The 288,358-nt window shown below is 44.2% G+C and overlaps 2 protein-coding genes across 3 annotated transcripts; one reads left to right on the top strand and one right to left on the bottom strand.

The window, feature by feature from the left end:
- Positions 1 to 87,260: 87,260 nt before the first annotated feature.
- On the bottom strand, positions 87,261 to 158,644 carry GPALPP1 (GPALPP motifs containing 1). Its single transcript, XM_077297359.1, has 8 exons — positions 158,512 to 158,644; positions 135,043 to 135,166; positions 120,207 to 120,314; positions 119,552 to 119,648; positions 94,803 to 94,940; positions 93,568 to 93,732; positions 91,089 to 91,187; positions 87,261 to 88,980 (listed from the first exon to the last, which is right to left on the bottom strand). The coding sequence occupies exons 1-8, from the start codon at positions 158,585 to 158,587 to the stop codon at positions 88,762 to 88,764; spliced, it is 1,026 nt and encodes a 341-aa protein (XP_077153474.1). The 5' UTR covers positions 158,588 to 158,644; the 3' UTR covers positions 87,261 to 88,761.
- Positions 158,645 to 158,905: 261 nt separating this feature from the next.
- Positions 158,906 to 230,986, top strand: NUFIP1 (nuclear FMR1 interacting protein 1). 2 transcript variants are annotated; one of them, XM_077297358.1, is made up of 10 exons: positions 158,906 to 159,266; positions 163,587 to 163,660; positions 165,351 to 165,455; positions 185,188 to 185,250; positions 186,340 to 186,416; positions 203,828 to 203,920; positions 212,187 to 212,404; positions 214,195 to 214,320; positions 226,782 to 227,029; positions 228,793 to 230,986. In XM_077297358.1, the coding sequence occupies exons 1-10, from the start codon at positions 159,032 to 159,034 to the stop codon at positions 229,090 to 229,092; spliced, it is 1,539 nt and encodes a 512-aa protein (XP_077153473.1). In that variant the 5' UTR covers positions 158,906 to 159,031; the 3' UTR covers positions 229,093 to 230,986. The 2 variants fall into 2 exon arrangements, with proteins under 2 accessions (XP_077153473.1, XP_077153472.1); XM_077297357.1 differs by having other exon boundaries at positions 165,348 to 165,455; positions 228,793 to 230,984.
- Positions 230,987 to 288,358: the final 57,372 nt, after the last annotated feature.

Raw genomic sequence — 288,358 nt, 5'->3', positions numbered from 1 at the left:
CGGGCTAGTTCTGCTACTTTGGTTTCGCCTTTTTTTTGTAATTCTGGTTTTCTTCCTCGTTTTTCTTCAGAGCAGGTTGAGCCTTCTGACTGTCCTGGTGTGGATTCTGTGGTGGACAGGTTGCAACAAATTTGGACTCACGTGGTGGACAATTTGACGTTGTCTCAGGAGAAGGCGCAACGTTTCGCTAACCGCCGTCGCTGTGTTGGTCCCCGACTTCGTGTTGGGGATTTGGTTTGGTTGTCTTCTCGTTATGTTCCTATGAAGGTTTCTTCTCCTAAGTTCAAGCCTCGTTTCATTGGTCCTTATAAGATTTCTGAAATTATCAATCCTGTGTCGTTTCGTTTGGCCCTTCCAGCTTCTTTTGCCATCCATAATGTGTTCCATAGGTCGTTGTTGCGGAGATATGTGGCGCCTATGGTTCCTTCCGTTGATCCTCCTGCTCCGGTGTTGGTTGAGGGGGAGTTGGAGTATGTGGTGGAGAAGATTTTAGATTTTCGTATTTCGAGACGGAAGCTTCAGTACCTGGTTAAGTGGAAGGGCTATGGTCAGGAGCATAATTCCTGGGTTGTTGCCTCCGATGTCCATGCTGCCGATTTGGTTCGTGCCTTTCATTTGGCTCGTCCTGATCGGCCTGGGGGCTCTGGTGAGGTTTCGGTGACCCCTCCTCAAGGGGGGGGTACTGTTGTGAATTCCGTTCTCGGGTTCCCTCCTGTGGTCGTGAATGGTACTTTGGTGAGTTCTGTCCTTGGGCACCCTCTGGTGGCTTTGAGTGGAACTGCTGATCTTTGAGGTTGGCTTTCTCAGCTGCCCTCGTTTATTGCTGCTGCTGGCTTCCCTATTTAACTCTGCCCAGGTCGTTAGTTCATGCCAGCTGTCAATGTCTCAGTACTGGTTCAGATCTCTCTTGGATTTCTCAGATGACCTGTCTACTCCAGCAGAAGCTAAGTCCTTGCTAGTCATTTGCTGTTCATCGGTTTTTGAATATATTTTTCAGTACATGCTATGTTTCAGTCCAGCCTGCTATTATGATATTTCCGTGCTAGCTGGAAGCTCTGGGGGTGCAGAGCTGCACCTCCACACCGTGAGTCGGTGTGGAGGTCTTTTTGCACACTCTGCGTGGTTTTTGTAGTTTTTTATACTGACCGCATAGTTCCCTTTCCTATCCTCTGTCTATCTAGTGAAGATTCGGCCTCCTTTGCTAAAATCTGTTTCATTCCTGTGTTTGTCACTTCCCTCTTAACTCACAGTTAATATTTGTGGGGGGCTACCTTTACTTTGGGGAATTTCTCTGAGGCAAGTTAGGCTGCTATTTCTATCTTTAGGGGTAGTCAGCTCTTAGGCTGTGAAGAGGCGTCTAGGGAGAGTTAGGTACACTCCACGGCTATTTCTAGTGTGTGTGATAGGATTAGGGATTGCGGTCAGAAGAGTTACCACCTCCTCAGAGCTTGTCCCAGGTTTTCTGTTTTAACCATCAGGTCACTTCGGTGCTCCTAACCACCAGGTCCATAACAGTTATGGCCAGGAGGATAATTCTTGGGTTGTTACCTCTGATGTTCATGCTGACGATTTGGTTCGTGCCTTCCATTTGGCTCGTCCTGATCGGCCTGGGGGCTCTGGTGAGGGTTCGGTGACCCCTCCTCAAGGGGGGGGTACTGTTGTGAATTCTGTTCTTGGGCTCCCTCCGGTTGTTATAAGTGGTAGCGCTGCTGTCTGTCCTTCACAGCAGTTATCAGGTGTGTCCACTCTGGACTGGGCTATTTAGTCTGGCCTCACCCTTTAGTCAGTGCCAGTTGTCCATTGTATTCTGGTGGATTCACATCCCTTCATGGTTTCTCCTGCTTCCTGGTCTTTTCACCAAGATAAGTTCTGCTTGTTTTGCAGCCCACATGTTGTGGGCCTCATTGTTCAGTGCATTTCATGTTTTTTCTTGTCCAGCTTAATCTGTGTAAGGATTTATGCAGTCAAGCTGGAATCTCTGGAGAGGCAGATATACCCTCCATATCTTTAGTTAGATGTGGAGTTTTTTGTATTTTCTGTGGTGGATATTTCCTAGTATTTTAATACTGACCGCATAGTTCTCTGTCCTATCTTTCCTATTTAGGTAGATTGGCCTCCTTTGCTAAATCCTGTTTTCAGCCTGTGTATGTTTTTTCCTCTCCTCTCACAGTCAATATTTGTGGGGGGCTGCCTATCCTTTGGGAATTTTCTCTGAGGCGAGATAGTTTTCCCTTTTCTATCTATAGGGTTAATTAGTCCTCCGGCTGTGTTGAGGTGTCTAGGATCAGTAGGTACATCCCACGGCTACTTCTAGTTGCGGTGTTAAGTTCAGGGTCCGCGGTCAGTATAGATACCACCTTCTCCAGAGTATGTCCAATGCTACTCCTGGGCCACCAGATCATAACACTTTGCCCCCCCCCCCCGGTAGCTACGCTACTGATGCATATCATATACTTGCAGTCACATGACTTCCTGGTCTTGCTGCTAGCAACGGAGTATCCTGCAGACTTTCGTGCCAAACATGGGCAATACCTTTAAAAATCCTTGCAGCCAGAGCATTTTGCCATATGATTGGATATTTACATGAGCTTGTTGTCGAGAAGAATGACCATTGCCCAAAAATTGACTCATCTAAATGGGCCAAAAAAATTTATGCAAGACTTAGAGTCCATAGAATACTTTACTATTACTTAACAGAGTTTTCCAACCAGAATATTGATATATTGTTTCCAACTGCTGGAAACCTTACCTACAACTAAGGATCCAAGTCTTATTAACTTTTCTGTGATGCAGTCCACATCTGACTAGTGACTGGGGCTGTGTTACATTTACTACTTAGTACTGAGTTTGAGCCGAGTGTCATTAGCATAATCTTACCTTCTCACCCTGTCCTTAGACATAATTTTTCCTCATGCTTCACAAGGAGTGTGGCCTATCAAGATGATATTGTGTGTCAAAATTGGCCAACTAATGGTGTTAACAAATTAGACAGTCTCAATTCTTCACACAGCACAAACCTTTTTGATAATTCTGGCACATTTTAAGAATAGTCCACGTTTACTTTGTCTAAGGCATCATTGACACATCAATATTTTGTCACATTACTTTCTCTGTCTCCTCCGCACCTGTGATGCAATTAAAAACTGCTTTGCTTCAAATGACTTCGTGCCTTGGGAAATAATTTCTCTAACAGCTTGCTTCTGTGAGGCAGTAACCCGTGTTACAGGTAAGGGTCGCTGTTTGTTCTCTCCAGGATGCGCACGGAGGCGTAAGAAGGCCATAGTAGTGCATGGCAGTCACGATCGTAGCTGTGGCTTCAATGCAGACTAAGAATAATAATAAGTGTAGTCTTGGACATGCTAGTGTCCAAGGCAGATGTAGGGAAAACCTGCCCTTGGATATTGTGTTTTGAAACTGACTGCTGTATGTTGGTGTTGCAGTCCGTTTCATACCTGTCCCAGGTTTTCCATGTGGTGAAGGCCACAGGATTCTTTGTAAAAAACCCTGCAAGGGAGAGTATGGGTGTGTCAGGGTCATAGTCAGTGTTTGGCTGGTGTTTAGAGGAGAGCAAGAGGCTCTGCGGAGCTTTGATGGTGTGCAGTGATACAGGACAGAGCAGAGCCAAACAGCCAGGGGAGCTGAGACGCCTGGCATCCACAGCTAACACAGCGCTACAGTCACCCACGGGAAAGGAGGTCCAGCTTGTTTAGTGGCCGCAAACCAATGGAGTAAAGTTGTGAGTAAAAGCTGTGTGTATGAAACTTTGATATGGTGTGCAGTCGCCCACGGAAACTGGACACGGGGAAGTTCGGCATTTTTAGAGACTGATTTAAAGCCTTGTACCGTGCAAACTAATGGAGTGAAGCTGTGTGTAAGAGACTTTGATACAGCGTGCAGTCGCCCACATAAACTGGACACAGGTAAGTCCGGCGTGTTCAGGGACTGCAGTTTAAAGTTGTGTACTATGTATTGTTATGGACTGGTGTAAACTGAACACTAATGAGATGCACTTATGTGAATTTAAACTTTAATGCTGTGAAGATAACACATTAAAGAGACTTTTGTGTTTGAATTTTGTGGGTCACTGCCTCCTAACTGCGTAACAGTGCTACCGGTGCACTACACTCCTTTGAGCCAGAACCCAGCTATGTTTTGACGTCAACTGGCCCTTTAGTTTCTTCTTGCTCTGTGAGCACATGCATGCAGCGTTCACCACTCATGCAGAGGCATGTGCAGTGAAAGATTACATGCTGACACCAGTGTCAGCATCAGGACATATTTTGTGAGTGGAGTTAGTATGCAACATGTACTGCCTCAGAAGGATTGCATAAATATTCACATGGCCCTTGGCAGACAAAATATTCCCCACCCCTTGTTATAAAGAGACTCTTGTACTTAAAGCCAAAAAGGTAAAATATATAAGATACTGCATGTATCACCAGAAACACTGACCCCTGAACTGAGATTTGTCCAGGGAAAAGTATACAGAAATCTAAATCTTCATATCGGGCTGACTTTTGAGGGGGACCCTACAGACATTCCATTCAGGGAACTGCTAGAACATATAGCAGAAAGAGGAAAGGGCCCCATTGTTTGTCCATATACTATATTACCTTTTGAAGAAGAAGCTAATACAGACGAGGGCTTTGTAGAGGATTATTGGGAGTAATATCTGATAACCCTGAAAAACAAACTAAAGAGGAGTTTTCCATGGCAATACATGTTGCCGTATCTCCTGTGATGGTTAACTGGACCTCTCTGTGACCTGATTCCCAAAAGCCAGTTTATGAGAATCCATCGAAATTGCTCCAAACCCCTGGATCTTGACAAGGAGTCAGAAATCCTAACGAAAATTTTTTTACAAAAAGGATATAATGAGGAAATGTTGGGGACAGTCAGGAAAGATGCCTTTTCTAAACCCCGTCAGGAGCTTTTTAATCCAACTATTAAAGGTAAGGATGAACTGGATTTCATCCCAATTATTACCCAATTTAATGCCAACTCAAACATCTTGCGTAAAATAGTAAAAAAACACTGGCACGTATTAATAAATGACAAGATTTTGGGATATAAAATGTCGAAACAGCCCCGTTTTATATATAAAAAATGACGTAATTTAGGTAACCTGATAGCCCCCACAATACAAAATAAATTGCATCTTAAACAAACCACCTTATCCCGGGATCTTCTGAAAGTTTTTTTTCCATGCCAAAAATGTACTATGTGCAAACAGGTCCAAGCAAGGAAACAAAGAAAGTTTTGTAAGGAGGAGGCTGAATTCACTATCAAGGAATTCATTACCTGCTCTACCACAGGGGTCATATATGCTATAACATGTCCATGTAAAAAGGTGTATATAGAACGTACTAAAAGACCGCTAAAAGTAAGGATCAGCGAGCATATCCAGAATATTAAGAAAAAAATTTTGGGTCACCCCCTTTCAAAACACTTTGCCGAACATCATAATGGATCAACACACTGTACGGAGATTACAGGCATTGAGAAAATAACTCCACATTGGAGGGGTGGTAATTTTATTAAAGCCATGTCAAGAGCTGAAACAAGATGGATTTTTACCTTGGACACTCTTATCCCTAAAGGATTGAACAGTGGTGTGGAACTATTTGGATTCCAGTAATTTCACTGGGCGGATGGCGTTTATAAGGACTGCCACCAAGGGGGTAGGGTCCAGCCCTGAGGAAGGAGACAGATGTCTCTGAAACGCGTCGGCTTTTTTTTGGTCCCTACCGCTATCCGTATTGCACCTCTAGTCACGTGAGCAGTCACGTTACACACACCGGCACGCAGGTCTTTTCCCAGCGCCGCTCTCACTCTGCGCACCTAGGAGGATACCGGCCTGCCTGCACGAGTGCACGCCGCTGCATGTGTCAGCTCAGCTAAGCGTCACGCTGCCACCGGCCGGGGCAGCTGCCGCATGTGAACAGAATCGGTGACTACAGCTTTCAGTACAACAGTACCAGCCGTTGCTGGGGATTGCAGCCTTCAGACAAGCAGCCCCTCCACTGATATGAACGTCTTTTCTGGGTAAGACCTCCAATGACATTCAGAACATTCTGCAGCCACTTTACCCAGTATCAGGCCAATCATCATTCACCCAGATGGGGGGATGTGTTTACATGATATGAACTTATTGTTTTGGCATTTTGTGCACTGATTGATTTAATTTCTCGCTCTCAGGGTTTTTATTAGCGCGAATACGGATATTTAATATCCATCTTATATTGATTCTAGCTATCTAATTCTACCTTTAAAACATCCACAAATAAGTGCAAAACACTTTCTGTACCAAATATTAAGTTCAGTTTTTCTATTGTATCAAACACTTATTTCATGCAATAAAATGCAAACTAATTATGTAAAAATTATACAATGTGTTTTCTGGATTTTTTTTAAGATTCTGTCTCTCACAGTTGAAGTGTACCTGTGACAAAAATTACAGACATCTCCATTCTTTGTAGAAGGGAAAACTTGCAAAATCAGCAGTGTATCAAATACTTTTTTTCCCGACTGTATATTATATTTAATAGAGATTTGTAAACTATACAAGAGATGCAGTAACAGGTACCGCAAAACAATTAGGTCCCACTTCTCTAACTATATACAGGAGCAGATGACTTACAGGTATATACTATATATAGGAGGAGATGACATATAGGTATATACTATATACAGGAGAAGATGACACACATGTATATACTATATACAGGAGGAGATGACATACAGGCATATATTATGTAAAAGAGGAGATGACACATAGGTATATACAGGAGGAGATGACATACAGCAGGTATATACTATATACAGGGGAGATGACATACAGGTATATACTATATACAGGAGATGACATACAGGTATATACTATATATAGGAGGAGATTACATACAGGTATATACTATAAACAGAAGAGGTGACATACAGGTATATACTATATACAGGAGGAGATGACACATAGGTATATACAATATACAGGAGGAGATGACATACAGCAGGTATATACTATTTACAGGGGAGATGACATACAAGTATATACTATATACAGGAGATGACATACAGGTGTATACTATATATAAGGGAGATGACAAACATGTATATACTGAGAGGAAAATGAGAAGTGTGAGGTGAAAATGAGAGGTGTGAGGTGAAAATGAGAGGTGTGATGTGAAAATGAAAAGGTGAGTGAGGGAAAATAGTGGAGTGATCAGAAAATGACAGATGTGAGGTCCAAATGACACGTGTTAGAGGGGAATGAGAGGAGTGAGGGGGGAATGAGAGGAGTGAGGGGAGAAAATGAGAGGTGTGAGGGGAGAAAATGAGAGGTGTGAGGGGGAAAATGAGAGATGTGAGGGGGAAAATGAGAGGCGTGATGGGAAAATGAGAGAAGTGAGGTGTACTGCTAAATGAGAGGCGTGATGGGAAAATAAGAGAAGTGAGGTGCTAAAACTAACCACAGATATTTACTATGCCCAGGCAACCCTGGGCTCTTCAGCTAGTCCTGAACAATACAGCTGCGGATGGTAGTATAACCAAAGGCCTGGAGGGCCTGACATCCCTGTCTGAGGAATTAGCTGAAAATTCAAGGATAAATGATCCATTTACCATTTACAAGGATGGTTCAGCAGATTGAGCAGACTAATTACCTTGCTAATAATGTCTCTCTGTGTGATGGCAGCCATATTGGTGACCTGCAGTTGTTGTATACCTTGCATAAGAGGACTTCTCCAAAGACTGATTGACACCACTATAACTAAAACAATGTATCAGGATGATGAGAACCATTTGAGAGACCCATCGTAACTGATGAGACCTATTATCAGGAGTATTCCAGCTACCAGTATGATGGTTTCTGTGCAATATTTCTATGTAGGGTTTATCTGTTGTAATTGCATGGGATTTCTTTGTAAGTAATCCCTTATATAGGCACAGGTGTATTGTTTAAGACACACTGTGTATTGTGTATCAACCTTGGCTTACAGTATGATGGTAAACCCTGATAAACTCAGTGAGGAAAAGGATTGCTTGAATGTTATGGACATTTGGGATACATCTATATATATAACTAGATTGTGGCCCGATTCTAACGCATCGGGTATTCTAGAATATGCATGTCCCCGTAGTATATGGACAATGATGATTCTGACTGTGCCCATCGCTGATTGGTCATCTGACTGTGCCCATCGCTGATTGGTCGAGGCAACCTTTTTGACATCATCTTCGCCATGGCAAGCATTATGACATCTACGTCGATACTGTGCCCGTCGCTGATTGGTCGAGGCCTGGCAGCCTCGACCAATCAGAGACGCGGAATGTCCATTATGACATCATCGTCGCCATGCTGTGCCTGGCGGCCTCGACCAATCAGAGACGCGGGATTTCTACGTCGATACTGTGCCCGTCGCTGATTGGCCGAGGCCCAGGCGGCCTCGACAATCAGCAAATAAATAAACGGGACAGACAGACAGACAGACAGACAGAAAAACCCTTAGACAATTATATATATAGATTGTCTAAGGGTTTTTCCGTCTGTCTGTCTGTCTGTCTGTCCTGGAAATCCCGCGTCTCTGATTGGTCGAGGCCGCCAGGCCTCAACCAATCAGCGACGGGCACAGCATGGCGACGATGATGTCATAAAGGTTGCCTCGACCAATCAGAGACGGGCACAGTATCGGCGTAGATGTCATAATGGTTGCCATGGCGATGATGATGTCATAAAGGTTGCCTCGACCAATCAGCGACGGGCACAGTCTGCCGCGAATTCTGGAATCATCATTGTCCATATACTACGGGGACATGCATATTCTAGAATTCTCTAACGGTTTTTCTGTCTGTCTGTCTGTCCTGGAAATCCCGCGTCTCTGATTGGTCGAGGCCGCCAGGCCTCGACCAATCAGCGACGGGCACAGCATGGCGACGATGATGTCATAAAGGTTGCCTCGACCAATCAGCGACGGGCACAGTCTGCCGCGAATTCTCCTCGACCAATCAGCGACGGGCACAGTAATAGCAAAATGCACTTTAATGATTGTGCCCTTGGCAGGGATAAAAGCATGTTGCTTAAGACCTTGTACATGACTTGTGGTTATCTACAAACATGGCTTAGATATAGATAAGCAGACACATTCAGGGGAGATGGATTCAATTACCATAACTGATGTATGTTAATTAAAATTCTGAGAAGTTGTTACACATGAAGATTTTATGTCAACAAGAAGAAAAAGAAGACATACAAGCGGGGATCACCAAGAGAACAAATATTAGATAAATGCTTAATTTTATTAAAGTCAATACAAGACACAGCACATATTAAAAACAATTAAAAACCTGATGGGTACATCCCCATAAAGGGGTAGCCCCCCCAAAAAACACCGGATACAAATTAGTACAAAAAATATATACCGTATTTTACGCTTTGTAAGACGCACTTTATTTACCCCAAATTTTGGGGGGAAATGTGGGTGCGTCTAACAAAGCGGATATACCGCTTACCATTACAGGCTGGGATGAGGGGGTGTCCGCCGCCGCTACCGCCCGCCGCCGCTGTCGCCCGCCGCCGCTGCCGGGGTTGTCCGCTGCTGCCCCGGGTGATACTGGAGGCTCTGGTGCTGCAGGGGGCTCTGGCGACATTTTGTGAAAGACCAGAGCCCCGCGGCAGTTCATCCATGCGTTCCAGTATGACTAACTCCGGGAAAATGGCCGCCGGAATCTCGGGAGATGAGATTTCAGCGCTGAGATCTCATCTCTCGAGATTCCGGCGGCCATTTTCCCGGAGTTAGTTCCAGTATGACTGACTCCGGGAAAATGGCCGCCGGAATCTCGGGAGATGAGATTTCAGCACTGAGATCTCATCTCTCGAGATTCCGGCGGCCATTTTCCCGGAGTCAGTCATACAGGAACGCATGGACGAACTGCTGGGGGCTCTGGTCTTTCACAAAATGTTGCCAGAGCCCCCCGCAGCACCGGAGACAGCCCTGCAGCACTGGAGACAGCCCTGCAGCACCAGAGCCCCCTGCAGCACCAGAACCCCCTGCTGCACCAGAGCCCCCTGCAGCACCCCTCATCCCAGCCTGCAGCACAGCAGCCCCCATGCAGCACCGAAGCCCCCCTGCAGACCCCATCATCCCAGCCTGCAGCAATGCTCCACTCCTGCCTCCAGCAACGACCCTGGGACCCTGATCCACCGCAGCCACAACCCCTGGTAAGCAATAAGACGCATAGATTATAAGAAGCCCCCCCAATTTATTAAAAAAAGTTTTTTCCTATTTTTCTCCTCAAAATTTGGGGTGCGTCTTATAATCCGGAGCGTCTTACAAAGCGAAAAATACGGTATATCCTGTAAATATACTATAACAAATGCACACAATAGTCTAACAGATGTGGAAAAGCGCATATGAAATATACAATATCCAATTACTCCAAAGTACAATTAATGGTATTAGCCCTGTAGGCATGTAATTGTTATGGCCATAACAAAATGAAAAAATGTGTAAAGAGACTCAAAAGATTAGTAGAGCTCATAAAATGCTGGTAATTAATCTAAAACACCCCCTTGTAAACAGATGTATTTTATATATGTCTAGTTAGGGAATCATATAGAGATGAACAATGAGATCTAATAATTGGGTCCCATATACTATACTGATCCTGCATATGTATAAAGTGCTGCATGCAAAGTATACAAAATATAAAGCAGTTACTGCATGAAGAAGAAAAAGCATACAGAAAAGTATAGAGGCCTGCACATGCAATGCACATAAATGCCAAATTTGCCTACACCAATGACTATGTGGAAAGGCAAACAGATGCATGCAGGGAGGAACAAAAGTAAGTTATGGTTGCCAAATACAACCTGCCCAAAGCTAAATCAGCATGGCACCGGTGATGGGGGGCAAGGAACGCCCAACGCGTATCGCCACAACGTGGCTTCGTCAGGAGCGGAAGTGCTAATGTCCGTATATTGTCGACTATTTATAGACCCAAATCAAAATCAATACATACCAGCTGAAAAACTCCCCAAACAGGGAACGGCAAAGTGTAGGGTAATAGGCGCCAAAGCGCCATAATAGAGACCGGAAGTATCCCAGCGTCATGAACATATGACCGGGCAGGGAGTACCAAGATGGCAGACAATATATCCATTGCACATGCGCCAAAAGCAGAGAGCGGCGATGTGTGAGCTGATGGACGCCAAAGCGCCATACTAAAGACCGGAAGTGTCCCAGCGTCATAAGAATAAGACCGGGCAGGGTGTCCCAAAATGGCGGGCGATATAACCATTGCGCATGCGCCCAAATGCTTCACACGTTTGTTATGATACTTTCCAAGTAACTATGGCAACAAGGAATAAAGTGCCGAAATGAGGGCACAGTGACGGCATATAAATGCGCTAAGCATGAATATTCAAAGAGTTTTACCAAGAAAACGGACAATATAACGCAAAAATGCTTTACATATTTGTTGTTATGCACTACATGTGTCAATCACAGCAAAAAACAAAAAGTGCCAAAATTAAGGCGTAATGATAACGTATTAATGCGCGAAATATATACACTGCAGGATAAATACAGTTCCTGGTATGACTAATGGCGCAAAAAGGAACAGTCACGCGACCTCCCTAAACATTGTGCCACATGACCGGTAAAGAACGACATCTTAGATGGTACACTAGATATGTTTGCCCAAAGTTATGTGCGCATAAAACGACGTATTATGCATAAGCAAAAATTGGCAAAGAATGTATATGCGAGTAAATGATATGTTATCACAATGCTGTCAAATAGCATATTTATACAAGCACCATAACGAGCAAAATGTGCTGGATATAGAAAGCCAAGCGGTCAAGCACAAAAGGTGCATAATATGTCGCAGATGATGTCTTATCATGAACAGGAGTGTGAAGGACACAACTAAAATAAAATGAAATAAGTGCCCTGACTACAAGGCAGCAGAGAAACAATTGTGGATAAACATCCAAAACAGGAAATAAGGATGAAAGTAATAAAATACCGCATGGAGTGGTATATAATATGCCCATACACCCACCAAGACCCAAAAGGCCATATGAGTTTTGCACCAGGAAAAGTACAAGTATCCATATGAATAAATCAAAACAGGGTATCAAAACAGCTGTTTAATATGAAAGAAGTAAATTGTAGAGAGATGAGACTCCCAAACATATTGAGCTTGTATTGATACATAAAGGTACATCATAGACAGTATTCAAATGAGAGAACATCACCTCAGGGAAACAGACTTCTATACAGAAGCGGTTTACAATAAACGGGATATGTATCCATCCTGAAGAATGAAGAGGATGAGTAGAAAATATAGAAAGCCAACGTGATAGATACCGGCCAGATATGTAGGGTCATAGTTTTTTATGCAGGGTCATAGTTTTTTGTAAAAACCCGTGAAGAGTATTTCTTCATTCAGGCCCTGAGGAGCCAAACTTTTCAGATTAAATATCCACTTCGTTTCACAACGGAGTAGACTGTTGGTACTATCTCCACCCCTAATATTAGTCCGAACACTTTCAAGTCCCATAACTTTGAAGCCAGATGTTTTGCCCTGATGGACGTCCAAGAAGTGCATAGCCACTGATGACAGGACCTTCTTCTTTTCTCGATCCCTGCGGGCCGTTGAAATGTTGGAAAGATGTTGTTGGATGCGTCTTCTGAGTTCTTGTGTCGTTTGTCCAACATAAATTTTTGGACAGTCACAGAAGATCGCATAGATAATGTTTCTAGATCTGCAGGTAAAGAATTCTTTAGATCGAATCTGAAAAGAGAGGGTAGGTATTGAATGACCATCCTGTGCAATCATATATTGGCAAATAGTACAACCACCACACGGATATGAACCATATATCCTAATGCCACTATTTAATCTTGAAGAGGGTCGTTGGTAGTGGCTGTGGCACAGTGTGTCCCTCAAGTTTTTATCTTGGACAAAAATTATTTTGTTTTCGACAGAAAGTTTTTTCGGCAGCTGTCTGGTACAGCGATGGGTGCACGTTGTGCACCATCGTATGCCAACCTATTTCTTGGTTGGTGGGAGGAGCAGATTGTGTACAAACATCAGGCCTTTACTTCCAATGTATTAGTGTGGCAACGATACATTGATGACATTCTGCTGGTGTGGTCTGGCCCCTTGGAAGGGTGCAATAGTTTTATTACGGAGCTAAATGATAATTCTTTCAATATCAAACTTACTTCCGTTGTTTCAGATCATAGCATCGAGTTTTTGGGTCTCAGACTTTCTATTCTCAATTCAGGTATTGTGAGCTCCTTGTTCAGGAAAACTACTGCAACCAATAGTCTCCTCCACTACACAAGTTTCCATCCACATCATCTCAGGAAGGGGATCCCTAAGGGACAGTTTCTCCGTCTCAGAAGAAACTGCAGTACTAACAGTGACTTCCTACAAGAGGCTAGAGACTTATCGTGTCAGTTCAGGAAGAGAGGATATCCTCGTAGGACTATCTCTGATGCCTTTCAACATGCTGTAGAACAAGACAGGAGCAACCTTCTCACCAAAAAGGTACGTGATTCTTCTCGGCCTTTGTCCTTAATTACCACATACAACAACCAGTGGGCGGACATTCGAAAAATACTTCAGAACAACTGGGATATTCTCATGAGTGAGAGAAGAATTGTACCCTTCGTCTCAAGCTCGCCCTCTCTGGTGGCCAGGAGAGCCAAAAACTTGAGGGACACACTGTGCCACAGCCACTACCAACGACCCTCTTCAAGATTAAATAGTGGCATTAGGATATATGGTTCATATCCGTGTGGTGGTTGTACTATTTGCCAATATATGATTGCACAGGATGGTCATTCAATACCTACCCTCTCTTTTCAGATTCGATCTAAAGAATTCTTTACCTGCAGATCTAGAAACATTATCTATGCGATCTTCTGTGACTGTCCAAAAATTTATGTTGGACAAACGACACAAGAACTCAGAAGACGCATCCAACAACATCTTTCCAACATTTCAACGGCCCGCAGGGATCGAGAAAAGAAGAAGGTCCTGTCATCAGTGGCTATGCACTTCTTGGACGTCCATCAGGGCAAAACATCTGGCTTCAAAGTTATGGGACTTGAAAGTGTTCGGACTAATATTAGGGGTGGAGATAGTACCAACAGTCTACTCCGTTGTGAAACGAAGTGGATATTTAATCTGAAAAGTTTGGCTCCTCAGGGCCTGAATGAAGAAATACTCTTCACAGGTTTTTACAAAAAACTATGACCCTGCATAAAAAACTATGACCCTACATATCTGGCCAGTATCTATCACGTTGCTTTCTATATTTTCTACTCATCCTCTTCATTCTTCAGGATGGATACATATCCCGTTTATTGTAAACCGCTTCTGTATAGAAGTCTGTTTCCCTGAGGTGATGTTCTCTCATTTGAATACTGTCTATGATGTACCTATATGCCTCAATACGTGCTCAATATGTTTGGGAGTCTCATCTCTCTACAATTTACTTCTTTCATATTAAACAGCTGTTTTGATACCCTATTTTGATTTATTCATATGGATACTTGTACTTTTCCTGGTGCAAAACTCATATGGCCTTTTGGGTCTTGGTGGGTGTATGGGCATATTATATACCACTCCATGCGGTATTTTATTACTTTCATCCTTATTTCCTGTTTTGGATGTTTATCCACAATTGTTTCTCTGCTGCCTTGTAGTCAGGGCACTTATTTCATTTTATTTTAGTTGTGTCCTTCACACTTCTGTTCATGATAAGACATCATCTGCGACATATTATGCACCTTTTGTGCTTGACCGCTTGGCTTTCTATATCCAGCACATTTTGTTAGTTATGGTGCTTGTATAAATATGCTATTTGACAGCATTGTGATAACATATCATTTACTCGCATATACATTCTTTGCCAATTTTTGCTTATGCATAATACGTCGTTTTATGCGCACATAACTTTGGGCAAACATATCTAGTGTACCATCTAAGATGTCGTTCTTTACCGGTCATGTGGCACAATGTTTAGGGAGGTCGCGTGACTGTTCCTTTTTGCGCCATTAGTCATACCAGGAACTGTATTTATCCTGCAGTGTATATATTTCGCGCATTAATACGTTATCATTACGCCTTAATTTTGGCACTTTTTGTTTTTTGCTGTGATTGACACATGTAGTGCATAACAACAAATATGTAAAGCATTTTTGCGTTATATTGTCCGTTTTCTTGGTAAAACTCTTTGAATATTCATGCTTAGCGCATTTATATGCCGTCACTGTGCCCTCATTTCGGCACTTTATTCCTTGTTGCCATAGTTACTTGGAAAGTATCATAACAAACGTGTGAAGCATTTGGGCGCACGCGCAATGGTTATATCGCCCGCCATTTTGGGACACCCTGCCCGGTCTTATTCTTATGACGCTGGGACACTTCCGGTCTTTAGTATGGCGCTTTGGCGTCCATCAGCTCACACATCGCCGCTCTCTGCTTTTGGCGCATGCGCAATGGATATATTGTCCGCCATCTTGGTACTCCCTGCCCGGTCATATGTTCATGACGCTGGGATACTTCCGGTCTCTATTATGGCGCTTTGGCGCCTATTACCCTACACTTTGCCGTTCCCTGTTTGGGGAGTTTTTCAGCTGGTATGTATTGATTTTGATTTGGGTCTATAAATAGTCGACAATATACGAACATTAGCACTTCCGCTCCTGACAAAGCCACGTTGTGGCGATACGCGTTGGGCGTTCCTTGCCCCCCATCACCGGTGCCATGCTGGCTTAGCGCTGATTTAGCTTTGGGCAGGTTGTATTTGGCAACCATAACTTACTTTTGTTCCTCCCTGCATGCATCTGTATGCCTTTCCACATAGTCATTGGTGTAGGCAAATTTGGCATTTATGTGCATTGCATGTGCAGGCCTCTATACTTTTCTGTATGCTTTTTCTTCTTCATGCAGTAACTGCTTTATATTTTGTATACTTTGCATGCAGCACTTTATACATATGCAGGATCAGTATAGTATATGGGACCCAATTATTAGATCTCATTGTTCATCTCTATATGATTCCCTAACTAGACATATATAAAATACATCTGTTTACAAGGGGGTGTTTTAGATTAATTACCAGCATTTTATGAGCTCTACTAATCTTTTGAGTCTCTTTACACATTTTTTCATTTTGTTATGGCCATAACAATTACATGCCTACAGGGCTAATACCATTAATTGTACTTTGGAGTAATTGGATATTGTATATTTCATATGCGCTTTTCCACATCTGTTAGACTATTGTGTGCATTTGTTATAGTATATTTACAGGATATATATATTTTTTGTACTAATTTGTATCCGGTGTTTTTTGGGGGGGCTACCCCTTTATGGGGATGTACCCATCAGTTTTTTAATTGTTTTTAATATGTGCTGTGTCTTGTATTGACTTTAATAAAATTAAGCATTTATCTAATATTTGTTCTCTTGGTGATCCCCGCTTGTATGTCTTCTTTTTCTTCTTGTTGACATTACTTCTTTGGACATACCCCGGGTTGATCCCATTTTTGATATAAGGCTGATGGTGCCCTCCACCCTCTTTTTACATGAAGATTTTATCCAATAAGAAACAGAAAAAAATACGTGAATAGTCGACTGTATTCTAAGAGTATAAAAAGCCTAGCAGTGTATTAAAAGTCAGACAACACCTTGAGCTTTCCTTGTCTCCTTGCAGCAAGATGATAATAAAAACTGCTTTACTTCAGATGACTCCGTTCCTCAGGAAATAATTTCTTTAGCAATATGGATGCCAATCGTTTGCTGTACTTGTTTTTCACGGACCCATGGACTTGTATTGACACTTTTCATCTGCGATCCTGGAAAAAAACAGACACGTATCCGTGAGTTTTTCACTGACAAACTGTTCGTGAAAAATCAAAAATGTGAACAATCCCATAGACTGTGAAAAACATGGATAGAACATGTACGTACAACATGAACTTCTGGATGAGGCCTAAATGTTAAATTAGCCCAAATGTGTGATTAAGAACATTGTTGTTTCATAATACTGAGGCACAGAAGTAGCTAAAATACATATACACATTTTGTAAGGAGGTTAATGACCGCGTAGTCGATGGGAGGTATGTATCACAGAGATGGGTGCTTTCTGTGATATAACCCAGAGCATTTTCTTTAGTGCACTTAAGCACTAAGAGGCTCATTTGGTGCACTTGGGACCGGGTTGCAGGTAGCTGTGAGAGATGGGCGGGTCTAGCTACCCGCATACCTCACCTCTGTGTGTGGTTACAGCTTACATATATAATGGAGGCCATCTTTTGTTCGCTTAAACTTAAGCAGGTTTATGGAGCTAATAAACATGATTGGACATTTTATGAAAACCGCTTGCTGTGCTTACCTCAACCCACAGCCGAGTGAGTTAAACCGTACAAGTGGTGTTAGATGTGCTGGCAGCGTTCTCAGCCGAAACGTGCGACTGCTACAGGAAGGACTGCATATCCTGGGTTAAGTCTGTTGCAAGCCAGCAAGCATCACCAGACAAAATAGAGGACCTGCTAAAACATCTGGTCCAGTCACAGCAGCAGCAACAAGAGACCAACAGGCTGTTATTACAGCAGATCCAACAGAGCCACCAGGAGCAGCGGCAGCAGATGCAGCTTTTGGCAACTGCCATCCAGGGCAGAATGAGCTCCTCAACCCCAAGTCCGGCTGATGACGCCCACATCCAGAAGCGGTTGTCATGATCCAGATCGGGTTTTGAGTCCTGTCTTCCCCTTTTTCTGGTCTGGTCATGTCAGAGGTTAACTTTCTCAGCCTCAGTCTGGTCTCAGATTTGCGATTTATCTCTGCTGTGTCCTGCAGACTATATCAGTTATAGTTTCTGCCTATGGCTTGTGTAGCTGACTCTGTTTTCCCTGATTTGTCCTGCTGCTTGCTAACTGAATCCATGTCTGTTTATCCCCTCTTCCCTTTCCTACTCTGTGTTCCCCTTTCATGTATTGACTCTCTGGTTTTGTCTTGGCTTGGACCCTGACCTGTTGTTTTGTCTCTTGTCTTTGGTATATCTGCTCCTGACTGCTACTGACCCATTTGGCTTGTTATTGACTCTGTGTTTGCTTATTCCTATTGTACTGCACTACAGTCTTATATCGACCTGGCTTGTTTTGACTATTCTGCTGCCACCTGGTGGTGGCCTCACCGCTGCATTGCAGGTCTGGTCGTGCTGTGTGCAGTCCTCCCCCCACTCGATTGCAACCTAGTGGAGCTTGCAATTGCCTACATTGCAGCGGCGTGATAGCTGTAAGACGAGCTTTACAGAAAATGACCCCCGGGGATGACTTTGAGGCCTTCCTCATGGTATTTGAAAGGGTTGCCGAGAGGGAGAAACTCCTGCCAGAGCAGTGGGCAGAGGTACTGGTGCCACACTTGACGGGAGAACCCCATAAAGTGTTCTATGATCTAGTTTTGCAGGATGCCAAAGATTATGGCAAGCTAAAAACTGAGATTCTTGCGTCCTTGGGGGTGACAATGACTTTCAGAGCACAGCGGATGCACCGCTGGGTGTATCACCGAGACAAACCATCTAGCTCCCAAATGTTTGACTTGTTGCACCTGGTTCAAAAGTGGCTTCAGCCAGAGTCCTCTACGCCTGCACAGATAGTAGAATGAGTGGTGATGGACCAGTTTGTGCACTCCCTGCCTAGGCCCGTACAGACTTGGGTTGACCAGGGTGATCCCTGGAATGCTGATAAACTGGTCGGAGTGGTCGAGAGATACCAGGGGGTTGAAGGGGGAAGGGGGAAGGCAGCCCATTCCATACTGGGGGTCCCAATAGGGGGCAGAGGCCCAAAAGAGGGTGGTGCCCAAGGTCCCTACGGATGATATTGTTTGCTGGAGGTGCCACGGCTCAGGCCATATAGCCGCCCGCTGTCCCCTTGACCCCTGAGCAGATGGACTGCAGCATAGGATGCCGATGTTCATATTATCCGGTCTGCATTGTGAACTCTCCTCCCAACAAGGGGCCTCAAGCGTGTCCCATGAAGGTGAACGGGCGGGAGGTAATGGCATTGCTAGGCTCCGGGAGTCTAGTGACCCTTGTGAGGGCCACCCTTCTGCTCCAACTGATCCCGGGGAAAAAAGTCAGCGTGCGGTGCATTTATGGTGATGCTAAAGACTACCCTATGGCCAGAGTGGACATTGAACTGGCCCACGGTACTAAGTCCCATGAGGTCGGCACCATTCGGGACTTGTTACACCCTATTATTTTAGACCAGGACTTTTTTTTATGTTGGGATCTGTGGGGGAAGGTTTCTGAGTTCGCTGGCTCGAATAGGGAACCAGTTAACCCTAATAAGGTATCACCACACCCAGAGACAGATGGGTTTCCCTTTTGTGTCCTTGTGGGGGATGAGGAGGAAGTATCCCCTGAGTCTGACATTCCGGAGTTAGGGGTGACCAGTGAGAATTTTGGGTCTGCTCAACATAGGGACCCAACTCTGAAAGAAGCCTTTAATAATGTCACTGTCATTAATGGGGTTGCACAGGAGCCGGGTGCTGACACAAGGTTTCCCTATTTTATGATGAGTGGGGAGTTGATGTATCGGGTCACAAAAGTGAGGGAGGAGCTGATGGAACAGCTAATAGTGCTGGGCCCTATAGACGGAAGGTGTTGGATATGGCCCATTCACACATCTTGGGGGGATATCTGGGAGTGGAAAAAACACAAGAACAGATCGTGCAGAGGTTCTATTGGCCAAGGTGTCACCAGGAAATTGTAAATCATTGCAGGTCCTGCCCTACGTGTCAGTTACTTCCCCCACCTCTCATTTTCGAAGTCCCCTCGTGCCATTGCCTATTATTGAAGTACCGATTGAGAGAATTGCTATGGACTTGGTTGGTCCCCTGGTGAAATCTGCTCGTTGGCATTAATACGTAATAGTTATCCTGGACTATGCCACACGCAATCCTGAGGCAATTCCTCTGAGAAACTCCTCCGCAAAGAGTATAGCCCGCTAGTTGGTCCATGTTTTTCCCAGACAGGTTTGCCAAAGGAGATCCTGACCGAACAGGGAACCCCATTTGTGAGTAAGGTGATGACAGAGTTATGCAAGGTCCTGCAAATCTCCCAGTTGAGGACTTCAGTGTACCATCCTCATACAGATGGCCTTGTCGAAAGGTTTAATAAAATGCTGAAGAGCATGCAAAGGAAAGCCATAGAAAAGGACAGTAGAGACTGGGACTGTCTCTTACCATATCTGTTGTTCTCCATCCATGAGGTTCCACAGGCCTTTACGGGGTTCTTACCATTCGAACTTCTATATGGCTGACATCTGCGAGGTCTACTGGATATAGCCAAGGAAACCTGGGAAGCCGAAGTCACACCCCACAGAAGCCTCATCGAACATGTGGCACTGAGGCAGCGGAGGATTGTGAAGGTGATGGCCATCGTAAAAGGACATCTCCTCCAGGCACAAGAAGCTCAGGCAAGGGTCTACAACCGATCAGCCAGAGTAAGGCAGTTCAATCCGGGAGATCGAGTCCTTGTGCTATTTCTTACTGTGAAGAGCAAGTTCTTGGCCACATGGCAAGGGCTGTAAGAGGTGATAGAGAAGCTTGGTGATGTAAACTATAGGATTTATCAACCAGGAAGATAGAAACCATATCAGGTTTACCATGTGAACATCATCAAGCCATGGCAAGACAGAGAGCCGGCTTAAACTTCGTGCTTGCTGGGCCGGCCAGAAGGCGAGGTTGGAGGTGTTGCCATAGCGGAGACGCTGTCGAAGGCCCAAAAACAGCAGTGCCGAGAGTTGCTCCAGAAGAACAGGGACCTGTTCTCTGAATTGCCAGCGTGCACAAAGGTCGTAGAACACAAAGTTCTGACGGAGCCACATGTGCGTGTAAACGTGAAACCTTATCGGATTCCGGAGGCCCGTCAAGAAGTGATCTTCAAGGAGGTGGAGCGTATGTTGAAACTCGGGGTCATTGAGGAATCTAAGAGTGGTTGGTCAAGCCCGATTGTTGTGGTCCCAAAGCGCGATGGGGAATGGAGGTTCTGCAATGACTATCAGAAGTTGAATGAGGTCTCCAAGTTCGATGCATATAACATGCCACGCGTCGATTAGCTAATTGAGAGACTTGGGCCTGCAAGGTGCATAACCACCTTGGATTTGACAAAGGGATATTGGCAGATCCACATGGCACAGGGAGCCAAGGAGAAGACTGTATTTTCTGTGCAAGACAGATGGTTCCAGTATGTACGAATGCTGTTTGGACTGCAGGGGGCCCCCGGCAACCTTCCAGAGAGCTATGGATAAAATTCTTTCACCCCATAAGCAATACGCCGTGGCATACCTGGATGATATTGTTGTTTTCGGTGCGGACTGGGAGAGTCATCTGGAAAAGGTCCAGGCGGTGTTTGATGCTCTAAGGAAGGCAGGGTTTTCAATCAACCTGAAGAAGTGGGCCTTCGGGAAAGAAAAAGCAAAATATCTGGGATATGTAGTGGGGAGAGGCAAGATAAAACCCCAAATCAGTAAAGTGGAGGCAATCCAAACATGGCCAAGACCACTGTAAAAAATGCAAGTTAGAGCCTTCCTGGGGATCGTGGGATATTACAGGAGGTTCATCTCAAACTTCGCCATGATGGCATTTTAAAAAATGAAAGGAGCTCTGTGTAAACAGCCAGTTCTGGCAGCCCTAGACTTTAAGAAAGAGTTTGTATGCCAAATAGACGCCTCAGATGTCGGTTTAGGAGCAGTCCTTTCTCAGGAGATGGATGAGGGAAACGAAGGGTAAAAAATGCTAGGGTCACTCAATAGTTCTTAGTCCTGCAAGATTTCAACTTCCATGAAGAACATAGAGCAGGGAAGCTACATGGTAATGCCGATGTCCTCTGAAGAATCTCTTGTCTGGTAGTAGAAAGTACCAAGCCCCAAAACGGCTTTAGCCAGAGGGGGAGGTATGTAAGGAGGCTAATGACCGCATAGTCGATTGGAGGTATGTGTCACAGAGTTGGCTGTTCTCTGTGATGTAAGCTGGAGTATTTTCTTTAGTGCCCGTAAGCAGTAAGAGGCTCGTTTGGTGCACCTGGGACTGGGTTGCCGGTAGATATGAGAGATGGGCATGTCTGGCTACCCACAAACCTCACCTCTGGATGTGGTTACAGCCTATATAATAGAGACTGTTGTTTGGCACATGGTCTGTGACTGGAGGCATGAAGGCCTCCAGTGTGTGTTTGCTAAGACTCTGACACCTGAGCGAGCAGACCCGCAGTGCTATATGAACTGCTTGTTTTTCTGTTTGTTTTCATTTTGTGTCGCAGAAGGCCATCTTTTGTTCTCTTAAACGTAAGCAGGTTTATGGAGCGAATAAACCGACAGAACATTCTGTGCAAACTGCCTCCTGTGCTTACCTCAACCTGCAGCAGAGTGAGTAAAACCTTAATATATATATATATATATATATATATATATATATATATATATATATATATATATATATATAAATCTTCAGACTACAGGATTGTGCATCAACTGAATGGTTGGAAGGCTACAATACCATACTACTGCTTTTCACTTAAAATTCTATTACTTAACAGTGGACATGTATTTCATATATTATTAGGAGCCTAGAAAACCTAACAATGCAGTGGATTAAATTGGCTGTTGACTGCTGAGTCATTTCAATGTTAGAGCTTGAAACTGTATTTAATGAGCAGAGTATAGGATAAAGCAGCTATCCCTGTGTCAAACAAACCTTTTGTGTTAACAGTCACTGTGTTCCTTGTATGAAAAGGATGCTCAATAATTTTACGCTACAAAAAAGACACAAAACAAAAAGACGAAAATATTTTAATTGAAATTGTCACAGTATAAAAGGCAACTGTGCTACAATTGTGTATTGTAAGCCCACATTGATAACTGATCCATGAAAATGTTCACAAAGGTCACATTGATAATCATGTTATTTATTTAACTCCTTCCTGACATGCGCCGTATATATACTGCTCTGTGGGAGTTGTGTTCCTGCAAAGAGAAGTATATGTACGGTGCCTCAATCAGGTGGGTGCGGGTGTCAGCTCTATGTGCTAGCAACGATCGCAGACATTTATCCCCTCTGATGCCGCTGTCAATAGTGACAGCGACATCAAGGAGCATCGTAGAGGAAGTGAGCTCTCTGTCTGCTTCCACCAGATGCGATCGCGTTGTGTAGATGGTCTCCATGGTGACCCCTGTTCGCAATGTAGGAAGATGGACTGGGCCGGTGAAACTTCTCTTGTGTCAGTTCTGGAACTATCGTAGCTGTCACCATTGTTGCCGGGTTCGAAAGCTTTCTGACCCGGACAGACCTTTGCACTCGACTGTAGGGGATGTGTCAGGGATAAAAGACAGTGTGTTTGGAAAAGCGGGACACTTGGAGGAAAGAGAGAGCACACAGCAGAAGAAGGTTGACTCACTCTCCTGTGGACTACGCGATAGGACAGTCCTGCGCTGCAGCACCTCAGCCCTTGCACACTCAGACTGTGGAGGATGTGAATTTGTGCACCCTTGGACTCCTGTTACTGAGAGTCTTACCCGCATCGTTCCGCTGTCTGTCGCAAGTGCGCGGCCCAAACCTTACCAGGTAAGTCACCCAGAGTCGGGTGGCCTTATCCCCGCCACTGAACTTACACGCTTTACGGTGGTGACAGAGACTGCTTCACACCACATACGTCAGCCCTGTAATTGAGAACCTCACCTCTGGGAGCCAGGATATGACACTTCCGTCAAGAACCAGTGCATCAATTTCCTTCAGGAACAGGCCAGAGACTTCATGTGTCACCTACGGCGCCACAGCGGGATTCCAAGTTTGCACCGTCCGGAAACCATCAGACTAATAGATTTACCAGTTTTATAACCATTTGTTCTCACCCTGACACTATACCCAGTTTCACTCCCCTCTTAACCCTTCCTCTCCCTGCGAGGAGTATCTGTGATGCGGCTGCAGTGTAGAGCAACCTCCACCAGGGGGTGCTGGCAAGGGAAGAGAGACCGCACACTCACAGTGCAGCAACACTGAGCAGCCGCACAGGTGTCACAGGTAATGAAAGAGTGGTCAGACGAGCTGAGTAAGAACCTGTCGAGCAGAAGTACCAGAAGTAACAATAGTGCACGTAGTCAGAGACAAGCCAGAAGTCAGAGCCAAAAGGGGGCGCGATATCCAAAATGTGAGACATAACACAAAGTCGGGGTACAAGCCAGAGAGTCAAAGCTGGACGGGGAATGTGGTATGAGAGACAGAAAACAATAGGCGGGGTTCAGAGATCAAGCCGAGTCATACACTATAGGGAAACAACCAGACGAACACTAAATCAGGGATAGGCAAAGGGTCTAATACAAATATGGGAAGTCGGAGGCAGAAGGATCACCAGGGTATACAGGTCAGCTGCTCTAGCCTGGAACCATGAACTATCACTGACGCTGGCCAGCAAACTGCAGAGGACTTAAAAAGCCCAGCCAGCTCCAAAACGAGGCTGAGGGGATTAACCCATGCATGACCAGTCCAGAGAGATGATAGCAGAAAACAAACCCCGAACTGGATCATGACAGTATCCCTTGTAATAAAACCTTTAACTCTTGCTCTGCCTACTGCTCGTCACTGCATCTCGCATTCCTGCTACTCTTACAGCAAGATGGCCGCCAGGTCCTTCAGGGTCCTGTAGGGAAAGTGGCCTGTGAGCGCCTGCTAAGAGCAGCAGCTGACACACCTCCTCCCATGCATATCAGACTCTGCTCTGATGCCCAGCAGTGCAGCAGGGATCTGTCACTACGCAGTGATGTCCCATCCTGGGACAATGTAAAAAAGTACAAAAATAGTTATTACAAAGTGTAAAAATATGAAAAAAATCCTCAAATAAAGAACAAAAAAATATTATTCCTATAAAAACATTTATGTAAAATGAAAATAAACAAAAAAGAACACATATTTGGTATCGCCACGTCTGAAACGACCCGACCTATAAAACAGTTCCACTAGTTAACACCTTCAGTGAACACTGTAAAAAAAAAGAGGCAAAAAACTATGCTTTTTCATTATATTGCCAAACAAAAAGTGCAATAAAACAAATGTAAATAAAAATGGTATAGCGGAAAATGTCATTTTGTCCAGCAAAAAACAAGCTTCTATAAAGTTCCATCAGCAGAAAAATAACAAAAGTTCTAGCTCTCAGAATAAAGCAATGCAAAAATAATATTTTTTTCTATAAAACAGATTTATTGTGTAAAAGAACCAAAACATAAAAAACAATATAAATGGGGTATCGCTGTAATCATATGGAAAATTTATAGCTGTATAAATATGGTGATGCGTTTTTTAAATAAAAAGTGAATTTTAGTGTGTAACAGCTGCCAAACATAAAAACCCGATATTAATCTGGTATTGCTGTAATCGCACCGACCCAAAGAATAAAGTCATCTCATAACTTATACCGCACTCAGTTTTTGCCAATACCCATGTTTTACTTTGACTTCAGCTCCAGCTGCAGCAGTGATAATTCTGTTCAATCGGCTACTACTCTCCATTTGGCTCTGCATGATAAACAGGTCTCTCCTTATATGCCTTTGTGTGTGTGTGAGGTGGGAGAATCTGGCGGGTTACTGCCCCCCAATGACTAGTCCTTTCAGTCACCACGAAAAATGATGAAAATTGATAAATGACTGTTGCTACCATAATAGTTATAGCATTTCCACTTTCTGAACGTACGTTTCTGATTGCAGTCATAGTAGAGCACTGCCCTATTTAAAATGTTGCTATGCCACTTTATGTAACTTGTTATAGCTAGTGATGAGCGAATATACTCATTACTCCAGGTTTCTCGAGCACGCTCGGGGGTCCTTCGAGTATTCTTTAGTGCTCGGAGATTTAGTTTTTCTTGCCACAGCTGAATGATTTACATCTGTTAGCCAGCATAAGTACATGTGGGGGTTGCCTGGTTGCTAGGGATTCCCCACATGTACTTATGCTGGCGAACAGATGTAAATCTTCAGCTGCAGCGAAGAAAACTAAATCTCCGAGCACTAAAAAATACTCGGAGGACACCCGAGCGTGCTCAAGAAATCTCGAGTAACGAGTATACTCGCTCGTCACTAGTTATAGCTCTTTATAAAAATTCTCCTTTCTAATTGTTTGTTGGCTTATGTTGCACTTTGCCCTGTTGAGTCGACTAAAACACCACAATTCAGGGGTAATAACTATATTAATTCATTTGTTTATGACTTTATATTATCCATGGTGAGACCGTCTAATTGAATGCATTAATTAAAAATTCAGGAATTAGCCTCTGCATTAACGTACTTGCCGTTTTCAGTGAATGTTTTCCTTTTCATGGCAAAATGTATATTGTTTAATCATTTGTAAAAGTGTAAGCCCTTTCTCAGTACTTTTTATCAGTTCACTCCTGGTTAATTCGGAATTCAGAAATGAATAAAGAAAAAACTGTCCTGTGCTTCTGCCAGCAATCAGTGTCTTTTGACAAGGAGCAATTTGAAGCCATTTTTATGCTGCTCTGAATCCTGTAACGTTGTCATCAGTTATCAGAGCTGGGCTTGTACATTGTGCAATACACTGGTAGAACATCAGAAGCTTTTATAATTATGGGTCTTGTTAAAGTATTCAAAAGACGCGTCGCTGTCATTTGTTATCATCAGTCAGCACGCCAAAATAATGATTTGCATTTATATGAATCTATTCATCCAGGAAGATCGGAAATAAATTGGTGATGTTACTTTCCACTCAAAACATACAGACTCAGAGGAACATTTTCAGCTGTCATACGAATAACATGTTAATTGTTCTTAAAGTAGATAAATACAAATGGAAGAAAGGCCTGCTGGACTAAGATCTGCCAGAAGTGCAGTTCTTTTAATAAATTTGATGCATCTTTCATGCTGCACCAAAATTAGAAATCTACAGTACATTTCCGCTATAATTTACAACATGTTGCATAAAAAATTGTGACCACCAGAAAACTAGCATAACATGTATGATGCACTCAGAATGACAATTATTCATTCATTCATTCATTCATTCATTCATCTTCCTTCCTCAAAAATAGTTATTCAAAACATTCTAATTTTTCTAATACATTTGTGGTGGGCCATTATACTGTTTGTAGGGCTATGTAGGGGCCATTATACAGTGTGAAGGGTTATGTGGGGTCCATCATACTTTGTTGAGTGATGTGGGGGCCATTATACTGTATGAATGGCAGGTATCATACTCTGTTTGTGGGGCACGTTGTTATCTTAGTACATGGGAACACTAAGGCTGGAGTCACACTAGTGTATAGCATCGGATGAGGGAGCATTGGATACGATATGCTAATGACACTCGGTTCCAGCTCCGCTGTGCTCCATATTAGAGAAGATTGGAGCACTGGTGTGGAGAAGACGGAAAAATTAATTTCTCCATCTCCTCCATTGCCGGCGTCCACAGGAATCGCACTGCACTCGGGTGACATCTGAGTGTAGTCCATTGTTTCACACGCACCCATAGGCTTGTAAGAGTGAGTGCGATCTGATTCTGGCAGCCACTCGCAGCATGCTGCGATTGCTTTCCCATGCCAAATCGGCATGATAAAATAATCGCAGATGTGCACAGCTCCATAGAATAACACTAGTTGGAGTGCAATCCGATTATTTTTTTTTTTATCGGATTGCACTAGTCCGTGTGAGCGAACCCTAAGGGTCTTCAATAGGAACAAGATTACTTCGTAAGGGCTGTAAAGCTGTGACCATTGCTCTTCTGTGACCTTGCTGAATATTATTTTTTTTATATTTTCTTTCTGGGGAGCAAATATGGCAGTTACAGGGTCCCATGATTTCTATGCATGCCCTGGATTAGTAAGTTTGCTTGGTTGTTTAATACATGAAAAGACTGTAGAAGCTATGGGAGTCTTCTACATATGTTTTGGAAATGTCCTAAAATTAATTCTCTGTGGGCTCAAACCTCTAACTTGATCAATAGAATTTATGGTTGCAGTATCATAATTACACCACAAATGGCTCTCTTATCATTAGATATGGAAAACATAAAGCCAGCAGTCAGACCTATCATAATTCATATTTTTCTGGTCATAAAACACTCCATAGCCTACCATTGGAAGAACCCAACCCCACCCATTTTTCTGACATCATAGACAAAATCAATATGCATAGATTTTATGAACAAAAATTTGCAAATGCTAATGACTACTATAGCAAATATGCTAAAAAATGGGCAAAGTGGCTGGAAATATACCCTGAACAATGATTTAAAGTGTGTTATAAACTCAAACTCATATGAATTAAGATTGAATGTTATTCTGAATATGATGTTGAAGATCTTGTTAGGACTTTGTAGTCCTCTTTTGTTTGTATCTTCCCCTTCCCACCCCTACTCTTCCTCCCTCCTTCTTTCCCTCTTATCCCCTAATATATTTGTTGTAAATGTTAATAATAATTATTGAAAAGAAAAGACTGAAATTATATCACCCTGCAATTCAACATTTCCTAATGCCGTGTCCTGCCGTGTTCAAGTTCAGACCTGTCAGATGACATGATATATGTTCTCATCAAGTAATGTATATTGATGGTTCAGATTAAGGGTTTGGTTACATGCTGCATTTTTGCCTAATTTTTTTCTGCTTGTTTTTGCCTCAGAACAAATACAGTGTTTTTTAAATTATTACCGAAGTGAATCAGATTTCTGAGATCTCATGTATATGCTGCTTATTTCTTCCTCGCGGATTTGTTCAACCAATGCTTTTTCAAATCAGCAGCATGTTAATTCTTTCAATGTTTTTGCTGAAAAAAGTTGACAAATAAATGCAAGTAAAAATGCTTTAAAAATGTGTTAAAAATGTGCGTATTTTGTGCAGGATTTTTCCTACCAACATTCTGTTTTCGCTGCAGACAAAACTGTTGAAAATACTCAACACATGCACATAGGCTGAAGATTGCACAAAGAAACATCGTGGCATACATATTTGTTTCCCATGCATTTGAGATGAAAGAATACAGCTTAAGGAAAGGAAACATATTACTAGTTCCTGAGACTAGGGAACACTTCAGATTTAGCGCAGAGGTAGTAGGTTGTGATTTTACTCATTAGGGCTCCTTCTCACTTGCGAGAAATACGTCCGAGTCTCGCAGGTAAAAACCCTCCTCTGGCGCCGGCACTCCAGAGCGGAGCGTGCAGCTCCATGTATTGCTGTGCGGCCGCACGCTCCGCTCTGGAGTGCCGGCGCCAGAGGAGGGTTTTTACCTGCGAGACACGGACGTATTTCTTGCAAGTGAGAAGGAGCCCTTATTGTTACTCCAGACAGATATCTGAGGTCTGGACTTTTTAAAAGCCAAAATCTGGTCCAAAGGATCCAAACACATTAATTAATCAGGAGAAATTAGGGTCTAGAATCCCTAATATGTGACTGAGTTTAATGGAATTCAGTGAGGTCTATCTGACCTTTCCCGGCGCCTGCGCACTGCAGTACTTTGCTCTGCCCTCAACAATGCAGACAAAGTACGCCTGCCTAGGAGCGGCGGCATGAAGACAAGAAGAGGACGTCATCGTAAGAAGATGGGAGGCCCCGGACCAGACCGCGTCGCCGATCGGACCCGAACCGCAGCGGAACCGCCCCTGGGTGAGTATAATATAACCTCTTTTTCTCATCTTTCAGGATACTTTGGGGGCTTATCTACAGCATTACAGAATGCTGTAGATAAGCCCCTGATGCCGGTGGCCGCAGCTCATCTTCGATTTTTGGATGACAGGTTCCCTTTAATCCTTAATGGGAGAGCTGCAAATAGGACTTGCGCACAGCAGGATTGATAGAGCGCCCAACGATGGGACCCTAGTAGTGATGAGCGAGTATACTCATTGCTCGGGTGGTCTCCGAGTATTTGTTAGTGCTCGGAGATTTTGTTTTCGTTGCCGCAGCTGCATGATATTACGGCTGCTAGACAGGCTGAATACATGTGAGGAACACCTGTTTTGATAGGGAATTCCCACATGTATTCAAGCTGTCCAACAGCTGTAAATCATGCAGCTGAGGTGACAAAACTAAATCTCCGAGCACTAACAAATACTCGGAGATCACCCGAGTGTGTTCTGGAAAACCCAAGCAACGAGTATGCTCGCTCATCACTAGACCCTAGCCATCAGGAATGTATCCATTATCTTATGGATGCCAGATAACTTCTCATCTTGGTACAAGCCATATTAGGATAGAGGCAAGGGCTACATGACCAGCTTTTTCCATAATTTTTGTAAACATTAAAGGGTCTCTCCTTCCTTAGATTAAAAATCTGCAGTCAATCTATGTGACTGCAGACTTGTGAATCCTCACATCTCACACTGTGAAGATTTTCCAGTGTTGGTAGCGAGTGGTCATGCAAGCACACGTGTACGATTTGCATACTTCCAGTCACATTCCGACTAGACTGCATTTGGCTCCGTCCAATACACTTCCATTGAGTGAAGCCAGATACAGACTAGTCGGCATGTGACCAATGTATGCAAACTGCATACCTGCGGTCACGCCCCTCCTCTCCCAGCGCCGTGCGATGTGAGGATTCACAAGTCTGCAATCAAATATAGAATCACTCCCATCAAGGTTTTGTTCCTCTTAATACACTGGCTTGTGAAAGTATTCACCCCCTTGGCTTTTTACCATTTTGTTACATTACAACCTGTGTTTAAATATTTATATAATCCGATTTGTGTGTGATGCATCAGCACTAAATAGTCTAAGTTGGTGAAGTGAGAAAAATACAAGCATAAATTAAAGTTCTGGAAAAAATAACTAAAAATTGGCATGTGCATATGTATTCACCCTTTTTGTGATGAAGCCCCTAAAAATTTCTGGTTCAAGCAATTACCTTCTTTAGTCGCATTGCTATGGACTGACCTGGGTTGCAGTAGTGGTATTGCAACCACTAGGGGCAGCACCAGCAGGTAGTGTAGTCAAGAATAGCCAGGGGACAGTACACAGAGCAGCAATGTAGATAAATGATCAGCAGGATCCATAGTCAGGAATAGCCATGGGTCGTTACATGGTAGCAGCAGTATAGTCTTAGAATGAAGGAGCAGGTGAAAGGAAGCTTGACTTAACGCTGGGAGCTCAATAATCTCACAAGGAAGGAAGTGCAATGCCAGGTTTAAGTAGGGTATTTAATCAGAGTGGAGACAATCAGGAACAACACAGGTACTAGTAACTGGGATAGCAAAGAGCTGTCCAGCAAGCTTAATAGATCAGAGGGAAGAGCTGACGCTTGGTGCACAAGAGCTGCTGAGTTTGAGTCCTGACACAAATGCTTAGTGAAAGGAAGTCCACCTGTGTGCAATCTAAGTGTCACATGGTCTGTCATTATATACATTTTCTACCTTTTCTGAAAGGCCACAGAGGCTGCAAAATCATTAACCCCTTCACCCCCAAGGGTGGTTTGCACGTTATGGACCGGGCCAATTTTTACAATTCTGACCACTGTCCATTTATGAGGTTATAACTCTGGAACGCTTCAACGGATCCCGGTGATTCTGACACTGTTTTCTCGTGACATACTGTACTTCATGATAGTGGTAAAATTTCTTTGATATTACCTGCGTTTATTTGTGAAAAAAAGGGAAATTTGGCAAAAATTGTGAAAATTTCGCAATTTTCCAACTTTGAATTTTTATGCAATTAAATCACAGTGATATGTCACACAAAATACTTAATAAGTAACATTTCCCACATGTCTACTTTACATCAGCACAATTTTGGAAACCAACATTTTTTTTTGTTAGGGAGTTATAAGGGTTAAAATGTGACCAGCAATTTCTCATTTTCACAACACCATTTTTTTTTAGGGACCACATCTCATTTGAAGTCATTTTGAGGGGTCTATATGATAGAAAATACCCAAGTGTGACACCATTCTGAAAACTGCACCCCTCAAGGTGCTCAAAACCACATTCAAGAAGTTTATTAACCCTTTGTATGTTTCACAGGAATTTTTAGAATGTTTAAATAAAAATGAGCATTTAACTTTTTTTTCACACAAAATTTACTTCAGCTCCAACTTGTTTTATTTTACCAAGGGTAACAGGAGAAAATGGACCCCAAAAGATGTTGTACAATTTGTCCTGAGTACGCCGATACCCCATATGTGGGGGTAAACCACTGTTTGGGCGCATGACAGAGCTCGGAAGCGAAGGAGCGCCATTTTACTTTTCAATGCAAAATTGACTGGAATTGAGATGGGACGCCATGTTGCGTTTGGAGAGCCCCTGATATGCCTAAACATTGAAACCCCCCACAAGTGACACCATTTTGGAAAGTAGACCCCCTAAGGAGCTTATCTAGAGGTGTGGTGAGCACTTTGACTCACCAAGTGCTTCACAGAAGTTTATAATGCAGAACCGTAAAAATAAAAAATCATATTTTTTCACAAAAATGATCTTTTCGCCAGCAATTTTTTATTTTTCCAAGGGTAAGAGAAGAAATTGGACCCCAAAAGTTGTTGTCCAATTTGTCCTGAGTACGCTGATACCCCATATGTGGGGGTAAACCACTGTTTGGGCACATAGGAGAGCTTGGAAGGGAAGGAGCGCCGTTTGACTTTTCAATGCAAAATTGACAGGAATTGAGGTGGGACGCCATGTTGCGTTTGGAGAGCCACTAATGTGCCTAAACATTGAAACCCCCCACAAGTGACACCATTTTGGAAAGTAGACCCCCTAAGGAACTTATCTAGAGGTGTGGTGAGCACTTTGACCCACCAAGTGCTTCACAGAAGTTTATAATGCAGAGCCATAAAAATAAAACAAACATTTTTTTCCCACAAAAATTGTTTTTTAGCCCCCAGTTTTGTATTTTCCCGAGGGTAACAGGAGAAATTGGACCCCAAAAGTTGTTGTCCAATTTGTCCTGAGTACGCTGATACCCCATATGTGGGGGGAACCACTGTTTGGGCGCATGGGAGGGCTCGGAAGGGATGGAGCGCCATTTTGAATGCAGACTTAGATGGAATGGTCTGCAGGCGTCACATTGCGTTTGCAGAGCCCTAATGTACCTAAACAGTAAAAAAAAACACAATTGACACCATTTTGGAAAGTAGACCCCCTAAGCAACTCATCTAGATGTGCTGTGAGAGTTTTGAACCCTCAAGTGTTTCACTACAGTTTATAACGCATAGGCGTGAAAATTAAAAAAAAAAATTTCCCCCCAAAATTATTTTTTAGCCCCCAGTTTTGTATTTTCCCAAGGGTAACAGGAGAAATTGGACCCCAAAAGTTGTTGTCCAATTTGTCTTGAGTACGCTGATACCCCATATGTGGGGGGGAACCACCGTTTGGGCGCATGGGAGGGCTCGGAAGGGAAGGAGCGCCATTTGGAATGCAGACTTAGATGGAATGGTCTGCAGGCATCACATTGCGTTTGCAGAGGCCCTAATGTACCTAAACAGTAGAAACCCCCCACAAGTGACACCATTTTGGAAAGTAGACCCCCTAAGGAACTCATCTAGATGTGTTGTGAGAGCTTTGAACCCCCAAGTGTTTCACTACAGTTTATAACGCAGAGCCATGCAAATAAAAAATATTTTTTCCCCAAAAAATTATTTTTTAGCCCCCAGTTTTGTATTTTCCCAAGGGTAACAGGAGAAATTGGACCCCAAAAGTTGTTCTCCAATGTGTTCCGAGTACGCTGATACCCCATATGTTGGGGTAAACCCCTGTTTGGGTGCACGGGAGAGCTCGGAAGGGAAGGAGCACTGTTTTACTTTTTCAACGCAAAATTGGCTGAAATTGAGATCGGACGCCATGTCGCATTTGGAGAGCCCCTGATGTGCCTAAACAGTGGAAACCCCCCAATTATAACTGAAACCCTAATCCAAACACACCCCTAACCCTAATCCCAATGGTAACCCTAACCACACCTCTAACCCAGACACACCCCTAACCCTAATCCCAACCCTATTCCCAACCGTAGATGTAATCCAAACCCTAACCCTAACTGTAGCCTTAACCCTAACCCTAGCCCTAACCCTAGCCCCAACCCTAACCCTAGCCCCAACCCTAGCCCCAACCCTAACCCTAGCCCCAACCCTAGCCCTAACCCTAACCCTAGCCCCAACCCTAGCCCTAACCCTAACCCTAACCCTAGCCCTAACCCTAACCCTAATGGTAAAATGGAAATAAATACATTTTTAAAATTTTTTTATTTTTCCCTAACTAAGGGGGTGATGAAGGGGGGTTTGATTTACTTTTATAGCGGGTTTTTTAGCTGATTTTTATGATTGGCAGCCATCACACACTGAAAGAAGCTTTTTATTGCAAAAAATATTTTTTGCGTTACCACATTTTGAGAGCTATAATTTTTCCATATTTGAGTCCACAGAGTCATGTGAGGTCTTGTTTTTTGCGGAACGAGTTGACGTTTTTATTGGTAACATGCTCGGGCACGGGAAATTTTTTGATCGCTTTTTATTCCGATTTTTGTGAGGCAGAATGACCAAAAACCAGCTATTCATGAATTTCTTTTGGGGGAGGCGTTTATACCGTTCCGCGTTTGGTAAAATTGATAAAGCAGTTTTATTCTTCGGGTCAGTACGATTACAGCGATACCTCATTTATATCATTTTTTTATGTTTTGGCGCTTTTATACGATAAAAACTATTTTATAGAAAAAATAATTATTTTGGCATCGCTTTATTCTGAGGACTATAACTTTTTTATTTTTTTGCTGATGATGCTATATGGCGGCTCGTTTTTTGCGGGACAAGATGACGTTTTCAGCGGTACCATGGTAATTTATATCCGTCTTTTTGACCGCGTGTTATTCTACTTTTTGTTTGGCGGTATGAGAATAAAGCGTTGTTTTTTGCCTCGTTTTTTTTTTTTTTTACGGTGTTCACTGAAGGGGTTAACTAGTGATATAGTTTTATAGGTGGGGTCGTTACGGACGCGGCGATACTAAATATGTGTACTTTTATTGTTTGATTTTTTTTATTTAGATAAAGGAATGTATTTATGGGAATAATATTTTTGTTTTCTTTCTTTATTTAGGAATTTTTTTTTTCTTTTTTTTTTTTTACACATGTGGGAATTTTTTTTTTTACTTTTTTACTTTGTCCCAGGGGGGGACATTACAGATCGTTGATCTGACAGTGTGCACAGCACTCTGTCAGATCACCGATCTCACTTACAGCCGTGCAGGCTGCAGCTTTCATCTGCAGCCTGCACGGCACCCGGAAGTAATCCCTGCAGGACCCGGATGCAGCCCCGTGGCCATTTTGGATCCGGGGCCTGCAGGGATAGGAGGTAGGAGACCCTCGCAGCAACGTGATCACATCGCGTTGCTCCGGGGGTCTCAGGGAAGCGCGCAGGGAGCCCCCTCCCTGCGCGATGCTTCCCTGTACCGCCGGCACACCGCGATCATGTTTGATCGCGGTGTGCCGGGGGTTAATGTGCCGGGGGCGGTCCGTGACCGCTCCTGGCACATAGTGCCGGATGTCATCTGCGATAGGCAGCTGACACCCGGCCGCGATCGGCCGCGCTCCCCCCGTGAGAGCGGCCGATCGTGTTGGACGTACTATTCCGTCCTTGGGAATTAGGGCCCACCCCACATGGACGGAATAGTACGTCCAATGGCAGAAAGGGGTTAAGCAAGAGGTGCCACTAACCAAACAACACCATGAAGACCAAGAAGATCTCCATACAAGTCAGGTACAAAGTGGTTGTGAAGTACAAGTCAGAGTTGGGTTATAACAAAAATAAATCACAATCTCTGATGATTCCCAGGTACCCCATCAAATCCATTATTATCAAATGGAAAGAACATGGTGCCACAACAAACCTGTCCAGTGAGGGCTTACCACCAACACTCTCAGCCTGGGAAAGAGGGCATTAATCAGAGAGGCAGCACAGATAACAAAAGTAATCCTGAAGGTGCTGAACAGTTCCCAAGCAGAGACTGGAGTATCTGTCCATGCGACCACAATAAGCCGTATACTCCATAGCCTTATGGAGCGCCCCCAGATGCAGGGCCGCGGGGTACTCGGTACCGGGCCTCTCTGTCTCGGTCCTGGGGTTGTCACGGTGGCTAGACCCGGTCCGTGACCCTGCTAAGGGGCGTCCAATGAAAGGTGTGATGACGGTGCGTGGTGCAAGGTGCGATGAAATAACGAGGACACAGGGTTGCAGTCTCTTTACCTCTTTACTGAAGGCTTAGGGATCCGCAATCCAGAGCACTGCTAACAGGGCTGGCTGAGACCGGCCGGTCCGAAGGCACATCCAGAGTTCCCTTTGCAGGTGGAAATCAGTGCCTACCTACTAGCGCCTGGGTGTTGTAGTACTTCCCTGCTGAGCACCACGGGATAGTCCTCACAACTGTCGTGTATGTTTCTGTTCTTTCTCTCCGTCCCCCAGATGATATGGATAGGACGCACCCGTATGACGGGGTAGGCCTGGAGCTATTTTATAGGGACCCTAGAGACACCCCTCTCCCACAATTTGCCTCTGTTGTCTTCATTAGGTGATTTAGGTGAGACAGCCAACCTAGAGTTAACTGCCCTGCCGTTGGTTTGAAGTAATGCTTAGAGCCCAATACTTCCTCGGCGTTCCGGCCACCGGCTACGCGCCTCAGTAGGATGTTGCCGATCTCGGGGCACGACTCCTACTGGTTCTTTCGCCTTTGTGCTGTGATCTCGTTTCTTACTTCTCCACAATAAACCTCGCTTCTTATCCTTTCTTAAGATACCGCCGCAATGAAGTGCAGGCGCGGTTCCGTAACGATCTGTCCTGTTTGCTAGGCCACTGTCAGGATCCCACCCCTGACAGGGACCCCCCTGAATCTTCCCAAGCAACCTCTTCTCTCACTAGGTGTTGCCTGGGCAAAACCCAGTCAGCTTCTCTCTAACTTCCTATCCAGCCCCCAGTTTTACCCAAGTGTGAGGAGTGGCCTAATACATAGAACCCTTTTCTCCCCCTGGTGGCCAGAGTGTGAAGTGTAATGTGTGACTGTGATACCTGGTCAGGTGAACTCCTTTAGTGCAATCAGATGTACCATCACTCCCCTTAGTGGCAGAGCGACGTTACTGCAACGACCAGGTCTCTGGGGCGCTGCAGTTATATATTAGCCTTTATATAAATTTGAGCAGAAAAAAAGCCTTTACCTACACAAAAAAATTGTAAGGGTCATTTTGTGGTTAGATGAGACCAAAATTTAATTTTTCGGCCACCAAGGTAAACGCTATGTGTGGACCCAAACCAACACAGCGCATCATTCTAAGAACACCATCCCCACAGTGAAACATGTTGGTGGCAGTATCATGCTGTGGGAATGTTTTTCAGCAGCAGGAACAGTCTGTGTCAAGATGAAGAATGGTCTGTGTCAAGATGAAGATGGATGGTGCAAAATACAGGGATATTCTTAAGCAAACACTTTTTCAGTTTGTCAGTGATTTGAGACTGGGACAGAGGTTTACATTCCAACAAGACAATCACCCAAAGCATACTGCTAAACACTGGAGTGGTTTAAGGGGAAACATTAATGTTTTGGAGTGGCCTAGTCAAAGTCCAGACCTTAATCCAATTTAGAGTCTGTGGTCAGACTTGAAGATTGCCGTTTACCAGAGAAAACCATGCAACTTGAAGGAGCTGGAGCAGTTTTGCCATGAGGAATGGGCAAAAATCGCAGTGGCAAAATGTGGAAAGCTCATAGAGACTTACCCAAAGTGACTTGCAGCTGTAATTGTCACAAAAGAAGGCGCTGCGAAGTACTAACTTTAGGGAGGTGAATAAAGTAATGAACTCTGAATTTTCATTTATTTTGCCCTATTAGTTGTTTGCTTCACAAAAAAATTAAACCAAACATTCACAGTTGTAGGCATGTTCTTTAAATAAACTGATACATACCTTAAAAAAAGTGAAATCCCAGGTAGTGAGGTAGCAATACTCGAAAAATGCTGAGGGTTTCGAGAGAATACTTTTGCAAACCACTGTACATACTATTGCTCATTTTGCCCTTCAACCCAGCTAACTCTTCTCTTTTCCATTAGGTCTATGACATCATTTGAATAAAAACAGACTAGCTGAATCGTTCTAAGCTCTATTTTGTAAACGGAGGTTAAATTTCCCTATATAACTCAGGAGTCACCGCAAAAGTCCCTTGTGGAGCTGGAGGAGGAGCAGCTGGGTGAAGAACCAAAGAGGATAATAGGATGACTGCAATACAGTAAGAGAATAAAAGCTTTGATGGGAGTACTTCATTAACGAGGAGGACTGCAAGCCATCACAGCCACTTCACCATTGAACTCAGTGAATACTCGGACAGCTACAATTCTACAAATGAGGTCACTTGCTCCCATTTTTTTAATAGGTGATGGTAGTAATGGGACTTGAACTTACTAGGAATTATTGGAATATTCTTTACATTTTTGATGAGTCCTAATTAGTGATGTTGCTAGGCAACCCCCACATGTACTTATGCTGGCTAACAGATGTAAATCATTCAGCGGTGGCAAGAAAAACTAAATCTCTGAGCACTAAAAAATACTCGGAGGACCCCAGAGCGTGCTCGAGAAATCTCGAGTAACGAGTATTTTCGCTCATCACTAGTCCTAATATAAACCCGAGCTTCACATTAGACTTTTTGCGCTACTTTCATCAGAGCTAATGAATGAGTCTTTACGTGTCCGAGCAGGACAATTGTGTCTGTAAAATAAGCCCAAATGTTTTATTTGAGGCTGCATATAGGTTCAAAAAGACATGGAGTTCCTATTGGATTTCATGTGTTTCTGATAATTGATCTGTTTCTGCAATTCTGATTCTATGTTTTACAAAAATGAATTGACTCCTGTATTACATTTGCTGTCAACTACGTAAAAGTGATATATTTATACATTAGTTATTGCATTTTGTGGGACACATGTCAACACCTCCAACTTGTTTTTAGGTGATAAATAGCACTATTTAATGCAATCACTAATGTGACGCTTTACAATAACAGCTGATTCCATTTTATTTTTCTTCTCTGTTAGGCCGGTTTCACACGTCAGTGGCTCCGTACGTGAGGTGACAGTTTCCTCACGTACCGGAGCCACTGACACACGTAGACCCATTAAAATCAATGCATCTGTGCAGATGTCATTGATTTTTTGCGGACCGTGTCTCCGTGTGCCAAACACGGAGACATGTCAGTGTTCGTGGGAGCGCACGTATTACACGGACCCATTAAAGTCAATGGGTCCGTGTAAAACACGTACCTCACACGGACGTTCTCCGTGTGGCGTGCAGGAGACAGCGCTACAGTAAGCGCTGTCCCCCCCACATGGTGCTGAATCCGCGATTCACATCTTCTGTGCAGCAGCGTTTGCTGCATAGAAGATATGAATAATAGTGTTTAAAAGAAAGATCTATCTGTCCGCCGCCCTCCCACCCCCTGTGCGCCCCCCCTGCTGTTCTGAAAATACTCACTCGCTTCCCTCGTTGGCTGTCGCTGCTTCCTGTCCTGGCCGCTCCTTCTACTGTATGCGGTCACGTGGGGCCGCCGATTACAGTCATGAATATGCGGCTCCACCTCCCATAGGGGTGGAGCCGCATATTCATGACTGTAATCGGCGGCCCCACGTGACCGCATACAGTAGAAGGAGCGGCCAGGACAGGAAGCAGCGACAGCCAACGAGGGAAGCGGGTGAGTATTTTCAGAACAGCGGGGGGGGGGCGCACAGGGGGTGGGAGGGCGGCGGACAGATAGATCTTTCTTTTAAACACTATTATTCATATCTTCTATGCAGCAAACGCTGCTGCACAGAAGATATGAATCACGGATTCAGCACCAGATGCTGGTACGTGTGGTACCCAGCACGGTGCGTGTGGTACCCAGTGGGCACACGGGCGGCACACGTGTGCCGCAAGTGTGCCACACTGATGTACACCAGAAACGTAGGGGCACACGGATACGGATAATTCCAGTACCGATTGTTTCCGGTACCGGAATTATCTGGACGTGTGGGACAGGCCTTATATATGACAGGAGATATTTTGTACAGATAGGCAGGAGCTAATTGAAACATAAATAGAGTATCATGGTTTAGTCAAATTCTCTTTACATTTTTTTTAAATTCCACAATTACATGTCAATATCAATACACACTGATTTTATTTGTTAATTTTGTCAGTTTACAGAATTATTCAAACATTTTTGCATACTCGATATATTCATTCTTGGCAGATGCATAAATATTCAAATGTCTGTTAATTATTTCTACTATTTCAGAAATTGTTCATATATTTAGTATAAGCAGCAAATGTTCAGAAATGCTCAATGAGCTGTTCAAGCTCCAGCTGTATAGTAAGAATCATCTATTAATGGAAGACAGCACAGGCAAAAAAAACAGGATTAGGGATCTAAACCAGTCTTCTTAAAAATCTCTTTCATAGATTTTGGAAAAGTCTTTACATTTTATCATAAATAATATTAAAGAATCATTAAACTGGATCTAGTACCTGATTTTACATTACAAACTGCATATATTACCAAATAGATCTTGTAGACCCAATGAGGCTGATGTACTTACTTTGAAAATCAATATCAGAATGGCTGTTTCAATAGTTTGTGAACATTTAGACTCAATCTCCGCCCACCCAGTCTGACTGACAGCTCATCATAGTGTCTCCTGCTGCTGAGATCTCACTCTGCTTAGTACAAGCTGCAGCTGTTGGTCAGGCTGGTTGAGTGGAGAATAAATATTCTTGGAACCATGAGCTCTCTCACTCTTTAGCTGATCTATTAAAATACTCATATCAGGATGATCCATTTTGTATTAAGTGTTCATATTTCGCAAAATATTGCCGTCACTGACAGCAGATATTGTGAATCACGACATTTGACGCTGTTGTATTTGCTTACATGGCATTCAGAGATATAATAGGAGGTTACAATCACCAAATTTTGAATCTATTTAGATAAATTGAATGTCTATCCTGAAATTCCATCTTATTATATAAGGCAATGTTGAAAAAAAGATCAGCACACAACCTCTGTAGAAAATCATGTCAGATGCAAGGTGCAGTTTTATTAGAAGTAACAAGGAAAAGAGGTCAGGTAAAAACTAATGATTTTTGTCAGATGTTTGGAGGTAACCTACCTGTATATATATATTTTTTCCCAGTCTTGTTTCTTTGAGAGACCATATGGATTGAGTTTTTCCTCTCCTGACCAGACCTGTTTAATTTCCCCTTTACAAATAAATGCTGTCTCTGTATATGTGACTCTGTGAAAATAGAATGCTCAGCACCCTTTGGGTCACTGTTTTCAGCAAACAGATAACCTATTCAAAGAGTAGAATATACAGAGAATGAAGGTCTGAGCTGAAAATTGCCTTTCCTTTGTAAAGATATGTTTCTAGACTAACAAGAACAAACATCTAAAGGGTGCAACATCATTTTAAAATGTGCTAGCTCTGGAAATGTGACACAGTCCTGAAATAATAAAAAAATAAAATTCTAGGAAAAAGAATTTAACAAAAATAATATATTAATGTATTTAAAGTATGAACTTGCATGAGGTAGGTCACAGCTATTGTCAGTCTGTCAAAAAAGTGAGTACAATTTAATTTTAGTATCCAATATGCAATTCTCTTGCCACCTCGGTGCTTGTCATCCGGTCCTCTTCTTTCCACCATTGTGCATTGCATCTCCAAGACTTCTGGCTGTGTCTAGGCTCGGGAGTTCACAAGATCTTTGTCACTACTCTGTTGTTGGGTATCCCAGGACCAAGGAGTCTTTCTCTGTTCCTAATGCTAGGGGCGCCCTATCTCGCCCTGTTCCCCGGATTACTTCTGATGGTGCAGACACCTGGGCAACTGTTATGGTTCTCAATGGCAAGAGAACATAGCCCAGCATAAATATGAACTAGCTCTTGGAAGGATGGAAACTTAAACTGACCATGAACTAAACCTGCCGCACAACTAACAGTAGCCGGGTAGCGTGCCTACGTTTTATCCCTAGACGCTCAGCGCCAGCCGGAGGACTAACTAATCCTGGCAGAGGAAAATACAGTCCTGTCTCACCTCTAGAGAAATTTCCCCGAAAGGCAGACAGAGGCCCCCACATATATTGGCGGTGATTTTAGATGAAAATGACAAACGTAGTATGAAAATAGGTTTAGCAAAATCGAGGTCCGCTTACTAGATAGCAGGAAGACAGAAAGGGCACTTTCATGGTCAGCTGAAAACCCTATCAAAATACCATCCTGAAATTACTTTAAGACTCTAGTATTAACTCATAACATCAGAGTGGCAATTTCAGATCACAAGAGCTTTCCAGACACAGAAACGAAACTGCAGCTGTGAACTGGAACAAAATGCAAAAAACAAACAAGGACAAAAGTCCGACTTAGCTGGGAGTTGTCTAGAAGCAGGAACATGCACAGAAAGGCTTCTGATTACAATGTTGACCGGCATGGAAGTGACAGAGGAGCAAGGTTAAATAGCGACTCCCACATCCTGATGGGAACAGGTGAACAGAGGGGATGATGCACACAAGTTCAATTCCACCAGTGGCCACCGGGGGAGCCCAAAATCCAATTTCACAACAGTACCCCCCCCTCAAGGAGGGGGCACCGAACCCTCACCAGAACCACCAGGGCGATCAGGATGAGCCCTATGAAAGGCACGGACCAGATCGGAGGCATGAACATCAGAGGCAGTCACCCAAGAATTATCCTCCTGACCGTATCCCTTCCATTTGACCAGATACTGGAGTTTCCGTCTGGAAACACGAGAGTCCAAGATTTTTTCCACAACGTACTCCAACTCGCCCTCAACCAACACCGGAGCAGGAGGCTCAACGGAAGGCACAACCGGTACCTCATACCTGCGCAATAATGACCGATGAAAAACATTATGAATAGAAAAAGATGCAGGGAGGTCCAAACGGAAGGACACAGGGTTAAGAATCTCCAATATCTTGTACGGGCCGATGAACCGAGGCTTAAACTTAGGAGAAGAAACCCTCATAGGGACAAAACGAGAAGACAACCACACCAAGTCCCCGACACAAAGCCGAGGACCAACCCGACGCCGGCGGTTGGCAAAAAGCTGAGTCTTCTCCTGGGACAACTTCAAATTGTCCACTACCTGCCCCCAAATCTGATGCAACCTCTCCACCACAGCATCCACTCCAGGACAATCCGAAGATTCCACCTGACCGGAGGAAAATCGAGGATGAAACCCCGAATTACAGAAAAAAGGAGACACCAAGGTGGCAGAGCTGGCCCGATTATTGAGGGCAAACTCCGCTAAAGGCAAAAAAGCAACCCAATCATCCTGATCTGCAGACACAAAACACCTCAAATATGTCTCCAAAGTCTGATTCGTCCGCTCGGTCTGGCCATTAGTCTGAGGATGGAAAGCAGACGAGAAAGACAAATCTATGCCCATCCTAGCACAGAATGCCCGCCAAAATCTAGACACGAATTGGGTTCCTCTGTCAGAAACGATATTCTCCGGAATACCATGCAAACGAACCACATTTTGAAAAAACAGAGGAACCAACTCGGAAGAAGAAGGCAACTTAGGCAGGGGAACCAAATGGACCATCTTAGAGAAACGGTCACACACCACCCAGATGACAGACATCTTCTGAGAAACAGGAAGATCCGAAATAAAATCCATCGAGATGTGCGTCCAAGGCCTCTTCGGGATAGGCAAGGGCAACAACAATCCACTAGCCCGAGAACAACAAGGCTTGGCCCGAGCACAAACGTCACAAGACTGCACAAAGCCTCGTACATCTCGTGACAGGGAAGGCCACCAGAAGGACCTTGCCACCAAATCCCTGGTACCAAAGATTCCAGGATGACCTGCCAACGCAGAAGAATGAACCTCAGAAATGACTTTACTGGTCCAATCATCAGGAACAAACAGTCTACCAGGTGGGCAACGATCAGGTCTATCCGCCTGAAACTCCTGCAAGGCCCGCCGCAGGTCTGGAGAAACGGCAGACAATATTACTCCATCCTTAAGGATACCTGTAGGTTCAGAATTACCAGGGGAGTCAGGCTCAAAACTCCTAGAAAGGGCATCCGCCTTAACATTCTTAGAACCCGGTAGGTATGACACCACAAAATTAAACCGAGAGAAAAACAACGACCAGCGCGCCTGTCTAGGATTCAGGCGTCTGGCGGACTCAAGATAAATTAAATTTTTGTGGTCGGTCAATACCACCACCTGATGTCTAGCCCCCTCAAGCCAATGACGCCACTCCTCAAAAGCCCACTTCATGGCCAAAAGCTCCCGATTCCCAATATCATAATTCCGCTCGGCGGGCGAAAATTTACGAGAAAAAAAAGCACAAGGTTTCATCATGGAGCAGTCGGAACTTCTCTGCGACAAAACCGCCCCAGCTCCGATTTCAGAAGCGTCGACCTCAACCTGAAAAGGAAGAGCAACATCAGGCTGACGCAACACAGGGGCGGAAGAAAAGCGGCGCTTAAGCTCCCGAAAGGCCTCCACAGCAGCAGGGGACCAATCAGCAACATCAGCACCCTTCTTAGTCAAATCAGTCAATGGTTTAACAACATCAGAAAAACCAGCAATAAATCGACGATAAAAGTTAGCAAAGCCCAAAAATTTCTGAAGACTCTTAAGAGAAGAGGGTTGCGTCCAATCACAAATAGCCTGAACCTTGACAGGATCCATCTCGATGGAAGAGGGGGAAAAAATATATCCCAAGAAGGAAATCTTTTGAACCCCAAAAACGCACTTAGAACCCTTCACACACAAGGAATTAGACCGCAAAACCTGAAAAACCCTCCTGACCTGCTGGACATGAGAGTCCCAGTCATCCGAAAAAATCAGAATATCATCCAGATACACAATCATAAATTTATCCAAATAATCACGGAAAATGTCATGCATAAAGGACTGAAAGACTGAAGGGGCATTTGAAAGGCCAAAAGGCATCACCAAATACTCAAAGTGGCCCTCGGGCGTATTAAATGCGGTTTTCCACTCATCCCCCTGCTTAATTCGCACCAAATTATACGCCCCACGGAGATCTATCTTAGAGAACCACTTGGCCCCCTTTATGCGAGCAAACAAATCAGTCAGCAGTGGCAACGGATATTGATATTTAACCGTGATTTTATTCAAAAGCCGATAATCAATACACGGCCTCAAAGAGCCATCTTTCTTAGACACAAAGAAAAAAACGGCTCCTAAGGGAGATGACGAAGGACGAATATGTCCCTTTTCCAAGGACTCCTTTATATATTCTCGCATAGCAGCATGTTCAGGCACAGACAGATTAAATAAACGACCCTTAGGGTATTTACTACCCGGAATCAAATCTATGGCACAATCGCACTCCCGGTGCGGAGGTAATGAACCAAGCTTAGGTTCTTCAAAAACGTCACGATAGTCAGACAAGAATTCAGGAATCTCAGAGGGAATAGATGATGAAATGGAAACCAAAGGTACGTCCCCATGCATCCCCTTACATCCCCAGCTTAACACAGACATAGCTTTCCAGTCGAGGACTGGGTTATGAGATTGCAGCCATGGCAATCCAAGCACCAACACATCATGTAGATTATACAGCACAAGAAAGCGAATAATCTCCTGATGATCCGGATTAATTCGCATAGTTACTTGTGTCCAGTATTGTGGTTTATTACTAGCCAATGGGGTGGAGTCAATTCCCTTCAGAGGTATAGGAGTTTCAAGAGGCTCTAAATCATACCCACAGCGTTTGGCAAAGGACCAATCCATAAGACTCAAAGCGGCGCCAGAGTCGACATAGGCGTCCGCGGTAATAGATGATAAAGAACAAATCAGGGTCACAGATAGAATAAACTTAGACTGAAAAGTGCCAATTGAAACTGACTTATCAAGCTTCTTAGTGCGCTTAGAGCATGCTGATATAACATGAGTTGAATCACCACAATAAAAGCACAACCCATTTTTTCGTCTAAAATTCTGCTGTTCGCTTCTGGACAGAATTCTATCACATTGCATATTCTCTGGCGTCTTCTCAGTAGACACCGCCAAATGGTGCACAGGTTTGCGCTCCCGCAGACGTCTATCGATCTGGATAGCCATTGTCATGGACTCATTCAGACCCGCAGGCACAGGGAACCCCACCATAACATCCTTAATGGCATCAGAGAGACCCTCTCTGAAATTCGCCGCCAGGGCGCACTCATTCCACTGAGTAAGCACAGACCATTTACGGAATTTTTGGCAGTATATTTCAACTTCATCTTGCCCCTGAGATAGGGACATCAAGGCTTTTTCCGCCTGAAGCTCTAAATGAGGTTCCTCATAAAGCAACCCCAAGGCCAGAAAAAACGCATCCACATTGAGCAACGCAGGATCCCCTGGAGCCAATGCAAAAGCCCAATCTTGAGGGTCGCCCCGGAGCAAGGAAATCACAATCCTGACCTGCTGTGCAGGATCTCCAGCAGAGCGAGATTTCAGGGACAAAAACAACTTGCAATTATTTTTGAAATTTTGAAAGCAAGATCTATTCCCCGAGAAAAATTCAGGCAAAGGAATTCTAGGTTCAGATATAGGAACATGAACAACAAAATCTTGTAAATTTTGAACTTTCGTGGTGAGATTATTCAAACCTGCAGCTAAACTCTGAATATCCATTTTAAACAGGTGAACACAGAGCCATTCCAGGATTAGAAGGAGAGAGAGAGAGGAAGGCTGCAATATAGGCAGACTTGCAAGTGATTCAATTGAAAGCACACTCAGAACTGAAGGAAAAAAAAAAAAAAAAAAAAAATTTTCAGCAGACTTCTTTTTTCTCTCCTTTCTCTGCCAATTAATTTAACCCTTTGTAGGCCGGTCAAACTGTTATGGTTCTCAATGGCAAGAGAACATAGCCCAGCATAAATATGAACTAGCTCTTGGAAGGATGGAAACTTAAACTGACCATGAACTAAACCTGCCGCACAACTAACAGTAGCCGGGTAGCGTGCCTACGTTTTATCCCTAGACGCTCAGCGCCAGCCGGAGGACTAACTAATCCTGGCAGAGGAAAATACAGTCCTGGCTCACCTCTAGAGAAATTTCCCCGAAAGGCAGACAGAGGCCCTCACATATATTGGCGGTGATTTTAGATGAAAATGACAAACGTAGTATGAAAATAGGTTTAGCAAAATCGAGGTCCGCTTACTAGATAGCAGGAAGACAGAAAGGGCACTTTCATGGTCAGCTGAAAACCCTATCAAAATACCATCCTGAAATTACTTTAAGACTCTAGTATTAACTCATAACATCAGAGTGGCAATTTCAGATCACAAGAGCTTTCCAGACACAGAAACGAAACTGCAGCTGTGAACTGGAACAAAATGCAAAAAACAAACAAGGACAAAAGTCCGACTTAGCTGGGAGTTGTCTAGAAGCAGGAACATGCACAGAAAGGCTTCTGATTACAATGTTGACCGGCATGGAAGTGACAGAGGAGCAAGGTTAAATAGCGACTCCCACATCCTGATGGGAACAGGTGAACAGAGGGGATGATGCACACAAGTTCAATTCCACCAGTGGCCACCGGGGGAGCCCAAAATCCAATTTCACAACAGGCAACGTACCTTTCCTTAGCTCCTGAATCCGCCCAAAGTCTGTACCCTTCCCCCCACCCATGGAAGAGGGGAGTAGTATGGTACTGTAATATACCAACCAGAATAACAAGGTAATACAATCAGGGATAAAGGAAAATACCAAATATACTCACACAAACAACAGAGGTTAATACTGGGGAGTGGAAGATGGGGAAAAACCAAAGTAGGAGAATTAGGGGATTAGCACACAACCAAAATCTAACAGTCCATCAAACGCCTTATAAAACATCAACAATCCACCATCTCCTAAATCATGCAGCATGAAGCAAGCTCTGGCAATGCGTGCTTGCCAGGGCCCAAAATGTATAGGATAGGGGAGTGGCTAACAGTGAACACCTGAGAGCCTTAATGCAGGAAAGCTTCCAAGAGCTCTCAACTAAGCAGATTAACCCCTGCACTGCTAAAATATGAACGTGAAGTGCTTCTATTCAGTGCAGGAGTAGGAGAAATCAGATGCTGCTGTCTTCTGGCTCCTCTCTGTTGCAGTAAATCAGTGACAGTCTTGACATTAGATCTGCAGTGGACTCTTGGATCCGGCTGGAAGTTCTTGCCAATAGTGAAGATTCCAGGAGATGCAGCACTCTCGACGACAGACAAAAGAGAACCGAATGGTGGGTGATGAGCAACAGGTCAGCCGGAGCGGTCAGTGGTGAGGTGTTTTTTTTTTTTCCTCTGCCCTGTTGCAACTTACATTCATATCTGGGTTTCGAGCAAAGCTACAGAAAGTATCTAGTTCGTAACCCGGGGGCTGCATGTATTGTGAAAGCCTCGTTATTCAAACCACTATGTAAAGGTCTATTCTCATATTATCAAACACAAAATAATAAAATATATTCATAAGTTTCTTACAAAGCATAGAATATGTTCTTGTTAAAGCAGTTTGTCCGGATCACATATTAAATGTTCAAAATAATTTTAGTTATTACCCATGAGTTCCTATGTTTCAGCCTGATAAACGTAATTATTGGTTGGCTGAGATAAGATGATTAGCAGTTTCTAGTTTCTCTCCTCCTGGCACAGCTTCAAATTAAATGTGCTGTCAAAACAGCACGTAGATCTCAGGAGGAGGCATTGAGAAAGGTGATTGCTGGAGGATGTGAAACCCCCTGTTATAGTGACTGTTATGTCAGCATCAGTCATTGTGATTATGGCATGGTTATATTAATCAACTACAGAAGTCATACTTCTCAAAAACATATACATTTTATGCCTTTAGCTGTTGCCAAGACTTTTGCAAAATGTGAAGTAGCGAGCAGTAATGGCTACACAAAATATATAGGTTGTCATCATCAGGCTGTCATAATTTGTGTATACTTTGTAAACTGTATACAGGCCTGTATTAGTGCTGAGGACACACAGAAAAGACAAGAATGTATAGCTATAGGTATGTATAGCTGCAGCTGCAATACATATACAGTAGTGTGAAGTGATGGGCCCAGGCTTATTAATTCTACACCAGGGCCCCTATATGTCAGCTCGTACCTAACTTAATGTATATATGTGATGAGATACATTAGATAAGAATATTGTGTAGTAGTTTTGAGGACCACTGAGCATAGGAATGACTGAAATAAGGTGAATATTTGGTATTATGATCATGTTATTATGCCATTGCACAAGTGTCCATCAACTGTATATTATGGGTTACAAAATGGGGCATAGTAGATTTGCGATTACGCTCTCCGTATCCTGACCATTGGACTCTATGACGTCAGATATTTGCTTTTGCTATGAGCATCTTGCTGCCTTTCTCTCCTACAGGGGCTGATAACATGAAAGAGACCTTCCAAGAGGGAGAAGGTGACAGGAGGCAATTCAGATTGAAGTTTTCCCCATTCCTGTATGTTCAACATAACCAAATATACATACAGTATGTTATGGGTGTTTGGAGAGAATTGTTCTACAACGTCCACATTGTAGTTTTTCGATACTTTGCGTACAAGAAAATTTGTAATCATTTAATTGAATGCCTGGTGCGGAAACAGGGAAAATGAAGGACCAACTGATCTTCTGAACACTAGGTTTTGTTATCTGAGTTACTCTTTTAGGCCTCATTCAGAAGTCCGTGATTTTTCACATATGCCAAAAAATGGAACGAACGAGTGCTATCACAAAAATACGGACATGTGAATAGCCTCATAGGCTATAATGGGTATGTGTTCTAAAATTAAATGAAAATCACAGTTAGAACACATACATGAAACACAGACCACTGAATGAGGCCTTAAAGATAGTTTGAAAGTCAGTATCATTAAAGTGTAGCTAAAGTGGACGATCTACATGCCATAGTTTATACCTATTCACACTGTAAGATTATCTTGAGTGAGCAAAAGGCTTATTTATCGGGTGAAATTATATTTTACTTTGTACAAAATGTCATCGTTCTCAGCAGCACATCGTCCTGTGTAGCCATGACCTGTGCTGCCGAGAACAATAGCAGCCTATGAGCACAGAACTATGTATTACAGATTGTTTAGTACACCTTTGAAGCGTAATCTGCCTGTGTAAACGAGATATTACATGACCGCCAATCATGTTTACCAATCAAGGTAGTTTAATACCCCAAATCATCTAGTGTCAACAGATCTTTACAGCCCAAGTTTCCATCAGGCAGAATACTTTCACATAACTTAATCAAATTCTTATGATTAAGATTCTCATATCTTATGAAAATGGGATCAATTATTTGCGATTCACACACTGTGAGGTTTCAGGTTGACTTACAGTCATTTCACTTAATTTCAGTTGCTTTATGAGAGATAATTAGAAGACCCTTTGATTTTATCAAGCAACATTATAAGGAATAATCCTTCAAAATTAGAAGTGGTGAATATCAACTTTAAAGGAGTTGTCCCGTGGACAAGGTACCGTGGGGCAATGGTAAAAGTCCCAGACTGGTAGGGGCGGGTGTTTGGCAGTGCAGGGGCTCAACTGACATCTTGTGAAAGCCGGGGGCACTTACCATGGCTTTCAATGCGGTGGGCTTCGGAGGTAGCGCATTTGCAAATTGAGAACTCAGGAGCCGAGCTCTCGAGAGCACCAGACACCTCCTCCTAGCAGCTTGGAGCCCACAGCCTCGCCTGCAGGTCCCCCCCACAAATAGCCCCCATATAGTATGGTGGTCCCCCCAAACAGTTTTCCATATAATATGATTGTCTCTCCAAGCAGCCCCCCATATAATATGATGATCCAACACAAACAGCCCCCATATATTATAATAGTTCTCCAAAAACAGCCTTCCATATAGTATGATGGTCCCTCACAAGCAGCCCCCCCATATAGTGTGATGGTCCCCCACAAACAGACCCCTATATAGTATGTGGTCTCCCACAAATAGTCCCCATATAGTATGATGGTTCCCCACAAACAGCCCCCCATATAGTATGATTGTCCCCTACAAACAGCCCCCATGTAATATGATGGTCCCCCACAGACAGCCCCCATATAGTATGATGGTCCCCCACAAACAAACCCCTATATAGTATGATGGTTCCCCACAAACAGCCCATTATATAGTAATGTACCGTATTTTTTGGACTATAAGACGCATCGGACCATAAGATGCATCTAGGTTTTAGAGGTTCAAATAGGAAAAAAATGGTTTTGAAGCAAATAATGGGGCAAAATATTTAATACACATAATATTTCACCAATGCAAATGTAAACAGAACTCAGCAGCAGCATTAACAACCATTATTGATTTAAGTACAGAAACTCCTCAGTCATCAGGGAACCCCAAGAACTCCTCTTCACTACTGTCCATATTTATGAAGCTCGGTTCCTCAGAATCACTAGTATCACTGTCTTCACTATGTTCATAGATGATGTCATCTTCAGAGCCACCTAAGGCATTGCTAATGCCACATTTTTTAAGGACTTCACAATGGTTTCATCCTTAACGGTCTGCCATGAGGTTTTCACCCACTCACAAACTTGGGTGATAGTGGGCCTCTTCATTCGTCCAGTTGGTGTCAGATCATGGTTTCCAGCAGCCATCCATTTATTTCACTCTTCTCTCAAGAAAACTTTTAATAGGCTTGTTGATAGAAAAGTTCAAAGGTTGCAGCTGACTGGTAAGCCCCCCAGGAATTACGGCAAGATGGGTTTTCTCTTCTTAAAAACTCCTTTTTGTGGCTTCAGTGATATGTGCCCTAAACTGGTCCAGCACTAATAGAGCAGTTTTTTTCAGAAGCCCTCCAGGATGTTTGGATCACACTTTTTCTATCCATATCTTCATGCCATTTTTGTCCATCCATCCTTTGTCATGAACAATGACTGGGATTGCCTCTTTTGGCATGACTTTTCTCTTGAAAATCAGCAGTGGAGGCAATTTGTTGCCATCTGCACAGCAGGACAACACAACTGTATAATGGGTTTTGTCATGCCCTGTGGCGTTCATGGGTATAGTTTTGGCACCTTTCACATCAACAGTTTTGTTTGATGGAACATTGAAAGTCAACGGGACTTCATTCACGTTCCCAGTCTGAGTCATTTCCTATCCATTTTTCTTTCTTGCTGCCAGTACAAATTTGTGAAAAGACACAATCTTGGTTTCAAATTCTATAGGTATGTTTGGTGCAATCCTAGTTTTTGTGCGTATAGCAAAGCCACATCTTTTCATAAATCTATAGCACCATGATGGTGATCCTGTGAAGTCCTGAATGCCTTTCTCTGCAGCAAGACATATAGCTTCATAAATGATCATTTTTGTAGAAACAGAATATCCATTGTTCCTGTGATGTATGATCCACTCTTTCACATCCACTTCTAAATGTGGCCACTTTACAGCATGCCCACGATAACATTTTTTCTCTTTGTCCATTTTTTGCACCTGATCCTCCTGTTTCCTCCATTCCTGTATCATTTTTTCAGTTGGAGGTTGCCCAAAGTGTCTCTCTGCTGCTCTGTTCCCATATTCTTTGGCGTACTTCACTACCTCCAGTTTAAAAGGGATTTTATATGAAATCCTTTTCTGGTTTGACATCTTTCCAGGAGAGTACGGTACACGTATCTTTCTGCAAGAAAATACAAAATTATGGTGTCGGTACTGTACTTTGTCCTGCTGCTGACACTGTTATGGTGGGGGATCTGCTGCTGGAGGGCCACAGGTTGTGCAACACTGTTGTATGGAACAACACCCCACCAAGGAGAACATCTGCATTGTATGTTGTCTCTGAGTTTGCGTGGCTTTCTTCCGGGTTCTCCGCTTTCCTCCCACACTCCAAACACATACAGATAGAGATATTGTGAGCCCCAATGGGGACAGTGATGATAATGTCTGTAAAGTGCTGTGGAATAGGGTAGTCCAATATACGATACCATAGGCAAGGCATAATAAAAAAATACGGTAATACCGATACCGTAATTGACCACTAACGCTGCGGTAATTTTTTTATCCACCGTACGTGTGAGAGTTTTTTTTATTAAACAAGCTGGAGTTTTTATTGGTACCAATTTGTGGTACGGTACTTATGATTTTTCAATCACTTTTTTATGCGGCGGGATGAAAAAAAACGTGTGCACAGATTTGTGAAATCTTGTATTTTTTGATGGCTTAAAAGGTTTTTTCTGGCACTGTTTACTTCTGGATTGGGAAGTGAGTAGTGCTGACATCCTACCATCAAAGCGAACCAACCTAGGCACCTGCATGAAACCTCAGTTGCCAATCATGCATCTGTCCATGTGTGAATAGCGCTCACCTCCCAATGCAGAAGTACCGTAAACACGATAAACCTGACAGCTGATACATGCTACCGTAATCCACGGACAGCATGTATCAGACACTGGCTGTATGATTTGAGCCAGGTATGGTATGCTTCACTCTGAAATGCTCCGGCGTTTCAGAGAAATACCTACCGTACCGTACCTTTTCCCCTCCTGCTGCCAATTACTGACAGGTCTCTTCCTGTATGCGCACTCAGGAAAGAAAATTGTCACTCAATGGGAGCGGATGGGGATCAGCCACTGTGGACCCACGTGTCTGGCTAGTCTTCAGGTGGCTTTTAAAGTACGGGCTGTCCAATGCACAGGCAGCGTGTATTAGCGTAACAATGGGCTGTATAACTTTAGCCACTTTTTTTCCTCTGAAATACTGTGACATTTCAGAGAAAAAAAGTGGCTAAACTCATACAGCTCATTGCTACACTAATGCCCGCTGCGTGTGGAGCTCCCGCAGGGGTACGCAGGCCGGGTCCGACGGTTCTTAAGGGGGTGGACACGGCAGCAGTGACCTGTTCCGTGGTCCTGGGCGTCCAATAAAAATTATGAAATGAAGGGGAGATAGAGTCTATAGGGAGTTAGTTCGTGACGCCACCTGTGGTGTTCGGCAATGCATGGCCAACGCTGCTTAAGAGAACTGCTGGGGTCGATGGTGACACAGCTGGGATGGTTGTGCTCCCCACAGGTGGAGTTGGGCCCCAGGGCTACCGATATAGTTGGTAAGGGATCGAAGATGATGGGGTGCAGGACTGAGGGTACAGGAAATGACTGGAGGACACAAGGATTGCAGTTTCCTTTACCTTTACTTGTTAGGTGCAGGTGCTGTCCGGGGCACAGGTTAACAGGTGATGATGGAGTCCCGGCAGCCTTGAAGCAACTTAGGGTCCACCTAGCCAGGTGGGTTTGGAGGCCTTCCTTCTGCACTATTCTCTTAGGTCCTTTCTGCTTTAAGCTCTGTTCAAGTTCCTCTCCTTCATGTTGCTTCTATCCTGTATGGCAGACAGCGTGAGCCTATTATGGGCACTGCCTTTTCACTGGCAGCCCCGCCTCTTGGTCTGCTGCGGTGCCTCCAAGGGTTCAGTGTGGCCAGGGAGCTTGCAGTTCCCTGCCCTCCAGATTTGGCTGTCAGTGCGTACAGCACCCACACAGCCAAGGACTGTGGTGTCCTCTTTGTCAGCACTTTGTTCTGGGGTGAGCCTGGCTACAGCTCCACTCCCCAGGTTCTCCTCGACTTGCCTGATCTCCTCTCCCTCTCAGACTCAGACTCTAAATCCACCTCCAGGCCAGAACTTATAGGGAAGCTCCCCCCTCTGGTCTGGAGTCAGGAAGGTGTTGGATGCTGGTATTACCTGGTAAGGGGACCCCTCATTGCTTCCAGATATGACATCACCCCCCTGTGAGGGAGGCAATACCACTGTGGCAACCGGACTACCTGTGCAGTAGACAGCCTGTATTTAGCATACATGTCACCTTTTATATGTCATAGGTGCCATTTATTGTATATCAAGTGCTTTGAAGAATTATAACTCTCAACATGTCCTGCAACTCCTGTAACATGCTGGGAGTTATAGTTCACCGCAGTAGTGATAGTGCTTTAACTTTTTTTTAACTTTTAATTGAAATTACCGTGGCCACACTAGACAGGAAATAGACGTTCTCCTATCCAGATCACGAGCCGCAGTGACAACAGTAACTGAAGAGGCAGGGCCAGTACGTCACTGCAGCACCTGACCGGATGTAAGAACTCCTACTTCCTGTTTAGCGTGGCCGCAGTATACCATATTTAAAGTGGCGGTGCCAACACAGCTCCATGACTCCACCGCCGGCAGCTCCCGCAGTGGCTGCTACACTGTCGGCGGCTCCAGCAAGGAAGCTGCACCACTGACAGACCTCAGCGACTCCACCACTGGCGGCTCCGGCAGTGCCGCTCCACAGCCGATGGCTCCCGCAGTGGCCGCACCACCGCCGGTGACTCCTGCAGTGGCCGCTCCATCGCTGGCGGCTCCAGCGCTGACGGCTCCCGCAGTGCCGCTCCACAGGCAATGGCTCCCGCAGTGGCCGCTCCATCGCTGGCGGCTCCAGCAGGGCCGCTCCAGTGCCGACAAACCTCTGTGACTCCACCGCCGGCGGCTCCAGCAGGGCCGCACCACTGACAGACCTCAGCAACTCCACCACTGGTGGCTCCTGCAGTGCTGCTCCACCACCGGTGGCTCCCACAGTGGTTGCTCCACCGCCGATGGCTCCCGCAGTGGCCACTCCAGCACTGGCGGCTCCAGCAGGGCCGCTCCAGTGCCAACAAACCTCCGTAACTCCACCGCCGGCGGCTCCAGCATGGCCACCCCACTGACAGACCTCAGCAACTCCACCACTGGCGACACCTCTCCATTATTAACCGGGCTTAATATCACCTTACAATAGCAAGGTGACATTAACCCCTTATTACCCAATATGCCACTACTACAAGGCAATGGGAAGAGAGAGGCTAAATGCCAGAATTGGTGCATCTTATAGATGCGCCTTTTCTGGGGCGGCTGGGTTCTGGTATTTTTAGCTGGAGGGGAAGGTCAATATCCATGGCCCCTTCCTAGGCTATGAATATCAGCCCGCAGCTGTCTGCGTATCCTTTCTGGCTATAAATTATCAGGGGACCCCACATCATTTTTGGGGGTTCCCCCTATTAGAATAGCCAGTAAAGGCGGTCTGTTATTAATAGCCTGGGAAGAGCCATGGGTATTAACACCTTCCCAGGCTAAAAATATCAGCCCCAGCCTTCAGCTTTCCCTCTCTGGTGAAGAAAGCAGTGCGGGAGACCACGCAATTTTTTTCACTTGTAAGATGGAACTTGTGGAGCCAATAAATAGGTTTCCACATTATTTATTCATGATTTTCTCTGCCGGGATCCATTATATGTCCATTTTGCAAGCCGGCGAGAAAATCTCACCATACGGATGTCACACGGATGTCACACGGATGTCACACGGCTGCTTAGATGCGAGAAAATCGCATCCTTGCATTGCACATGGATGACATACGGATCACTGTTCAGGGAACATTGATGCGATTCTCGTCCGTGAAAAACAGACCGATTTTTTTTAGACGTTATGTGTGACTCCAGCCTAAGTGCCAGAATTGGCGCATTTTAGAGATGCGTCTTTTTTGAGGCAGCTGATAGCTGATGTTTTTAGCCTGGGGGGGGGGCAGTATCCGAATACGGCTGAGAAAATAAACGGTGATGTGGGCTGTCCCGTAGATTAACACTGGTCAGAGTGCTATGCGATGTTTTCTCACATAGCACTCATCCGTATTCTACGGTAGTGTGATGCCGGCCTTAGTCTGGGTCCACTCCCAGCAGTGCAGTTCCCAGATATCATAAATTTAATACCTATGCTAGGTGAATCATGTAATCAGTGGGAAAGCTTTGACAATAAAAAAAAGGGTGCTAGTACCTATTTAAAATTCTGAAATTAATCAAGAAACAATTTTTAACATATTTAACTAAACATAAAAAAAAAATGTTAAAACTTTAAATGCAGATATACATCTAAAATGTCTAATTTCAGCTGGCTTTGGCCCCTGTAGAAAATGTTTGAGAGGCTCTTAATTTACGAGATACCACATCAGCATACATGGAATATTCTCATCTTACAGCAACAGCTGATGTGTAAAGATGAAGATGACTTGTTAACATAACTTTCATTACAATGGACCAGTTAATTCTGGATCTTTTTTTCTACACTGTAAATTCACTGGTGTCGTAGGACTCTTTAGCATTCTGTGCCTTAAGGACCACTCTCTTACATATGAAGAGTGAGATAAATTACTGTGCAGTAGCTTGTGAACCTAATATAAGGCACTTCATAATAACTGAGTAAATGTAATCAGTAGCTCATAATCTAAGAAGTAATTAATGCAAAGGTTTCTGTATTTTCACGCATGAAATAACAAATGTGTCTGTCTCTTTTATGTGAGTCTATAATTGGTGAAAAAGTTTGTAGGAATGCTGGGTCACCAATTTTCTGACAGTGTAAACATGTCAGGAATTACCTGATGAACGAGCAAAACGATCGTTGGGAGTTTGAATTGATGTTATTGCATGTGAGTCGCCGACCAGGACAATGGGGATACTCGGTACTGGGTCCGGTTGCACTCAAAGGGGATGTCACGGTGGCTGCGACCCGGTGTGTGGCCCTGGGACTCAATTAAAGGGGAAAGGTCTTTTAAGAGAATTGTGAAAGTCTATTTTCGTGACGCCGCCTGTGGTTCTTGGTCAATAGGGACTGACGCTGCTTAAAGGGGTCCTCCGGGGTGATGTTGTGGCAGCAAGATGGTGACGCTTCCCGCAGGTGAAGCGGGGTCCCCAGGGCTGCCAAGGTGTATGGCAGGGATGATGTGTGGCCGGTAAATAACAGGAGATACAGGGTTGCAGTCTTTACCTGGTTTTCTAGTGGTAGTAGGCCACAGTCCAGGGTACCGGCAACAGGTACAGAAGGAGTCCAGGCAGCCCAGAAACAAGCGGAAATCCCCTTGGCAGGTCAGGTTGGGAGCCTTCCACTATGCGCTGCTTTCCTGGTCCCTTGCTCCCTGTAGTTTGGTGGCAAGGTACCCCTTTTCTCTCCGGTCCTGGGACAGTCCTGCACGGTAGGCAGCTTGAGCCGTTTTCTTGGGGTCTCTGACAGGGTGGCTCCAGGCTCTATCTGCTGCTGTACCTCAGGTGTTGTACGGGCAGTTTACGTATAGTCCTATGCCCTCCGGTTCTGCTGTGGACCTTGCAGTTATCCACAACCTCGGGCTCCCGGTGCCTGGTTTCTGCGCTCTGGCTCCTAGGGGGCCCAATCGCAGCCTCTCTTCACTCTCAGACTCCCTCAGACTGACCTGACTCCTCCTCCAGACCAGGATCTATATATCTCAGGCAAGCTCCCCAAAAACAGGGTTTCAAGCTCCCCCTCCTGGCCTGGAGTTAGAATGTGTTGTGTGTGGGATAACCTGCCAAAGGGATCCCTCTTGTCTCCAGGCATAGCACTACCCTCCCTGAGAGGAAGGCAGCACTACTGTGGTACCCAAACTACTGGGGTGCCACACATGCATCCATTTCCACAGGGCGATGTACTGCAATAACATGTGCTGCATATGGGGACAGAATGATCATATTACCGACCTCTTTTGTCCCCATCATTGTTCGCTGGCCTGTGTAATCACGCACGGAACAGTTTCTTCTACATCACATTGTAAATGGGCCAGAAGTCTGATTATGAGCAGAATAGGAGAGAGATATACTGATATTCATATGCGAGTTTACAATATGCTATACATCTGTAAGTAAAAAAATACATACATACGATACATATAAAGGTTGATTCAGGTGGTGATATAGAATATAGAGATGATCGAATCTGCCAAGATTCCAAATTGCGCAGATTTTACAGGGAAATTTGATTTGCAGCAAAATTATTTTTTGAAAATTCAATATTCCTTGTTATGCTCTATGGTCTCTCCAGATCCCAGAGCATAATAAATGTAGGATGTAAAATAAAAATGTGGGATGTAAAACAATTAATACGCGCCTCACAGCTCATCTGTCCTGCCATCCCCGCACCCTGCCGTATGGTCCTCTGCACCTTTTCGTTTTTCCTTCACGAATAGCTCATATCCTCTTCATCTCTTCAATCCAGGCCGTGCCTTCAGGCTCAACTAGCCCTTTGACTGACATCGTGAACTGCGTGCAACGTCACGGCCCCATGTTATCAGTTAAGATGGAAGCCACAGCTTGAATTAAACAGGCTAAAGAGGAAGCATGCAATGGAGAAGGGGCAGAGGAGCAGATGGTGGGCTGTAGGGACAGCAGAACAGGTGAGAGCGGAAGTTTGTACTATTATTAATACATACAAAATGGTGAGCCTTTCTGATGAATACAAACTTTTATAAGTTCCATGAAAAATTTTATTCCACAGTTGATAATAACACAAGAGGAGTGAGGGCCCTGGTGGCAAGCTTACACCCTATGAAGAAGTGATAGGTAATTAGATTAGTGAAGCAAGGTTATAAGCAAGTCTAGAAATGTGTTTTTGCATTAATTGGATTGTCTGGGGTAGTGCATTCCAGAAAACTGGTGGAGCACAAGAGAATACTTTGAGGCGGGAGTGGAAGGTTTGATTTATAGAGGATTTTAGTCTTAGGTCATTAACAAAATTCTGAGTTTTTAGAACTACAAGCTTTCAGTACAGTGGATCAAATCTCTTATCTGAACAGTATATGGATGTCAGGCATGTTCTCTAAGGGATATCGTTTCTCCTTATGGAGAGTGACATACCATCTCTGGCTTGTCAAGGTAAGGAGGCTTATTTGCCGTACAATGCTCCTCTGGGACTGGACTGGACCAGAGCCTCTCACCTAGCCAAATCAGTTCTCATGCTTCGCACTGACGAGGGCCAACAGCCCAAATCACCGTGTCTGCGAATTGAGATACTGATTTGGCTTTTATCCTAAGTCATATTGCACGACTCGTTAGAGGGTTGATTGTGACTTGTAGGATCGCTACTTCCAACAGGTGGCGCTATAGAGTTAAGTCCTCTTTTTCTCAGAAGAGGCATGTTCTCTGCATTCATGGAGCTGTGCATTCTAGCGCTCTATGTCACATATTTGTTTACAGCTTTTACTCAGTTCTGTATGATACTACTGCTCTTTATTACCCTGCGGAACACTGACAAAATAATAACAGAGTCTGGGATTGAGACATCAAAGGTTAACTTATAGATATCAGGGACATCATTAAGTGAGCTTCTGAAGTCATTAGTTATAGGGGTTCACTGATTGCTTTGAATAAGGTAAAACTAGCAGTGCATGTCTGGGGCTCTAACCTTCTAATACATACTGTGTCAAAATCTGATCCCCGAGCACACATCTCAGGGACGGCAGCTGCAGTGACAGACACCTACTAATTACCACCATCTCATCCATCAAGCTGCTGGTGAACAAGACATGCACACAGATCTTCAACCCCATAGGTATAGGTGACATATCTGAATGCTATTTCTAGAGCTCACTTATTCACTTCTTAAAGTGGTTTATTCAGTGATTTGTATCGAGTTCACCAGAGCAACAAGAAAGGAATTTCATAAATGGAAAAATAAAACAATTACCAGGCTGTAATTGGAATATATTGTCATCATAAGCACAAATATGTAATTACCAAACACACTGAAAGGCCGGAGTTCATCTATCTGGCTGTTGCATAACACAGGGCACAACTATTTTTAGTTTGCAGTTTGATGAGGTCTGTGCACTCGCTAGATGGTGACCTTTAAGGCCATCTTCACACGTTTAGTATTTGGTCAGTATTTTACCTCAGTATTTGTAAACCAAAACCAGATGTGGAACAATCAGAGAAAAAGTATAATAGAAACACGTCACCACTTCTGTATTTTTCACCCACTCCTGGTATTGGCGTACAAATACATTCCTACATAACTTGATAAAAAAGACCTAGGTCCATCATGTTCAATCTTTCTCCACCAATTATATATATTTTTTGTCACTAAATTATCTTTACTGAGGTAAACAAATTTCCCAAATTACTCAACGTGTGCACATGGCCGGCTATGTTCCCATGATGAGCTTTCGTTGAGTTTTTGATGCTGCGGAATTTCGGCACAGTTTCTGTACCTATTATTTACATTAGGTTACTTGCGTTTTTGCGTTTTTTTTGTGCTGCTTTTTTGTATGCCGTCTCTTAACATGCATTTTTATCATATTTTTGACACTGCAGTTTTTGTCTTTGGTTGGGAGTTACTTTGTTTTTGAGGCTTCCAGGTATTTTACTTTGTCAAAATTTTATTGACATACATAGGTGCAGATTAAATGCTTTTTTGTTGCGTTAAACCCCTTTTCCTTTTTTTCCCTGCAGATTTTCTGAACCTAATGCAAGTTTATGGGGAGATTCTGCACAGAAAACTCAGCGTAACCACAACAGAAGTTGGCATGCTGCAGAAGCACGAAGAAGCACAGTGAGCAGGAGATTTCCACAAACCCCATCCACTTTGCTGGAACTGAAAGACAATGTGTTTTTGACACAGCAAAAATATACAGTGTCAAAAACGCACCAAACGCTCATTGTGTGAAAGTAGCCTAGAGGTATGTACACACATTAAGTACTTGCAGCAGAAAAATCAGCTGCAAAACTGAAGTGTTGGCAGGAAAAACACTGGTAAAATACACCCATTTTAATGCTTTTTCCCACATTCATTTGAATTATAGAAAAACGCTGGGAAAATGCTGAAAGGATTGTCATGTTGCAAATTTCAAACTGCTTCAAAACTGCAAAAAAATAAAAATAAGCAGCATGTCCAGGAAATTTCAGAGATCTCATTCACGTTGCTGGTGAAGTAAAGCATTGCACTTTTTCACAGCAAAAATATGCCAACAAAATGTCACAAAAACGCATCATGTAAACATACCTTAAGGTGGGTAGGTTTTTTTTGTCAACCTTGATATTTGGTGTGCCGTCAAACTGTCGTATTACTCGCGTGAGGATCACATCGCAATCCTCGGACTGGCCGGCGGCTCTCCTGACCTGAGTGTGACGGCTGCATAGAAATATATACTGTCACACTCCGGTAAGGAGAGCCAACAGCCAGTACGAGCGTTGCAATGTGATACTCGCACATATAATACAGCAGTTTGACTGCACCAAAAGGCCGGTTTCACACGTCAGTGGCTCCGGTACATGAGGTGACAGTTTCCTCACGTACCGGAGACACTGACACAAGTAGACACATTAAAATCAATGTGTCTCTGCACATGTCAGCGTGTTTTCGCGGACCGTGTGTCCGTTTGGAAAACACGGAGACATGTCAGTGTTCGTGGGAGCGCACGGATTACACGGACCCATTAAAGTCAATGGGTCCGTGTAAAACACGTACCGCACACGGATGTTTTCCGTGTGCAGTCCGTGTTCCATGCTGGAGACAGCGCTACAGTAAGCGCTGTCCCCCCCCGCGTGGTGCTAAAGGCATAATTCATCTCTTCTCCCCCGCAGCGTTCGCTGGAGAGAAGAGATGAAAGATCAATTTTTTCTATTTTTTTGTTAAAAATAAACTCTGGTGGTGTCCTCCCATCCCCAGTGCGCCGCCCGGCCCCTTGCAGATGCAGAGAAATACTCACCTAGCTCCCGCGATGTCTCCTCTCTCCTCTCCACGCCGCTGCTTCTCCTGTATGAGCGGTCACGTGGTGCCGCCCATTACAGTGATGAATATGCGGCTCCACCTCCCATAGGGGTGGAGCCGCATATTCATCAACTGTAATGAGCGGCACCACGTGACCGCTCATACAGGAAGAAGCTGCGACGCTGACAGGAAGCAGCGAGGGAGCCGGGTAAGTATTTTATTAAGAGCGGGCGGGCGCACAGGGGGTGGGGACAGGGATCTTTATTTAAAAAAAAAAAAAAAAGATTTTTCATATCTTCTCTCCAGCGAACGCTACTGGAGAGAAGATATGAATGGCGGCTTCAGCACCAGATGCAGGGGACAGCGCTTATCTCTAGCGCTGTCTCCTGCACGATCCGTGTGGTACCCAGGCCGTACCCGTGTGCCACACGGATGGCCTACGTGAGCTCACGGACACACGGACACCGATAACTCCGGTACCGATTTTTCCGGTACCGGAATTATCTGGACGTGTGGGACAGGCCAAAGGCTGCATTTACATGATGAGTATTTGCTGAGTCTTTTTATGTTGCAGATTTTTTGCAGCTAAATTAGGTTACTTGCTTTTTTATTGCCTTTTCGATTGAGGTTTTTTACATGCGTTATTCATCCAGTTTTTGAAACTGCAGTATTTGTCTCTTTTGGTGTGTCATGAAAGCTGCTTTGTTTTTGATACTGCCTGGTATTTGGCTTTAACAAAATTTTATTAATACAGTCATGTGTGGATTACATGAGTTTTTAGTGTGTTTCTGCAGTAAAAAAACAAAACACTAATAACGCATATTTGTTTTCCAACTTCAACTATTGAGATTTTATGGGAAAAAATTGGCACATGAAAATCAGCATGTCCTCAAGACAAATTGTCTTGTTATGGATTTCACAGTGTGAAAAAAAACACAGAGGGCATACGATTTCCAAAAAATCCCATTCATATTGATGGCTCTGTAATCTGCTGCATTTATTATGCAGTATCAAAACTATATCAAATACTTAGCCTAAGGGCTCATTTCCACATGCGAGGCACACGTCCGTATCTCGCATGTGGAAACCAAGCTGTGGAGCCGGCACTCCAGAGCGGAGCGTGCGGCCGCATAGGAACACATGGAGCTACACAGCTCCGCTCCAAAGTGCCGGCGCCAGAGCTTGGTTTCCACATGCGAGATACGGACGTGTGCCTCGCATGTGGAAATGAGCCCTTAGGCCGGAGTCACACTAGACCGTAATACGGACGAGTGCTATGCGATAAAAAATCGTATAGCACTCGGCCCAATGTTAATCTATGGGGCAGCTCCTATTATCTGTTGTTTTCTCGGCCGTACTCAGGATCCGAGTGAAATCGCAGCATGCTGCGATTGTCAGCGTATCTCGGCCGAGACTCGCCAATGCAAGTCTATGGATGCGAGAAAAACTCGCACACCACACGGACCATCAGTGTGACATCTGTATGGCATCCGTATGCAATGCGATTTTAACATGAGCTTTTACATAGAGAGAACTGCTGTATGTAAAAGCTCATGTTAAAATCGCATTGCATACGGATGCCATACGGATGTCACACTGTCACACTAGATGCGAAGAAATCACTTCCTCGCATTGCACACAGATGACATACGGATCACTGTTAGTTTACATTTGTGCGATTTTCGGCAGTCAAAATCGAACCAATTTTTTATACGGTAAGTTTGACTCCGGCCTTAGGCTTACACTACCTTACCTTACACTACCATAGATTACCACCGAGTGCTATGCGATAAAACATTAGATATCGCTCAGACCAGTGTACTCTATGGGGCAGATCACATCTGTGATTATTTTCTCATGCCGAATCGGCAGGTGAGAACAATCACAGCAATTTCCGCCTCCTCCGCAGCTATGCACTGATCCTGTCATTCGAGAGGTTCGGAGCACAGTAGCATGACACCCAGCTCGCGCTCGCTGCAGAGCAGGAGCCGAGGGTCATTAGCATATCGCATCGGATGCCATACGCTACTGTGACTCCTGCCTTAGGTTTTGCTCACATCTGCGTATAAATAGTACAATGCAATGCAAAAAAAAAATCACATTGCTCTCACACCAATGTTAATCAATGAGTCATTGCTGATCTGCAAGTTTTTCCTGAGCTATAATCGGGCTGAGGAAAAAATTGCAGCATGATGCATATGGCTGTGTATGTCAGACGATACTCACCAATGACGTCCGATTTTTACCCACACATCTCAAAGGAACCGGAAATTTACATCAGGCAGGTTCACAGCCAGGACCCTCAGGCTATGTGCACATGCTGCGGATTTTGCTGCGGATCCGCAACGGAATGGCCGCTGCGGATCTGCAGCTGTTTTCCATGCATTTACAGTACAATGTAAACCTATGGAAAACAAAGTCCGCAGTGCACATGCTGCGGAAAAAAACGCGCGGAAACGTAGCGTTGTTTATTCCGCAGCATGTCAATTCTTTGTGCGGATTCCGCAGCGGTTTACACCTGTTCCATAATAGGAATCCGCAGGTGTAAAACCTCATGTAAAATCCCCACAAAATCCGCAAAAAAACCTCAGTAAATCCACGGTAATTCTGCAGGTAATCCGCAGTGCGGTTTACCTGTGGATTTACCAAAATCAGTCTGGAAAAATCTGCAGGACTTTCCGCAACATGTGCACATACCCTCAGGATAGATAGATATGTAATTTCACAGCTCCCTTTCATATTATAAACTCGTTCCCTTTAGTGACTTTCATGTGGAGTTTATTGTACAGCTTTTCAGGCTTGTTTAAGGCTGGAGTCACACTCAGCGTAAGACAATATGGTCCGTTTTTTACGGCCGTAATACGGAGAAATGTTCCCAAAATAGTGGTCCGTATGTCATCCGTAGGCAGGGTGTGTCAGCGTATTTTGCGCATGGCATCCTCCGTATGTAATCCGTATGGCATCCGTACTGCGATATTTTCTCGCAGGCTTACAAAACCGACATCTAATGGATTTATGTGCTCAAATGTCCGTTAAAACATATATACAGTATATATATATATATTTCATTGAGACACATATATATATATTCTGTATTTATATTTAATTCAGCGCGATATATGTGAAAAGCCGGTAATTCAATTGCCGGCTTCTCATTTCTCCTTCCCAAACCCGACAGGATATGAGACATGGTTTACATACAGTAAACCATCTCATATCCCTTTTTTTTTTGCATATTCCACACTACTAATGTTAGTAGTGTGTATGTGCAAAATTTGGTTGCTGTAGCTGCTAAAATAAAGGGTTAAATGGCGGAAAAAATTGGCGTGGGCTCCCGCGCAATTTTCTCCGCCAGAATGGTAAAGCCGGTGACTGAGGGCAGATATTAATAGCCTAGAGAGGGTCCATGGTTATTTGCCCCCCCCCCCCCGGCTACAAACATCTGCCCCCAGCCACCCCAGAAAAGGCACATCTGGAAGATGCGCCTATTCTGGCACTTGGCCACTCTCTTCCCACTCCCGTGTAGCGGTGGGATATGGGGTAATGAAGGGAATGCCACCTTGCTATTGTAAGGTGACATTAAGCCAGGTTAATAATGGAGAGGCGTCAATTATGACACCTATCCATTATTAATCCAATTGTATGAAAGGGTTCCCCAATTCCCTGGGTGAAGAAAGCCGCCAGCATGTGTGACATTTGCAGTGTAGAGAGCTGGCGATGACACCGGCTCTTGCAAATCATGTTATTATATCCACGGTCATGTGATGATATAAGGGTATGGACAGGCTGACCGCATTTCCTAACTTAAAAGAGCATGTTAATTGTTGAAACGACTTGTGTAATGTAAAGTGTAATGTGAATATTGTTGTGCGTCTTTTGTATATTGTGTAGTGTGAATTGTAACGCATCCTAATGTAATGCATAGTGTAGAGTATAGGATACGTAATACAGGGAGGCACATCTCTGACTGTAGCATAGGTAGTTACAACAGGGTAAAAACAGTTAATGCTTGGGACTAGCCCACAGGAGTAAGGGTTAGTGTTAGGGTAAGTGACTGCATCCTGTTAGTCAGGAAGAGTTGGAAGTGCTAAGTGAGTAGAGCTGCCTTAGGGGTGATTTAGAGTGAGAGGTGACTATGGACAAGGGTTTGTGAGATCATAAAGAAAATTGACTGACGAGACAGAATGGCCTCGGAGAGGACACCGAGTTATGAACACTAGAGCTTGTAACGTAGAAGGTAATAGGAATAGACAGAACTGAGTACCTGGGGCTAGTGGGAGTTCCGAGTGCAAGGGTTCCAGAGAAACAGTAGTGGAAGAAAAGGGAAGTGGAACCAAAGAGCAAGTAAGGAGACTTGCTGATGAGGACCGTAGTGTTAAGAGGGAGCTCCACCCCTCTAATAACATCCAGAAGCTGCTTTCGTGGCTGACCACGGCATCTTGCGGGTTTAATGGTCAGGATCGTGACTGATGCAGCAGGTTGTGCACTATAATATATAGCTGATGAATGCTTCATTTTTGCCAGTCAGAGGCGCTATTTACTTATTTCTCAGCGTCGTATAAAGACGGCACAGAAGAATAATGCTACTTAATGACTACAGTAAAAAGGTATTAACCCCTTAATCCCATATGACGTACTATCCCGTCGAGGTGGGGTGGGCCTTAATTCCCACCGACGGGATAGTACGTCATATGCGATCGGCCGCGCTCACGGGGGGAGCGCAGCCGATCGCGGCCGGGTGTCAGCTGACTATCGCAGCTGACATCTGGCACTATGTGCCAGGAGCAGTCACGGACCACCGTCGGCACATTAACCCCCGGCACACAGAGATCAAACATGATCGCAGTGTTCCGACGGTATAGGGAAGCATCGCACAGGGAGGGGGCTCCCTGCGGGCTTCCCTGAGACCCCCGGAGCAACGCGATGTGATCTCTTACCTCCTATCCCTGCAGGCCCCAGATCCAAAATGGCCGCGGGGCTGCATCCGGGTTCTGCAGGGACTACTTCCGGGTCCAGAGCAGGCGCTGGTAAGCCTGCAGCGCTGTAAGTCAGATCGCTGATCTGACAGAGTGCTGTGCAAACTGTCAGATCAGCGATCTGTGATGTCCCCCCTGGGACAAAGTAAAAAAGTAAAAAAAAAAAATTCCACATATGTTAAAAAAAAAAAATTCCTAAATAAAGAAAAAAAAAATATTATTCCCATAAATACATTTCTTTATCTAAATAAAAAAAAAAACAATAAAAGTACACATATTTAGTATCGCCGCGTCCGTAACGACCCAACCTATAAAACTGTCCCACTAGTTAACCCCTTCAGTGAACACCGTAAGAAAAAAAAAACGAGGCAAAAAACAACGCTTTATTATCATACCGCCAAACAAAAACTGGAATAACACACGATCAAAAAGACGGATAGAAATAACCATGGTACCGCTGAAAAGTCATCTTGTCCCGCAAAACGAGCCGCCATACAGCATCATAAGCAAAAAAATAAAAAAGTTATAGTCCTCAGAATAAAGCGATGCCAAAATAATTATTTTTTCTATAAAATAGCTTTTATCGTATAAAAGCGCCAAAGCATAAAAAAATGATATAAATGAGATATCGCTGTAATCGTACTGACCCGACGAATAAAACTGCTTTATCAATTTTACCAAACGTGGAACGCCTCCCCCAAAAGAAATTCATGAATAGCTGGTTTTTGGTCATTCTGCCTCACAAAAATCAGAATAAAAAGCAATCAAAAACTGTCACGTGTCCGAAAATGTTACCAATAAAAACATCAACTCGTCCCGCAAAACACAAGACCTCACATGACTCTGTGGACCAAAATATGGAAAAATTATAGGTCTCAAAATGTGGAGATGCAAAAACTTTTTTGCTATAAAAAGCGTCTTTTAGTGTGTGACAGCTGCCAATCATAAAAATCCGCTATAAAAAACGCTATAAAAGTAAATCAATTGTAGAATTGGGGAGTTTCCACTGTTCAGGCACATCAGGGGCTCTCCAAACGCGACATGGCGTCCGATCTCAATTCCAGTCAATTCTGCGTTGAAAAAGTAAAACAGTGCTCCTTCCCTTCCAAGCTCTCCCGTGCGCCCAAACAGGCGTTTACCCCAACATATGGGGTATCAGCGTACTCAGAACAAATTGGACAACAACTTTTGGGGTCCACGTTCTCTTGTTATCCTTGGAAAAATAAAAATTTGGGGGGCTAAAAATCATTTTTGTGGGAAAAAAAGGATTTTTTATTTTCACGGCTCTGCGTTGTAAACTGTAGTGAAACACTTGGGGGGTCAAAGTTCTCACAACACATGTAGATAAGTTCCTTGGGAGGTCTAGTTTCCAATATGGGGTCACTTGTGGGGGGTTTCTACTGTTTGGGTACATCAGGGGCTCTGCAAATGCAACGTGACGCCTGCAGACCAATCCATCTAAGTCTGCATTCCAAATGGCCCTCCTTCCCTTCCAAGCTCTGCCATGCGTCCAAACAGAGGTCTCTCCCTACATATGGGGTATCAGCGTACTCAGGACAAATTGGAAAACAACTCTTGGGGTCCAATTTATCCCCTTACCCTTGGGAAAATACAAAACTGGGGGCTAAAAAATCATTTTTGTGAAAAAAAAAAAGAATTTTTATTGTCACGGCTCTGCGTTATAAACTAGTGAAATACTTGGGGGTTCAAAGCTCTTAAAACACATCTAGATAAGTTCCATAGGGGGTCTACTTTCCAAAATGGTGTAACTTGTGGGGGGTTTTAATGTTTAAGCACATCAGGGGCTCTCCAAACGCGACATGGTGTCCCATCTCAATTCCAGTCAATTTTGCATTGAAAAGTCAAACGGCGCTCCTTCCCTTGCGAGCTCTGCCATGCGCCCAAACAGTGGTTTACCCCCACATATGGGGTATCAGCGTACTCAGAACAAATTGCACAAGAACTTTTGGGATCCAATTTCTTCTCTTACCCTTGGGAAAATAAAAAATTGGGTGCGAAAAGATCATTTTTGTGAAAAAATATGATTTTTTATTTGTACGGCTCTGCCTTATAAACTTCTGTGAAGCACTTGTTGGTTCAAAGTGCTCACCACACATCTAGATAAGTTCCTTAAGAGGTCTACTTTCCAAAATGGTGTCACTTGTGGGGGGTTTCAATGTTTACGCACATCAGGGGCTTTCCAAACGCAACATGGCGTCCCATCTCAATTCCAATCAATTTTGCATTGAAAAGTCAAATGGCACTCCTTCCCTTCCGAGCTCTGCCATGCGCCCAAACAGTGGTTTACACCCACATATGGGGTATCAGCGTACTCAGGACAAATTGCACAACAATATTTGGGGTCCAATTTCTTCTCTTACCCTTGGGAAAATAAAAAATCGGGGGCGAAAAGATCATTTTTGTGAAAAAATATGATTTTTTATTTTTACGGCTCTGCATTATAAACTTCTGTGAAGCACTTGGTGGGTCAAAGTGCTCACCACACATCTAGATAAGTTCCTTAGTGGGTCTACTTTCCAAAATGGTGTCACTAGTGGGAAGTTTCAATGTTTAGGCACATCAGGGGCTCTCCAAACGCAACATGGCGTTCCATCTCAATTCCAGTCAATTTTGCATTGAAAAGTAAAATGGCGCTCCTTTCCTTCCGAGCTCTGCCATGCACCCAAACATTGGTTTACCCCCACATATGGGGTATCAGCGTACTCAGGACAAATTGTACAACAACTTTTGGGGTCCATTTTCTCCTGTTACCCTTGGTAAAATAAAACAAATTGGAGCTGAAATAAATTTTGTGTGAAAAAAAGTTAAATGTTCATTTTTATTTAAACATTCCAAAAATTCCCGTGAAACACCTGAAGGGTTAATAAACTTCTTGAATGTGGTTTTGAGCACCTTGAGGGGTGCAGTTTTTAGAATGGTGTCATACTTGGGTATTTTCTAACATATAGACCCCTCAAAATGACTTGAAATGAGATGTGGTCCCTAAAAAAATGATGTTGTAAAAATGAGAAATTTCTGGTCAACTTTTAACCCTTATAACTCCCAAACAAAAAAAAAATGTTGGTTCCAAAATTGTGCTGATGTAAAGTAGACATGTGGGAAATGTTACTTATTAAGTATTTTGCGTGACATATCTCTGTGATTTAAGGGCATAAAAATTCAAAGTTGGAAAATTGCTAAATTTTCAACATTTTCGCCTAATTTCCTTTTTTTTTCACAAATAAACGCAAGTTATATCGAAGAAATTTTACCACTATCATGAAGTACAATATGTCATGAGAAAACAATGTCATAATCGCTAAGATCTGTTGAAGCGTTCCAAAGTTATAACCTCATAAAGGGACAGTGGTCAGAATTGTAAAAATTGGCCCGGTCATTAACGTGCAAACCACCCTCGGGGCTTAAGGGGTTAAAGGACTGAATAAGGCTGGGGTCACACATGGCGTAAGAAAATACGCCACGTATTATACGTCCGTACTACGGCCGTAATACGGAGAAATGTCCCCAAAATATTGATCCGTAGTCAGGGTGTTTCAGCGTATTTTGCGCATGGCATCCTCCGTATGTAATCCGTATGGCATCCGTACTGCGAGATTTTCGCGCAGGCTTGCAAAACCGACATCTAATGGATTTATGTGCTCAAATGTTAGGGAAAACATATATACAGTATATATATATATATATATGTCATTGAGACACATATATATATATTCTGTATTTAGATTTCATTCAGCGCGATATCTGTGAACAGCCTGTAATTCAATTGCCGGCTTTTCATTTCTCCTGCACAAACCCGACAGGATATGAGACATGGTTTACATACAGTAAACCATCTCATATCCCCTTTTTTGTTGCATATTCCACACTACTAATGTTAGTAGTGTGTATGTGCAAAATTTCAGCGCTGTAGCTGCTGAAATAAAGGGTTAAATGGCGGAAAAAATTGGCGTGGGCTCCCGCGCAATTTTCTCCGCCAGAGTGGTAAAGCCAGTGACTGAGGGCAGATATTAATAGCCAGGAGAGGGTCCATGGTTATTGGCCCCCCCGTGGCTCAAAACATCTGCCCCCAGCCACCCCAGAAAAGGCACATCTGGAAGATGCGCCAATTCTGGCACTTGGCCACTCTCTTCCCACTCCCTGTAGCGGTGGGATATGGGGTAATGAAGGGTTAATGCCACCTTGCTATTGTAAGGTGACATTAAGCCAGATTAATAATGGAGAGGCGTCAATTATGACACCTATCCATTATTAATCCAATTGTAGGAAAGGGTTAAAAAACACACACACACATGATTACAAAGTAGTTTAATGAAATAAACACAGCGGTTGTTGTAATAATTTATTGTTCTCCCATTCCATTTCCAGGACCTCGCTTGGCAACATAATAAACGCACAAGATACATACCTTCTGCTGTCAGATCTCGTCCCACGAAGTAATCCATCTGAAGGGGTTAACTAATATTACAGGCAGGAGCCCTGCAAATGCAGCTGTGCTCCGTGCTTGTAATCCCCGGGGAATGAATGAAATGTAGGTCATTGACCTACATTTCCTTCAGTCGCGGTGATGCGCCCCTGCTGGATGTTCTCATGAACTGCAGCCTGGGAACTTTTTCCCACGCTCCAGGTCATATGAGGACATCCACCAGGGGGCGCATCACCGCGACTGAAGGAAATGTAGGTCAATGACCTACATTTCATTCATTCCCCGGGGATTACAAGCACGGAGCACAGCTGCATTTGCAGGGCTCCTGCCTGTAATATTAGTTAACCCCTTCAGATGGATTACTTCGTGGGACGAGATCTGACAGCAGAAGGTATGTATCTTGTGCGTTTATTATGTTGCCAAGCGAGGTCCTGGAAATGGAATGGGAGAACAATAAATTATTACAACAACCGCTGTGTTTATTTCATTAAACTACTTTGTAATCATGTGTGTGTGTGTTTTTTAACCCTTTCCTACAATTGGATTAATAATGGATAGATGTCATAATTGACGCCTCTCCATTATTAATCTGGCTTAATGTCACCTTACAATAGCAAGGTGGCATTAACCCTTCATTACCCCATATCCCACCGCTACAGGGAGTGGGAAGAGAGTGGCCAAGTGCCAGAATTGGCGCATCTTCCAGATGTGCCTTTTCTGGGGTGGCTGGGGGCAGATGTTTTGAGCCACGGGGGGGCCAATAACCATGGACCCTCTCCTGGCTATTAATATCTGCCCTCAGTCACTGGCTTTACCACTCTGGCGGAGAAAATTGCGCGGGAGCCCACGCCAATTTTTTCCGCCATTTAACCCTTTATTTCAGCAGCTACAGCGCTGAAATTTTGCACATACACACTACTAACATTAGTAGTGTGGAATATGCAACAAAAAAGGGGATATGAGATGGTTTACTGTATGAAAACCATGTCTCATATCCTGTCGGGTTTGTGCAGGAGAAATGAAAAGCCGGCAATTGAATTACCGACTTTTCACTAACAGCGCTGCGTATTTCTCGCAAGTCACACTGCAGGTCCGTGTGGAATCCGTATTTTTCGCGCCCCCATAGACTTTCATTGGCGTATTATTTGCGCAGTACGCTGACAAACGCAGCATGCTGCGATTTTGTACGGCCGTAGAAAGCCGTATAATACTGAACCGTAATATACGGCTAATAGGAGCAGCCCCATTGAGAATAATTGTGCCGTATGTAATGCGAGTTTTACGGACGTAGTTTCTGCGCTCTTACGTCCGTAAAACTCGCATGTGTGACCCCAGCCTAACCATGAAGTTGCCATGTTACTTTTATTTTAGCAGGTAAACGTAAGAAAACCCTTGAAATATGTAGTAGATAGTGTTAATAATTTCAGTGGTGTTATGATAGCAATAAGCTATAATTAAAAAAGTCATTATTTATAGCATACATCTTCTTAATCCCACAAGAGACTGATACAGATTCCTTAATAATTAGTACCTGACACAGTCCAGGTGAAAAATGTGTCAGACAACTTTAAATTCACATGGAAATTATATGCTGCCAATCTTCATTTTGGAGATAAAAGGCCACTTTACTCTACAGTACGACCCATCTGTTTCATTGCTGTGAGTGCCAACAAGTGTTTATCTCTTAGCAGCACATGGGCAGCGTTATTTCCAAAGTACTTACCTGACATTTAATGAAAGCACTAAAGGGGGAAAAGAAGTCACATCTACATGACAAGGGCAAGTGTTCTTTTTTTTTGGAAAAATGGTTTATTGAAAGAGTCGTACAAGAATAATTAAAGTATAACTGGTTACAAGAAAAGAAAAAACAGCTTGTACATGTCAGAGGAATGGATTGTACATACATTGCAAATACTATGCACTTACAAAAGTCTTCTCTTAAATTACCACAATTGGGGCCAACAAAATATAACCAAGGAATTAAAAAAGCTGAAAGATGCGACAGCACAATTAGAGTTCACTGCGCACACGTGGAGTTAAAAAAAATGTGAATATAAATGCGCTGAGCTCTGGCATCAATACCTTTCCCATAACACTATGTAACACAATTTTTGTTCATGGCTTCCAAGTGTAATATTTCATCTGCTTATGTTTAAAGACTATGGAAAAACGACTACACTCAGCACAAACTTTGATTTTATGACCACAGGCCAGAAAAATGTATTTATTGTGACAAAAAAAGGAAATTATTATATTTTCGTTCATGCGGTCTGATAAAAAACAAGCCTTGCATGGTAAATAGACAAAGATAGTCAAAAATCACTCAAAAAGGTCCAGAAATGAGTAGTTTTTCTAGATTTGCGAGTGTACTGCAAATCGCTTTCTCGAAGAAGCCCCCAAATGTAGTCCCCCATCATGTTTTCGTTATATTGTTCTTGGTAATGACGTTCAAAGTCCAATATATCTTGATGAAAGCGCCCGCCTTGCTCCTCTGAGTAAGCTCCCATGTTCTCCTTGAACTTGTCAAGATGACTGTCAAGGATATGGACTTTGACAGATATTCTGCATCTCATCATGGCATAATTCTTAATGAGAGCCTGAACCAACTGCACATAGTTTTCAGCCTTGTGATTACCCAGGAAGCCATGAACCACTGCAACAAAACTGTTCCAAGCCGCTTTCTCCGTCCTGTTCAGCAACTTGGTGAACTCGTGACATTCTATGATCTTCTTGATCTGCCGTCCGATGAAGATACCAGCCTTGACCTTTGCCTCGGACAGCTTTGGAAAGAGATCTTGGAGGCACTTGAAAGCTGCTGACTCCTTGTCAAGAGCTGTGACAAATTGCTTGAAGAGGCCTAACTTGATGTTCAGTGGTGGCATCAGCACCTTCAGAGGTTCTATTAGCAGCTCTCACTTGACGTTGCTCTTTCCCACAGAGAACTCGGTCCGCTGTGGCCAGTCCTTTCTGTGATAGTGCGCCTTAGTGTCACAGCTGTCCCAGAGGCAAAGGAAACAAGGACATTTTGTGAAACCGCCTTGAAGGCCCATCAGGAATAACACCATTTTGAAGTCTTCGATGACCTCCCATTCATAGTCGTCATACTTCAAGACACTCAGCAACATCTTGACATTGGTGTAGTCCTCTTTGAGATACACAGAGTGAGAAATAGGGAGAGATGGGTAGTTGTTTCCGTTGTGAAGCAACATGGCTTTGAGGCTCCGGGATGAACTGTCTATGAATAGGCGCCATTCACTCGGGTTACAGGTGATACCTATAGCCTCAAAAAGACCGTCCACATTGTTGTAGAAGCACAACCCATCTTCCTGACTGAAGAAGTTGGAAAATGTTTGGTGACGTTTTCTCTGATCTGTGACTTACACACCTTCATCCAACAAGTTCCACTGCTTGAGACTCGATGTCAGAAGCTCAGCATTGAACTTAGTAAGACGAAGGTCTCTGATCAGATCGTTGACGTCTTTCTGGTTAGGAAAGTATGGCCTTCTTTCCTTAACCACATCTGTGAAAACGTAATCTTGATCTCCAATATCTTCCTCACTGTCTGACTTGTAGCTTTTTCCTGAAGATGCTGATCCCTCTTCAGGGGAGTTGGAACAGGCATCTCGGGGCAGTGTGGTACTGGGGCAATGGAAGAAGGAATGTCTGGATAAACGAGTTGAGGCGCATTCTTGCCTGTGCAACATTTGGCAGGATCCACCTGAAGTAGCAGTTGCTTGAGTGGTCGGTCGGTTGCCGCCAAATTCGCGGGATAGCAAACTTCATGGCTCTCTTTTCTCCCCTGTACCAACCTGTAACATAGCAGATTTAATTAATTATACACATTTAAAAGCAGGAAATTTTACACATTACTTAATCCCTTTACCCCCAAGGGTGGTTTGCACGTTATGGACCGGGCCAATTTTTACAATTCTGACCACTGTCCCTTTATGAGGTTATAACTCTGGAACACTTCAATGGATCCCGGTGATTCTGACATTGTTTTCTCATGACATATTGTACTTCATGATAGTGGTAAAATTTCTTTGATATTACCTGCGTTTATTTGTGAACAAAACGGAAATTTGGCGAACATTTAGAAAATTTCGCAATTTTCCAACTTTGAATTTTTATGCAATTAAATCACAGAGATATGTCACACAAAATACTTAATAAGTAACATTTCCCACATGTCTACTTTACATCAGCACAATTTTGGAACCAAAATTTTTTTTTGTTAGGGAGTTATAAGGGTTAAAAGTTGACCAGCAATTTCTCATTTTTACAACACCATTTTTTTTTAGGGACCACATCTCATTTGAAGTCATTTTGAGGGGTCTATATGATAGAAAATACCCAAGTGTGACACCATTCTAAAAACTGCATCCCTCAAGGTGCTCAAAACCACATTCAAGAAGTTTATTAACCCTTCAGGTGTTTCACAAGAATTTTTGGAATGTTTAAATAAAAATGAACATTTAACTTTTTTTCACAAAACATTTACTTCAGCTCCAATTTGTTTTATTTTACCAAGGGTAACAGGAGAAAATGGACCACAAACGTTGTTGTACAATTTGTTCTGAGTACGTCGATACCCCATATGTGGGGGTAAACCACTGTTTGGGCGCATAGCAGAGCTCGGAAGGGAAGGAGCGCCGTTTGACTTTTCAATGCAAAATTGACAGGAATTGAGATGGGACGCCATGTTGCGTTTGGAGAGCCACTGTTGTGCCTAAACATTGAAACCCCCCCACAAGTGACACCATTTTGGAAAGTAGACCCCCTAAGGAACTTATCTAGATGTGTGGTGAGCACTTTGACCCACCAAGGGCTTCACAGAAGTTTATAATGCAGAGCCGTAAAAATAAAACAAACATTTTTTCCCACAAAAATTATTTTTTAGCCCCCAGTTTTGTATTTTTCCGAGGGTAACAGGAGAAATTGGACCCCCAAAGTTGTTGTCCAATTTGTCCTGAATGCGCTGATACCCCATATGTGGGGGGGGGGGGAACCACCGTTTGGGCACATGGGAGGGCTCAGAAGGGAAGGAGCGCCATTTGGAATGCAGACTTAGATGGAATGGTCTGCAGGAGTCACATTGCGTTTGCAGAGCCCCTAATGTACCTAAACAGTAGAAACCCCCCACAAGTGACACCATTTTGGAAAGTAGACCCCCTAAGGAACTTATCTAGATGTGTTGTGAGAACTTTGAGCCCCCAAGTGTTTCACTACAGTTTATAACGCAGAGCCGTGCAAATAAAACAATTTCTTTTTCCACAAAAATTATTTTTTTGCCCCCAGTTTTGTATTTTTCCAAGGGTAACAGGAGAAATTGGACCCTATATATTGTTGTCCAATTTGTCCTGAGTATACTGATACCTGATATGTGGGGGGGAACCACCGTTTGAGCGCATGGCAGAGCTCGGAAGGGAAGGAGCATCATTTGGAATGCAGACTTAGATGGATTGGTCTGCCAGCGTCACATTGCGTTTGCAGAGCCCCTAATGTACCTAAACAGTAGAAACCCTCCACAAGTGACCCCATATTGGAAACTAGACCCCCCAAGGAACTTATCTAGATGTGTTGTGAGAACTTTGAGCCCCCAAGTGTTTCACTACAGTTTATAACGCAGAGCCGTGAAAATAAAAAATCTTTTTTTTCCCCACAAAAATTATTTTTTAGCCCCCAGTTTTGTATTTTCCCAAGGGTAACAGGAGAAATTGGACCCCAAAAGTTGTTGTCCAATTTGTCCTGAGTATGCTGATACCCCATATGTTGGGGTAAACCCCTGTGTGGGCACACGGGAGAGCTCGGAAGGGAAGGAGCACTGTTTTACTTTTCAACGCAGAATTGACTGGAAATGAGATCGGACACCATGTCGCGTTTGGAGAGCCCCTGATGTGCCTAAACAGTGGAAACCCCCCAATTATAACTGAAACCCTAATGCAAACACACCCCTAACCCTAATCCCAACGGTAACCCTAACCACACCTCTGACTCAGACACACCCCTAACCCTAATCCCAACCCTATTCCCAACCTGTAAATGTAATCCAAACCCTAACCCTAACTTTAGCCCCAACCCTAACTTTAGCCCCAACCCTAACTGTAGCCTTAACCCTAGCCCCAACCCTAACCCTAGCCCTAACCCTAACCCTAGCATTAACCCTAACCTTAACCCTAGCCCTAACCCTAACAGGAAAATGGAAATAAATACGTTTTTTTAATTTTTTAATTTTTCCCTAACTAAGGGGGTGATGAAGGGGGGTTTGATTTACTTTTATAGCGGGTTTTTTAGCGGATTTTTATGATTGGCAGCCGTCACACACTGAAAGATGCTTTTTATTGCAAAAAATATTTTTTACGTCACCACATTTTGAGAGCTATAATTTTTCCATATTTGAGTCCACAGAGTCATGTGAGGTCTTGTTTTTTGTGGGACGAGTTGACGTTTTTATTGGTAACATTTTCGGGCACGTGACATTTTTTGATCGCTTTTTATTCCGATTTTTGTGAGGCAGAATGACCAAAAACCAGCTATTCATGAATTTCTTTTGGGGGAGGCGTTTATACCGTTCCACGTTTGGTAAAATTGATAAAGCAGTTTTATTCTTCGGGTCAGTACGATTACAGCGATACTTCATTTATATCATTTTTTTAATGTTTTGGCACTTTTATACGATAAAAACTATTTTATAGAAAAAATAATTATTTTGGCATCGCTTTATTCTGAGGACTATAACTTTTTTATTTTTTTGCCGATGATGCTGTATGGTGGCTCTTTTTTTGCGGGACAAAATGACGCTTTCAGCGGTACCATGGTTATTTATATCTGTCTTTTTGATCGCGTTTTATTCCACTTTTTATTTGGCGGTATGATAATAAAGCGTTGTTTTTTGTCTCGTTTTTTTTTTTTTTTTTTCTCTTACGGTGTTTACTGAAGGGGTTAACTAGTGGGAGAGTTTTATAGGTTGGGTCGCTACGGACGCGGCGATACTAAATATGTGTACTTTTATTGTTTTTTTTTTTTTATTTAGATAAAGAAATGTATTTATGGGAATAATATATATATTTTTTTTCTTTATTTAGGATTTTTTTTTTTTTTTTACACATGTGAAATTTTTTTTTTAAACTTTTTTACTTTTTCCCAGGGGGGGACATCACACATCGCTGATCTGACAGTTTGCACAGCACTCTGGCTTACCAAGCGCCTGCTCTGAGCAGGCACTCGGTAAGCCACCTCCCTCCCTGCATGACCCGGATGCCGCGGCCATCTTGGATCTGTGATCTGGATCACATCGCGTTGCTGCGGGGGTCTCAGGGAAGCCCGCAGGAGCCCCCCTCCCTGCGCGATGCTTCCCTATACCGCCGGCACACCGCGATCATGTTTGATCACGGTGTGCCGTGGGTTAATGTGCCGGGGGCGGTCCGTGACCGCTCCTGGCACATAGCGCCGGATGTCAGCTGCGATAATCAGCTGACACCCGGCCGCGCTCCCCCCTTGAGCGCGGCCGATCGCGCTGGACGTACTATTCCGTCCTTGGGAAGTAGGGCCCACCCCACATGGACGGAATAGTACGTCCAATGACAGAAAGGGGTTAATACACATTTTACTATAGTGCATTGACATGTGAAAATTTTGTCACTTGCAACTCCTTAAACTGTACTATATCTAAATCATTGAAATTCTACAAAATAAAGCACTGCCATCTAAACGAGCAGCAATTGTTCACCTTACCTTCAAGAGTTTTCTTGCAATATTCGCATGTGAAATGAGGTGCCCAGGACTTGTCTTGATCCCCGACAGGCATGCCGAAATATGCCTTGTAGGCCTCGCACATCATGCGACATGCTTTCACGGAATACTTTCTCGCTCTTGTCTTTATAAATTGTCCTCACACGTAGCAAAATGCATCTGCTGGGCGCAAACAACCTCTTGAGGCCATCTAAAACAAATAATTGCTCTTTAACTACAATTCGTTATTCTCTTACTCCGCAATAACAAAAACCGTAATGTTGGTTTTGAGTAACCTGTGCTTTTATACTACTATTGAACAGTCCGAGAACGTTCTAGAAAGTTCTAAAAGTTTCTAGAAACGTTTAGATAATTCTGGAAAATTGTAGAAACTTCTGCACAATTCTAGCAGTTCAACAATATTCTAGAAGACTACTCAGTATTGAATACGAATCGAGGATCGAGAATTTTCCCAAAAACAGACACATTTCAAAATTTTATTGTCCTGATCACAGAAGCAAAGTTTTTGTGGAACAACTATTTTCTATTTGTTTTAGACATAACGGGTTAGGAAAACACACTTTGTACCCAGGAACAAAAAATATATACATTTGTTACATAGAGTAATCAATAATATGTATTAAGTTTCATCTGCACCTGAGTTTTTTTACAGGGTCATCTATCCATCATCTCAAAACTTATTCAATTTAACTGGGCAACCCTCTGCTACGCATGCAAGCTCATAGAAGGCAAGTACACTATTCACTTCCCGCATCTACGCAGCTCTTGAAGGTCTAAAAGTAACATAATAGTAATAATTTTATTGCTATAGCGCCATCATATTCTACAGCACTTTACAATTGAACAGGCTCAGCAGGGACATGTACACAGAAAGACATCACAAACACATAGTTCAACAGTTACAGGAGGAGTGAGGGTCCTGCTCACAAGCTTACAATCTATAAGGAAATAGGGGGCACATAATAGGAAGATCGTGCTTGTCATGAATGGTCCAGCCATCATTAGAATAAATAGGAGTTATGATATGAAGCTGCATGATCTGGTTATCAGCCAGTATCTATTTAAGTACAGTTACCAAGTGCTATTGGGTGCATGGAGGATGTGAAGACAGATGAATTGGAGAGATCAGATTCTGAGGAAAATTTTGAGAGAACTGGGAAGAATTAGTTTGGTATTTTGAGGCTTGTCTAAAGAGATGTGTTTTTTAAGCACGCTTAAAAATGTGGGGGCTAGGTATTAATCTGATCATCTAGGGTAGTGCATTGCAGAAAACGGAGCAGCACAGGAGAAGTTTTGGAGACAGAAGTGGGAAGTTTGGATTATGGAGGATGTTAGTCTTTGATCAGCTATAGAATGGAGTGCACAGGTAGGATGGTAGACAGAGATGAAGATTAGATATATGGTGGTGCAGAACTGTGGAGAACGAGAGAAGTTTGTATTGTACTCTGTAGTGGATGAGAAATACAACCCTGGTTGCCACATTTAGCACTGATTGGAGAGGAGAACGTTTGGTAAAAAGTAACAAGTAAAGCTGGAATATGCGTATGAGTCGGGAAACTGTGCCACCGGACGCGATTTCCACCACAAGTATAGTTCAGTACAGCACGTTACTGAAGAAGGTCCTGATCGACCGAAATGTTTTCTGTGTACTATAATCAATTCCTTTTCAACGCTTTTAAGTTGAGTGCTAGGTTTATATCTACTGTACTTATGGCTTGGGAACCTAACCTTAGCACCACCACATAGCTGTGCTCACGGTGTTTCTATATAGGGATAAAATACAACATTACTTTTTGTCACACAAATAACAAATACATAAAACTTTCTAACAACCTCCTTTTGTTGCCATGACATCTTCGTCATCCCAGCCTCCGCCCCCCCACACACACACAAGGGAAGAGACCTGGACCAGTCCAGGACCTGTTGAAGTGCATTCTGTGCGAAACGGCCATCGTCCACCTTCCTCTCCCAGCACCCCTCTGTATGCCAGCTGTCTTCATGGACTTTGATTATTGAAATCTTTTCTGGTCCAATAAAGATCATGACTTCACAGCAAAAAGGGTGAGTGCCGCATTTTCTTTTTATTACAAATATTTCACTTTTTGCAATACATACGCTAAGCACCAGTAACCCGTGATTTCGTGTAGCTACAGAACGGTTTCCACGTGGATCTAGTGTCTTGGAGTGTGCGTTCCTCTGGTGCCGTTCATTCAATTTTCTATTGTGGACACCTATAAAGATATTGCATTACAAACCAGACGTTTGCAGCTAGAATAGTCATTTACTACATTAACAATGTATAGAGTGTATTTCTGAATCATTTAACGTTAGCTTCATTGGAAAAAACTGTGCTTTTCTTTCAAAAATAAGGACATTTCTAAGTGACCCTAAACTTTTGAACGGTAGTGTATGCACTGTTTACATGTTTTATTTACTAGTTAATTGCAGTTTTCAGACATAATGATACCAAATATGTTTATTTTTTTACTGGAATTATGTGTTTTTAATAATTTAACATTTTTTAAACTTTTACATAATTTTTTTTAGCCTCCTTGGGTCGTTTGAACCTGTTATCAAACGATCATGCTACATGATACTTGTTTTGCCTTCCTTCACGTATGATGCGGTGTGGATGCTAGCATACGGCTAAACCTTCATCCATTGCCTCAGTAAACAGACTGTATAGGTTCTTAAGTCTATATTTATTGAGATGGTGAACGATGAACAACAATAGTAGATGATATTGTGAGATATTCGATATAATGGATGATCAGGTAAAAACTACAAAGGAAATAACAGTGCATCAGTACTTGGCATATTACAGCATGTTACAAGATGCAATAACATGAATAACAGAGATTAGAGAGCTAACACTGAACACAGGATAAGACAGATACACAGTTATCATGGCTACCTTAGGGCAGGTTCAGGCTGTCAAAAAAACACCATTGGAGGAAAACCTCCACTAAACTCAAAAAAAACACCAGAACACAGGCATGCTTACCTGTTCAAGGCCTCCAACAATTGCACTAACCAGGGTGCACCAGGCCCATGCCACATACAGACTATTTTTTTGCATGGGTGCTCCAAGCAGCCAATTCCTGATTGTAGGTTGGCTGCATCGGTATTATTTGCACCTGTGTTGTTTGCTATCTTTACTTGGGCCTGGTGCACCCTGGTTAGTGCAATTGTTGGAGGCCTTGAACAGGTAAGCATGCCTGTGTTCTGGTGTTTTTTTTCAGGTTCAGGCTGTCAGCATTGTATTACTTTATACAGGCAAACATCTATCTGCATACAGAGAAACAGCAATATGAAACAAAGCACAACATGCCAAACTATACACTCTACTACACAGTGGCTGCATAACTGTTCTAACATAACACACACATGTAAGTACATTTGTGCCTCACCGGAATCCGCTTATCAAAGAGCAATGATCTGCAGGAAGAGAGAGCCAGGAACATGTGTGTAAGACTCAAGGTCCGGGGAAAAAGGCTACTTTGCCTGGGAATTAACCAGGGGGCGGTTCTAGTCAGAACACAGGCTTAAAGCGATATGCTCCTGGATACAGGAACATGATAAATGTGTACCTAATGACCTCTAATGGTGACAACTGGTACTACATTGTGAATTAACTTGCTGCACATTAATGGGCAGAAGAATACTACATATTGCAGTATGTAGTGTAACTAACCTATGAAGTCTTGCACAAGGCTGTGCTTCATAAGTGGACAAAGATGCAGGGCCCTCGCTGCTATGGTAATCCATTAGCTCCTCACAGTAGTATTGTGGGGGTGTCGGTGGGGCGCAGGCACGCCATTTAAAGACTAACATCAGTGATTGATAGCAACATTTAAATGGATAAGCAGCTAGCTCCAGTCGCTGCGGATACTGGCAGATGCTGGCTGTGTAGTACAACCAGTTTGTACATGGTTTGGAGAGTGAGCCCCCTACATACATCCATTATGTTACCTGTGATGAAAATGAACGTCACTAGTTATTAAGGGGTTAAACATGTTTGCTTCGTAATTTTTTTTAAGATGAAGTAATAAAGATGGATTAATTTAACTAGCGCTTGTAGCTGGATTCCACTTGTCCTGTTTGCTGCAAAGGAGTAATTATACTTGCTTTCGGACTTTAGTTTTGCTTTTTCCAATTGACTGTCACAACACAATTTGTTTTATTGGTGGGGGTGGTGATGGGGGGGTGGGTAAGCGTTCTTAACTTTATTGTGCCAAATGAGAAACAGAATTAGATTAGTGCCTTTATGAATGAAGTATGCTGGTAATTTGTAATACCACTGCCTGCATCCCTGCATGGCTTCCCATCCCCCACCATGTAGGGACAGCGATGTATTCACCACTCCAGGCCGTGCAATGAGCTCCTTGTCCTCTGCATGTTTCCTGGCTGCATGCTTAAGGCGCCTGCACATTCGCTTCCCGATACTTAAAGAAACAGTGCACGCATTGCTATAGTGCGCGCATTGCTAATGTGTCCCCAGCCTATTGCTGTGAGGCACTTGATACCTGGTGGGAGGTGCCTGAGCAACATTCTCTTTCAGCATGTGTGCGCAACTACTGAGTTGCTAGGTCCTGTCCTGTTTCTAATCTTGCCTGCACCTGTTTCCCTGGGTCTGTATGCACAGTAGGGTGCCAAGGATAAATGCACTTTGCAAATTGGTAAGTCTTACCCCTCAAATTTGTTCCTTTTGGCATAAGGATTCACCATGTAAAATATGTTGACATTAAATTTAGATTTACCACTTGCTCAAGGTGTATATATATATATATATATATATATATATATATATACACATACAGTACAGAGCAAAAGTATTTTCATGACTATGAAAATTGTAAATTCACACTGAAGGCATCAAAACTATGAATTAACACGTGGAATTATATACTTAACAAAAAAGTGTGAAACAACTGAAAATGTCTTATATTCTAGGTTCTTCAAAGTAGCCATCTTTTGCTTTGATGACTGCTTTGCACACTCCTGGCATTCTCTTGATGAGCTTCAAGAGGTAGTCACCGGGAATGGTTTTCACTTCACAGGTGTGCCCTGTCAGGTTTAATAAGTGGGATTTCTTGCCTTATAAATGGAGTTGGGACCATCAGTTGTGTTGAGCAGAAGTCTGGTGGATACACAGCTGATAGTCCTACTGAATAGACTGTTAGAATTTGTATTATGGCAAGAAAAAAGCAGCTAAGTGAAGAAAAACGAGTGGCCATCATTACTTTAAGAAATGAAAGTCAGTCAGTCCGAAAAATTGGGAAAACTTTGAAAGCGCCCCCAAGTGCAAGGGCAAAAAGCATCAAGCGCTACAAAGAAACTGGCTCACATGAGGACCGCCCCAGGAAAGGAAGACCAAGAGTCACCTCTGCTTCTGATAAGTTTATCTGAGTCACCAGCCTGAGAAATCGCAGATTAACAGCAGCTCAGATAGAGACCAGGTCAATGCCACACAGAGTTCTAGTAGCAGACACAACTCTACAACAACTGTTAAGAGGAGACTTTGTGCAGCAGGCCTTCATGGTAACATAGCTGCTAGGAAACCACTGCTAAGGACAGGCAAAAAGCAGAAGAGACTTGTTTGGGCTAAAGAACACAAGGAATGGACATTAGACCAGTGGAAATCTGTGCTTTGGTCTGATGAGTCCAAATTTGAGATCTTTGGTTCCAACCACCGTGTCTTTGTGCGACACAGAAAAGGTGAACGGATGGACTCTACATGCCTGGTTCCCACCATGAAGCACGGAGGAGGAGGTGTGATGGTGTGGGGGTGCTTTGCTGGTGACAGTTGGGGATTTATTCAAAATTGAAGGCATATTGAACCATCATGGCTACCACAGCATCTTGCAGTGGCATGCTATTCCATCCGATTTGCGTTTAGTTGGATCATCATTTATTTTTCAACAGGACAATGACCCCAAACACACATCCAGGCTGTGTAAGGGCTATTTGACCAAGAAGGAGAGTGATGGGGTGCTATGCCAGATGACCTGGCCTCCACAGTCACCAGACCTGAACCCAATCGAGATGGTTTGGGGTGAGCTGGACCGCAGAGTGAAGGCAAAAGGGCCAACAAGTGCTAAGCATCTCTGGGAACTCCTTCAAGATGGTTGGAAGATCATTTCCGGTGACTACCTCTTGAAGCTCATCAAGAGAATGCCAAGAGTGTGCAAAGCAGTCATCAAAGCAAAAGGTGGCTACTTTGAAGAACCTAGAATATAAGACATATTTTCAGTTGTTTCACACTTTTTTGTTAAGTATATAATTCCACATGTGTTAATTCATAGTTTTGATGCCTTCAGTGTGATTTTACAATTTTCAGTCATGAAAATACAGAAAAATCTTTAAATGAGAAGGTGTGTCCAAACTTTTGCTCTGTACTGTGTGTATATATATATATATATATATATATATATATATATATATATATATATATATATATATATATATATATATATATACACATATATACACACACACACAAACACATTTGGTATCGTAGCGTTCAGGAACGCCCGGTCTATCAAAATATGACATCAATTAATCTGATGGGTACACGGCATAACATACTATACATGACGCAGGTTATGCATGTCTAAATACTAAACAGACATTTAAAACTGCAATATGATGTGCCATGGAGCAACCAGTAAATGATAACTAATCTTAAAAAAAGAAAATTACAAAATATCTACGACCAAAAAGGAACAAAATTAGGAGGCAAGACCTTCAAAAACTCGCTACATAATTTTTACCATGCATTTCCTTGGCACCCTAATGTACCTTTCCTTAAACGTGCTGTTAGAACCTGTACCTTTCCTAAGCTAGCAGAGTCTGAATCCGCACCTATCTCTAATCTGTTGTCTCTGTGCAACATTGGTGTTTTGTGTGTACACTTGCTGCTTCATTGTAAGTACCCTGTGTGAACTTAATCCTGTCTATCCTGTGTGTATTTGTCCTTGTAATTGTCCTGTGCTTACTAAGTCCTGTCTCTCTTGTGGGATCTCGCAGCTCCCTGCCTGTCCAGTCTGAAGTGGGTCCCACCCGTTCCTGTATTCCAGTCGTACCTGCCAGTGACTCCGCTCTTCCTGTTCATCCAGTCTGAACTGGGTCCTACCTGCTTGCCCGTTTCATCCGTGTCCGCCAGCACCTGCCTGCCTTTGTGTGGGCCGTGCCCGCCAGTATCCCTGCCAGCATCTGTCGCTACAGCGTCCTGTGCTTTTGGAGGGTCAGTTGCTACTGCCGGATAAAGCCTGACTTTGCCACTAGAGGCTGCAGTGAACACCAAGGTAGCTGCTTATTCACACCCCTCCAGGGTAAGTCTGTTCCGTGGCACAGTGGGTCAATGATACACGCTCGTGCTAACAGTCCGAGAGTGAGTGGAACATAATTATCACAGCGTGTTATCAACAGCAAATCAATAGGCTATGACTTTCTACAAACTTAAATAGATTTTTGCCAGACAGATAACAGACACATCCATTGGTAAAATGAGTAGAGTGCTACATTTTAAAAGGTCTATAACATATGAACCACAAACAGAATTCTCTTAACTTGCTGTATTTTATTACCAAATTATGTAAATAAAAGCTCCGGTATTAGAGATGAGCGTGAACACTATATTAGAGAGAAAATTAAATTGAATTTTACAAAAATCCACTTTTGCCAAAATAGATTTTTAGTAATTCCTTTCTGCGCGGATTCAGTGTAACGGTGGAAACCATTTTTCTGTACCATAAATGTCCATCAAAAAGTAAAAAAAAAATCCTTCTATTCACTTTAATCACCTACCTTTCTGCTCCTTGTCCCATCTTCTAATTGCCACCGCGAGTGCCAACATTCCCGGGCCTCACGCAGAACTGGGATTTCTGGCATTTTATAAGGCCCGACACAGTTTAGCACATGCGGGCACAAAGTTGCGGCACATGTTGTGACCTTTTGTATGCTTCTGCAGAACCCTCCTGGACCTCTTTAAATCAGGAAGTCCTGGCCCAGTGTGAGCGGCCCGAAAATGTCGGCACTGGCGGTGGCAATCAGAAGATGTGATTATTACTGGACAGGTAATTGTGAGGAGTAGAGGGATCGGAAAGTGCAATGAGCTTTTTTATTTTTTACATCTTGCATTTATTATGGTTAGGGGGTATGGAGAGACCCAATACAACAATAAGGGACATTAAATTAGCCGAGAATAACGTTTCTTCAAATCGAAATTGCCCAAAAGATCTGTGTGAACAGCCGAATTCAAATTTTGCTTGATCTGCTCATCTCTATCCGGTATCTTGTGTTTGTACATTTACGTTATGTTGATATTGCTTGCAGAAGTCCAATATCCAACATCAAAATATAAAACATCAACTTAGAACATCATCACAGTACACACGCACTACACAGTAATGCTGGCAAACAACCGGTAAAATAGAATTTCTTGACATATTGATAGTAACAAACAAGAAAAACAAAACTAGTGTCCGTTACTCAAGTCCTAGACCGCTGGCCTGTTACCCAGCCGTATCTGCAAGTCTGTGAAATGTTATATAATGGGCTGACAGCGCAGCACTGGTCCAGTGCTAGACCAGTAGGGGAGCACTGGCAGACCCCTAGTGCACAAACATGGCTCATTCTGGGGTCTGTGAAGCATACATCTAGCAGGTAGGACAGATACTGGGCAAGGCTTTACATCAAAGCAGAATGGAAGTGATGAGTGTTGTTCTTATCCCGTTACTCTGCTGCAATAAAGAAGCATAAGGGCACCTGTCGCCACATATTGTACAAAATTCTAAGTATTTGCGAGTCCCAAGAGTGCCGATTAGCTCAATATTGCCTTAGTTTGCAGGTAGAAATGACAATAAATGGGAGACTTTATTGAACATACTAATAACAGATTTATGTCCATGACCGATGTGAGGGAAGCCAGGATATTCTTTTCAGTGTTGGCCTAAGTCATATTGGAGTGTGTCGTAAGGATGGCGGACCTCCGATGTGCAGTTATTTAGGCCAGGCTCAGCAGATCATACAGACGTGATGTGCTTCTATGGCTGTTCGTCTTCACAAGAACATACTGCTGTTTCCATGGGAGAATTTAGTATTCAACTCTTTGGATTTGCGCAGCAGAGCTTTCTTCTGAGCATCATCAAAGCGATTAACCTGTAAATCTTGCTCTCTGTCAAACGCTCTTCTTTCCTTCGGTTTATCCTTATCTGTGTCTGCTTTCCTCTTAAGTTTTTTACGATGAAGATCTATGAGAGATTCTGATCTTTTTGAATCCTGAAGGAGAAAAATGAATATGAAATATCTACTTTAACCTTCTTTAATACAGAATTTATTGCTGAATATTCTTCTACTGATATTGCGCCAAATATCTACTTTCTGAAACCTTCTTGTATTTCTAAGACATTTAATTGGCAATCATGGGAAATACTTTATTTTGCTTCTTACCTGTACCCTCAAACACTGTTTTCTGCATGTATCTGACAGAGACGCCACTTCATAAAGGCACAGTCTTGCCTTACCAAAGATAGTAAGGTACACACCACCTACCGGATAGGGGATAAACTGTTGATCAATGGGGGGGTGGAAGGGTCCTAGAGCTGGAACCCCAAGAGATCCCAGAAAGTGGATGCTCATGCTGAATCATGGCTCCATTCGTTGTCTAGATCCAGCATGTGCATCTCCACTCCATTCAAGGTGGGGTTCTGCAGGGCCCAGTTCCCGGGTTCCAGAAACCCATCACAGCGGTTACGCCCCCAGCAATCAGTAAGTTATCCCCTATCCTATAGATAAAAGTCTTTAACAGTATAGAGATTCTTCTGTAAATGATGCTGAACTGAACATAATAAGGTTATATTATAGTATAACTTTAGTATTCTGTCTGGAACCGTCAAGGAGGAATTATCAAAAATTGAAAAATCATTTGAAAATGTTGTAGATGGAATGAATACATATATCTACACACCCCTTACCTCGGCAGCAATTGGTCCCTGAAAATAAGGGAGTTGGCTCCGAAGCTGGTGCTAACAAGAGGCAAAGAAAAATGTAACGGGGTCTACACGGGGATGTCAGTGTTTAGGGCTACAATTCAAAGCAAAGGTATGGATTTACCAGTACCAATGTCTTTATAAAGGGGTTCACTGGGTTTGGGACAAAAGTCTGCCGTCACATCCTTTGACTGTAAGATGCTGAATGGTGACAGCACATGGCGTTCACACTATCTCAATTCCCCAGTATTGCTGGTGTGAGCAGGTGGTTATATGACTACATGTAAGCGATTTGCATACTACCGATTACGTACTGACTAGACACACTCGGCTACTCGCCATAAAAGTGAATATTGAGAGAAGCCAGACACATGACTGCATAAACACAATCATATGACAGCTCGGCAATATCGGGCAACTGAGACAGCCTGCCACATGCTGTCACGATTCAATAATCTGCAGTCACAAAGAGTCAGAGCAGATTCCCCCCCTGGACAACCTATTAACCAGTATAGGTCATGTAGACATCTGTCCATCAGTGCGGCTTTTTACATTACAAGTTGTCACGAACATCTCTAACAATTCTGTCTCTGGGGTGGTAAGGTCAGAGAAGGCTCGAGGGCTCGCAGCAATCATCTCTGAGTAATAATTCCCGCCAGTACTGAAAACCACGCTATTTCCAGCCAGTGGCCACAGGGCTACTTTTGCTGCCTGCAGGATTTCCAGAATTTCCAACAACTGTGCTCCAGAATACAATAATGTCACGGACTGGGACATGAACACAGTCTCCATCTAATTGTCCTGTTAGGGCATAGGGACAACATACACATTTTGCATAAAATCACCTACAGTGGTATTGTTCATTAAGTTTTCAGGGGAGTTGAGAAGAACCTTTCTCCTCCGTATATTTCCAGACTAATCTCTCAATATCTTCCCTCATGTAATCTCCGGTCCTCCCAAGACCTCCTCCATGCTTATTCGCTCCTCACCCAATCGCCTCCAAGACTTCTCCCGAATATCCCCCATCCTCTGGAATTCAGTGCCCCAACACATCCGGTTATCCACTACTTTTGGATCCTTCAAAAGAAACCTGAAAACCCACCTCTTCAAGGAAGCTTACAACCTGTAACGACCACACGGCCACCTCAAGACCATCGGAGCTACCGCAACCCCGACCTACTGTCTCCTTCCCCATAATCCTGTAGAATGTAAGCCTGCAAGGGCAGGGTCCTCTTCCCTCTGTACCAGTCTGTTATTGGTAGTTTTGATTACTGTAAGTGATATCTGTAATTTGTATGTAACCCCTCCTCATGTACAGCACCATGGAATCAATGGTGCTATATAAATAAATAATAATAATAATAATAATAAAAGAACCATTTTACGACAGCTACTTACATTATACGTGGACACTTGCTCTGCCAATCTTTTATCTCTTTCAGAAACTTGTGGAATTTCTTCACTTTTACTGCTGGACACCTTGCCTTCTTGTTTCTCCTGTGAAAAAAAAAAACAAAACACAAAATGTAAAGATTTATGGTCAAAAAGGTGACATTGTAAAGGAGACAACTTCTATCCAAATTTAGCGACTCTCCTAGTCTACACAGAACTTGAGGAGAGTCGTGTATGGGCTCTTGCCACTTTTTAGAAAAGGGGACGAACCAACCAAAAGTGAAAATATCACAAAGCCTTGATTCGGCTGAAACTGTCCCCAAATAACACGATGAGAGGTTTCACTGCCATGTCTTATAAGAGGAAACAGGGAATTTGTTGCAAAAAAAATACAAAACAACAAAACAAACCATGTATCACATTTATTACATAAAGCTATGCCAGGTGGGGTTAGGCGCACATGCAAAAGTTTCAGTGGGGTCCTGCAAGCCTGTGTGTGATATATAACCTTTAAAGTTGGGTAAAAGTGATCCTAGACAATTGGGTATCTTTAGGAACTAAGGGATTAGGTATAAGCTTAGAACATATGAATAACACAGAAGGAGTCACCAATACTGGCGCCACATGTAATTACACAGGATTGGCATGTACAGAAGGTTAGCAAACGTTTCTTGGCGAGAACAAGCTACACTGACACCTTTTACTTGAGATAAGAAGTCCCAGTTCACTTGTGGAGGACTAATGAATGCTCATCACTTGGCTGCTTTATCAACTTTCATTTCCATATAGAACTTCAATTATTGTTCTCCCTACATTTAATTACATCTAGATCAAAAACTTTGAAATCAAATTCAGCTTCCTTGACTTTGGAGTGATGAAAAGCAGCAGAGCTTTGATGTAATTTTAGATCTGCCATAGCCTAGAAAATAAGGTGGTGCTCACTGTACACGGCACACAGCCCTTAAAGGTACTTTACTAAATCGACTTGTTAACCTTTATATCAGGGGTTTGGATAATGCACCTGCCCTTAGAATGGCTAAAGTAGCAAGAAATTCGATTGCTTAATATATATTATTAAGGAAAACAATCAAGTCTGATAATGCTAATAAAGGGGTTGTCGTGGCCGAATATTTATGAACTATCCGTAGATTACACCAGTACGAAATTGGCGGGGTCTGACATCCCCATCAATCAGCTTAAATCTGCTCCTGCATCGGCCATATGTAAGCAATGCACAGAGCATAATACTGATATTCACTGGCAAGACAGACCCCCACCAGTCTTATACTGATCACCGACTGTATCGGAAGGAAAAGTCCAGGACAACCTGTGAAATCACTGACCTCCCCTTTAATACATTTGATTCAGAGTACAAATCTGAAATAAACTACCATGAATCATATTTTGGTTCGTTTTTTGTGGATCAGTTTTAGCTCTCAAGTCTATTGGAATGTAAAAAAAGGATAGGGTGGAAGCAACTGTGTGCTATGCATTTTTCATGGATTCCCCCCCCCCCCCCCCGATACAAAAATCGGAGACAGTTGTGTGAACGGAGCCAAAAACTAACCCCGGCTCTGGTCACACTACTATCACTGCTTTCATTTTTACAGATAACAGATCCATAAAGATCAATTCGGAATTGGTCCCGTTAGCGATCCCATTGACTTGTTATGGGTCAATCCTTTGGGTTTTTTTTGTCTTGTACAGTTCAGCAAACTCCATTATCCTAATACTTAAACAGCAAGGAAAAACAGATCGGAAATAAGAAAAAAATGACCGTGTGAATGGAACCAATGCACAAGACTATTAGTCATGTAATTTTCTTTCTACCGATACTTTTTCTGTGTTTCTTCATGCTGCAAATAAAATTCTGGTAAATTATTAGAAAACACTACAATACACTGAATATGAAAAAAATGATGGAAACAGATGTCTGCAGATGGGCTCCAGCTTGGCTGAATATCCCAGGCACGTGGTAAGGCTTGGCAACAGGTTGGACATTGACTTACAGGGTGGCTACCTCCAAAAAGTGGCACCAGAGAGCCAGAGGAAAGCCTGTATGAATAACTGTTGCTGCCATCCGAAGAGACATATGAAGCATTAAACCTTCTTGCAATGTAAATCCTTATTTCAATGGACGAAATCGTTGCTGAGGAAAAGAAGTAATTGTAGTGGGGTTTTTTTTGTAGGTGTCAATATCTCTCAATAATTCACATACTAGGAGTCAATGCAATAATGAAAGTACCCACTTGCATGTCATTCTGCTTTTACAAAAATACCATTCTGGGACTACTTTTCTCCATGGGGATAGTGTGGGTGAGAGGGATTTGTAAATATATAATCTCGTACACATCATTACAAAATAATCCAAAAACATTAGGTACCACAAGAATATTTGGAGCGCCGGCTACTCAGCTCCTGAACCCTAGGAACCAAAAACAAATGCCGTACATAGAAAATGAAAACTTGTCTAACAGTTACTCACTCTTGCTTTCCTCTCCCTGTCAGCAGGAGTATCTGTCCAATCCGACCTATCCCCAGAACGCTCATTAGTTCTTCGCTTGAAAGTTCTCGGCCCCAGGCCAAAGTTGCTCAACTCTGGAGGAAGTTCAGTCATCCAGGACTCTCTTGCTGGGTTCTCGGCCGCATCCTTGCATACAATATATAATTTGTTAACACATGTTATAGAAAAGCTAAAATGTAAAAAAAAAATTCAAATATTTTCGCAAAAAAGCTGCATGTGTGGGAAACACTGCCTGTCATTTTAATATGTCTTGTGTGAACAGTTAACCCTTTTATTGCAAGCACGGTTCTGTCTACTGATAATGTATGCAGCTGGTTTACCATTTTCCTTGTATGTACAGGTATAATAGGTTAGAGTATAACTAATTTAGAAATAGATACCAATGTAATGATGCTTGATCCCCTATGAGGAAGCTATAGGCGAAACATTTCATGGGATTGTGCTGCAATTCGTGCTTTGTGTTTTACCATCCTGTACGGCTTTCCATGCTTACCACCTATTCAATATATACTCGGGGAGTGTTTACACACACTGCACTTTTATAGTATACCTGTGATCAGTGTAGATTAACCATTTATTTACTGAATGTTACTATTTATCCATGTAGTTGGTAGCTTATTTTTCTGTGTGAGTATGGTCTCCATATTATTCAGTCACAGAGGAGTGTCCGGCATGGCTTCAGTCACCGCTCAGCACATAGTGAGCGGAGGCTCCAATCATGCCCCATCAATGACTGACTGCATTAGTGCTAAGCCACCTATCAACTCGGTGCCAGGATGTGGTTTCAGCCACCACTTACTATGTACGGAGTGACTGACGCAATGAGGGCTGCGCATCTAGGACTGAAAGCCCAAGGACGCCGGGAAGAAGAAAGTTAATTTCCTCCCGGTAGCTGGGCTTTCAGTGCGGCGACCGCACTGCTTCAGAACACTATTAACCTGCAGATTAACCCATATCTGCAGGTTAATAGCGCTTTTTCACATGACAGGTTCTCTTTAAGCCCAGAGGGGCAGGATGCGCAGTTTTGTACTATTCTGTCACTCAGTAAGCTCTTGTCTTGCTTATAGTCCATTTTATGATATGTACCGTATTTATTTAATGCTCTCTGAATTTCATAGATGGCAGTTTAAATTATTAATTAATAAAATCAAAATACTAATCATTAGGCAACTGTGGCAGAAACTAATAAACCTCACGTCATTCGATGTAAGCTTCTGTTTCATTTTCCAGGCACGGCGTTCAAAATCTTCAGCAACACTGGACTGGGTCGGCCCTTTGGCAGGAACTGGACCAATGATTTCTTCTTCTTCATCATCATCATCATCATCTGAGGCCTGTGGGAAAAAAAAAGACAAGAATAAAAAAAATATATAAAAATACAACACAAATGGCTGTGTCAGAAGGATCTAGCTGAATTGGCAACTGCCATATGCTTCCTAAAGTGCCCACAGCATACAGCAAGCACTAAAGTGTCACTACCAGAACATGTTCTCTTACAATTCAGCTTTCCAGGCTTCTGCCCTCAATGACTGCAGATGACACTTGTGAGATCTGCTTTTATGCTTTGCTGTATCTGGATGAGATACACTGAAGAAAGTGACAGGCATCTTCCAAGATGCTGATCATATGCAACAGCAAGCATACAGGACATGAGATCCTAATCTTAAAGGGAACCTGTCACCCCCAAAATCGATGGTGAGGTAAGCTCACCGTCATCAGGGGCTTATCTCTAGCATTCTGTAATGCTGTAGATAAGCCCCCGATGTATCCTGAAAGAGGAGAAAAAGAGGTTATATTATCGTCACCCAGGGGCGGTCCCGCTGCGGTCCAGTCAAATGGGTGTCTCAGGTCCGCTCCGGCCCCTCCTATCTTCATTCCATGACGTCCTCTCCTGGTCTTCACGCCGCGGCTCAACAGGGCAGACAAAGTACGCCTGCGCTGGAGCCGCAGCGTGAAGACCAGGGGAGGACGTCATGGAATGAAGATAGGAGGCGCCGGAGCGGACCTGAGACACCCTTACGGAGCGGGACCGCCCCTGGGTGAGTATAATCTAACGTCTATTTCTCCTCTTTCAGAATACATCGGGGGGCTTATCTACAGCATTACAGAATGCTGTAGATAAGCCCCTGATGACGGTGAGCTTACCTCACCATCGATTTTGGGGGTGACAGGTTCCCTTTAAACAAAAGCTCCACAGTCACTGACAATTCTGTCTGATAGTGATAATTTCTTTTGAAAACATTTGAGATTTAATTTGGCTTTCAGCAGGTTTTTTTTTTTTTTAAAAAAAGAAGTACTTCTATCAAAGTTTTCTGTCAGGACTCTGAACATTTTTATTACCTTTTGTGCATTACTGCCCTTTTCCAAGATGGCGTCTTTGGTCTCATGTGCACTGTGTCTTCCTGCTATAAAACTCCACCCCAGCCTTCAGTCTGTGCTAGAGTATTCCGCCTTGCATCCAGCTCCTGACTCTGGTGACTCCCTGGCTATATACCTGCTCCTGTGAACTTGTGGGGTTATTCTGCTATTTTGCTGTGAGTTCCTGCTGCATACACCAGTTTCCAGTAATCCTCCTTCATCTGCTGCTCGTGTTTACTTCCATCTGCATTTGCTGGACATGTAAGCTGTTTCTGCTCTGCAGAAACCTGAGACTATTAACCAGGCCTCCCTGGTTGAGCTAAGATATGATTTGAACTGCCTTATAAGCTTATCTATCTGTGTTTGGACTAAGACAAGGATTTATTCGTGTCAAGTATCCTCAAGAATAACTGTGCATCATAGACTTTCTGCTTGATTGCATTTTCCTCTGAAGTTTCCTATAGACTGCTAAGCTGCGTTTAACCCCTCTGCCATTGGACGTACTATTCCGTCCATGTGGGGTGGGCCCTACTTCCCAAGGACGGAATAGTACGTCCAGCACGATCGGCCGCGCTCACGGGGGGAGCGCGGCCGATCGCGGCCGGGTGTCAGCTGCCTATCGCAGCTGACATCTGGCACTATGTGCCAGGAGCTGTCACGGACCGCCCCCGGCACATTAACCCCCGGCACACCGCGATCAAACATGATCGCGGTGTGCCGGCGGTACAGGGAAGCATCGCGCAGGGAGGCGGCTCCCTGCGTGCTTCCCTGAGACCCCCGCAGCAACGCGATGTGATCGCGTTGCTCCGAGGGTCTCCTACCTCCTTCCTCGCTGCAGGTCCCGGATCCAAGATGGCCGCGGCATCCGGGTCCTGCAGGGAGGGAGGTGGCTTACCAAGTGCCTGCTCAGTGCAGGCGCTGGTAAGCCTGCTTTGCTCTAAGTCAGATCGGTGATCTAACAGAGTGCTATGCAAACTGTCAGATCACCGATCTGTGATGTCCCCCCCAAAGTAAAAAAAAAATGTCCACATGTGTAAAAAAAAAATAAAAAAAAAAATAATTCCTAAATAAATAAATAATAAAAAAAAATTATTCCCATAAATACATTTCTTTATCTAAATAAAAAAAAAAATCAAACAATAAAAGTACACATATTTAGTATCGCCGTGTCCGTAACGACCCCACCTATAAAACTATATCACTAGTTAACCCCTTCAGTGAACACCGTAAAAAAAAAAAAAAAAAAAAAAAAACGAGGCAAAAAACAACGCTTTATTCTCATACCGCCAAACAAAAAGTGGAATAACACACGATCAAAAAGACAGATATAAATAACCATGGTAACGCTGAAAACGTCATCTTGTCCCGCAAAAAACGAGCCGCCATACACCATCATCAGCGAAAAAATAAAAAAGTTATAGTCCTCAGAATAAAGCGATGCCAAAATAATTATTTTTTCTATAAAATAGCTTTTATCGTATAAAAGCGCCAAAACATAAAAAAATGATATAAATGAGGTATCGCTGTAATCGTACTGACCCGAAGAATAAAACTGCCTTACCAATTTTACCAAACGCGGAACGGTATAAACGCCTCCCCCAAAAGAAATTAATGAATAGCTGGTGTTCGGTCATTCTGCCTCACAAAAATCGGAATAAAAAGCGATCAAAAAATCTCCCGTGCCCGAACATGTTACCAATAAAAACGTCAACTCGTCCCGCAAAAAACAAGACCTCACATGACTCTGTGGACCAAATTATGGAAAAATTATAGCTCTCAAAATGTGGTAACGCAAAAAATATTTTTTGCAATAAAAAGCGTCTTTCAGTGTGTGACGGCTGCCAATCATAAAAATCCGCTAAAAAACCTGCTATAAAAGTAAATCAAACCCCCCTTCATCACCCGCTTAGTTAGGGAAAAATTAAAAAAATTTAAAAAATGTATTTATTTCCATTTTCCCATTAGGGTTAGGGCTAGGGCTAGGGTTAGGGTTAGGGCTAGGGTTGGGGCTAGGGTTAAGGCTACATTTAGGGTTGGGGCTAAAGTTAGGGTTTGGATTACATTTACGGTTGGGAATAGGGTTGGGATTAGGGTTAGGGGTGTGCCTGGGTTAGAGGTGTGGTTAGGGTTACCGTTGGGATTAGGGTTAGGGGTGTGTGTTTGGATTAGGATTTCAGTTATAATTGGGGGGTTTCCACTGTTTAGGCACATCAGGGGCTCTCCAAACGCGACATGGCGTCCGATTTCAATTCCAGCCAATTCTGCGTTGAAAAAGTAAAACAGTGCTCCTTCCCTTCCAAGCTCTCCCGTGCGCCCAAACAGGGGTTGACCCCAACATATGGGGTATCAGCGTACTCGGAACACATTGGAGAACAACTTTTTGGTCCAATTTCTCCTGTTACCCTTGGGAAAATACAAAACTAGGGGCTAAAAAATAATTTTTGTGGAAAAAAAAAAAATTTTTATTTGCATGGCTCTGCGTTATAAACTGTAGTGAAACACTTGGGGGTTCAAAGCTCTCACAACACATCTAGATGAGTTCCTTAGGGGGTCTACTTTCCAAAATGGTGTCACTTGTGGGGGGTTTCTACTGTTTAGGTACATTAGGGGCTCTGCAAACGCAATGTGACGCCTGCAGACCATTCCATCTAAGTCTGCATTCCAAATGGCGCTCCTTCCCTTCCGAGCCCTCCCATGCGCCCAAACGGTGGTTCCCCCCCACATATGGGGTATCAGCGTACTCAAGACAAATTGGACAACAACTTTTGGGGGTCCAATTTCTCCTGTTACCATTGGGAAAATACAAAACTGGGGGCTAAAAAATAATTTTGGGGGGAAATTTTTTTATTTTTTATTGTCTCGGCTCTGCGTTATAAACTGTAGTGAAACACTTGGGGGTTCAAAGTTCTCACAACACAGCTAGATAAGTTCCTTGGGGGGTCTAGTTTCCAATATTGGGTCACTTGTGGGGGGTTTCTGTTATGACCTGGTGGTTAAGAGGCCACACTGATATGACCTGGTGGCTAAAACGCAACATGGGAAGAGCTCTGAGGAAGTGGTATCTCTACTGACCGCAATCCCTAATCCTAACAACAACACTAGTAATAGCCGTGGGATGTTCCTGACTCTCCCTAGACACCTCTTCACAGCCTAAGAATTAACTACCCCTAAAGAAGGAAATAGAAAGCTATCTTGCCTCAGAGAAAATCCCCAAAGGAAATATAGCCCCCCACAAATATTGACTGTGAGTGAAGAGGGAAATGACATACACAGAAATGAAATCAGTTTTCAGCAAAGGAGCCCAATACTAAACTTGATAGACAGAGAGAAAAGGATACTGTGCGGTCAGTATTAAAAACTACAAAAATCCACGCAGAGTTTACAAAAATGAACTCCACACCGACTCACGGTGTGGAGGGGCAAATCTGCTTCCCAGAGCTTCCAGCTAGCCTGAATATGACATAGTGACAAGCTGGACAAAAAGAGACATATTTGCAAAACAATAAGTCCAAAGCAAATGGACAAACAAGAACTAGCAGAAACTTATCTTTTGCTGAGAAGGACAGGCCATATGAGAAATCCAAGGAGAGAACAAAATCCAACCTAAGACATTGACAGCTGGCATGAACTAAAGCCCAGAGCAGGTTTAAATAACAAACCCAGGCAAGGCGATCAGTGATGGCAGCTGCTACAGCTACCTAAAGGAGCAGCAGTTCCACTCGAAACCACCAGAGGGAGCCCAAGAGCAGAACTCACAAAAATACCATTAGCAACCACAGGAGGGAGCTCCAGAATGGAATTCACAACAGTACCCCCCCTTGAGGAGGGGTCACCGAACCCTCACCAGAGCTCCCAGGCCGATCAGGATGAGCCAAATGGAAAGCACGAACCAAATCGGCAGCATGAACATCGGAGGCAACAACCCAAGAATTATCCTCCTGGCCATAACCCTTCCACTTGACCAGATAATGAAGCTTCTGTCTCGAAAAACGAGAATCCAAAATCTTCTCCACCACATATTCCAATTCCCCCTCACCCAACACCGGAGCAGGAGGATCAACGGAGGGAACCATAGGTACCACATATCTCCGCAACAAGGATCTATGGAACACATTATGAATGGAAAAAGAAGCTGGAAGGGCCAAACGAAAAGACACCGGATTGATAATTTCAGAAATCTTATAAGGCCCAATAAAGCGAGGCTTGAACTTAGGGGAAGAAACCTTCATAGGAACATGACGAGAAGACAACCAGACAAAATCCCCCACACGAAGCCGGGGACCAACACACCGACGACGGTTAGCAAACCGTTGAGCCTATTCCTGAGACAACGTCAAATTGTCCACCACATGAGTCCAAATTTGCTGCAACCTGTCCACCACAGAATCCACACCAGGACAGTCAGAAGGCTGAGGCTATGTGCACACGTCAGGATTTTGTCAGGATTTTTCATCAGGTTTTGTAGCCAAAACCAGGAGTGGGTGATAAATGCAGAAGTGGTGCATATGTTTCTATTATACTTTTCCTCTAATTGTTCCACTCCTGGTTTTGGCTACAAATCCTGAGGAAAAATCCTGACAAAATTCTGACAAAATCCTGACGTGTGCACATAGCCTCAAGCTGCCCTGAAGAAAAACGAGGATGAAAACCAAAGTTACAAAAGAAAGGCGAAACCAAGGTAGCAAAACTAGCCCGATTATTAAGGGCAAACTCGGCCAACGGCAAAAAGGTCACCCAATCATCCTGATCAGCAGACACGAAGCATCTCAAATAGGTTTCCAAGGTCTGATTGGTTCGCTCCGTTTGGCCATTTGTCTGAGGGTGGAATGCTGAAGAAAAAGACAAATCAATGCCCATTCTAGCACAAAAGGACCGCCAAAACCTAGAAACGAACTGGGAACCTCTGTCAGACACAATATTCTCCGGAATACCATGCAAACGAACCACATGCTGAAAAAATAATGGAACCAAATCAGAGGAGGAAGGCAACTTAGGCAACGGTACCAAATGGACCATCTTAGAAAACCGGTCACAAACCACCCAGATGACAGACATCTTCTGAGAAACAGGAAGATCAGAAATAAAATCCATGGAAATATGCATCCAGGGCCTCTCAGGAATAGGCAAAGGCAAAAGCAACCCACTGGCACGGGAACAGCAAGGCTTAGCCCGAGCACAGGTCTCACAGGACTGCACAAACGAACGCACATCCCGCGACAAGGAAGGCCGCCAAAAGGACCTAGCCACCAAATCTCTGGTACCGAAAATCCCAGGGTGACCAGCCAACACCGAACAATGAACCTCAGAAATTACCCTGGTAGTCCATCTATCAGGAACAAACAGTTTCCCCACTGGACAGCGGTCAGGTTTATCAGCCTGAAACTCCTGAAGTACCCGCCGCAAATCAGGGGAGATGGCAGAAAGAATCACCCCCTCCTTGAGAATCCCAGCCGGCTCAAGAACTCCCGGAGAATCAGGCAAAAAACTCCTAGAAAGGGCATCAGCCTTCACATTCTTAGATCCCGGAATATATGAGACCACAAAATCAAAACGGGAGAAAAACAGAGACCACCGAGCTTGTCTAGGATTCAACCCCTTAGCAGACTCGAGGTAAATCAAATTTTTATGATCAGTCAAGACCACCACGCGATGCTTGGCTCCCTCAAGCCAATGTCGCCACTCCTCAAATGCCCACTTCATAGCCAACAACTCCCGATTGCCGACATCATAATTACGCTCAGCAGGCGAAAACTTTCTGGAGAAGAAAGCACATGGTTTCATCAAAGAGCCATCAGAATTTCTCTGAGACAAAACGGCCCCTGCCCCAATCTCAGAAGCATCAACCTCAACCTGAAAAGGGAGAGAAACATCTGGCTGACGCAACACAGGGGCAGAAGTAAAACGACGTTTAAGCTCCTGAAAGGCCTCAACAGCCGCAGAGGACCAATTCATCACATCAGCGCCTTTCTTCGTCAAATCGGTCAGAGGCTTCACCACACTAGAAAAATTAGCAATAAAGCGACGATAAAAATTAGCAAAGCCCAAAAATTTTTGAAGGCTCTTTACAGATGTGGGTTGAGTCCAATCATGAATGGCCTGGACTTTAACAGGGTCCATTTCAATAGCCGAGGGTGAAAAAATGAAACCCAAAAAATAAACTTTCTGAACTCCAAAGAGGCACTTAGACCCTTTCACAAACAACGCATTAGCACGAAGGACCTGAAATACCATCCTAACCTGCTTCACATGAGACTCCCAGTCATCGGAAAAAAACAAAATATCATCCAAATACACAATCATGAATTTATCCAGGTAATTCCGGAAGATATCATGCATAAAGGACTGAAATACCGATGGAGCATTAGAGAGCCCGAATGGCATCACAAGATATTCAAAGTGGCCTTCGGGCGTATTAAATGATGTTTTCCATTCATCACCTTGTTTAATACGCACAAGATTATACGCCCCTCGAAGGTCGATTTTAGTAAACCAACTGGCACCCTTAATCCGAGCAAACAAATCAGAAAGCAAAGGTAAAGGGTACTGGAATTTGACCGTGATCTTATTGAGAAGGCAATAATCTATACAGGGTCTCAAGGAACCATCCTTCTTGGCAACAAAAAAAAATCCCGCTCCCAATGGTGACGAAGACGGGCAAATATGCCCCTTCTCCAAGGACTCCTTTACATAACTCCGCATAGCGGCATGCTCTGGCACAGACAGATTGAAAAGTCGGCCCTTAGGGAACTTACAACCAGGAATCAAATTAATGGCACAATCGCAGTCCCTATGAGGAGGCAGGGAACTGGACTTGGGCTCATCAAATATATCCTGGAAATCCGACAAAAACTCAGGAACATAAGAAGAAGGGGACGAGGAAATGGACATCAAAGGAATATCACTATGTATCCCCTGACAACCCCAACCAGTTACAGACATAGATCTCCAATCCAGCACTGGATTATGTACCTGTAACCATGGAAAACCCAGCACAACAACATCATGCAAATTATGCAACACCAAAAAGCGAATATTTTCCTGATGTGCTGGAGCCATGTACATGGTCAACTGTGTCCAGTACTGGGGTTTAGTCTTGGCCAATGGCGTAGCATCAATCCCCCTTAGGGGAATAGGGCTCCGCAAGGCTCCAAGGAAAAACCACAGCGCTTGGCAAATTCTAAGTCCATTAAGTTCAGGGCAGCGCCAGAATCCACAAATGCCATAACAGAAAAAAAACGACAATGAGCAAATCAGGGTAACAGACAAAAGAAATTTAGGCTGTACAGTACTAATGGTAACAGACCTAGGGACCCTCTTAGTACGCTTAGGGCAATCAGAAATAGCATGAGCAGAATCACCACAGTAAAAACACAGGCCATTCTGATGTCTGAATTTCTGCCTTTCTGCTCTAGTCAAAATCCTATCACATTGCATAGGCTCAGGACTCTGCTCAGAGGACACTGCCATATGGTGCACAACCTTGCGCTCGCGCAGGCGCCGATCAATCTGAATGGCCAAAGACATTGACTCATTCAGACCAGCAGGCGTGGGAAACCCCACCATAACATCTTTAAGGGCTTCAGAAAGACCCTTTCTGAAAATCGTTGCCAGGGCATACTCGTTCCATTTTGTGAGCACAGACCACTTTCTAAATTTCTGGCAGTATACTTCTGCTGCTTCCTGACCCTGACACAGAGCCAGCAAAGTTTTTTCTGCCTGATCCACAGAATTAGGCTTGTCATACAGCAATCCGAGCGCTTGAAAAAATGCATCAACATTGAGCAATGCAGGATTTCCTGGCTCAAGGGAGAATGCCCAGTCCTGCGGGTCGCCACGCAGCAAAGAAATAACAATCTTCACCTGCTGAATGGGGTCACCAGAGGAACGGGGTCTCAGAGCAAAAAACAATCTGCAATTATTTTTAAAAGTTCAGAAATTTAGATCTATCCCCAGAAAATAAATCAGGAATAGGAATTCTAGGCTCTAATACCGGAGTCTGGACAACATAATCTTGGATACTCTGTACCCTTGCAGCGAGTTGATCCACGCACAAGGACAGACCCTGAACCTCCATATCAGCACCAAAATCCTGAACCACCCAGAGATTAAGGGGAAAAAAAAGACAAAACAAGCTACAAAGGAAAAAAAAAATGACTCAGAACTTTCTTTTCCCTCTTTTGAGATGCATTTAACACATTGTGGGCCAGCTGTACTGTTATGACCTGGTGGTTAAGAGGCCACACTGATATGACCTGGTGGCTAAAACGCAACATGGGAAGAGCTCTGAGGAAGTGGTATCTCTACTGACCGCAATCCCTAATCCTAACAACAACACTAGTAATAGCTGTGGGATGTTCCTGACTCTCCCTAGACACCTCTTCACAGCCTAAGAATTAACTACCCCTAAAGAAGGAAATAGAAAGCTATCTTGCCTCAGAGAAAACCCCCAAAGGAAAGATGGCCCCCCACAAATATTGACTGTGAGTGAAGAGGGAAATGACATACACAGAAATGAAATCAGTTTTCAGCAAAGGAGGCCAATACTAAACTTGATAGACAGAGAGAAAAGGATACTGTGCGGTCAGTATTAAAAACTACAAAAATCCACGCAGAGTTTACAAAAATGAACTCCACACCGACTCACGGTGTGGAGGGGCAAATCTGCTTCCCAGAGCTTCCAGCTAGCCTGAATATGACATAGTGACAAGCTGGACAAAAAGAGACATATTTGCAAAACAATAAGTCCAAAGCAAATGGACAAACAAGAACTAGCAGAAACTTATCTTTTGCTGAGAAGGACAGGCCATATGAGAAATCCAAGGAGAGAACAAAATCCAACCTAAGGGTATGTTTCCACGTTCAGGAAACGCTGCGTTTTTGACGCTGCGTTTTTCCGCAGAGTCAAAAACGCAGCGTCCAGATGTTACAGCATAGTGGAGGGGATTTCATGAAATCCAGACTCCACTATGCGTTAAAAAACGCATGCGTTTTTGCCGCGAAAACGCATGCGTGGTGCGTTTTTTTGAAACGCAGCATGTTGCTACTATGAGCAAAACATGCAGGAACACCGCAGGTGACCTGCCAGTGACCTCAGGTGCACTTTTGGTCAGGATTTTACCTGCATAAAATCCTGACCAAAGCCTGAAGCAAAACTGAACGTGGAAACATACCCTAAGACATTGACAGCTGGCATGAACTAAAGCCCAGAGCAGGTTTAAATAACAAACCCAGGCAAGGCGATCAGTGATGGCAGCTGCTACAGCTACCTAAAAGAGCAGCAGTTCCACTTGAAACCACCAGAGGGAGCCCAAGAGCAGAACTCACAAAAATACCATTAGCAACCACAGGAGGGAGCTCCAGAACGGAATTCACAACAGGTTTCTACTGTTTAGGTACATTAGGGGCTCTGCAAACGCAATGTGACGCCTGCAGACCAATCCATCTAAGTCTGCATTCCAAATGGCGCTCCATCCCTTCCGAGCCCTCCCATGCGCCCAAACGGTGGTTCCCCCCCAGATATCAGGTATCAGCGTACTCAGGACAAATTGGACAACAATATATAGGGTCCAATTTCTCCTGTTACCCTTGGAAAAATACAAAACTGGGGGCTAAAAAATAATTTTTGTGGAAAAAAATATATTTTTTATTTGCACGGCTCTGCGTTATAAACTGTAGTGAAGCACTTGGGGGTTCAAAGCTCTCACAACACATCTAGATGAGTTCCTTAGGGGGTCTACTATCCAAAATGGTGTCACTTTTTTTTTTTACTGTTTAGGTACATTAGGGGCTCTGCAAACGCAATGTGACGCCTGCAGACCATTCCATCTAAGTCTGCATTCCAAATGGCGCTCCATCCCTTCCGAGCCCTCCCATGCGCCCAAACGGTGGTTCCCCCCCACATATGGGGTATCAGCGTACTCAGGACAAATTGGACAACAACTTTTGGGGTCCAATTTCTCCTGTTACCCTTGGAAAAATACAAAACTGGGGGCTAAAAAATAATTTTTGTGGGAAAAAATTTTGGTTTTATTTTTACGGCTCTGCATTATAAACTTCAGTGAAGCACTTGGTGGGTCAAAGTGCTCACCACACCTCTAGATAAGTTCCTTAGGGGGTCTACTTTCCAAAATGGTGTCACTTGTGGGGGGTTTCAATGTTTAGGCACATCAGTGGCTCTCCAAACGCAACATGGCGTCCCATCTCAATTCCTGTAAATTTTGCAGTGAAAAGTCAAACGGCGCTCCTTCCCTTCCGAGCTCTCTCATGCGCCCAAACAGTGGTTTACCCCCACATATGGGGTATCAGCGTACTCAGGACAAATTGTACAACAACGTTTGGGTTCCAATTTCTTCTCTTACCCTTGGGAAAATAAAAAATTGGGGGCAAAAAGATCATTTTTGTGAAATAATATGATTTTTTATTTTTACGGTTCGGCATTATAAACTTCTGTGAAGCACTTGGTGGGTCAAAGTGCTCACCACGCCTCTAGATAAGTTCCTTAGGGGGTCTACTTTCCAAAATGGTGTCACTTGTGGGGGGTTTCAATGTTTAGGCACATCAGTGGCTCTCCAAACGCAACATGGCGTCCCATCTCAATTCCTGTAAATTTTGCAGTGAAAAGTCAAACGGCACTCCTTCCCTTCCGAGCTCTCCCATGCGCCCAAACAGTGGTTTACCCCCACATATGGGGTATCAGCGTATTTAGGACAAATTGTACAACAACTTTTGGGGTCCAATTTCTTCTCTTACCCTTGGGAAAATAAAAAATTGGGGGCAAAAAGTTCATTTTTGTGAAATAATATGATTTTTTATTTTTACGGTTCGGCATTATAAACTTCTGTGAAGCACTTGGTGGGTCAAAGTGCTCACCACACCTCTAGATAAGTTCCTTAGGGGGTCTACTTTCCAAAATGGTGTCACTTGTGGGGGGTTTCAATGTTTAGGCACATCAGTGGCTCTCCAAACGCAACATGGCATCCCATCTCAATTCCTGTCAATTTTGCAGTGAAAAGAAACGGCGCTCCTTCCCTTCCGAGCTCTCCCATGCGCCCAAACAGTGGTTTACCCCCACATATGGGGTATCAGCGTACTCAGGACAAATTGTACAACAACTTTTGGGGTCCAATTTCTTCTCTTACCCTTTGTAAAATAAAAAATTGGGGGCGAACAGATCATTTTTGTGAAATATGATTTTTTATTTTTACAGTTCTGAATTATAAACTTCTGTGAAGCACTTGGTGGGTCAAAGTGCTCACCACACCTCTAGATAAGTTCCTTAGGGGGTCTACTTTCCAAAATGGTGTCACTTGTGGGGGGTTTCAATGTTTAGGCACATCAGTTGTTCTCCAAACGCAACATGGCGTCCCATCTCAATTCCAGTCAATTTTGCATTGAAAAGTCAAATGGCGCTCCTTCGCTTCCGAGCTCTGTCATGCGCCCAAACAGTGGTTTACCCCCACATATGGGGTAGCTGCGTACTCAGGACAAATTGTCCAACATCTTTTGGGGTCCATTTTCTCCTGTTACCCTTGGTAAAATAAAACAAATTGGAGCTGAAGTAAATTTTGTGTGAAAAAAAGTTAAATGTTCATTTTTATTTAAACATTCCAAAAATTCCTGTGAAACACCTGAAGAGTTAATAAACTTTTTGAATGTGGTTTTGAGCACCTTGAGGGGTGCAGTATTTAGAATGGTGTCACACTTGGGTATTTTCTATCATATAGACCCCTCAAAATGACTTCAAATGAGATGTGGTCCCTAAAAAAAAATGGTGTTGTAAAAATGAGAAATTGCTGGTCAACTTTTAACCCTTATAACTCCCTAACAAAAAAAAATTTTGGTTCCAAAATGGTGCTGATGTAAAGTAGACATGTGGGAAATGTTACTTATTAAGTATTTTGTGTGACATATCACTGTGATTTAATTGCATAAAAATTTAAAGTTGGAAAATTGCGAAATTTTCAAAATTTTCGCCAAATTTCCATTTCTTTCACAAATAAACGCAGGTAATATCAAAGAAATTTTACCACTATCATGAAGTACAATATGTCACGAGTAGTGTTGAGCGATACCATCCGATACTTGAAAGTATCGGTATCGGATAGTATCGGCCGATACCCGAAAAATATCGGATATCGCCGATACCGATACCCGATACCAATGCATTTCAATGGGACGCAAAGTATCGGAATGGTTCCCAGGGTCTGAAGGAGAGGAAACTCTCCTTCAGGCCCTGGGATCCATATTCATGTGTAAAATAAAGAAGTAAAATAAAAAATATGGATATACTCACCTCTCCGGTGGCCCCTGGATCTTACCGCTGTAACCGGGAGCCTCCGTTCCTAAGAATGAGCGCGTGAAGGGCCTTCGATGACGTCGCAGCTTCTGATTGGTCGCGTGACCGCTCATGTGACCGCTCACGCGACCAATCAGAAGCCGCGACGTCATCGAAGGCCCTTCACGCGCTCATTCTTAGGAACGGAGGCTCCCGGTTAGAGCGGTAAGATCCAGGGGCCACCGGAGAGGTGAGTATATCCATATTTTTTATTTTAATTCTTTATTTTACACATGAATATGGTTCCGATACCGATTCCCGATACCACAAAAGTATCGGAACTCGGTATCGGAATTCCGATACCAGCAAGTATCGGCCGATACTTGCGGTATCGGAATGCTCAACACTAGTCACGAGAAAACAGTGTCAGAATCACCAGGATCCGTTGAAGCGTTCCAGAGTTATAACCTCATAAAGGGACAGTGGTCAGAATTGTAAAAATTGGCCTGGTCATTAACGTGCAAACCACCCTTGGGGGTGAAGGAGTTAATATTTACTCCAAGTGTTGTGGACTTGAGTTTCTCTCTGCACCTGTTTGAATCACCGTGTGATAATATAGACTTTACCACATAAAACTGTGTCCTGTAGTTGTCTTGTTCCACGCAAAGAGTCTCCTGAGTTATCCCTTATAATTATTACATTTTCATTCTCTTACTATATTGCAATCAATATACTATATAGCACTGTGCACTTACAATTGCTCATTTTCCCTTTCTACCCAGCTAATTCTTCTTTTCCAGTAGGTCTATGATATCACGTGACTGAAAACTGACTAGGTGAATCATCTAAGCCCTATGTAGAAATGGGAAGTCAATTTTCCCTGTATGAGAGTCATCAGTCACTGGCAGGGGGGAGAAGGGAGCAGCTGGGTCAGGAGTTGAAGAGGAGAATGATAAATGCAGGGACAAGAGACTTCCTGTTTCTACATAGAGCAGAGAAAAGAGAATTTACTGGGTAGAAAGGCAAAAAGAGCAATTGTAAGTACACAGTGCTATATAATATGATGATTGCAATATATTAAAAAGGTAACAAATTTGATGGGAGTGCTTCTTTAATATTTTAAGGATCACTAAATAGCATTGGGAAATTCACTCTGAGTTCTGTAAAGGCAGATATGACATGATGTTGTAGCTCAGTTGTCATTTGACAGGATTAAATTGACATAGAAGGTTACTTCCAGTAGGACTAAGATAGCCCTTAGACAGCTTGGGAATTATGTCAGTGTATACAGAGTTCCGTCATCAGTTCTTGTTCCATTTACAGGGGAATGCCCATCTCAAAGGTCCTATCCCAATATATAAAACGGTGTACTACTACTAATATTGGCAAATACCTCCAATTAGAAATATAGTATAGTTTTTTGATTCGCTATGCCTCTTTCCTCATGTGCAGGCAATGCAAGACCTTAGGTATCCATGGTTATGATCAAGAGTAACTGGCTGTCACTTTATCAGTGGACGCAACCATGGACACCTATGGTCCTGCAATGCCTGCATAGGAAAGAGACATAGCGAATCAAAAATATATATACTACATTTCTAATTGGAGGTATTCGCTAATATTATTATTACACCTACTACATATTGCGATAGGAACTTGGCAATGGGAATACCCCTTTAAGTCTATTTTTAAAAGGTCATTAAAATAATAACTGTACAATACCGCAAATGGGCGTTGTATTATTTATTACTAATATTTAAGCGTATTACATATTGGTATGTAAATGTGTCCTGCTATACTATGAACTTACGCGAGCTCCAGTAGAGCGAATGCCGACACCACTGGTATGGTGCCGACACCGGAGGCGAGTATAAGAGTTATTATCTTACTAGGGTAAGAAGAGGGGGGATTGAAAAGACGCTGTCAGAATAGTGGACAAATTTGGGGCGCGTCTTATGGTCCATTGCATCTTATATTCCACAAAATAAGGTATTTTAGCGACGGGCACAGTCCGGCGGCAAAATGCCGCAGTCAGCGCCCGCTCCATAGTCCCCTCCAGTCAGCGCTCACACAGGGTTAATGGCAGAGGTAACGGACTGCTTTATACCGCGGGTAATGCACTCCGTTACCGCTGCTATTAACCCTGTGTGACCAACTTGTTACTATTGATGCTGCGTATGCGGCATCAATAGTTAAAAGATCTAATGTTAAAAATAATAAAAAAAATCGTTATATACTCACCGTCCGTCGGCCCCTCGGATCCAGAACCGGCCTATTCCGCTCCTCTCGACGCCCCAGTGACTGCTCCATGCATTGCGGTCTCGCAAGATGATGACGTAGCGATCTCGCGAGACCGCTACGTCATCATCTCGCGAGACCGCAATGCACTCTTGGGACCGGAGCGCAAGAGGACCGTCGGTAACCGCTTCGCCTGGATCCGGGGCCATCGGAAGGTGAGTATATAACTATTTTTTATTTTAATTCTTTTTTTTTTAACAGGGAAATGATGCCCACATTGCTATATACTGCGTGGGCTGTGCAATATACTACGTGGGCTGTGCAATATACTACGTGGGCTGTGCAATATACTACGTGGGCTGTGCAATATACTACGTGGGCTGTGCAATATACTACGTGGGCTGTGCAATATACTACGTGGGCTGTGCAATGTACTACGTTGACTGTGCAATGTACTACGTGGGCTGTGCAATGTACTACGTGGGCTGTGCAATATACTGCGTGTGCTGTGCGATATACTAAGTGGGCTGTGCAATATACTACGTGGGCTGTGTTATACACGACGTGGGCTGTTATACACTACGTGGCCTGTGTTATACACTACGTGGGCTGTGTCATACACTACGTGGGCTGTGTCATACACTACGTGGGCTGTGTCATACACTACGTGGGCTGTGTCATACACTACGTGGGCTGTGTCATACACTACGTGGGCTGTGTCATACACTACGTGGGCTGTGCTATATACTAAGTGGGCTGTGCAATATACTACGTGGGCTGTGTTATACACGACGTGGGCTGTTATACACTACGTGGCCTGTGTTATACACTACGTGGGCTGTGTTATACACTACGTGGGCTGTGTTATACACTACGTGGGCTGTGTTATACACTACGTGAGCTGTGTCATACACTACGTGGGCTGTGTCATACACTACGTGGGCTGTGTTATATACTGCGTGCGTGGGCTGTTATATACTACGTGAGCTGTGTCATATGCTATGTGGGCTGTTATACACTCTGTGGGCTGTGCTATATATTACGTGGCTGTGCTATATACTCCGTGGGCTGTGTTATATACTACGTGGCTGTGCTATATACTACGTGGCTGTGCTATATACTACGTGGCTGTGCTATATACTTTGTGGCTGTGCTATATACTTTGTGGCTGTGCTATATACTACGTGGGCTGTTATATACTACATGGACGGCCGCGAACAATCAGCGACAGGCGCAGTCCGGCCGCGAATTGGCGTGGGATTTGAACCACGCTTCGCTAATTGGTCGCGGCCGGCTGAATCCTGTGTATTCAATGTATTATTCTAAAATCTTCATAAATAAAACTACATACATATTCTAGAATACCCGATGAGTTAGAATCGGGCTACCATCTAATATATATATATATATATATATATATATATATATATATATATATATATATATATATATATATATATATAGTAGCGTGGCTAAAGGTTGGATAGTCGATGGGAGGTATGTATCACAGAGAAGGCTTGTCGCTGTGATGTAACCCGGAGTGTTTTCTGTAATGCACATAAAGCAATAAGGAATTGTTTAAGTATATTTGGGTCCGGGTTACGGGTAGCTATGAGAGATGGGAGGGTCTGGCTACCCATATACCTCACCCCTGGGTAAGGGGCATAACCATGCCTATCTATGTTTGTTTCAGGACCTGTGGTGATGTCAGAACCACATGTCTAATCATGTGACAGGTACCTGGGTGTGGTTTCAGGCTACATAATGGAGGTGTGTTTGGCACATGCTAGTGAGTGTTTGGGAATCTGTGAGTGTGGACAGAGATCCCTGTGTCCAGGCAGGACACTACAGACAGGAGTCTGTGTGTGTGGAGGAGAAAGCCTCAACAGTGTGTTAAGGCTCCAGGACTGGGCCTGCGTGCCTACAGACTTGAGAGAGCGGAGCTCTTCTATGGACTTTGATGCTATGTCGGCCTGATGTACGCACTGTTTACCTTTGTGTTGCCGCCTTGCTGGTTTATGGAGCAAATAAACCCACATGGACATTAAAGAGAATGTGCCTCCTGTTTCCTCCAACGCACCTGAGCGAGTGAATCCCTACAATATATACACACGTGTGTGTGTGTGTGTGTGTGTGTGTGTGTGTGTGTGTGTGTGTGTGTGTGTGTGTGTGTGTGTGTGTGTATGTATATATACACATTATATATATATATACATATATATATATATACACACACACACACACATATACATATACATATATATACACATATACATACACTACCGTTCAAAAGTTCGGGGTCACTTAGAAATTTCCATATTTTTGAAAGAAACAGTTTTTTCCAATGAAGCTAACATTAAATGATTCAGAAATAAACTCTATACATTGTTAATGTGGTAAATGACTATTCAAGCTGCAAACGTCTGGTTTGTAATGCAATATCTTCATAGGTGTATAGAGGCCCATTTCCAACAACCATCACTCCAGTGTTCTTTTGGTACTTTTGTGTTTGCTAACTGTGTAAGAAGGCTAATGGATGGTTAGAATACCCTTGAAAACCCTTGTGCAAGTATGTTAGCACAGTTGAAAACTGTTTGGCTGATTAGAGAACCTATAAACCTGACCTTCCTTTGAGCTAGTTGAGAATCTGCAGCATTACATTTGTTGGTTCCATTAAACTCTCAAAATGGCCCAAAAAAAAGAACTTTCATGTGAAACTCTACAGTCTATTCTTGTTCTTAGAAATGAAGGCTACTCCATGCGAGAAATTGCCAAGAAACTGATTTCCTACAACGGTGTGTACTACTACGTTCAGAGGAGAGCACAAACAGGCTCTAACCAGAGTAGAAAGAGAAGTGGGAGGCCCTGCTGCACAACTGAGCAACAAGACATGTACATTAGAGTCTGTAGTTAGAGAAATCGACGCCTCACAGGTCCTCAACTGGCAGCTTCATTAAATTGTACATGCAAAACCCCAGTGTCAACGTCTACAGTGAAGAGGCGACTCCGGGTTGCTGGCCTTCAGGGCAGAGTGGCAAAGAAAAAGCCATATCTGAGACAGGCTAATAAAAGGAAAAGAATTAAGTAAAAAATGAACATTTAACTTTTTAGTCCCAAAAATGATCTTTAACCCCTTCATGACCGTGGGATTTTTCGTTTTTCCGTGTTAGTTTTTCACTCCCCTCCTTCCCAGAGCCATAATTTTTTTATTTTTCCGTCAATTTGGCCATGTGAGGGCTTATTTTTTGCGGGACAAGTTGTACTTTTGAACGACATCATTGCTTTTACCATGTTGTGTACTAGAAAACGGGAAAAAAATTCCAAGTGCGGTGAAATTGCAAAAAAAGTGCAATCCCACACTTGTTTTTTGTTTGGCTTTTTTGCTAGGTTCACTAAATGCTAAAACTAACCTGCCATTATGATTCTCCAGGTCATTACGGGTTCATAGACACCTAACATGACTAGGTTATTTTTTACCTAAGTGGTGAAAAAAAATTCCAAACTTTGCTAAAAAAAACAACAAAAAAAAATGCGCCATTTTCCGATTCTCGTAGCGTCTCCATTTTTCATGATCTGGGGTCGGTTGAGGGCTTATTTTTTGCGTGCTGAGCTGGCGTTTTTAATGATTCCAATTCGGTGCAGATACGTTCTTTTGATCGCCCGTTATTGCATTTTAACCCCTTCCCGACCCATGACGCCACGTAGGCGTCATGAAAACCCGTGCCAATCCGACCCATGACGCCTATGTGGGGTCATGGAATGATCGCGTCCCTGCAGATCGGGTGAAAGGGTTAACTCCAATTTCACCCGATCTGCAGGGACAGGGGGAGTGGTACTTCAGCCCAGGGGGGATGGCTTCACCCCCCCGTGGCTACGATCGCTCTGATTGGCTGTTGAAAGTGAAACTGCCAATCAGAGCGATTTGTAATATTTCACCTGAAAAACTGGTGAAATATTACAATCCAGCCATGGCCGATGCTGCAATATCATCGGCCATGGCTGGAAACCCTGATGTGAGTCCCCCCCACCCCACCAATCTCCCCCCCAAGCCACCGATCTGTCCCGTAGTCCCCTCCGTCCTGTGCTCCGCTCCCCCGTCCTCCTGTCCGCTCCCCCCGTGCTCCTATGCCACCCCCCTGTGCTCCGACGCCCCCCCCGTGCCCCGATCTCCCCCCCCCCTTATACTTACCGAGGCTCCCGATGCCCGTCCGTCTTCTCCATGGGCGCCGCCATCTTCCAAAATGGTGGGCGCATGCGCAGTGCGCCCGCCGAATCTGCCGGCCGGCAGATTCGTTACAAGTACATTTTGATCGCTGTGATAGAACCTATCACAGCGATCAAAATAAAAAAATAATAAATAACCCCCCCCTTTATCACCCCCATAGGTAGGGACAATAATAAAAAAAAGAAAATATTTTTTTTCTTTTTCCACTAGGGTTAGGGTTAGAACTAGGGTTAGGGTTAGGGGTAGGGTTAGGGCATGTGCACACAGTGCGGATTTGGCCGCGGATCCGCAGCGGATTGGCCGCTGCGAATTCGTAGCAGTTTTCCATGAGGTTTACAGTACCATGGGAGGCTAGAAGCAGGCACAACCCGATCGCCTCTGCTACATAACAGCGATCTGCTGTTTGCTGCTATGTAGTAGAATTGCAGGTGGCGCTCACAGCTACCGGCGATCAGTAACCATAGAGTTCTCAAGGACCTCTATGGTTACTGTCCTGACACATCGCCGATCCCCGATCATATGACGGGAGTCGGCGATGACGTCATTTCCGGCCGCCCGGCAGGATGCGGTAGTTAAATGCCGCTGTCTGCGTTTGACAGCGGCATTTAACTAGTTAATAGCGGCGGGTGAATCGCGATTTCACCCGCCGCTATTGCGGGCACATGTCAGCTGTTCAAAACAGCTGACATGTCCCGGCTTTGATGCGGGCTCACCGCGGAGCCCTGCATCAAAGCAGGGGAGCTGACATCGGACGTACTATACCGTCCGATGTCAGTAAGGGGTTAAGCCACAATTTTTTTTATTTTCCCAAGGGTAAAAGGAGAAACCGAAAGGACCCCGAAAGTTGCCGTCCAACTTGTCCTGAGTACACTGATAACCCATATGTGGGGGGCAACCACTGTTTGGGCTCACGACAGGGCTCGGAAGGGAAGGGGCGCCATTTGACTTTTTGAATGAAAAATTGTTTCCAATCTTCAGAGGACACCATGTCGCGTTTGGAGAGCCCCTGTGTGCCTAAAGATTGGAGCTCCCCCACAAGTGACCCCATTTTGGAAACTAGACCCCCCCAAGGAACTTATCTAGATGCATAGTGAGCACTTTAAACCCTCAGGTGCTTCACAAATTGATCAGTAAAAATGAAAATGTACTTTTTTTTTTTTCACAAAAAAGTTCTTGTAGCCTCAATTTTTTCATTTTCACATGGGCAACAGGATAAAATGGATGCTAAAATTTATTGGGCAATTTCTGCTGAGTACACCGATACCTCACATGTGGGGGTAAACCACTCACATGTGGGGGTAAACCACTGTTTGGACACACGGCAAGGCTCGGAAGGGAAGGAGCGCCATTTGACTTTTTGAATGAAAAATTAGCTCCAATCGTTAGTGAACACCATGTCGCGTTTGGAGCGCCCCTGTGTACCTAAACATTGGAGCTCCCCCACAAGTGACCCCATTTCTGAAACTAGACCTCCCAAGGAACTAATCTAGATGTGTGGTGAGCACTTTGAACCCCCAAGTGCTTCAGAGAAGTTTATAACGCAGAGCCGTGAAAATAAAAAATCATTTTTCTTTCCTCAAAAATGTTTTTTTAGCCCGCAATTTTTTATTTTCACAAAGGTAACAGGAGAAATTAGACCCTAAAAGTTGTTGTCCAGTTTGTCTTGAGTACACCGATACCCCATATGTGGGGGTAAACCACTGTTTGGGCACACGTCGGGGCTCGGAAGGGAGGGAACACCATTTCACTTTTTGAAAGCAAGATTGGCTGGAATCAATGGTGGCACCATGTCGCTTTTGGAGACCCCCTGATGTGCCTAAACAGTGGAAACCCCTCAATTCTAACTCCAACACTAACCCCAACACACCTCTAACCCTAATCCCAACTCTAACCATGACCCTGATTACAACCTAACCCCAACACACCCCTAACCACAACCCTGCATTTTACCTGCGGATTTACAGTTGATTTCACCTGCGGATTCCTATACAGGAACAGGTGTAAAACGCTGCAGAATCTGCACAAAGAATTGACATGCTGCGGAAAATACCGAGCGGTATTTTCCGCACCATGGGCACAGCAGATTTTGTTTTCCATAGGTTTACATGGTACTGCGGATCCGCAGCCAAATCCGCACCATGTGCACATAGCCTAATTCTAACCCTAACCCTAATTCTAACCCTAATTGCAACCCTAACCCTAATTCTAACCCTAGTGGAAAAATAAAAATAAATATAATTTTCTTTATTTTATTATGTTCATTACCTATGGGGGTGATAAGGGGGAAGGGTTATTTACTATTTTTTTATTTTGATCATTGTGATAGAACCTATCACAAAATGATCAAAATGTACCTGGAATGAATCTGCCGACCAGCCGAATCGGCGGACGCACTACGCCCGCCGTTTTGGAAGATGGCGGAGCCAAAAGGAGAAGACGGAGGGACACCTGGACTCGGTAAGTATGGATGGGTGGGATCGAACAGCGGGGGGGGGGGGGGGGGGACGAGGGTGTGGAGGACAGGACGGAGGGGCAGGAAACAATGACGGCGGCGGCAAATCACCGCCGTCGGTGGCAGATCGGGGTCTTCAGCCATGACCGATGACATTACAGCATCGGCCATGGCTGGACTGTAATATTTCACCAAGTTTCATAGGTGAAATATTACAAATTGCTCTGATTGGCTGTTGAAAGTGAAACAGCCAATCAGAGCGATCGTAGCCACGTGGGGGGCAAAGCCACCCCCCCGGGCTGAAGTACCACTCCCCCTGTCCCTGCAGGTCGGGTGAAATTTGAGTTAACCCTTTCACCCGATCTGCAGGAACGCGATCATTTTGTGACACAGCATATGCGTCACAGGTCGGATCGGCACCGAATTTTATGACACATACGCTGTGTCACAGGTCGGGAAAGGATTAAGAAATGGGGTATATAAACTTTTGATCAGGGTCATTTGGATGTTTTGTCATTATGATTTCAAAAGAGAAAACAAAGTAGTTTGACAATAAAATGACTTCTCCCAAACACTAAGTGAGTGGAGAAAAAGTTTTAGTGTTATCATTCATATTATCTCATATTATCTGAAAAAAGGCCAAGAAGGCAAAAATTCTGCCAAGGTATGTAAACTTTTGTGAATAACTGTATACCAGGAGGGTGATGAGGGGGCAATGTATACCAGGACGGTGATGAGGGGGCCATGTATACCAGGATGGTGATGAGGGGGCCATGTACACCAGGATGGTGATGAGGGGGCCATGTATACCAGGACGATGATGAGGGGGCCATGTATACCAGGACGGTGATGAGGGGGCCATGTATACCAGGACGGTGATCAGGGGGCCATGTATACCAGGATGGTGATGAGGGGGCCATGTATACCAGGACGGTGATGAGGGGGGCCATGTATACCAGGACAGTGATGAGGGGGGCCATGTATACCAGGATGGTGATGAGGGGGCCATATATACCAGGATGAGGATGCCATGTATGCCAGGACGGTAATGAGGGGGCCATGTATACCAGGACGATGAGGAGGGGGCCATGTATACCTGGATTGGGGACATATATATACCAGGATGGAGGATATTAGTACAGAATTGGGGGACATTACCCCTGTAGCAGTGTCAGCAGCAGAACCACCCCCTATAACAGTGCTTCATGACCAAATTTTATGCTTCAATTTTTTTTTCTATTTTCCTTTTCTAAAACCTAGGTGTGTCTTACAGTTCGAAAAATGTGGCAATTAAGAAAAGGCAGTTAACAGGAACAGTGGAGTTCAAGATAAGGTCTGGAAGACCAAGAAAAATTTCAGTGAGAGCTGCTCATAGGATTGCTAGAGAAAGAAATTAGAACCCCTGCTTGGTTGAAAAAGACCTTCAGAAAGATTTAGCAGACTCTGGAGTTGAGGTACATTGTTCTACTGTTCAGAGACACCAGCACATATATGGCCTTCATGGAAGAGTCATCAGAAGAAAACCTCTCCTGTGTCCTCACCATAAAATTCAGCGTCAGAGGTATGCAAAAGAACATCTAAACAAGCTTGATGCATTTTAGAAGCAAGTCCTGTGGACCTATGAGGTTAAAATAGAACTCTTTGGCCACAATGATCAAAAGGTATGTGTGTAGAAAAAAGGGTACAGAATTTCAGGTTAAGAACATCTTGCCAACCATTAAGAATGGGGGTGGGTCAATCATGCTTCGGGGTTGTGTTGCAGCCAATGGCAAGGGGAACATTTCACAGGTAGAAAAAAGAATGGATTCAATGAAATTTCAACAAATTCTTAATGCAAACATAACACCATCTGTAAAAAAGCTGAAGTTGAAAAGAGGATGGCTTCTACAAATGGATAATGATCCTAAACACAAGTCAGAATCTACCTAAAAAGCTGACTTTTACAATGGCCCTCACAGTCCCCTTATCTGAACATCATTGAAAATCTGTGGCTAAACCTCAAAATAGCAGTGGATGCAAGACGTCCCAGGAATCTCACAGAACTGGAAGAATTTTCCAAGGAAGAATGGATGAAAATCCCTCAAACAATAATTAAAAGACTCTCTTGGCTGGCTAGAAAAATTGTTTACAAGCTGAAATACCTTCAAAAGGGGTGTTACTAAGTACTCTCCACGCAGGGAGATGCAAGTTTTGCATCAGCCAATTTTTCCCTATTTTGTAATTTTTAAAATGTAAAAGAATGAAAACTTTTTTTGCCTAAAATACAAAGGAAATGTGTCATTTTAGGCCTTTTAGAGATTATTTAATGTTCAACTTACTTAACTGTTCATAATAACAGTAATTTTGACAAGGGGTGGACAAACATTTACATATCACTGTAGCTAGTGCTGCCAATTACCTTATACTTATCTGAAGATCCCTTAGAATCAGAGCCGTCATCGCTATCAGAATTCTGTCTTTTGAAACCAGGTGGCAAAGCTGGACCTATAACTGGTCTAAAACAGAACACATCTCTGTTAGTGATAAGGAGAAGCACATTGCAATTTATGATCCATTACATCATTTGTCAAATATTTCATATTCTAAAATGTTTGCAATGATGCAGCGAGTGTAAAAGCAGAAAGTATTGATGCAATTTCAGAGAACACTTTTAGCCATCATCTGGATTTGCTGAGATTATAAAAGCCTGGCTGCACAATAAAGGAACATGGCAATCAGAGGCCGAACGCCGTCTGCTCTGTTCTTTAGAATTGATGTCTGATTGCAATTTATGATATGAAGCACACATTTCTATGTCACAGTATAATTACAGGAAACTACAGCCTGGTACATCAAAAGCATCTATGGCTGCTGTCGCAATGCCAAGGACAGAACCTCTGCTAGCATGAATGGCTATTGGAAACATCTCACAACAAACTGCCCTGGTGCTTGCTCAACAGTTCACAAAACCGAAAAGTAGGACTAAAAACATCCCAAATGACCTATGAGAGCATAGAAATGGGAAAGATAAGGATAAAAAAAAGCAAATAAAAAAAATAAATTAAATGGCATACCTTTCCGGGGAGTCTGACGGTCTTTTAAAGCCTGGTGGAAGGGCAGGCCCAAAAAATTCATCATCATCATCATCATCACCATCATCATCTTGTGGTGTTTCTAGTTTTCTGCAAACATAATAATTCAGTCCTTATCAATTCAAGATAGCTCTTGGAAGGTTTTAAAAGAAAACTTACCATAAGTAAGAAAACAAGTATAAACCCTCCTAAATAAAGATTCAGTATCCAAATTTTCTTCATTTAAACCTCTGCGCTTTTGTGGGATTTTTGGTCCAGTGGGCGGTCCCATCAGTAATTTCTTTGTATAAGGGTGCATACAGATGTAGCTGTCAGTCAGTCACTGATAGGACCGACCACTGGATCGAAAATTCTACAAAGAAAAGAGGGTCAATGAATCTTTAAAAAAATAAATAAAATGTATGTATATGTATATGTGTACGTATATATATATATATATATATATATATATATATATATATATATATATATATATTGTAAGGCAGTGACCGGTGTCATATGCGAGGGTCGCTATGTATCCCCCAGGATGTGCTTGGAAGCATATTAGATCCTCTGGAGTGCCCTGTGCTCACAGCAGGTTTGCCTGTGAGACACAGGGAAGAATAAAAGTGAGTGTGAACTGGATCAAGTTATTTGACCCAGAAATTATTCAGGAAAACCCGGTATGGGCTTTTATTTTTGAAACGGACTGCAGGAAGGCAGTGGGGCCGGTCCGTTTCCTCCAGCCCAGATCTTATAGTGGCCCATGGCCATAGAATCTGGAGCAAAGAAAAAAAAACCCTGCAAGAGAGTTTGGGTGTGTCAGTGTTGGTCTGGGAGTCAGACCTAGCAGGAGCTTTATGAGGAGCTCTGTCCGTGTGGTGATTGGGATATGTTATTGCCATATTTAATGTTCGCCATACGCGAGGTACCGCAGGCGTCCACGGGGTTCTCCCCATTTGAGCTATTGTATGGCAGACACCCGAGGGGACTGCTGGAAGTAGCCAAAGAGACGTGGGAACAGGAGCCCACTCCACATAAAAGTGTAATCGAGTATGTGGCCAGTATGCAGGATCGGATTGCGGTCGTGCAACCCATAGTAAAGGAGCATCTGTTGGATGCCCAGGCCGCTCAGAGCCGTACATATAATAAAAGGGCCACGGTCAGGACCTTTAAAGAAGGAGACCGGGTGTTGGTACTAGTACCCACCCCAGAGAGTAAACTCATGGCCAAGTGGCAAGGGCCTTATGAGATACGGGGGAAGGTGGGGGAAGTGAATTATAAAGTGTACCAACCCGGGAAAAGAAAACCCGAGCAGCTGTACCATGTAAACCTGCTAAAGGCCTGGAAAGACCGAGAATGTTTGGTCACAGAAGCAACTACGGTCATACAGTCGGAAGTCCCTCTGGCACTCGCCAAGGACACAGCCGGGTGTGAGGTAAAAGTCAATGATGACTTCACAAAACAGCAGCGGCGGGAGGCCCGAGCTTTGGTACAGCAGAATATGGATGTATTCTCAGAGCTGCCGGGGCGAACCTCAGTGATTCAGCATGACATTGTCACTGAGCCCCGGATAAAGGTGCGGATGAAACCCTACCGAGTGCCAGAAGCCCGAAGGCAAGCCATCGCGGCTGAGGTAAAGCAAATGCTTCAGTTGGGAGTCATTGAGGAATCCCGAAGTGAGTGGGCTAGCCCCATTGTACTAATACCAAAACCTGATGGGTCATTACCCTTCTGTAATGACTTTAGGAAGTTAAATGAAGTGTCAAAATTTGACCTGTATCCCATGCCACGGGTGGACGAGCTAATTGAGAGACTGGGGAAGGCACAGTACTTCACCACGCTGGATCTCACGAAAGGTTACTGGCAGGTTCCCTTAACAGAGTCAGCGAAAGAAAAGACTGCTTTTATAACCCCAGAGGGTCTCTTTCAATACGTTGTCTTACCATTTGGGTTACATGGGGCTCCGGCCACGTTCCAGAGGTTGATGGACGTTGTGTTGGCGCCGCATAGAGATTACGCGTCGGCCTATTTGGATGACATAGTCATCTTTAGTACCGACTGGGATACCCATCTGTCCCAGGTACAAGCAGTGCTGGACTCTCTTAGAGCCGCAAGATTAACAGCAAACCCAAAGAAATGCGCAATAGGTCTCACGGAAGCCCGGTACTTAGGATACGTGATCGGCCGAGGGGTGATCAAACCTCAAGTGAACACAATTGAGGCCATACAAAACTGGCCCAAGCCCTTAAGTACCAAACAAGTGAGGGCATTCCTTGGCATCATTGGGTATTACCGTCTATTTATACCCAATTTTGCTGGTAAATCGGCTTCCCTAACGGACCTGTTAAAAGGGAAGAAAACGGTGATGGTCAAGTGGAATCCTCAAGCAGAGGAAGCTTTTCGGTCTCTGAAGTCAGCGTTGTGTGGACAGCCGGTCCTCATCAGCCCCGACTTCAAGAAAACCTTTATTGTGCAAACCGATGCCTCAGAGGTAGGCTTAGGAGCGGTGCTGTCGCAAGAGGTGAATGGGGATGAGCATCCAGTCACCTATTTAAGCAGGAAACTGACCCCGGCAGAGAAAAATTATAGCGTAGTGGAGAAGGAGTGCTTGGCGATTAAATTGGCCTTGGAGTCCCTACGCTACTATTTGCTCGGGCGTCAATTTCGGTTGGTAACGGACCATTCACCCCTGGTCTGGATGAGAAATGCAAAAGAGAGGAATGTTTTCAGGATTTCCTTAGTATTGCGCAAGTAGTGAAAGTATCATCAAGGCATCAGGAATTGTGTCACCTGTGCAACACTGTGGAAATCCTGAAAACATGACCCGTGGGGTCCGTGAGGACTGGAGTTTGGGAAACACTGCGTTAGAGTATACATTGAATTTTATTGAAGAAACCTCCCAATGATAACAGTATAATCTCCAAAATGAATAAAAGCTCAAAATGCGCTGTTCCAAATTATTAGGCACAGTAGAATTTCTAAATACTTGATATTTTAAAGAACTGAAAATGCTCATTTGTGGAATATGCAGCATTAGGAGGTCACATTCACTGAACAAAAATGCTGTTTAACTCTAAAACATCCTAACAGGTTAAGTTACATGTTAACATAGGAACCCTTCTTTGATATCACCTTCACAATTCTTGGATCCATTGAACTTGTAAGTTTTTGGAGAGTTTCTGCTTGTATTTCTTTGCATGAAGTCAAAATAGCCTCCCAGAGCTGCTGTTTTGATGTGAACTGCCTCCCACCCTCATAGATCTTTTGTTTGATGATCATCTAAAGGTTCTCTATAGGGTTGAGGACAGGGGAAGATGGCGGCCACACCATGAGTTTATCTCCTTTTATGCCCATAGCATCCAATGACTCAGAGGTATTTGCAGCATGAGATGGTGCATTGTCATGCATGAAGATGACTTTGCTCCTGAAGGCACGTTTCTGCTTTTTATACCATGGAAGAAAGTTGTCAGTCAGAAGCTCTATATACTTTGCAGAGGTCATTTTCACACCTTCAGGAACCTTAAAGGGAACCTGTCACCCCCAAAATGGCTGGTGAGGTAAGCTCACCGGCATCAGGGGCTTATCTACAGCATGCTGTAATGCTGTAGATAAGTCGCCGATGTTACCTAAAAGAGGAGAAAAAGACGTTAGATTATACTCACCCAGGGGAGGTCCCGCTGCGGTCCGGTCAGATGGGTGTATTCGGTCCGCTCCGGGGCCTCCCATCTTCGTTCCATAACGTCCTCTTCGGGTCTTTACGCCGCGGCTCCGGCGCAGGCGTACTTTGTCTGCCCTGTTGAGGGCAGAGCAAAGTACTGCAGTGCGCAGCCGCCGGAAAGGTCAGAGAGGCCCGGCGCCTGCGCACTGCAGTACTTTGCTCTGCCCTCAAAAGGGCAGACAAAGTACGCCTGCGCCGGAGCCGCGGCGTAAAGACCCGAAAAGGACGTCATGGAACGAAGATGGGAGGCGCCGGAGCGGACCTGAGACACCCATCCGACCGGACCGCGGCGGGACCGCCCCTGGGTGAGTATAATCTAACGTCTTTTTCTCCTCTGTTAGGTAACATCGGCGGCTTATCTACAGCATTACAGCATGCTGTAGATAAGCCCCTGATGCCGGTGAGCTTACCTCACCAGCCATTTTGGGGGTGACAGGTTCCCTTTAAAAGGGCTCTACCAGCTGTTTCCCCATGATTCCTGCCCAAAACATGACTCCTCCACCTCCTTGCTGACGTCGCAGCCTTGTTGGGACATGGTGGCCATCCACCAACCATCCACTACTGCATCCATCTGGATAATCCAGGGTTGCTCGACACTTATCAGTAAACAAGACTGTTTGAAAATTGGTCTTCATGTTATGTCTGGGCCCACTGCAACCGTTTCTGCTTGTGAACACTGTTTAGGGGTGGCCGAATAGTAGGTTTATGCACCACAGCAAGCCTTTGAAGGATCCTACACCTTGAGGTTCGAGGGACCCCAGAGGCACCAGCAGCTTCAAATATCTGTTTGCTGGTTTGTAATGGCTTTTTAGCAGCTGCTCTCTTAGGCCATGTGCACACGTTGCGGATTTTCCAGCGGATCTACAGCGTTTTTGACGCTGCGGATCTGCAGCAGTTTTCCATGCGTTTAAAGGGAATCTGTCACCTCCAAAGACGTATAAGAGCTGCAGCCACCGGCATCAGGGGCCCTCTCGATCTGCAGCGTTTCCCCCGCAGCTAAACCGCAGATCTTTTTTACAGTTGCAGAAACGCTGCAAATCCGCACAAAATTGACATGCTGCGGAAAAACAAAGCTGTATTCCCGCGTGTTTTTTACGCAGCATGTGCACAGCGGATTTAGTTTTCCATAGGTTAACATGCTACTGTTAAAGGGAGTCTGTCACCAGGCCTCTCTGACCTTTCCCAGCACCTGCGCACTGCAGTACTTTGCTCTGCCCTCAACCTTTATTTCTCATCTTTCAGGATACATCGTGGGCTTATCTACAGCATTACAGAATGGGGGGGTCTTTGGGTATGTGGGTGTGTGTGTATCGTCCGATGGGACTACAAGTCCCATTCGGCTATGTCTGCTACAGTGGCAGTGATTGACACATTAGCCAATGATGGGACAGTAGTAGTCCCATCATCCGGCTAATGTGTTGAATGTAAAAAAACAAACAAAAAAAAACACATACACATATACAGTACATACAACATGCAACATATGACATACAGTACATACAACATATTATAGCACATACAACATATAACATACAACATACAGTACATACAACATATGACATACAGAACATACTACAGTACATACAACATATGAGATACAGTACATACAACATAGAGTACATACAGTACATACAACAGTACATACAACATATGACATACAGTGCATACAACAGTACGAACAACATATGACATACAGTACAGACAACATACAACATATAGCACATACAACATAACAGTACATACAACATATACAGCACATACAACATATGACATACAGTACATACAACATAAGAAAGTACATACAACATATAACATACAGTAAATACAACATGACATACAGAACATACTACAGTACATGCAACATATGACATACAGTACAGACAACATACAACAGAACATACAACATACAATAAACATACAACAGTACATACAACATGACATACAGCACAGACAACAGTACATACAACACACACATATAGACATACAGTACATATACACAACACACAGTACATACACCATACAGTGCATACAACATAGAGTACATACTCGCCATCACCTTGATCCCTGAAGCCATTGCTCACCTGTAAAAAATATTAAAATAATAAACAAACAATATACTCCCTGTGTCTGCAGATATCCAATTAATACGAGTGTCCCACGACGATCTCCCATGGAGAGCTGCCACATCAGCTGATGCGACCGCTCTCCAGGATACAGTGACGGAAGGTATCCTTCCGCACTGTATCCCTCCGCCTCTGTGAGAAATAGTTCCTACTCTCACTTGTGGCACTGCTGTGTGGGAAAATTCCCACGCAGCTTTGCCATAAAGTGAGACCAATGAACTCAGGTAACCTCTTCACTGATGCACTGCAGGAGCCATTGTCTCCTGTCAGTGTGTCACTGGAGGCCCTATAGAGCAGTGACATCACCCGATGTCACTGTTCCGTAGGGGAGATCGTCGTGGGACACTCGTTATTAATTGGACTGCATCGGACAGGGAGTATACGGTTGGTTTATTATTTTTAATTCTTTGCAGGCGATCTGAGTATGGTAAGTATGGTGAAATTAAGAATATTAAAATACTTTTTTCTGGCTGTCTTTTTTTAACTCTTTCACTACTATAGGATTAGTAATGGATAGGGGTCTTATTGACGCCTCTCCATTACTAACAGGGCTTAATGTCACCTTACATTAGCAAGGTGACATTAACTCTTTATTACCCCATATCCCACCGCTACAGAAGAGTGGGAAGAGAGGGGCTAAGAGGCTATGCAGACAGCTGCGGGCTGATATTCATAGCATGGGAGGGGCCATGGGTATTACCCCTTTCCCAGGCTACAAATATTGGCCCCTAGCTTTCCCCCTCTGGCGCAGAAAATTGAGCGGGAGTCCACGCCATTTTTTATCAAAATTAAACATATTGTTCATTACTAAACATCGACCTTGCTATTATATATCTATAGATGGATATCTCTAGATATATCTATGGATATTTCTATCTATAGATATATCTATTTATAGATCTATTTATAGATAGACAGATATATTTATAGATACATAGAAATACTGTATCTATCCATATAGCTATCTAACTATACATATATCTATCTACAACTATCCATAGATATATCAATAGATATAAGAATAGATATATCTATGCATTTATAGATCTATCGATCTCATTCCTTCTATCTATCTCTCATTCCTTCTATCTAATTCCATCTCTCATTCCTTCTATCTCATTCCTTCTATCTAATTCCTTCTATCTATCGATCTCATTCCTTCTATCTATAGATAGATAGAAGGAATGAGATAGACATATAGAAGGAATGAGATAGATAGATATAGATAGAAGGAATGAGTTAGATAGAAGGAATGAGATAGATCTATACATAGATCGAGATATTATCTATAGCGCTATTTGCCTATCCCATATCTTTCTATCTGTCTGTCTATTTATCTATCTACCTGTCTGTCTATCTACCTGTCTGTCTATCTGTGTGTAATGGAGTGTGGGTTGGACAAATGTAAAAGAGGAGGTTGGACAAGAAATGACATCACATCTTTTTTTTTTGTTCAATAAGAGTTCTTTAGTAAGAGTCAGCCACAAATCTCTTCGGCTACGTTCACATTTGCGCTGTGTGGCGCAGCGTCGGCGACGCAACGCACAACGCACGCAAAACGCATGCACAACGCAGCGTTTTGTGACGCATGCGTCCATTTTTGGCATGATTTTTGGCGCAAAAAAACTGCTTCATGCAGCGTCCTCTGCGTCCTGACGCTTGCTCCAAAAATGACGCATGTGTCACAAAACGCTAGACAACGCATGTCCATGCGCCCCCATGTTAAATATAGGGGCGCATGACGCATGCGTCGCCGAACCTGCGCCCGACGCAACGCAAATGTGAACGTAGCCTTAACAGTACGATGATCACGCTTACGTTTTTGGGAAATATCTAATGCTTTCATCCATTGACCAAGGCATGGCTGAATTTGATGCTTTTCGGCAGCAGAGAGATCCTTTTTCTTTCCCATGTTACTTGAAAACTGTGGCCTGCTTAACAATGTGGAACATCATTTTTAAGTAGTTTTCCTTTAATTAGAATCACCTGGAAAACTAATTATGACATGTGTTTAAGATTGATTTCAGTGATCCATTGAGCCCTGAGACACAATATCATCCATGAGTTTATTTGAAAAACAAAACAATTAAATCTTTGACACTTAAATCCAATTTGCATAATAATTTGGAACATGGTGTGTGTGTGTGTGTGTGTGTGTGTGTGTGTGTGTGTGTGTGTGTGTGTGTGTGTGTGTGTGTGTGTGTATATATATACACACACACACATACACACACATATACACACACACACTGCTCAAAAAATAAAGGGAAAACTTAAACAACAGAATATAACTCCAAGTAAATCAAACTTCCATGAAACTGTCCACTTAGGAAGCAACACGGTTTGACTTTCAATTTCACATGCTGTTGTGCAAATGGAATAGACAACATATGGAAATTATTGGCAATTATCAAGACACACTCAATAAAGGAGTGGTTCCGCAGGTGGGAACCACAGACCACATCTCAGTACCAATGCTTTCTGGCTGATGTTTTGGTCACTTTTGAATGTTGGTTGAGCTGTAGCATGAGACGGACTCTACAACCCATACAAGTGGCTCAGGTAGTGCAGCTCATCCAGGATGGCACATCAATGCGAGCTGTGGCAAGAAGGTTTGCTGTGTCTGTCAGCTTAGTGTCCAGAGGCTGTAGGCGCTGCCAGGAGACAGACCTGTACACCAGGAGACATGGAGGGGGCCGTAGGAGGGCAACAACCCAGCAGCAGGACCGCTACCTCAGCATTTGTGCAAGGATGAACAGGAGGAGCACTGCCAGAGCCCTGCAAAATGACCTCCAGCAGGCAACAAATGTGCATGTGTCTGCACAAAAGGTTAGAAACCGACTCCATGAGGATGGTCTGAGTGCCCGACGTCCACAGATGGGGGTTGTGCTCACAGCCCACGCTGTTGTGAATTCTGCTCTTGGGCTCCCTCCGGTGGTTATAAGTGGTAGCGCTGCTGTCTTTGGATCGCTGCATTTATCAGGTGTGTTCACTTATTGCAATTCTGACTGGGCTATTTAGTCTTGCTTGACCCTTTAGTCAGTGCCAGTTGTCCATTGTTCCTGGAGGATTCACATCCCTTCCTGGTCTCTCCTGCTTTGCTGTTCTTTTCAACAAAGATAAGTTCTGGCTTTGTTTTTTGCAGTCCACATGCTGTGGGCTTTATTGTTCAGTTCTTTTCCATGTTTTTGTCTTGTCCAGCTTGGTCTGCATAAGGATTTGTTCAGCCAAGCTGGTATCTCTGGAGATGCAGATATACCCTCCATATCTTTTAGTTAGATGTGGAGATTTTGTATTTTCTGTGGTGGATATTTTCTAGTGTGTTAATACTGACCGCATAGTACTCTGTCCTATCCTTTCTATTTAGCTAGAGTGGCCTCCTTTGCTAAATCCTGATTTCAGTCTGCGTATGTTATTTCCCTCTCCTCTCACAGTCAATATTTGTGGGGGGCTATCTATCCTTTGGGGATTTTTTCTGAGGCAAGATAGTTTTCCCTTTTCTATCTCTAGGGGTATTTAGTCCTCCGGCTGTGTCGAGATGTCTAGGGAGTGTTAGGTACATTCCACGGCAACTTCTAGTTGCGGTGTTAAGTTCAGGGTCTGCGGTCAGTACAGGTACCACCTTCTCCAGAGTACGTCTCATGCTGCTCCTAGGCCACCAGATCATAACAGTACAACTGGCCAACAATGAGTTAATCGCATCTCAGAAGAAGGGAAGGAAAGTGCTGAGCCATTTTTTTTTCTGTAGTCTGTTGTGTCTTTTCTTCCCTCTTTACCTCTGGGTGGCTCAGGAGTTTAGCGCTGGCATGGATGTTCAGGGATTGGCTTCTCGTGTGGATCAACTTGCTGCTAGAGTACAGGATATTTCCGATTATATCGTTCAGATTCCGGTTTTAGAGCCTAGAATTCCAACTCCTGATTTGTTTTTTTGGGGACAGGTCCAAATTTTTGAGCTTTAAAAATAACTGTAAACTGTTTTTTGCTCTGAAACCCCGTTCCTCTGGTGATCCCACCTGTTGTGAATTCCGCTCTTGGGCTCCCTCCGGTGGTTGTAAGTGGCACTTTTGTGAATTCTGCTCTTGGGCTCCCTCCGGTGATTTTAAGTGGAACGGCTGCTCCTTGGATTTAGCAGTCAGCAGCTGCTTCCACTGATCGTCTATTCTGGCTCGGCTATTTAGCCTGGCTCTATCCTTCAGCCAGTGCCACTTGTCAATGGTTCCTGGTTGGATTCACATCTCTTCTTGGATTTCCCTGATATTCTGACCAGTTCAGCAAAGATAAGTCCTTGCTTTGTTCTTTTGCAGTCCACATTTTGTGGACTTTATCGTTCAGCACATTCTATGTTTTTTCTAGTCCAGCTTGTCAGTATGGATTTATTCAGTTAAGCTGGAAGCTCTGGGAAGCAGACTTACCCTCCACACCTTTAGTCAGGTGTGGAGATTTTTGTAAACTCTGTGGTGGATTTTTCTAGTTTTTTAATACTGACCGCACAGTATTCTGTCTTGTTCTATCTATCTAGCTAGAGTGGCCTCCTTTGCTTCATCTTGGTTTCATTCTGCGTATGTCATTTCCCTCTCCACTCACAGTCAATATTTGTGGGGGGCTGTCTATCCTTTAGGAATTTTCTCTGAGGCAAGATAGCATTCCTGTTTCTATCTTTAGGGGTAGTTAGTCCTCCGGCTGTGTCTAGGGAGTGACAGGAACATCCCACGGCTACTTCTAGTGTTGTGTTAAGCTCAGGAACTGCGGTCAGTACAGGTACCACCTCCTCCAGAGTACGTCTCGTGCTGCTCCTAGGCCACCGGATCATAACACCACGCTTGGCATTTGCCACAGAACACCAGGATTGGCAAATTCGCCACTGGCGCCCTATGCTCTTCACAGATGAAAGCAGGTTCACACTGAGCACATGTGACAGACGTGACAGTGTCTGGAGATGCCGTGGAGAGCGATCTGCTGCCTGCAACATCCTTCAGCATGACCAGTTTGGCAGTGGGTCAGTAATGGTGTGGGGTGGCATTTCTTTGGAGGGCCGCACAGCCCTCCAAGTGCTCGCCAGAGCTAGCCTGACTGCCATTAGGTACCGAGATGAGATCCTCAGACCTCTTGTGAGACCATATGCTGGTGCGGTTGGCCCTGGGTCACTCCTAATGTAGGACAATGCCAGAACTCATGTGGCTGGAGTGTGTCAGCAGTTCCTGCAAAATGAAGGCATTAAAGCTATGGACTGGCCCGCCCGTTCCCCAGACCTGAATGCGATAGAACACATCTGGGATATCATGTCTCGCACCATCCACCAACATCACGTTGCACCACAGACTGTCCAGGAGTTGGAAGATGCTTTAGTCCAGATCTGTCCAGGCGTTGTAGGGAGGTCATACAGGCACGTGGCGGCCACACACACACACATATACACACACACACACACACACACACACACACCAGAACATCATTTCCTTGTCTTGAGGCATTTCCACTGAAGTTGGACCAGCCTTTAATTTGATTTTCCATTTTGATTTTGGAGTATCATTCCAAATTCAGACCTCCATGGGATATTAATTTTGATCTACATTGATCATTTTTATGTTTTATTGTTCTTAACACATTCCACTATGTAATGAATAAAGATTTGCAACTGAAATATTTCATTCAGTGATATCTAGGAAGTGGTATTTTAGTCTTCCCTTTATTTTTTTGAGCAGTGTATATGTGGGGCCATTAAACTATATATGGGGGATTATATATATATATATATATATATATATATATATATATATATATATATATATATATATATATATATATATACACACACACGGTATATATATGGGACCATTATACTATATACAAGGGATTATATGTTGTTATATATCCTTTCTTGGCAATGACAGTGGTCACACATTTTCTGTAACTCTTCCAAAGGTTGGCACACACTGTTGGTGGTGTGTTGGCCCATTCCTTCATTTAGATCTCCTCTAGAGCAGTGATGTTTTGGGCCTGTCACTGGTGAATACGGGCTTTCAACTCCCTCCAAAGGTTTTCTATGGGGTTGAGATCTGGAGACTCTCTAGGTCATTCCAGGACCTTCATATGCTTCTTAGGAAGCCACTCCTTCGTTGCCCTGGCGGGGTGCTTGGGATCATTATCATGCTGAAAGACCCATCCATGTTTCATCTTCAATGCCCTTGCTGATGGAAGGAGGTTTGCACTGAAAAGCTCACGATACATGGCCCCATTCATTCTTTCATGTAGATGGATCAGCCATCCTGGTCCCTTTGCAGAGAAACAGCCGCAAAGCATGATGTTGCCACCCCCATGCTTCACAGTAGGTATGGTATTCTTTGGATGCAACTCAGCATTCTGTCTCCTCCAAACATGCCGAGTTTTGTTTCTACCAAACAGTTCTAATTGGGTTTCATCAGACCATATGACATTCTCGCAATACTCTTCTAGATAATCCAAATGCTCTCTAGCAGACTTCAGATGGGCCCGGACATGTACTAGCTTAAGCAGGGGGACACGTCTGGCATTGCAGGATCTGAGTCCCTGGCGGCATAGTGTGTTACTGATGGTACCCTTTGTTATGGTGGCACTAGATCCCCCCTTGTGGTTCTGGGATTTTTGCTTACCGTTCTAGTGATCAGTTTGACTCCACGGGGTGAGATCTTGCGTTTAGCCCCAGATCGAGGGAGATTATCAGTGGTCTTGTATGTCTTCCATTTTCTTATTATTGCTCCCACAGTTGATTTCATCATACCAAGCTGCTTGCCAATTGCAGATTCAGTCTTCCCAGCCTGGTGCAGGACTACAATTTTGTTTTTGGTGTCCTTCGACAGCTCTTTGGTCTTCACCATAGTGGAGTTTGGAGTGTGACTTTTTGAGGTTGTGGACAGGTGTCTTTTTTTTTACAGATAAGTACGGTGCCATTTACTACAGGTAAGGAGTGGAGGACAGAGGAGCCTCTTAAAGAAGAAGTTACAGGTCTGTGGGAGCCAGAAATCTTGCATGTTTTAGGTGACCAAATACTTATTTTCCACCATAATTTGCAAAATAAATCTTGCCAAATCAGACAAGGTGATTTTATGGATTAGTTTTCTCATTTTGACTCTTAGTTGTGGTCTACCTATGATGTCAATTACAGGCCTCTCTCATCTTTTTAAGTGGGAGAACTTGCACAATTGGTGGCTGACTAAATACTTTTTTCCCCACTGTATGTGGGGGTTATATGTGTGGGGCCATCATACTATATATGGGGCATTATATATGTGGGGCCATCATGCTATATATGGGGGATTATATATGTGGGGCCATCAGACTATATATGGGGGATTATATGTGTGGGGCTATCATATTATATATGTGGGTTTACAGGTGGAACCATCATCTTAATATATACTTACCTTGTAATGTCTTCACATCCTGTTCCGTCCAGATGTGTCCGGATCCCAAAATTCCAAGCGGCTGAAGTTCTCCGACCTCCATATTGGGACACCCAAGTGATGGGTGTCTCAATATGGAAACTGCCGGTGGTACCAGGCTCTTGCATGGTACCACTGGCGGAACCCCGTCGCACCACACACACTGTATGCGCCGCACGCACTACACACACAAACTGTATATGCCGTAAGCACCACACCCACCCACACATACTACATACGCCATATGCACCACACACACACACACACACACACACACACACACACACACACACACACACACACTGTATAAGCTGTACGCACCACACCCACCCACACAGCGGGACACCGTCGCGAACACGCCGCCGCCGGGATCAGCCGAATGATTCACTGACCGCCGCCATCTCTGTACAGGAGGAGCGCATACGCAGTTTCAATGTGACCGCCACTATCTGTCTGCACGAAGATGGCGGCGGTCTGATTTACTACGGAATTCACGCAGGCGCAGTGAATCATTCGGCTGATCCCGGCGGCAGATGCGCGACGTGTCTACAGGCAGAGGAAGCCGGTCACATTAAAGGTGTTTTCCCACAAACGAAAATTAATTTTCAAAATTGTCTGTGTATGACCATGTACGGAGCATACCACATCTCCTGGGCAGGGGAGGAAGCAAAAGACAATACTGACATTACAGCAGAGGATCACAGAGGATTTCTTTTGTCAGGTAAAATATTTCACTGACTGTTTTTAAACATTATTTTACCTCACAAAATGTATCCTCTGATCTTCTGTAATGTCAGTATTGTCTTTAGCTTCCTCCCCTTCCCAGGACCTGTGGTATGTTCTGTACATGGTCAGAGACAGACAATTGTTAAAATGAACTTTCATTTGTGGGAAAACCAAAAAAAGCAAGTATCAACGCCAACATGGCTCCTCCTAAAATGTCCGCCAATGACAATGAAAGGAAAGAAGCAAAGGCACAAAGTCGAAGACAACAACGGGCAAATGAGAACCTTGAAGAGCAACAGCATCACTGGGATGAGAGCACAGACGGGAGAAATCAGCATATGGGGAAAGAGAGAGTGGACAGGTGGGTGAGTACATGGGGGGGAAGACATTCTCAAATTCTCAACGCTACAAAGCCTGTCCCAATAGGGACATTACCGCCCTCCCGATACGATAGCATTGGGCCTCCATCTAGTACTATATAAATGTCATAATTAAATGATAACTATGCACTAATCTCCAACTCTCTCCATAAAACCGCCCCCATATGACCAAAGCCTCATCCCTGCCCCGTCTCCACCCCACCCGGCCATGGAACAATGGTCTTGCTTGAAGCCGGTCTCTGGTGCAAAAAAGGTTGGGGACCACTGTCCTAGATGATCGGATATAAAAAAGTAATAAAAACCTTTGCTACAAGATTGTAGCCGTGTTGTTTTACACTGCACAATAGGAGGTCAGGCAATAGAGGTTGTGGAGTCCCCAGATATCACTTAGCTGACCAGAGATTCCTGGACAATATGGTGGAAATCAGCAGTGGTTCATGGAAGCTTACAACCATCTCTTCCTAAACTCACCTCTGTGATGCCACATTTCTCTCCTTACGGTGCCAGTGGCTGTGTGATGTCTCCTGATCACTATCCTCAGATGAATCTGAACCTTGGATCCTCTTATATCCAGGAGGCAACACCGGACCTGCAACTGTGCAGAACAATCCAAGTCAATAGAAGAGTGATGAAAGCATTTTGATTTATTTTTATGGACACTCATTTGGCGCCCAAAATGTGGCCATAATACCTCGATGTCCGATCCTTCAACTAATCCAAACTGTTATCACTATAAAACAGTAGGCTTATCTAAGGATAGGTTCACATCGCGTTAGGACATTCCATTTAACAGATCCGTTAAACGGATGCGCTAATGATGTGTCCCAAATTGTCTTATTTTTTGCGATCGTGTTAACACATGGTTGCACTGCGTCGGCATGCGTTAGCAAGAGTTCAATGCACAGCGAACGCTTCAGTTCGCCGTAATGTACCCGAAAACGCAGTAGTTCGCGTTCGAAGGTGTGCCACAAAGTAACGGACCATCGCTAACGCATGCCAATTTTGACATGCGTTAGGATGTGTTACGCTAATTGAAGTCTATGGGCGCGTTAACGGATCCGTTACATAGCGTTAGTGCCACTTAGAAACAGATCTGTTAAACGGAATGCCCTAACGCGATGTGAACCTAGCCTAACTTCGGATGAGAAGACCAGCAGATCAGAGAAATATGGCCAAATAAGGATGGGTTAACACTTGCTTTTCTTTTTCGTCTTTTTTTTTTTATAGTAGCGTATTTCCAAGAAATGTTGATATTTTATTGAAAAATGTATGGATTGAGAAGGGCGCCAGAAAAAAAAAAAAAGACAAACCAGGAGGAGGGTCAGCTAATCCAAGCCCTACAACACACGGCCTCAGAAATGAAGTAGCAGAGAATTTTGAGGTCTTTTTAACAAGACGTTTCCAGGCTCCAGCATAGGCATGCAGTCCTTGAAATTCTAAAACACAAGTAACGCCCCAATATAACAATTAAGCCATGAAATAATAAAAATATTTTTTTCTAATATGTTGTTTTAATACCATGCAAGCTATAAAACGAAAAAGCACCCCATAATTTATTACACAATTTCTTGAGTACTGTAATATCACACATGTCTGTTTGAGCACATGGCAGCACCATTGGTTTTCAGAGAACAGATTTAGGGCATCATGTTGCAAAGATACTACAGATACCATCAGATTAGGACCCCCTCTTTCTACAAAAAATTACCACATTTTGGACACTACACCCCTCAAGAAATGTATCTAAGTGATTATTGAATATATTAATGTCCAATGGATGATGAGAAATGTAAATTGCAATTTTTGCACAAATACAGCTCTCATTTAAAGTGGTTTGTCCACTACCCTAACTCAGTTACTGTTTTTGCCATGTATGTCTAATGATACTGACCCAAAGGCCCCCATACACCTTTTCTATGTTTTATGCCTTTCTTCTTCGCTTCCTGTGCCTGACATCAGCCCTGCTGTCAGTCAATTCCTCTTCAGATTCTGAGACAAGCGTCTCAACTGACAGGAGCTGTATCACATACACCTTAATCAGCAGCTGCCATATTAAGCAGAGTATATTGGTTATATTGACTTTCATCCTCTCCTATATATATTTGTCTTCCAGTTGGGCGCAGTTGGTCTCTGTGCACAGCTTTATAGTTATCAGACTTACAAAGTAGGAAGATGAGGCCGTAGATCTCCTCACAGAGCACAGTGTGTGTTAAAACATATTTCTTCAATTACTTTGCATATGACATCTATACTCCCCGCCTCCAAATGACGCATGTGTGATACATCTCTTGTCAGTTGAGACGCAGGTCTCGGGAGCTGTTTGTCTTCAGTCTGCAGCTCGTACTGACACATGACTAGGAAAGGCTACATTTTCAACTCAATTAGGGACGTTACTTAACTCATTTTTGGAGAACCCTTCCGATTGGGTTCTCTCAGCAACAGAAATGCCGGATATGTGGATGTAAACTGTTGTTTTGGCACACTGGTGAGCTCAGATATAAAGATTCATCATTTGGCCTGTTACTTCAATTCATAATTTGCATCATTTGGGCCTTATTTAGGGCGCTGTAACACTCTTGGTATTTCTGTACACTTCACAACTACAGACAGTTGCGCAGAAATGCAATAAAGGTGCTTTCACATTGTGTTTTGGCACCTGATTAGTGGACTCGTCGGAGCTTACGTCTGAACCCCCCTACAAAACAGGACTCATACGTATGCGCCATCAGGGCCATAGACTATAATGGTGCAGGCAGAGCGAACGTGCTCTCTGACTTGCATCATTTTCGGGAGTGTATGTCTACTTGAGGCGGCCACTCAGACGTAGTAGACTGCATGTGGGTGTGCACCTCCAGTATAGAACCTGAAAAAGATGCACAGGCGCTATGTCAGCACCATTTATAGTCCGGTGTGGCGACGTGTCTCCCAACACTGACTTACAACCTCATATGTGTAAAACGTAAGATAAAAATAAAATTAACATGTACCCTGCTGTAAGTAATTAAAGGGAACCTATCACCAGAATAAATGTGATTAATTTGCAGATTTGGGGATAATCTGCAGGGTAATATCGTTACTAACCTGCCCAGCACCCGCACTTAGCTGAACGGTGCAGGGGGAAATGTTGTGAATTCCGTTCTTGAACTCCCTACTGTGGTCATGAATGATACTTCGGCGAGTTCTGTCCGTGGACTCCCTCTGGTGGCTGTGAGTGGAACTGCTGGTTCTGAGGTTGCTTCCTCAGCTGCCCTCGTTTGCGGCTGGGTTGGCTTCTTTATTTAACTCCACTCAGATCGTTACTCCATGCCAGCTGTCAATGTATTAGCACTGGTTCAGATCTCTCTCGGATCTTTCTGATGACCTGTATACTTCAGCAGAAGCTAAGTCCCTGCTAGTTCATTTGTTGTTCATTGTGTACTGAATATATTTCTTAGTACTTGCTAAGTTCTAGTCCAGCGTGCTAACATGATATTGCCTTGCTAGCTGGAAGCTCTGGGTTGCAGAGTGGCACCTCCGCACCGTGAGTCGGTGCGGGGGTCTTTTTGCACACTCTGCGTGGCTTTTTGTAGTTTTTTGTGCTGACCGCATAGATCCCTTTCCTATCCTCAGTCTATCTAGTAAGTCTGGCCTCCTTTGCTGAAACCTGTTTCATCCCTGTGTTTGTGACTTTCCTCTTAACTCACAATTAATATATGTGGGGGGCTGCCTTTACCTTTGGGGAATTTTCTCTGAGGCAAGGTAAGGCTTATTTTCCTATCTTTAGGGGTAGTTAGCTCTTAGGCTGTGAAGAGGCGTCTAGGGAAAGTTAGGTACGCTCCACAGCTATTTCTAGTGTGTGTGTTATAGGATTAGGATTTGCGGTCAGCAGAGTTCCCCCTTCCCAGAGCTCGTCCTGTCTTCTAGTTTAACCATCAGGTCATTCCAGGTGCACCTAACCACCAGGTCCATAACAGTACAGCTGGCCCACAAAGTGTTAATGCATCTCAATAGAGGGATAAGAGAAGTTCTGAGACCATTTTTTTTTCTCAGCAGTGTGTTTTGTCTTTCTTTTCCCCTTAACCTCTGGGTGGTTCAGGACTCAGGTGTAGATATGGACATTCAAGGTCTGTCCTCTTGTGTTGATCACCTCACTGCGAGGGTACAAAGCATTCAAGATTATGTAGTTCAGAATCCTATGTTAGAGCCTAGAATTCCAATTCCTGATTTGTTTTTTGGAGATAGATCTAAATTTCTGAATTTCAAAAAAAATTGTAAACTGTTTCTTGCTTTGAAACCCCGCTCCTCTGGTGACCCCATCCAGCAAGTAAAAATCATTATTTCTTTGTTACGTGGCGACCCACAAGACTGGGCATTCTCTCTTGCGCCAGGAGATCCTGCATTGCTTAATGTAGATGCGTTTTTTCTGGCGCTTGGATTGCTTTATGACGAACCTAACTCTGTGGATCAGGCAGAGAAAATCTTGCTAGCTTTGTGTCAAGGTCAGGATGAAGCGGAGGTATGTTGCCAGAAGTTTAGAAAGTGGTCTGTGCTTACTCAATGGAATGAGTGTGCCCTTGCAGCAATTTTCAGAAAAGGTCTTTCTGAAGCCCTTAAGGATGTTATGGTGGGGTTTCCCACGCCTGCTGGTCTGAATGAATCAATGTCCTTGGCCATTCAGATCGATCGGCGCTTGCGTGAACGCAAGGTTGTGTGCCATTTGGCGGTGTCCTCTGAGCAGAGGCCTGAGCCTATGCAATGTGATAGGACTTTGACCAGAGCTGAACGGCAAGAACACAGACGTCAGAATGGGCTGTGTTTTTACTGTGGTGACCCCACTCATGCTATCTCTGATTGTCCTAAGCGCACTAAGCGGTTCGCTAGGTCCGTCACCATTGGTACTGTACAGCCTAACTTTCTTTTGTCCGTTACTCTGATTTGCTCTTTGTCGTCCTACTCTGTTATGGCATTTGTGGACTCAGGCGCTGCCCTGAATTTGATGGACTTAGAGTTTGCCAGGCGCTGTGGGTTTTTCTTGGAGCCCTTGCAGTATCCTATTCCATTAAGGGGAATTGATGCTACGCCTTTGGCCAAGAATAAGCCTCAGTACTGGACTCAGTTGACCATGTGCATGGCTCCTGCACATCAGGAAGATGTTCGCTTTTTGGTGTTGCATAATTTGCATGATGTGGTCGTTTTGGGTTTGCCATGGCTACAGGTCCATAATCCAGTATTGGATTGGAAATCAATGTCTGTGTCCAGTTGGGGTTGTCAAGGGGTACATGGTGACGTTCCGTTGTTGTCAATTTCTCCTTCAACTCCTTCTGAAGTCCCTGAGTTTTTGTCGGATTACCGAGATGTATTCGATGAGCCCAAATCCAGTGCCCTACCTCCTCATAGGGATTGTGATTGTGCTATTAATTTGATTCCTGGTAGTAAATTTCCTAAGGGACGGCTTTTCAATTTATCTGTGCCGGAACACGCCGCTATGCGGAGTTATATAAAGGAGTCCTTGGAGAAAGGGCATATTCGCCCGTCGTCGTCACCGTTGGGAGCAGGGTTCTTTTTTGCGGCCAAGAAGGATGGTTCTCTGAGACCTTGTATAGATTACCGCCTTCTCAATAAAATCACGGTCAAATTTCAGTACCCTTTGCCTCTACTGTCTGATTTGTTTGCTCAGATTAAGGGGGCTAGTTGGTTCACCAAGAAAGATCTTCGAGGGGCGTATAATCTGGTGCGTATTAAACAGGGCGATGAATGGAAAACGGCATTTAATACGCCCGAGGGCCATTTTGAGAACCTGGTGATGCCATTCGGGCTTTCTAATGCTCCATCTGTGTTTCAGTCCTTTATGCATGACATCTTCCGAAAGTATTTGGATAGATTCATTATTGTATATTTGGATGATATTTTGGTCTTTTCGGATGATTGGAAGCAGGTCAGAATGGTGTTCCAGGTTCTTCGTGCTAATTCTTTGTTTGTGAAGGGGTCTAAATGTCTCTTCGGAGTTCAGAAGGTTTCCTTTTTGGGCTTCATTTTTTCCCCTTCTACTATCGAGATGGATCCTGTTAAAGTTCAGGCCATTTATGATTGGACTCAGCCTACATCTGTGAAGAGCCTTCAGAAATTCTTGGGCTTTGCTAATTCTTACCGTCGCTTCATCGCTAATTTTTCTAGTGTTGTTAAACCGTTGACTGATTTGACCAAGAAAGGTGCTGATGTAGTGAATTGGTCCTCTGCGGCCGTTGAGGCTTTTCGGGAGTTGAAACGTCATTTCTCTTCGGCCCCTGTGTTGTGTCAGCCAGATGTTTCGCTCCCTTTTCAGGTCGAGGTTGATGCTTCTGAGATTGGAGCAGGGGCTGTTTTGTCTCAAAGATCTTCTGATGGCTCTGTGATGAAGCCATGTGCTTTCTTTTCTAGAAAGTTTTCGCCTGCTGAGCGTAATTATGTTGGCAATCGGGAGTTGTTGGCTATGAAGTGGGCGTTCGAGGAGTGGCGACATTGGCTTGAGGGAGCCAAGCATCGCGTAGTGGTCTTAACGGATCACAAAAATCTGACTTATCTCGAGTCTGCTAAGCGGTTGAATCCTAGACAGGCTCGATGGTCGCTGTTTTTCTCCCGTTTCAATTTTGTGGTTTCATACCTTCCGGGTTCTAAGAATGTGAAGGCCGATGCCCTTTCAAGGAGTTTTGTGCCTGATTCCCCGGGAGTTCCTGAGCCGGCTGGTATTCTCCAAGAGGGGGTAATTCTGTCTGCCATCTCACCTGATTTGCGGCGGGCGCTGCAGGAGTTTCAGGCTGATAGACCTGACCGTTGTCCAGCAGAAAAACTGTTTGTCCCTGATAGATGGACTAGTAGAGTTATCTCTGAGGTTCATTGTTCGGTGTTGGCTGGTCATCCTGGGATTTTTGGTACCAGAGATTTGGTGGCTAGGTCCTTTTGGTGGCCTTCCTTGTCACGGGATGTGCGTTCTTTTGTGCAGTCTTGTGGGACTTGTGCTCGGGCCAAGCCCTGCTGTTCTCGTGCCAGTGGGTTACTTTTGCCCTTGCCAGTCCCGAAAAGGCCTTGGACGCATGTTTCCACGGATTTTATTTCAGATCTCCCTGTCTCTCAAATGATGTCGGTCATCTGGGTGGTTTGTGATCGCTTCTCTAAGATGGTCCATTTGGTACCCTTGCCTAAATTACCTTCCTCCTCTGATTTGGTTCCACTATTTTTCCAGCATGTGGTTCGTTTGCATGGCATTCCGGAGAACATCGTGTCGGACAGAGGTTCCCAGTTTGTTTCAAGGTTTTGGCGGTCCTTTTGTGCTGAGATGGGCATTGATTTGTCTTTCTCTTCGGCTTTCCATCCTCAGACAAATGGCCAAACCGAACGAACTAATCAGACTTTGGAGACCTATCTGAGATGCTTTGTTTCTGCTGATCAGGATGATTGGGTGACCTTCTTGCCATTGGCTGAGTTCGCCCTTAATAATCGGGCCAGTTTGGCTACCTTGGTTTCACCTTTTTTTTGTAATTCTGGTTTTCATCCTCGTTTTTCTTCAGGGCAGGTTGAGCCTTCGGACTGTCCTGGTGTGGATTCTGTGGTGGACAGGTTACAGCAAATTTGGACTCATGTGGTGGACAATTTGACATTGTCCCAGGAGAAGGCTCAACGTTTCGCCAACCGCCGTCGCTGTGTTGGTCCCCGACTTCGTGTTGGGGATTTGGTTTGGTTGTCGTCTCGTCATGTCCCTATGAAGGTTTCTTCTCCTAAGTTTAAGCCTCGTTTCATTGGTCCTTATAAGATTTCTGAAATTCTCAATCCTGTGTCGTTTCGTTTGGCCCTTCCAGCTTCTTTTGCCATCCATAATGTGTTCCATAGGTCGTTGTTGCGGAGATATGTGGCGCCTATGGTTCCCTCCGTTGACCCTCCTGCTCCGGTGTTGGTCGAGGGGGAGTTGGAGTATGTGGTGGAGAAGATTTTGGATTCTCGTATTTCGAGATGGAAACGTCAGTACCTGGTCAAATGGAAGGGCTATGGTCAGGAGGATAATTCCTGGGTTTTTGCCTCCGATGTCCATGCGGCCGAGTTGGTTCGTGCCTTTCATTTGGCTCGTCCTGATCGGCCTGGGGGCTCTGGTGAGGGTTCGGTGACCCCTCCTCAGGGGGGGGGGGTACTGTTGTGAATTCCGTTCTTGAACTCCCTCCTGTGGTCATGAATGATACTTCGGCGAGTTCTGTCCGTGGACTCCCTCTGGTGGCTGTGAGTGGAACTGCTGGTTCTGAGGTTGCTTCCTCAGCTGCCCTCGTTTGCGGCTGGGTTGGTTTCTCTATTTAACTCCACTCAGATCGTTACTCCATGCCAGCTGTCAATGTATTAGCACTGGTTCAGATCTCTCTCAGATCTTTCTGATGACCTGTATACTCCAGCAGAAGCTAAGTCCCTGCTAGTTCATTTGTTGTTCATTGTGTACTGAATATATTTCTTAGTACTTGCTAAGTTCTAGTCCAGCGTGCTAACATGATATTGCCTTGCTAGCTGGAAGCTCTGGGTTGCAGAGTGGCACCTCCGCACCGTGAGTCGGTGCGGGGGTCTTTTTGCACACTCTGCGTGGCTTTTTGTAGTTTTTTGTGCTGACCGCATAGATCCCTTTCCTATCCTCAGTCTATCTAGTAAGTCTGGCCTCCTTTGCTGAAACCTGTTTCATCCCTGTGTTTGTGACTCTCCTCTTAACTCACAGTTAATATATGTGGGGGGCTGCCTTTACCTTTGGGGAATTTTCTCTGAGGCAAGGTAAGGCTTATTTTCCTATCTTTAGGGGTAGTTAGCTCTTAGGCTGTGAGGAGGCGTCTAGGGAGAGTTAGGTACGCTCCACAGCTATTTCTAGTGTGTGTGTTATAGGATTAGGATTTGCGGTCAGCAGAGTTCCCACTTCCCAGAGCTCGTCCTGTCTTCTAGTTTAACCATCAGGTCATTCCAGGTGCACCTAACCACCAGGTCCATAACAGGGAAAATTAACTTTATTCCACCGCAGCATTCTGGTTTCAGTCACGAGGGCGGCGCCGGTTTAGGCCCTGAACGATATTAGCTCTGCATTCTAGCCAGCTGTCAGTCAGGGCCGGGGGAGCGGTTACAGCGGCCGCTCTGTATACTCAAAGCAATGACTGAACCTGGAACGCTGCATGGGGAATAAAGGTCATATTCTACCAGCAGCGTGTGGCTAAGTGCCAGCGCCAGGCAGGTTAGTAACGGTATTACTCTCTTCACCGCCTTAGGATTTTCCTTTTTCCCTCCCCTTCTTCCCAGAGCCATAGCTTTTTTATTTTTCTGTCAATATGGCCATGTGAGGGCTTGTTTTTTGCAGGACAAGTTGTACTTTTGAATGAGAATTGGTTTTACCATAGAGTGTGCTGGAAAAAGGGAAAAATAATTCAAGTGTGGTGAAATTTAAAAAAAAAAGTACAATTCCACAATCGTTTTTTTGTTTTTACAATGTTCATCAAATTCTAAACCTGACCTGCCATTATGATTCTCCAGGTCATTACGAGTTCAGAGACACCAAACATGTATAGTTTTTTTTTTATTTAACTGGTAAAAAAAAATGAAAATTTGTACGAAAAAAAGAAAGAAAGAAAAAAAAAAAAAAGAAGGCGCCCTTTTCCGAGACCCGTAGCATCTCCACTTTTCGGGGTCTAGGGCAGGGTGAGGGCTTACTTTTTGTGTGCCGAGCTGATGTGTTTATTGATGCCATTTTGGTGTAGAGAAGATGTTTTGCTAGTCTGTGATTGCAGTGATGCGGCGACCAGGGGCTGGTTGGCAATTTTCAGCCTGGGGGGCAATCACAAGGCAGTGGCCCTCGAGTTGCGGTGGCCCTCCTTTTCCCTGCTTATATCTGGCCACTGCATTAAAGTAGCAGAGATAACAGGCTTTAAAAACAGGCTGGTACACAGATATGGGAACTGAACGGAGCTTGCTGCATAGATATGGGAGCAGAATCGAGCTTAGGCTACTTTCACACTTGCGTTTGCAGTCGCTGCGGAGGGCTGTGGACTTCCTCCGTGAAGCCCCGCCCCCCGCCGCTAGCTCCGCCTATTTCTGCATGCAGCTGGCATGCGGCCTGTGTACTTATATTTAACATTAGGTACGCAGGTCGTGCGGCTGTATGCAGATGCTGCCGCATGCGTCGTTTTGACGATGCGGAGACCAGCGTAGGACGCAGCTCGTAGCAATTTTTTTTTTTCCGCATCGTCAAAACGACGCATGCAGCAGCATCTGCATACAGCTGCACGACCTGTGTACCTAATGTTAAATATAGGTACACAGGCCGCATGCCGGCCGCATGCAGAAATAGGTGGAGCTAGCGGCGGGGGGCGGGGCTTCATGGAGGAAGTCCACAGCCCTCCGCAGCGGCTCCAAACCCAAGTGTGAAAGTAGCCTTACTCCAGAGATATGGGAACAGAACGGAGCTTACTACAGAGATATGTGAGCAGAACAGAGCTTACTACAGAAATATGGAAGCAGAAAAGAGCTTATTATAGGGATATGGGAGCAGAACCGAACTTACTAGATTCAGAGATATGGGAGCCGAACCGAGCTTACTGCAAAGATATGGGAGCAGAACCAAGCTTACTACAGAGATATGGGAGCAGAACCGAGCTAACAACAAGAATATGGGAGCAGAACCAAGCTTACTGCAGAGATATGGGAGCAGAACGGGGCTTACTACAGAGATGAGATATGTCAGCAGAAAAGAGCTTACTACAGAGATAAGGGAGCAGAACCAAGCATACTACAGAGATAGGGGAACAGAACTGAGCTTACTACAGAGATATGGGAGCAGAAACGAGCTTACTACAGAGATAAGGAAGCAGAAACGATCTTACTACAGAGATATGGGAACAGAACCAAGCTTACTACAGAGATATGGGAGCAGAACCAAGCTTAGTGCTGAGAAATGGGAGCAGAACCGAGCTTACTGCAGAGATGTGGGAACATAATCGACCTTACTACAGAGATATGGGAGCAGAACCAAACTTACTACAGAGATATGGGAGCAGAACCTAGCATACTACAGAGATAAGGGAGCAGAACTGAGCTTACTAGAGAGATAAGGGAGCAGAACCGAGCTTACTACAGAGATATGGGAGCAGAACCGAGCTTACTGCAGAGATATGGGAGCAGAACCGAGCTTACTACAGAGATAAGGGAGCAGAACCGAGCTTACTACAGAGATAAGGGAGCAGAACCGAGCTTACTACAGAGATAAGGGAGCAGAACCGAGCTTACTACAGAGATATGGGAGCAGAACCGAGCTTAATGCAGAGATATGGGAGCAGAACCGAGCTTACTACAGAGATAAGGGAGCAGAACCGAGCTTACTACAGAGATAAGGGAGCAGAACCGAGCTTACTACAGAGATAAGGGAGCAGAACCAAGCTTACTACAGAGATATGGGAGCAGAACCGAGCTTACTGCAGAGATATGGGAGCAGAACCGAGCTTACTACAGAGATAAGGGAGCAGAACCGAGCTTACTACAGAGATAAGGGAGCAGAACCGAGCTTAATAAGTCTACTACATGGAACCAAGTCTGCTACATAGAAACTGGAGCAGAACTGAGATTACGACATACATACAGTACCATAATCTAGATTACTACATTGATAGAGTACCAGAACCAAGCTTACTGCTTAGATATGGTGCCATAACGGAGCTTACTTACAAACATACACGCAACAATACAGCTATACAGTGCCTAGTACTATCTCCACTACACAGAGAATACATAATATTGTAATATCACCATTACCTCTACATGAAACTACATTCTATACAAAGACCAATGATGCCACCATACACTCCCTGACAGAAGTTATGTCGCTTATCCATGTTATGTAAATAAAAGCTTATAACCTGATGTTAAATTCATCCATTGGTTGTATAAGTTATTCTTTTGAAAGCTGGAACCCTCCAAAATGTGATTTAGGTTAAGAAAATAAATGATCAAAGCAGAAATATTGATCAGTTAATGGACACAGAATGGTCAGATTTTGGCAAGACAAAATTTGTGTTGCCCACAGACAAATAATTAACTTAAAATACAAATATATGTATATATGGTACTGGAGGAAGGTGAGTTGAAATGCTCCCTTCATTTTGGTACTGGTGCTGTGTGGCGGCCATTGTTGCTGTGGCTTTGTGCTGGTGGGGCGGCGCGGTCTGGAGTCTTGGGGACTCAGTCTCGCAGCATGGGTGCTGTGGGGCAACAGGCCGTCCGCCCTGCTGGTGCTTGGCCGCTGCGGCGGTGGTCGCCGCACGGCTCCGCTCCGTTAGGGCGTTAGGACCCACTACGAGGTTTGCCGTGAAGGGGCAGTGGGCTTCATACAGTCTGATCAGAATGTTAAACTGAAAACCTCATGTTCAGTATTTAAATTTTTGCCTAGCGGCTTTAGATCAACGTATGATTTTGGGATGTGCGGTTCATGCTCTTTTTTTTTTCTTTTTGCACATAACAAATATATGTTGCATAACATTGGTGAATGAAGTTGTGGTGCTCATCTAGATTCTCTGGTTTTGTCTTCCAAGCTTCCTCTTTCATCCTTCCCCAAACATGCTCAATGATGTTCATGTCTGGTGACTGATATAAGAAAAGAAACACTGGCGCACTACTAATAGTATACTGTCGGTTGGAGGGGTGCAACAAGAGTGGTAGCGTAGATAGCACAAAAATGGATAGAGAGGACCACTCCAAAAGAGAGCACACCGCTATATAATTATATATAAAGAGGCAAAACTTTTATTGATACAAAAATATAAAAACACTTAAAAAATACATGTATACAACAACATCCCCAGTGCTGCTGCCAAAATACAAAAGGTCATGATATATATAGTAAAGATACAAAGATAATATGCATAGTCATAATGAAAAAACGACCTAGAATATAGAAAATACCATAAACACACACCCCGGGAAGGTATAGAACCGATGGGCAATAACCACCGATAAGACCAACCATGAAGCAACACTCCCTAAGGCAAATATACCAGAAATACCTGTATGCAGATGCAAGATTACACTGTCAGTGGTCACAAGACAGCAGCATAGAGGACCACAAAGAGAGGTAAGTATTGCAACAGAGGCCACAAGGCACATGAAACAGGGAGTGCTGGATGAAAATTTGTGCCTAAATCCACTACCGCATCCTCGAGAAGGTAAGAATCAGCGGAATAAACATATAACACAGCTGAAATAGAGGTGCTGCAGCCGGGGGAAGGTAAGGTCAGGCAGAGAGCAGCCTGTCTGGTGACTGGACTGGCCAGTCCTTGAGCACCTTGATCTTTTTTGCCTGGAGGAACTTTGTTGTAGAGATGGATGTATGAGATGGAGCACCATCCTGCTGCAGAATTTGACCTCTTTTATGATTTGGAATATAAGCGGTAGCTAATACTTCTTGATATTTTAGGCTATTGATATTGCCTTCCACCTTGCAAATGTTTCGCACACCCCCATACTGAATGTAACCCCAGACCATGATCTTTCAACCACCAAATTTAACTGTCTTCTGGGTGTATTTTGGATCCATACGGGCTCCAGTAGGTCTCCTGCAGTGTTTGTGGCAGCTGTGGTGTAATTCTACTGAAGAGAAATCCATCTTCTGCCACTTTTCCAGCGTCCATCTATTTAGCAGGCTGTGGGAGTTTGCAAATGCCACACGGTTTTTTATTTGCCTTTTGTTTAGTGCTGGCTTCTGGGCACTGATTCGACCATGGAGGCCATTTTGAGACAGAATCCTACAAACTGTTCTAGTTGACACAGGTAAAGGTTTAGGTGTGCACTCAGCCTTAATATGGTGAGGTGCTTGTGTAACGGACCAATGGCCCAGAATAACAGTAAAAGTTAAATTCACTGCACTCTCTCTAGGTTTCTTATGCAAAGTCTGGTATAAATTTATTATACATAAACTGGGAGCGTAACAGAATATTACAGCATCTGTGATTTTTTATATACAACGTTTCGGCTCAACCAGAGCCTTTGTCACGTAATCGCTTGTTCCAGCTAAGATAGTGATATACAGAGAAGGTGGAAAGTCCCAGCGGTGCAATATAAGCTCTATTGTAATCTAAATGTCCGCCTATGGAAGATCCTGTCCAGTAGTGTGTAACTGCAGTGTCTGTTATGACAAGCGGCGCTCCCGCGCCTTGCTAACTATCGGCGTGTCACGTGCGGTGAATTTAACTTTTACTAGTTGACACAGGGACTTGAGGTGACCAGACCTGTTGGAGCCCTGCTGCTGTGGAAGAGGGGCTTGCTTTGGATTTTCTAACCAACAAACATTCCTCCTGAGCAGTTGTGTTGCGGGGTCTGCCGGACCTGGGCTTGTCAAACACATCTCCAGTCTCTTAAAATCTTTTTTTTAATTCTTTGTACTTGACGCTGAGACACATTAAAGGTGCCCGCCACCTCTGCAGTGGATCTGGTCTTCAGCCTCTTGACAATCCAGGCTTTGGTCGCAGGGTGGATTTTTGGCATGTTGTCAAGAGCTCAAGTTGCAGTTCAAGTGAAGGTCTGGGGTGCTAGGTTTCTTTTTATACACACACACTAAATAACCGATCATTTACTGAGCACAGGTAAGGATGTAAACTAGGATTGGGTGCATTATATGATCAGGCGACAAAACTTTTGTCTTGCTAAAATCTGACCATTCTGTGTCCATTAACTGATCAATATTTCTGCATTGATGTCAATTTATTTTCTTAACGTAAACCACATTTTGGAAGGTTTCAGCTTTCAAAATATTAATTTATACAACCAATGGATGAATTTAACATCAGGTTATAAGCTTTTATTTACATAACATGGATAAGCGACATTACTTCTGTCAGGGAGTGTACAACTTTTACTACTAGTATACTACAATACTGATCATTAATTTTAAAAAAAGCACAACACTAAGTGCCATTGTATACAGGAACTCTGTATTTACGGTCAGTGTAAAGATACTACAGTGATCACTGGTGACATTATACACAGGAGATCTGTATAAGGTGTCAGTGTACAGGTAATACAGTGATCACCACTGCCAGTGACATACACAGGAGCTTTGTATATAGTATACAGAGTATAGTGTCAGTGTACAGGTAATACACTGACTCACTAGTGATGTCTCTAGCTGAAGTCCTTCATATTTGCTTTTCATTTTCATCCAGCACAGACTGCCATCACTTCTTCCAGTTAGCACTCGTCTCTGCATAAAATAACACAGTTGCCTAGAGCACGGCTTCCAGACCACATTCCCCACTTTTTCCCTTTCTTCTACACCATGTTCCAAATTATTATGCAAATTATATTTTTCTCGGATTTTCCTAAAAGGTCGGTGCAAATGACAGTCAGTCTAATAAAAATCATCACCCGTTGGAGTATATATCGAATTTTATTGGAGAAACCTCCCAATGATAACAGTATAATCTACAAAATGAAGAAAAACTCAAAATGCACTGTTCCAAATTATTAGGCACAGTAGAATTTCTAAACATTTGATCTGTTTTAAAGAACTGAAAATGCTCATTTGTGGAATTTGCAGCATTAGGAGGTCACATTCACTGAACAAAAAAGCTATTTAACTCCAAAACATCCTAACAGGCCAAGTCACATGTTACCATAGGAACCCTTCTTTGTTATCACCTTCACAATTCTCGCCTCCATTGAACTTGTGAGTTTTTGGAGAGTTTCTGCATGTATTTCTTTGCATGAAGTCAGAATAGCCTCCCAGAGCTGCTGTTTTGATGTGAACTGCCTCCCACCCTCATAGATCTTTTGCTTGATGATACTCCAAAGGTTCTCTATAGGGTTGAGGTCAGGGGAAGATGGTGGCAATACCATGAGTTTATCTCCTTTTATGCCCATAGCAGCCAATGACTCAGAGATATTCTTTGCAGCAAGAGATGGTGCATTGACATGCTTGAAGATGATTTTGCTCCTGAAGGTACAATTCTGATTTTTATACCATGGAAGAAAGTTGTCAGTCAGAAACTCTATATACTTTGCCGAGGTCATTTTCACACCTTCAGGTACCTTAAAGGGCCCTTCCAGCTGTTTCCCCATGATTCCAGTCCAAAACATTACTCCTCCATCTCCTTGCTGACGTTGCAGCCTTGTTGGAACATGGTGGCCATCCACCAACAATCCACTACTCCATCCATCTGGACCACCCAGGGTTGCTCGACACTCATCAGTAAACAAGACTGTTTGGAAATCAGTCTTCATGCATGTCTGGGCCCACTGCAACCGTTTCTGCTTGTGAACACTCTTTAGGGGTGGCCGAATAGTAGGTTTATGCACCACAGCAAGCCTTTGAAGGATCGTACACCTTGAGGTTCGAGGGACTCCAGAGGCACCAGCAGCTTCAAATAACTGTTTGCTGCTTTGTAATGGTATTTTGGCAGCTGCTCTCTTTATCCAATGAATTTGTCTGGCAGAAACCTTCCTCATTATGTTTTTATCTGCATGAACTCTGTCTGTGCTCTGTTTCAGTCGCAAATCTCTTCACAGTATGATGATCACTCTTAAGTTTTCGTGAAATATCTAATGTTTTCATGCTTTTGACCAAAGCATTGCACTATTTAATGCTTTTCAGCAGCAGAGAGATCCTTTTTATTTCCCATATTGCTTGAAACCTGTGGTCTGCTTTATAATGTGGAACATCATTTTTAAGTAGTTTTTCTTTAATTAGAATCACCTGGAAAACTAACGATCACATGTGTTTAAGATTGATTTCAGTGATCCATTGAGCTCTGAGACACAATACCATCCACAAGTTTATTTGAAAAACAAAACAATTAAATCTTTATGACACTTAAATTCAATTTGCATAATAATTTGGAACATGGTGTACACTAGACATCTGAATACAGAGGTGCACCCACAAACAATATATAATTGGTTATTATGCAACCTCATAGATTGTAAGCTTGCGAGCAGGGCCCTCATTCCTTTTGGTATCTGTTTATCTATGTGTTTATTGTTATGCTTAATGTCCATTGTCTGTACAAGTCCCCTCTAAAGTGTTGGCACTATAGAAATAAAATTATCATAATTATTATTATTATTATTAACCGACCATTCCAAATATACATTATAATCCACCACTGTGCACCCACTAACTATAAATAGCCACTTTCCCCATTTAATATATAAATTAATTAGCACCTGTACTCTTTCCCCCAATTCATTACCAGTCACTTCATCCTCAGTGCCCCCCACTATGTACCTACCACTTTAACCCTAACCCCGATTCATTATAGTTACATGCCCCTCCCGCCCAAATTCATTGTCATGTCTTTCTCTCTCACCCTCTATTCATTATCAACTGCTCTACCCCACATTCAATACATCATTTACTCCCCCACCCTTAAAATTCATTATTTGTTCTTCCCCTAGATCATCATTTGCTCTCCCCACCCCCTCTTCAATTGATCATTTGCTCTCCCCACCCCCACCTTCAATTAAATTGCTGTCCCCTGTCCCTCACACTGAATTTATCATTTTGCAGTTCCCCCACTTAAATTTGAAGTCCCCTTACTTCATTCATTGCAGTCCCCTATCACCCCCTCACTTCATCTGCAGTGCCCCTTCATCATTTGCAGCCCCCTATCCCCCTTCCATTTCATCATGAGCAGTCCCCCATCAGACACACTTCATCATGTGCAGTCCCGCAGTCCCCTTCTCCCACTTCATCATGTGCAGTCCCCTTACCCCCCACTTCATCATGTGCTGTCCCCTTACCCCCCACTTCATCATGTTCAGTCACCCTTACCCCCCACTTCATGTGCAGTCCATCTTACACTCCACTTTATCATATGCAGTCCCCATTACTCCCCACTTCATGTGCAGATCACCTTACCCCCACTTCATCATGTGCAGTCCCCTTTAACCCCCAATTCATCAGGTGCAGTCCCCCTTACCCCCACTTCATCATGTGCAGTCCCCCTTACCCCCACTTCATGTGCAGCCCCACTCCCCCTTCATCATGCGCAATCCCCCTTACCCCCACATCATCATGTGCTGCCCCATTCCATCATGTACAGCCCCACTCTCCCCACTTCATTATGTGCAGTCTCCTTTATCCACTAAACTATCATGTGCAGCCCCACTCCCCCTTCATCATGTGCAGTCCCACTCCATCATGTACAGCCCCACTCAACCTTCATCATGTGCAGCCCCACTTACCTCCTCACTCCATCATGTGCAGTCTCCTTTAACCCCCAAATTCCATCATGTGCAGCCTCCTTACACCCCCCACTTCATAACTTGCAGTTACACACCATTAAATTTATTTTATAAAGAAAACAAAAAAGTTCTTCATACTTACCTCACCAGTCGCTCCCCTGCAGTGCCTCTCTGCTTCTAGCATCCGGGTCATGTCGGCGTGTGCGTGAGGACGCCATCGCGCATGCCCAACACCTAACCTGGAAGTATAGAGAACATGAAGGGAGCAGTAGCTGCGCAGCCGTCAAGGTGACAGCCAAGCAAAGCTCCTGGCCCCAGCGCAGACGTGTGCGCTAACTGTGATGCGGCTGTGTCTGCTGCCAGCCGCGTCACAGTACAGCAGACATGGCTGCGCACAATTTGCTGTGTGGCTGTAGCCACCACCAGGCAGCCGGCTCTGAACAACTGCTGGGGGAGCGGCCCGGGGGGCATTTGCCTCTTTGCCACCTGGGCCAGTCAGCCCCTGGCGGCGACCAAAAAAACCCGTAATTCTGGTGTTTTGATTTTTCTTTTCTCGTTACGACGTTTACAGATTGGGTTAATTCTTTTTATATTTTGATAAATCGGGAGATTCTGATCAGCTGTCATGTGCCGGAAAAGATGTGGGCTCAACGCCGGAACCGGCATCAAAGAGAGGGAGGCTACCTATGACGTACCTATACGTCATAGGTCGTAAATGGGTAAACCTGTAGATTAACCCCACATCTGCAGGTTAATAGTGGTTAATAGCGTTTTTTTCTGGTGACAGGTTACCTTTAAGTAAAAGTAACAATGCATATAAAGAACATAGGATACTTAGTTGACACCATTTTTGATTAAAAAAAAAAAAGGAAAAAGAGTGTAGCAACCTTCCCGCCAGCCTCAAGGTGTACCCAAATCGGGATGTTGCGGTGGGATGGCTTTTATGCTTTTTTTCTTATTAATCAAAAACGGTGTTTAACAAGTACCCTATGTTCTTTATATACACTATTATGGTCCATATACGGACTGTGACATACGCTTGTGTGGCCTTAAGTTCTGTACTGCCCCTATCTCGTGTCAGATGAATATGCAGAGTATTCTGCTGTTAATATAACATATGTAAAGTGATGAATAATTATTAATCCTACATAAATAGGAATATTCAGTATGTAAGCACAGATGCTTGCGGCCTTTCTACCATACCTACATAGGTCCAGCAGCTGGCCGGCCATGCATCCTTATAAGATGCCCAAGGATGAGTGCCCAATTACAGGAGGTAGCCTCTGGTTAGACTCCACTCTGTGATATGCCTCCAGCAGCTTGTGAATACCGCAGGGACACTTCACATTCTGGCACAGCTAATGCAGCTTTTTCTCTTAATAATATGTGATGTGTCTGGAACATTGCCCAAGAACATCTGCTGTAATTGTCAGTGGATACCTAGCGCCAGCTTCCATAAACGAGATAATTATATAACGCTATAGACAGAGTATAAAAAAACATTTCCAGATAGCAGCATATAGAAAACTTATGAATGAAGAGAATGTATTACCTACATAATATAGCAGATTTAGAGTCTGGTACTGATACAGAATATTTTTTTTTACTGTAGATTTTTTTATTCTATTTTTTTTTTTTTTTTGCCCAAGCTGATGGGGACAGTCGTCTTGCCCGATTGTGTTAACCCTTTCAGAGATAAGTGTTGTCGACCAAAGAAAGCAACAGTCTGGACTGTTCACTGAATTCTATGGGAACATATCTGACATGAAATAGCATAAAAATTATAAATCAGCCTTTTTTTTCGACAGAAAAAGGGACCAGTTTTCATACTCTAGAAATACAAGTCAGCCTATAGGTGAACAGGTGAACGTACTGTTGATGACTGTGGTACAGCATACAATGTTTGGGATAGTTAGTACAGGATGAAGGGGACTAAAAATGGAGAGGCTGCCAGATGCTACAAACGATTCGACTACAAATCAGGTCAATGACAAGCGGATACATCCACTTGGGACGAGATTGCTGGAAGTCCAACTGCCTGATGCCTCAGCGATCACCTGTTAACAGTGTTGAGAAGATTTTCCCCAAAAAATTGTTTGGCAATCCCCGTATGTGTTGTGACTGTCTATGGACTCGAACATAATACATGAGCACTCCCGAGACACTGGGATAACACCCGAGTATCCTCTGATAGGGTATCCAAGCTTGTTCGCTCATCACTGGTACCCACGCTGTAATTCTAAATTCAAATCTACGGCCGCAAAATCTGCGCTGGTCATGATCATCATCTTGGATACGGAGGTAGGGATAAAAAATCTCACAGAATCTTATCAATCAGCTACACATCAAATCTCCTTATGTGGAGACAGAACAATATGACCAGGGAGAAGCCAGTCAGGGACCACACTATAGTCACCAATGGCTCTTCAAGCTCCGTTTTCTCTAAAATGCTTTAGTGTTTCAGGGTAAAACGTACCTGGCTGAGATCGTACATCCAGGCTCTGACTCATGCTGCCTGTAGTTTTGTACAGCACTTATCTATAGCCAAGTTCCCTTTAAAGGCCCAACTAATCCACCGCTCTCCTCTGCTTCTCTGCTCTACAAATCCCTTCATTGCCTTCCAACTCCCCAATGTACCCAGTTCAAATCACAAACACCGACCTACAAAGCCGTCCTTAATCTGTCCCCTCCATATATCTCCAAACTAATATTCAAATATCTACCCACATGTAATCTCGGGTCCTCCCTAGACCTCCTCACCCAATCGTCTCCAAGACTCCTCCTGAATATCTCCCATCCTCTGGAATTCTGTGCCCCAACACGTCCGATTATCCACCACATTCAGATCCTTCAAACAGAACCTGAAAACCCATCTCTTCAGGAAAGCCTACAGCCTGCAAGGACCCCGCTGCCTCCTCACCACTACCGGAGCCGACACAACCCCCCAACCTATTGTCTCATTTCCCCAATATCCTGTAAGCCCACCAGGGCAGGGTCCTCTCCCTTCTGTACCAGTCTGTCATTGTAATTTACACCTGTATTTTGTATGTAACCCCTTCTCATGTACAGCATCATGGAATCAATTATGCTCCAAAAATACACAATAATAAAAGGCTGATCTTTAATGTACAGGAATGTCAGCCTGGCATCCCGCTTATAGTCCACAATGAAAAATGAATCATCCCCTATATATCAATCATATATCTATCTGCACGCATCATTAACTCTCGGAAGCTGCTCAAATCTGTCTATAGATCTGCCTTCAAATTACACTTTCTGCCTCTAAAAGTCTATGGAGAAGTCCCTGCAAGATCCAGGGCAAATAGTGGCCAGAAACAGTGTTATTCCTCACACAACAATGTTGGCCATACCTCCCAACCATCCCGGATTCAGCGGGACTGTCCCAATTTTGACAGTCAGCTCCGCGATCCCAGGCGGGACATTAGTTGTCCCGCACTGGTTGGGAGGTGTGTATATCACCCGGTCAGCTCCCTGAGCCCCTGCATCCGCAGAGCAACATATTGGCTGCTCTGTGCGCACAGGACCTGTGATGAAGTCACAGGATGGGAGGAGTCAGGGGGTCACATGATCGGGAGGACCTCCGTGTACAGGACTCTGCTGGTTGTCATGGCGCTGGAGGAAGGTAAGCGTATGTGTGAGGTCAGGAGGTGTTTACAGTGTGGATGTAGCATAGCCGTGTGTGTACCTGGTGTATGGATCGGAGCAGCGTGTCAAAGGTGTATGGAGCAGAGTTGTGTGTGTAAGATGTGTACGGAGCGGAGCCACGTGTGTACGAGATGTACAGAGCAGAGCCACGTGTGTACGAGGTGTGCGGAGCAGAGCCATGTGTGTACGAGGTATACGGAGTGGAGCAGTGTGTGCAATGTGTATGGAGCGGAGCCGTGTGTGTACGAGATGTATGGAGAGGAGCCGTGTGTGTATGAGGTGTACGGAGCGGAGCTGTGTGTGTACGAGGTGTACGGAGCGGAGCCGCATGTGCAAGGTGTATGGAGCACAGTCGTGTGTGTACGAGGTGTATGGAGCGGAGCCATGTGTGTACGAGGTGTATGGAGTAGAGCCATGTGTGTACAAGATGTATGGAGAGGCGCCGTGTGTGTATGAGGTGTACGGAGCAGAGCCGTGTGTGTATAACGTGTATGGAGCGGAGCCGTGTGTGTATGGAGTGGAGCCGTGTGTGTACGAGGTGTACGGAGCGGAGCCGTGTGTGTACGAGGTGTAAGGAGCGGAGCCGCATGTGCAAGGTGTATGGAGCGGAGTCGTGTGTGTAAGAGGTGTATGGAGCAGAGTCGCATGTGTACGAGGTGTACGGAGCGGACGCTGGCTGTGTCGGATCGGAGCAGATATTGCTCCTCGCTCTGACACTGACTGGCACAGGAGACACGGAGGTCTTTATCAGTGGCGTATCACAGCTGCAGCGACGTGAGCAGTCAGCGGTGCAGCTGGATGACACCATTCAGCGCCGTGGGAGTGGAAGCTGCCGGCTGCTGCGAGGAAGCGCGGTGAAAGGTGTGTGTGTGTAGTGATGGAGAAGGCAATGATGGGGGTGGGGTAACCATGTGTGGCCATTATACTGCACCCAGCATTGTGTAGGGCCATTATACTGTATGGAGCATCGTGAGGGGCCATTATACTGTACCCAGCATTATGTGTGGCCATTATACTGTACCCAGCACCGTGTGGGGCCATTATACTGTACAAAGCATCATGTGGGGCCATTATACTGTATGGACCATCACGTGGGGCAAGTATACTGTACGCAGCATCATGTGGGGCCATTATACAGTATGGAGCATAATGTGGCCATTATACAGTATGGAGCACTCTGTGGCCATTATACAGTATGGAGCATCATGTGGAGCCATTATACAGTATGGAGCATCATGTGTGGCCATTATACAGTATGGGGCACTGTGTGGCCAATATACAGTATGGAGCATCATGTGGCCATTATACTGTACGGAGCATCACGTGGGGCCAGTACACTGTACACAGCATCACGTGGGGCCAGTACACTGTACGCAGCATCATTTGGGGCCATTATACAGTATGGAGCGTCATGTGTGGCCATTATACAGTATGGAGCGTCATGTGTGGCCATTATACAGTATGGAGCGTCATGTGTGGCCATTATACAGTATGGAGCGTCATGTGTGGCCATTATACAGCATGGAGCGTCATGTGTGGCCATTATACAGTATGGAGCGTCATGTGTGGCCATTATACGGTATGGAGCGTCATATGTGGCGATTATACGGTATGGAGCGTCATGTGTGGCCATTATACAGTATGGAGCGTCATGTGTGGCCATTATACAGTATGGAATGTCATGTGTGGCCATTATACAGTATGGAATGTCATGTGTGGCCATATTTTTTTTGTTTATAATTATTGTTTACGAAACATTGTGATCAGAAGTGCTGAAGTGCAAAAAAAAGCTACCAGGCTTTGGGAGATGAGACTGGCAGGCTCCCCTACACTAACACAGGAGCACAGCTATGATCACCAGTGCTCCCCAAAATAGGGCTCTGCAGCTGTGAAACTACAACTCCCATCGTGCCATGGGTCTGTGACTGTCAGAGTATGGTGGGAATTGGAACTGCTCAGCAGCTGGAGAACCACAGGTCGGAGAAGTCCCACACCAGCCCCCTCCCCCATGCCGGGGACCCTTGGGTGAGAGAGACCGCAGAGTGCGCCGACACCTCTGGGTGCTCAGCAATGCTCTCTGTATACCTTCTCCGTCATCATCTTCATCGTTACCGCCGCAGAATCCAGGAGGCAGAGCCGGACCGATCAGATCCCGGGACATCTTGAACGGAGGAGAGCTTAGCGTGACGTCACTACATTGCGCTAGCACTTCCGCCCTATAGTAGGTCGCAGCCAGCACTATGACCCGTATGATGATGAGGGATTGTTCCTGGCCAGCTCACCGGTCTCATCTTTCCATACGGAGACTACACGGTGTTCTCGGGACAGACAAAAGGCAAATATAGGCCAAAAACTGAGAGTCGGTCGCTTTCGAAATGACGTTTGCGTTCCAAAGACGATCACGTGACACAGGCTATGCGCGTACTCCGCCATATTTGATTCGGGCTTCCCATCTCTCTCTTCTTACACGCTGTATAACCGTACTTCACGTTTCCACCACATCTCGTGTATGAGCGGCCGCATGTGCAGAGCGAGGAGGCCGGCGGCCTGTATTGGCCTCACCCGCTGACGTCCGGACGAATTCTTTCCCGTGTGCTGACCCTATATGTCCCCCGGAAGTGAGCGCCACATGCACGCCGTTATGGAGCAGCATGCAGCTTACCCTCCGCCGGTGCTCCGGCCACCGGCGTTCTCCGCTATCGCCAATCCCGGGCACACGGGACTCTGGCCCCCGCCGCCGAGCAGCGGGCATCATGGGCTGTGGACGACAGGGGCGCCGCCTGCCCCCTGGTATGGAGGATGGCACCAGTGGGGAGCCCAGCACGGAGCGCAGCACGCAGGTGGGTGCTCTACTGCTCGCACCGGGCGGGCACAGATCTACCTGTCTGTGGGTGCAGGACACTGCTTGTACCCGCCTCAGTGGTGCCCAGAGCCCGCCAGCAGGTAGTACACCCCCTCATCCCCACGTGTACCTGCTGTCTGTCTGCACAGAGCCTGACATAGGGGGCACCGTACCTGCTCTCCGGTGGGAGGCCACGGGCAGTGTTTGGTCCGTACTTTACCTCACTATCTGTAAGCCAAAACCAGGAGCGGGTGATTCTTTTTCTCTGATGGTTTCTCTGCTGATTTTGGCTTACAGATCGGTGTGTTGTGTATAGAATACATCATGTATAACTTTTGCTGTTTATTGGCGCACTAGCATTAATCTAATCTCATCCAGTTTCTTTGAATATGTTGTATGGACCCTTTCCCCCAGAATTACTTTTGCTTCGGTTCTTGCCCCTACTTCTACTAGGTGACTATTTTGCTGATCTACTTGTTCCTCCGGACATAACCTTCCTTCAGCAGAGATGTCTGTGGGCCGCGTTCTAGAGATTATTGATGGGCAAGCGTGCTCTGATGACATCTTATCCAAGCATGCTGGGCGTTCTCCGACCATCTGGGCAGCGCGCTCGTGTATTCTGTTCGAGTCCCTGCCGCTGCATGACTGAATACATGCGGGGATTCACTAACAGACAACCTCCACGCGCTCAGTCTGTCTAACAGCCCTAAATGATGCAGCCGCAGGGACTAGAACATAATATAATATCAATATATAATATACGAGCGCGCCCAGATGGTCAGATGACGCCTGAGTGGACTCGGATAAGCCCATTGCCTTTAACCTGATGTGCTGACTGTGTATTGGGGGCCATCTTTCAAAATGGCTTCAGAGGAAAGGATAGCAGGTATTGATCTCTCAGCTTTTCCAATGCCATAGCTCGGTCACTAGGAGTAACTGCTCCAGAGTTCATTGTGACTCCCCCCTACCTCAGGCCTCCCATGACCCCGGCTCTAGAATGTAGATGCTCAGCCCCTTGTGTCGTACAGGGCCATGATTCTGGGGTACTGGCATTCTGCTCATGCTACGTTTTTAGGCTAAGTTTACACTTTGTGTTCTTGCTGCATTTTTTTTCTGTAGCAAACCCTGCACTCTTGACCAAAAAGAAGTGGTGTCAATAACGCATGTTTTGGTGCATTTTTCAATATCTCAAAGTTCAGCTTTGCTTCCACCCCAGAATCATGTACACAGGTCATCAATACAAGACATGTTCTTGAAAAAATACCCATACAAATATTTCAGCTGGGGGAGGTGAATTGGTCTGGAATAATGTGCCTCAGACCCTGGCAGTGCATGGAGTTTGTAGGACACTGTTTAGCTTTCACACTTTGGTCTGCCATTGAGTCGCGCACCCATTGTGCTATCTCAGCCTTCAGCCAGACACAGGCATTGTTTAATTTCACCTTTGTTGGTCAGTGTTTACTTTCTACGCATCACTAATTTAATGTAAAGTACTAATCCAATCTGGCATCCCAGGTGAGCAAGACAAGATTGTAAAGGCCCAGTCTCACATAGCGAGATCGCTGCTAAGTCACAAGTTTCGTGACGCAACAGCGACCTCAGTAGCGATCTCGCTATGTGTGACACGTACCAGCGATCAGGCCCCTGCTGTGAGATCGCTGGTCGTGTCGGAATGGCCTGGACCTTTTTTTGGTCGTTGAGGTCCCGCTGACATCGCTGAATCGGTGTGTGTGACACCGATCCAGCGATGTCTTCACTGGTAACCAGGGTAAACATCGGGTTACTAAGCGCAGGGCCGCGCTTAGTAACCTGATGTTTACCCTGGTTACCAAAAAAAACAAACAGTACATACTCACCATCTGATGTCTGTCAGGTCCCTTGCCGTCTGCTTCCTGCTCTGACTGAGCGCCGCAAAGTGAAAGTGAAAGTACAGCACAGCGGTGACGTCACTGCTGTGCTGTGCTCTCACTGTACGGCGGCACTCAGTCAGAGCAGGAAGCAGACGGCAAGGGACCTGACGGACATCAGATGGTGAGTATGTACGGTTTGTTTTTTTTGGTAACCAGGGTAAATATCGGGTTACTAAGCGCGGCCCTGCGCTTAGTAACCCGATGTTTACCCTGGTTACCTGGGTGCTGCAGGGGGACTTCGGCATCGTTGAAGACAGTTTCAACGATGCCGAAGTCGTTCCCCTGATCGTTGGTCGCTGGAGAGAGCTGTCTGTGTGACAGCTCCCCAGCGACCACACAGCGACTTACCAACGATCACGGCCAGGTCGTATCGCTGGTCGTGATCGTTGGTAAATCGCTATGTGTGCCGGGGCCTTAACCTGGAAAACCCACAAAATAATAAATGGCTGTCATATACTGCTGTGCTTGCTCTTTTTTCTTTTTGTCAGCATTTTTTTTTAACATCCATTGCTTTCAATGGGTAAAAAAACAGTGCATGTCACTTCTTTCAGTATGTCCAAAAAACATGCAAAGCACAAAATACTGATGACAAAAAACAAATATGTGCATGAGATTTCTGAAATATTATAGGCTTTGCTCATACTGTAAAATGCTGCTGAAAATTAGAATAAAAAGGCATAAAAAAATGCCTAGTGTGAACTTAGCCATAGGCAAAACAATGTGTGGCCATAGTCTTGGGGTTACTGCAACGCCATCAGTTTGTGTAGAGGGGCCTGAATTGTTGAGACAAATTGCCCAATTGTGTATAAAATATAGTCCTGTTACTGCAGAGCAGAGAGACCTGGTGTGTGATAAGTTACTATAACTGCACCAATCATATGTGACTATTACTGTAAGGCTGCTGGAACTACAGATGAGAACAATGGAGGCTGCTCAAGAAGCTCTGTCTCACGTCTGTACCTCCATGGTCTGAGCTCCATCCTGATACTAGATGGGCAGAATATTGTACGGGGGCAGTTGGCCAATATTGTATGGGGGCAGTTAGATCTTTTTTCCCCCCACAGACAGCAGTGGAAAGTACAAAAGGCTTCTCTGTGGCTTCTGGTTGTAACCACGGATGTCTGCTTGACAAATTGCTTGGGGGTATTATGTTAAGGTACCTTCACACTAAGCGACGCTGCAGCGATACAGACAACGATGCCGATCGCTGCAGCGTCGCTGTTTGGTCGCTGGAGAGCTGTCACACAGACAGCTATCCAGCGACCAACGATGCCGAGGTCCCCAGGTAACCAGGGTAAACATCGGGTTGCTAAGCGCAGGGCCGCGCTTAGTAACCCGATGTTTACCCTGGTTACCAGTGTAAAATGTAAAAAAAAAAAAAAAAAACACTACATACTTATATTTGCGTCCCCCGGCGTCCGCTTCCTGCACTGACTGTGAGCGCCGGCCCTAACAGCAGAGCGGTGACGTCACCGCTGTGCTGTGCTTTCACTTTACGGCCGGCGCTCAGTCAGTGCAGGAAGCGGACGCCGGGGGACGCGAAGGTGAGTATGTATTGTTTGTTTTTTTACATTTTACACTGGTAACCAGGGTAAACATCGGGTTACTAAGCGCGGCCCTGCGCTTAGTAACCCGATATTTACCCTGGTTACCATTGTAAAACATCGCTGGTATCGTTGCTTTTGCTGTCAAACACAACGATACACGGCGATCTGACGACCAAATAAAGTTCTGAACTTTAATCAACGACCAGCGATATCACAGCAGGATCCTGATCGCTGCTGCGTGTCAAGCTCAACGATATCGCTATCCAGGACGCTGCAACGTCACGGATCGCTAGCGATATCGTTTAGTGTGACGGTACCTTTACAAGTGTCCTCAGAGCCTAAAAATCAATGGGAAGTTTCTAAGCCCATTGGCTTAGTAAGATTAGAACATAAATTAGTACGTATTCCTTGTCTTCAATCCTAAAACATTTCCTCCAAAACAATAAGATGAGTTTTGTTTGTGCTTGTGATGGCGCTCTAGGTGCAGGATGATTAGTGGTGCGTTATGTATCCCCGATAGGTGATCGCCGATGCTCCACATGCCTCTCTGCTCATTTCTAATGCTATACCGTACGTGTGTATTGGTATAGGTTGGAATATACTCTATTACACGACGCTTGCTGTTGTGCTGATAACCTTTGGGTAGTATCTGCGACAATCCTGGATTACAATGGCGTTAAAATATCTGAATGAGTCTAATGAGAAAGGTCATGTCGCTCATAACACTTAATTCCAGGCTTCCTTTTGCAATGAGGAAAGGTTTTTGTTACTATGGAGACTGGAGCGCGGCGCCGGTGATGACTGTATTGTTGCCGTCGGACATCTAATATTACATAATACCATTCTTACTTCCAATTTCAGGGGCGCCTTGGCATTATGGCCAGAGTCAGCATGTGCAGGATGGAAATGGTTGCCATGGGAACAGAGGAGACAAGGTGTAGTATACTGTATAACCCTTGTGTGCCAGCATGTTATTTTAATATCATTAATTAAGATTGCAACACTTCCGTTATAACTTTTTTTTTCATAGTCGTCTTGCGTTGTGCACACTAGGAGAAAATAAAGGTTTATGTTTTGATATCAAGAGCTCAGCTAAAACTACATATAAGTGGTCCTCAACCCCTTCTACCTTCAGGGCCACAGACAGCTGAGAGGTGGTCGCGAGCCATATCCAGAGCCCCCTAACGAGTGATATATAGCTCCTATCACACAGTAGGGACACTCGAAGCCCCCATTTATGGTATGTAATCAGAGCTTCACCAAAACCACACTGAGACCTTTTGGCGGTCTACTTATATCTGAGCAGGGCCGGACTGGCCATTGGGCAATTCTGGCAAATGCCAAAAGGGCCTGTCTGGTCATGGGCTGCCTTGTCTGCTACGTTGTTAGCAGAGTCAGTGTTCTTAAGACCCCCATACTGTTAAGTGTTGTGATGGAGCACAAAGTCGCTGACTCCGTCACTTACCCCTGCAGGCCACAGTTTCATTAGAAATATTGGTCTTGTAGTAAATCTTGCTTTCCTCCATCCACGATAATGTTAGTATTATATCCCATCTGGTGCTTGGAAACAGGACAACATGGGCCTGTGTGATTGCAAATGCCAGGGCTGAATTTTAGTCCCAGTCTGTACCTGTACCTGAGGGTTCCTGCGTCAAGCACTCCCACCACACTGTCACATCCAGCCTCAAGTGCTCTTCTGATGGGCGATATCATCCTGTCTCCTGCTTACCATGCTCAATTTCTCTTCCTTCCTACGCCCACTATGTTGGCATCCAAATCTACTTTTCTGTGGGGTCTACTCAAAGAAGTCATCATCTGGAGACCTGCTTTTCAAAACTGTTCACTAGACCCGGTACTAATGCACCAGACAGTAACGAGCCACACATCATGGACCCCACCCTCCACATGTGGCTCCCAACCATCAGGTTGGGGGTCCCCTGATTTATGTTAAAATTTAGTCCATTACAGTTGAGCTCTGGGACCAAAGGATAGTGTTACCTATTTTATGCACTAATGGCTGTTTACGTATCGACACACCCATAGTGCAGCAATCTTCAAATTCAGAATACACCTCCTCTGTTCTTCCAGTGGGTCCCTGCTGATCTTTGTCGGACCAGATCTGGAAGTAGAGACTACTGTAAATCATTCCTGAAGATCTTTCTTCTTAGCCATGCTGGTGCATCCATCTATAATGTGGGGGGGAAGCAAAAAGTCAAACTACAAATAAGGTCTTCAGTGATGGTCACATCCTCTCCATCTATTATATTGTTACCGTATCAGGCTTCAGTAATAAGGAGTAATATTTATTGCACCCCCATCCATGTAGATCACTTCATTTGCTCAACATCTTCAGTAAAATGTACGAGGTATTCGATGTCTAACAATTAGCCCTGTTCCAGCAGAAAAAAGTTAAATGCCGGCTCAGTGGTTACTAATTTATTTAAGTCTGTATACTGAGAATTAGACAGTGTAATCACTTACCTGCTTTGCTGTCCTGTCACACGAAGAAAAACCCTTTCCAGTTTTCATAGAGCCAAATATTCTTTTAACTTTAAATTTCTCTATGCATAGATAATGGTTAATTAGTTAAGCTAGATGGTTGATATTTTCTGAATTTCTTAGAAGAAGAAGAGGAGAAAAGAACCTGTATACGCGCATTACTGTGACACCTGCGATCGAGGCTTTAAGAACCAGGAAAAGTATGAGGAACACATTTCGCAACACATTAAGGTACAATCATGATACCAATATTTAATTCAATAATTTTCTGTAAGTAGGTGGTGTACTGTTGCATATCTGCACAGGGTGAGCTATATCTTAGCCTACCATTCAGCTGATTGTTGCAGGTCCTATTTCTGTGACCCCCTTGGCCAACAGTTATTATAGCCAAGGTATGCTGCATGTGATTATACCTCTCCTCCGCAGGTATAATCACAATCAAAATGTCCTCTATGGGCATAACTTATCTACTAGTGACGAGGGAACGTGCTCGGATAAGGTGTTTTATGAGCATGCTCGGGTGCTAACCAAGTGACTTCGCCGTGCTCAAAAATATGTTCGAGTACCCGCGCCTAAATGTCTCACACCTGTTCAACAGCCGCAAAATATCCAGGGGCTTCCTTTTTGGTCGACAATCCCTGCGTTGTCTCTTTCGAACAGCTGCAAGATATGTAGCCGCAGGGGCGCAAACATTTTTTGAGTACGCCAAAGTCACTGAGCACACAAGCGTGCTGGTTAAGACCTTATCAGAGGACGTTCGCTCATCACTATTATCTACCCTTCTTGGGTAGATGTAATTACACTTTTGGAGAGTTTCTGTGCACCCAGTCTGTTTCTCATATTTAGTGTGTCTGTTTATTTGAGCGCCAATACCTTTTCAGCAAAGCACCAATGCAAATCATTTCTTCCTTTAAAACCAAGCTAAGACGGATGACATTTTTTTTCCACTCCCCATTTTGCTGCAATATTTAAAATACTGTGTAAGTAATTAACTTATAGATTTATGATGTGCGGTTTACTGTAGAAGTGCAATAGGATTACTGACACATGGGAGAATTAAAGGCTAAAGCTTATTGCTCAGTCTGTGGGTGTATATATTTTCACCAAGTCCTGTGTCTAGAACTGGTGGGCGACAAGAATCTCCAGATTCAAGGAGTGAGAAGCCCTAGAAGCTGTTCAGAAGGCAATTGTCTCTTGTCTTATAAATGTGAAGCTTCACGTCCCAACAAATGCCTCTATAAATGTACCGTAACTTCAAGTGGCTTCTGCTAGCTTTGTTTAGAGCACAATGGTGAGTGGTGACCTTTAATAAAATCCTTTTTGACACCAAATTAAGATAAAGAAGCAAAATAGGAAAGCTGTAAAATCAATTACATAGTCTAGATCTCCTCATGTGTAAAAAGGTTAGATGCTTGTCTTACTGAACTACAACTGGTATCATGAGATGATCAGGTCTTTTTAAATTCTAACTTTACAGCTTAATTTATTTATTTATTTTTTTCATAATTTGGTTAACAGCAAACTGGCTGCAGATTTCATTATTGCGAAGCCTATAGTTTCCCAGAACGTTACATTCTCAGGTCTCCTATGACGGTATCGAACACATTTCAAGCTCTGTGAAGCAAAGACCACCTTAGGGATCATTCAAATATCAGTTTTCATGTGCGGGTGCTATCCGTTTTTCCCACTTATAGTACTTCTTCCTACCATTGTCTATGGGGTTGTTTACATGTCCGATTTTATAAATTTTGTTTCCTCTGACCAAGTCATCCACGTGAAATCACAGAGACATGTCAAATATTGATATAGTAGGTGGATCAAAATTGGCAATGCAAGTCTATCGGCCTGTGAAAAAATGGGAGAGAACTTGAATGCTATTCATGTGGTGTCTGTTTTCACAGGCTAATAGATTGGAGAAGGCAGAGAAATTTTTTTTGCTGGGCGAAATCTTTCACCTGCACAAATAAATCACGGCTCACTCCTGCGCATTATGCTTTGCCCTACGGCTGGCAGAGCCAAAAGCATAAGTATGCATGCGTTGTCACACGTCTTTCTGGCACCTGAGCCGGGACAAGCCGCGATTTCTCTGCTCGGGCACAACATTTCACCCAACAAAGTGAATGACACAGCAGGTCAAAGGAGGATGATGGCGAGCAGCCAAAGCCAACATCCAACCCCAGGCACAGTATTTGTGCAGTGTGCTCTAGTGTGAAATTGGACTATTTAAGGCTACTTTCACTGCACGTCGCAATGCGACGTTGCGGCGCACCGATGCATACTGTGGAAGCGCCGCACAACGGGGGCAGCGGATGCTGTTTTTCAACGCATCCGCTGCCCCATTGTGAGGTGCGGGGAGGAGGGGGCGGAGTTGGATACGACGCACCAAAAAACGTTACATGCAGCGTTTTTTGGTGGCGACGGTCCGACGCAACACGCCGCAACCGTCGCACGACGGTTGCGACGTGTGGCAATGCGTCGCCCTACGTCGCTAATGCAAGTCTATGGAGAAACGCATCCTGCAAGCACTTTTGCAGGATGCGGTTTTTCTACAAAACGACGCATAGCGACGTGCAGTGCACGACGCTAGTGTGACAGTAGCCTAAAACAGGCACAAAATGTAGTCAAAATGTAATTTTGTGTCAAAAGAAATGTAAAAGATTTCCCTCATGGCTTGTCCGTCCCCCAAGTCTGAGGGAAGTTCGCTTCCCAAAAAACAAGATTTCAGGTTTCTGTATTTTTCCTCAGTAGTAAAAGTAGGACTGACAGGACACTTCCATCTTAGTACTTCAAGAATGAAAAAAATTGTGTAATTAAATTCATAAGTGGCTGAATAAGGTGCCATGTTGGAGTATATAACGGATCAATGAATTCAGTCACACAAACATTGTAGCTCCTGCGTGTTTCCGATCTCTATCTCCCTGTATTAGCTGAATATATGAATTATTACTCCCAGACTAGCACTCCCATTTTCTATGTTCAGCGCTGCAAAAGCCACTGGACTCTGATTAAGGCCTCCTCTCCCTAGGCAGTGTTCCCAACTTCAGTCCTCAAGAGCCTCCAACAGATCATGGTTTCCGGGTTTCCCAGGTGTAATACAAAGGAAATCCTGAAAACATGATCTGTTTGTGGCTCTTGTTGACCGGAGTTGACAAACGCTGCTCTAGGCTGTAAAAGCCTAAAATGGCCACTGCTTTCCCTGCCCTCATCTTTTACAGTGTCTGATAGTCCACACCTGATTGGTTGCACATCAGAGGACAGAGAAATAGGGGGATTCGGGGACCCTGTTATACTTACCGGTGTCCCTGGGTCCTCCTATGTCCTCTCCTGGCCGCCGGCTTCTTCCTCCGGTAAGAAAATGGTGGGCGCATGCGCATTGCGCCCGCCATGACTGGCCGGCAGCTAGAGGAGTTGGGGCTAAAATTAGGGTTAGGGTTGGGGCTAAAATTAGGGTTAGGGTTGGGGCTAAATTTAGGGTTAGGGTTGGGGCTAAATTTAGGGTTAGGGTTGGGGCTAAATTTAGGGTTGGGGCTAATGTTAGGACGAGGGTTGCGGCTAAAGTTAGGGTTAGAGTTGGGATTAGGGTTAGGGTTTGGATTAGGGTTGGCATTAGGGTTACGTTTGGGATTAGGGTTAGGTTTGGGATTAGGGTTAAGATTAGGGTTGGGATTAGGGTTAGGGGTGTATTGGGATTAGGGTTAGGTTTGAGGTTAGGGTTGAGATTAGGATTAGGGGTGTGTTGGATTTAGGGTTCTGATTAGGGTTATGGTTGTTTTGGGGTTAGGGTTGTGATTATCATTAGGATTATGGATCGGATTGGGATTAAGGTTAGGGGTGCGTTGGCGTTAGGGTTGGAGTTAGAATTGGGGGGGGGTTTCCACTGTTTAGGTACATCAGGGGGTCTCTAAACGCCACAGCCAATTTTGCTCTCAAAAAGTCAAATGGTGCTCCCTCCCTTCTGAGCTCTGCCGTGCGCCCAAACAGTGGTTTACCCCCACATATGGGGCATCAGCGTACTCGGGATAAATTGGACAACAACTTTTGGGGTCTAATTTCTCCTGTTACCCTTGTGAAAATAAAAACTTGGGGCTAAAAAAATCTTTTTTGTGGAAAAAAAAATATTTTTTATTTTCACGACTCTGCATTATAAACTTCTGTGAAGCACTTGGGCATTCAAAGTTCTCACCACACATCTAGATAAGTCCCTTGGGGGGTCTAGTTTCCAAAATGGGGTCACTTGTGGGGGTTTCTACTGTTTAGGTACATCAGGGGCTCTGCAAACGCAACATAACACCCGCAGACCATTCTATCAAAGTCTGCATTCGAAAACGGTGCTCCTTCTCTTCCAAGCTCTGCGGTGCGCCCAAACAGTGGTTTACCCCCACATATGGGGTATCGGCGTATTCAGGAGAAATTGCACAACAAAATTTATGGTTAAATTTCTGTTTTTACACTTGAGAAAATAAAAAAAATTGTTCTGAAGTAAAATGTTTACAAAAAAAAGTTAAATGTTCATTTTTTTCCTTCCACATTGTTTCAGTTCCTGTGAAGCACGTAAAGGGTTAATAAACTTCTTGAATATGGTTTTGAGCACCTTGAGGGGGTGCAGTTTTTAGAATGGTGTCACACTTGGTTATTTTCTATCATACAGACCCCTCAAAATGACTTAAAATGTGATGTGGTCCCTAAAATAAAATGGTATTGTAAAAATGAGAAATTGCTGGTCAACTTTTAACCCTTATAACTCCCTAACAAAAAAAATTTTGTTTCCAAAATTGTGCTGATGTAAAGTAGACTATGGCAATTTTCGCCATAGTTCCGTTTTTTTCATAAATAATCGCCAGTAATATCGAAGAAATGTTACCACTAACCTGAAGTACACTATGTCACGAAAAAACAGTCTCAGAATCAGCAGGATCTGTTAAAGCGTTCCAGAGTTATAACCTCATAAAGTGACAGTGGTCAGAATTGTAAAAATTGCCTCTCTCATTAAGTACCAAATTGGCTCTGTCACTAAGGGGTTAATACATAGTCACTTATTCATTTATATTGGCTTTGTCGTTACCAGTCCTGGTCAGGGGCCATGTTGGAGTCAGAGCCACATTGCTTATTAATGATCCAGGTGTGTCTTAAAAGCGGCGTAAGGTATGCCACAGCTCGTCACAAATTAGACAAGCAGGTGTCTCCATTTTGGAGAAGCTGGGTGAAACTTGCATGAAAATGTCAAAAGTGAGCACAAATTGTGCTAATCTCGCATTGTGCAAATATCATCGATTGCGTTCCGAATTATGCTACTGCGTAAGCATGGCCGATGCCATTTTGAGGAAGAAATTTATTTTTTTTTCTTATGCAATTTTATATTACAAAATAAAAAAAATAAAAAAATATTATAGATGAGACTCATGCTACAGCACAGGCGCCAGCGCCTGCATGATGAAATGTAATTTTTTTTTCTCAAACCATAACATTTACGGTATGTAAAATGGGGGGGGGGAGGGAAGGTCACTAAGGGATCAGAGACATGACATAAGCAATACAGATAAGTATGTAAGCAGAGCACCACATGAAGACAAAGCACGAGAATCTCATTAACTGAAACCTGAAAATAAATATTAAACAACCCCAAGACTGATTTCATCATTTTAATCAGTATAACGGCGTTGACCTGACACTGTGTGTAGGTTACTCGTTACAATACTGCTGAAAAGTTCCGTTTTTAAGAGCGTTTTATGAACAGTTTTGATGAATCAAGGCCATAGACTTCGATAGGTTTGGTTCTATAGTATCAGCAGAACACACATCTATTTAAAGGGGTTTGCCCTGCTTTGGGGTACAAGTCTGCAGTCGCTAAGTGGCTGGAGACTTGTGAATCCTCACAGATCTGCATGCTGGGAGCTGACACTCGTGTACATCCTCCAGTCACTAGGGCTGTGGAGTTGGTAAGCCAAACCTCCGACTCCTCAATTTCCATGACGCTGACTCCAAGTCCATCAAAATGGGCCGACTCCACAGCCCTGCCCGCCACATTCCAACTAGATGTGTCTGGCCTCTCTAAACACACTTTCATTGAGGGAGGCCACGCATGTCTAGTCAGCATGTGGCCACATGTATGCAAGTCACATGCCCAATAAACAAGATAAAAGGTTTTTATAAAAAAAGTTAAAATAAAAGGTTTCTCACTTTTGTGCTCTAAACAAAACTATCAGAAACCACTTGACATTAAGGTACATTTATAAAGGCATTTGTTGGGAACATAAAATATAAGATTCACATTTAGAAGGCAAAAGGCAGTTGTCTTCTAAATAGCTTCTCCCAGATGTAGAGATTCTTGTATTCTGCCACTTCTGGACACAAGGCTTAGGCTGTGTGCACACGTTTAGGAATTTTCAAGTTTTTTTTGCCTGTAAAAACGCGATAAAACCGTGAAAAAAGCGCATACATTAAGCGTCCTATTTTTAGAATGCATTCCGCATTTTTTGTGCACATGCTGCTTTTTTTTCTGTGGCAGAATCGCATACTGGAAAAAAACGCAGCATGTTCATTAACCCCTTCACCCCCAAGGGTGGTTTGCACGTTAATGACCGGGCCAATTTTTACAATTCTGACCACTGTCCCTTTATGAGGCTATAACTCTGGAACGCTTTGACGGATCTTGGCGATTCTGACATTGTTTTCTCGTGACATATTGTACTTCATGTTAAAGGTAAAATTTATTCGATATAACTTGCGTTTATTTGTGAAAAAAATGGAAATTTGGCGAAAATTTTGAAAATTTTGCAATTTTCCAACTTTGAATTTTTGTGCCCTTAAATCACAGACATATGTCACGCAAAATACTTAATAAGTAACATTTCCCACATGTCTACTTTACATCAGTACAATTTTGGAACCAAAATTTTTTTTTGTGACGGAGTTATAAGGGTTAAAAGTTGACCAGCAATTTCTCATTTTTACAACACCATTTTTTTTTAGGGACCACATCTCATTTGAAGTCATTTTGAGGGGTCTATATGATAGAAAATACTCAAGTGTGACACCATTCTAAAAACTGCACCCCTCAAGGTGCTCAAAACCACATTCAAGAAGTTTATTAACCCTTCAGGTGTTTCACAGGAATTTTTGGAATGTTTAAATAAAAATGAACATTTAACTTTTTTTCACACAAAATTTATTTCAGCTCCAATTTGTTTTATTTTACCAAGGGTAACAGGAGAAAATGGACCCCCAAAGTTGTTGTACAATTTGTCCTGAGTACGATGATACCCCATATGTGGGTGTAAACCATTGTTTAGGCGCATGGCAGAGCTTGGAAGGGAAGGAGCGCCATTTGACTTTTCAATGCAAAATTGACTGGAATTGAGATGGGACGCCATGTTGCGTTTGGAGAGCCCCTGATGTGCCTAAACATTGAAACTCCCTACAAGTGACACCATTTTGGAAAGTAGACCCCCTAAGGAACTTATCTAGATGTGTGGTGAGCACTTTGACCCACCAAGTGCTTCACAGAAGTTTATAATGCAGAGCCGTAAAAATAAAAAATCATATTTTTTCACAAAAATGATCTTTTCGCCCCCAATTTTTTATTTTCCCAAGGGTAAGAGAAGAAATTGGACCCCAAAAAATGTTGTGCAATTTGTCCTGAGTACGCTGATACCCCATATGTGGGTGTAAACCATTGTTTGGGCGCATGGCAGAGCTTGGAAGGGAAGGAGCGCCATTTGACTTTTCAATGCAAAATTGACTGGAATTGAGATGGGACGCCATGTTGCGTTTGGAGAGCCCCTGATGTGCCTAAACATTGAAACTCCCTACAAGTGACACCATTTTGGAAAGTAGACCCCCTAAGGAACTTATCTAGATGTGTGGTGAGCACTTTGACCCACCAAGTGCTTCACAGAAGTTTATAATGCAGAGCCGTAAAAATAAAAAATCATATTTTTTCACAAAAATGATCTTTTCGCCCCCAATTTTTTATTTTCCCAAGGGTAAGAGAAGAAATTGGACCCCAAAAAATGTTGTGCAATTTGTCCTGAGTACGCTGATACCCCATATGTGGGTGTAAACCATTGTTTGGGCGCATGGCAGAGCTTGGAAGGGAAGGAGCGCCATTTGACTTTTCAATGCAAAATTGACTGGAATTGAGATGGGACGCCATGTTGCGTTTGGAGAGCCCCTGATGTGCCTAAACATTGAAACTCCCTACAAGTGACACCATTTTGGAAAGTAGACCCCCTAAGGAACTTATCTAGATGTGTTTTGAGAGCTTTGAACCCCCAAGTGTTTCACTACAGATTATAACGCAGAGCCGTGAAAATAATTTTTTTTTTTTTCTCAAAAATGATTTTTTAGCCCCCAGCTTTGTATTTTTACAAGGGTAACAGAATAAATTGGACCCCAAAATTTGTTTTCCAATTTGTCCTGAGTACGCTGATACCCCATATGTGGGGGGGAACCACTGTTTGGGCGCATGACAGAGCTCGGAAGGGAAGGAGCGCCATTTGGAATGCAGACTTAAATGGATTGGTCAGCAGCCGTCACGTTGCATTTGCAGAGCCCCTGATGTACCCAAACAGTACAAACCCCCCACAAGTGACCCCATATTGGAAACTAGACCTCCCAAGGAACTTATCTAGATGTGTTTTGAGAACTTTGAACCCCCAAGTGTTTCACTAAAGTTTATAGCGCAAAGCCGTGAAAATAAAAATTCTTTTTTTTTTCACAAAAATGATTTTTTAGCCCCCAGTTTTGTATTTTCACAAGGGTAACAGGATAAATTAGACCCCAAAAGTTGTTGTCCAATTTGTCCTGAGTACGCTGATACCCCATATGTCGGGGGGAACCACTGTTTGGGTGCATGACAGAGCTCGGAAGGGAAGGAGCGCCATTTGGAATGCATCCTTAAATGGATTGGTCTGCAGGCGTCACGTTGCATTTGCAGAGCCCCTGATGTACCCAAACAGTACAAACCCCCCACAAGTGACCCCATATTGGAAACTAGACCTCCCAAGGAACTTATCTAGATGTGTTGTGAGAACTTTGAACCCCCAAGTGTTTCACTACAGTTTATAATGCAGAGCCGTGAAAATAAAACATCTTTTTTTTCCCACAAAAATGATTTTTAGCCCCCCAAATTTTTATTTTCCGAAGGATAACAAGAGAACTTGGACCCCAGAAGTTGTTCAATTTGTCCCGAGTACGCTGATAACACATATGTTGGGGTAAACCCCTTTTTGGGCGCACGGGAGAGCTCGGAAGGGAAGGAGCACTGTTTTACTTTTTCAACGCAGAATTGGCTGGAATTGAGATTGGACGCCATGTCGCGCTTGGAGAGCCCCTGATGTGCCTGGACAGTGGAAACCCCCCAATTCTACCTGAAACCCTAACCCAAACACACCCCTAACCCTAATCCCAACGGTAACCCTAACCACACCCCTAACCCTAACCACACCCCTAGCCCTGACACACCCATAATTCTAATCCCAACCCTAATCCAAACGTAAATGTAATCCAAACCCTAACTTTAGCCCCAACCCTAACTTTAGCCCCAACCCTAACTTTACCTCCAACCCTAGCCCTAACCCTAACCCTACCCCTAACCCTAACCCTAAACGTGACTGAAATACGTGGCACTGAAATACGTGGCACTGAAATACGTGGCACTGAAATACGTGGCACTGAAATACGTGGCACTGAAATACGTGGCACTGAAATACGTGGCACTGAAATACGTGGCACTGAAATACGTGATACGTGGCACTTAAACACGTGGCACTGAAACACGTGGCACTGAAATACGTGGCACTGAAATACGTGGCACTGAAATACGTGGCACTGAAATACGTGGCACTGAAATACGTGGCACTGAAATACGTGGCACTTAAATAAGTGGCACTGAAATATGTGATATGTGGCACTGAAATACGTGGCACTGAAATACGTGGCACTGAAATACGTGGCACTGAAATACGTGGCACTGAAATACGTGGCACTGAAATATGTGATACGTGGCACTTAAATACGTGGCACTGAAACACGTGGCACTGAAATACGTGATACGTGGCACTGAAATACGTGGCACTGAAATACGTGGCACTGAAATACGTGCAACTGAAATACGTGGTACTAAAATATGTGGCACTGAAATACGTGATACGTGGCACTGAAATACGTGGCACTGAAACACGTGGCACTGAAATACGTGATGCGTGGCACTGAAATACATGGCACTGAAATACGTGGCACTGAAATACGTGGCACTGAAATACGTGGCACTGAAATACGTGGCACTGAAATACGTGGCACTATGACTGTCAGAAAATGTTCATTAAACGGTTAGGGGTGAGGTTAGGGGTAGAGTTAGGGTTAGGGTTTGGATCCCTTTATCACCTTGATGGTGGTGGGTGGCTTTTCAGTGTGTTTTCTGTTTTTTTCGATAAAAATGCATGCGTTTTTAACGCAAACAAACGCATGTGCTTAAAAACGCAAGAAAATACTGCAGGTTGTATTTCTGAAAATGAACGCATGCAGAAAAAAACCGCATGCGTTTGAAAACGCGACCAAACACGTACAAAAAAACCGCATGCGTTTTCAATGTTAAATATAGGGAAAAAACGCATGCGTTTTTTTGTGCAAAAAACGCTGCAGACAAAAACGGAAGTGTGAAACCAGCGACGCTTTTTATAGCAAAAAAGTTTTTGCGTCTCCACATTTTGAGACCTATAATTTTTCCACATTTGCTCCACAGAGTCATGTGAGGTCTTGTTTTTTGCGGGACGAGTTGACGTTTTTATTGGTAACATTTTCGGACACGTGACCGTTTTTGATCGCTTTTTATTCCGATTTTTGTGAGGCAGAATGACCAAAAACCTGCTATTCATGAATTTCTTTTGGGAGAGGCGTTTATACCGTTCCGGGTTTGGTAAAATTGATAAAGCAGTTTTATTCGTCGGGTCAGTATGATTACAGCGATATCTCATTTATATCATTTTTTTTATGTTTTGGCGCTTTTATACGATAAAAACTATTTTATAGAAAAAATAATTATTTTGGTATCGCTTTATTCTCAGGACTATAACTTTTTTATTTTTTTGCTGATGATGCTGTGTGGCGGCTTGTTTTTTGCGGGACAAGATGACGTTTTCAGCGGTACCATGGATATTTATATTAGTCTTTTTGATCGCGTGTTATTCCACTTTTTGTTCGGCGGTATGGTAATAAAGCGTTGTTTTTTGCCTCGTTTTTTTTTTTTTTTTCTTACGGTGTTTACTGAAGGGGTTAACTAGTGTGGCAGTTTTATAGGTTGGGTCGTTACGGACGTGGCGATACTAAATATGTGTACTTTTATTGTTTTTTTTTTTTAATTTAGATAAAGAAATGTATTTATGGGAATAATATATTTTTTTTTTTTTTCATTATTTTGGAATATTTTTTTTTTTTTTTTTTTTTTACACATTTGGAAATTTTTTTTTTTACTTTTTTACTTTGCCCCAGGGGGGGACAATACAGATCGGTGATCTGCCAGTTTGCATAGCACTCTGACAGATCACCGATCTGCGAGAAGTGCAGGCTGCTTCACAGTGCCTGCTCTGAGCAGGCGTCTGTGAAGCCACCTCCCTCCCTGCAGGACCCGGATCCGCGGCCATCTTGGATCCGGGTCTGGAGCAGGGAGGGAGGTAAGACCCTCGCAGCAACGCGATCACATCGCGTTGCTGCGGGGGGCTCAGGGAAGCCCGCAGGGAGCCCTCTCCCTGCGCGATGCTTCCCTGCACCGCCGGCACATCGCGATCATGTTTGATCGCGGTGTGCCGGGGGTTAATGTGCCGGGGGCGGTCCGTGACCGCTCCTGGCACATAGTGCCGGATGTCAGCTGCGATATGCAGCTGACACTCGGCCGCGCTCCCCCCGTGAGCGCGGCCGATCGCGTATGACGTACTATCCCGTCGGCGGTCATACGGGCCCACCCCACCTCGACGGGATAGTACGTCAAATGTCGGGAAGGGGTTAAAGTGCGGAATCATGGCGATTCCGCACACATAGGAATGCATATTGTAGATTGTAAGCTCTCACGAGCAGGGTCGTCTTATTTTGTCTTATTTTGCTTTATTATTGTATTGTTAACGTTGTTACCTATGACTGTTGTGTTTGAAACTGTTAAACTGTGAAGCGCTGCGGAATATGTTGGCGCTATATAAATAAAGGTTATTATTGTTATTATTATTATTATTGGTCCGCTTACTTTATATCTATATATGTTAGTCATGTTGTTATGCATTTGTTTGTGTTTATAGATATTTAACTCACTTCTGCTTGTCTTTATGCAGAGAAATCACATAACTGTTTCAAAGGGGTTTATGATCCATGTAGACCTGGACATTTGTTTATCTGATCACTACATTTATTGTGTCCTGCTGTCTCAACTGAGTTAGATTGATTTGTAACGAGAGGGAGAGAAACACCCAAAAAAAAAAAAAAAAAGTGAGATCTAAGAGCTAGCCTTCCATAAATGTAGACATAGCTTGGGGATTCATTCGTGCACTATTATTCGTGTACTTTTATTCTAAGTACTTTTTTTCTAAGTATTCGGCAGTTAAAACATGGCAGTTAGACATGGCAGGAGACAGGTAAGACAATCTAAACCTATTCCCTATTCACTTGAAACAGAACAAATACTCACCATATGTATCTGTATAATCTATATCCTGGCTGCTGCATTCACTCACATTCACCGCCCTTGCATAAACTCTTTACACTCCATCCGTATCAGCCCCTCTGTCCTTGCCTTTCCTATGTATAGCACTCATGCTCTGTTCACATTGCTTAACAGCGCAGATCCATTTAGTCCCACCATCCAACACAAGAAACGCTCCCACAAATCACTTAACCATCTGCTCACTCTTTCTATCCTCCTTCTCCTAGTCGCTGGAGACATCTCTCCCAACCCCGGCCCCCCATGTTATAGCCAGTCAAACCTCCCAACTGCTACACCCAGAAACCCCTCTAACCTTATTAAAGGGAACCTGTCACCCCCAAAATCGCTGGTGAGGTAAGCTCACCGGCATCAGGGGCTTATCTACAGCATTCTGTAATGCTGTAGATAAGCCGCCGATGTTACCTGAAAGAGGAGAAAAAGACGTTAGATTATACTCACCCAGGGGCGGTCCCGCTGCGGTCCGGTCGGATGGGTGTCTCCGGTCTGCTCTGGCGCCTCCCATCTTCGTTCCATGACGTGTTCTTCGGGTCTTTACGCCTCGGCTCTGGCGCAGGTGTACTTTGTCTGCCCTGTTGAGGGCAGAGCAAAGTACTGCAGTGCGCAGGTGCCGGAAAGGTCAGAGAGGCCCGGCGCCTGCGCACTGCAGTACTTTGCTCTGCCCTTAACAGAGCAGACAAAGTACGCCTGCGCCGGAGCCGCGGCGTAAAGACCCGAAGAGGACGTCATGGAACGAAGATGGGAGGCACCGGAGACACCCATCCGACCGGACCGCAGCGGGACCGCCCCTGGGTGAGTATAATCTAACGTCTTTTTCTCCTCTTTCAGGTAACATCGGCGGCTTATCTACAGCATTACAGAATGCTGTAGATAAGCCCCTGATGCCGGTGAGCTTACCTCACAAGCCATTTTGGGGGTGACAGGTTCCCTTTAATATTCCCTGCATGCTTTCTGTCTCTTTCAATTGTGCCCTTTGGAATTCTCGCTCTGTGTGTAATAAACTCTCCTTCATGCATGACTTCTTCCTTTCTAACTCTCTTAATCTCCTGGCTCTTACTGAAACCTGGATCCAGCAGTCAGACACCACCGCTGCTGCTGCTCTTTCATATGGTGGACTACAATTTTCTCATACCCCAAGATCAGACAACCGAGCAGGTGGAGGCGTTGGTCTGCTCCTTTCACCCAAATGTACCTTCCAAGTTATCCCCCAAGTACCCTCACTTGTATTCCCTTCCTTTGAGGTCCATGCTGTCAGACTCTACGTCCCCTTCTCCATGCGAGTGGCGGTGGTGTATCGTCCTCCCAGCCCCTCTCATCAGTTCCTGGATCACTTTGCCACCTGGCTTCCACACTTTCTCTCCTGTGACACCCCCACTCTTATCATGAGTGATTTCAACATCCCCATTGCTTCTCCCCTCTCCCCATCTGCTTCTCACCTTTTATCTCTAACCTCCTCTTTCGGCCTCTCGCAGCATACTAACTCTCCAACACATGAAGATGGAAACTCCCTTGACTTGGTCTTCTCCCGGCTTTGCTCAGTGGATGATTTCACAAACTCCCCTCTCCCGCTCTCTGACCACAACCTTCTTTCATTTTCTATCAAGAACTGCCATCCCGCTCAGGTCACCCCCACTTTCCACACTTATAGAAACATGCAGGCCATTAACACCCAGAAACTTATGAAGAACTTGCAGTCCTCATTGGCCCCAATCTTCTCCATCTCATGTCCTGATTGTGCTCTGAAGCATTACAATGAAACCCTGCAAAGTGCCCTGGATGAAGCTGCACCTCCTATACATAAAACAACTCAGCACAGACGGCGACAACCGTGGCACACGCTGCAAACACGTTTCCTGCAGCGATGCTCCAGGTGCGCCGAACGTCTGTGGAGAAAATCTAATCTACCCGAAGATTTCATCCATTATAAGTTAATGCTAAAAACTTACAACTCTGCCCTTCACCTCTCCAAACAAACCTATTTCAACACCCTCATCACCTCACTGTCAAATAACCCTAAACGTCTCTTTGACACTTTCCAGTCCCTACTCAACCCAAGAGAGCAGGCCCCAACCACAGATCTCCGCGCTGACAATCTGGCCAATTACTTCAAAGAAAAAATTGACCACATTCGACAGGAAATCATCTCCCAATCTCTTCATACCAGGCACTGTCCTCCCTCCCCCACTGCATCTAGTTCACTCTCTGACTTTGAACCAGTTACAGAAGAAGAAGTAAGCAGGCTCCTTGCATCTTCTCGCCCGACCACTTGCACCAGTGACCCCATTCCGTCACAACTCCTCCAGTCCCTTTCCCCGGCTGTCACCTCTCACCTAACAAAAATATTCAACCTTTCCCTCACTTCCGGTATTTTTCCCTCCTCATTTAAGCATGCCATTATACATCCATTACTTAGAAAACCCTTCCTCGACCAAAATTGTGCCGCTAATTATAGACCTGTCTCTAATCTTCCCTTCATCTCTAAACTCCTCGAACGCCTGGTCCACTCCCGTCTCACCCGCTATCTCTCAGATAACTCTCTTCTCGACCCTCTTCAATCTGGCTTCCCCTCTTTACACTCTACTGAAACTGCCCTCACTAAAGTCTCTAATGACCTACTAACAGCTAAATCTCATGGTCACTACTCCATGCTAATTCTCTTGGATCTCTCCGCAGTATTCGACACTGTGGATAATCAGCTCCTCCTCACTATGCTCCGCTCCATCGGCCTCAAGGACACCGTTCTCTCTTGGTTCTCCTATCTCTCTTGACCGATCCTTCACTGTACGTTTTGCTGGTTCCTCCTCCTCTCACCTTCCCCTTACTGTTGGGGTCCCTCAAGGATCAGTCCTAGGCCCCCTCCTCTTCTTTGTATACTGCCCCTATTGGACAAACAATCAGTAGATTTGGTTTCCAGTACCATCTCTATGCTGACGACACCCAATTATACACCTCTTCTCCTATTATCACGCCGACCTTCTTAGAAAACACCAGTGATTGTCTTACCGCTGTCTCTAACATCATATCCTCCCTCTATCTGAAACTGAACCTGTCAAAAACTGAACTCCTCGTGTTCTCTCCCTCTACTAACCTACTTTTGCCTGACATTGCCATCTCCGTGTGTGGTTCTACCATTACTCCAAAGCAACATGCCCGCTGCCTTGGGGTCATCCTTGATTCCGAGCTTTCATTCACCCCTCACATCCGATCACTGGCTCGCTCTTCTTATCTGCATCTCAAAAACATTTCTAGAATCCGCCCTTTTCTTACTTTCGACTCTGCAAAAACTCTTACTGTCTCACTTATTCATTCTCGTCTGGACTATTGTAACTCTCTACTAATCGGCCTCCCTCTTACCAAACTCTCCCCACTCCAATCTGTCCTGAATGCTGCTGCCAGGATCATATTCCTCACCAACCGTTACACCGATGCCTCTTCCTTGTGCCAGTCATTACACTGGCTACCCATCCACTCCAGAATCCAGTACAAAACTATTACCCTCATCCACAAAGCACTCCATGGCTCAGCACCACCCTACATCTCCTCTCTGGTCTGTCTACCACCCTACCCGTGCCCTCCGCTCCACTAATGACCTCAGGTTAGCATCCTCAATAATCAGAACCTCCCACTCCCGTCTCCAAGACTTTACACGTGCTGCGCCGATTCTTTGGAATGCATTACCTAGGTTAATACGATTAATCCCCAATCCCCACAGTTTTAAGCGTGCCCTAAAAACTCAATTGTTCAGACTGGCCTTCCGCCTCAATGCATTAACCTAACCATCCCTGTGTGGCCCATTAAAAAAAACAAAAACAAAAAAAAAAACATAATCAGGTTCCTCGCATCATGTTCACATACACTTTATACAGTTAATAGCCCTCTGTGTCTGTACTGCTACATACTTAGGCAGTTAACTGGTTCATGCAGCTTTACATGAACACCCGAGCCTTACACTATGGCTGGCCCAAATAACTAAAGCAATTGTTACCATCCACCTCTCGTGTCTCCCCTTTTCCTCATAGTTTGTAAGCTTGCGAGCAGGGCCCTCATTCCTCCTGGTATCTGTTTTGAACTGTGATTTCTGTTATGCTGTAATGTCTATTGTCTGTACAAGTCCCCTCTATAAGTTGTAAAGCGCTGCGGAATATGTTGGCGCTATATAAATAAAAATTATTATTTTTATTATTACTTTCCGCATGGGGCTATGCCCACCATCATGTGCGGTTGGTACCCAGGGTGAAGGTACCAAAATAGAGACCTCAAATAATTTGTATGTAAATTCCAAGTGAATACATAACCTTTACAAATAATCCTGCATGGTTACTCAGTTGCAAGAAATTTCAATATTTATAGTGCATCCGATAATGATATAAAACTGAACTAGCCAAGCCTAGAAGGAAAAAATCAACACAGACTATTGATAAGTACTATACATAACAACGGCAGGTCTCTTCTACAATAAGCATGAAAAGATGAATTATGGGTACCTATAGTGCTTAACCACCTATAATCCCTATGTAGGTATGAATATAAAGGCCCACTAAATAGTATTAGTGAAAGAGAAAATTACATTTTAATAACTGACCATATAAAAAAGCAGTGCTTATAACAGGTGGGGGCCCATGCCCACAATAATAGGAGACCAATTCACCTTATATTCTGGAGCTGGTAAACACGTCCTCTCACCCCGGCGCGCGTTTCGCCGCTGTCTTCTTCCTGGGGGGCACACTGCTTTTTTATTTTTGTAACATTTCCTTTTTATCTTTGATATATAATAAAATTGTATTTTAATTATGGATCTCTTTATTTCCCCTCTTTATTTTGAGCTGGGTATGTGTGATATATGGGTTTTTAGAAAGCTGGGAAATTTGCATCTCCTGGTCTACGATGATGGCGAACAAGCTATAACCCTAGCAGGCTAATAAAGGTTTAAAACCTTAGTCAAAGCTATTTGAGCTCCCAAATCTCCAAGGGTGCCCAATCTTTACATCGGCCCATTGTCCTTTTTGTAATTTTTAAAATGTAAAAGTTGAGACGGTTGTTTCTTTTTTGTTCCTCTCCTAAAATACAAAGAAAATGTGTCATCTTTATCCTTGGCCCTTTTAGAAATCATTTAATCTTCAACTTGCTTAACTGTTCACAATAACAGTAATTTTGACCAAGGGTGTGCCCAAACTTTTACATGCCATAGTATGTTTTCTGATGCCCGTAACTTTTTATTTTTTTCGTGGATCTGTGTAGAGGTTAGCTTTTTGCTTACTGATCTGTAGTTTTCATTGATGCCCATTTTTAAGTACATAAGACATTTAATATTTTATTCCATTTTTAGGAGGTGGGGAGATGTGTAAATCTGGTGCTTTTGTTTTTTTTCCTTGGGGTTAAATGTATGTTATATATTTTGATAACACTTTTATGGACATGGAGAAACCAAATATGATGATTTTTTTAAAATTGATTTTAAAAAGGGGAGTGATTTAAACTTTTTTTTTTTTTTTCTAAGGCTAGGTTCACATTGCGTTAGGGCGATCCGTTTAACGGATCCGTTACTTAGCGGCACTAACGCTATGTAACAGATCCTTTAAAGCGCCCATAGACTTCCATTATCATAACGCATGTCAAAATCGGCATGCGTTAGTGATGATGCGTTACTTTGTGATGCACCCTCAAACGCAGTCTACCGCGTTTTCGGGTACGTTAGGCCTAACGTACAGCGATTAGACACGTTCGCTGTGCATAGACCTCTATTGCTAACGCATGCCAACGCAAAGGTACCATGCGTTAGCGCATGCATTAACGCGATTGTAGCAAAAAGTGATTTTGGGCATCAGCGTTGGCGCATCCGTTAAACGGATGGCTCTAACGCGATGTGAACCTAGCCTAATTCTAATACTTGTAAACTTTTTTTTTTCTTATCTTTTCATTAATATATAAACTCTCTTTATCTCCTTTGAATCTAAATCTATAGCTGAGCCTCAGAGGTGTCCCATGGGTTCGCTGGCATACAGGTGCCTGCCATACCAGCGAGGCGCTGGTGGGTGCCGATGAGTGTGCGCTGACGAACATGCATTTTAAAGGGAACCTGTCACCCCCAAAATCGATGATGAGGTAAGCCCACCGTCATCAGGGGCTTGTCTACAGCATTCTGTAATGCTGTAGATAAGCCCGATGTTACCTGAAGGATGAGAAATAAAGGTTATATTATACTCACCCAGGGCGGTCCCGCTGTGGTCCGGTTCGATGGGTGTCTCAGGTCCGCTCCGGCGCCTCCCATCTTCATTCCATGTCGTCCTCTTCTGGTCTTCATGCTGCGGCTCCGGTGCAGGCGTACTTTGTCTGCTCTGTTGAGGGCAGAGCAAAGTACTGCAGTGCGCAGGCACCGGGCCTCTCTGACCTTTCTGGCGCCTGCGCACTGCAGTACTTTGCTCTGCCCTCAACAGGGCAGACAAAGTACGCCTGCGCCGGAGCCGCGGCGTGAAGACCAGAAGAGGACATCATCTGATGAAGATGGGAGGCGCTGTACCGGACCTCAGACGCCCATCGGAGCGGGACCGCCCCTGGGTGAGTATAATCTAACTAACTTATTTTTCTCATCTTGCAGGTATCATCGGCGGCTTATCTACAGCATTACAGAATGCTGTAGATAAGCCCCTGATGACGGTGAGCTTACCTCACCATCGATTTTGGGGGTGACAGGTTCCCTTTAAATGCTACTGTCAGTAGTTGATAGTGGCATCTAAATATTTAAACAGCAGTAATTTGTGGCTAGCGCTGATCACAATGGCAGATGCTAGTATGCATTACAGCTGGCATTTTCTCTGTATGGAACTGGCACCACTCCTGAGCTTGCACCACACATGTGCATCATGGTTATGACGAACTGTGTATGTCGGGGTGTGTGAAAGGGTTAATCTCCCATGCTTCAGTCGTCCTACTGCGACTCTACAATGTACAGAAGCTCACAAATCTAGAAGTACAGTAATTGTGCTGGTTATTTTAATATTGCAGTATGAGAGGTGGAAAAATGACCTTTTTCATCTGATTTAGCTTTTAGGAAAAAAATATTTGCACTAATACTATACTAAAAAATGCAATGACGCTGAAATCGGACACTAAATCGTAATAAAAATATGTATTTTATATAGATGCAGACCAGAATTTCCCCAAATTACACATTCAATCGCTCTCAACCCCAAAAGGAAGTTATGTGATATCCAAGCGTGTTAATCTCCTCTAAACATGCCATTTTTTTTATATACTGTACAGTGCCAAGAAGCAGACTGCAGTTTCAGAGCCCATGAGAAGCTGGTACAATTTCACTGGAAAAATGTAAGTTGTTTGCTAGAGAGTAGCAAAAAGACTGAAACTATCCTGGTCCGGCGTCCAGTTCGGTCCCAGGGCAGTTCAGATCTTTTTGCTCATCTTTAGCATAAGCCTTTTGTGTAAACTTTATAATTCTGGATCCAACATATTATAGTATCTGCTACTTTTAAACTGTTTTAAATACAGTTTGGGGAACTTAAAAAAAAAAAAAAAAGGTTGTTTCGAGTGCATCTCTCACCAGATTTTGCAATATCAACTGCGTGCATTGTTAAATAGATCTCTTGGACCTGAATAAAAATGCTGCCTTTACTTATGATCTGTATCAGAATGGCTGTATAATGCTGTATGCAGGTTTAGCCTAATTTCTGACAACCTAGCCTGATTAGCAGCTCCTCAATGTCCCTCTTCCCTGCTGAGATCCCACATTGCTGAATACAAGCTGCAGCTATCATTCAGGCTGGGTTGTTGGAAACTGAATACTGTTGGACTCATGAGCTGTATCGTTCTCTAGCTGGCCTCATAAAGTCGTGATGTGGATTTTAGAAGTAAATACACCAGTCTCATGACACCTAAGGGATCTATGTGATGTGTGTATTGTGCTTTCTTTTGAAGAGCTGTTCTAAACTTGGTTTGCCTCTTAACTCCACCATTAAATACAGACCAACAATGTGGCCTCCAAGCGATTGTAATTTGCTTCCTGCTATAATTGTAAGATTAAGTATTCTTTTCAAACAGGGGACAGCAAACTCAGACATGTATAGTATGTCCACGAGATGTACCAAAAGTGTCTGATATTTGCCTGCTCCGTGCCTAGAGCCAGGTATGTGTCTGACGTGCTCCCTGCACCGCTCAAGTTGATTGAAGAGTCTCTTCCATGTTAGTACTTAGTGACAGACCGTCAATCACCTGTAGCAGCCGGCTAGGGGTGGATCTTCAAACTATAATTTCTCCGAGAAGCCAGCGTATTTCAGATAAATATGTACCTGGCTGTAGTCATGCTGCCTGTGGTTTGGGTAGCATGATTGCACTGCCTGGTGTCTTGCCTGTATTTGCGTATCCAATGTAAAACCACATATTTATACTTTTTTATTCCAGATGCATGGACCTGGATCCAAGAGAATAAAGCTAGACACACCAGACGAAATCAGTAAATGGAGGGAAGAGAGACGAAAGTAAGTGTCTTTGTTACTATGTCTTCTTACTACCGAACATTGTATGTCAGGACAGAAATATTCACATGAAAAAGAGGTAGGTGGGCACCATCAACAATGAAACGGGATCAACCTCAGGCATGTCAACAATTTGTAGCAAGAAAAAGAAACATTCATAAAGTCAGGGGCCACCAAATAAATTAAAATGTTTATTTAGACTTTACAAGAAAGCCAAAAAACATTAAAAACATATATTAGAATACACATCCATTTGTGCACCACAGTATACATAAACATGAAGGTGTTGTATAGACACCAAATCTACTATATAATCGTCTAATTCTGTCTGTCTGTCTGTAACGGAAATCCTGCGTCGCTGATTGGTCGCACCAGCCGCCTGCGACCAATCAGCGACAGGCGCAGTCCGGCCGCGAATTGTCTTGGGATTTCAACCAAGCTTCGCGGATTGGTCGCGCCCGGCTGGGCTCCACCAAACCAGTGAAGCGGTGTTTAAATCCCGCACCAATATCCCACGGCTGATTGGCCTACCTGCGGGCGTGTGATTAGAGTCGTTACACAATACACAGCAGGAGCACATTTATAAGATTATCTCAGCACAGGAACATTTTATTTAAACACATCCAATTATATAACTTATTATTACTATTATTATTATTATTATTTATTATTATTCCAAAATCTGATGAGTAAAGTGAACTTTTGTTTGTGGGAAAACTCCTTTAAAGGGAACCTGTCACTCCGTTTTTTCAAGATGAGATAAAAATAGCGTTAAATAGGGGCAGAGCTGTGCTTTACATTAGTGTATTTTTTGTGCCTTTATTCCCCACCTATGCTGCCGAAATACCTTTGTAAAGTCGCCGTTTTGGGCTGTCACTCACGCTGGTCTGGTCCTATGGGCGTGGTGACAGCGCTGTTTCTTCCCCCAGATCCTGCTCCTCTTTCTGTTGGTGTGCGCATGCCCAACAGGCGAATCCACTGCGCAGCTGAAGGATAAGAGCGCGATCTGCGCTATTCAGCGGTTTATCGGTGGGCGCGGCCATCTTCCTGAGGCCGCGCGTGCGCAGATGGTAGTGCTTGGCTTCCCGGGGCTTCAGGAAAATGGCCGTGGGATGCCGCGCGTGCGCAGATGGAGATCGTGGCGGCCATTTTCCTGAAGCAGAGTTCGCATCTCGGCTTCAGGAAAATGGCCACCGCGATCTCCATCTGCGCACGCGCAGCATCCCGCGGCCATTTTCCTGAAGCCCCGGGCAGCCAAGCACTACCATCTGCGCACGCGCGGCCTCAGGAAGATGGCCGCGCCCACCGATCACCAGGGGAATAGCGCAGAACGCGCTCTTTTTCCTCACCTGTGCAGTGGATTCGGCACTTGGGCATGCGCAAACCACTACGCCACCAACGGAAAAATAAGCAAGATCTGGGGGAACAAACAGCGATGTCACCACGCCCATCCGACCAGACCAGCCTGATTGACAGGCTAAAACGGCGACTTTGGTAACGTATTTCGGCAGCATAGGTGGGGAATCGGGGTCCACAAAATACACTATTGTAATGCACAGCTCAGGCCCTATTTAACGGTATTTTTATCTCATACGGAAAAAACGGGATGACAGGTTCCCTTTAACCCTGAGAGCTTACACTGGGGTTTCCTAGTAAATCTCTGAAATACGTGATTCAGACAAAACCCCAATGGAACCTTCCTTATAATGAGGCATATGCAGGCACTGTGGACGCCAGTGTCCATCTTTTTAGGATTGCATAAAAGTTTCGTCAGCCACAGTTTTGTGCACTTCTGAAAAGGACAACACTGAACAGACGCAAGATGGAGTCAAAGAGTAACTGTGCCTCATTATGGTGAATTGATCCATCAGGGGATTCATTTGTCATGTCACTCAAAGATTTAGATGGAAACCCCGATGTAAGTACTCGATATAGAGCGCCGGAATAATGTGATCATAAATGTTATGTAAAATGTTCCCAATAAAACCTTCAATTCAATCCATAAAAAAAGGAAGCCCTCACTCAGGTCTGTTATTGGAAATAAAGGGGTCTTCCACGTTACTGGTAGTACAAAGGCTCAGTGAAAGCGAAATGCCTCCTCGCTCCCCAAAAGAAATTCAGAAAAATCTTCGCATCCAAATCCCCCCCCTCCCTTCTGAGCCCCATTGTGCTTAAACCATATTTAGCACCCACATGTTTGGCATTTCTGTAGTGATGAGAGCCCGTCTAATTTACGGGTGCATGTCTCCAGAAGCATGAGCTGGGCGCAACGTACTTGTGACTGCAACGTACTGGTCATTATAAGGGCAGTTTGCATTTTTCACTCGGCAACATCCACTGCTGCTTGTTTCTGGAAAACACCCATGGAGTCAAAATAATCTCTACATCTGTAGATAAGTTCCCAAAGGGTTATAATTTCCAAAATGGGGTCACTTGAGGGGGAGATTCTGCTTTTCTAGCACTTAGGGGCTCTGTATATGGAATCCGCAAACTATTCTAGGATAATCTGCGTTCCGGGAGGGAAATAGCGCTCCGTCCCTCCAGAGTATGGCTAAGCAGTACTGCACAGCCACATATGGGGTATTACTACATTCAGCAGAAATTGTGGGACACATTTTGGTGCCATTTTTACTCATTTTCCTGTATGAAAATGTAAAACTTGGGGCTAACACACAATCTTGGTGGTAAAAATGTAAATTATTTTTTCTTCACTGGCCAATGGTGTCAAAGTCTGTGACGCACCTGTTGTGTCAATATAATCACTACTCCTAGATGAATTCACTGAGAGGTTTAGTTTGTAAACTGGGGTCACTTATGGGGGGCTCTGCTGTTCTGGCACCTCAGGGGCTCTGCCAATGTAACATGGCACCCTCAAACAAGTGCAGCAAAATCTGCACTGTAATATGGTGTTTCTTCCCTTCTGGACTTTGCACTGTGCCTCAAAAGTAGTTTTCGACCACTTGAACTCAGGAGAAGTTGCACAGCAAATTTTGGGTTATATTTTCTCCTGTTATCCTTGTGAAAACTCAAAATTTGGTGCTAAAGATGTTTGTGGGAAAAATGTGTTTTTTACTTTTATTTTTTATTTTCACGGTTTAACGTTATAAACATCTGTGAAGCACCTGGGAGTTCAAGGTGTTCAATACACATCTAGATAAGTTCCCAAAGGGGTTTAGTTTCCAAAATGGTGTCACTTGTTGGGGGTTTCCACTGTTTAGGCACATCAGGGACTCTCCAAACATGACGTCTACTAATTATGCCAGCAAATTTTACATTCAGAAAGTGTAAAGGCACTCCTCTTCCGAGCCCTGCCGTGCACCCAAACAGTAGATTTCCCCCACATATGGGGTATCGGCTGCTCAGGAGAAATTGCACAACAAATTGTGTGGTATTTGCTCCTGTTGCCCTTGTGAAAGTAAAAAAAAATTGGGTCTAAAGGAAGCTTTTTGTGAAAGAAAAGAAAATGTTTATTTTTTTCCTTTCACATTCCAAAAATTCCTTTGAAGCACCTGAAGAGTTAATAAACTTTTTGAATGTGGTTTTGCTCACCTTGAGGAGTGCAGTCTTTAGAATGGGATCACTTTTGGGTATTTTCTGTCACATAGGCCCCTCAAAGTCACTTCAAATGTGACATCCCTAAAAAAAATGGTTTCGCAAATGTTGTAAAAATGAATAATATCTGGTCAAGTTTTAACCCTTGCAACTTCCTAACATAAAAATTGTTTCAAAAATTGTGCTGATGTAAAGTAGACATGTGGGAAATGTTAACTATTTTGTGTGACATAACTTTGATTTACGGGCATAAAAATTAAGTTTAAAAATTTTCGCCAGATTTCCGCAATTCCGCGATTTCCGCAAGTCATATCAAAGAAATGTTACCACTATCATAAAGTATAATATGTCACGAGAAAACAACCTCCGAATTCATGGTATCCATTGAAGCGTTCCAGAGTTATGACCTCATAGTTACAGTGGTCAGAATTGTAAAAATTGGCCTGGTCAGGAAGCTGAAAACAGGCTTCAGGGTGAAGGAGTTAACTCTGCAGCATGTAATTTCTTTCAGCACTTTTGCTACAGATTTGACCCATACTAATGAGTGGGGAAACATCTACACCAAAAACTCAAGTAAAAAAACACAGCGAAAATGGCCGTATTTGTTAAGAGATGCAGAAATGGTGCAGCACTTTCTGCACCAAGCACTTGGCGTGTGAACATCCCCTAATACTCTGGTGCATCTGCTTCTATTGTGCAATGTTATGCTTGTAGTCTGCATGTTATACCATGTTGGAGGGAGAAACACTTTTATTTTTATTTTTTTATTTATTTATTTTTATACGTGATCACTAGTTAAATAACATTGATTGGCGACTGTAAAAACTGGCCCTAATCGTGTTCTCCAGGATCTCAGCTACTGGTAGATTTTTGGGACTCTCGGGGGCGCTATTACCTTATTCCCGATTGCGGTTTTAAACGGAGAGGTGTCATTCATCTAAGTTCTCTGCCTTTAGTCTCATACCCACCACCTGACATCTTTCCAGTGTTTGCTGGGCGATCACTACTCGGTGTAAGTCTAGGAGGGCCTGATTGGGATTCTCATGACCTTATGCCTGTTACCTTTTGACTTGCGGTCACAATGTGGTGTTGGGATCAGAGTGCGGTGCCAGGGAGAGAAGAAAATGACGGCTGGTAAGTATAACACTAAGGGCAGGGAACTCACATTATCAATACCACTCCAGCACTGAGCTATAACAAAGACCCTGGAGTGGTGCTTTATGCTCTGACGTCTGTGACCTCCTTACAATGTAATTGTTTTGTTGCTGGAGGCCTTTTCCTATATTCTACTAGTAGCATAAAGACAATGTTCTACCATTAACACCAAGTACGGTATACCGCAGCTCTAGAAAATCCGCGTGTCCCAGTATGTTTGGTAAACTCTTTCCTTAGCTTAGTTTTCAACATTGTGTCAATCTGATGATTTTCTTCATTATTTTTTCTTTTGATCACTGTCACAACTTTCAGTTGGCGCATGATGGGATTAGCGAGCCGTACAGCAGATGTACTTGGCTTACAAGGGATTGCCCACGCGCCATCCTTAGTACGTTGGTAGTGACAGGTCTGCACTGAGTGAGTGTAAAAGGTATTGTAGGTGTTGTCATTCAGATTTTTCCTCTAACACATATAATCAGATTGGCTTTCAAAACATAATGACTGGCTGTCAGCAGTCCGACAGCGGCAACATTTAATGTACGCAGTCTGCAAAACCTGAGCAGATGGAACAGCAGGTAGTGTGAACATGGGCCAGATTACCGCTGGGTGCATCAGACTGTAGCGCGGAGCTGTCGGCTCATTTTCATCATTGCCGGTGGCTCATACAATAAGTTGGCAAACACAATCTGAAAGATGATATTGTGTGGACATAGGTGAGAGTAGTTCCAAAGTTTCTCTTAATACCTTATGAGAGTTTCAGTAAGAGTGAGTGTCCACGGTAAGTAAACGCTGCGTGATTGACGCTGCAGCGTCAAACACGCAGCGTCCAGATGTTCCAGCATAGTGGAGGGGATTTTTTGAAATCCCGTGTCCACTATGCGTGGAAACCCGCACGCGGTGGCCCTGCGACTCCGGACATGCTGCGCGTCTTTTCAGAATGCAGCATGTCCGTGCTACCTGTGGCGACGCTGCGTCGCCGCAGGTAATATCACAGGACCCTATGGCGAGGGGTGCGATGATCCCGGATGTGTACTGTACACATCCGGCATCATCGCGTCCCAGAAAGGGGGCGGGGCTTAGCGCCGAGCGGCTTCGCCGCTGCGGCGATACCGCCGGCCATCCTGAGCGTGGACACGCACCCTAAGGGTATGTGTCCACGTTCAGGATTGCATCAGGATTGGGTCAGGATTTTCCATCAGTATTTGTAAGCCAAAACCAGGAGTGGAACAATTAGAGGAAAAGTATAATAGAAACATATGCACCAATTCTGCATTTATCACCCACTCCTGGTTTTGGCTTACAAATACTGACGTAAAATCCTGACCAAATCCTGATGCAATCCTGAACGTGGACACATACCCTAAGAGTCTTTACCTGGATGGAGGGATGCAATCAAGCACCCTGCTATGGCTATGTCGTAGGGCTACAGGTGTGTTGAAAGACCAAAATGATTTGTGATAGTTTGCAAATTGCTGATATAGAAATGTATTCTTGTATTCATGAGTCTTTTTACAGTAAAAGCTATGTAATCTACTGTTGGTGAAATGAGCAATTAAATGTTTGTTCTCAAATCTAATCTTTTGCAGTTCTACTGAATAGCAGGCTTGGTCTGGTTAGGCTTCTTTCACACTTTCGTCGTTTAGGGGCCGTCGCAATGCGTCGTTCTGTGGAAAAAAAAAGCATCCTGCAAAGTTGCCTGCAGGATGCGTTTTTTGCACATAAACTTGTATTACCGAAGCATCACGACGTATGGACACACGTTCCATACGTCATGCACTGGATGCGTCGGTATTTGGCGGGCCGTCGTATCGAAAAAATGTTCAAGGGAACGTTTTTTCGTGCGCTTTGTCCTGCATTTCCTACCGCGCATGCGTGGCCGGAACACTGCCCCCTCCTCCCTGAGACTTTACAGTGCGCAGCGGACGCGTTGAAACACTGCGTCCACTGCCCACGTTGTGCAGAATTTGCACAACGTCCGTCGGTACGTTGCGCCGACGCTTAGCGACTGCCCCGTACCGGCGGAAGTGTGAAAGAAGCCTTAAAAAGGATCTTGGGGAACATAGGATACAGTTGGAGATGGTGAGAGCTGGCAGAAGTCCCAGAGATCATGCTCCTGGTGCCACAAGCTAACAACTACATTGCTCGATTCCTTTTTTTTTTTTTTTTTAAGCTCTCCTACCAATGATTGTTGAAAAAGGGTTTCAAGTAATAAAACTTCATCATTGCCAGCAAGATGAATGTTTAACTGACAAGTGATTATTATTCCTGACTAATCATACACATGTTCTTAATGGTGTTATCTTAAAGTCCTTATTCGTGCAATACTCCTATAACATTAGGTGCACACTCTTAAATTCAGGCGAAGATTTAACCATTAGGATAAGGAAGGGCTCAAATGAAATACCAATTTAAGATACAGTAGTTTTATTAAGTAGTAAAAAATACAAAATTAAAATTCAAGAAAGGAGCAAGAATATTCAGTAAACAATGCTACACAAATGAGAAAGCCTAAGGACTGCTGAACTCTATGTGCACACGATGCGGATTTGCTGCGGATCCGCAGCGGATTTTTCCGCACAGAAGCACCAGATCCGCACTGTGATGTACAGTACAATGTAAATCAATGGGATAAAAAAAAGCTGTGCGGAATTGCTGCGGATTTCAAAGAAGTGCATGTCACTACTTTTGTGCGGATCTGCAGTGTTTCTGCACCCCTCCATGATAAAAATCCGCAGTGGCAAAAACCGCAGAAAATCAGCACAAAATCCGCATCAATTCTGCATAAAAACCACACAAAATCCGCATAAAAATCGCAGCAAATCCGCGGCTGCGGATTCTGCCAGGAGATGCAGATTTTGTGCAGAAAATTCTGCACCTCTTTTCCTACGTGTGCACATAGCCTTAGAATCTCAGTGCTATCTACAATATTAAAGTGCCAATACATTTATATCAATGACATTTGAACTGAGGTATGTTCATTAATAAAAAGGCTAAATCATTTTTGTGATCCTTGGTGTTTGAATCAATATAAAAAGAATCAAGACTCAATCGGACAACACACTGACTCTTAGGCTGTGTGCCCACGTTGCATTTTTTTTAAGCGTTTCTGCTGCTTTTTTCCGCTATGGAAACGCTTAAAAAACACTAACAAAACGCATCCCATTAATTTTAATTGCATTCCACAATTGCTGTGCCCATGCTGCGTATTTTTCCGCAGCGGAATCGCATTGCGGTAAAATACGCAGCATGTTCACTTACTTTGCGGAATCGCAGCGATTCCGCCGCCATAGACTTGTATTGGAACACTTGAAATCCGCAAATATTAAAAATGTTTGCGGATTTTAAGTGCATTTGCTGCGGTTTTGTAAATCAAAACCTCAGCAAATAAGAAGTGACATCATGGGCATCACATCATGCCATCCCATGATCCAGGAAGACGAGAATCCCAGATCATTCCCGTCTTCCTGATTGATGGCTGGTATGATCTATGTGTATGTGTTGCATTAGCGGTGTATGTGTGTAAAACTAGACACGGGCTGATGAGACTACTACTCCCCATCGGCCTATGTCTGTTCCCCTTTAGTGGCAGCAGGATCAGCTCGATGGGAGCTGTATTTCCCATCGAACTGTTCCTGCTGTAAAACAAAACAAAACACAATTTTATTTTTTCCCAACTTTATTTGTGGTCAAACACGCTTTACAAACGCTTAGAAAAAAACGCATGAAAAACACATTTAAAAACCCATCAAAATCCTCATGCGTTTTCCTTGGCAAGGGTGTGCGATTTTGATGAGGAAAAATCTGCTTCTATTCCGCAATGTGGGAACATAGCCTTAAAGGGCACCTGTCACCCCGTTTTTTCAGTATGAGATAAAAATACTGTTAAATAGGGCCTGAGCTGTGCATTACAACAGTGTATTTTGTGGACCCCGATTCCCCACCTATGCTGCCAAAATACGTTACCAAAGTAGCCGTTTTCGCCTGTCAATCAGGCTGGTCTGGTCAAAAGGGCGTGGTGTCTTCCCCCAGATCTTGCTTAGTTTTCCGTTGGTGGCGTAGTGGTTTGCGCATGCCCAAGGTCCCGAATCCACTGCACAGGGGAGTTAATAGAGCGCGATGTGCACTATTTCATTGGTGATTATAGAAAAAAACACGTATTTTATGAACAGGTAACAAACTTTATTAAATTGTATAAAAACAAACAATTAAAAATAGCAAACAGTGCTACAAGTGAGCCAAGAGAGTAAGCATATAGGCATCACCAATAGATGGGTAGATAAATCACTAAAGTAACATCCTGCATATAAATACATCAATCCATAAATCAGTAAATCATAAACACCGGGGTATAGTATAGCACTGTGCACAAACACATAGAATTCCTGATCCTCGAAACCCTTAATCCCCAATGCAAAGAGTATGTCTCTATGGGTAAACAGATGCAGGGTTTCAGGTGAAGGTAACGAGCTCCATACGGATACTAGTGCCAGCCATAGGACAAAAAGGGGCCCCTAATGTTAAAACCCCTGAAACAAAGGTAAATAGGAATATGCAGACGATAGTATATTGTAACAAGAACACTTACCAACATCCAAATGGTGATGCCACAGCAGATGGAGATCGCGTCGGCCATTTTCCTGAAGCAGAGTTCCCATCTCGGCTTCAGGAAAATGGCCGCCGCGATCTCCATCTGCGCACGCGCGGCATCCCGCGGCCATTTTCCTGAAGCCGCGGCCAGCAGAGCGCCGCTTCTGCGCAAGCGCGGCCAAAGGAAGATGGCCGCCCCACCGATCACCAATGAAATAGTGCACATCGCGCTCTTTTAACTCCCCTGTGCAGTGGATTCGGGACCTTGGGCATGCGCAAACCACTACGCCACCAACGGAAAACTAAGCAAGATCTGGGGGAAGACACCATGCCCTTTTGACCAGACCAGCCTGATTGACAGGCGAAAATGGCTACTTTGGTAACGTATTTTGGCAGCATAGGTGGGGAATCGGGGTCCACGAAATACTGTTGTAATGCACAGCTCAGGCCCTATTTAACAGTATTTTTATCTCATACTGAAAAAACGGGGTGACAGGTTCCCTTTAAGGGTACCGTCTCACTATACGATTTACCAACGATCACGACCTGCGATACGACCTGGCCGTGATCGTTGGTAAGTCGTTGTGTGGTCGCTGGGGAGCTGTCACACAGACCGCTCTCCAGCGACCAACGATGCCTAGGTTCGCTTGTAACCAGGGTAAACATCGGGTTACTAAGCGCAGGGCCGCGCTTAGTAACCCGATGTTTACCGTGGTTACCAGCGTAAAAGTAAAAAAAACCAAACCGTACATACTCACCATCTGATGTCCGTCAGGTCCCTTGCCGTCTGCTTCCCGCTCTGACTGAGTGCCGCCGTAAAGTGAAAGCAGATCACAGCGGCGACGTCACCGCTGTGATCTGCTCTCACTTTCCGGCCGGCAGACAGTCAGAGCGGGAAGTGGACGGCAAGGGACCTGACGGACATCAGATGGTGAGTATGTACGTTTTTTTTTTTTTTTACTTTTACGCTGGTAACCACGGTAAACATCGGGTTACTAAGCGCGGCCCTGCGCTTAGTAACCCGATGTTTACCCTGGTTACAAGCGATCGCATCGCTGGATCGCTGTCACACACAACGATCCAGCGATGACAGCGGGAGATCCAGCGACGAAAGAAAGTTCCAAACGATCTGCTACGACGTACGATTCTCAGCAGGGTCCCTGATCGCAGTAGCGTGTCAGACACTGCGAGATCGTAACTATATCGCTAGAACGTCACGAATCGTGCCGTCGTAGCGATGAAAATGCCACTGTGTGACGGTACCCTATAGCTAGTATCAACAACCACAAAGGCTGAGATGCATGAATGACATTCAGTATCACCTTGCTAAATTAGCATAACAGGAGGGGCCCACATGCAGCACAGCCTGTGTAAGTGAAGACAACATGGAGCTTAGTGCAAACCACATACATGGTATTTAGCATAAAGATTAGAGCTATGAAAGGTGACAAAGACTCCCATCAGTGCATACATGGCAAAATGCATAAACTGTAAGTGGAGTAAAGCAAAATAAGAGTTGGCCACAGAGAGTTTACCTGGATTCCCGTCCCTCTGCCCCAACGCGCATGTTTCGCTCAGCTTCTTTCACGCCATTGTCTCCTGCAAGAGAATTAAATTCTCCCAGTGAACTGCGGTGAACTCACCTCTGCACCATGCGACTTTCTCACAGTGCTAGCTGGGATCTCACCAAGGTCACCGCAGTTCAGCCCTGCTGGGAACGCAGCCTCATTTACGTCACCGCTAGTCACTGAGTCTGCGCTCCCAGAAGCTCATTCACCAGTGGTTCTCAGCCTGGACGGTCGCATCTTGGCACCGTCCAGGTTGAAAACGAATTATCCCCCAGACATGGATTATGGCGTGAGACAGACCGATGGACATGTGAGGGATATTTTTGTTTTTTGTTTATTCTCTTACAGGACACGAGGGCTTCGGTGGAATTGGACATTAGGTGAGTATAACTGTGTTTATTTTTAAATGAAGCAAAAAACAATTTTACATTTTTATTTAAAATAAAATACTTTATTCTGACTGTGTTTATTTACAATACAACTATAGGATTATGATGTACAAATGTACAATAACAAATTGTATTGTGGTACCGTGTTAGCCAGAAAAATCGATGTGAATACTTTTCTGCCCAGTGATGACAAAAGTATACTAGGAATGATACCTTTATTGGATAACAAGAAAATAATATGTTTGCAAGCTTTCAGAGCACAGTGGCTCCTTCTTCAGGCAAGATTACAAATAGATTATTAAGAAACAAGCACAACATTTAGAGAATATTACAGCAGGACATTTGTTAGGGGATGTGTGAAAGTGTGATGAGTCCATAGATAAGCCAAGGTAATCAAATTAGGCATTTTCTTACAAATGGAGAGGCAGTGGGAATAATGTTCTAAAGGTACCTTCACACTCAGCAACTTTACAACGAGAACGACAACGATCCGTGACGTTGCAGCGTCCTGGATAGCGATCTCGTTGTGTTTGACACGCAGCAGCGATCTGGATCCCGCTGTGATATCGCTGGTCGGAGCTAGAAGTCCAGAACTTTATTTTGTCGCTGATGACCCACTGTCATCGCTGGATCGGCGTGTGTGACGCCGATCCAGCGACGTGTTCACTTGTAACCAGGGTAAACATCGGGTTACTAAGCGCAGGGCCGCGCTTAGTAACCCGATATTTACCCTGGTTACCATTGTAAAAGTTAAAAAACAAACAAACAAAAAAAACAGTACATACTCACATTCTGATGTCTGTCACGTCCCCCGGCGTCCATAGGGTTAAAACTGCTTTCGGCAGGAGCGCAGCTAATATGCACGCGCTCCGGCCGAGAGCTTCCCTGCACTGACTGTCTCAGCCCCGTCCGCAAAGCAGAGCACAGCGGTGACGTTACTGCCGGCTCTGACACATTCAGTGCAGGGAAGCTCTCTGCAGCAGCGCGTGCATTAGCAACGCTCTTGCCGAAAGCAGTTTTAACCCTGTGGACGCCGGCGGGGGACGTGACAGACATCAGAATGTGAGTATGTAGTGTTTTTATTTTACTTTTACAATGGTAACCAGGGTAAATATCGAGTTACTAAGCGCGGCCCTGCACTTAGTAACCCGATGTTTTCCCTGGTTACCCGGGTGCTGCAGGGGGACTTCGGCATCGTTGAAGACAGTTTCAACGATGCCGAAGTCGTTCCCCTGATCGTTGGTCGCTGGAGAGAGCTGTCTGTGTGACAGCTCCCCAGCCACCACACAACGACTTACCAACGATCACGGCCAGGTCGTATCGCTGGTCGTGATCGTTGGTAAGTCGTTTAGTGTAACGGTACCTTAGTTATCTGGAGTCTGTCTGGTGGAGGTGTGAATTGTATCCATGTAGTGACTCATAAATCCAGGTGTTAAATTGAGTCCTAGTGTCAACGAATTAAATATCTTCATTAGTTTGTATTCCCAAATTTTTCTTTCCCTGTGGTCCTTGGGAATACAAACTAATGAAGATGTTTAATTCATTGACACTAGGACTCAATTTAACACCTGGATTTATGTGTATTTGCATTTTCTTTTTTTCACTATCCATTCAAGTAAAAAACGCTGAAAGAAATGACATGCTTGAGAAAAAAAAAAACCAAAACGCTGCAAAGCACAAAATCCTGATGACCTAAAACTAATGTATGTGCATGAGATTTCTGAAATCTCAGGCTTTGCTGGTACTGTAAAAAGCAGCTGAAAAGTAGCATAAAAAAGCAGCAAAAACACCCACTGTTAACATACCTTAAGTGAACCCTGGAATTACTTATTTTTTCACATTCTTGAAATAATACAGCGTGATTATCTAAGTCACAACTAAACTAATAGCAAAGTGGGACACTTAGAAGTCATTAGCTGTCTCCCTGCAGTGCGGATATACCGTATATACTTGAGTATAAGCCGAGATTTTCAGCCCATTCTTTTGGGGCTGAAAGTCCCCCTCTCGACTTATACTTGAGTCATACCCAGGGGTCGGCAGGGGAGGGGGAGCGGGGGCTGTCTAATTATACTCACCTGCTCCTGGCGCGGTCCCTGCAGGTCCCTGGCTCCCCAGCGCCCCAGCTTCTTCCTGTACTGAGCGGTCACATGGTACCGCTCATTACAGTAATGAATATGCTGCTCCACCTCCCATAGGGGTGGAGCCGCATATTCATTACTGTAATGAGCAGTAACGGTGACCACTCAGTACAGGAAGAAGCTGCGGCGCTGGGGAACCAGGGACTGCACAGCGCCAGGAGCAGGTGAGTAAAATGGGGAGGGGGAGCGCTGCGCGATATTCACCTGCTCCCCGTTCCGGGTGCCGCTCAGTCTTCAGCATCTTCTGCAGTGACGCTCAGGTCCGAGGGTACGTTGATGTGGTTAGTGCGCGCCCTCTGCCTGAACATCAGTGCAGAAGACGCTGAAGATGGAGTGGCGCCGGAACGAAGTCAGGTGAATATTAAAAGTGCCGGGGGCCTGAGCGACAGAGGTGAGTATGTGATTTTTTTTTTTTAATCGCAGCAACAGCAAATGGGGCAAGTGTCTGTATGGAGCATCTTATGGGGCCATAATTAACGTTTGTGGAGCATTATATGGGGCAAGTGTCTGTATGGAGTATCTTATGGGGCCATAACGTTTGTGCAGCACTATATGGGGGCAAATATCTTTATGGAGCATCTTATGGGGCCATAATTAACATTTGTGGAACATTATATGGGGCAAATGTGTCTATGGAGCATCTTATGGGGCCATTATTAACCTTTATGCAGGATTATATGGGGCATATTTTAATATGGAGCATCTTATGGGGCCATAATCAACATTTGTGCAGCATTATATTGGGCAAATGTGTCTATGGAGCATCTTATGGGGCCATTATTAACCTTTATGCAGGATTATATGGGGCATATTTTAATATGGAGCATCTTATGGGGCCATCATAAACTTTATGGAGCATTATATGGGGCTCCTGATTCAATATGGATATTCCGAAACACTTAACCTACTGATGTCTCAATTCATTTTATTGGTATCTATTTTTATTTTTGACATTTACCGGTAGCTGCTGCATTTCCCACCCTAGGCTTATACTCGAGTCATTAAGTTTTCCCAGTTTTTTGTGACAAAATACTCGGCTTATACTCGGGTCGGCTTATACTCGAGTATATACAGTAATTCAATATCCACAATAAAATAAATGTACAATACAAGTTTGTGTGTTAGGCCGGGGTCACACGAGTGTATATGCTTTCCTCCAAGAGAATTGGATCAATTATGGTAATGACACTCCAATCAAACTGTGTTCAGAGCATGATCACAATGTCGGCTAAAGGCTGAGTCACACATAACGATATCGTTGCATTGTCACGCTTTTGGTGATGTAGCAACGATCCCGATAACTATCTCGTTGTGTGACAGCGACCAACGATCAGGCCCCTGCGGGGAGATCGTTGGTCGTTGGGGAATGATCAGGACCATTTTTTGGTCGCTGATCATCCGCTGTCATCGCTGGAACGGCGTGTGTGACGCCGATCCAGCGATGTGTTCACTTGTAACCAGGGTAAATATCGGGTTACTAAGCGCAGGGCCGCGCTTAGTACCCCGATATTTACCCTGGTTACCATTGTAAAAGTTAAAAAAAAAAAAAAAACACTACATACTCACCTTCTTCCCTGCACTGACTGTGTCAGCGCCGGCCGTAAAGCAGAGCACAGCGGTGACGTTACTGCCGGCGCTGACACATTCAGTGCAGGGAAGCTCTCGGCAGCTGCGCGTGCATTAGCAGCGCTCTTGCCGAAAGTAGTTTTAACCCTGTGGACGCCGGCGGGGGAAGTGACAGACATCAAAATGTGAGTATGTAGTGTTTTTTTTTTTTTTACTTTTACAATGGTAACCAGGGTAAATATCGGGTTACTAAGCGTGGCCCTGCACTTAGTAACCCGATGTTTACCCTGGTTACCCGGGTGCTGCAGGGGGACTTCGGCATCGTTGAAGACAGTTTCAACGATGCCGAAGTCGTTCCCCTGATCGTTGGTCGCTGGAGAGAGCTGTCTGTGTGACAGCTCCCCAGCCACCACACAACGACTTACCAACGATCACGGCCAGGTCGTATCGCTGGTCGTGATCGTTGGTAAGTCGTTTAGTGTGACTTAGGCTTTAGTGTGATCCGATGCTCTCGGGTGAGAGCATTGTAGCACCAGATAAGAAGATGGAGAACAAAATATATTATTTAATATTTTTAGAGCATCATTGATTCCATGCTGTTGTACATGAGGGGGTTATATACAAAATCCAAGTATCCATTACAGTGAACAAACTAACAATGACAGACTGGTACAGAGGGGAGATGGCAATGCCCTGGTGATTTCCTAACCCCCGCAGACATTAAATGATGCATGCTGCAATTTTTAAAAATTTTTTATTTGTTTTTTCCCCTCATCCCGAATCGGTAAGAGAAAAAAAAATAAAACGCTGATCAGCATTGCCCCATAGGATAACAATGAGTGCCATCCAAAAAAAGCCCTCATTTGTATAGTTCTTTTGTTTGTCAACAAGCTCACATTTTTTGGGTTATTGAGGCAATGCATGCGATTCCAAATGGTTCACTTTTTCTTGCAACTGGTGTGTGTGTGTGTGTGTGTGTGTGTCCGCCAATATGAAGAATTACTAAATCCATTTTCAGACATATGTCGTGACTATTAATTTTGGTTGAAGGAATCACTCTCATCAAAGTTTGTATTCTCTTTATATATTGCAATCCTCATACTATATACTACTTTGTACTTACAATTGCTCATTTTTCCCTTCTTCCCAGCTAATTCTTCCTTTCCATAAGGTCTATGATATCACGTGATTAAAAACGGACTACGTGAATCCATCTAAGCTCTTTGTAGAAACAGGAGGTCCATTATCTCTGTATTAGTTGTCAGTCACTGCAAAAGTCCCTTGTGGAGTGGGAGGAGCGGAGCAGCTGGGTCGGTAGTTGAAAAGGGGAATGATAAATGCAGGGACAAGAGACTTCCTCTTTCTACATAGAGAAGAATTAGCTGGGTAGAAGGCAAAATGAGCAATTGTAAGTACATAATGCTATATAATATGATTGTAATATACTAAGAACAAAAACTTTGATGGGAGGAGTTCTTCTTTAAGTTTTCTATGACTCCTCTAATATCAAGAGGTAAGAAGTGTCGTCATTCAGGCTGTTTAGCGTACAAAATTGATAGTTTTCTTTCTGTGATCCAGGTTGTCATAGAAATTTGCAATGCAATCTTAAAATGTGACTGTGCACTGACCCGCTTTCTGGGATGAGTGCCTACTCCAAGTAATGAGCAAGCATTTGTGGTGTTTGGATAATTTAAGCTTTTTCTTTTGTCTACGAAGGTCGGGTACGTTCCATGTCTGTAATTTGGCAGGTTGCTTAGAGCTATAAATACAGCTAGCCTCATTTTGTCCCTGACATTCTGCATTAATTTACAGATGAAGATTTATGTAAGACTTGACCTTGCGCTCTGGGACTAATGTTTAGGAGTGGAAAAAATACCTAATGAGATATTAATGGGTTGTCTAATTATTTTCTACTGTTAAAATTGGAGAGCTGAACAAGTCATTCTAATACTCTATAAACTGCGGGCCCTTCTAGAGCCAATGGACCTCTGAGCTGTCTTTTTATGTAGCTTGCCCAATCCCTATGATCAGTTACCGTACTTAGTTAAAGCCGTTCTCAGCCAGCATCCTGCTAAATATAAGCTTTTAGGATCCACAGTATTGTAAAGCCCTGATGTATAGAACAGATTTTATAATCAAGGTTTCCATTTGCTGGAAGCAAGCAGAGATCTTTAAAACAATGAGGATTTCAAATGCAGAGCCTTTCTAGCAAATGGAAACTCGATTATAAAATCTGTTCTATACATCAGGGTTGTACGCTACTGTGGATCCAAAAGCTCAGGTTTAACAGATTAACAGCCATAACTAGCGAACTAACTGATCGTAGGGATTGGCCAAACTACATTAAAAAATTTTAGCGTATTTTTTTTTTCGATAAATGAATATCAAGGACCTGTATCTACCACATTTATCCATACTTGCATATCTGTAGACTCATTTTTGTCTTTTTCTGTTTCTAGAAACTACCCAACTCGACAAAACGTTGAGAAAAAGGTTCAGCTCCAAAAGCAAAGGGAAGTGAGAGGGGACGTTCTGCAGACTGCACAGTTTGGGTTTGTATTGGCTTTTTGTCATGCTTTAGGCAATGTCTACTTGTTTCAATCTTAACTACTTCTGGACCGCACATAGGTTTTAAACATCTGGACGGCGTGCTTTCTACTCTGCAGTAACTACATAGTAGAGGTACTGCACGCCATCGTGCAGGGGCGGAGAGCCAGCTATCAGACACAGCCAAGCTCCCCATAGAGAAGGCAAAGACAGTTATTACTGTGTATACCTTCTATGTCACTACAGTTGTGGCCAAAAGTATTGACACCCCTGCAATTCTGTCAGATAATACTCAGTTTCTTCCTGAAAATGATTGCAAACACAAATTCTTTGTTGTTATTATTATCTTCATTTAATTTGTCTTAAATGAAAAAAACACAAAAAGAATTGTCCTAAAGCCAAATTGGATATAATTCCACACCAAACATAAAAAAAGGGGTGGACAAAAGTATTGGCACTGTTCGAAAAATCATGTGATGCTTCTCTAATTTGTGTAATTAACAGCACCTGTAACTTACCTGTGGCACCTAATAGGTGTTGGCAATAACTAAATCACACTTGCAGCCAGTTGACATGGATTAAAGTTGACTCAACCTCTGTCCTGTGTCCTTGTGTGTACCACATTGAGCATGGAGAAAAGAAAGAAGACCAAAGAACTGTCTGAGGACTTGAGAAACCAAATTGTGAGGAAGCATGAGCAATCTCAAGGCTACAAGTCCATCTCCAGAGACCTGAATGTTCCTGTGTCTACCGTGCGCAGTGTCATCTAGAAGTTTAAAGCCCATGGCACTGGCTATCCTCCCTAGATATGGACGGAAAAGAAAAATTGACAAGAGATTTCAACGCAAGATTGTGTGGATGTTGGATAAAGAACCTCGACTAACATCCAAACAAGTTCAAGCTGCCCTACAGTCCGAGGGTACAACAGTGTCAACCCGTTCTATCCGTCGGCGTCTGAATGAAAAGGGACTGTATGGTATTAGACCCAGGAAGACCCCACTTCTTACCCCGAGACATAAAATAGCCATGCTGGAGTTTGCCAAAACTTACCTGAAAAAGCCTAAAATGTTTTGGAAGAATGTTCTCTGGTCAGATGAGACAAAAGTAGAGCTTTTTGGGCAAAGGCATCGACATAGAGTTTACAGGAGAAAAAAAAGAGGCATTCAAAGAAAAGAACACGGTCCCTACAGTCAAACATGGTGGAGGTTCCCTGATGTTTTTGGGTTGCTTTGCTGCCTCTGTCACTGGACTGTTTGACCGTGTGCATGGCATTATGAAGTCTGAAGACTACCAACAAATTTTGCAGCATAATGTAGGGCCCAGTGTGAGAAAGCTGGGTCTCCCTCAGAGGTCATGGGTCTTCCAGCAGGACAATGACCCAAAACACACTTCAAAAAGCACTAGAAAATGGTTTGAGAGAAAGCACTGGAGACTTCTAAGGTGGCCAGCAATGAGTCCAGACCTGAATCCCATAAAACACCTGTGGAGAGATCTAAAAATGGCAGTTTGGAGAAGGCACACTTCAAATATCAGGGACCTGGAGCAGTTTGCCAAAGAAGAATAGTCTAAAATTCCAGCAGAGCATTGTAAGAAACTCATTAATGGTTACCGGAAGTGGTTGGTCGCAGTTATTTTGGCTAAAGGTTGTGCAACCAAGTATTAGGCTGAGGGTGCCAATACTTTTGTCTGGCCCATTTTTGGAGTTTTGTGTGAAATGATCAATGTTTTGCTTTTTGCTTCATTCTCTTCTGTGTTTTTTCATTTAAGACAAATTAAATGAAGATAATAATACCAAAGAATTTGTGTTTGCAATAATTTTCAGGAAGAAACTGAGTATTATCTGACAGAATTGCAGGGGTGTGAATACTTTTGGCCACAACTGTATATACACAGAACTGAGAGAGCACTGTGTACACAGTAATAAGAAGCGCGAACCATGTCTCCTCCTTTGGACCCAGCAGTCATGTGATTTCTGGGTGTAGGTAGGGAACAGGGCCTTCAGTGTCTTGGGAGACAGTCAGCTCTGTTATGGAGCCAGGAGGCAGAATTTCCACTGTAACTGGGGCTAATACATCAGCTGCAATTGCAAAGGAAATCACTGAAACTTTTTTTTTTTTTAATGTTGAAATGGTCCCCAAAATGTCTTGTGTTATGACCTTCTAGAAAACAAAATATGTGAAATAAGAGACCTAAATAAAAATTGGGTAAAAGTAAAAAAAACAAACACTGATAACTGTCCCTTACCCTGCCCCCAAAAGAAAATTTCATTTAGTGGTTCATTTTGTGCTCATAAAAGAAATGGGGAAAAACAAACCATTACGCATTTTTTATTTTATTTTTTTTTTTTTTTACCACCGATATCACATTTTTAAACTCCATGTATTAAAAAATCTGAAAATTTGCTTGGTCTAGAACTGGGATAACTGTGGCCCAGTCATTAACTGGTTATAGGGAATCTGTTTCCCAAAATAATAATAATGTACTTTTCAATTGTTTTGTGATTTGTTTGGGGTTTTTCTTGTTCTTGACAAAAATAGGAAAAAAATAATTTTTTTTTGTCATGTTTTTTGCTGTTCCTCACTAGAGGGTGCAGCTGCTTAGCTTTGCAAAAAAAAAAACCAGCAGAAAATGCTATGCATCAGGACTACTGCACAGGAGCGCTACAACTGCACCCAATTGTGTGGCGTTACTCCTCCTTCTCCCCTTAGGGTGTTGGCCATAGGAGGAGAGAGGATGATGTTTTGAATTCATGCAGTGTAATTTTATTGGTGATGACACTGTGATTTGACTGTCTGGTGTCCCTTTTGTCACTGAACATTATTATAGGGTTGCGGTGGTGAGCACATTGAAGGCTCATTGCCACGGTCCCTGGCTGTACTTACAGAGCACTGGATGTGCTCACTCTTCAGCTTTTGTGTCCTCAATGGCGCTCAGCACGTAGTTGTTCCCTCTCTAATTATGCTTGCCAAGAAACGTGTGGAATGCACATCTTGTACGTTCACTGCATTGGAGAGGATGTCAGAAACGGACATTAGTCTCCTATAACCGTATTTTAAAAAAAAAAAAAAAAAAAAAAAAAAAAACACTCCCCCTTCCTCCACCAATACAAAAATCAATGAAACATTTTATTAATCATCAAAAATTGCGAACCCTTACCTTTAAACACCCTCTTTAATTTGCCCTGTAAATGATCACAGCCGGAGGGTCACGCTGAGCCTACAATGCTGTTGCCTTTTTTTCACGAATAGCCCTTTGCTGCCTCTGCAATTGACTGACTGTTAATGGGGAAGGCCGCAGGCTATTACCACTACTGGGCCAGTTATTGGGAAGCGAACACTGAGCATATATACACCTCAGATTCCAATGCATGGAGTATATGTGTATATATTCCCGGTATGGTCACTGCCACCTCAGCAATAACAAAAGTAACTAATCACGGCCACCACCAATTGTTTATACTGGCTGATTGGACACCAGTTTCAGGTTGTGTATGGCTTCAAGGTGCAGTTTACAAAACAAAAGTAACAGAACTATTACATTTTATATTTAATCCAAAAAGGGCGTGTTTAAAAAAAAAAAAAAAAAAAAAAAAAAAAAGAAACAAACAGTAAACTTTACAAAGGGGACAAAAAACTATGCTACATCATATACAATTACATAAAATAAAAATGATTAACACATGAAACTTACGCTGGTCAGAGATGGTTCAGACCGTAGCAAAGGGGAGCACTTCGGTTGGAAAACGTCCTGTGAGTGTGGATTGTGCCTATACAGATATGGATCTCCCTGCATTGAACACCAATCATAATTAACCTTGGCTTTTTATTAGCCCCTAAGTTACACCCTCATACCACCCATTGATGGTCTGATAGTGGGATGTGGCTTCAGTTTTTCGAAAATTATAATATTCCTAACATGCACTATATCTTCACTCCGGAAGATCAGACGTTCAATACCGACGTCTTATTTTTTAACTTAATTTTACCTTTTTGATAGGAAACATGGCATTGCTGTTGTCAATCCTCTATGTGGCCACTATTAATTTGGGCATGATTGGCCAGTCTCAGTTATGAAAAAATATGCATATATTTACCCTAATAGTCGTGAAGTTGAAAACGTACGTCCCATCAATATCGGATCTATACAAACCCCCAATATTTATAACTTTCCATTGGGGACATAAAGTCTGAAGAGATTTTAATCATAGCAGCTTCTGCTCCTCCAATCTACAAACCTCAGACTGTCAGTTTCCCACAGGATTTATTTCCAGTTTCCATTACCTGGGTACTGCAGGGAGCCTCTGGCTTTTAATTAGGTTTGTCACTTCTTGACTATCACTAATTTCCTTTCATCCCGTATGTCAACTGTGTAATTCTACTTCAAGCAGTGTTAAGCTCTTGTCCTGCTGGAGATTCTGTGTAGGGGGAGGGTGAATGCCCCCTCCCTTGAGATGTTATGAATTTATTTTTCCTCTGACATTCCCTGTTAAGGTATATAACTGTTTTGCCGTTGCTGACTTTTGCAGTTATAGGGGCTATCCAGGACTAACCTATTAATAACCTATTCAGTGGATAGATCATTTGTCATTAGATTGATGGGGGTCCGACACCTATCACCCCAACTAATCAGTGGTTATCTGCTCTGACAGCAGCCAAAAGTAAGACTTGTATGTAGCTGGAACAGCACAGCTCTACAAAAAGAATCATAGGTTAGATTTGGAAGGGACCTCCAGGGTCATCTTGTCCAACCCCCTGTGCAATACAGGATTCAGTAAACCATCTCAAACAGATGTCTGTCCTGCCTCTGTTTGAAGACTTCCATTGAAGGAGAACTCACCACCTCTCGTGGCAGCCTGTTCCACTCATTGATCACCCTTATTAGAAAAAACTTTTTGACAATAATCTCTCTTCTCCCTTTCAGCTTCATACCATTGCTTCTTATGTTTCCATGTGCAAATGAGAATGAGGATGATCCCTCTACACTGTGACATCCCTTCCGATATTTGTAGACCGCTATTAAAGGGAACCTATTACCCCCAAAATGGAAGATGAGCTAAGCCCACCGGCATCAGGGGCTTATCTACAGCATTCTGTAATGCTGTAGATAAGCCCCCAATGTATCCTGAAAGATGAGAAAAAGAGGTTAGATTATATTCGCCCAGGGGCGGTCTGATCCGATGGGCGTCACGGTCCGGTCCGAGGCCTCCCATATTCTTACGATGTCCTCTCCTTGTCTTTACGCTGAGGCTCCTGCGCAGGCGTATTTTGTCTGCCCTGTTGAGGGCAGAGCAAAGTACTGCAGTGCGCAGGCGCCGGGAAAGGTCAGAGAGGCCGCAGCCAGAAGACAAGAAGAGGACATCATCCTATGAAGATGGGAGGCCCCGGACTGGACCGCCCGCCCAGGTGAGTATAATCTAACCTCTTTTTTTTTTCTCATCTTTCATGATACATCGGGGTCTTATCTACAGCATTACAGAATGCTGTAGATAAGCCCCTGATGCTGGTGGGCTTAGCTCATCTTCCATTTGGGGGTGACAGGTTCCCTTTGGGTCTCTAGACCTTCTTTTTTTGCTACCTTAACATTCCCAGATCCATTGCTCGTACAACATAGTTTGCAGTCTGCTCACCATCTTAGTAGTTCTCTGAACTTTCTTCGGTTTTTCAATGTTTTTTTATTTTCTTTTAAATGTGGTGCCCAGAACTGGACACGGCATTCCAGATGACTTATGACCGTAGGGTTAGAGGGGGACAATTATTTCACATGAACTAGATTCTATGCTTCCTTTAATACATCCCAGAACTGTGTATTTGCCTTTTTTTGTGATGCCGTTGATGCATGTCAACAGATCAGTCTGTGATCTATTAGTATACCCAAGTGTCTTTCACACATGCTGTTGTTTAGTTCTATTCCTCCCATTGTATAATGTAATTTTTTTTTCTTGAAAGATGTAGAATCTTGCCATTCTCCCTGTTATATACCAACGAGCGAAGACAATTTTTATGGACCCATTTCTTTTGCCTGAGAGAGATTCCCAACACATATCTGGATAGTTAAAATCTCCAAAACGTATGATACTGATCATGGGAGAACAAAGATACCTGCTGTAAAGAGTTCATTCATATCTTCAGTATGTCCAGGTGGCCTATAGTAAACACCTACAATAGTATCCTTTCTGTTCTCCTCTCCTTGTTTTCTTACCCAGTTTTTACAGAGCTACCATTCTCTGAAGCTTGGATCTCTATGGAGATATACATTTTCTTAACATACAATGTAAAACATCCTCCCCTCTTGTTGAGCCTTTTTCTTATGAATAAGTTCTAGCTTTCAAGGTTTGTATTCCAATAGTGTATCATCCCACCAAGTTTCAGTGATGCCTTTGACATCATATCTCTTCCTATGTTAGCACCTTGAATTCTTCTTGTTACCCATGCTCTGTGCATTTGTATAGACATTTTAGTTTGTAGTCTCTCTTGCCCCACTGTTTTCATTCATAATTTGTTCTCTTTTGTTCTTTCCACTTCTAATAGTAGGATTCTCAAAAGAAATTAATTAGCTGCATGCTTTTTCCTTACGGTATTTTTCCTATTCCACATTGCTGTAGTTTAGTTTTCTGCTGAGTGTAGCAAGGTATCTACCAAATGTTTTCTTTTCTTAAGCTGCAACCCATCTTTAGCATGACTACAGGAGTCCATCATGCAGGAAATTCACCCCATGATCAAGAAACCCAAAACGTTGCTGATGGCACCATCGATGTAACCAGTTGTTCACCTGTAGCATCCTGTTCAATCTTTGTTCCATGTCCATCCACTGAGAGGATGGATGAGAACATTTAGGCTATGTGCACACGTTGCAGAATTTCCGCGGAAATTCTGCAACTCCCTGCCGCGGGTATAAAGCTTTCGGAATTGGCATGCATATGTGTTTGACAAGTGTGACCAACTTTTTACTATTGATGCTGCCTATGCAGCATCACTAGTAAAAGATCTAATGTTAAAAATAATAATAATAAAAAAAAATTGTGATATTCTCACCTTCTGACGGCCCCTGCAGGCTTCCCGCTCCTCGCGATGCTCTCGGCAGTTCCCGTTCCCAGTAATGCCTCGCGGCAATGACCCCAGATGACGTAGCATCACGCGAGACCGCTACATCATCACAGGTCATTGCCGCAAGGCATCACTGGGAACAGGAGCATTGCGAGGAGCGGGAAGGCTGCGGTGGCCACTGGAAGGTGAGAATATCGCGATTTTTTTATTTTAATTCTTTTTTTTTTTTTTTTTTTTACAGGTGTATGATTCCCAGGGCCTGGAGGAGTCTCCTCTCCTCCATCCTGGGTACCAACCCCACATGATCCGCTTACTTCCCGCATGGTGGGCATAGCTCCATGTGGGAAGTAAGAGGATGAATGCATTCCTATGTGTGCGAAATCGCCGCAATTGCGCACAAAGAATGAACATGCTGCGTTTTTTTTCCGGAATGCGATTCCGCCGCAGAAAAAAAAAAGCGACGTGCATTAAAAATGATGGGATGCTTATGTAAGAGTTTTTTTTAGCTGAAAACTACAAAAAAAGCTAAAAAAAAAACCGCTAAAAATCCTGACTGTGTGCACATAGCCTTAGTGGTCCCACTTGGACACCGCAGATCAGCTGCTATTCAAGTGATGCAATGACTTGCACTCTAAAGGCCTCCATTAGATGTCTTTCAGCCGAGTGATGCTTTGGCCTATTGTTCAGCCAGCCACCCTCTAGGCTGTCTCTCCCATACACAGGAGCGATCGTTCAGCCAAGCACTCCTGCGTTCTCTATGGGGATGCCATTAACCCGCATCTCTGTCGGCAACTTACTTCCAGGAATACTCGTTGACTGAGCATGTCTGATTTCGAACGGCTCATCGCTATCTTCCTGACAACTGGCCCGCGCCCTCATACACAGTAGAGATTTGGCCGAACCAGTTATCAGAGAGAGCGCCCAACATTATTCTGTGTATGAGGGGCTTAACTAGTTCCTATGCTTCGTGGCGCTCTTGTTCACCCACCCATTTCTAAGCCCGCATACGGAGTCTGAAGGTCTGTTGTCAAGAAAACAACGATACTGGGTTGACACTAATGAATCAATACAATTAGTTGTACAAGTTTAATTTAGCAAATTGCCTTTATTCCGCTCTAATTCACAGCCTTGACTTTTAGCTCTTGTATTTGGGCCATGTTGTTTGCCAGGTAAGCAATTATGCTTGTGTCTTGATTTTTACTTACTAAAACACTGGGTCTTCCTGCAGAAAGATGAAGGGAATGAGGAATGGTCCGGGTGGTGACAAGGAACGATCGTCTTGGAAAAATCACAAACATGGGAGAAATAGGGGAAGAAGATTCAGAGACAATAAGGCTGCAAATAGGCAAGAGCCTTCGAGATCAGAAGATAAATCTGCAGAGCCTTCCAAAGAAGCACTGACCCAGGCTGTGAATCCGCTAGACATACTCGCTGGCAGTGACCAAGGTATCTATTTGTTCATATGGCAAATGTCCTGCACTTAAAGGGAGTGAGTGGTAACAATCGGGATTGAAAAAATGATTACAAAGAAATCGAGAACAGAAAGTATATAGGTGGTACAAAGCCATATCAACAGGTCATTATATACGAACAGAAGGAATACATTAGATAGATAGATTTGATAGAAGGTACATTAGATAGTTATGTGGGACAATTAAATACTGGGTGGGAGAACATTAAAGGTGCTGGGTTTTACCCATTTCCATTAAGGGGGGGGGGGATGATAAAATATAATGAATCAGTAGATCTACAGTGGTTGGATGAATTAGTAAGCTAGGTAAATTAAAAATCGACACCATACCAGTTGCAAAAACTTAGCAAAATTTCAAGGTTTTAAGAAAACTGGCGAAAACACTTTGATGAATTGGTCCCATAATCCCCGGGTGTAAAACATACCTGGCTGCAATTGTTCGGGCAGCATGAATCTGATTGCAGGTGAAATATAAAGTCTTCCATTGGAAACGTTTTTATTTTTTTCCCTTTTCAATTCATCCAGATTAAGAGACAGCACCTTTGCAGATAGGAGATTTAGAATAACAACTATCAGTCTGCAAACAGCTGCGTCTGCAGAAACCATGCCAATTTATTATGAAATGAAAATGTAGTCCATTCCTTTGGAAGTAGATTTCTCATTGTGGACAGTCCCTTTAATGTCAGCTGATTAACAAAAGAGAATCAAGCTGATTTTTGCCAGGGAAAGTAATGGCAAGGTCTGTATCATCCATGTAATCAGGCTCGGACTGTCCCACTGGGGAACAGGCGAATTCCCGTTGGGCCCCCACATGCACCTAAACGAGCAGTAGTTGGCATAACACACTTCATTCTCTACTTTCAAAGGCAGCACCTCATCGTTCATTTAACAGACTACCCAGTTTATTATTTATTATTATTATTATTGATGCATAGGTAAATTTGTGAATGAAGGTAATGTAATATTTACATGATGGCAGAACAGTGAGCCCCTAGAGTCAGTTACCGTTGGGCACTTGGCACCCGAGTGTGACATTCAATGTAATTACTGATCTGCTGGCAGAGTTGCCCAGGTAGCCTGTAGTGATGGGGCCTCCAGGATTACTTTGCATGAAATTACTAGTTGTTCATGGTAAATAACTTTACTGCCAAAACCGTTCTAATGCTGTTTATAGTACATTTCCATTAATCATAGTAAAATACTTTACATGAGTAGGAACACTGCTCAGCGTGACATGAACAGAAGCAGCAAACTTAGTTTTACTGCTTTCTCAACAAAAGTGCTATACTTGGTACTGTACAATGGGGGAAGCGTACACCCTAAAATATAAATTAATGAAAATCTGTGTATAATAATTTATATATAATTTTTTATATATAGTCACACGTGTGTGTGTGTGTGTGTGTGTGTGTGTGTGTGTATATATATATATATATATATATATATATATATATATATATATATATATATTTACATGCGCGCACGCTCCATTTTATTGAATAAATGTACTAACTACTGTGTCACCATAGCAGTCTATAGCTGGCCATCGCCATTTTATTGAGGACATTGTATAAGTGTACCTCCCAGGCGTAGAATGGGTTCAAACGCGAGTTAACTTATAATATTTCCAGATTAACACACTACCTGCTCTGGATATGTGTCTTCCCCCTATCCACATGCATATTAGTGCATGACTTTATGGTTTGTGTTATGTTGTTACATCATGGAGCATTGGTCCGTTCTTTGTTCTCATTTCTACATGTAGGATCTGACAGTGGTGAAGACCCAACATCCACCAGCCTAACCGTTGTTCCAAAGCAACTAACGTCCGCCCTAAGCCAACTTATATCCTGCTATGGGAGCGCCTCCGATAGTGACAGCGAACCCGAGGGTGAGTCGATAAGTAGCAGCATAATGTTCATCTGTGTCCCCAGCTCTAGTGGAATTGTTGTCCTGAAGCCAAAGAGTAATTCTTCGTGGCCTCCTGTTTTTCTAATACTGGATAGGATTCAAGAAAAGAACTCTAATATATTGTAATGCAAGCTAGAATTTCTTTATGTAGCACTTCATTTAGCTAATGGGCTGGAGTATAAACATCTTCCAGACCAGGCAATTATTATTTATTTATTTATTTATTTTTGTGCTTTTTTTCCCTCCACTTACATAGTTACATAGTTATTAAGGTTGAAGAAAGACTGTAAGTCCATCTAGTTCAACCCATAGCCTAACCTAACATGCCCTAACATGTTGATCCAGGGGAAGGCAAAAAAGCCCCATGTGGCAAAGAGTAACTCCACCATGGGGAAAAAAATTCCTTCCCGACTCCACATACGGCAATCAGACTAGTTCCCTGGATCAACGCCTTATCAAGGAATCTAGTGTATATACCCTGTAACATTATACTTTTCCAGAAAGGCATCCAGTCCCCTCTTAAATTTAATTAATGAATCACTCATTACAACATCATACGGCAGAGAGTTCCATAGTCTCACTGCTCTTACAGTAAAGAATCCGCGTCTGTTATTATGCTTAAACCTTCTTTCCTCCAGACGTAGAGGATGCCCCCTTGTCCCTGTCTCAGGTCTATGATTAAAAAGATCATCAGAAAGGTCTTTGTACTGTCCCCTCATATATTTATACATTAACATAAGATCACCCCTTAGTCTTCGTTTTTCCAAACTAAATAGCCCCAAGTGTAATAACCTATCTTGGTATTGCAGACCCCTCAGTCCTCTAATAACCTTGGTCGCTCTTCTCTGCACCCGCTCCAGTTCAGCTATGTCTTTCTTATACACCGGAGACCAGAACTGTGCACAGTATTCTAAGTGTGGTCGAACTAGTGACTTGTATAGAGGTAAAATTATGTTCTCCTCATGAGCATCTATGCCTCTTTTAATACATCCCATTATTTTATTTGCCTTTGTAGCAGCTGCCTGACACTGGCCACTGAATATGAGTTTGTCATCCACCCATACACCCAGGTCTTTTTCATTGACGGTTTTGCCCAGAGTTTTAGAATTAAGCACATAGTTATACATCTTATTACTTCTACCCAAGTGCATGACCTTACATTTATCCCCATTAAAGCTCATTTGCCATTTATCAGCCCAAGCTTCTAGTTTACATAAATCATCCTGTAATATAAAATTGTCCTCCCCTGTATTGATTACCCTGCAGAGTTTAGTGTCATCTGCAAATATTGAAATTCTACTCTGAATGCCCCCTACAAGGTCATTAATAAATATGTTAAAAAGAAGAGGGCCCAATACTGACCCCTGTGGTACCCCACTGCTAACCGTGACCCAGTCCGAGTGTGCTCCATTAATAACCACCCTTTGTTTCCTATCCCTGAGCCAGCTCTCAACCCACTTACACATATTTTCCCCTATCCCCATTACTCTCATTTTATGTAACAACCTTTTGTGTGGCACCGTATCAAAAGCTTTGGAAAAGTCCATATATACTACGTCCACTGGGTTCCCTTGGTCCAGTCCTGAACTTACCTCTTCATAGAAGCTGATCAAATTAGTCTGACATGAACGGTCCCTAGTAAACCCGTGCTGATACTGGGTCATGAGGTTATTCCTCTTCAGATACTCCAGCATAGCATCCCTTAGAATGCCCTCCAGGATTTTACCCACAGTAGAGGTTAAACTTACTGGCCTATAATTACCGAGTTCAGTTTTTGCCCCTTTTTTGAATATTGGCACCACATTTGCTATACGCCAGTCCTGTGGTACAGACCCTGTTATTATGGAGTCTTTAAAGATTAAAAATAATGGTCTATCAATGACTGTACTTAGTTCCTGCAGTACTCGGGGGTGTATCCCATCCGGGCCCTGAGATTTGTCAATTTTTGTGATTTTTAGACGCCGCTGTACTTCCTGCTGGGTTAAGCAGGTGACATTTAACCCCTTCCCGACCTTTGACGCATACGCTGCGTCATGAAAGTCTGTGCCTTCCCGACCTATGACGCAGCATATGCGTCATGGAGGGATCGCGTCCCTGCAGATCGGGTGAAGGGGTTAACTCCCATTTTACCCGATCTGCAGAGACAGGGGGAGTGGTGCTTCAGCCCAGGGGGGGTGGCTTCACCCCCCCGTGGCTACGATCGCTCTGATTGGCTGTTGAAAGTGAAACTGCCAATCAGAGCGATTTGTAATATTTCACCTAAAAAACAGGTGAAATATTACAATCCAGCCATGGCCGATGCTGCAATATCATCGGCCATGGCTGGAAAACCTGAAGTGACCACCCCCCACCCCACCGATCGCCCCCCCAGTGCTCCGGTGCGTGGTCCGGTCCCCTCCGTCCTGTGCTCCGCTGCCCCGTGCTCCAGCCCGCTCCCCCGTCCTCCTGCCCGCTCCCCCGTCCTGCTGTCCGCTCCCCCCATCCTCCGATCACCCCCCCTGTGCTCAGATCCACCCCCCCACCACCCCTTCATACTTACCGATCCTCCCGGTGTCCGGCCGTCTCCTCGCTGGGCGCCGCCATCTTCCAAAATGGCGGGCGCATGCTCAGTACGCCCGCCGGCCGGCAGATTCCTTACAGGTACATTTTGATCGCTGTGGTAGGTTCTACCACAGCGATCAAAATAAAAAAAATAATAAATAAACCCCCCCCTTTATCACCCCCATAGATAGGGACAATAATAAAATAAAGAAAATATATATATATTTTTTTTCCACTAGGGTTAGGGTTAGAACTAGGGTTAGGGTTAGAACTAGGGTTAGGGTTACGGGTAGGGTTAGGGTTATGGCATGTGCGGATTTGGCAGCGGATCCGCAGCGGATTGGCCGCGGATCCGCAGCGGATTGGCCGCTGCGAATTCGTAGCAGTTTTCCATCAGGTTTACAGTACCGTGTACACCTATGGAAAACCAAATCCGCTGTGCCCATAATGCGGAAAATTCCGTGCAGAAACGCTGCGTTGTATTTTCCACAGCATGTCAATTCTTTGTGCGGATTCCGCAGCGTTTTACACCTGTTCCTCAATAGGAATCCGCAGGTGAAATCCGCACAAAAAAACACTGGAAATCTGCTGTAAATCCGCAGGTAAAACGCAGTGCCTTTTACTTGCAGATTTTTCAAAAGTCGTGCGGAAAAATCTCACACGAATCCGCTACGTGGGCACATACCCTTAGGGTTAGGGTTGGAATTAGGGCTAGGGTTGGAATTAGGGTTACGGGTGTGTTGGGGTTAGGGTTGTGGTTAGGGGTGTGTTGGGGTTAGGGTTGGGATTAGGGTTATGGCTACAGTTGGGATTAGGGTTAGGGGTGTGTTGGGGTTAGTGTTTAAGTTAGAAATGAGGGGTTTCCACTGTTTAGGCACATCAGGGGTCTCCAAACGCAACATGGCGCCACCATTGATTCCAGCCAATCTTGCATTCAAAAAGTCAAATGGTGCTCCCTCCCTTCCAAGCCCCGACGTGTGCCCAAACAGTGGTTTACCCCCACATTTGGGGTACCAGCGTACTCAGGACAAACTGGGCAACAACTGTTGGGGTCCAATTTCTCCTGTTACCCTTGCAAAAATAAAAAATTACTTGCTAAGACATAATTTTTGAGGAAAGAAGAATGTTTTTTTATTTTCACGGCTCTGCGTTGTAAACTTCTGTGAAGCACTTGGGGGTTGAACGTGCTCACCACACATCTAGATAAGTTCCTTGGGGGGTCTAGTTTCCAAAATGGGGTCACTTGTGGGGTGTTTCTACTGTTTAGGCACATCAGGGGCTCTGCAAATGCAACGTGACGCCCGCAGACCATTCCATCAAAGTCTGCATTTCAAATGTCACTACTTCCCTTCCGAGCCCTGACGTGCGCCCAAACAGTGGTTTACCCCCACATATGGGGTATCACTGTACTCACAACAAACTGGGCAACAAACATTGGGGCCCAATTTCTCCTGTTACCCTTGTGAAAATAAAAAATTGCTTGCTAAAACATCTTTTTTGAGGAAAGAAAAATGATTTTTTATTTTCATGGCTCTGCGTTATAAACTTCTGTGAAGCACTTGGGGGTTCAAAGTGCTCACCACACATCTAGATTAGTTCCTTTGGAGGTCTAGTTTCCAAAATGGGGTCACTTGTGCTGGAGCTCCAATGTTTAGGCACACAGGGGCTCTCCAAACGCGACATGGTGTCCGCTAATGATTGGAGCTAATTTTCCATTCAAAAAGCCAAATGGCGTGCCTTCCCTTCCGAGCCCTGCCGTGCGCCCAAACAGTGGTTTACCCCCACATATGGGGTATCATCGTACTCAGGACAAACTGTACAACAACATTTGGGGTCCAATTTCTCCTATTATCCTTGGGAAAATAAAAAATTCTGGGCTAAAAATAATTTTTGAGGAAAGAAAAATTATTTTTTTATTTTCACGGCTCTGCGTTATAAACTTCTGTGAAGCACCTGGGGGTTGTAAGTGCTCACTATGCATCTAGATAAGTTCCTTGGGGGGTCTAGTTTCCAAAATGGGGTCACTTGTAGGGGAGCTCCAATGTTTAGGCACACAGGGGCTCTCCAAACGCGACATGGTGTCCGCTAACGATTGGAGCTAATTTTCCATTCAAAAAGTCAAATGGCACGCCTCCCCTTCCGAGCCTTGCCGTGCACCCAAACAGTGGTTTACCCCCACATATGAGGTATCGGCATACTCAGGAGAAATTGCCCAACAAATTTTAGGATCCATTTTATCCTGTTGCCCATGTGAAAATGAAAGAATTGAGGCTAAAAGAAATTTTGTGTGAAAAAAAAGTACTTTTTCATTTTTGCGGATCAATTTGTGAAGCACCTGGGGGTTTAAAGTGCTCACTATGCCTCTAGATGAGTTCCTTGGGGGGTCTAGTTTCCAAAATGGGGTCACTTGTGGAGGAGCTCCAATGTTTAGGCACACAGGGGCTTTCCAAACGTGACATGGTGTCCGCTAACGATGGAGATAATTTTTCATTCAAAAAGTCAAATGGCGCTCCTTCCCTTCCGAGCCTTACCATGTGCCCAAACAGTGGTTTACCCCCACATGTGAGGTATTGGTGTACTCAGGAGAAATTGCCCAACAAAATTTAGGATCCATTTTATCCTGTTGCCCATGTGAAAATGAAAAAATTGAGGCTAAAATAATTTTTTTGTGAAAAAAAAGTACTTTTTCATTTTTACGGATCAATTTGTGAAGCACCTGGGGGTTTAAAGTGCTCACTATGCTTCTAGATAAGTTCCTTGGGGGGTCTAGTTTCCAAAATGGGGTCACTTGTGGGGGAGCTCCAATGTTTAGGCACACGGGGGCTCTCCAAACGTGACATGGTGTCCGCTAAAGATTGGAGCCAATTTTTCATTCAAAAAGTCAAATGGCGCTCCTTCCCTTCCGAGCCCTGCCGTGCGCCCAAACAGTGGTTTACCCCCACATATGAGGTATCAGCGTACTCAGGACAAATTGGACAACAACGTCCGTGGTCCAGTTTCTCCTTTTACCGCTGGGAAAATAAAAAAAATTGTTGCTAAAAGATCATTTTTGTGACTAAAAAGTTAAATGTTCATTTTTTACTTCCATGTTGCTTCTGCTGCTGTGAAACACCTGAAGGGTTAATAAACTTCTTGAATGTGGTTTTGAGCACCTTGAGGGGTGCAGTTTTTAGAATGGTGTCACTTTTGGGTATTTTCAGCCATATAGAACCCTCAAAATGACTTCAAATGTGAGGTGGTCCCTAAAAAAAATGGTTTTGTAAATTTTGTTGTAAAAATGAGAAATCACTGGTCAAATTTTAACCCTTATAACTTCCTAGCAAAAAAAAAAATTGTTTCCAAAATTGTGCTGATGTAAAGTAGACATGTGGGAAACGTTATTTATTAACTATTTTGTGTCACATAACTCTCTGGTTTAACAGAATAAAAATTCAAAATGTGAAAATTGCGAAATTTTCAAATTTTTTGCCAAATTTCCATTTTTTTCACAAATAAACTCAAAAATTATCGACCTAAATTTACCACTAACATGAAGCCCAATATGTCACGAAAAAACAGTCTCAGAATCGCAAGGATCCGTTGAAGCGTTCCGGAGTTATTACCTCATAAAGGGACACTGGTCAGAATTGCAAAAAACGGCAAGGTCATTAAGGCCAAAATAGGCTGGGTCATGAAGGGGTTAATGGGGAATTTTTATCACTAGTCATTTTGTCTGCCATGGGATTTTCTTTTGTAAATACTGATGAAAAAGTCATTTAGCATATTGGCTTTTTCCTCATCCTCATCCACCATTTCACCCAGACTATTTTTAAGGGGGCCAACACTGTCATTTTTTAGTTTCTTACTATTTATATAGTTAAAGAATATTTTGGGATTATTTTTACTCTCTCTGGCAATGAGTCTCTCTGTCTCAATCTTTGCTGCCTTGATTTGCTTTTTACAGAATGTATTTAATTTTCTGTATTTATTTAATGCCTCCTCACTACCTACTTCCTTTAATTCTCTAAATGCTTTCTTTTTGTCCCTTATTGCGCCCCTTACAGCTCTATTTAGCCATATTGGTTTCCTCCTATTTCTAGTATGTTTATTCCCATACGGTATATACTGTGCACAGGTCCTATCCAGGATGCTAATAAATGTCTCCCATTTTCTTTGTGTATTTTTGTGTCTCAGGATATTGTCCCAGTTAATTGCACCAAGATCCTCTCTCATCCGTTGGAAATTTGCCCTCCTGAAGTTTAGTGTCCTTGTCACCCCCCTACTACCCATCTTATTAAAGGTTACATGAAAACTTATTATTTTGTGATCACTATTCCCCAAGTGACCCCCAACCCTTATATTTGATATGCGGTCTGGCCTGTTGGTTAATATTAGGTCTAGCAGTGCCCCCCTCCTTGTTGGGTCCTGAACCAGTTGTGAAAGGTAATTGTCTCTCATAGTTGTCAAAAACTGATTACCTTTGCTGGAACTGCAGGCTTCTGTTCCCCAATCTATTTCATTGAAGTCCCCCATAATAATGACTTCTCCTTGAGTCGCAGCTTCATCTATTTGCTTTACGAGGATATTCTCCATTTGCTTCCATTAGTTTTGGAGATTTATAACAAACCCCTATCAGTAATTTATTATTTTTTCCCCCTCCCCTTATCTCCACCCACAGGGACTCTACATTTTCATTAAATTCACCTATATTATCACGCAGGATGGGTTTTAAGGTAGATTTTTACATACAGACATACCCCTCCCCCTCGCTTATCTGTACGGTCATTTCTGAACAGGCTATAGCCCTGCAAGTTAACAGCCCAGTCATGGCTCTCATCCAGCCACGTCTCAGATATCCCCACCATGTCATAATTATGCTCCAACAACATTAGTTCTAATTCATCCATTTTGTTGGCGAGGCTTCTGGCATTAGTATACATGCACTTGATGTTACTCTCTGTACCTCTATTCTTTCTTAAATTACTAACTTTTCTAACCCCACCCCCCATGCCACCGCCACCCCCAACTTCCTTATTTGTGCCCAGGTCTCTATCTGCACTATCTTCCCCTCCTATAAAATGAATACCCTCCCCCCCAATCCCTAGTTTAAACACTCCTCCAACCTTCTAACCATTTTCTCCCCCAGCACAGCTGCACCTTCCCCATTGAGGTGCAGCCCGTCCCTAGCGTAGAACCTGTAGCCAACTGAGAAGTCGGCCCAGTTCTGCAGGAACCCAAACCCCTCCTTCCTACACCAATTCTTGAGCCACTTATTAACCTCCCTAATCTCCCGTTGTCTTTCTGGCGTGGCACGTGGTACAGGCAGTATTTCGGAAAATACCACGTTGGAGGTCCTTGCTTTCAGCTTGCAGCCTAATTCCCTGAAATCATCTTTAAGGACCTTCCACCTACCTCTAACTTTGTCATTTGTGCCCATGTGCACCATGACCGCTGGGTCCTCACCAGCCCCTCCCAGTAATCTGTCCACCCGATCAGCGATGTGTCGGACTCGAGCGCCAGGTAGGCAGCACACCGTCCGACGATCCCTGTCTTTGTGACAGATTGCCCTATCTGTTCCCCTAATAATTGAGTCCCCCACTACCAGCACCTGTCTGGCCTGCCCTGCTCTCCTATTTCCCCCCTTACTGGAGCAGTCACTCCTCCGGCTTTCAGAGGACATGCCTGGCTGCAGCAGTGCTACCCCTGTACTGGCACCCCCCTCATCTGCCAACTTAGCAAACTTATTGGGGTGTGCCAGATCAGGACTAGCCTCCCTGACACTCTTCCCTCTACCCCGCCTTCTATCTGTCACCCAGCTAACTGCCACACTGTCCTGCAGCTCCATCCTACCATCCCCCTCCTCATCTATCCCATTGAGCGTCTGCTCTGTGAGCAGAAGACTCCTCTCCATATTGTCTATGGATCTCAGTGTTGCCAGCTGCACATTTAGATCCAGTATCTGGGTTTCCAAATGCACAACGTGCTCACATCTCGCACAGCAGTATGCACCCTCGACCGGCTGGTCAAGGACTGCATACATGTGGCAAGATGTACACTGGATGGCATTAACAATTGTGGAGCACATTTCCTAATGGGGATTGCACCACACAGAAACGTTAATTAAAAATAAATACAAAGTATTAATTAAACCAAAAAAAAAAAAAAAAAAAACAGAAGCAATTCCTCCCTTGGAAACTCCCTGATTCCAAAGTCACTGAATCACAAGTCACACACTTACCGCCGTTCACACTTACGCTCAGGTCACACTCAGCTCGCTCACACTCGCTGTGCTGAAGATTTATAGATTTTTTTATTTTTTTTTCTCTATCTCCCCTCAACAGCAATCCACCTTGCTGTTCAGATGCACTTCCAAAAAATGTACTTATTCTAAGTACATGTGGTCGTTGCCTGGTTGCTAGGGAATCCCCACATGTACTTATGCTGGCTAACAGATGTAAATCATTCAGCTGCGGCAATAAAAACTATATCTCCGAACACTAAAAAATACTCGGAGAACCCCCGAGCGTGCTCGAGAAATCTCGAGTAACGAGTATATTCACTCATCACTAGTCATAAACTTGTAAATAACTCATGAAAGAATAAAGTTACGTTAAAACCAAGCACACCATTGTTTTTCTTGTGAAATTCTCAATAAGTTTGATGTATCACATTACCCTCTTCCCAGTGGATATAAAGTTGGATCCTAAACGGCCGACTACAAAATGGCTGCCATGGTCACCACCCGTCTTGAAAAGTTTCCCCCTCCCATATACTAATGTGCCACAAATAGGAAGTTGATATCACCAACCATTCCCATGTTATTTAGGTGTATCCATATAAATGGCCCACCCTGTATATCTAACAAAGTGCAATTAAAATTTCATATAATTCATGTTTATGTGCTATAGCATCACAGAATTAAACTTTGTTAGTTATACATGGAAATGGCTACTCTAAGTATACACCCGTACACACCTGTTTTCTGTTTGCAAATGGCTGTCATTCTTTTGTCACTTTCTAAGCAATGACTGAGACCCAACATAGGATGTAATAGTACATAATATGTTTGGAAGGATTTAAGCAATAAAGAGATTGTCCAGTACTGCTCATTTCCTAAAGTGCTGCAGATAACATAAAGTAGCAAACACATACTAACCTCCTGCATCACAACTGTTGCAAAGATGTCCGCGCCGGCTTCCTGCAGCCACATGAGTGCTACAGCCTTCACAGAGCGGTCAGACTTAAAGGGGTATTCCCATCTTCAAGATCCTATCCCAATACGTAGTAGGTGTAATAATAGCCAATACCTCCAATTAGAAATATAGGTCACTTACCCCATTTGCAGGCATTGCAGTAGCTTATTTTATCCATGGTTACAACTACTCAGTGACAGTTGTTAGTGGTTGTAATCATGGATACCTAAGCTACTGCAATGGCCTGCACATGGGGAAAGCAATGTAGCGAATCAGAAGAACTATACTACATTTCTAATTGGAGGTATTTGCTAATATTATTACACTTACTACATATTGGGATAGGATCGTGGAGATGGGAATACCCCTTCAACTTTTCCTTCTGATGAAATGTGTGAAAGGTGCAGCTGCGCTTTAGCTGTATGCACATGAGCGCCAGGAAGCACCGCACTGACACCACTGGAATGGCGCTGATCTGGGACATGTGTTTTAATAATTTACATGAGGCAATCCCTTTAATCTCCAACAAGACAATTTGCCCCTGAAAGGGCTTTTGTAACTCTTCTCCTACAGCCTTTACAAGCCTAAAATCCAACAAACCACGTAGTTCACTACAAATACTAGTCGCACATAAATTTGTAAAGAATTTAGTAGTGACCGATACTTCGCTGTCATATTTAGGTGTTTTTGGCAAATGTGTTGGCGCCCTCTAGTGGCCATGTGCTATGATGCTACACCAGTGATGGGCAACCTTTTGAGCTCGGTGTGTCAAAATTCGCCAAAAAACCGAGCATAACTTGGGTGGTGTGTCACCTTGATAAAAAAACATAATTTTGCGACATGTATAGTTTAAATAACAAATATGTATAATTAGAATTAACTTACCTGCTTAGTGACTTCTTTGTTCATCTGTCAGTTGGTTTCTTTTGTTGGTCTTGCTATTATTTAACTTGTGTGGGGTGCCGTGAACTAAGATAAGTGAGGGGGAGGGGGAATTCTTCCAGTGATGGCGAACCTGTGGCACTCCAGCTGTTGCAAAACTACAATTCCCATCATGTCTTTACAGCCAAAGCCTTTGCTTTGAATGGCCAGCCATGATGGGAATTGTAGTTTTGCAACAGCTGGACTGCCACAGGTTCGCCATCACTGATGCCTCCCTCTCACTTATCTCAGTAATGGCCAATGACACCCCACAGTTCACTGGATGATGGTTGCTGTAGTAGTCACAGGGCCTGAGTCCAGACAGCTATCACAGGGCCTGAGTCCAGACAGCTATCACAGGGCCTGAGTCCAGACAGCAATCACAGGGCCTGAGTCCAGACAGCAATCACAGGGCCTGAGTCCAGACAGCAATCACAGGGCCTGAGTCCAGACAGCTATCACAGGGCCTGAGTCCAGACAGCAATCACAGGGCCTGAGTCCAGACAGCAATCACAGGGCCTGAGTCCAGACAGCAATCACAGGGCCTGAGTCCAGACAGCAATCACAGGGCCTGAGTCCAGACAGCTATCACAGGGCCTGAGTCCAGACAGCCATCACAGGGCCTGAGTCCAGACAGCTATCACAGGGCCTGAGTCCAGACAGCTATCTCCTCAGGCCTCAGAAGTGCAGCCTGGGACTTCTGGTCGGCGCAGCAGGGAGCAGCGCAATGTCGCCCAAACAACACAGATCCGACGCAGAGGCCTGGGACTTCCGGGAGCTGCGCCTGGCCTACCGGAAGTCCCAGGCCTAGACGCTCTGCACCGGAGCTCTGTTGTTTGGACCCACAGACCTCCTGCATGGCATCCGATCCGATAAAAAATCGGATCGGATGCCATTGTTTAGTATTCCGATACCGCAAGTATCGGGTATCGGCCGATATTTGCTGTATCGGAATTCCGATACCGAGATCCGATACTTTTGTGGTATCGGGTATCGGTATCGAAACAACATTAATGTGTGTAAAATAAAGAATTAAAATAAAAAATATTGCTATACTCACCTGTCCGACGCAGCCTGGACGTCCGCGAGGGAACCGGCAGCGTTGTTTGCTTAAAAATCGCTGTTTTCCTTCCTTACTTGAAGTCCCGGCTTGTGATTGGTTGCGTGCCGCCCATGTGACCGAGACGCGACCAATCACAGCAAGCCGTGACGTAATTTTAGGTCCTTCAGGATTTTAAAATTACGTTCCGGCGTTGTGATTGGTTGCGTGCGGTCACATGGGCGACGCAACCAATCACAACGCCGGAACGTAATTTTAAAATCCTGAAGGACCTAAAATTACGTCACGGCTTGCTGTGATTGGTCGCGTCTCGGTCACATGGGCGGCACGCAACCAATCACAAGCCGGGACTTCAAGGAAGGAAGGAAAACCGCGATTTTTAAGCAAACAACGCTGCCGGTTCCCTCGCGGACGTCCAGGCTGCGTCGGACAGGTGAGTATAGCAATATTTTTTATTTTAATTCTTTATTTTACATATTAATATGGTTCCCAGGGCCTGAAGGAGAGTTTCCTCTCCTTCAGACCTTGGGAAAGAAGCAATTTCTATGGGGCCGCGGCCGGCGTGTCACTGAAAATGACTACGCGTGTCAGCACTGACACGCGTGTCATAGGTTCGCCATCACTGTGCTACACAGTACAGTGTTTGGTTAATCTGTAATAATCTGACGTTTCAGAACTTCGGCTATTTTCATGCAACTTCTATTTAACGCTCATCGATCTGAATCAATAACTCATGGTTTGTTTCAGAGATCCCAATGAAGAAGATAACTGAAGCCATAGAAGAAAACAGGCATATATTAGAAGCGCACAAGCAGAGCACGGACTCTGTGCCTGCGAACGTAAAGACTAAGAACACCTCGGAAGTGTCAAACGCAGACTCTTGCAGTACTGACTTGAAGCCAAAAGTCTCCCATAACAGAAGCCACACGAATAAAGGCCGCAACAACACCAAGAGACCAGTTAACACAAAGAGTCGGAATACTCTGCTAGAAATGGTAAGAAAATGAAATCATTTTGCAAATGATGGAAAGATGATTTTTTTTTTTTTTATGCAAGCATACCAAAGTCATTTTTCTCAATTTCTGCTCCACCCTTGTAAATTTAAGGCTTACATATTTACCATTTGTAATCACCTTTTTATTATCATTAATAATCATAACAATAACAACGTATTATAATAATAATAATATCTAAAGCGGTCTTATTTATGTTCAATTCTGATATATGTTGACCAAAAGTTTTCATGCCCTTCCCCTTTTTTTGGCACAGGTATAAAAATAAAAAACCCTGCATCATTCCATGGCTAAAAAGATTGAATAAATTAGTGCATTTATAGTGAGGAAATGTAGAAAATGGCATAAAACACAATTATAAATGTCTCTCGTCATGTTCTAATAATTCATCATTTTCTACTTGCAAATAAGAAAGTTTCCATTCATTGACATTAAAAGCTGAAATGTCGTTTGTGAACTTGTTAAAATGTAACTTGGTTGAGGGCCATCAACCATGGCGTCCATTAGACTAGAAATATATGCTTGCTCATATGTCTGAGGATTATCTAGACTAGTGCTTCTCAAACCGTGAGGAGTGTCTCCTTGTGTTGCACCCCCAGAGGCTGGGGAATTGCAGACAGGGAGGAGGAGACCCAGTATTCAGTCACCCCCTGTGCACCAAAATCTAATTAGCTGAAAACTTCATATGGTGATTACAGAAGAACAACAAAGCGAGTTTCTTCACCAAAGCTAACGGTGTAATCAGTATTACAGCCATGTCTTTACTTTACAAAATCATGTCGACAGGTTATCTTCATGTACGTTTATAATAAACCCATAAAAGCGAAGTGGAGAGCCCAAAGTAAAATAGAATAATTTTATTGACATTTAAATTTAAAATAAAAAAATAGAATAGAAAATATTTAAACAAGGGGACATAGAACAAGGCAGAGTGAATTCCTAGCAAGCTGTACCATGATAAGTCAAGCAGTACAAATAGAAATGATTACAAGATCCACTGACAGCCACATACATTAAAACAATATAAATCCAGAATGTGGATACAAGGAAAGTCAAGGCACTTGTGGCATAGAGTATAAGAGTATCTGATAGACACTTGCACCAGCAGGCTCTAGAATAATAAGGTAGATATATGCAATGACCCACAGTGTGGCAAATAAAGGGTCAGAAAAAGGGTTACATCCTATGAACAATAAAACTACAATGTGCTAAAGTGCAAGTGCATAGCAGAATAGGAACATCAAGGTATAGTGTGATCCTTGCAGCAACAGGGTCCAAGACCATGTACAAGAAAGTTAAAAGAGCGTTGCCAGTACCTGTGGCGTGGAGGTTGCTGTAGTAAGGAAAAAACCCCGACGTGCGTTTCATTGACCCTTCTTCCTTGGGGGCCGTAGATCAACGGCCCCCCAGGAAGAAGCGTCAAGCGAAATCATTATGGTTTTTTGGCTTCCATTTTCCTTACACTTTTACAGCATTTATGATTTGGGTGTCTGGCTTAGCTTGGCCTATATGCCACATTGTTAGCAGATAATTATTACCTTGTCCTCTCGAGAATAGATTGTGGGATATTTAGTGGAATTGCGTTCTTGTTAAAAGCAGCCTACATTCTTGTCTGGTATCTGCCTGGGCACGCAGCTTTCTTGTAGGACATGTACCTGGGCATCCATGGTTTCTGACTTAATATTTTTAGCAGAAAACTATTGCATTATATTATTACATTTTATCTTTCTTTTTTTTTTTTCTAGTTGTTGGCTCGTGACATAAGACATGAAAGAAATGTAATTTTACAGTGCGTCAGATACATTGTCCAAAATCGCTTTTTTGAAGCCACATTGAACAACGAGGTCCAGGTCTCCAAAGTGTCTTCACCTGCAAAACTCACAGATCTAAATGGAGAAAGAAAATCCAAAGTGAAAAGCGAGCATTACAGTGGACTGGATGAGAAAAAGATGCCTGTGACTAGCTCGGTCATGAGGCCGCTAGATCCTGTGGATGATGAGATCTGGGAGACCAATGCTAGCTGTATGGAAACATTTGCTGTCTAAAATGTTTCATTGTACTAGAAAAGACTACTTTTCTTTGTTTTTTGTTTTTTTATGGTTTCATACTGTACTTAATTTGTATAAAGTAACTGTCGGAATTGACTGTCCTGTCTCCGTAGATGGGTAATGACACTTTTTGTCCATTATGACTTATATTGGCTAATGGCCAATAGTTTCCCTTTTTCAGTTTGCCTAAACTTTGCTGCAGCTTGGGCTGAGACTCGTTGCTATGATGTCTCCCAGACACAGCACACATTGAGAGCAAATTCTGCTCTCCTCTATTGCACATTTAACAAAGGTGAGTTATGCAGCAGTTGTGCACCTTTTGGATTCAGTTAAAGGGGTAATCTGGAGAGAAAACGTATTTGAATGCCCATGCCTTCATGAACAATAAAGTTAATATGAATAAAGCTGTTTGTAACCCTTACAGTACCTGCAGATCGGTGTGATGCTGGAGCTGCTCCTCACTGCTCCCCCTCCTATCTGTGACGTTTCGTCACAGATCAGGAGGTGTGACCTGCTCCCGTCTGCTAGTAGCAGCCAGTCTCCTGGTAATGTTTTCTTCACTGCAGTCCAAGATGAGGGTACATTATCGGGGGACTGGGTGCTCCTAGCTGCCGGAAGCAGGCCACACCACCTGATCTCTTACGAATCGTCACTGATGGAAGGGAGGGGAAACATTGAGGAGCAGCTCCAGCGTCACCATGAATTGCAGGTACTGTGAGGGTTACAAACCACACTATTAGTGTTAACGTCGTTGTTTATGAAAGCATGGCAATTAGAATATTTTATAAAACACCTACTAGAAAGCAGCAACACAGGTCTGTGTGTGTTCGTGCCTCTATCTCTCTGCCAATCCTGCCTCCTCTTCTTTTGTCATCTTTACACTTCTAAGGTTAAATTCCTATGAGTTTTTGGTGAGTTTTTCACACTGCGTATTTAAACTGCACAAAAAAAACGCAGCATCTGTTACAGTTCCAGAAAAGTGGGTAGAATGTCTAGAAATCTTATGACCACCATGCTTTTTTTTTTTTTTTTTTTTTCCACGTCAGAAGCCATATTTACCAAATATGTGCAGAAATGCTGCCTAAAATCTGCAATGTTTGAAACTGTCCAAATACTCATTGTGAGAACATGGCCTAAGACTGAGTTTAAAAGTGAATCCAAAGTAATGGAAGTAAGAAGCAGGGTGGTGTAAGCGGAGAAGCAGACAAGTTCTTTTCCTTCTACTGCTTGTACTATTTATTTGGGTTTTCATTTTTAGAAAAGTGGACCCCAATTGATTAGATAGTCCTCTCCTTCCCTTGTTCCTGCTGCTGCTTCAGTGTTATTGTTTTGACTGCAATCCTATTAGTGAGTTCGCTGGCTTGTGCCATCATTATCAGCAGAGCGCTTGGGTTCAGGGATTGGCTGCAGTGGTGATGCTCATTGTAGTCGTGATGTCACCACTGCATCCAGAACATGGGACTAAGGAAGGCGAGCATGATCTGTATCTGTCTTGTTTTTGTTTGTTTGTTTTACTCATCTAATTGGTTGTGGTCCTTATATTGTTTTTAAATGGAAACCCTCCTTTAATTTAGGTGGAGGAAACAGAAAAATTGGTATGTTTTAATTAGGACATGTTACACTCCTGACACTTCTGCCTTGGTTCATGTTTTCACTCTGCCTGGGGCTCTTCCTCTGTTATTCCTTCCAGAAATGTGTGAATAAATTAGCACATTGGGGACAGATCTAGATCTCTCTGTGTAAGGGTACTGTCTCACAGTGCAATTTTGATCGCTACGACGGTACGATTCGTGACGTTCTAGCGATATCCATACGATATCGCAGTGTCTGACACGCAGCAGCGATCAGGGACCCAGCTGAGAATCGTACGTCGTAGCAGATCGTATGGAACTTTCTTTCGTCGCTTGATCACCCGCTGACATCGCTGGATCGTTGTGTGTGACAGCGATCCAGCGATGTGTTAGCTTGTAACCAGGGTAAACATCGGGTAACTAAGCGCAGGGCCGCGCTTAGTAACCTGATGTTTACCCTGGTTACCAGCGTAAACGTAAAAAAAACAAACAGTACATACTCACATTCCGGTGTCTGTCCTCCGGCGTCTCAGCTTCTCTGCACTGTGAGCGCCTGCCAGCCGGAAAGCGAGCACAGCGGTGACGCGGTGACGTCACCGCTCTGCTTTCCGGCTATGGCGCTTACACAGTGGAGAGAAGCAGAACGCCGGGGGACAGACACCGGAATGTAAGTATGTACTGTTTGTTTTTTTTACGTTTACGCTGGTAACCAGGGTAAACATCGGGTTACTAAGCGCGGCCCTGCGCTTAGTAACCCGATGTTTACCCTGGTTACCCGGGGACTTCGGCATCGCTCCAGCGCCGTGATTGCAACGTGTGACCGCAGTCTACGACGCTGGAGCGATAATCATACGACGCTGCGACGTCACGAATCGTGCCGTCGTAGCGATCAAAATTGCATTGTGAGACAGTACCCTAAGGGTATGTGCACACGTAGAAAGGTCCACTGCGGATTTTTCCACAGCGGATTTGATAAATCCGCAGGGCAAAAACAGTGCGTTTTTCCTGCGGATTTACCGCGTTTTTTGTGTTTCCACTGCGGTTTTCTTTTATGGAGCAGGTGTAAAACCGCTGCGGAATCCGCACAAAGAATTGACATGCTGCGGAAAATAAACCGCTGGGTTTCCGCGTTTTTTTTTCCGCAGCATGTGCACTGCGGATTGCGTTTCCCATAGGTTTACATTGTACTGTAAACGCATGGGAAACCGCGGTGGAACCGCAGCTGCGGATCCGCAGCAAAATCCGCACCTTGTGCACATGGCCTTAGGCTATGTGCCAACGTTCAGGATTTTTAGCGTTTTTTTTAGCGTTTTCTGCTGCAAAAAAGTTTACATTAAACATCCCATTATTAGAATGCATTCTGCAATTTTTGTGCCCATGCTGCTTTTTTTTCTGCAAAAAAAGCGCAGCATGTTCATTAAATTTGCTGGAAACCTGCACATATTTGTCGCTATACTACAGTATTGGGACGCTCCGGAAAAAAACAGCGAGAAAACTGCAAGCGGATTTCCTGCGAAAGGAGTCTGGTTTTGTTCACGAAAATTCTGCGAACAATCCTGAACGTGGGCACATAGCCTTACCGTTCTCCTTTTCCATAGGGTCGGTCACTACACACTTGGTGTCAAGCTCTGTAGGTGCGGACCCTATTGTCAAGGGACAATATACAGCTCTGGCAAAAATTAAGTGACCACTGCAAAATGTTCAGTTTGATTTTTCTCTTTATAGGTATATTTTTGAGTAAAATGTAAATTGTTCTTTAAGTCTATAAATTTCTGACAACATGTCTCAGAATTTCCAAACAATACATTTATTTTTTTCTGAAAAGGAGAAATGGTCAAAATTAAAAGAAAAAAAACCCAGGGCTTTCAGATCTCAAATAATGCAAAGAAAACAAGTTCATAATCATTTAGAAACAACAATACTAGTGTTTTAAATCAAAAAGAGTTCAGAAATCAATATTTTATGGAATAACCATGATTTTTAATCACAGCTTTCATGCGTCTTGGCATGCTTTCCACCAGTCTTTCACACTGCTTCTGGCGCAAACATTTAAGCAGTTCTTCTTTGTTTGATGGCTTGTGACTATCCATCATCCTCTTGATTACATTCCAGAGGTTTTCAATGGGGTTCAGGTCTGCAGATTGGGCTGCCCATGACAGGGTTTTGATGTGGTGGTCTCTTAATTTTTGCCAGAGCTGTATTTATGCCTACATTTACAGGAGGAATAGCAGAGTAATGACCCAGTTTATATAAATGGATGCTCCAGAATTATTATTTCACAAGGGTGTGAGCAGACCGATGCCTAATCATAGACCCTCCTGTTCCAGTAGATTTGGCTACCTTTGGCTATTAGTGTCCCATAGGGCAGGATCCATACAATTTACCTACATCCTTATAAGCAGTCCTGCCGAGAGGAGCAGATTAGGTGTGAGCAGCATCTTTTGCTCACTGTCATAAGGTTTTTAATCCACAATGCTCATAGGCTGGTTCTTGTATTGGTGATGATAAACGGACATGTGTATGGCAACATTCTGGTTATTAAAGATTCTTATTAAATGTTTCCATGGTTTATTTCACAGTTTTCCTAAAATGTGAGATGGCTGGCCAGTGATTTAAAAATAAATAGTATAAGTGCCAATGAACTTCATTCATCATTACTGTCTTAGGCTACGTTCACATTTGCGGTCAGCGCCGCAGCGTCGCCGCATGCGTCATGCACCCCTATATTTAACATGGGGGCGCATGGACATGCGTCGCACTTGCGTTTTGCGCCGCATGCGTCACTGCGGCGCCCGCGTCCGGGCGCAGAGGACGCAGCAAAGTGCATTTTTGCTGCGTCCAAAATCAATGAAAAAAAGGACGCATGCGGCGCAAAACGCAGCGTTGTGCATGCGTTTTGCTGCGTTTTTGTTTGCATTGTGCGCTGCGGCGCCGACGCTGCGGCGCACAACGCAAATGTGAACGTAGCCTTAGGCCTCTTTCACACTTCAGTTGTTTGGCGTCAGTCTAAAACCGCCAGTTTCCTCAAATAACGGATCCGTCATTTTTTTTTTGCGGATCCGTTATTTTCCCATAGACTTGCATTGGCGACGGATTGTGACGGACGCTCGTCAGTTCCATCCGTCATGCGACGGATCCGTAGAAATTTGGCGGACGTTGTCTAGACAGACGGACATTGAAACGTTTTTGGTCAACGCCGAAATGACGGTTCGCGGCGGATCCGTCACGTCCGTCATTCCATAGAATGGCCACCTATGGGATCCGTCGCCCCAATCTGTTTTTTCAATTGCGCATGCTCCAAAAAGTAGATACTTTTCCCAGACAACCCCCAAGTAACGGATCCGTCAAAAAACCGGAACCGTTGGAACCGTTTTCTCAACAATTGTGACGGATCCGTCGATCCGTCACTATGTCGGAAGTGACTGACGCCAAACAACTGAAGTGTGAAAGAAGCCTTAGAGATGTGTTCAAACGTTGCAGCCACATCGCATTTTTATTGTCACAATTGTTGCAAAAATGCTGTAGTTTCCCAGCAAAAACAGTGTCCCCAATGTGTGAATGCAACTCTAATAAATTTCTTTGTTGCTCACAGCAGCCCATGAGAGCTCATCTTTCGTTTGCTTAATTAATTCTGAACCTTCTGTAGACTATATAAATATCTGGGTAGTGCCCACTCTGCACTGAGGTTCTAAACCATGAATGCAGTGTAAATGGCTGGCACATGATCGTGCAGCTGTAGGGGTGGAGATGTGGCGTTCAGACATAGCCAGACTTCCCTGTGAGAGGACTGACCTGGATTATTGCCATGTTTGCTTTCTCCATCGCTGTAGACCCAAGCAGTGAATCAGCGCTTTGGTATACAAACTAGGAATCACTGACAGTGCTTCATCCTCTGGACCCTCTGTCATTGCTAGGTGTGTTATAGTGGTCCTTTATGGTCATCAAACAAAAAAAATACACATTATCCATAATTTGTTCTATTTTTATTTATTTTTTTTTTTTTACATATTTCCCTGATCTTGGCAAAAAAATACTTAAGTAACTATTCCATAAAAATTAAACTCCAGGTGGTAGAGCAGTCTGAAGCAAAAGAACCTCCCGTAGCTCTCCTGCCTACCAGCTGACAAGCTTTAGCAGTGGCTGGAGGTAAGCGAAATACAAGGCAGAACACCCCATCTGTGTACGTTGTTTAGTGGCCATCTCCCATGTGCCCACATCAATATTTGGGTCCCAGGCAACCCCTTTTAGTTACAATGGTAAAATGAACGCTGTACTGTAGTTGTAATGAGCATCAGACAGTTTTTCTTTTAGGGTATGTTCACATGTTCCCTTTTTGCTGCATTTTTTCAAGCAAATTTTTAGCTGCGTTTCACACTGCCAGCACAGTCTTGAGATTTCAGAAATCTCATGCACACACATTGACACAACAGTCGGGAAAAACAAAGAGCTCCTTTTTGCAAAGTGCAGCATGTCACTTCCTTCAGCGTTTTTCACCCATTGAAAGCAATGGGTAGTGTAACAACTCAGGTGTCAGATTTTGGTGCCAAAACCTAATGAAGTGTGAATTCGATTTTTTTTTTTTTTTTTAAAACCCTAAACTTATAGGCATGCACAAGAGACTAATGGACCCTGACAAAAACGCAGCAAAACCGAAGCAAAAAAACACACCAAAAAGTAAGCAAAACTTGCTTTCTGTAAGCAGCTTAAACTTGGCATAAGAAAAATACAGCAGAAATGTGTGAACATAGCTTTAGACAGTTTTGATCATCTGCCCCAATGTGTTTTTGAATGTATTAAAGGGATTCTGATAGTACAATGGAGAGAGAGACCCTGATTCTAGGGATACATCACTTACTGGGCTACACGGTGTAGCTTTGATAGAATTCCTGCAATGTATAACCCTGCCTGCAACCCTGATTGGCAGCTTCCTGCGTACACTGTGAATTGTCAGCAAACTGCCAATCGGTGATGGGGGCGGGGTTACACAGAAAAGCTGGACTTTTCTGTGAGATGTCGTCCACTAGTGATCTCCTGCTGATAAAACACTGATTGTATTGAAACTACAGCACACAGCCTAATAGGTGAGACATCCCAGGAATCGGGCTCTCTGCCCCTATGTTATGCTGTGCTCAGATTAGGTAGCAAAAATCTGCTTGGATTCCCTCTAAACAAGCACTACTGGTGAAAAAATGTGCGCAGTTAAAGGCAATCTGCCAGCAGGATTTCACTTCCCCGAAACTGTATGTGGATGTAGCTCTTTCAATGACAAGTCCAGCAATACCTTTACATGGCCAGTTTGTTCCTACATTACCAAGGGTGACCAGAAAAATGCCCACAGGAAAATTGCCCACACGGGAAAATTGCCAATTGCAGCATCACAAAGTTTCAGATCCATGATATTTGAGGTGCAAGGTGAAGAATGCCCACAGAAAATTGCCCACAGGCTGAATTATAGGTTAAATGCTCTGTAGGACAGGGGGATAGTATATGCATGTATACATGAGATGCTCTGCAGGGCAGAAGAATATATAATAGGTGAGATGCTCTGCAGGCCCGATAATAGCAAAGACCTATAGGTTAAATGCTCTGCAGGACGGGAATAGTATGTAGGTATACATGAGATGCTCTGCAGGGCAGAAGAATAACACAGAATTGTAGGTGAGATGCTCTGCAGGACAGAATAGCAAAGAGATATAGGTTAAATGCTCTGCAGGATGGGGATATTATGCATGTATACACGAGATGCTCTGCAGGGCAGAAGAATAATATAATAGGTGAGATGCTCTGCAGGACAGAATAGCAAAGATATATAGGTTAAATGCTCTACAGGACGGGATAGTATACACGAGATGCTCTGCAGGGCAGAAAAATAATATATAATTATAGGTGAGATGCTCTGCAGGACAGAATAGCAAAGAGATATAGGTTAAATGCTCTGCAGGACAGGGGGATAGTATGCAGGTATACGTGAGATGCTCTGCAGGGCAGAAGAATAATATAGAATTGTAGGTGAGATGCTCTGCAGGACAGAATAGCAAAGATATATAGGTTAAATGCTCTGCAGGACAGGGGGATATTATGCAGGTATACGTGAGATGCTCTGCAGGGCAGGAGAATAATAAAGAATTATAGGTGAGTTGCTCTGCAGGATAGAGAATAGCAAAGATCATAGGTTAAATGCTCTGCAGGACAGGGGGATAGCATGCAGGTATACGTGAGATGCTCTGCAGGGCAGAAGAATAATAGAATTGTAGGTGAGATGCTCTGCAGGACAGAATAGCAAAGAGATATAGGTTAAATGCTCTACAGGACGCGGGGATAGTATGCAGGTATACGTGAGATGCTCTGCAGGGCAGAAGAATAATATAGAATTGTAGGTGAGATGCTCTGCAGGACAGAGAATAGCAAAGATATAGGTTAAATGCTCTACAGGACGGGGAGAGTATGCAGGTATACGTGAGATGCTCTGCAGGACAGAATAGCAAAGAGATATAGGTTAAATGCTCTACAGGACAGGGGGATAGTATGCAGGTATACGTGAGATGCTCTGCAGGGCAGAAGAATAATATATAATTATAGGTGAGATGCTCTGCAGGACAGAATAGCAAAGAGATATAGGTTAAATGCTCTGCAGGACAGGGAGATAGTATGCAGGTATACGTGAGATGCTCTGCAGGGCAGAAGAATAATATAGAATTGTAGGTGAGATGCTCTGCAGGACAGAGAATAGCAAAGATATTTTAAATGCTCTACAGGACGGGGAGAGTATGCAGGTATACGTGAGATGCTCTGCAGGACAGAATAGCAAAGAGATATAGGTTAAATGCTCTAAGGACAGGGGATAGTATGCAGGTATACGTGAGATGCTCTGCAGGGCAGAAGAATAATATATAATTATAGGTGAGATGCTCTGCAGGACAGAATAGCAAAGAGATATAGGTTAAATGCTCTACAGGACGCGGAGATAGTATGCAGGTATACGTGAGATGCTCTGCAGGGCAGAAGAATAATATAGAATTGTAGGTGAGATGCTCTGCAGGACAGAGAATAGCAAAGATATAGGTTAAATGCTCTACAGGACGGGGAGAGTATGCAGGTATACGTGAGATGCTCTGCAGGACAGAATAGCAAAGAGATATAGGTTAAATGCTCTACAGGACAGGGGGATAGTATGCAGGTATACGTGAGATGCTCTGCAGGGCAGAAGAATAATATAGAATTGTAGGTGAGATGCTCTGCAGGACAGAATAGCAAAGATATATAGGTTAAATGCTCTGCAGGACAGGGGGATATTATGCAGGTATACGTGAGATGCTCTGCAGGGCAGGAGAATAATAAAGAATTATAGGTGAGTTGCTCTGCAGGATAGAGAATAGCAAAGATCATAGGTTAAATGCTCTGCAGGACAGGGGGATAGCATGCAGGTATACGTGAGATGCTCTGCAGGGCAGAAGAATAATAGAATTGTAGGTGAGATGCTCTGCAGGACAGAATAGCAAAGAGATATAGGTTAAATGCTCTACAGGACGCGGGGATAGTATGTAGGTATACGTGAGATGCTCTGCAGGGCAGAAGAATAATATAGAATTGTAGGTGAGATGCTCTGCAGGACAGAGAATAGCAAAGATATAGGTTAAATGCTCTACAGGACGGGGAGAGTATGCAGGTATACGTGAGATGCTCTGCAGGACAGAATAGCAAAGAGATATAGGTTAAATGCTCTACAGGACAGGGGGATAGTATGCAGGTATACGTGAGATGCTCTGCAGGGCAGAAGAATAATATAGAATTGTAGGTGAGATGCTCTGCAGGACAGAATAGCAAAGATATATAGGTTAAATGCTCTGCAGGACAGGGGGATATTATGCAGGTATACGTGAGATGCTCTGCAGGGCAGGAGAATAATAAAGAATTATAGGTGAGTTGCTCTGCAGGATAGAGAATAGCAAAGATCATAGGTTAAATGCTCTGCAGGACAGGGGGATAGCATGCAGGTATACGTGAGATGTTCTGCAGAACAGAGAATAGTATAGAATTATAGGTGAGATGCTCTGCAGCACAGAAGAATGTCGGCAAAAATTGCCCACATAAAAAACTACCAACAAGTTTATTAAGAACAGTTTATTAAGGAGTTCTAATAACAACAATAACTTAAGTTTATTAAACAATCATTGCACACCTGCAAATAATTAGCTGCCAGGTGATTGTCCTTGACTTCCATGGGCTCCATTGAAATACAATACAGCACAACACAGGCAGCAAAGAAAATGCAGAATGGATTTCAACAAAGGTCTCTGGGCCCAGTTTACTTCTCCAGGTTCGGTTCACTCATCCCTAGTCCCACAGTACGGATTCTGTTCTTAGGAGTTGTCATTCCACTGTGCTAACAATAATTCTACTCTCATTGTGGTGTGTCTGGGCCTAGAGACCCTTAGGGTATGTTCACACGCAGCAGATTTTGCTGCGGGTCCGCAGCGGTTTCCCATGCGTTTACAGTACAATGTAAACCTATGGGTAACGCAATCCGCAGTGCACATGCTGCGGAAAAAAACGCGCGGAAACGCAGTGGTTTACATTCTGCAGCATGTCAATTCTTTGTGCGGAATCCGCAGCGGTTTAACACCTGCTCCATAATAGAAAACCGCAGGTGTAAAACCGCAGTGGAATCCGCACAAAAACAGCGGTAAATCCGCAGGAAAAATGCGCAGTTATTGCCCTGCGGATTTATCAAATCCGCTGCAGAAAAATCCACAGATGATCATTCTACGTGTGCACATACCCTTATTCAAATCCACTCTGCATTTCCTGCCATCCTCTGCCTGCCTGCACCTGCAGTATATGTGTATGATACATAACTAGGTAGGGTCTGTTCACTCTTACTCTTGGTAGTCATAAGTGGACAGGGAAGGAAGTGCAGACCCCAGATTCACCGCCACTGAAGTCAATGGGAGAGCGGCGCTGCTATGGCACTTCTGCTCCTCTGACAGATTCTGACAGAATCTCACCTTTCTGCGGTGCCTTCTGGGCTTCCAGGACCATCTATCTCAGCCAGCAGCCCCCTGCTTTTGGTGGGCACCCACTGAGATGATACTGTATTAGATCTGACCTGCAGTCCCATGTAACTCCACAGATAACACTGGTCAACAGCATTTTTGGTGCCAAAGATATTTCATCGAATTTAGGGTATTTTGGGGGTGCTGATTCTGAATATGTCATCAGTTTTGCCAGATTGGCTTAAGTTTTTGAGATTTTTGGTATCTTATTTATAGCACTTGTTGGTAAATGCGACGCATCATCTCATTAATTTCTTTGGATTAGTACTTGAACTGAGCAGTTCTCAATATAGTTTTGTGTTAATTAGTGTTCTAAAAGTTTGTTCATAGCTTGATTTTTGCACTAACTTTATGTTGTTGTCTGTTTTCCAGTGAAAAGCATGAACTCATCAAGAAGAAGTTGTCTTAACGATCCAGACTCATTCTGTTACATTTGTGGTGAATACACACTGCCAAAACATAGAAGAAACATAACAGACTTCGTAAAAAGTGTATTTTGCCTATTTTGGGGTTATGCTTGGGGACCAAGACAAGTTTTGGGCACCACACATAGTGTGCAAAGCATGTATCGAATTATTACGAAAATGGAGCAAAGGACAAAGAAAAAGCTTCAAATTTGGTGTTCCAATGGTGTGGAGAGAGCCAAAAAATCATCATGATGACTGTTATTTATGGTAAACACAGGTACAGGCACATCTTCACAATGAGGGACAGGCCTTCTTGCAGATTCCATGTTACTCCCATTTTCGTTTCTTATGCTTATTGAATCCTTGCACTTGCACTGCACAGAAATAACAGTCATCATGATGATTTTTTGGCTCTCTCCACACCATTGGAACACCAAATTTGAAGCTTTTTCTTTGTCCTTTGCTCCATTTTCGTAATAATTCGATACATGCTTTGCACACTATGTGTGGTGCCCAAAACTTGTCTTGGTCCCCAAGCATAACCCCAAAATAGGCAAAATACACTTTTTTTTACGAAGTCTGTTATGTTTCTTCTATGTTTTGGCAGTGTGTATTCACCACAAATGTAACAGAATGAGTCTGGATCGTTAAGACAACTTCTTCTTGATGAGTTCATGCTTTTCACTGGAAAACAGACAACAACATAAAGTTAGTGCAAAAATCAAGCTATGAACAAACTTTTAGAACACTAATTAACACAAAACTATATTGAGAACTGCTCAGTTCAAGTACTAATCCAAAGAAATTAATGAGATGATGCGTCGCATTTACCAACAAGTGCTATAAATAAGATACCAAAAATGTCAAAAACTTGAGCCAATCTGGCAAAACTGATGACATATTCAGAATCAGCACCCCAAAAATACCCCAAATTCATTAAAATATTTTGGACACCAGAAAAAAAAATTTTTTTTGTTGACCTGTGTAATAGAGTGATTCTTTTGTGGGTACTGATAGCAGTGATGGCTCCTCTGGATCACACTGCTGCTGGTTCTGCCTGTGCTGCTGCTCTGGGCTGGTGGGAGGAGTAAGGCAGAATCAGTGAGAGATGAGAGCAGACTAGATCTATCTGTTGCTGAGAATGACAGACTGCTACAAACCACAGATCTTCAGCATGTTTGCAGTTTTGCACTAGGTCAGCTGTAAATCACAAGTTGATCACATATCATGTGAGCATCCTCACCTTTCACCTCTAATATCATAGATCTGAAACTTTGTGATGCTGCAATTGGCAAATTTCTGTGTGGGCAAATCTCCGTGTGGGCAAATCTCCGTGTGGGCAAATCTCCGTGTGGGCAAATCTCCGTGTGGGCAAATCTCCGTGTGGGCAAATCTCCGTGTGGGCAAATTTCCGTGTGGGCAAATTTCCGTGTGGGCATTTTTCATGTGGGCAATTTTCCTGTGGGCATTTTTCAGGGAACCGCAGGTGCAGGGACCCGAACATTTTTCGAGCACACCGAAGACACTGTTAGCACCAGAGCATCCTAGAATAGCACCTTATCCGAGCAGGTTCACTCATCACTATTACTAACCCCAAAGATAGAGTTCTGCATCCTCGTCCTAAATAAAGTGGAGGTGCGCTAGTTCAGCCTCCACTCTAGTCATTGTCTATGGAACTACTAGAAATAGCAGAGCACGGGTGATGGTCCATAGATTATCCTGTAGCTTGTTTATTTGGGGTAATAAACCATTTAACCTTTTTAGGGTAAGTTCAGACGATCTGGAACTAGCAGCGCTTTGGTCGCAGTGCATGTCCACTGCGTCCACAGCACTGCCATCTAATCAACACAGGTGATTTTGCAGGTGTTCATTGAACTGTGCGGAATCACCGCGACCAATATATTGTATGGGTGATATTTATCTTGCAGAGACTTGCAATTCCGCAAGAGAAATTGACATGCTTTGGTCTGGAAAGACGCGCCGCATGTCCGTCTCCGCGAGTGACCCGCAGGCGTCTGTGGACGCATAGTGGACATGGGATTTCTTGAAATTCCATCTACTATGCTGTAACATCTGGCCGCTGCAAGTTGAACTCTGCACAAGTACGCAATGCTTATTACCGTATGTTTCGGATTACAAGATGCACTTTTATGAACCCCAAAATTAGAGGGAAAATGGGTCTGCGTCTTATAAACCGAACACTGTTCTTACCAAGGGGTCAATATTGCGGGCCTGGAGCTGGGGGTGGTGCGGTGGTGGTACGTCGGCGAGCGGTAGTCCTGCGGTGGTGGTACGGCAGCGAGCGGTAGCCCTGTGGTGGCATATGATGGCCACCAGCTTCTCATTCGGCGCAGATGGAGGAAAGCTGAGATCTCCATCTGAGCTTGCCTCTAAGTGATGTCTCCAGGAAAATGGGCGCAGATGCGATGCAGATGGAGATCTCGGCACCAAGATCTCCATCTGTGCATGCGCAGTCCCGGCAGCCATTTTCCCGGAGTCCACCGCATAGTAAACTGTGCAGGGGCTCTGGGCTTTCACAAAATGTCGGAGCCCCCGCAGCACCGAACACCAGCAGCACCGAACACCAGCAGCACCACTCTTGCCTCATCCAGCATCGACCCTGGGACCCCGCTGCAGCCACCACCTCTAAGACGCCTGGATTGTAATAAGCACCACCATTTTATAAAAAAAAAAATATTTCCTATTTTTCTCAAAATTTGGGGTGCGTCTTATAAACCGCAAAATAAGGTGATCGTGTGCACCTACCCTTAGGCATCCCACTGTTTGTCTATGAAGACTTTAAAGAGGAGATTATTGGTTATATTAGTCAGATACTTCTGTAATGTATTAAATGATGTCTTGTGTGAATTGCACACTAGATGTCACTGTTCATATGTTTTTGCTAGGCCTATCTACCGTGGCTGTAATATGGCTGTATTACTGCCATGTAAACTGCCCTTATTGTAATAATGCCAGGACCAGCTATCTAAAAGTGTACCTTCCTATTAGAATTGAAATGCCCTATCACAGGACTTGCTATGGTTTATAATATTATAATGATTCTAAAAACTACTGACGGACACTTACTAATGCATTTAAGCCAGATTATAACTAACATAAGACAAATGTCTTATCTGCATCACTTTCAGCATAGAAATGTGCAAAAAATTCAACGAGCCTTACAATTTAGCTTTTTCTGCTTGAAAATGGCCATGTCTAGCCAGTATCTAAGTTTCAGGCCATGTTCACACATTCAGTATTTGGTCAGTATTATACCTCAGTATACTAAATGTGTGACCGAGGCCTAAGTGTTGTGAAATTGGATTTTGGGCTCCCCCGGTGGCCACTGGTGGAATTGAACTGGTGTGCATCATCCTCTCTGTTCACCTGTTTCCATCAGGATGTGGGAGTCGCTATTTAGCCTTGCTCCTCTGTCACTTCCATGCCGGTCAACATTGTAATCAGAAGCCTTTCTGTGCATGTTCCTGCTGCTAGACAACTCCCAGCTAAGTTGGACTTAGTCCTTGTTTGTTTTTGCATTTTGTTCCAGTTCACAGCTGTAGTTTCGTTTCTGTGTCTGGAAAGCTCTTGTGATCTGAAATTGCCACTCTGATGTTATGAGTTAATACTAGAGTCTTAAAGTAATTTCAGGATGGTATTTTGATAGGGTTTTCAGCTGACCATGAAAGTGCCCTTTCTGTCTTCCTGCTATCTAGTAAGCGGACCTCAATTTTGCTAAACCTATTTTCATACTACGTTTGTCATTTCATCTAAAATCACCGCCAATATTTGTGGGGGCCTCTGTCTGCCTTTCGGGGAGATTTCTCTAGAGGTGAGCCAGGACTATATTTTCCTCTGCCAGGATTAGTTAGTCCTCCGGCCGGCGCTGGGCGTCTAGGGATAAAACGCAGGCTCGCTACCCGGCTACTGTTAGTTGTGCGGCAGGTTTAGTTCATGGTCAGTTTAGTTTCCATCCTTCCAAGAGCTAGTTCGTATGTTTGCTGGGCTATGTTCTCTTGCCATTGAGAACCATAACAGTTTGACCGGCCAAAAAGGGTTAAATTAATTGACAGAGAAAGGAGAGAAAAGAGAAGTCTGCTGAAGATTTTTTTTTTTTTTTTCTCAGTTCTGAGTGTGCTTGTAATTGAATCTCTTGCAAGTCTGCCTATATTGCAGCCTTTCTCTCTCTCTCTCCTTCTAATCCTGGAATGGCTCTGTGTTCACCTGTTTAAAATGGATATTCAGAGTTTAGCTGCAGGTTTGAATAATCTCACCACGAAAGTTCAAAACTTACAAGATTTTGTTGTTCATGTTCCTATATCTGAACCTAGAATTCCTTTGCCTGAATTTTTCTCAGGGAATAGATCTTGCTTTCAAAATTTCAAAAATAATTACAAGTTGTTTTTGTCCCTGAAATCTCGCTCTGCTGGAGATCCTGCTCAGCAGGTCAGGATTGTGATTTCTCTGCTCCGGGGCGACCCTCAGGATTGGGCTTTTGCATTGGCTCCAGGGGATCCTGCGTTGCTCAATGTGGATGCGTTTTTTCTGGCCTTGGGGTTGCTTTATGAGGAACCTCAGTTAGAACTTCAGGCGGAAAAGGCCTTGATGTCCCTATCTCAGGGGCAAGACGAAGCTGAAATATACTGCCAGAAATTCCGTAAATGGGCTGTGCTTACTCAGTGGAATGAGTGCGCCCTGGCGGCGAATTTCAGAGAGGGTCTCTCTGATGCCATTAAGGATGTTATGGTGGGGTTCCCTGTGCCTGCGGGTCTGAATGAGTCCATGACAATGGCTATCCAGATCGATAGGCGTCTGCGGGAGCGCAAACCTGTGCACCATTTGGCGGTGTCTACTGAGAAGACGCCAGAGAATATGCAATGTGATAGAATTCTGTCCAGAAGTGAACGGCAGAATTTTAGACGAAAAAATGGGTTGTGCTTCTATTGCGGTGATTCAACTCATGTTATATCAGCATGCTCTAAGCGTACTAAGAAGCTTGATAAGTCTGTTTCAATTGGCACTTTACAGTCTAAGTTTATTCTATCTGTGACCCTGATTTGTTCTTTATCATCTATTACCGCGGATGCCTATGTCGACTCTGGCGCCGCTTTGAGTCTTATGGATTGGTCCTTTGCCAAACGCTGTGGGTATGATTTGGAGCCTCTTGAAACTCCTATACCCCTGAAGGGGATTGACTCCACCCCATTGGCTAGCAATAAACTACAATACTGGACACAAGTAACTATGCGGATTAATCCGGATCACCAGGAGATTATTCGCTTTCTTGTGCTGTATAACCTACATGATGTGTTGGTGCTTGGATTGCCATGGCTGCAATCTCATAACCCAGTCCTTGACTGGAAAGCTATGTCTGTGTTAAGCTGGGGATGTAAGGGGACGCATGGGGACGTACCTGTGGTTTCCATTTCATCATCTATTCCCTCTGAGATTCCTGAATTCTTGACTGAATATCGTGACGTTTTTGAAGAACCTAAGCTTGGTTCATTACCTCCGCATCGGGAGTGCGATTGTGCCATAGATTTGATTCCGGGTAGTAAATACCCTAAGGGTCGTTTATTTAATCTGTCTGTGCCTGAACATGCTGCTATGCGAGAATATATAAAGGAGTCCTTGGAAAAGGGACATATTCGTCCTTCGTCATCTCCCTTAGGAGCCGGTTTTTTCTTTGTGGCTAAGAAAGATGGCTCTTTGAGGCCGTGCATTGATTATCGGCTTTTGAATAAAATCACGGTTAAATATCAATATCCGTTGCCACTGCTGACTGATTTGTTTGCTCGCATAAAGGGGGCCAAGTGGTTCTCTAAGATAGATCTCCGTGGGGCGTATAATTTGGTGCGAATTAAGCAGGGGGATGAGTGGAAAACCGCATTTAATACGCCCGAGGGCCACTTTGAGTATTTGGTGATGCCTTTTGGTCTTTCAAATGCCCCTTCAGTCTTTCAGTCCTTTATGCATGACATTTTCCGTGATTATTTGGATAAATTTATGATTGTGTATCTGGATGATATTTTGATTTTTTCGGATGACTGGGACTCTCATGTCCAGCAGGTCAGGAGGGTTTTTCAGGTTTTGCGGTCTAATTCCTTGTGTGTGAAGGGTTCTAAGTGCGTTTTTGGGGTTCAAAAGATTTCCTTTTTGGGATATATTTTTTCCCCCTCTTCCATCGAGATGGATCCTGTCAAGGTTCAGGCTATTTGTGATTGGACGCAACCCTCTTCTCTTAAGAGTCTTCAGAAATTTTTGGGCTTTGCTAACTTTTATCGTCGATTTATTGCTGGTTTTTCTGATGTTGTTAAACCATTGACTGATTTGACTAAGAAGGGTGCTGATGTTGCTGATTGGTCCCCTGCTGCTGTGGAGGCCTTTCGGGAGCTTAAGCGCCGCTTTTCTTCCGCCCCTGTGTTGCGTCAGCCTGATGTTGCTCTTCCTTTTCAGGTTGAGGTCGACGCTTCTGAAATCGGAGCTGGGGCGGTTTTGTCGCAGAGAAGTTCCGATTGCTCCGTGATGAGACCTTGTGCTTTTTTCTCGCGTAAATTTTCGCCCGCCGAGCGGAATTATGATGTTGGGAATCGGGAGCTTTTGGCCATGAAGTGGGCTTTTGAGGAGTGGCGTCATTGGCTTGAGGGGGCTAGACATCAGGTGGTGGTATTGACTGACCACAAAAATCTAATTTATCTTGAGTCCGCCAGACGCCTGAATCCTAGACAGGCGCGCTGGTCGTTGTTTTTCTCTCGGTTTAATTTTGTGGTGTCCTACCTGCCGGGTTCTAAGAATGTTAAGGCGGATGCCCTTTCTAGGAGTTTTGAGCCTGACTCCCCTGGTAATTCTGAACCTACAGGTATCCTTAAGGATGGAGTGATATTGTCTGCCGTTTCTCCAGACCTGCGGCGGGCCTTGCAGGAGTTTCAGGCGGATAGACCTGATCGTTGCCCACCTGGTAGACTGTTTGTTCCTGATGATTGGACCAGTAAAGTCATTTCTGAGGTTCATTCTTCTGCGTTGGCAGGTCATCCTGGAATCTTTGGTACCAGGGATTTGGTGGCAAGGTCCTTCTGGTGGCCTTCCCTGTCTCGAGATGTGCGAGGCTTCGTGCAGTCTTGTGACGTTTGTGCTCGGGCCAAGCCTTGTTGTTCTCGGGCTAGTGGATTGTTGTTGCCCTTGCCTATCCCGAAGAGGCCCTGGACGCACATCTCGATGGATTTTATTTCGGATCTTCCTGTTTCTCAGAAGATGTCTGTCATCTGGGTGGTGTGTGATCGTTTCTCTAAGATGGTCCATTTGGTTCCCCTGCCTAAGTTGCCTTCTTCTTCCGAGTTGGTTCCTCTGTTTTTTCAAAATGTGGTCCGTTTGCATGGTATTCCGGAGAATATCGTTTCTGACAGAGGTACCCAATTCGTGTCTAGATTTTGGCGAGCATTCTGTGCTAGGATGGGCATAGATTTGTCTTTCTCGTCTGCTTTCCATCCTCAGACTAATGGCCAGACCGAGCGGACGAATCAGACCTTGGAGACATATTTGAGGTGTTTTGTGTCTGCAGATCAGGATGATTGGGTTGCTTTTTTGCCTTTAGCGGAGTTTGCCCTCAATAATCGGGCCAGTTCTGCCACCTTGGTGTCTCCCTTTTTCTGTAATTCGGGGTTTCATCCTCGATTTTCTTCTGGTCAGGTGGAATCTTCGGATTGTCCTGGAGTGGATGCTGTGGTGGAGAGGTTGCATCAGATTTGGGGGCAGGTAGTGGACAATTTGAAGTTGTCCCAGGAGAAGACTCAGCTTTTTGCCAACCGCCGGCGTCGGGTTGGTCCTCGGCTTTGTGTTGGGGACTTGGTGTGGTTGTCTTCTCGTTTTGTCCCTATGAGGGTTTCTTCTCCCAAGTTTAAGCCTCGGTTCATCGGCCCGTACAAGATATTGGAGATTCTTAACCCTGTGTCCTTCCGTTTGGACCTCCCTGCATCTTTTTCTATTCATAATGTTTTTCATCGGTCATTATTGCGCAGGTATGAGGTACCGGTTGTGCCTTCCGTTGAGCCTCCTGCTCCGGTGTTGGTTGAGGGCGAGTTGGAGTACGTTGTGGAAAAAATCTTGGACTCCCGTGTTTCCAGACGGAAACTCCAGTATCTGGTCAAATGGAAGGGATACGGTCAGGAGGATAATTCTTGGGTGACTGCCTCTGATGTTCATGCCTCCGATTTGGTCCGTGCCTTTCATAGGGCTCATCCTGATCGCCCTGGTGGTTCTGGTGAGGGTTCGGTGCCCCCTCCTTGAGGGGGGGGTACTGTTGTGAAATTGGATTTTGGGCTCCCCCGGTGGCCACTGGTGGAATTGAACTGGTGTGCATCATCCTCTCTGTTCACCTGTTTCCATCAGGATGTGGGAGTCGCTATTTAGCCTTGCTCCTCTGTCACTTCCATGCCGGTCAACATTGTAATCAGAAGCCTTTCTGTGCATGTTCCTGCTGCTAGACAACTCCCAGCTAAGTTGGACTTAGTCCTTGTTTGTTTTTGCATTTTGTTCCAGTTCACAGCTGTAGTTTCGTTTCTGTGTCTGGAAAGCTCTTGTGATCTGAAATTGCCACTCTGATGTTATGAGTTAATACTAGAGTCTTAAAGTAATTTCAGGATGGTATTTTGATAGGGTTTTCAGCTGACCATGAAAGTGCCCTTTCTGTCTTCCTGCTATCTAGTAAGCGGACCTCAATTTTGCTAAACCTATTTTCATACTACGTTTGTCATTTCATCTAAAATCACCGCCAATATTTGTGGGGGCCTCTGTCTGCCTTTCGGGGAGATTTCTCTAGAGGTGAGCCAGGACTATATTTTCCTCTGCCAGGATTAGTTAGTCCTCCGGCCGGCGCTGGGCGTCTAGGGATAAAACGCAGGCTCGCTACCCGGCTACTGTTAGTTGTGCGGCAGGTTTAGTTCATGGTCAGTTTAGTTTCCATCCTTCCAAGAGCTAGTTCGTATGTTTGCTGGGCTATGTTCTCTTGCCATTGAGAACCATAACACCTAAGGCTACATTTGTGAATCTGTGGTTGGACTGGAAGACCTGTCCCGACCACGACTCTCCTGACCTAAGCAAATTGCTAAGTATACAAAGCAAGAAACTAAGATAATGGCGTAAAGTAAGACAACTAATTAGTAGAGATGAGCGGTGTTCGAGTCGAACTGTTCGCCAATTTCAAATTCGAGCTGTTTTGGGCGGTGTTCGAGTCTTTTGACAAACTCGAACAATTTGCTTAAAATTCGGCTGTTCGAGTTTCTGTTCGATAACTGTTCTTTCACCAAAAGCCTAGCATGATTTGCACATTAAAACTGTTTATCATTGTTAATGGACTGTTTCAGTGTATAGTGTGGGGGCGGGGGATAGATCTGTGCTGAAATAACGCTGATCTCCATTTTTTATTTCTTTCCCACATTTACAGTGGGGCGGTGCAGTCTCTCAGCCTATCAGCAGTGCTCACACACACAGCAAGGTGCATGTGATGCACACAAGCAAGGGCATGTGTCATTGGCTGTGTATGTCACATGTCCTTGCCCTATAAGAACCAGCCATTTTCCCTGTCGCCACCATTTCCTCACTGCTGCAGCTTAGTGTTAGACGTTACCACTGCTGCTGTGGGCGCTATACAGTATGAGTCTTTTTTGAGAGCAAATTTTCTGAGAGATAGGTTTAGGGAGTCGGGACTAGTTGTAATATCAGCCCTTTTCAGGGTAGGTTACAGCAGTTCATAGCACTTTTTGCCAGGCAGGTCTGTGCCAGTGCTGTGCAAATGTTTGTCACAGCATTTGGTGTAATCTAGCTCAGCCAATCCTTTTGGGCTAGTAGCATTGTCTGGTAGTCATCTGAGTAGCCCGCCTGTGAAGCTAGCTACACTGCCTGTGTATGTAAAGTTTTACTGCATCTAACCAAGTAAATCGTTTTGGGCCTAGGAGCAGTGTCTGCACGTCAGCGGAGTAGCCCGCCTGTGTATCTAAATTTTTGCTGCATCTAACCCAATAAATCGTTTTGGGCCTAGTACCACAGTTTGGCCACTCAGCTCTGCTCGGTTTCCATCCATCGTTTTTTGTGCCAACAACAACAGATACAGAGGTGCCAATTAGTAAAGCACTAAAATGAGTGGCAAAAGGCCTGCTGCTGGTGGTAAGGGGAATAGGCGTGTTGGAAAGGGAAAAAAAAGGTTGTGTCTGTGGGGTAGGTGGTAAAGCAACAGTAACATCTGCAGAAGAAAGATCATCTTCCAGCCAAAGTAAGATGTCTACTTCTTTTCGTGGACAATCTGATATGATCCCTTTCTTACGAGCATCGCTACAAATTCCAGATGAGGCACAAAAACAGCAGGTGCTTGAACGGATATCAAGTGCTCGTTCAAGTGGGCTCTCCTCCACTTCAACTTCAACATCACACATACTCCAGTCCTCAGAGGTGTCACCCCAATCGCACTTGCTACCTCACAGCTCCCAAGTCTACAGCCACCCGTCTGAGTATGGGGTAACACAGATGGTTGAGTCTGCAGAGCTGTTTACTCATACTATAGCCTGGGAATCAGGTCTGCTCCAGAGCTTCTGTGAATCCAGATGAAATGATCTGCACTGATGCACAGAATCTTTGTGAGTCGGATCCAGGCCCAGATGAAGAAGGTTCTGAGCATAATGTAGACCCTCCTTCCCAAACTGTAACTCCTGTTGTTGGAGACAATGAGGAAGATGATGATGAGACTGAGATACCTGATTGGAGCGAAAACTTGACTTTTCGGTCAGGGCAGGAAGAGGTTGGCTCTGAGGATGACGGGTGTGAGAACACACAGGGTGATGATGATGAGGTTGGAGACCCCACTTACTGTCAACCCACAGTCCGCCATTCCATGAGGTCAGCAGAGGAGGTGGAGGAGGATGCTAGTGACAAGTCTGACGACAAGGTTAGGTTGCGCCTTCCTGGACAGAGACGGAGTACTGGAAGCACGTCAACAACTGCATCCTCAACCACAACTGTGCCTCTGAGCACAAGTAGTGGTGGCTCTTCAGGTCGCATGGGCTCTAAGCCTTGCATCGCAAAGGATGACCCAACTCATGTTGTCTGTAAGATTTGTCACCAAAATCTCAGTAGTTACATAGTTACATAGTTATTAAGGTTGAAAGAAGACTGTAAGTCCATCTAGTTCAACCCATAGCCTAGCCTAACATGCCCTAACATGTTGATCCAGGGGAAGGCAAAAAAACCCCATGTGGCAAAGAGTAACTCCACCATGGGGAAAAAAATTCCTTCCCGACTCCACATACGGCAATCAGACTAGTTCCCTGGATCAACGCCTTATCAAGGAATCTAGTGTATATACCCTGTAACATTATACTTTTCCAGAAAGGCATCCAGTCCCCTCTTAAATTTAATTAATGAATCACTCATTACAACATCATACGGCAGAGAGTTCCATAGTCTCACTGCTCTTACAGTAAAGAATCCGCGTCTGTTATTATGCTTAAACCTTCTTTCCTCCAGACGTAGAGGATGCCCCCTTGTCCCTGTCTCAGGTCTATGATTAAAAAGATCATCAGAAAGGTCTTTGTACTGTCCCCTCATATATTTATACATTAACATAAGATCACCCCTTAGTCTTCGTTTTTCCAAACTAAATAGCCCCAAGTGTAATAACCTATCTTGGTATTGCAGACCCCTCAGTCCTCTAATAACCTTGGTCGCTCTTCTCTGCACCCGCTCCAGTTCAGCTATGTCTTTCTTATACACCGGAGACCAGAACTGTGCACAGTATTCTAAGTGTGGTCGAACTAGTGACTTGTATAGAGGTAAAATTATGTTCTCCTCATGAGCATCTATGCCTCTTTTAATACATCCCATTATTTTATTTGCCTTTGTAGCAGCTGCCTGACACTGGCCACTGAATATGAGTTTGTCATCCACCCATACTCCCAGGTCTTTTTCATTGACGGTTTTGCCCAGAGTTTTAGAATTAAGCACATAGTTATACATCTTATTACTTCTACCCAAGTGCATGACCTTACATTTATCCCCATTAAAGCTCATTTGCCATTTATCAGCCCAAGCTTCTAGTTTACATAAATCATCCTGTAATATAAAATTGTCCTCCCCTGTATTGATTACCCTGCAGAGTTTAGTGTCATCTGCAAATATTGAAATTCTACTCTGAATGCCCCCTACAAGGTCATTAATAAATATGTTAAAAAGAAGAGGGCCCAATACTGACCCCTGTGGTACCCCACTGCTAACCGCGACCCAGTCCGAGTGTGCTCCATTAATAACCACCCTTTGTTTCCTATCCCTGAGCCAGCTCTCAACCCACTTACACATATTTTCCCCTATCCCCATTACTCTCATTTTATGTAACAACCTTTTGTGTGGCACCGTATCAAAAGCTTTGGAAAAGTCCATATATACTACGTCCACTGGGTTCCCTTGGTCCAGTCCTGAACTTACCTCTTCATAGAAGCTGATCAAATTAGTCTGACATGAACGGTCCCTAGTAAACCCGTGCTGATACTGGGTCATGAGGTTATTCCTCTTCAGATACTCCAGCATAGCATCCCTTAGAATGCCCTCCAGGATTTTACCCACAGTAGAGGTTAAACTTACTGGCCTATAATTACCGAGTTCAGTTTTTGCCCCTTTTTTGAATATTGGCACCACATTTGCTATACGCCAGTCCTGTGGTACAGACCCTGTTATTATGGAGTCTTTAAAGATTAAAAATAATGGTCTATCAATGACTGTACTTAGTTCCTGCAGTACTCGGGGGTGTATCCCATCCGGGCCCGGAGATTTGTCAATTTTAGTTATTTTTAGACGCCGCTGTACTTCCTGCTGGGTTAAGCAGGTGACATTTAATGGGGAATTTTTATCACTAGTCATTTTGTCTGCCATGGGATTTTCTTTTGTAAATACTGATGAAAAAAAGTCATTTAGCATATTGGCTTTTTCCTCATCCTCATCCACCATTTCACCCAGACTATTTTTAAGGGGGCCAACACTGTCATTTTTTAGTTTCTTACTATTTATATAGTTAAAGAATATTTTGGGATTATTTTTACTCTCTCTGGCAATGAGTCTCTCTGTCTCAATCTTTGCTGCCTTGATTTGCTTTTTACAGAATTTATTCAGTTTTCTGTATTTATTTAATGCCTCCTCACTACCTACTTCCTTTAATTCTCTAAATGCTTTCTTTTTGTCCCTTATTGCGCCCCTTACAGCTCTATTTAGCCATATTGGTTTCCTCCTATTTCTAGTATGTTTATTCCCATACGGTATATACTGTGCACAGGTCCTATCCAGGATGCTAATAAACGTCTCCCATTTTCTTTGTGTATTTTTATGTCTCAGGATATCGTCCCAGTTAATTGCACCAAGATCCTCTCTCATCCGTTGGAAATTTGCCCTCCTGAAGTTTAGTGTCCTTGTCACCCCCCTACTACCCATCTTATTAAAGGTTACATGAAAACTTATTATTTTGTGATCACTATTCCCCAAGTGACCCCCAACACTTATATTTGATATGCGGTCTGGCCTGTTGGTTAATATTAGGTCTAGCAGTGCCCCCCTCCTTGTTGGGTCCTGAACCAGTTGTGAAAGGTAATTGTCTCTCATAGTTGTCAAAAACCGATTACCTTTGCTGGAACTGCAGGTTTCTGTTCCCCAATCTATTTCAGGGTAGTTGAAGTCCCCCATAATAATGACTTCTCCTTGAGTCGCAGCTTCATCTATTTGCTTTACGAGGATATTCTCCATTGCTTCCATTAGTTTTGGAGATTTATAACAAACCCCTATCAGTAATTTATTATTTTTTCCCCCTCCCCTTATCTCCACCCACAGAGACTCTACATTTTCATTAGATTCACCTATATTATCACGCAGGATGGGTTTTAAGGTCGATTTTACATACAGACACACCCCACCCCCTCGCTTATCTGTACGGTCATTTCTGAAAAGGCTATAGCCCTGCAAGTTAACAGCCCAGTCATGGCTCTCATCCAGCCACGTCTCAGATATCCCCACCATGTCATAATTATGCTCCAACAACATTAGTTCTAATTCATCCATTTTGTTGGCGAGGCTTCTGGCATTAGTATACATGCACTTGATGTTACTCTCTGTACCTCTATTCTTTCTTAAATTACTAACTGTTCTAACCCCACCCCCCATGCCACCGCCACCCCCAACTTCCTTATTTGTGCCCAGGTCTCTATCTGCACTATCTTCCCCTCCTATAAAATGAATACCCTCCCCCCCAATCCCTAGTTTAAACACTCCTCCAACCTTCTAATCATTTTCTCCCCCAGCACAGCTGCACCTTCCCCATTGAGGTGCAGCCCATCCCTAGCGTAGAGCCTGTAGCCAACTGAGAAGTCGGCCCAGTTCTGCAGGAACCCAAACCCCTCCTTCCTACACCAATTCTTGAGCCACTTATTAACCTCCCTAATCTCCCGTTGCCTCTCTGGCATGGCACGTGGTACAGGCAGTATTTCGGAAAATACCACGTTGGAGGTCCTTGCTTTCAGCTTGCAGCCTAATTCCCTGAAATCATCTTTAAGGACCTTCCACCTACCTCTAACTTTGTCATTTGTGCCAATGTGCACCATGACCGCTGGGTCCTCGCCAGCCCCTCCCAGTAATCTGTCCACCCGATCAGCGATGTGTCGGACTCGAGCGCCAGGTAGGCAGCACACCGTCCGACGATCCCTGTCTTTGTGACAGATTGCCCTATCTGTTCCCCTAATAATTGAGTCCCCCACTACCAGCACCTGTCTGGCCTGCCCTGCTCTCCTTTTTGGCCAAAAAATGAATAGTTTGAGTACTTCATGCATGAACCATCAGATGGATATGAGGCATGAGTTGCAGTGGGAAGCTCACTGTTCTACAATGCGGCCTAGTGGGCCGGGCCAACCACCGTCTGCCCCATCAAGTGCATCCCCGGCCTCTTCATCCTCTGTGACTGTGGGGACAGCAGTCGCACATGGTTTTGGACGCAGACCTTCCACCTCTTTACCCACAACAGCAAGGTTGGCAGGTCATCAGGACATTTGCAAGTGGAAACACCTGCTGGTGTTGAGCACTCTCCGACATTGAGACCACCACATTTTGATCAAGGCAACATATCTCCGCCTGCACCTTCCTCACAGACCAGCAGTTTGCAGAGAACACCCTACTCAACCCCGTCTAAGCACGGCAGCCAGTCCTCGGTCCCTCAGATGTGGACAAGTAAAAGACCATTTTCTCCTAGCCATGACAAACCTAAGGCCGGCGTCACACTAGCGAGTTTTACGGACGTATGAGAGGCGCAGAGAATACGGATTGCATACGGTACAATGATTCTCTATGGCCCAGCTCCTATCAGCCGTATATTACGGATCTGTATTGTACGGTCTTGTACGGCCATAGAAAATCGCAGCATGCTGCGTTTGTCACCGTTTTGCGCAAAAAATATGCCAATGAAAGTCTATGGAGGCGCAAAAAATACGGATTACACACGGACCGGCAGTGTGACTTGCGAGAAATACGCCAGACATCTCCAGACATCTCCAGGTGCCAGGAATTGTGCCAAGCCCTCAATCAGGAAGCTCAGACATGCTAATTAGCTGAAAAAGCCAGACAGACATCACGGAAGTCTGGCGCTCGCCTCCACGGAGTTCCAAGCAGCATGGCCAGCATAATCAACGTTGATATGCTCCTCATCCTGGTCCAAGAAAGGCCTGAGATATGGGACCAGCGTGATCCAAACTATGCCAACCGGGCCAGGAAAGAGGCAGCTTGGAGGACCATCTGTGGGATCCTATTCCCAGATTATGCCCAACGGCCACATGCGGAGCAGACACAACTTTGTAAGTACACTCATGTTTCAACATTAATTATCCTTGAAAAATGATTTACCTACATGATTGCAGGAAGAATTTTGTTTGGCTAAGGCTACTTTCACACTAGCGTTAACTGCAATACGTCGCAAATGCGTCGTTTTGCCGAAAATACGTATCCAGCAAAAGTTCTTGCTGGATACGTTTTTTCGTCATAGACTAACATTAGCGACGCATTTGCGACGCATTGCAAAACGTCGCGTCCGTTTTGCGACGCTTGGGCGTGTGGTAGCGGAGCGTCGGGAGAAAAAAACGTTACATGTAACGTTTTTTGCTCCCGACGGTCCGCTTTTTCCGACCGCGCATGCGCGGCCGGAACTCCGCCCCCACCTCCCCGCACTTCCCCGCACCTCACAATGGGGCAGCGGATGCGTGGGAAAAATGCATCCGCTGCCCCCGTTGTGCGGCGGAGACCACGCTAGCGTCGGGGACCTCGGCCCGACGCACAGCGACGGGTTGTTCCCGACGCTAGTGTGAAAGTAGCCTTAGTATGTTTTTTTTTGGCATTTTTCAGAAAAAACAAAGATGATTAACATGAGAAAGGGTTTACGTACATAGCTAATATAGATGTTGCGTTGGTTTCTATTTTTGTTAACTTAAAGGCCGGCCTCACACTAGCGAGTTTTACGGACGTATGAGCGCATAAACTACGTCCGTAAAACTCGCAAAATAAACTGCACAATTATTCTCAATGGGGCTGCTCCTATTAGCCGTATATTACGGTTCAGTATTATACGGCTTTCTACGGCCGTACAAAATCGCAGCATGCTGCGTTTGTCACCGTATTGCGCAAAAAAATCGCCAATGAAAGTCTATGGGGGCGAGAAAAATACGGATTCCACACTGACCAGCAGTGTGACTTGCGAGAAATACGCAGCGGTGTTAGTGAAAAGTCGGTAATTCAATTGCCGGCTTTTCATTTCTCCTGCACAAACCCGACAGGATATGAGACATGGTTTTCATACAGTAAACCATCTCATATCCCCTTTTTTTTTGCATATTCCACACTACTAATGTTAGTAGTGTGTATGTGCAAAATTTCAGCGCTGTAGCTGCTGAAATAAAGGGTTAAATGGCGGAAAAAATTGGCGTGGGCTCCCGCGCAATTTTCTCCGCCAGAATGGTAAAGCCAGTGACCGAGGGCAGATATTAATAGCCAGGAGAGGGTCCATGGTTATTGGCCCCCCCGTGGCTACAAACATCTGCCCCCAGCCACCCCAGAAAAGGCACATCTGGAAGATGCGCCTATTCTGGCACTTGGCCACTCTCTTCCCACTCCCTGTAGCGGTGGGATATGGGGTAATGAAGGGTTAATGCCACCTTGCTATTGGAAGGTGACATTAAGCCAGATTAATAATGGAGAGGCGTCAATTATGACACCTATCCATTATTAATCCAATTGTTTGAAAGGGTTAAAAAAACACACACACATGATTTAAAAGTATTTTAATGAAATAAACACAGCGGTTGTTGTAATAATTTATTGTTCTCTCAATCCATCAGGAACACCTTCGCTTGGAAAAATAATAAACGCACAAGATACATACCTTCTGGTGAACCGTCTCGTCCCACGAAGTAATCCATCTGAAGGGGTTAACTAATATTACAGGCACGAGCCCTGCTAAATGCAGCTGTGCTCCGTGCCTGTAATCCCCAGCGAATGAATGAAATGTAGGTCATTGACCTACATTTCCTTCAGTCGCGGTGATGCGCCCCCTGGTGGATGTCCTCATATGACCTGGAGCGTGGGAAAAAGTTCCCAGGCTGCAGTTCATGAGAACATCCACCAGAGGGCGCCTCACCGCGACTGAAGGAAGCGGCGCTCTGCTGGCCGTGGCTTCAGGAAAATGGCCGCGGGATGCCGCGCGTGCGCAGATGGATATCGCGGCGGCCATTTTCCTGAAGCCGCGGCCAGCAGAGCGCCGCTTCTGCGCACGCGCGGCCAAAGGAAGATGGCCGCGCCCACCGATCACCAATGAAATAACGAACAGCGCGCTCTTTTAAATCCCCTGGCAGAGGATTCGGGACCTTGGGCATGCGCACACCACTACGCCACCAACGGAAAACTACGCAAAATCTGGGGGAAGACAACGCCCTTTTGACCAGACCAGCCTGATTGACAGGCGAAAACGGAGACTTTGCAAAGGTATTTCGGCAACTTAGGTGGGTAATAAACGCATAACAAACACACTAATGTAACGCCCACCTCTGCCCCTATTTAACGCTATTTTTATCCCATCTTCCAAAAACGTGGTGACAGGTTCCCTTTAAAACTGGTACAGAGGGGTGTGTACCCTGTCCTTGTGTTGTTTCTTTTTCTTTCTTTTTTTCTTTTTTTTCTTTTTTAAACAATTGTAACTTTATGCAAATCATTTAAGAAGGCATTTTATTATAATCCTTAAAATATCATCTATCAATGCCAACTGTTTTAAGCAATGTGCAGAATGAGGTTAAACAATATTTGTTACCATGTCATTGCAGTGGATGATGTTATGACATGATGGCGCAGCATCCGGGACCAGTACCAGCGGGAAAGGCAGCAGCGTGCAAGAAGTGGGTCAGCAGCACCAAATAAAAAAAAAAGGAAATACATTTATTACGATCGCCTTTCCTTTTTGGATTCCAGTATGGATCTAAGACAGTAAGTAAAAACAACACAACACATTTTTAATTTCAAATATTATTATTAATCTTATTTTTCCTTGTTCTAGCGCCATTTATTCCATGGCGCTTTACATGTAAGGAGGGGTAAACATATTCCCAAAAATATTAGAAAAAAATACAAAATAAACATATCTGGTACAGGAGGAGAGAGGACCCTGCCCGCAAAGCCTCATAAGCTACAACAAGGGATGGGTGAGAATACAGTAGGCGAGGGTAGAGCTGTTCATGGAGTGGTTTGGTTGATCGGTGGTTACTGCAGGTTATATGATTGTAGGAAGAGGTGGGTCTTCATGCTCTTTTTGAAGATTTCAATGGTAGGTGAGAGTCTGATGTGTTGTGGTAGTGGTTTCCACAGTAGGGGTGATAGACGAGATAAATCTTGTATACAATTGTGGGAATAGGAGATAAGAGGGGAGTACAGAAGGAGATCTTGTGAGTATCTGAGGTAGCGTGTAGGTAATTACCGAGAGACAAGGTCACACATGTATAATAAACTTATGTTAGAAAATGGATGAAATATTTATTTGGTGTATTATTGTACTTTTTAACATAACAGAACTCAATCCAACCTCACTGAGAGGGAGACTGGGTCGGACTCGGAGGTTGTGATAGATCCAGTTGCTGTTGACGAAGAGGTGGCAGGCCCATCTTTGCTTCCACATCCTCCATCCTTCCTGGAACATCGGCTTCTGCATCACAAGAGACAGAACCAAGTTTACAAGATGCAGCACCATCAACATCAGCAGCACCACCTGATCCTGTAAGCCAGGAAGAGCATGTGCAGCGCCCCAGAGTCCTGGTCGTGCAGTATTGTCGCTCTGCCGCTAAGGGGAGTGATGGTACGTCTAATGGCACTAAAGGAGTTCACCTGACCAGGTATCACAGTCACACATTACACTTCACACTCCAGCCACCAGGGGGAGCAAAAGGTTCTATTTACTAGGCTACTCCTCACACTCTGGTAAAACTGGGGGTTGGATAGAAAGTTAGAGAGAAAGCTGACTGGGTTCTTCCCAGGCAACATCCAGTGAGAGAGGGTGTTGTGGGGACAGATTCAGGGGGGTCCCTGTCAGGGGTGGGATCCTGACAGAGGCCTAGCAAGAGACAGATCGTTACGGAGCCGCACCTGCACTTCATTGCGGCGGTATCTTAAGAAAGGACAAGAAGCGAAGTATATTGTGGAGAAGTGAGAAACGAGATCACAGCAACAAAGGAGATAATACCGGGAGGAGTCGTGCCCTAACATCCTTCTGAGGCGCGTAGCCGGTGGCCGGAACACCGAGGGAGTACTGGCTCTACGCTTTACTTCAATCACGGCAGGGCAGTTGACTTTAGGTTGGCTGTCTCACCTTTTCACCTAAGCAGACAACGGAGGCAAATTGTGGGAGAGGGGCGTCTCTAGGGTCCCTATAAAATAGCTCCAGGCCTACCCCCGTCATACGGGTGCGTCCTATCCAAACTGGGGGACGGAGAGAGAGAACATCAGAAACAGACACAAGAGTTGTGAGGACTATACCGTGGTGCTCAGCAGGGAGGTACTACAACACACAGGCGCAAGTAGGAAGGCTACTGATTTCCACCTGCAAAGGGAACTCTGGATGTGCCTTCGGACCGGCCGGTCTCAGCAACCCCTGTTAGCAGTGCTCTGGATTGTGGATGCCGAAGTCTACAGTAAAAGGTAAAGAGACTGCAACCTTGTGTCCTCGTTATTTACCGCGACCTAAACCACCGCCACCTATACCTTTAATTGGACGCCCCTTAGCAGGGCCACGGACCGGGTCGGGCCACTGTGACATCCCCAGAACCGCGACAGAGGGACTCGGTACCGAGTACCCCATTGCCCTGCGTCTGGGGGCACTCCACACGGACACAGCAGCAGCCCTACTCTCCCACTGGTGTCCTCCCCACAGGCATCTGGGGCTTTACGCAGAGGTCGCAGAAGGAGAGAGCTGCAAGCCACTAGGAGGGATGTTGACGCTGGGGTCCTCAATTATTTGGCCAGGGCAGCCACGGATGATGGAGAGGAGGCCTTTGCTCGAAGCCTGGCCCGGTACCTTCGTCCCCTTCCCCGTGAGGTGAGGCTACGTGTGAGAGGGTGTATTCAAATCCTGATTGATGTAAGCACCCCTCCAAATAACCCCTATGAGGTTTTTGAATTTCCTGAGAGAAGGCAGCTTTCACAAAATAACCTCTTGTGCCTTCAAATAACTCAACAGGTGCATGGTCAATCAGGATTTGAAGCACCTCCTCCACGTATGCCTACACCTCAACCCCTCCCAACCCAAAATCCACAAAGGCCAGCACCGTACCAAATGGCAGCCTACAACCCACCTTCCCAATATGGCCACTTTTCCAGACCCAGTGCTGTAGGCTGGTCCCAACCTGGGTTTGGACAACATGGCCATTTTGGAGGTGGGTATGAGTCCAGCCAATATGTCCGTCAGCATGAGGGCCAGAGACAAATACATTATGGCAGTGTTCCCCAACTCCGGTCCTCAAGAGCCACCAACAGGTCATGTTTTCAGGATTTCCTTAGTATTGTACAGGTGATAATTGCATCACCTGGACAGGCAAGCATTCAATCATCTGCGCAATACTAAGGAAATCCTGAAAACATGACCTGTTGTTGGCTCTTGAGGACCGGAGTTGGGGAACACTGCCTTATGGGCAATACCCAACTGGCCAATATGAACAAGGCCTGTATTTGGCTCAGCAACCCACAGCATCCACACAGGGTGAAGGACAATTGGCCCAACAAAGGCCCCCTGAACAGGACCCTGAGCTGCCGCCATCACCACCGCCAACTTACAGGAATCTGTAAGCCAAAATTTTGGCAATTTTCTTTGTCACGTATAACCATGTTTTTGGTTAGTTTGTGCTGTATTTGCACTTTGTTCTGTTTTGTTTTGCCAAAAAAATACAAAACAAAACAAAAAAAAAATAACCATATGCAAAACATATGGTTCAAAGTTTACAAAAAAAGGCTTTTGCTTTAAGTAAAAAATGTTGTCAAAAGCCAATTGATGTTTGTGGACCAATCATTATTACATCACACACATATGCTCTGTTCATAATCATCTGGTAATTAAGGAAATACAACACACAGAGTACTGTTTCTGTAGACAAAAATATTTTATGTGGATAATATATTTTGAAAAAAAGAAAATCACAACTGAGAAACAGCATAATCTTGCCAGGGAGTAGCACCCTGAGGAGAAACAAAATAATTTGTGAAAATATTCTCTCACTTTGATTCCAGAAAGGGGACGGCGCGGAGGAGGACCATGTGGTGTAGGGCTACTCACATTGGGCAACATTTCTTCACCAAGAACAGCTGACGGGCAATCATGAAGTCTAGTAAAATTGTGCAAAACAACACAAGCCTTAATCACTTCATTAATAGTAGCCTCACTCAGCTGAATGGCAGACTGAAGGAGACGCTATTTGGCACACAGAATCCCAAAGGCACACTCCACCAGTCTACTGTACGCGCCCTGGAAAGCCTCAAATTAAAAACACGCCGCCGGTGATCAAGGTTGCGCCTGGGATAAGGCCTCATGACATTCCTTGTCAATTGGAAAACCTCATCTCCCACAAGAACATATGGCACTGGTTGAGCATTGAAACCTGGGAGTTGTTGTGGTGGTGGGAGGTCTAACTGGTTTTCACGTAGCCGCCAACCCATAATGGACGAATTGAAGACCCTTGAGTCTCCTGTTCGCCCATAGGCCCCAATGTCTAAAATTATAAACCTGTAGTTACTGTCAACTACAGCTAACAGAACTACAGAGAAAAACTGCTTATAATTGAAGAATTGGGACCCAGAGTTCGGCGGCTTACGCACCCTATGTTTCCCATCCAGGGCTCCAATGCAGTGTGGGAAGTCACAGGTGTCATTGAACCCACGGGCTATTTGTAGCCAATCAGCCATTTTGGGCTCAGGCATAACAACTTCATGGAGTTTGTCCCATATTTCAATACATGTGGAACGCACAATGCCGGAAATGGTGGAGCGACCAATGAGAAACTCCAGGTGTAGTCCCGCATAAGACAAGCCAGTTGACAGGAAGCTAAAAGGACACAAAAAAACATATTAGTTAGGTAACAATAGTTTAGAGAACACATGATAAAGCTCAAGTATGTTGGTTAATATAAAAAACAGGAATATCATAGAAAATAATTAATCTGTACCTAGAGTACATAAGTAGAACTTTACAAATAGATTTTTGTATTGTGGTTTTATCCTAAGGAAAAAATATATTTAAAAATAGCTGATAGCAAACCACCATGATAAAAAAAACATCATCAACATACAGTATGTGAGGATGTTGAATACATACCATAAGGTAAGGAGAAGACGCTCCTCTGCGGATATGCTTTTTCGCATCCTGGTGTCCTGATACGTGAGTCCTGGGCTTACTGTCTCCAACAAGATATCAAATGTTGGTATTGTCATTCGACAGTATAGGTAGAACTTATCAGGATTTGCCCGCAGAGCTGTATAGAGCCTCTGAAAATGGCTCCTTCGAAACGCGTCAGCTTTTGGTCTCTGCGCTGCCCCGTACTATTTGTGTGACGTCACACGCTGAGCCTCGTGCCAGCTATTCCCCCTTCCCGCTCGTATCCAGGGACGCCACCGGCCGGGGCTCTCCCTGGCTCTACGTAGCTTCCGCAATCGCTGGCCTGCATTGCGATTCACGACATCTGCCCGCCTATCCCCCCGCAAGTATTCCACACGCCGGATCCTCCTTCTTTGACCGGTCTGCACTTACCACGCTACATGGCGTTACATCTCCTGTAGGTGAGTCTTTTACTACGAACGGCATTATCAGTGCTCCGGTTTGGTTTGGTTTGGTTTGAGTGGGGTCGCCCCGCTATAAGTGGGGTTGTGCAGGCGAGCATAGCACGTATAGTATTGTGTCTTCCGTCACAACAGTTTTCCACGTCCATTATTCCATCTTTTATACCCTTTCAGCGCGGATTCAATTGTTTTTATCAGTCTTTAGTGAGGCGTTGAGTCAAAAAAGGATTCACCCACATTCTTCTCCTCCTTCGCGGATCTACAATCACAGGGTATGGCTGGCCAAACCGACGCGACAAGACCCAGTTAAACAAAACCTGCTGAGTTGGGGTGAAGTGCAGTAGGTCAGACATGGTGCAAATGTTAGCACAAGACACCAACAGATGCACAACCACAAAATGGCTATATGGGAGGGTTCCACCTGTTGTAGAGGTCTTAAATAGGCTTGATAAGGCTTATTTAAATTAATTACTGGCTCCAAAACCGTTAAATGTCCATTTTGGCAGGTTGCGTGAAAAAAACGCATTACGGATGTCATACGGATTACATACGCAACATTACATGCGCAAAATACGCGACCACACCTTGCCTACATATTACATACGGATCACCATTTCGGGATTTTTGTGGCGTATTACGGCCGTAAAATCCGCACCGTATTTACCTACGCTGAGTGTGACGCCGGCCTAAGAGGTTGAATTTCACTATCTGCAAGCTGTTGGCTACAGAAATGCTGCCTTTCCGTCTGGTGGACACAGAGGATTTTCGAGACCTTATGTCCATTTCAATGCCCCAGTACCAGATGCCCAGTTGCCACTACTTCTCAAAGAAAGCTGTGTCTGAGCTACACCAGCATGTCACACACAACATCACCGCTTCCTTGAGAAACTATGTGTGACAGGGTGCATTTCACCACAGACACTTGGACGAGTAGACATGGACAGGGGCGTTACATGTCAGTGACTGGGCACTGGCTAACTATGGTGACATCTGGAAAAGGGGCTGCTGTCCAAGTCTTGCCGTCCCCACGAGTTGCACGTCGATCCTCTGTATCTCTAAGTTCCTCCACTGCTTCTGCCTCCTCAACCTCCTCTCGGTCCTCCACCTGCACCCAAAGCCTGTCTGGTAATGCCACCCGCGTTCTAACTGCGCAGAAGGAATCCTGCACACCTCCTTACTATGCTGTCACCAGGGCTCAACGGCATCAGGTGGTGTTTACCTTGAAATGTCTGGGAAATGTGAGTCACACAGCTGAGGAGTTGTGGTCAGCTCTGGAGACCGAGTTCCATCAATGGTTGTCTCCACTGAACCTGCAGCCAGGGAAGGCCGTGTGCGACAATGCTGCAAACCTGGGTGAGGCCCTTCGCCGGGGCAATGTCACACACGTGCCCTGTATGGCTCACGTTTTGAACCTGGTTGTCCAGCAATTTTTATCCAACTATTCTGGACTAGATGGGCTTCTGCAGAGGGCACGGTCGCTGTGTGCTCACTTCCGCCGTTCGCATCCTGCAGCTCAACGACTTACATCTCTACAGAAGTCGTTGGGCCTGCCAGTTCACCGGCTGAAATGCGATGTGCCCACACAGTGGAATTCAACTCTGCACATGTTGCAGCGACTGTGGCAGCACCGACGAGCCCTGGTGCAATACGTTATGACGTATAGCATGGGCCAACGAGATCCAGAGGTGGGGCAAATCACGCTGCAGGAGTGGTCTCAGATCAGGGATCTATGCACCCTTCTGCACAGTTTTGAAATAGCGAAGATGTTTAGTGCTGACGATGCCATTATCAGCATGACTATTCAGGACATTTACATGCTGGAGCACACCTTAAACAGTATTTGGAGTCAGGTGATGGGACAAGAGGAGGAGGAACAGGAGGAGTCGTATGTGGAAGGGATAATATCTCCAAGGTCCAGAAGGTCAGCAGCACCAAGGTGGCTGACATTGGAGGGTGGGGGAGAGGGATTACCGAGGGCGAATGGTAGCAGCCAAACTGTTGAGGAAGGTGCAGGAGCCAAGGAAGAAGTGGAGGACAATCTGGCGCTGGGCATGGAAGACTCATCAGATGAGGGAGACCTTGATCAAATTTCTGTTGTGCGAGGTTGGGGGGGAGAGGGCAGAGAAAGGAAGCAGTAAAAGTAAATTTGGCGAAATAATTCCTGCCATAGAAAGGGATTCACGAATGCAGGAGTATCAGAAGAGACTGTTACAGAATCTTACATCTGCTTTTCCACAAAACAGCAGTGGTGCACGTAGTGAATCTCTGAGTTCTAACTTGCCAACCGCGGGACTGTCGAGTTATCACTCAAACCGTAACAGTAACATTGTATCTGGTGGTAACAGCAATTTTTTCCAATCGTTTCAACAATTTTTTCAGACCATCCTTTGCAAGGCCACAGGAGACAAGAAGTCTGACGCATAGCCAACGCCTAGAGAGGATGGTACAGGAGTATCTCCAAGTTAACATCGATGCCATGACTGTGGAACTGGACCCTTGCTCATTTTGGGCTTCCAATATGGAAAAATGGCCTGAGCTCACCACTCACGCCTTGGAGATCTTGTCGTTCCCCGCAGCCAGCGTTCTCTCTGAACGCGTTTAGCACTGCTGCTGGTGGTGTGCTGACAGATAAGCGCACGCGGCTGTCCAGTGACAATGTAGACAGACTAACATTCATCAAGATCAACAAATCCTGGATCCTCAAGGACTTTTCTACCCCTGTGTCATCCTGGGGAGACTAAAAGCTTGATGATTTTTGAAAATCACCTCACCAACCATTTTAAGAAACTCTGGGGAAAATGATGCCACTTAAGTGGTGTCTGTGGCCCAATTTTTGGAAAAAATGGAGACTCTTTTTGGAGTCCCCTTGCTGTGTTTTACATGACGTTGGCATCGTCAATTCCAGGTGGGTGGGGTTGCTCCCCACCTTTTAACCTTTAGAAACTACATACACTATGGCTTGGGGTAACACAGATGGTTGAGTCTGCAGAGCTGTTTACTGATACTATGGCCTGGGATTCAGAGGTCTGCTCCAAAGCTTCAGAGTCTGCTAGTCAGCAGAGTAGCCCACCCATGAAGCAAGCTACACCGCCTGTTTATCTAATTAATAATTTCTAACTGCACCTAGCCCAGGAAATCCTTTTGGGCCTAGTAGCATTTTGTGCTACTCAACAGAGGACCCCACCCATGAAGCAAGCTACACCGCCTGTTTATCTAAGTACTAATTTTTAAGTGCATCTAGCCCAGGCAATACTTTGGGCCTAGTAGCAGTTTCTGCTACTCAGCAGAGTACCCCACCCATGAAGCAAGCTACACCGCCTTCTTCCTTTCTCAATCTAACCCCTCGGCTCTGGGGTGTCCACTCTCCCTCCAGCTCTCTCCTTCTCACAGGTGGACTACCGCGTGTATTCACACTGTGGCAAATCTTTTGGGCCCAGGCATAAGAAGTCGTCGCGGTAATGGATAATATGTGCCCCCTTAGAAACGTCCATGATGACCCATTGAAGGAAGCAACTAAACGCCTCAAATAGTGAGCAGGATATGGAGCACCCCATGGGCAAACAGCGATCTATGTAGTATGCTCCTTCACAGAAGCAGCCCAATAGGCACACACTATTCAGAGGCACAGGTAGTAACCGGAACGCCCCCTCAATGTCTGTTTTGGCCATTAGGGTGCCCCTTCCCAACGTCTTGACCCACCTGATTGCCTCGTCAAAGGAGGTACAGTATATAGTACTGTACTTGGTTCCGCGTCGATGTTGTCGTTTACTGACCTGCCCCTTGGATATGACAAATGGTGGATTAGTCTGAATGTATTGGGTTCCTTTTTTGGCACGACTCCCAACGGGGATACCACTATGTCTTCTAAGGAAAGTGTTCTGAATGGACCTGCCATTCTACCTAAAGATATTTATTTTTTTAAATTTTTTTGTCACAACGTCTGGGTGTTGGTAGGCTGATTTTAGATTTTTACTCCAGCCTTTCTTGATTTTAGAAGGGCATGACATGCCTATGTCTGTGTCTCCTCCTCCTTTTACTCCTCCACCTCTTTTCTTTTCGCATGACAATATGTACTTGTGACTTTTCCATGTGTTTGTTGTGTCTTCTGAGCAGTTTGTCAGCTTTTGGACACCTTTTAAAGTGTTTTCTATGTGTTTCTATGTGTTTGTATGTGTTTTTGTTTGCCTGCCATTGGTTTCAATGAGGTTCGATGGTGTTCGTCGAACTTTTGATGAACATTCGTCGAACACACCCCAATTCGTTGAACTGAACCGAACTCGAACACTAGGGGGGTGGCTCAACACTACTCAGGACTCCAGAAAAAGGACCCATGTCTCGTTCCTTGTACACGCTCGAGCTTCGGCATCTGTGAGCTCAACTTCTCGCTCCCCTTCCCCTGAGGGTCGCAGCGCACATGACTCGGAATACGAGTCTGAGGAGTCTTTAATCCAATACTCCTCAACCTGTCAGGAGACGCTTGATTCCCTTTTTGAGGCTGTCAACAAAACGCTGATGGTGGACGAGGAATCCATATCCACCCCGGAACACATGGTGTCTTTTAAGAAGACCAAACGCATCCAAAAGATTTTTGCTAATCCTCCTGAGTTTAAGGACATTGTCCAGAAACACAGGGAACACCCAGATAAACGGTTTATGGGTCAAAAGTCTACTGAATCCAAATATCCCTTAGCTACGGACCTAATGTAGGATTGGCTACACTCTCCTTCAGTGGTCCCTGCTGTATCGCATCTCGCATCCAAAACAATCCTGTCTTTGTCCGACGGTTCTTCAGTCAAAAACCCCACTGACCATCAAATTGACTACTTGGCTCATTTGGTCTTTGAGGCCTCAGGAGCAGCACTCCTCCCATCTTTCGCTGTAACCTGGGTGGCCAAGGCAATGGTCGCCTGGGCAGAGGTGTTAACCACAACCGTCCATAACAGCAATATTCCCCCAGAGACGACCAGACTCGCTAACCAGATAGCTCAGGCCGGGGACTTCGTAGTTAACGCCTCCATAGATGCGGCTAATTGCACTGCGCAGACGGCCGCAAATGCAGTCTCCATCAGAAGGGCCCTGTGGCTCCGAGATTGGCGAGCAGATTCTGCTTCCAAAAAAATCGTTGACTTCTTTACTTTACCAGGCTGGTCGTTTATTTGGAGAGAAACTAGACCAAATTATTTCTGACGCTACTGGAGGAAAGAGTAAATTTCTTCCTCAGCAAAGAACTATCCAGCCTTTTCGGAATCAACAACAGTCTCGGTTCCAGCCCTTTCGCACGAACTCCAGTTGGTCCTCTACATCCTTCGCTTCTGGTTCGGGACGAGCTCCGCGGGGAGACAGAAACTCCCAGGTCTCATACAGACCTAACCGTACCTGGAAACCCAGACCGAGATCATCTGGAACTAAGGGATCCAGGTCTCTTAGACCTACGCAATGACCCGTCAAAATATCCGGCGGACACTAACAAAGTAGGCGGTCGCTTACTTTGGTTCCGTCAAGCTTGGCTCTCGGTCGTTCACGAAGAGTGGGTCAGAGAGCTGGTGTCCTCCGGATACAAAATCGAGTTTTCTTCCCTTTCCCCGACACATTTTTTCTAGTCCTCTCCCCTAAATCAATGACATCAGGATTTCTTCAGGCAATACAGGCACTACGAAGGGACGGAGTCATTATTCCGGTCCCTCAAGACCAAAGGTTCAGGTGGTTTTACTCAAACCTATTTGTGGTCGCAAAGAAGGAAGGATCTCTACGACCCATACTAGACCTAAAGCTGTTAAACAACTTTGTGAAGGTTTGCCGCTACAGTATGGATTCTCTCCGTTCTGTTGTTGCGTTCATGTAAAAGGGAGAGTTCTTAGCATCCATAGACATCAAAGATGCTTACCTTCACATTCCGATTTTTCCCTTTCATCAACAGTTTCTATGCTTCGCATTCCGGGATGAACACTTCCAGTTTGTGGCCTTGCCCTTCGACCTCGCCACCGCCCCCAGACTGTTCACCAAGGTCATGGCAGCTGTCATGGCCATTCTTCACGCTCGGGGAGTGGTAGTACTTCCGTATCTGGACGACCTACTGATCAAAGGACCGTCCCATTCAGCCTGGAAGGAGTCTGTAAGTATCACGGTGGATACTCTTTCTCGCCTGGGCTGGACAATAAACTTCAAGAAGCCATCTCCGGTGCCGGCTCAGCGAATTTCTTTCTTGGGAATGATTCTGGACTCTTCCTGCAGATTGGTCATTCTCCCTCCAGAGAAGGTCTTAACCTTACAACAAGGAGCACGCAGTCTTTTCCGCCCAGTCCCTCACTTCATTCGTTTCATCATGCGCATCCTCGGGAAAATGGTTGCAGCGATGGAAGCACTTCCGTTTGCACAGTTCCATCTCCGTCCCTTGCAACATGCGCTGCTGTCAGCCTGGGACCGGAGCCCATTCTCCCTTGACCGCCGTTTCCGTCTGTCTACAAAGGTCAGGCATACCCTCAGGTGGTGGACGCTGAAAGCCTCCTTGAACCAAGGGAAGTCCTTCCTCCCAGTGCGCTGGTTAGTGGTGACCATCGATGCCAGCCTTTTGGGCTGGGGCGCAGTTTTCAACCATCACACGGCACAGGGTCGTTGGTCCACTCGAGAGTTGTGTCTCCCAATCAATATCTTGAAAATTCGAGCTATCAGACTTGCCTTACGCAATTTTCGCCACCTACTCGCAGGTCACCCCATCAGGATCCAGTCCGACAATGCCACAGTGGTGGCGTACATCAACTGTCAGGGGGGTACCCGCAGCAGAACAGCCATGCACGAAGTGAGTCACATCCTCCGTTGGGCTGAGAGCAACCATTCGCCCATCTTGGCGATCCACATACCAGGTGTGGAGAATTGGGAGGCGGACTTTCTCAGTCACCAAGGTCTCGCCTCGGGTGAGTGGTCCCTTCATCCAGGAGTTTTCCAGCAGATTTGCCATAGCTGGGGGACTCCGGATGTGGATCTCATGGCCTCAAAGCTAAACAACAAGGTTCCCCAGTTCATTGCCTGATCACTCGATCCATGCGCCATCGGAGCAGATGCTTTGGTTCTGCCATGGCATCAGTTCCGGCTCCTGTACATCTTTCCTCCTCTTCCCCTGCTCCCGAGGGTCATCAAGAAGATCAGGGCAGAGGGGGTACCAGTGATCCTAGTCACGCCTGGACTGGCCGCGCCGCTCATGGTATGCGGAACTCGTCCAAATGGTCGCTGACATCCCCTGGTGGCTACCAGATCGCATGGATCTACTATCGCAGGGCCCGACTTACCACCAGAAGTCCGGGGCCCTGTCTTTGACGGCATGGCCATTGAATCTTGGATTTTAGCCCAAGCTGGATTCTCTCCTGGGGTGTCCTCTACCATGATTAGTGCTAGGAAATCCGCATCCATGCGCATCTATGATCGCACCTGGCGCATTTTCTTTTCATGGTGGAACGCCCATGGACGTTCTCCTCTGGATTTTTCCATTCCTTCCATATCGGAATTCCTCCAATCAGGTTTAGAGTCAGGTGTCGCCCTAAGCTCGCTCAAAGGACAAGTGTCCGCTTTGTCAGTTCTATTCCAATGGAAAATCACGCCCAGACTACCGGTTAAGACGTTCATTCAGGAAGTCTCCCATGTGGCACCTACCTATAAAATGCCGCTAGATTCCTGGGATCTGAATTTGGTTCTCGGAGTTCTTCAAGAGGCTCCTTTCGAACCATTGCAGGACATCTCGCTAACCTTTCTTTAATGGAAAGTGGTCTTTCTAGTGTCGATTACGTCAATCAGATGAGTCTCGGAGTTGGCCGCTCTCTCCTGCCGACCCCAGTTCCTGTTTTTTTATCCAGATAAAGCAGTTTTGAGGACTTCCCCCTCTTTCCTGCCCAAAGTTGTTTCCTCTCTTCACCTCAATGAGGAGATCGTCTTGCCTTCATTTTGTCCGGCACCAACCCATAGTATCGAGAAAGCTCTCCACAATCTTGACGTTGTTAGGGCCCTTTGACGGTACATCTCTCGGACGGCTCCCTTCCATAAGTCAGATGCCCTCTTCGTGCTTCCGGAGGGACATAGGAAAGGTCTACCCGCTTCAAAGGCCACACTAGCCAAGTGAATTCGCTCGACTATTCAGGAATCCTATTGTGTCAGGAACACTCCTGTCCCAGCAGGGATTAAGGCGCAATCGGCTCGGTCAGTGGGCGCCTCTTGTGCCATTCAGCACCAGGCGTCAGCACAATAGGTTTGCAAAGCTGCAACTTGGTCCAGTTTGCATACTTTTACAAAGCACTCCCATATTCATACTCAATCTTTGGCAGACGCTGCCCTTGGCAGGCGCATTCTGCAAACGGCAGTACTTCAGTAAGCCAGTGGTACATGGGGTATTAGCAGTTACGTTACTCCCCACCCAGGCACTGCTTTAGAACGTCCCATGTTCCTGTGCCCCCCAATGAGGCGTAGGAGAAAAAGGGATTTTTGGGTACTCACCGTAAAATTCTTTTCTCCGAGCCAATCATTGGGGGACACAGCACCCACTCTGTTAGCCTTTTTTGGCTTGTTGTTTGTTCTTAGGTTTTGACATAGTTTAATTGTCTTGTGTTTATACTCCTTCTGCTTTGCTATCGAACTGGTTGATTACTGGCCAGAGAGAGGGTGTATACTGCAGAGGAGAAGTCAATTTTTTCTGTGTTCACTTAGTGTCCTCCTAGTGGCAGCTGCATAACACCCATGGTCCTGTGTCCCCCAATGATTGGCTCAGAGAAAAGGATTTAACGGTGAGTACACAAAAATCCCTGTTTTTACACTTTTTACTTGTTTCAATAGTTTCCCTAGGAGAGTTGGAGCTGTGATCTTCTGATTACTTGTGCTATACATAGCAGGGCTTAAGCACTGCTATGTGTAGCAGAAATGCTCATCTGTTATGAACGCCTGCCTCCTGCAGGCCCCCGATTGTCGTGTCAACCCATCGGCACCCAGCGATCATGTGACAGGGTGCCGATGGGCAGGGTTAGTGAAGCGCTACCGGCTCGAGGAAGTTAAATGCCGACAGCAGCATATAATATGCTAATAGCTGTGGGTGGATCGCGATTTCACCCGAGGCTCTTAGGAGCACGTGACAGCTGAACACAAATTAGCTATCATGTACCGGAAAAGATGCGGGCTCTGGTGCTGAGGAGGAGACGCAACATATAACATATATATACAGTTGGGAAAATAAGTATTTGATATACTGCCGATTTTGCAAGTTTTCCCACCTACAAATAATAGAGAGGTCTGTAATTTTTATAGTAGGTATACTTCAACTGTAAGAGACAGAATCTAAAAATAAGAAAACAGAAAATCACATTGTATGATTTTTTTACATAATTTATTTGCATTTTGTTGCATGAAATAAGTATTTGATCACCTACCAACCAGCAAGAATTCTGGCTCTCACAGACCTGTTAGTTTTTCTTTAAGGGCCTGTGCACACGTTGCGGATTTGGCTGCGGATCTGCAGCGGATTTGACGCTGCGGATTCGCAGCAGTTTTTCAGCGGTGTACAGTACTAGGTAAACAGAATCCGCAGTGCACACGCTGCAGAAAATACCACGCAGAAACGCTTTGGTTTATTTTCCGTAGCATGTCAATTCTTTGTGCAGATTCCACAGCGTTTTACACCTGTTCAATAGTTGGAATCCGCAGATTTAAAAACGCAGGTGAAATCCACACAAAAACCGCGGTAAATCCGCAGGTAAAACGCAGGGCGTTTTACCTGCGGATTTTTCAGAATCCACACACGAATCCACAACGTGTGCACATACCCTAAGAGGGCCTCTTACTTTGCACTCATTACCTGTATTAATTGCACCTGTTTGAACTCGTTACCTGTATAAAAGACACCTGTCCACATAATCAATCACACTCCAAGCTCTCCACCATGGCCAAGACAAAAGAGCTTTCTAAAGACACCAGGGGCAAAATTGTAGACCTGCACAAGGCTGGGATGGGCTACAGGACAATAGGCAAGCAGCTTGGTGAAACTGTTGGCACAATTATCAGAAAATGGAAGAAACAAAATGACTGTCAATATTCCTCAGTCTGGGGCTTCATTCAAGATCTCAGCTCCTGGGGTAAGGATGATTCTGAGAAATGTCAAGAATCAGCCCCAAACTACACAAGAGGACCTGGTCAATGACCTTAAGAGACCTAGGACCACAGTCTCAAACATTACCATTAGTAGCACACTACGTCGCCATGGATTAAAATCCTACAGGGCATGCAATATCCCTGTGCTCATGTCAGCACATGTCCAGGCCCATTTGAAGTTTGCCAATGACCATCTGGATGATTCAGTGGAGGCATGGGAGAAGGTCGTGTGGTTAGATGAGACCAATATACAACTTTTTGGTATCCATTCCACTCTCCGTGTTTGGAGGAAGAAGGATGAGTACAACCCCAAGAACACTGTCCCAAGCGTGAAGCATGGTGGGGGAAACATCATCCTTTGGGGATGCTTTTCTGCAAAAAAAGACTGGACAACTGCACTGTATTGAATAAAGGATAGATGGGTTCATGTGTCACGAGATTTTAGCCAACAACCTCCTTCCCTCAGTAAGAGCATTGAAGAAGGGTTGTGTTATGAGCTGGTGGTTTAGGAGCAACATGGGACGTGCTCTGGAGGAGGTGGTACCTGTACTGACCGCAGTTCCTGAGCTTAACACAACACTAGAAGTAGCCGTGGGATGTTCCTGTCACTTCCTAGACACCTCGTCACAGCCGGAGGACTAACTACCCCTAAAGATAGAAACAGGAAAGCTATCTTGCCTCAGAGAAAATCCCCAAAGGATAGGACAGCCCCCCACAAATATTGACTGTGAGTGGAGAGGGAAATGACATACGCAGAATGAAACCAGGATGTAGCAAAGGAGGCCAGTCTAACTAGATAAATAGAACAGGAAAGAATACTGTGCGGTCAGTATTAAAAACTAGAAAAATCCACCACAGAGTTTACAAAAATCTCCACACCTGACTAAAGGTGTGGAGGGTAAATCTGCTTCCCAGAGCTTCCAGCATAACTGAATAAATCCATACTCACAAGCTGGACTAGAAAAAACATAGAAAGTGCAGAAAGATTAAGTCCACAACAAGTGGACTGCAAAAGAACAAAGCAAGGACTTATCTTTGCTGAACTGGTCAGAATATCAGGGAAATCCAAGCAGAGATGTGAATCCAACCAGGAACCATTGACAACTGGCACAGGCTGAAGGATAGAACCAGGCTAAATAGTCGAGCCAGAAAGACAATCAGTGGAAGCAGCTGCTGACTACTAAATCCAAGGAGCAGCAGTACCACTTAAAACCACCGGAGGGAGCCCAAGAGCAGAACTCGCAAAAATGCCACTTACAACCACCGGAGGGAGCCCAAGAGCGGAATTCACAACAGTACCCCCCCTTGAGGAGGGGTCACCGAACCCTCACCAGAGCCCCCAGGCCGATCAGGACGAGCCAAGTGAAAAGCACGAACCAAATCGGCGGCATGGACATCGGAGGCAACAACCCAAGAATTATCCTCCTGGCCATAAACCTTCCACTTGACAAGATACTGAAGCCTCCGCCTCGAAAAACGAGAATCCACAATTTTCTCCACCACATATTCCAACTCCCCATCAACCAACACCGGGGCAGGAGGATCAACAGAGGGAACAACGGGCACCACATATCTCCGCAACAAAGATCTATGGAAAACATTATGGATGGCAAAAGAGGCTGGAAGGGCCAAACGAAAAGATACCGGATTGATAATCTCAGAAATCTTATAAGGACCAATAAACCGAGGCTTGAACTTAGGGGAAGAAACCTTCATAGGAACATGACGAGAAGATAACCAGACTAAATCCCCCACCCAAAGCCGGGGACCAACACACCGACGGCGGTTAGCAAAACGTTGAGCCTTTTCCTGAGACAACGTCAAATTGTCTACCACATGAGTCCAAATCTGCTGTAACCTGTCCATTACAGAATCCACACCAGGACAATCAGACGACTCAACTTGCCCCAAAGAAAAACGAGGATGAAAACCAAAATTACAAAAGAAAGGCGAAACCAAAGTAGCCGAACTAGCCCGATTATTAAGGGCAAACTCGGCCAATGGCAAGAAAGCCACCCAATCATCCTGGTCAGCAGACACAAAGCATCTCAAATAGGTTTCCAAGGTCTGATTAGTTCGCTCAGTTTGGCCATTTGTCTGAGGATGAAATGCCGAAGAAAAAGACAAATCAATGCCCATCCTAGCACAAAAGGCCCGCCAAAACCTAGAAACAAACTGGGAACCTCTGTCAGACACAATATTCTCCGGAATGCCATGCAAACGAACCACATGCTGAAAAAACAATGGAACCAAGTCAGAGGAGGAAGGCAATTTAGGCAAAGGTACTAAATGGACCATTTTAGAGAACCGGTCACAAACCACCCAGATAACAGACATCTTCTGGGAAACAGGAAGATCCGAAATAAAATCCATGGAAATATGCGTCCAGGGCCTCTCAGGGACCGGCAAAGGCAAAAGCAACCCACTAGCGCGGGAACAGCAAGGCTTGGCCCGGGCACAAGTCCCACAGGACTGCACAAAAGAACGCACATCCCGCGACAAGGAAGGCCACCAAAAGGACCTAGCAACCAAATCTCTGGTACCGAAAATCCCAGGATGACCAGCCAACACCGAACAATGAACCTCAGAAATTACCTTACTTGTCCATCTATCAGGAACAAACAGCTTCCCCACAGGACAGCGGTCAGGTTTATCAGCCTGAAATTCCTGAAGCACCCGCCATAAATCAGGGGAGATGGCAGAAAGAATCACCCCTTCCTTAAGAATGCCAACCGGCTCAAGGACTCCAGGAGAATCAGGCAAAAAACTCCTAGAGAGGGCATCAGCCTTAACATTCTTAGATCCCGGAAGATACGAGACCACAAAATCAAAACGGGAGAAAAACAGGGACCATCGATCCTGTCTAGGGTTCAGCCGCTTGGCCGACTCGAGGTAAATCAGATTCTTATGATTGTCAAGACCACAACGCGGTGCTTGGCTCCCTCAAGCCAATGTTGCCACTCCTCAAATGCCCACTTCATGGCCAACAACTTCCGATTGCCGACATCATAATTGCGCTCCGCAGGCGAAAACTTTCTGGAAAAAAAGGCACACGGTTTCATCAAAGAACCATCAGAACTCCTCTGAGACAAAACGGCCCCTGCCCCAATCTCAGAAGCGTCAACCTCAACCTGAAAAGGAAGAGAAACATCCGGCTGACGCAACACAGGGGCAGAAGTAAATCGGCGTTTAAGCTCCTGAAAGGCCTCAACAGCCGCAGAGGACCAATTCGTCACATCAGCGCCTTTCTTCGTCAAATTGTTCAGGGGCTTAACCACACTGGAAAAGTTGGCAATGAAACGGCGATAAAAATTAGCAAAGCCCAAAAATTTCTGAAGACTCTTCACAGATGTGGGTTGAATCCAGTCATGAATGGCTTGGACCTTAACAGGATCCATTTCTATAGACGAGGGAGAAAAAATAAAACTCAAAAAAGAGACCTTCTGAACCCCAAATAGGCACTTAGACCCCTTCACAAATAAAGCATTATCACCAAGGATCTGGAATACCATCCTGACCTGCTTCACATGAGACTCCCAATCATCGGAAAAAATCAAAATATCATCCAAATACACAATCATGAATTTATCAAGATAATTGCGGAAAATATCATGCATGAAGGACTGAAATACAGAAGGAGCATTAGAGAGCCCAAAAGGCATCACAAGGTATTCAAAATGGCCTTCGGGCGTATTAAATGCAGTTTTCCATTCGTCACCCTGTTTAATACGAACAAGATTATATGCCCCTCAAAGGTCAATCTTAGTAAACCAACTAGCCCCCTTGATCCGAGCAAACAAATCAGAAAGCAAAGGTAAAGGGTATTGGAATTTGACCGTGATCTTATTAAGAAGGCGATAATCAATACAGGGTCTCAAGGAGCCAGCCTTCTTGGCAACAAAAAAGAATCCCGCTCCCAATGGTGACGAAGACGGCCGAATATGCCCCTTCTCTAAAGACTCCTTAACATAACTCCGCATAGCGGCATGCTCTGGCACAGACAGATTGAAAAGTCGGCCCTTAGGGAACTTACAGCCAGGAATCAAGTTAATAGCACAATCACAGTCCCTATGTGGAGGAAGGGAACTGGACTTGGGCTCATCAAATACATCCTGGAAATCCGACAAAAACTCAGGAACTTCAGAAGAGGGGGAAAAGGAAATTGACATCAAAGGAACGTCACTATGTACCCCTTGACAACCCCAACTAGTCACAGACATAGATTTCCAATCCAGCACAGGATTATGTCCCTGTAACCATGGAAAACCCAGTACAACAACATCATGCAAATTATGCAACACCAGAAAACGGCAATCTTCCTGATGTGCTGGAGCCATGCACATGGTCAGCTGAGTCCAATACTGAGGTTTATGCTTGGCCAACGGCGTAGCATCAATGCCCCTCTAAGGAATAGGGCTCTGCAAAGACTGCAAGGAAAAACCACAGCGCCTGGCGAATTCCAAGTCCATCAAGTTCAGGGCAGCGCCTGAATCCACAAATGCCATGACAGAAAAGGACGATAATGAGCAAATCAAGGTCACAGATAAGAGAAATTTAGGCTGTACAGTACTGACAGTAACAGACCTAGCGACCCTCTTAGTACGCTTAGGGCAATCAGAAATAACATGAGCAGAATCACCACAGTAAAAACACAGCCTATTCTGGCGTCTGAATCCCTGCCGTTCTGCTCTAGTCAAAATCCTATCACATTGCATAGGCTCAGGACTCTGCTCAGAGGACACTGCCATATGGTGCACAACTTTGCGCTCGCGCAGGCGCCGATCAATCTGAATGGCTAGAGACATAGATTCGCTCAAACCAGCAGGCGTGGGGAACCCCACCATAACATCTTTAAGGGCTTCAGAAAGACCCTTTCTGAAAATTGCTGCCAGAGTCTCCTCATTCCATTTAGTGAGCACAGACCATTTTCTAAATTTCTGGCAGTATACTTCTGCCGCTTCCTAACCCTGACACAGGGCCAACAAGGTCTTTTCTGCATGATCCACAGAATTAGGTTCGTCATACAATAATCCGAGCGCTTGAAAAAATGCGTCTACATTAAGCAATGCCGGATCCCCTGATTCAAGGGAGAATGCCCAGTCCTGAGGGTCACCACTAGTGTTGAGCGATACCGTCCGATACTTGAAAGTATCGGTATCGGAAAGTATCGGCCGATACCGGCAAAGTATCGGATCCAATCCGATACCGATACCCGATACCAATACAAGTCAATGGGACTCAAGTATCGGACGGTATTCCTGATGGTTCCCAGGATCTGAAGGAGAGGAAACTCTCCTTCAGGCCCTGGGATCCATATAAATGTGTAAAAGAAAGAATTAAAATAAAAAATATCGCTATACTCACCTGTCCGACGCAGCCTGGACCTCAGCGAGGGAACCGGCAGCGTTGTTTGTTTAAAATTCGCGCTTTTACTTTGTTACGTGAAGTCCCGGCTTGTGATTGGTCAGGGCGGCCATGTTGCCGGGACGCGGACCAATCACAGCAAGCCGTGACGAAATTACGTCACGGCTTGCTGTGATTGGTCCGCGTCCCGGCAACATGGCCGCCATTAACCAATCACAAGCCGTGACGTCACGGGAGGCTGGACACGCGCGCTTTTTAAAATGGGCGCGTGTCCAGCCTCCAGTGACGTCCCGGCTTATGATTGGTCCGCGTCCCGGCAACATGGCGCCGTGACCAATCACAGCAAGCCGTGACGAAATTACGTCACGGCTTGCTGTGATTGGTCCGCGTCCCGGCAACATGGCCGCCATTAACCAATCACAAGCCGTGACGTCACGGGAGGCTGGACACGCGCGCTTTTTAAAATGGGCGCGTGTCCAGCCTCCCGTGACGTCCCGGCTTGTGATTGGTTGCGCCGCGGTCAACCAATCACAAGCCGGGAGGCTGGACACGCGCGCATTTTAAAATTTTAAAATGGGCGCGTGTCCAGCCTCCCGTGACGTCCCGGCTTGTGATTGGTTGACCGCGGCGCAACCAATCACAAGCCGGGAGGCTGGACACGCGCGCATTTTAAAATTTTAAAATGCGCGCGTGTCCAGCCTCCCGGCTTGTGATTGGTTGATCGCGGCGCAACCAATCACAAGCCGGGACGTCACGGGAGGCTGGACACGCGCCCATTTTAAAATGCGCGCGTGTCCAGCCTCCCGTGACGTCACGGCTTGTGATTGGTTGCGTCTCCCATGTGACTGCGACGCAACCAATCACAAAGCCGGGACGTAATTTTAAAATCCTTAAGGACCTGAAATTACGTCACGGCTTGCTGTGATTGGTGGCGTCGCCCATGTGACTGCGACGCAACCAATCACAACGCCGGAACGTAATTTTAAAATCCTGAAGGACCTGAAATTACGTCACGGCTTGCTGTGATTGGTTGCGTCCCGGTCACATGGGCGGCACGCAACCAATCACAAGCCGGGACTCACGTAAAGGAAAGAAAAGCGCGAATTTTAAACAAAGAACGCTGCCACTTCCCTCGGTAAGGTGCAGGCTGCGTCGGAGAGGTGAGTATAGCAATATTTTTTATTTTGATTCTCTCTTTTACACATTTTTACATTAATGTTGTTTCGATACCGATACCCGATATCACAAAAATATCGGATCTCGGTATCGGAATTCCGATACAGCAAGTATCGGCCGATACCCGATACTTGCAGTATCGGAATGCTCAACACTAGTCACCACACAGCAGAGAGATGACAATTTTAACCTGCTGAATGGAATCACCAGAGGAACGGGGTTTCAAGGCAAAAAACAATTTGCAGTTATTTTTAAAGTTCAAAAACTTGGATCTGTCCCCAAAAAACAAATCAGGGGTTGGAATTCTAGGCTCTAAAGCCGGAGTCTGGACAACATAATCTTGGATACTCTGTACTCTTGCAGCCAGTTGATCCACACGAGAAAACAAACCCTGAACATCCATGCCAGCGCCAAAATCCTGAACCACCCAGAGATTAAGAGGAAAAAAAAGACAAAACAGACTGCAGAAAAAAAAATGGCTCAGAACTTCCTTTTCCTTCTTTTGAGATGCATTTAATTCATTTTTGGCCAGTTGTACTGTTATGAGCTGGTGGTTTAGGAGCAACATGGGACGTGCTCTGGAGGAGGTGGTACCTGTACTGACCGCAGTTCCTGAGCTTAACACAACACTAGAAGTAGCCGTGGGATGTTCCTGTCACTCCCTAGACACCTCGTCACAGCCGGAGGACTAACTACCCCTAAAGATAGAAACAGGAAAGCTATCTTGCCTCAGAGAAAATCCCCAAAGGATAGGACAGCCCCCACAAATATTGACTGTGAGTGGAGAGGGAAATGACATACGCAGAATGAAACCAGGATGTAGCAAAGGAGGCCAGTCTAACTAGATAAATAGAACAGGAAAGAATACTGTGCGGTCAGTATTAAAAACTAGAAAAATCCACCACAGAGTTTACAAAAATCTCCACACCTGACTAAAGGTGTGGAGGGTAAATCTGCTTCCCAGAGCTTCCAGCATAACTGAATAAATCCATACTCACAAGCTGGACTAGAAAAAACATAGAAAGTGCAGAAAGATTAAGTCCACAACAAGTGGACTGCAAAAGAACAAAGCAAGGACTTATCTTTGCTGAACTGGTCAGAATATCAGGGAAATCCAAGCAGAGATGTGAATCCAACCAGGAACCATTGACAACTGGCACAGGCTGAAGGATAGAACCAGGCTAAATAGTCGAGCCAGAAAGACAATCAGTGGAAGCAGCTGCTGACTACTAAATCCAAGGAGCAGCAGTACCACTTAAAACCACCGGAGGGAGCCCAAGAGCAGAACTCGCAAAAATGCCACTTACAACCACCGGAGGGAGCCCAAGAGCAGAATTCACAACAGGGTTGTGGCTTCTTCTTCCAGCATGACAATGACTCAAAACACACAGCCAGGGTAACTAAGGAGTGGCTCTGTAAGTAGCATTTCAAGGTCCTGGAGTGGCCTAGCCAGTCTCCAGACCTGAACCCAATAGAATTCTTGGAGAGAGATGAAATTCAATGTTGCCCAGCGGCTGTCCTGAAACCTGAGAGATCTGGAGAAGAACTGTATGGAGGAGTGGGCCAAAATCCCTGATGCAGTGTGAGTAAACTTGGTCAAGAACTACAGGAAACGTCTGACCTATAATTGCAAACAAAGGTTTCTGTAGCAAATATTAAGTTCTGTTTTTCTATTATATCAAATATTTATTTCATGCAATAACATGCAAATTAATTATGTAAAAATCATGCAATGTGTTTTTTGTTTTTTTTTATAGATTTTGTCTCTTACAGGTGGTGTACTTACGATATAAATGACACATCTTTCCATTCTTTGTAGGTGGGAAAACGTGCAAATTCGTCAATGTATCAAATACTTATTTTCCCCACTGTACGTTATATGTCGTGAAGGGGTTAAAGGTGGTTGTCTTCTTAGTTGGTTTCCAGGGTAAATACATAAAGTACTGTTGCTTTCTGTGTGAGTGGGATAGTCGTGCAAGAGAATATCATTACAATAAACTTCAGCCAAGGAGTAAAAATCTCCTGCATCCAGCACTTATTGACCCACATAAGCTTTTGTCACCACCATTGCATGCCAAAGTGAGCCTAATGAAGAACTTTGTGTAAAGGCAGTGGATAAAAATACAAAAGCTTTTGAGTATCTGATTGATTAATCTCAAAGGTTGAGTGAAGCAAAGATAAAGGAAAGAGCCTTTACTGCCTCGGGGTAACCATTTACTCTGCTGTCTCCTTCAATCCACATACCCATGCCCTTTCCACCTCCTGCTAATTCCGACTCAAAAATATTTCCCGGGTCCGTGCATTCTTTAACCTAGAATCTGCAAAAATACTAACTAGTGCATGCCCTCACCATCTTCCGCTTTGACTATTGCAACCCCCTACTTTTGCGCCTCCCTTCTGACACTCTCGCACCCCTCCAGTCTATACTAAACTCTACTGCCTGACTAATCCACCTATCCACCTGTTGTTTCCCGGGATCTCCTCTCTGCCAATCACTTCATGGACTCCGCATTGCCCAGAGACTATAATTCAAAACCCTAACCATGACATACAGTGCCTTGCGAAAGTATTCGGCTCTCTGGAACTTTTCAACCTTTTCCCACATATCATGCTTCAAACATAAAGATACCAAATGTAAATTTTTGGTGAAGAATCAACAACAAGTGGAACACAATTGTGAAGTTGAACGAAATTTGTTGGTTATTTTAAATTTTTTTGGAAATTCAAAAACTGAAAAATGGGGCGTGCAATATTATTCGGCCCCTTTACTTTCAGTACAGCAAACTCACTCCAGAGGTTCATTGTGGATCTCTGAATGATCCAATGTTGTCCTAAATGCCTAATGATGATAAATATAATCCACCTGTGTGTAATCAAGTCTCCGCATAAATGCACCTGCTCTGTGATAGTCTCAGGGTTCTGTTTGAAGCACAGAGAGCATCATGAAGACCAAGGAACACAACAGGCAGGTCCGTGATACTGTTGTGGAGAAGTTTAAAGCCGGATTTGGATACAAAATGATTTCCAAAACTTTAAACATCCCAAGGAGCACTGTGCAAGTGATCATATTGAAATGGAAGGAGTATCATACCACTGCAAATCTACCTGCCGTTCCTCTAAACTTTCATCTCAAACAAGGCGAAAACTGATCAGAGATTCAGCCAAAAGGCCCATGATCACTCTGGATGAACAGCAGAGATCTAGAGCTGAGGTGGGACAGTCTGTCCATAGGACAACAATCGGTTGTACACTGCAGAAATCTCGCCTTTATGGAAGAGAGGCAAAAAGAAAGCTATTTCTCAAAGATATCCATAAAAAGTGTCATTTAAAGTTGGCAACAAGCCACCTGGGAGACACACCAAACATGTGGAAGAAGGTGCTCTGGTCAGATGAAACCAAAATCGAACTTTTTTGGCAACAATGCCAAACGATATGTTTGGCGTAAAGGCAACACAGCTCATCACCCTGAGCACACCATCCCCACTGTCAAACATGGTGGTGGCAGCATCATGGTTTGGGCCTGCTTTTCTTTAGCTGGGACAGGGAAGATGGTTAAAATTGACGGGAAGATGGATGGAGCCAAATACAGGACCATTCTTGAAGAAAACCTGTTGGAGTCTGCAAAAGACCTGAGACTGGGACGGAGATTTGTCTTCCAACAAGACAATGCTCCCAAACATAAAGCAAAATCTACAATGGAATGGTTCACAAATAAACGTATCCAGGTGTTAGAATGGCCAAGTCAAAGTCCAGACCTCAATCCAATCGAGAATCTGTGAAAAGAGCTGAAAACTGCTGTTTACAAACGATCTCCATCAAACCTCACTGAGCTCGAGCTGTTTTCCAAGGAAGAATGAGCAAGAATTTCAATCTCTCGATGTACAAAACTGATAGAGACATACCCCAAGTGACTTGCCACTGTAATCGCAGCAAAAGGTGGCGCAACAAAGTAATAAGTTAAAGGGGCCGAATAATATTGCACGCCCCACTTTTCAGTTTTTGAATTTCCACAAAAATTTAAAATAATCAATACATTTCGTTCAACTTCACAATTGTGTTCCACTTGTTGTTGATTCTTCACCAAAAATTTATATTTGGCATCTTTATGTTTGAAGCATGATATGTGGGCACAGGTTGAAAAGTTCCAGGGAGCCGAATATTTTCGCAAGGCACTGTACAAAGCCATCTGCAATCTATCTCTTCCATACATCTGTGACCTAGTCTCCCGCTACTTACCTGCACACAATCTCCTATCCTCAAAAGATCTCCTTCTCTGCTCCTTTCTTATCCCGTCTTCCCACAGTTCCATACAAGATTTTTCTGCGCATCCCTCCAACTCTAGAACTCTCTACCCCAACATATCAGGCTCTCGCATACAGTGGAAACCTACAGAAGAAACCTGAAGACCTACATCTTCTGACAAGCTTACACCTGCAGTAACCCTCGTTCCACTATACTGTTACACGACCAGCTCTCCCCTCACCCATCCCTTATAGAATGTAAGAACTAGTGGGCAAGGTCTTCCCTACTCCTGTACCAATCGGTGACTTGTATTGTTTATGAACGATAAAGGTTGCACCATTATTTACCAAGAATGATTACTCTAGAACATTGAAAATGCATTACTGCCATAGAAAATAGGAAAAAAGTGCAATATAATGTACACGTGAAATATTTATCTGCAAAAATTGCTATGAAAAAAGGAAGGTACTTCGTGCATAAATTGGCCAATGTATGTGAGCCCAATTGCCATGTCAAGGCGTCCAAAAAGGCTTAATACAAATAGAGAACAACACCCATAAATTGTAGGCTTTTCTTTTTGCACAGGAGAGGTGACAAAACAGGACAGGGACCCAATTATGAAGGATGCCTTAAGGTGTCAATTGGGCTCACATACATTGGCCAATTTATGCCCGAAGAACCTTCCTTTTTTCATAGCAATTTTTGTAGATAAATATTTCATGTGTACATTACATAGCGCTTTTTTTCTATTTTCTATGGCAGTAATGCATTTTCAATGTTCTAGAGCAGGGGTCCCCAACCTGTAGCTCGGGAGCCACATGTGGCTCGTTGTCCTATGAATTGTGGCTCGCGACTGTCTGCCAGCTCGGTGCATTAGCTCCAGGTCTAGCAAACAGGTATGAAGAGTACATCTCAAGATGGTGAATTTTTGAGTAGCCCTGCACAGAAAAGCAGATCTGGATGCACATATATTGGTGTTAGGGGTTTAGAGATGTTTTAGGTATGGAGGATGATATTACCTGTTAGAGGAGGGTCTTGAAGCTTGATGCGACAGTGTGTTGGGAGTCCTTGATGGGAGAATACTGAATTGGGGCATTATGGTAACCCCTGGATCTCAGTGTACTGCTTTGGAGTGATTTCTGTGGAAAAGCTTCGGTTATCATACCCCGTAATGGGGGATTTGGTTGACACTACGTTGAGGGGGACAGGAGCAGGATGTTGCTCGTGACCCCCCTCTCAGAGCTGAATGTGGCTCACGACTCTCTCTCAGTTCTGAATGTGGCTCTCTAGGTTAAAAAGGTTGGGGACCGCTGTTCTAGAGTAATAATTCTTGGTAAATACTGGTGCAACCTTTATCGTTTTCGAACTTATATGTTTTTTTGGGTGGTTACACTAGCTTGGATGTGCTGGTCTTGTTCTATATTTGTATTGCTTATGAATATTGTACTTGTTTTTATTATGTATTCCCCTTTTAACATGTAAATCACCATAGAATAAATTGACCTATAATAATAAATAATAATTGGACTTCATATTCGTAAGCTTCTTCAAGATGAGGAGTTTCTCCGTTTGTTACAGGGCCAGGAAAAGGCTGTTTGCGTAGCATTCGCACTAGAGGTAACTAATTTTTTGAGGAAACCCAGGTTCAGATCACTATGAAAAATTGGTGGAACACTTAGGGATGTCGGCTGTAGCATGTCCTTAACCCCTTTCTGCCATCGGACGGAATAGTACATCCGATGGCAGATCCCCTGTGGTTGGCGCTCATAGCAATGCTGTAGTTCTCCTACATAGGAGCGATCTGAGCATCGCTCCTATGTAGCAGAGCTGATCAGGCTATGTCAGCTTCTAGCCTCCCATGGAGGCTATTGAAGCAAGGCAAAAGTAAAAAAAAAAAAAAAAAAAAAAAAAAAGTTTTAAATATGAAAAAAATATAAAAGTTCAAATCACCCCCCTCTCGCCCCATTCAAAATAAAACAATAAAAAAAAATCAACCCTGCACATATTTGGTATTGCCACGTCCAGAATCACCCTATCTATCAATAAAAGAAAGAATTAATCTGATCGCTAAATGGCGTAGCGAGAAAAAAATTCCAAACACCAGAATTATGTTTTTTGGGTCACCGCGACATTGCATTAAAATGCAATAACGGGCGATCAAAAGAACTTATCTGCTCCAAAATGGTATAATTAAAAACGTCAGCTTGGCACACAAAAAATAAGCCCCCACCCGACCCGAGATCACGAAAAATGGAGACACTATGGGTCTCGGAAAACTGCCCAATTTTTTTGTTTTTTTTTAGCAAAGTTTGGATTTTTTTTTCACCACTTATATAAAAAATAATGTAGACATGTTTAGTGTGTATGAACTCGTAATGACCTGGAGAATCATAATGGCAGGTCAGTTTTAGAATTTAGTAAACCTAGCAAAAAAAAAACAAAAAACAAGTGTGTGATTGCACTTTTTTTTTGCAATTTCCGCACTTGGAATTTTTTTCCTGTTCACTAGTACACGACATGGTAAAACCAATGGTGTCATTCAAAAGTACAACTCGTCCCACAAAAAATAAGCCCTCACATTGCCATATTGACTGAAAACTAAAAAAGTTATGGCTCTGGGAAGGAGGGGAGCGAAAAACGAAAATGCAAAACCGAAAAAAGCTCCAGGGGTTAAGGGGTTAAAGATTAATTTATTACATTAGTATCCAGACTTTTTTCCACCAAACTGCGGAGCGGTGAGCGACGAGCACGGTGAGAGATTTCACCAAGATATTGCAGCTATGGAGAAAAGGTACCAAGGGAAATTGAATCCATCAATGCTTTCAGATTACTGCTGGACAAATTGTTAGGGTATGTGCACACGTTGCGGATTTCCTGCGGATCTGCAGCGTTTTTTGCTGTGCAGAAACGCTGCAGATCCGCAAGTGATTTACAGTACAATGTAAATCAATAGGAAAAAAAAAATATGTGTTATTGGGCTGAAAAATCCCTTGCAGAAACCCTGCGGATTAAAAGAAGCAGCATGTCATTTCCTTCTTGTGGATCTGCAGCATTTTTGTACCCATTCCATTATAGAAATCCGCAAGGGTAAAAAAACGCAGTAAATCCGCACAAAAAAAGCATCAAATCCGCACCTGCGTTTTCTGCCAAGAGATGCAGAATCCGCACTCAACGTGGGCACATAGCCTAAGAGATGATCCAATGTAGGAGTACAATAAACAAGCAAAAAAGTTGCCTCTGAATGAGGATCAAATTTTGTAGTGCAATTTCTGTAATAGTTTATAATTCGCAATAGTGTTTAGACATGTTTTATTTATTTGAATTGTTGCCAAGTTTCCTCTAAATATCGGAGAATTGGCATAATAACATATTCTGCATCTTTCTATTAGCAAAAATAATAATGTTTCAAGGTACTGAAACTTTTATGCATTACTTATATAAAACAGTAAAAGGAAAACTCTTTGATGTCAAAGAAGCAAGAGGTAACTAAAAATTTTCATTGTCAGATTTGAATTCAGGAGGTCAAAATCATGAAGAAATGGCTCATTTTATAACTGAATCTGACAACTTTTGAAAATATGTAGAACAAATCAATTGAATGTTGCTGATGAGCTGCAGTACCTGACACCAACTATGTACAAAGGTAGTGCTATTTTTTGCAGTAAAAGCAAATCTTATTTTGCTAATTTTGAACCTTTTAAAATATTGCTTCATTGTTGATTGTCTATAAAAAGCAACCTAATTATACATGTTTCCATAGCATCCAGAGGTGCACAGTTTTCTGCAACATGAGTCATGATTCATTTCAATAAACCATCTTGGCAATTCCGCCAGCTCATCCATTCCTTATGTACATGGATTATTTTTGGGGAAAAAAGTAATTTGTCAACAGACCATGTAATGTTATATGAATGGCGATATGTATGCACAGAGACAAAGTGATGTAAATTCTGTGTGTAGTCGGAAGCAGACATTT

The sequence above is a fragment of the Ranitomeya variabilis genome, chromosome 3, assembly GCF_051348905.1.
Source record: "Ranitomeya variabilis isolate aRanVar5 chromosome 3, aRanVar5.hap1, whole genome shotgun sequence".
NCBI classification, from domain to species: Eukaryota; Metazoa; Chordata; class Amphibia; order Anura; family Dendrobatidae; genus Ranitomeya; species Ranitomeya variabilis.
The sequence above is the reverse complement of the archived record's forward strand: the minus strand, read 5'-3'. Positions and strand labels throughout refer to the sequence as shown.

Coding starts and splice junctions, on each gene's coding strand:
- GPALPP1 (XM_077297359.1), bottom strand. CDS start 158,587: ATGTCCCGGGATCTGATCGGTCCGGCTCTGCCTCCTGGATTCTGCGGC. Junction 120,315..135,042: donor AGAAATGTGGCATCACAGAG/GTGAGTTTAGGA, acceptor TTATGTTTGCAG/AAAACTAGAAACACCACAAG. Junction 119,649..120,206: donor CCGTCAGACTCCCCGGAAAG/GTATGCCATTTA, acceptor GTTCTGTTTTAG/ACCAGTTATAGGTCCAGCTT.
- NUFIP1 (XM_077297357.1), top strand. CDS start 159,032: ATGTCCCCCGGAAGTGAGCGCCACATGCACGCCGTTATGGAGCAGCAT. Junction 159,267..163,586: donor GCACGGAGCGCAGCACGCAG/GTGGGTGCTCTA, acceptor TTCCAATTTCAG/GGGCGCCTTGGCATTATGGC. Junction 165,456..185,187: donor ACATTTCGCAACACATTAAG/GTACAATCATGA, acceptor TATACTGTACAG/TGCCAAGAAGCAGACTGCAG.